General features: G+C 51.7%; 15 protein-coding genes, 1 long non-coding RNA gene and 1 other non-coding gene across 50 annotated transcripts; 7 read left to right on the top strand and 10 right to left on the bottom strand.

Annotated features, from left to right (window-relative positions):
• The first annotated feature begins 9,575 nt into the window (after positions 1 to 9,575).
• Dnph1 (2'-deoxynucleoside 5'-phosphate N-hydrolase 1) lies at positions 9,576 to 11,338 on the top strand. The gene is made up of 4 exons (XM_004846512.3): positions 9,576 to 9,800; positions 10,689 to 10,757; positions 10,903 to 11,013; positions 11,112 to 11,338. The coding sequence occupies exons 1-4, from the start codon at positions 9,614 to 9,616 to the stop codon at positions 11,261 to 11,263; spliced, it is 519 nt and encodes a 172-aa protein (XP_004846569.2). The 5' UTR covers positions 9,576 to 9,613; the 3' UTR covers positions 11,264 to 11,338.
• Positions 11,339 to 11,962: 624 nt separating this feature from the next.
• Cul9 (cullin 9) lies at positions 11,963 to 47,451 on the bottom strand. 7 transcript variants are annotated; one of them, XM_013072922.3, is made up of 41 exons: positions 47,313 to 47,450; positions 44,623 to 45,225; positions 43,927 to 44,081; positions 43,053 to 43,553; positions 42,493 to 42,628; positions 42,162 to 42,355; positions 41,487 to 41,892; positions 40,843 to 41,035; positions 36,799 to 37,006; positions 34,953 to 35,149; positions 34,421 to 34,638; positions 33,143 to 33,404; positions 32,958 to 33,063; positions 32,040 to 32,267; positions 31,711 to 31,801; positions 31,403 to 31,574; positions 30,487 to 30,592; positions 30,198 to 30,293; positions 29,771 to 29,946; positions 29,379 to 29,512; positions 28,840 to 29,019; positions 28,570 to 28,679; positions 28,318 to 28,500; positions 28,046 to 28,206; positions 27,580 to 27,808; positions 27,300 to 27,489; positions 21,107 to 21,252; positions 20,841 to 20,970; positions 20,503 to 20,702; positions 19,900 to 20,135; positions 18,715 to 19,060; positions 15,335 to 15,475; positions 15,076 to 15,240; positions 14,659 to 14,822; positions 14,057 to 14,150; positions 13,614 to 13,688; positions 13,420 to 13,530; positions 13,203 to 13,320; positions 12,866 to 12,999; positions 12,347 to 12,420; positions 11,963 to 12,268 (listed from the first exon to the last, which is right to left on the bottom strand). In XM_013072922.3, exons 2-41 carry the CDS (start codon positions 45,215 to 45,217, stop codon positions 12,082 to 12,084), a joined length of 7,548 nt encoding a protein of 2,515 aa, XP_012928376.1. In that variant the 5' UTR covers positions 45,218 to 45,225; positions 47,313 to 47,450; the 3' UTR covers positions 11,963 to 12,081. The 7 variants fall into 7 exon arrangements, 5 of the variants coding, with proteins under 5 accessions (XP_012928376.1, XP_021115437.1, XP_087040695.1 ...); XM_021259778.2 differs by having other exon boundaries at positions 27,300 to 27,808; XR_015440250.1 differs by lacking the exon at positions 11,963 to 12,268 and adding an exon at positions 12,615 to 12,737 and having other exon boundaries at positions 27,300 to 27,808.
• Positions 39,473 to 39,579, top strand: LOC147825535 (U6 spliceosomal RNA). Its single transcript, XR_015440635.1, has one exon. It is a non-coding gene; the product is annotated as a U6 spliceosomal RNA (small nuclear RNA).
• Positions 47,452 to 48,108: 657 nt separating the features above from the next.
• On the bottom strand, positions 48,109 to 57,526 carry Srf (serum response factor). Of its 2 annotated transcripts, none has more exons than XM_087184573.1 (7): positions 56,615 to 57,526; positions 54,882 to 55,148; positions 52,887 to 53,148; positions 52,261 to 52,380; positions 51,332 to 51,523; positions 50,578 to 50,654; positions 48,109 to 50,451 (listed from the first exon to the last, which is right to left on the bottom strand). In XM_087184573.1, the coding sequence occupies exons 1-7, from the start codon at positions 57,131 to 57,133 to the stop codon at positions 50,338 to 50,340; spliced, it is 1,551 nt and encodes a 516-aa protein (XP_087040699.1). In that variant the 5' UTR covers positions 57,134 to 57,526; the 3' UTR covers positions 48,109 to 50,337. The 2 variants fall into 2 exon arrangements, with proteins under 2 accessions (XP_087040699.1, XP_004846574.2); XM_004846517.4 differs by having other exon boundaries at positions 48,109 to 50,429; positions 56,615 to 57,523.
• A 5,025-nt stretch (positions 57,527 to 62,551) lies between these two features.
• On the bottom strand, positions 62,552 to 117,046 carry Ptk7 (protein tyrosine kinase 7 (inactive)). Of its 5 annotated transcripts, XM_013072834.3 has the most exons (21): positions 116,757 to 117,025; positions 85,759 to 86,046; positions 85,037 to 85,139; positions 84,562 to 84,752; positions 84,320 to 84,470; positions 83,349 to 83,497; positions 82,854 to 83,120; positions 80,756 to 80,889; positions 80,467 to 80,602; positions 80,225 to 80,344; positions 78,719 to 78,868; positions 78,457 to 78,607; positions 78,242 to 78,369; positions 77,199 to 77,402; positions 76,457 to 76,612; positions 74,943 to 75,175; positions 74,121 to 74,201; positions 65,051 to 65,202; positions 63,818 to 63,996; positions 63,308 to 63,476; positions 62,552 to 63,017 (listed from the first exon to the last, which is right to left on the bottom strand). In XM_013072834.3, the coding sequence occupies exons 1-20, from the start codon at positions 116,812 to 116,814 to the stop codon at positions 63,313 to 63,315; spliced, it is 3,195 nt and encodes a 1,064-aa protein (XP_012928288.1). In that variant the 5' UTR covers positions 116,815 to 117,025; the 3' UTR covers positions 62,552 to 63,017; positions 63,308 to 63,312. The 5 variants fall into 5 exon arrangements, with proteins under 5 accessions (XP_012928288.1, XP_021115441.1, XP_021115443.1 ...); XM_021259782.2 differs by having other exon boundaries at positions 62,552 to 63,476; positions 116,757 to 117,046; XM_021259784.1 differs by lacking the exon at positions 116,757 to 117,025 and adding an exon at positions 116,267 to 116,327 and having other exon boundaries at positions 62,552 to 63,476.
• A 1,267-nt stretch (positions 117,047 to 118,313) lies between these two features.
• Klc4 (kinesin light chain 4) lies at positions 118,314 to 130,350 on the bottom strand. 2 transcript variants are annotated; one of them, XM_004846524.4, is made up of 16 exons: positions 130,218 to 130,350; positions 128,478 to 128,760; positions 127,064 to 127,294; positions 125,883 to 125,964; positions 125,044 to 125,263; positions 124,497 to 124,584; positions 123,084 to 123,185; positions 122,728 to 122,901; positions 122,341 to 122,440; positions 122,192 to 122,244; positions 121,973 to 122,043; positions 121,550 to 121,658; positions 120,610 to 120,750; positions 119,836 to 119,951; positions 119,460 to 119,523; positions 118,314 to 118,720 (listed from the first exon to the last, which is right to left on the bottom strand). In XM_004846524.4, exons 2-16 carry the CDS (start codon positions 128,733 to 128,735, stop codon positions 118,670 to 118,672), a joined length of 1,860 nt encoding a protein of 619 aa, XP_004846581.1. In that variant the 5' UTR covers positions 128,736 to 128,760; positions 130,218 to 130,350; the 3' UTR covers positions 118,314 to 118,669. The 2 variants fall into 2 exon arrangements, with proteins under 2 accessions (XP_004846581.1, XP_004846580.1); XM_004846523.4 differs by having other exon boundaries at positions 129,379 to 130,226.
• Positions 130,351 to 130,433: 83 nt separating this feature from the next.
• Positions 130,434 to 134,056, top strand: Mrpl2 (mitochondrial ribosomal protein L2). Of its 2 annotated transcripts, XM_087184578.1 has the most exons (7): positions 130,434 to 130,639; positions 132,091 to 132,259; positions 132,575 to 132,716; positions 132,826 to 132,941; positions 133,015 to 133,125; positions 133,413 to 133,486; positions 133,803 to 134,056. In XM_087184578.1, exons 1-7 carry the CDS (start codon positions 130,544 to 130,546, stop codon positions 134,013 to 134,015), a joined length of 921 nt encoding a protein of 306 aa, XP_087040704.1. In that variant the 5' UTR covers positions 130,434 to 130,543; the 3' UTR covers positions 134,016 to 134,056. The 2 variants fall into 2 exon arrangements, with proteins under 2 accessions (XP_087040704.1, XP_087040706.1); XM_087184580.1 differs by lacking the exon at positions 133,413 to 133,486.
• Positions 134,057 to 134,319: 263 nt separating this feature from the next.
• Positions 134,320 to 148,841, top strand: Cul7 (cullin 7). 2 transcript variants are annotated; one of them, XM_013072951.3, is made up of 26 exons: positions 134,320 to 134,450; positions 135,257 to 135,844; positions 136,267 to 136,418; positions 136,553 to 137,041; positions 137,570 to 137,708; positions 137,807 to 138,003; positions 138,256 to 138,475; positions 140,292 to 140,541; positions 140,621 to 140,726; positions 141,822 to 142,049; positions 142,254 to 142,344; positions 142,430 to 142,601; positions 142,768 to 142,873; positions 143,139 to 143,234; positions 143,323 to 143,498; positions 143,758 to 143,891; positions 144,394 to 144,564; positions 144,689 to 144,795; positions 144,873 to 145,055; positions 146,055 to 146,215; positions 146,321 to 146,537; positions 146,631 to 146,895; positions 147,641 to 147,786; positions 147,888 to 148,014; positions 148,096 to 148,301; positions 148,472 to 148,841. In XM_013072951.3, exons 2-26 carry the CDS (start codon positions 135,265 to 135,267, stop codon positions 148,793 to 148,795), a joined length of 5,043 nt encoding a protein of 1,680 aa, XP_012928405.3. In that variant the 5' UTR covers positions 134,320 to 134,450; positions 135,257 to 135,264; the 3' UTR covers positions 148,796 to 148,841. The 2 variants fall into 2 exon arrangements, with proteins under 2 accessions (XP_012928405.3, XP_087040696.1); XM_087184570.1 differs by having other exon boundaries at positions 134,344 to 134,583.
• A 2,213-nt stretch (positions 148,842 to 151,054) lies between these two features.
• Positions 151,055 to 155,385, bottom strand: Rrp36 (ribosomal RNA processing 36). Its single transcript, XM_004846534.4, has 7 exons — positions 155,103 to 155,385; positions 153,505 to 153,652; positions 153,325 to 153,391; positions 153,146 to 153,250; positions 152,504 to 152,578; positions 152,298 to 152,415; positions 151,055 to 151,518 (listed from the first exon to the last, which is right to left on the bottom strand). The coding sequence occupies exons 1-7, from the start codon at positions 155,224 to 155,226 to the stop codon at positions 151,382 to 151,384; spliced, it is 774 nt and encodes a 257-aa protein (XP_004846591.1). The 5' UTR covers positions 155,227 to 155,385; the 3' UTR covers positions 151,055 to 151,381.
• Positions 155,386 to 155,510: 125 nt separating this feature from the next.
• Klhdc3 (kelch domain containing 3) lies at positions 155,511 to 161,669 on the bottom strand. Of its 11 annotated transcripts, none has more exons than XM_087184576.1 (12): positions 161,468 to 161,669; positions 159,174 to 159,386; positions 158,832 to 159,008; positions 158,562 to 158,677; positions 158,335 to 158,406; positions 158,156 to 158,211; positions 157,998 to 158,065; positions 157,716 to 157,802; positions 157,464 to 157,572; positions 157,259 to 157,332; positions 157,061 to 157,139; positions 155,511 to 156,121 (listed from the first exon to the last, which is right to left on the bottom strand). In XM_087184576.1, exons 2-12 carry the CDS (start codon positions 159,325 to 159,327, stop codon positions 156,097 to 156,099), a joined length of 1,017 nt encoding a protein of 338 aa, XP_087040702.1. In that variant the 5' UTR covers positions 159,328 to 159,386; positions 161,468 to 161,669; the 3' UTR covers positions 155,511 to 156,096. The 11 variants fall into 11 exon arrangements, with proteins under 11 accessions (XP_087040702.1, XP_021115448.1, XP_087040701.1 ...); XM_021259789.2 differs by having other exon boundaries at positions 155,511 to 156,107; positions 161,468 to 161,662; XM_087184575.1 differs by lacking the exon at positions 161,468 to 161,669 and adding an exon at positions 159,953 to 160,060 and having other exon boundaries at positions 155,511 to 156,107.
• Mea1 (male-enhanced antigen 1) lies at positions 159,953 to 163,508 on the top strand. Of its 3 annotated transcripts, none has more exons than XM_021259793.2 (4): positions 159,953 to 160,074; positions 162,359 to 162,636; positions 162,718 to 162,820; positions 163,111 to 163,508. In XM_021259793.2, the coding sequence occupies exons 1-4, from the start codon at positions 160,011 to 160,013 to the stop codon at positions 163,260 to 163,262; spliced, it is 597 nt and encodes a 198-aa protein (XP_021115452.1). In that variant the 5' UTR covers positions 159,953 to 160,010; the 3' UTR covers positions 163,263 to 163,508. The 3 variants fall into 3 exon arrangements, with proteins under 3 accessions (XP_021115452.1, XP_021115453.1, XP_012928279.1); XM_021259794.2 differs by lacking the exon at positions 159,953 to 160,074 and adding an exon at positions 161,743 to 161,908; XM_013072825.3 differs by lacking the exon at positions 159,953 to 160,074 and adding an exon at positions 161,773 to 161,937.
• On the bottom strand, positions 163,392 to 183,686 carry Ppp2r5d (protein phosphatase 2 regulatory subunit B'delta). Of its 2 annotated transcripts, none has more exons than XM_004846537.3 (16): positions 183,530 to 183,686; positions 178,496 to 178,573; positions 168,438 to 168,660; positions 168,081 to 168,280; positions 167,893 to 168,003; positions 167,708 to 167,800; positions 167,281 to 167,411; positions 167,101 to 167,160; positions 166,894 to 167,002; positions 166,666 to 166,719; positions 166,065 to 166,235; positions 165,833 to 165,960; positions 165,160 to 165,261; positions 164,992 to 165,064; positions 164,735 to 164,851; positions 163,392 to 164,577 (listed from the first exon to the last, which is right to left on the bottom strand). In XM_004846537.3, exons 1-16 carry the CDS (start codon positions 183,554 to 183,556, stop codon positions 164,440 to 164,442), a joined length of 1,815 nt encoding a protein of 604 aa, XP_004846594.1. In that variant the 5' UTR covers positions 183,557 to 183,686; the 3' UTR covers positions 163,392 to 164,439. The 2 variants fall into 2 exon arrangements, with proteins under 2 accessions (XP_004846594.1, XP_021115447.1); XM_021259788.2 differs by having other exon boundaries at positions 178,496 to 178,576; positions 183,530 to 183,670.
• Positions 183,687 to 187,111: 3,425 nt separating this feature from the next.
• Pex6 (peroxisomal biogenesis factor 6) lies at positions 187,112 to 200,250 on the top strand. 2 transcript variants are annotated; one of them, XM_021259795.2, is made up of 18 exons: positions 187,112 to 188,048; positions 191,016 to 191,179; positions 191,944 to 192,027; positions 194,654 to 194,756; positions 194,832 to 194,965; positions 195,469 to 195,580; positions 195,814 to 196,022; positions 196,274 to 196,469; positions 196,548 to 196,624; positions 196,743 to 196,875; positions 196,961 to 197,166; positions 197,250 to 197,311; positions 197,457 to 197,565; positions 197,799 to 197,915; positions 198,012 to 198,089; positions 198,207 to 198,346; positions 198,458 to 198,633; positions 199,626 to 200,250. In XM_021259795.2, exons 1-17 carry the CDS (start codon positions 187,167 to 187,169, stop codon positions 198,592 to 198,594), a joined length of 2,943 nt encoding a protein of 980 aa, XP_021115454.1. In that variant the 5' UTR covers positions 187,112 to 187,166; the 3' UTR covers positions 198,595 to 198,633; positions 199,626 to 200,250. The 2 variants fall into 2 exon arrangements, with proteins under 2 accessions (XP_021115454.1, XP_021115455.1); XM_021259796.2 differs by lacking the exon at positions 199,626 to 200,250 and having other exon boundaries at positions 198,458 to 198,826.
• Positions 198,912 to 201,218, bottom strand: Gnmt (glycine N-methyltransferase). The gene is made up of 6 exons (XM_004846549.4): positions 200,993 to 201,218; positions 200,364 to 200,491; positions 199,688 to 199,804; positions 199,426 to 199,568; positions 199,225 to 199,346; positions 198,912 to 199,151 (listed from the first exon to the last, which is right to left on the bottom strand). Exons 1-6 carry the CDS (start codon positions 201,196 to 201,198, stop codon positions 198,980 to 198,982), a joined length of 888 nt encoding a protein of 295 aa, XP_004846606.2. The 5' UTR covers positions 201,199 to 201,218; the 3' UTR covers positions 198,912 to 198,979.
• Positions 201,219 to 205,386: 4,168 nt separating this feature from the next.
• Positions 205,387 to 216,603, bottom strand: Cnpy3 (canopy FGF signaling regulator 3). Of its 4 annotated transcripts, none has more exons than XM_021259800.2 (6): positions 215,743 to 216,603; positions 209,582 to 209,705; positions 208,419 to 208,515; positions 206,323 to 206,445; positions 206,041 to 206,158; positions 205,387 to 205,938 (listed from the first exon to the last, which is right to left on the bottom strand). In XM_021259800.2, the coding sequence occupies exons 1-6, from the start codon at positions 215,885 to 215,887 to the stop codon at positions 205,709 to 205,711; spliced, it is 837 nt and encodes a 278-aa protein (XP_021115459.1). In that variant the 5' UTR covers positions 215,888 to 216,603; the 3' UTR covers positions 205,387 to 205,708. The 4 variants fall into 4 exon arrangements, with proteins under 4 accessions (XP_021115459.1, XP_004846605.1, XP_021115458.1 ...); XM_004846548.4 differs by having other exon boundaries at positions 205,387 to 205,919; XM_021259799.2 differs by lacking the exon at positions 215,743 to 216,603 and adding an exon at positions 208,609 to 208,666.
• LOC147825533 (uncharacterized) lies at positions 209,382 to 210,306 on the top strand. Its single transcript, XR_015440252.1, has 2 exons — positions 209,382 to 209,460; positions 209,620 to 210,306. It is a non-coding gene; the product is annotated as an uncharacterized LOC147825533 (long non-coding RNA).
• A 157-nt stretch (positions 216,604 to 216,760) lies between the features above and the next one.
• Positions 216,761 to 223,433, bottom strand: Ptcra (pre T cell antigen receptor alpha). 3 transcript variants are annotated; one of them, XR_015440251.1, is made up of 7 exons: positions 223,082 to 223,372; positions 220,940 to 220,999; positions 220,123 to 220,443; positions 219,883 to 219,927; positions 219,215 to 219,394; positions 218,864 to 218,972; positions 216,761 to 218,201 (listed from the first exon to the last, which is right to left on the bottom strand). XR_015440251.1 is itself a non-coding variant. In XM_013072778.2 (7 exons), the coding sequence occupies exons 1-6, from the start codon at positions 223,317 to 223,319 to the stop codon at positions 219,258 to 219,260; spliced, it is 858 nt and encodes a 285-aa protein (XP_012928232.2). In that variant the 5' UTR covers positions 223,320 to 223,433; the 3' UTR covers positions 218,679 to 218,972; positions 219,215 to 219,257. The 3 variants fall into 3 exon arrangements, 2 of the variants coding, with proteins under 2 accessions (XP_012928232.2, XP_004846603.4); XM_013072778.2 differs by lacking the exon at positions 216,761 to 218,201 and adding an exon at positions 222,915 to 222,971 and having other exon boundaries at positions 218,679 to 218,972; positions 223,082 to 223,433; XM_004846546.4 differs by lacking the exon at positions 216,761 to 218,201 and having other exon boundaries at positions 218,679 to 218,972; positions 223,082 to 223,371.
• Positions 223,434 to 238,655: the final 15,222 nt, after the last annotated feature.

Raw genomic sequence — 238,655 nt, 5'->3', positions numbered from 1 at the left:
ATTTAAATTTGCACATATTAACTCTTTTAATCCTATAACTACCATAGGGGGTAAGAGTACTAGTATTGCCCCCTATTTCATAGGTGAGGAAACTAAGACACAGGTCACACATAGAGAAGACACATAGATTTTGCTTTAAATTACACAGCCAGCAAGTGGTAGGTCTGAGATTCAAACCCAGGTTCCAGACTCCATGAGTCTAACACTATCACTGAGACAGCAAGAGGACTCCAGTGCCGAAGTGGTCCTGCCATGAGTGTGAAGGCCTGGCCTCCTCACCCCAACTAAGGACAGCCCCAAGGGGACACCCATTTCAAAGGTGTGTCAGTCAGCAGAGGCATCAACAGAGACTGCCACAGAGTTAGCCCCCCTGCCCAGTGTCACTCGCCTTACCCTTCCATAGATGGCGAGCACCAGATGCATCCTAGTAAAGCCACTGAGGTTCATCTCAGTCTCAGAGGCCAGGTCCTCTAGATGGAAAACAAAACAAAAGTCACTGAAGAATTTTAAGTGTTGACACACAGTTGGATCTGAATATAACAGAGCTAAAATTCTAGGCAGGCAATTTTTCGGGGGGGGGGGGGCGTTGTTTGGGGTTTTTGTTCGTGTGTGTGTGAGGCTTCTTGTAGTACTTTACAAATGCTGCTCACCAGGTGTGGTGGCTCATGCTTGTAATGGCAGTACTTGGGAGGCAAGGCAAGAGGATTGCTTCAAGACCAAGGCCAGCCTGGGCTACACAGTGAGACACTGTCTCAAAAAGAATAAATAAATAAAGTTAAAAGTTAAAAAACCAAAAATAACACTCTACTGTCTTTGGCTTGCATTGTGTTGGATGAGAAACCCGCCATTATCCGTACCTCTGTGCCTCTCTATGTAATATGTGTGTACTTTTCTACTTTTACAATTTTCTCTGTATCACTGGTTTTAAGCTCTTCAGTGAAAAGGTACCTTTTTTGTAGTTTTATTTGTGTTTCTTGTGTTTGGGGTCTGTTAAATTTCTGTTGTCTGTGGATTTATGGTTTTCAGCAAGTTTGCAAATTTGCAAGTCATTATTTTCTCAAATGCTTTTGCTGCCCTCCCTTTTCTCTGGGGCTCCAGCTATCCTGCTGATTAAAAGGTTTGAAGCTGTCCTACAAATCCATGATGTTTTGTTCATCTTTTCGCACTTTTTCTACTGTTCCCTTTTTTTTCAGTTATTTTTTCCCTGCCTCCAAGATAAAAAGTTTTCTACACAATTTGTCCAGAGCCCCATGAATTACAAAGTTTTCTGTGCAGGCTGGTGGAAACGGGCATGATTTTTACCCCACCTGAGCTCCAGAATTCTGTCTTCTCAAAGCAAGAACACAGCCAGGCTCTGCCTGGGTCCCTCAGCTCTAAACCAGCAGACCTGGCAGGTGGTGCTCTGGGGGCCCCAGAGAGTCCACCCACTTATTTTCAGTCTCTGGGGATGACGGTCCTAGCTGCCTGATGTCTAAAATTTACATATCACTGTCTCATGTGTCCAGCCCAGTTCTCCATTGTCAATTACTGGATGGTAAGTCTTGTGGTTGTGCCCCTTCTTGGCTGGGAGCAGACATTTGGCCTAGGCAATAAGTGGCAGGATTGTGAAGGTAAACTGGGTGGAGCCCTCCAGGGGCTTGGTTTCTGCTTGGTTTTGTACTTTGCTGGGTGGCATTAATCAGGCTCCTCCTACTCTTGCGACCCTTTCCACAGCCAAACAGAGTCTAAAGACTCAGATTCCTCTTTCTCCTTTTTATAGCTCCTTCGGTACCACTGAGTGTCTTATACAAAATAAATGCTTAAAAAAAAATGTGTCCCTAGCTGGACATGACAGTGCATGCCTGTGATCCCAGAATGGGCAGGCTGAGGATTGCAAGTTTCAGGCCAGCCTGGGCAATTTAGTGACTTACAAAATTAAAAATACAAAAAATGACTGGGGAGGTAGCTCAATGCCAAGGCTCTGAGTTCAATCTCCAGTACCAAAAAACAAAAAAACAGCGTTCCTAAAACCAACAGCCAACATCATACTAAATGGTCAAAAACTGAAAACTTTCACGCTAAAATCAGAAACAAGACAAGGATGCCCACTATTACCACTCCTGTTCAATATAGTTTTGGAAACATTAGCCACAGCAATTAGACAAGAGAAAGAAATAAAATGAATAAAGATAGGAAAGGAAGAAGTTAAACTGTCATTATTTGCTGATGATATGATACTTTACATAGAAGACCCAAAAAACTCAGCCAAAAGACTTCTAGGCCTAATGGACAGATTCAGTAGAGTAGCTGGATATAAGCTCAACACTCAAAACACAAAAGCCTTTTTATACACAAATAGCAGGCTCACTGAGAGAGAAATTAGGGAAACAATTCCTTTTACAATAGCATCCAAAAAACTGAAATATCTAGGAATCAACCTAACAAAGGAAGCAAAAGACCTCTACACTGAAAACTATAGCACTCTGAAAAAAGAGATCGAGGAGGATATAAGAAAATGGGAAGAAAAAAAAAAAGAAAATGGAAGACATCCCTTGTTCCTGGGTAGGAAGAACCAATATAGTGAAAATGGGCATATTTCCAAAACTACTATATAGACTTAAAGCAACGTCGATTGAAATTCCAACAACATACTTCACAGAACTAGAGAAAAATTCATTTGGAACCAGAAGAGACCTAGAATAGCAAAAGCAATTCTAGGCAACAGAGACATGGCTGGTGGTATCACAATCCCCAACTTGAAACTATACTACAAAGCTACTGTGATAAAAAACCAGCATGGTACTGGCAAAGAAACAGACCCGAGGATCAGTGGAATAGATTAGAAGATGCAGAAACAACTTCAGACATACTCAGCCACCTCATCTTTGACAAAGGAGCCAAACACCCTCATTGGAGGAAAGATAGCCTATTTAATAACTGGTGTTGGAAAAACTGGATTTCAACCTGACAAAGATTAAAACTAAACCCATACCTCTCACCATGCACTAAACTAAGATCAAAGTGGATTAAAGATCTAAATATTAAGACAGAAACACTGAACTTGCTGGAAGATAAGTTAGGTAGAATTCTTGAAGATACTGGCATAGGAAAAGACTTTATGAACAAAACCTCAGTAGCATGGGAACTAGCACAAAGAATCAAAAGCTGGGATCTCATCTCATTAAAAAGCTTCTGCACTGCAAGTGAAATCACCAACAGAGCTAAGAGACAACCTATAAGGTGGGAAAAAGCTTTTAGCAGCTGTACCTCAGACAAAGGACTATCTAGAATATATAAAGAACTGAAAAAAATCAGACCCCCCAAATTCAAAGACCCAATTCAAAAATGGGCATCTGAAATGAACAGACATTTCTCAGACAAAGAAGTAAAAGCAGCAAATAAATATATGAAAAAATGTTCAACATCACGGGTCATTTGAGAGATGCAGATGAAAACAGCACTGAGATTCCACCTCACCCCAGAAAGAATGGCTGCTATCAAGAAATCAACCAATAACAAATGCTGGCAGGGGTTTGGGGAGAAAGGAACCCTTCTCCATTGTTGGTGGGAGTGCAGACTGGTGCAACCACTGTGGAAATCAGTATGGAGATACCTCAAAGAACTAGGGCTAGAGGTCCCGTTTGACCCAGCTATTCCCCTGCTGGGTATCTTCCCCAAAGAATTAAAAGAATCATACCACAGCAATTTTTGTGCACCCATGTTTATAGCGGCACAGTTTGTAATAGCTAAAGCTTGGAAACAGCCCAAGTGCCCATCAACTGGAGACTGAATAAAGAAGATACGGGGTTTTTTTATAAAATGGAGTACTACTCAGCCATAAAGAACGAGAAACTAGAGTCATTTATAGCTAAACGGATGCATATTGAGGCCATATTCTTAAGTGAAATAAATAGGACACACGTGTAAATACCGAATAGTTTCTCTAGTGTGAGAAACTGAAAGTGTAAATAAGGATTAAAAGGATTAAAATGAATAATTCATAATTTGAAATAGGAAAAGGTCCAGAGGTGGAGGGGTGGTGGGAGGGGAAGGGGAAAGGAAAGGAGGGAAAGGAAAAATTATGAGAAAAGAAAAAAATGGAAATGAAATCTATGTAAATAGGGAAGGGTGGAGGGGGTGAAGGGCGCAAAGGTAATGGGGAAAATATAAGAACCAAGATACATCATGTACAGGTACAAGCACCCAATGATAAATGTAAATGTATTGTATACCTAAAATGTACCAATAAAAGAATTTTTAAAAACAAAACAAAAGGGCCGGGGATTTAACTCAGTGGTGCCGTCGCCTGCCTCGAAAGCACAAGGTCCCGAGTTGAATCCCCCATACCAAAAAAAAAAAAGTGTTCCTGACCTGTATATTAAAAGAGACTGAGGGGCTGGGGATTTGGCTCAGTGGTGCCACACCTGCCTGGCAAGAGCGAGGTCCTGAGTTCAATCAGCGGTAGCAGGAAAAAATAAGAGGAGAGGCTTAAAAGACATAAACAAAATGAAAGAGGTTGAAATGTAGTGTCTCTGGTGGACATTTGGTAAGAAAACCATAGAGAAATGTACAGAAGTTTAGTTATGCCCTTCTTTTTTGTCCTTACTGTAAAAGTAAGGGCATTGGTTTTGGAGAGGGTAAGGGAGTGTGGGGTGTGGTTAAGATGAGGACTATAGAGACTTCTGGATAATTGAAGATTTATTTCTACATGGATGATGGTTACAAGAGTATGCCCTAAAAATCCATTTGTTTCAGATGGTTTTTGTAGTTGCTTTTACTTTATAATAAAAATATTTTTCTTAAGGGATGCCCATACAGTGTAGTGGTAAAATATTTGCCTAGCATTTGTGAGGCCTTGGGTTCAATCTCCAGCAATGACCAAAAAAATTGGTATTTACCATGAGTTAATAAATAGATCTGTGCATTGAGCACCAAGGGTTGCTAACATCGAAAGCAAAGATGGGCCAGGGATTTAGCTCAGAGGTTTTGCCACCTGCCTTGCAAGTGCAAGGTTCAGAGTTCGATTCCTGGTACCTAAATAAACAAAACAAAACAAAAGCAAAGACATCCAGGGCCAGAGATTTAGCTCAGTGGCACCATGCCTGCCTGGCAAGCACAAGGTCCAGAGTTCAATCCCCAGTACAAAAAAAAAAGCAAAGACATCCAAACTCTGTGTGTCTTATGATAGAGTTCATACCCTACATGAAATTGATCTGAATCTGATCAAGTCACTAGACCCAATTCCAATTATAGGAAAAAGGACAGATAAATATTTTAAATGACATAACAGGGTGTTATGGGTTAGATCAAGAAAGTCCCCTGGAGGCCTGGTGAGCTCACAGGAAGAGCTGGTGGAAAAGGATTGGAATCACCACCACAGAGCTCAGCAGCTGAATATGCTGTGGGGGAGAGGGCCTGGCTGGAAGGGGTGGGTCCCTGGGGTTGGATCCATCTGCTCCCAGGCTCCTCCCTTCTCTCACTGCTTCCAGTTCACCATGACATGAGCAGCTTTTCTCTGCCCAGACCCTTCCACCATGTTCTTTCTGTGTTCAAGCCAGGACTAAATCTACTGAAACCATGAGCCAAAATAAACCTCTCCTCCTTAAAGTTTCAGTTGTCAGGTATTTTGTTCCAGGGACAAGGAAAGTGACTAAGACACAGCTATATAATCAGCAAACTCCAGTCTGGATAGAAAGAGATAATACACATGAGAATGTGGCCAGGGATTTAGCTCAGTGGTTCCGGTGGCCTGCCTCGCAAGTACAAGGTGCCAAGTTCGATCCCTAGTACAAAAAAAAAAAAAAATACAGAGAGAATGAGAACATTAAAACAGACTTAAAAAGACATGAAGCCATCCCAACCAATCATACTATATGAACTTTATGTGGATCCTGATTTTAAACACACCATAAACAAACGAACATTTGTAATATAAGATGATATCAAATTGGAACAACGATGCAATATTTGACAACATTAAGAAAATCTTGTTAAATTCTTTAAGATGTAAGCCAGGCATAGTGGCACAAGCCCGTAATCCCAGCACTCTGAAGCAGGAGGATCCAAAAGCTCAGTGCACCCTGGGCAACTTAGCAAGAACCTTTCTCAAAATTTAAAAGGATGGCCAGAGATGTAATTGAGTGTAAAGGCTGTAGATTCAACGCCCCAGTCGAAAAAACATGAACTGTAATAGTGATACTTTGGCTACTTTTTGGGGAGTGATACTGGAAATGGAACCCAGGCCCTTATGCATGCTAGGCAAGTGACCCATCATGGAAATCAATCACCTGCCCTGCTTAAGTTTTAGTTTGAGACAGGGTTTCATTAAGTTGCCTGGACTGGCCTTGAATTGCAATCCTCCTTCTTCAGTTGCCCAAGTAGCTGGGGTTACAAGGGTGCACCACCGTGCCCAGCTGGCTACATCACTTAAAAAGAGAATCCTTAGCTGGGCATGGTGGTGCACACCTGTACTCCTAGCACTGGGGAGACTGAGGCAGGAGGATTGCAGGTTTGAGGGCAGCCTGGGTTACACAGCAAGACTGGCTAAAAAAAAAGAAAGCAAGAAAGAAAGAGAGAGAGCTACGGAGCCTTTTTTTTTTTTTTTTTTTTTTGGTACCAGGGATCGAACTCGGGACCTTCCGCTTACGAGCCTAACCTTTTTGATATACATTTTAAAGTATTTACAAATGAAATAATACATGTGGAATTTAAAAAAATAATAGTGAGAATATTTAGTATAGTGAAAACAAGATTGGCTATAAGTTGATAATTGTTGAATCTCATTAACTAATTTCTCCATTTTTGGCTTTGTTAAAAATACCTTTACTGTTACAGATGGCAGGCTTCCCTTCTTTTTCAAGGCTCAACAATCTGCCACTGTATGTCCATACCACATTTCCTTCATCCATTCATCTCTCAGTGGTCACTGAGTTGTTCCTATATCTAGGCCAATGTGAATAATTCTGCAAAGTATATAAACAACACAGGGTTACACATACTGCTTCCAATACTGGTTTCTTTTGTTAGATATGACCAGGAGTAGATATGCTGGATCATTCATAAGTAGTTCTTTCCTTCCTTCTTTCTTTCTTTTTTGTGTGTGTGGGGGTGTTTTGAGATAGGGTCTCGCTATGTAGTTCAGGCTGGCCTGAAACTCACTATGTAGCATAAGCTGGTCTTGAACTCACACCAATCCTCCTGCTTCAGCCTCCCTAGTTCTGGGATTACAGGCATGTGCTACCATGCCTGGCTCTCCATCCTTTTTCATAGCTGCTACACCATTTTACATTCCCACCAATGGTTGCAGGGCTCCAGGATCTCCACAACCTCACCAATACTTATCTTCAATGAGATGCTACTTCATTGTAGCTTTTATTTTCATTTCCCTAATAGCTATGTTGAGGATCCTGGTCCCTCAAAAAAAAGTCAAAATCATAGAAGCAGAAACTATAGTAGTGGTTGCCAGAGCTTGGGGAAATGGGGGAAATGGAGAGTTGTTTAATGGACATAAAGTGTCACTTGTGCTAGAGATCTGCTGTATCACATAGTGCCTATAGTTCACAGGGTGGTATTGTGCACTGCAAAATTGTGAAGAAGACAGTTCCCAGGCTAAGTGTTCTTACCATGGCAACAAGAGTGAAAGAACACACAGGAAACTGGGAGCTGCCAGGGATGTTCACTACCTCAGTTGTGTGCCTGTGTGCACACTCATCAAACTATACATTTAAATGTGTGCAGAGCTTTGTACACTGATTGCACCTCAATGAAGTTGCTTTAGAAAGCTCATTGAGCTATAATTTTTGTAACAATAAAATCTACCAATTATAAACATGCAATTTAATAATTTTTGTGAATTATAGATTTGTGCAACCATCATTACCATCCTGATTAGAGTTTAGATATTCCCGTCACACTGGGGATTTAGCTCAGTGGTTCCGCCGCCTGCCTTGCAAGCTCCAGGACCCGAGTTCGATCCCCAGTATCAAAAAAAAAAAAAAAAAGGAGGCCGTGGATTTAGCTCAGTGGTTTCCCCGCCTGCTGCGCAAGCGCAAGGACCCGTGTTCAATCCCTGGTACAAAAAAAAAAAAAAGATATTCCCATCGCCCCCAGAGTTTCCTTTGGGTCCCTTTGATCAGTTCACACTCAGGCCTCCAGCCCCGGACAACACTGGGTCCCCTTTCTGTTTCTGCAGATGTCCCTTTCTGGACATTTCATTTAAATGGAATCAAATAGTAGGTAGTCTTTTGTGGTTCTCTACACTAGTATCTAAGTTTGGTATTTTCCATAATAAAAACAATTTTTGTTGAACAATGATTTGTATCTGTGTAGCACTTTATTTCTTGGAGCAGTCTTAGATTCCTGGCAATACGGAGCAGAAGGTTCAGAGTTCTCACGTCTTCCTGTCCCCCACACCTTCGGCCTCTTCCAGCCAACATCCCCTCCGGAGCACACACTTGTCCCGATGGATGGACCCACACCATTATCAGGCCGGGACAGAGCTTACATTAAGGATCAAGGTGAGCTTGTGCATTCCTCGGGCTTTGACAAATCCATAGTGACACCAATCTGCCATTCTGGTGTCACACAGAGGCGCTTTGCTGCTTGACAGGTCCTCTGCGCTCTCCTCACGACTCACCTGCAGGGTATTGTGGTCAAGCCAGGGGAGTAGGTCAGGTGACGTTTCTTGCAAATTCTACAGATGGTCCGTGTGTGCATGCGCGTGCGTGCTCACATGTGCATGTACAGATCTCCCCAGGCAGGCCTGGGGAAGGTGTGAACCGGGTGGGGTGAAGTCCTCTGAGCCTGAGCCTCCTCCTGAAAGTGTCCGTGTGGTGTGGGGACCCCTGCAGCGGGCACCAGCACACAGCTGTGTGTTTAAGTTTCCCCACAGGCCAAGGGAGCCATCAGCAATCTCATCTCCCCTTTGTATTTAGCACTTAAAAATACTATTGGGAAAAACAAAATACTATTGGAGCCGGTTGCGATGCTGCATGCCAGTAAAGCCAGCCCTAGGGAGCAAGTTCGAGCCCAGCCTGGGCAACTTAGCAAGATCTTGTCTAAAAAAAAAAAAAAAAAAAAAAAATTGGGGCTGGGGATCAAGCTCAGTGGTACAGTGCTTGCTTAGCATGTGTGAAGCCCACGGTTTCCTCCTCAGTAGAAAAAAAAAACAACCTGCCAGTCTTGTGTGTGACCCTACACTTGTGTCTGACCCGGAGGCTGAGTAGTGTGCCGATTGGGGGCTGCAGAGGGAAGGGTATGGGCTAGGCCTGGTCGGTGGCAGGGGAGGTGGACGGCGTCAGGATTTGGAAATATTCGGGAGAACTCACAGCAGTTTGGGGGCCAGGAGGACTCGCAGGTTTGGGCTCAGGTAGTTGGGAGGTGTCTCGTTTGTCTTGGTACAATGGAATGAGCCCAGGGCCTTCACAGTGAGTTACATCCCAGCCCTTTATTTTGCGATAGGGTCTCGCCAAGTCGCCAACTTGTCCAGGCTGAGCCAGAGCTTGCGTTCCTCCCGCCTCAGCCTCCTACAATGACAGGATCTAGGCGAGCCCGGCAGTGAGGGTGGCGTGGTCCTGCGGGGCCCCGCCCCTGTGTCACGTGGTGGGCGGGGCCCCAGCCAGCAGCGCGGGCCGCAATGGAAGCGGCTGGGACTCGCGGGGAACAGGGTCAGCGCAGTGCACAGGGCCGGGCGCTGTACTTCTGCGGCAGCATCCGCGGCGGCCGCGAGGACCAAGCGCTGTATGCGCGCATTGTGTCGCAGCTGCGGCGCTTCGGGGTGGTGCTCACAGAGCACGTGGCGGCGGCCGGGCTGAGCGCTCACGGTGATGGGCGATGGGGGCTGGGGGACGAGGGACGGGGGACGGGGGATGGGGGACGGGCGGGTCCCCGCCTCACTGCTTGCACCCCAGGCTGAGGAATCCGGTGCGGTCGGCAGGGGGTCCAGCTTTTTAATTTTACGGTACTGGGAATTGAACTCAGGGTCCTCTTACCGAGCCACTTCTCCAACCATTTTTATTTATTTAGTTCTTTATTTTGTAACAGGGTCTCGCTAAGTTGCTGAATGCCCAGGCTGGGCTCAAATTTGCGATCCTCCTGCAGAGTGCTGGGATTCCAGGCATGCGTCACTATACCCAGCTTGGGAACCTCTTTGAAAAGACAAAATTAGTAGGAGGTTGGAAAGGGCTTGTGCAGTGAGGACTCTGAAGCTTAGGGATCACTGGTTTCACCGTGTACCCTCCCCTGCCTGGTGGTCTAGGGAGCTCATTTAAGATTCAGTGAATAGCCAGGAATAGCCCTGGACTCTTAAGGCAGGAGGATCGTGGCAAGTTGGAAGCCAGCCTGAACTACATAGCAAGCACCACCACCCCCGCCCCCCCCGCCCCCGCCCCCGCCCCCGCCCCCGCCCAAAGCATTCTATTCATCCAGCACCAACAGCAAAGCCGCTGACTGAAGCTGGTTCCTAACCCTCCCCGTGCCTGGGCTGGGCACCCGTACTTCAAACTCACACAGGGCGAGTCTGTCCCTGCCTGCAGACTCCCTCCCCACTCTCGGTACTGGGGGCTGAGCCGCCCAGCTGCCCTAATCACACCCGCACTGCTGAGTGGGCTTTTTCTGTGGCTGCCCCTCACCCCTCATGGACTCCTGGGAACGGCAGGAGCACAGCACTGTCACAGCTCCCAGCTCCCTGACCAGCTGTCCCTCAACTGCAGGGGAGGGGCCGCCCAGGTCTGACAGATTCATCCATGATCGTGACATGGTCTGGCTGCAGCAGGCAGACGGTGAGTGGCCCTTACTTTTTCTGCAACACCGTGGGGACCATAGGTCCTAGGACAACCCTGGGTACCCGTGTCCTCAACAGGGCCACCCGTGGTCACCTTTCCCTGACTGCCCCAGGGCCCAGGTCTCAGCTTCCTTTCTCCCCAGTGGTGGTGGCTGAGGTGACACAACCTTCCCTGGGGGTCGGCTATGAGCTGGGCCGGGCTGTGGCCCTCAACAAGCCAGTGTTGTGCCTCTTCCGCCCACAGTCTGGCCGAGGTGAGCACTTGGCCTTCGGTGGCCCCCAGGGCTCAGGGCAGGAGCAAGGAGTGTGGGAGGGAGGCAGCCTCACGAACGTCACTGTCCACCCTCCCCAGTGCTTTCTGCCATGATCCGGGGAGCCGAGGATGGCTCACGGTTCCAGGTGTGGGACTACGACGAGGGACAGCTGGAGGCGCTGCTGAACCAATACTTTGAGGCTGGTGACTCTGAGCAGGGATCTGCAGCCAGGGACCAGGGGCCTGTCTAACCCACTGCCTCGGATCCTTCCCATCCCTGCCTCTTAGCCCTGAGAGCGAATTAAAAAATTCATTTAAAATTCTAACTGTATGTCTGTACCATGGTGGGGTGGGGCAGTCCTCAGTAATGTCCTTTTCCCACCCCACTTTACTTTCTTTTTTGAGACTGGGTCCTGCTAAATTGCCCAGGCCGGCCTCAAACTCCCAATCTTCCTGCCTCAGTCTCCCAAGTGGCTGGGATTACAGATGTGAGCCACCACATCCAGCTTTCTACTTCACTTGAAGGTGTAGGGAGCCTCCCCGAAAGTCTGTAGGACACCTCCTTGCGTCCTCAAGCCCCTCAGGACACTTCAGAGTTTGCAGGAAGGCTGGCTGTGGGGGCTGACGTCCTCTGAAGCTCAGCCAGGCCTGCACCTTCCCTGGCCATTCAGACCTTCACTTCCCTGTGTCAGCTGGGCCTTCCCTAGGGACAGAGGGGTGTTAGGGGTGGTGGTGCACATCTGTCATCCCAGCAGTGTGGGAGACTGAGGCAGGAGGATCACAAGCTTGCACCCAGCCTAGGCAACTTAGTGACTTAGCAAGATCCTGTCTCAAAAAAAGGGCTGGGGGTGCAGCTCAGTGTGAAGGCCCCAGGGAGGGGAACAGGACAGGAAAGCAGGAGGGGGTGACTCTGGGAGGGTCTGTGGAGCTGTCCAGCTGCTCCACAGAAGTACGTGAAGAAACCAGTTTATTCCATAAACAAAGGAGCTGTGGTGCTGGGGCACCAGCCCCCAGTGGGTAAGGCGCCCCCTCCTGGGCTCTAGGGGCTCCACGTTTCCCGTGTCTGCCCTCAGTCAGAGGCCTCATCCTCGTCCTCGTCACCAAAGAAGAAAGTCTCCCGGTCCAGGTTCTCAGACTCCTCGTCATAGGAGAAGCTGTCGTTGTCCAGCTCATCAAACTCGTCCTGGTGCCACTCGGGCACATAGTCCTCCTCGTCATCCTCATCCTCTGCCTCCTGCACTGAGGAGCCCTGGAGCCTAGGGACAGCCACCTGCATGAGCCCAGGGACACTGCATCCCCTGCTGCCCTGTCCCCTAGGGCTCGGCTGTACTCACTGATGGCTGGGCAAGTTGGATCCCTTCGCCTCCTCGGCCACTACCACAGGATTCTGGATACCAACCCGGAAGTCCTGGTGGGAGCAGGAGAGCAGAGGACAGCAGCTTGTGCCCCAAGTGCCAGGCTCCTACCAGGAGCCCCTCTTGTCACCATGGCCCTTCAAACCACTGCCTTTGTGCCTTTTGCTTGCTGAGGATGCCAGGGGTAGGGCACACATGGGCACCCACTTTGTGCACCAGGAGCTTGTGGTGCACCCATGTTACTTACCAGTCAGGAGCCAGCCTGATGGCAGGGGTCAGAGGGCAAGTGTAATGGCAGGTATGGAGCGGAAGGAACCTTGGCAGAGTGGAAGTGACCCTCACCCCTTGGCCTGGGATTTTACATCCAGAGCTGGGGAAGCATAGTCTGACCAGCACCCAGCGAGCGGCAGGACACAGGCCTCTGCTTCCTGACATCTGGACACCTGACGCCCCCTCCACCTTCCCTCCGGGCTCCCAGGGCAGGCAGGTGGCGGGTACCTGGGTGGAGTGCTGCAGGATGGCCAGCAGCCGCTCCTGGATGCGCCGAAGCAGCTCCAAGCCTGTGCTCAGGCAGTCAGCCCGCAGGAGGCGCAGGGCGCAGGCCAGGTCCCCGCAGTGCAGCAGAGTCTCCTCTACAGGGTGAGGCACAGGGCTCGCTCCCTTGTCCCCGCTCCCCATCCTTCCTTCCACAAACACCGATGGAGCAGCTACTGAGGGTCACCTTGGCTTTAGATGTCATTCACACGGGTGCATGCCAGTGACAGTGTGCAGGCCGGGACTTCCCACCCTGGTGGCCATGAACCCACTGCAAAACCTGGCTAGGTGGCCAGCTCACCGAGGAGGATCTGTAGGGCATTGGTGTGCAGCTCCAGACTCTCGGTCTGCTGCTCCACCACGTCCATGTACTCGGTGTTCTGGCTGTAGAAGCTGTACACACAGGCATAGGCCAGCACCTAGGGAGCCAGGCACTCTTGCCACACCTTCTTGGTCATTCCTCCACCCAGCCAGGTCCCCAGGGAGCAACTGAGCCCTCCAACCCCCACCACAACCACCTTCCGCGCCTGCTCCAGGCCCTGGCATGCATCACTGAGGAAGGTGAAGGACTTGGGTGGGGGCACCTCATGGATGGCTGAGACCCGGTTCCGCAAGTTCACAGCAAACTCCTGTGGGAGGAAAGTGATTGGCACCTGCTCGACTCCCACCTGCCCCTGGCCTGGACCCTTTGGCACCCCTCCTCCCTGCTCACCCGAGCCTGGTGGTGGAAGGTGCACCGTGCATTGTAGTCCTGAAAGCGCTTCTCCTGGCGAGCTGCCCTGCTCACCTGGTGAGACAGAGACAGGGCTGCTGCCCACTTGTTCATGTAGGACAGAGTTAATCATTGGAACCCCACTGGGCACAAGACCCCGCATCCTGTACCCAGGGTCTCACCCACTCTTCCCATTGTCCCTGGCGGGTGCTGGGCAGTGAATCCTCGCTCTGCCTTGCCCTGGTACCTGCTGGTGCCTCCCCTTCCTATGGCCCCAGGAGTGGAAGCCCTGCTCTGAGGATGGAGCCCCTGGGAAGGGCTCTCAATACCAAGTCCCAGCACCTGCAGGCCCTCCTGGCTTCGGTCCTCCCCAGGATGAGCCTCTCACCCAGCTGCTATCACCCGACTACTCTGACCCCAGCTCCCTGGCAGCAGGCCCTTACCATGGCAGAGCAGTTGTAGTAGTCTTTGTGATTGGGCTTCCAGGGCTTGAGGCAGCGCCAGCAGAAGCCATGGTTACACTTGGCGCAGGTCATGCTGTGGAGGAAACTAGCCGGTCCAAGGCTGCCTGCCTCAGGGCAGGGGTGGGGCAGGACGGGCCGAGGCACCTCTGACACTGCCCCAGGCCTCGGCCTCTCCCCAGCCCTATAGTCTCCATCTCCCCAGGTCCAGCTGAATGCACCTTCTTTTTAAATTTCCCCACACAGTGTAGACTTAAAAGTAGGGGAAGGAACATTAATTTCTAGCCAGGAGAGGTGAACACATTTATTATAATCCCAGCACTTTAGGGAGGCTAAAGCAGGAGGATCACAAGTTCAAGCCTAGCCAGGAAACTTAGTGACTTAGCAAGACCCTGTCTCAAAATTTTAAACATTTAAGGTAAAGGATGTAGCTCAGTACAAAGGCCTGGGTTCATTCCCCAGAAGTCCCTGGGGGGTGCCAGACGTGCTGGGCTTTATAATCAGCCCCACTGGCTCTCCTTATCGCTGGCCTCCCCCCGCTCCCCCTCACCCGAGTCACCCAGGACCCAGTGGCCCCTGCTTACTGCAGGCACCCCTCATTCTTCTCGATGGGAGCCTGGCAGCTGGGGCAGCGCTTGGAGATGAGCTTGGCCAGGTGCTTGCTCTGTGCCTCCACGCTCATGCCATCATAGTAGCCGCCATCATCTACCCACTGCGACATGTGGCCACAGCTAGCGGGGTAGTGTGCCTAGCGCAGAAAGGGGCAGTGAGGACATAGCTGAGCCCTGACAGGCAGCCCTGCAGGTGTGGGTGGGGAGAGGAGAAGATGGGTCCATCTGGAGGACAAAAGGGGGGAGGACGGAACCCAGCAGGGAGGCAGAGGCAGAGGAAGGACACAGGGCAGAGTGTGTGTGTGTGTGTGTGTGTGTGTGTGTGTGTGTGTGTGTGGCAGGGAGGGGCTGGGCAGGAAGGAGAAGCCTTGCCCAGGGTTGGGGCAGCACCTCAGGGAAGCTACAGTTGAAGCAAGAGGCCCAGCCGCACTTGGAGCAAGCAGTGCCACAGCTCAAGCCCTGGCGGCACAGGATGCGGTCACAGCCCTGGGGGTTGGTGCACCAGGTCAGGTTGGAGCAGCTCTCTACGTAGCCTCGCAGGAGAGCTTTCTTGTACTGCAGGGCCATGGGGGACACAAAGTGAGGGCGTGGCTCTCAGGACTGCCATACCTCCAGCTCCCTGGAGCCTCCCTCAGACATGAAGGGATACCTTGGAGATGACCTCTGGCGAGGAGACAACGGCACGGATGAAGGCTCCAGTGGGCTGAGCAGGGCAGTCAGTGATGGGGCAGGTGCAGTTAAGCACAAGGTTCTGCTCGATCCGCGTCGTCAGATACTCATTCCAGCAAGACTGGAAGGCACAGGAAGAGGGGCTGCTCAGACAGGCAGCCACTGCTCCCTGGCCACGTGGAAGGCCAGGGCCACCTGCTCCTGGGTGTACCTCATAACTGACCCCAATCCTTCCAGCTGCCATTTCTGGATTGGCCCAGATCACAGTTGTCTTAGAGGCTGTGGCTCAGGTATTAGCCTAATTATCACCACTACCAGGGGACACGTAGGGAACGGGTAGAGAACAGAAGAAAGGAGAAGGACATTCTAGAAAAGACATGGAAAAAGCAGGAAGGCCAGTGAGAAAGGAGCCCCAGGAAGAGGCAGTCGCCCCACTGGGTGCTGGCCTCCCACGCTGCAGTGCCACTCTTGTCTCTCCCAAGCTTGGCCACTCCCCTCCCCTGCCCTCTGTCCTCAGACTCCAAGAAACAACCTCCTCCCCACTCAGACTTTCCCACAGTGTCCTGAGCCCAGACCAATGGCACTACCATCCCCTGAGTCACCAGCACTGGTACCCTCACATCTCTCAAACTCTTCTCTAGCTCCCCCATCTCCACCTCACAGCAAATCCAGCTGTTATCCCCACCCCCAGCCTGTGGTAAGCATCCCTGATTAATGGTCACCCCAGCTCTGCTTGCTCAGCAGGCTGAGACCCCCAGAACACGCCATCAGCAGCCCTTGGCCCCCACATGCCTGTCTCCACCAGAAGGTCTCCAAAATGACAGGGGTGAGTCCCAGGAGGCCGTGTCTGTGGGTGGCATCAAGGATACAGGGTCAGTGTGAAGCCTCTGACTGGACCACTTTTACTCCAAGAAAAGGACCAGACCAAACCCTTTCTACACTGAAACACGCCCAGACAAACTGGGGCACTGAGTGCAAAATTCTTGCACTTTTTTGTTAAGGTTACTGTAAATATAGCTCAGTAGTAGAGAACTTGCCTAGCACATGTTAGGCCCTGTGTTCAAACACCAAACAACAAACTTAAAAACTCCACAGATTCTTTGAAAATTCTTGCATTTTTTGAGAAAAAACAAGGGGAAATCTCCAAGTTCAGACCCCACTCTTGCAGACATAGAGTCTCTGTGACTCATCTGGTGGCTCCACTCTTAGGGAGTCCCTCCTGGTCTGCCCCTGGGCTGCTGTCACACATCCAGCCCAAGCAGTGGGACACAGTGCTGTTGCTTGCCTCTGCCATCCTGCCTGCTAGCAAGACTCACATGGCTGCTCCTGACCCCACACTGCCCTCCTCTAACATCTCTGGAGCTGCCCTTTGGGCCATTCAACTGTGACCAGTTTGCAGGATCCCCCAGCTGAGACTTAGTCACATGTTTGGCTTCCTGTCCCTGAGTTGCTACAGGGTGGCTTAGCACCCGGCCTGCCCTTTCTCCCTGAGTGACATCAGCCGGGCCCCTGTACTTCAACCCACATTAAAACCCATCGGCCACCTGCCTGCCCCAGTGCCCAAACTTCCCATGACCACAATGAGTTGATTTTCTCAAGAACCTGCTTCCACCCTACCCTAGCCCCAATCCTCACCTTTGTAAGAATGACACATTCCGTCCACCCAGATGCTCTGGTCAGAGATGGAGAAGGCCTCATGCCTAATGCACTAGCCTCAGCAGCTCTACTCGGGCATCCAGCCTGATCTGTCCCTCTCTCGGCACCCCTGCTGCTGATCCAGACACCACCTCCTGCCTCTGTAAGACAATCCCTGACAGCCTCCCTGCTGCACCCCTCTTCCTCTAAGCTTTTTCCCCACATGATGGCCTCAGTAATCTTCCCCTGTTTCAGCCCACCATGGCTTCCTGTCTCTGACCCAGCACCCCCTGGCCCCATCACTTCCTGAGCCTCCTCTCCTGCCACATGCTGCACTTCAGCCACCAGGCTCAGCTGTTCCCTGTCCCTATCCCTCTCCAGGATCACCCCCTCAGGCCTCCCCTGACCACCCCTTGTCTGCACTTCTACACTGGTCCATCACCTCCCAAGAGGTCGCCTGCAAGTATCTCCTTCCCTCCCTTGTCACAGCTGTGTGGAGGGTGGGCCCTGGCTGTGACTGTCAAAACCCAAACACTGACTTTGGACAAATTACTTGACCTCTTAGAATCTCCACCTGTCCTTTGCAAAATGGGGAAAATAAACACCGATGCCGTGACACTGTTCCAAAGTAACACAGCTTGGCACATGAGCAGTGGTGCCTGACCCCAGGGAACCCCAGCCATGTCAGCAGCCGTTAGCAGCTTGCAGATCATTTCCTGTCTGATTCTTCCACTCCGTCACATAGCACCCAGCACTGGTCACAGAGCAGGTCCACAACAGGTATTAGTTTAGTGAGAAAATGCAAGTGTAAATGGAAACAATCAAGAGCCCAGGCAGAAGGCAGCCTAAGTAAGCCCTAGGTGAGGAGAGGAGTTAGAAGCAGAGCAAAAGGCAGGAGAAAGAGCAGGGACACTCGCATGCAAATGCCACAGGGTCACCCACCACGGGGAGGCACTGTTGGGACAGCAGCTAGAACTCCAGGACTGAAGAGGCTCCTGCTGTTACATACAGCTGTGATGAGTGTGTTTGTTCTGCAGGGCTGCAGGTGGATGGCAGGCTGAGCGCCCTGTGCCGAGAGTGCACCTTCTCCCTTCGCTCCCCGCCTGTCTCTCCGGAAGCAAGACCTTCCTGTTACCTCTCAGCTGACTGCTATTTCCTGGTCTACACCGTGTGCTTCTACCTGTGCATTATATGGGAGCACAGGATAAAGAGGAGATGGTGTTCTGAGGTGATAAGGAAATCACAGCTAGAGCAGTGACTCATCGGATGAAAGCCATCACCATCCACTCCTCATACCATTCTCAACCTTGGTTGACAACCAGAATCACTGAGGAGGCTTTAAAAGTACTAACACCTGGGTTTCACTGCCAGCAATGGTGATTTCATTGGTCTGGGGGACAGGCTGGGCATCAGAACTTTCAGAAGCTGCCATGATTATAAAATGCAGCGGAATGAGACCACTGCTACCACTAGGTCCTGTCACTAACCCTGCAGAGGTAAGGCAGGTGACACCACTTACAGATGACAAAACTAGTTCAAAGGGCCTTAGAAGCTGTGTAGATCATGTGCCTAATATTCATGAATTTTTGGTGGTCATTCCCCAGCACTGAAACAAAACAACCAATGCAACATTGCCCAGGTTAGGAAGTAGCAGTGCTGGGCTGGACCCAGAGTTTTCAGGAACTGACCAGGGAGGAAAGGCAGAGCAGGAGGGCTAGGGCTCACCTTGCAGCAGGAGTGCAGACAGCAGAGGGAGGGCAGGTCGTCACCAGGCCCCAAGGGACCGACACAGACGGGGCAGAAGTCTGGTGGTGCAGGGGCTGCCTGGGGCTGGGGCACACGCAGCCCAGCTGCCAGCAGCAGCAGCTCAGGGTCATCACTGTAGCTCTGAAGCAGCTGCTCTGCACCCCAGTGGCAATGAGCCAGAAGATGGTGAGCCACATCCGGCTCTAAGTTCAGTGTCTCCTGCACCTGCCGCACCGTCTGCTCCATCAGCCCTTCCACCTCCTGTGGACTCATGGTTCGGCCTGCAGGCAACTGGAGAGACGCCAGGGCAGCCACGGCTACTGGGCTTGGGGAGGGAGAACAGACCGCAGTCAGAACCATTGCCCTGCTCAGGAGACCTCCTAACCGAGCCTCATCTGGACATCCCCTCTCGTGCCTGCCCCAGCAGCCTTCGGACAACCACCCCAACCAATGCCAGGGCAGAGCCTGCCTCAGAGGTGCTGACCAGGGTGCTGAGGGGTCTAGCGGGCAGGAGGCAGGATGCTGGGCTACCTATAGTGGGTGGGCCAGTGCTAGCAGCCTCTCTCCACAGGGCAGCCTTCGGACCAGCAGGATAGCTATCAAAGAGTGGGCTGCTCGGTGCCTGCCCTTCTCGGCCCCAGTGATACATATGCACACTGGGGCTGCAGAAGGATGGGTCGTCCTAGAGAACTCAGTCATGCACCACGCCAACAGCAGGCCATAACCACTCTGATGAAGCGGATCTGCTGTTGGAAGCTCTTGGGCTGCTGACTAACTAGGGAAAGCCTATGGTGAATTCCTCTTAGAATAAACCTTCTGAAAGTTTCTGTTTTTCACCCAGTATAGTTCAAAGTTAACAGTCCATATCCATCACATATGGGTACTTCATATTTGCTTAGAATGAGAAATATCTGTAAAGGAATCTGAGTGTCTGGGTCCTTGCCTATGGGCTGGCTCTAGGAAGATGGGGACAGCAAGACTTCTGACTGGAAGGAAAGGGGCAGTGGGGATAGTGGAAGAAAGACTAGCAAAGTAAGAGAAATACAGGGACAGGGAAAATGGGACTAGACAAAGAAAGACAGCAAGAATTTTCCCACCAGGCAGCCTGGCTCTGGCCCTCCAAACCTGCCCACCTTGTAGCAAGGGGACAGGAGGGATGGCTACCTAGGTTTAGAGGCCTCAGTGCTCTGGCTGCCACAGAAGGGGATGTCCGCCTGACCCTGGCAGGGCACCATGGGCTCAGGGGTGGCATACACCAGGATCTGGGGCTGGTTATCCTGCCGCTTCACGTAACCCTGGCCCAGGAGGTGCAGGATGCAAGAGAGGACATCTGTACTCCCAGTGACAGCATGGCCCAGGCTTCCTGGTGGATGAGGACCCCTCTGCCAGGCCTCCAACACCTGGATGGGAAGAGAAAAAGAAGTCAGCCACTTGTTACCAAAGGAGCAGCCTGCCTGGGCCCCATGTCCAGCTCTGCCACATACTGGCTATGTGGTAAGTTATGAACTTTCTTGTGCCTCCCTTTTCTTATTGTCACATGGAATAAAAGAGTAATAATTATCTGACAGGATTATTGTGAGTACTAAAGGGCCAGATCATGTGCATGATAAGCATTCTTGTTTTATCTCTCTCTTCCAACTGCCCTGTCAGTAACAGCAAATGCAGATGGAGGTCTCTTGAGACCTGACCACCCCTCTCGCTGTATTCCACCCCATCCCAAGCAGGACTCCCTCTCTCCGCTGACAGCATGAGCCCCTCTCTGCCTACCAGACAAACCAGATGATCGATGTGCAGGCCCTTTGGCCCATGGGCTTTCAGAATACGGACAAGAAGACAGCTCAGGAGGTTCCGCTTCTGTTCCAGTGTGCGGCCCTCATCCTTCTCTACATTCAGGTATGTCTGGGGAGGTATCAACCACAGCTCCTTCCTGAAGGACCAGGGCCCAGGCTCACGAAGCCGCAGCACACCTGCAACCCAGCCCCAGAGGCACACACAAGTGAGGATGAAGAGGATCCTCTAGGCTCTCCTCTCCTGCACACTAAACCCACTCTGAGGACCCTGGCCTGCAGCAGAGGGCTGGGCAGCTCGTAATGGCAATGACCTACCCCCAGGTGGCAAGTCCTGACCCTCCTGCAGGGACAAAAGTCCACTCTCAGAGGTGAGAGGCCCAAGTGCCTGGTGCAGTAGCTCTGGGGAGAAGTCGGAACTCTTCAGCAAGGTCTCTACTGACACCTCCTGGTGGGGAAAAAGGGACCCGTGAGGACTCAAGGGAGAAGGAAGGCAACTAAGAACAGAAGAGGAGGGAAAAGGAACAGAGCTTAGGATACAGAAGGTGGGAGAGACAACCTAGCAAGGCAAAGGAGATGAGCACCTCTGTCTGATTGAAATTCAGCAGCAGCCACATCTGCACAGTGGACACATGCAGAGTATGGTCCCCAAACTGCAGCTCAGCACGGCCCAGCCATGTCCACTGCAGCCGCCGATGTGGGACCACATCCAGGACTGGGTTGTTCTGACCTAAAAAGGGTCAAGGAGAAGGGTGGAGTCAGTGAGTGGGGAAAATAGGGAGTTGGGAGTGATGGAAATACAAAATATTTTAAAATCCATGAGCTTTAAAAATCCATAATGATACATATTTTTAAAAGACCTTATTGGTCATCTTTGGAGGACCCAGGGAATCAACATTATTTCTGAAATGAGTTAAAAGACCAGGAATGTGGTAAGGCATTTTTATCTGACATATATAAGGCCCTGGGTTTGAGTCCCAGCACTGAAAATAAAACAAAACAATTAGGGCTGGGGATATAGCTCAGTGCAGAAGTCCTAGGTTCAATCCCCAATAACACACACACACACACACACACACACACACACACACACACTCCTAATTAAAAGAAGAAGAGGGAAGAATCAAGCCTCTCCAGTATAAACTGTATGCTTTGGTGGGGATTTAGCTCAGTGGTTTCACCGCCTGCTGTGCAAGGGCAAGGACTCGAGTTCGATCCCTAGTACCAAAAAAAACAACAACAAAAACCCTGTACGGTTTAGAGTCAGTGAACAGTTGAAAGGAAGCTTCTCTGAATAGAGAACACATTCTAGCTAGTACAGGAGAAGGAGCCACACAGCCAGGGCACCACTCTTTCGTACTCCTGATGAGATGAGAGACATGAAGAACCAATGGGAGAGTGGGTTTTATGTAAGGTACAGTTGAGACTGGCACCCCTGAAATCCTCTGACCTGGTCCCACCTCACAGAGACACAGGTGGCTGTAACATGCCTTTCAAGGGAGGACATGATGTCACCTATGAGACTTCCCTGCCCAAGAACTCCAACTTGAATTTGAAGATACCTCTGCATCTAAGTATCAATTTTCAGGAAACAAAGGAAACGGGAGAACATGCTAGAAGGCAGCACAGGGATGCAATCGGCAAAAGCAGCTGGGGTAGCCCCACCTGGCAAACAACTCAGGTTCCCCACAAATAGCCACAAAGGGTGCAAAGAAAGGGAGACACCTGTAGATTCAAGATGTTTAAGAGATAACCAGGTGCAGCGTGTGGGCCTTGTCCGGATCCTCAGTAAACAAAATAACCCACAACCTCATGACAGCCAGGGAAATGTGAACATGGACTGTATATCCAATGATATTAGGAGTTATCTTCAACTTTTAAAGGTTGATAATGGTGGCACCCTGGTTGTTAAAAAGGAAATCCTTATGGTTTAGGTTTAGGGGGGTAGGAGAAAGTAGGTTGAGGGTCTGAATGAAATAAGACTGGCTGAGAGTTGGATATGTTGGTACACTGGAGTTTATCTATTCTGTCTATGTTTATATATGTTTGATATTTACTATAATAAAGAGTTCTTAAATGAGAGTAAAAATAGTTCATTTTCATACAAATAGAAATTGGCAAGATTTTCTACCAATACTTCCTCAATGGAGAGACTTCCAGTGGAGGTACTTTAAAGAGAAGAAACTGGCAGGGTGCAGTGGCATATGCCCGCAATCTCAGCTACTAGGGAAGCTGAGACAGGAAGACTACAAGTTTGAGGCCAGCTTGGGCAACTTGGCAAGAGCCTGTCTATGAGTGAATGAATCAATGAATGAATGACAGAGGATGTAGCTCAGTGGCAGAGCACTAGCTTAGCTGGCACTAGCCCCTGGATTCAACCCCTGACTACTGCAAAAAAAAGGAGGAGGAGGAGGAGAATAGCAACAAGAACAACAAAGAAGAAGACCAAACTTAGAAGGATCAAGATACAGAAGGAGGGGCCAGGGATTTAGCTCAGTGGTTCCGGCACCTGCCTCGCAAGCACAAGGTCCCGAGTTCGATCCCCTGTACAAAAAAAAAAAGTTAATTTATAAGATACAGAAGGAATAGTGACTAAAGCAGGTGGCATCGTGGCAAATGTAAATATCCACTGAATATAGTAATAATAATGACTAAGTTGAGCGGTTAAAAATGAGATTTTTAGGGCTGGGACTGTAAACTCAGTGGTAAAGCACTTACCTAGTGTGAAACCCAGTATGTATGAGACCCTGGGTTAAATCCCTAGTGCTGCAGTAAATGGATACATTCTAAAGTATTTACAAGGCACATGCCTAAAACATAAGGATAAGCTAAGCTCCATAGTAAAATGATGCTAGGGGTCGGGGATTTAAATCAGTGGTTCCACCACCTGCCTCACAAGCGCAAGGTCCTGAATTCAATCCCTGGTACCAAAAACAAACAAACAAACAAAAAAACTGCCCGACAGTAAAATGATGATGGGATAAATTATGAGGAACAGAATACTAGCATGGTTTTAAAGTAGTCCCTGTCACATACTGCTTATTAGTAGTAACAAAGGAAAAATATTAACTTTACATAGAGAAATCAAGCAATCTCTTGACCAGGTATCACAATTAACATCACAGTAGCAGAGAAGATGTCTGGAGAGTAAAAGCTCTAGCTTCAAAGCCCAGTCCCCCCAAAAAAAGAATCAGAAATGGAGAGGCAGATGGAAACTGTGTGCCTGAGATGAAAGACCTTGAGAAGAACATAACATCACACACTTAGTATTCCACCTGGGGTTGCTAACCTGAGTCTAATGATGAGAAAATACCACACACTTAAAAAAGGACCTATTTTATATACAGTTATTTAAAATTAACCATAATCTGCAAAATGTCTATGTCCTAAACAACAAAGGGGTACTAATTCCAGATTAAAAGAGACAAAAGGGACACAATGACAAAATGTAAGAGGGGACCCCAGTTTGGATACTCTCCTGGATGAGAAAACAAAGTCACAGAAGGCTTGATGGGTCAGCGGATAAAACCACAATATTGTAGTAGATTAAGGTACTGTGCCAATGTTAAATTTAGTGATAGGTAAACAGCTGTTATGTAAAAGACAACCTTTATTCTTAGGAAATGCGTGCTAAGGTACTTAGGTGCAAAGGACCAGAAATTTACTCTCAAGGGTTCTGAAAAAAAGTACATATAAAAAAAATACATACACACACACACACACACACAGTGGACCCTTGACTTATGAACTCAATTTGTTCACAAGGGCTGACTGTAACTCAAGTTGGTCAATGAAGGCTTAGGCTCCTCTACACAGCCTTCAAAGTCTCTCTCCTGGGCTAGGGATTTAGCTCAGTGGTTCCGCTGCCTGCCTCGCAAGCACAAGGTCCCGAGTTCGATCTCCGGTACCAAAAACACAAAGCAAAGTCTCTGTCCTGTGTACAGGCAGATCAGATCTCAGTGTCCTTAGAGAGACACTGGCCCAGGATTTCTCAACCCCACACAGGAAAGGATGTTGTAATGTTCCTTCCAGAACTCTTTAAGGGTTAAATCTATATCTGAGACCATCTGGAAGCACAAGTAGCCAGCATTTGGGTTGTAACTCAAGACTTTGTTCATAAGTTAAAACTAAAATTCTGGTCATAACCCAAGTTGTTTATATGTCAGGCCAGTCACAACTTGAGGGTCCACTGTGCTTACCATTATCCACATATATATACACGTACATGTGCACATACACTGACAGCAAGTAAGAAGAAGAAACGTTAACAAAAGGTAAACTTGGATAAAGCTTATGTGGCCCTTCTTTGCACTGTTGTTACAATTTTTCTGTAAATATGAAATTAGCTCTAAATTTTTAAAAAAAATTTTTTGTACCAGGGATCAAACAGGACCTTGCACTTGTGAGGCAGGCATGGTGCCACTGAGCTAAATCCCTGGCTAAATTTAAAAAATTTTTAAGGATAACCAAATTATATATTTCAAGTTGTTATAATGGCAAATGTTATGCTAGATATAACATTTTTTCTATAAAAAAATCTAAAAGATTAAGAACTTTCAGTGCAAAAATAGATAGAAAAAGTATACCAGGAAAATATTAACTGAAAAACAATGATATTCTATTATTACCAGAGAAACTATAAGAGGAAAGACCTCATTAGGAAGAAAGTCACCTCCTAATAATAATAAAGTTCAATTTACAATAAAGATTCTAAACCTACATAGGGCATTACAATAGTCACTAGCCACATACTATTTACATTTAAACTGGTTAAAATTAAATAAAATTAAATACTGTATTCAGGTCCTCCATTACATTAACCGCCTTTCAAGTGTGGGACAACCATATCATATTAAAGAGGATGGAAAGTAATTTTTTTCCACCATTATAGAAAGCTCTAGCAGAAAGCACTGCTGAATGATTTTAAACTTGTATCTAGGGCCGGGGATTTAGCTCAGTGGTTCCAGCACCAGCCACACATACGCAAGGTCCCGAATTTGATATCTGGTACCAAAAAAAACAAAAACAAAACAACTTGTATCTAATAACATGGCCAAAAATACATATAAGAAGCAAACTGACATGATTAGAAGGTTGTTGTGGTTTTTTAAAAAATTACTATCATATGGAGCCAACTGTGCTGGCCCACACCTGGAATCCTGAAGCTGAGGAAGGAAGGTCACAAGTTTGAGTCCAGCCTGAGCAACTTACCAACTTAGCAAGACCCTGCCTCCAAGTGAAAAACCAAAAAATAAAAAAGGGGTGGGGATGTAGCTTAGTGCAAAGGTTCTAGGTTCAATCCCCAATATTGCAAAAAAAAAAAAAAAAAAATCACCATCATAAAGATAGATTTTAGGGGCCAGGGATTTAACTCAGTGGTTCTGGCGCCTGCCTTGCAAGCGCAAGGTCTGGAGTTCAATCCCCAGTACCAAAAAAAAAAAAAAAAGATAGATTTTAACACATCTCTTTCAGTAGATGAAGCAGACAAAAATTAGTAAGGTTACAGCTGGGAGTTGTGGTAATCCCACACCTGTAATCCCAGAACTCGGGATCACTGTGAGTTTGGGGCTAGCCTGAACTACAAAGCGAGGCCCTATCTCAAAAAAACAAAAAACAAAACCCAACTAAACCAAAACAAAAAATATTCATACGATGTAATATAACTCAGCATACAAAGAACAAACTAATGACTCAGCTGTCCACTTGATAATTCTAACTATATTGTATGCAATAAATCAGATGCAACAGAGTATACTCTCCGATTCCATTTATATGATGTACAAACAGGCAAAAATCAAAGGCAATGAAAGGAAGAATAACAGTGGGGAAAGATGGAGACCAGAAAAGGTTCAGAAAGGAGGAAGGCTTTGGGGTGATGGAAACACATCATGTCTTGATCTGGGGGTGGGTTGTGTATGGGTATAACCATTCTCTAAGCCTTACAACTGAGGCTGTACATTTCACTGAATACTCATTAGATCCCAGTAAATTTATGTGAGTGTGTGAGTGTGTGTGTGTGTGTGTGTGTGTGTGTGTGTGTGTGTGTGGTACTGGGAGTTGAACCCAGGGCCTCTCCACTGAGCTACATCTGGAGCCTGTTTTTAATTTTTTTAAATTTTGAAACAGGGTCTTACTAAGTCATTAAATTGCCCTGGCTGGGCCTCTACCTCCCTTCCTCCTTCTTCTTTTCCTTCTTTCCTTCCTTTGCCATACTGGGGAAAAATATTTTTAAAAAAACTATAGGTTGCAGCTAAAACAGTATTGAGAGAGAAAAGAATAGCCTTTAATACTTGTGTATGATCGGGTATGTGTGTGTGTGGTGGGGTATGAACTGGGGAATGAACCCAGGACTTTCACACTGAGCTGCATCGCCAGTTTTTTGTTGCTGTTCATTTTTTGGTTTTTGAGACAGGGTCTCACTAAGTTACAAACTTTTGCAGGCTGGGCTCGAAATTGTGATCCTCCTGCCCTAGCCTCCCAGAGTGCTGGGATTATAGGCATGTGTCCAGCTGCCTTAAATACTTTGAATTGGGAAGACATTGCAAAAGACTGAAATTAAGCTTACAACCTGTAGAAAAAAAAAAGAGCAAACTCATAGGAAGTTGTACGAACTCATGGGAGCAGAAATGAATGAACACAAGACCTACACTCTGGATCCTTCCCTAAGAGATTGTTGTACTATTACTCATCCACACACTCTTGTCTAATGGTCTGCTGCCCTTCCTCTCTTGCCACCCCAAGTCACCCAGTCTCCAGTTCCCTCTCTTAGAGCCTCACTCTGGCTGTAGAACCTGGAGAAGCAGTCTAGGGCATCACAGAGTTCCGGGGTAAGGCACTTTCTGGGCTGGTGCAGGTAGCAGAGCGGGGACACTGGCCAGCAGCGTGGGGACAGGACCAGGATGGAGACTGCTGGGCTTGGATCATCTATAAACAATGCTTTCCTGGCCTCTTCTTCCTGTTCTTTCTCCTGGGAAACAGAAGGATTTTGAGGGCCTGGGGGCTCCCCTCTAGAGTCAAGTTTTCTCTTCTCTTCTACCCTCTCTCCCCTTGCTACTACCTCCTCTTCCTCAAGGCCCTGCTCCTCCTCGTCCCCCTGCTCCAAGAGCAACCAGTCGAGCTGCTGGAGCTGGGACAGGTGGAACTGGCGCTGCAGCTCCTCTGAGGTGCGAAGGCTCTGCAACATCAACTGGGGGAGGCGGTTGGGGAAGCAGGGGCCAATCTGCTCCAGGATAGCCTCCTCCAGCCAGCTGGAGCCCAAGTTCAAGAGACGGTCAGCCATGTAGTGCCTGCAACACAGGCCTGGCCTCAGTGCAGGTGCCATGTTGGCCCAGTCCAACTGCCCTGCCAGAAGGCAGGTTCCTGAGTTTGTCACAGACCCACCTCACCCCTTCCCTCCTCCTTTTTCTAACAGTACATGGCACTCTGCATCCCGCCTCTCCTCCCCAGTGCCTCCTCCTGAATGTCCATTCTCAGCCTCCTGTACTCCAGCCTCCCCTCCCCTGCCTCCCCAGGCCTGCACTCACTGATAGAAGTGCTCAAAAGTCGTTGCCAGCTCCAGGCCCGAAAGGACCATGATGGGCTCTAGGTGCTGCTGAAGCCACCGCAGCATCTCCATGCCTCGGGCTCCTCCAAGCAGGCCACCCTGGATCTGCTGGTCAATGTGCCTGGCAAACTGCTCACTCACCTGGGAACAATAGGCAGGGCACTGGGCAAGCCATGAATGAGGGATGGAGTGGGAAGGTGGGGAGTGAGAGGAGGTTAGGGCAGAGGAGGAGACCCCTGGGCTCGGACTCACATGGGCGGCAGTGAGGAAGGACTGCTGCAGCAGGGCGCCAGAGACGCCACTGTGCAGAGCCAGTGTGAAGGCCGCCCGAGGCCCAAAGAGCTCTGTGCCTGCTCTCTGCAAGTGCTCATAGAGTTTGCAGTACCGAGGCACAAAGTCAGGGACTCTCCAGGCTGCAGCCAGGAACCTGCTGACCTGGAGAGGAAGAGCCAGGTGACATAAAAGGCAGACCCTACCCCCCAACCTCTGTCTGCTGCTGCCCACCTGCGCCTGCACCACGTTCAGCCAGCACTGGGTGATGTTCCTCAGGTTGCTGCTTGCAGAAACTGTTGGAGGCACAGGGCTTGGGTCACGCCCCTTACTATTCTTGCTGACTGTGGAGACAGGGCACAAAGCAAGGGGTTGCAACCAACCCTCAAGTGAGTCCAGGAGTCTCTGGTGCTCACTCACAGATAAGCCAATGGCCCCAGGGGTCTAGAAAGGCAGCAGAAGGAGCCCAGATTCTCATCTCTGTGGGTCATGGCTGGGACTCACAGGGCCGAGCGGGTGGCTCAGGAGAAGGTCCCAGAGGAGGCTCCACGTGCACCAGCAAGTGGCAAAGTCGCCGAACTTGAGAGGTGAAGGATGCTGCTTGACTCAGGGGGCCCCGAGGGCCCTCTCTGCACTCCAGGTACTGATCAAGCAGCCATCCCAGGGAGCTCACACCTTTGGCATCTGCAAGAAGACAGCCAGAAACAGGTGTCCATAGGCAATAAGGGAAGAAACAGCTAGGGAAGAGGGAGAAAGAGCAATTGTACAAAAAGGTTTCAGGGTGGCAGAGCCCTAGCTCCCCTCTCATCGATGTCTGCTTCAGCTGAAGACTGGGGACATGGTAACAGAGTGGGGTGGGGTAGAGAGGAAGATTCAAATACCAGAGTCTCAGGGAACAGTCCCTGGGGTGGTAAGCTGAGAGGAGCACTGAGGTGACAGACTTCGGGAAAGACACAGGAACCAAGAGAACCAAAAATGTTAACTCAAGGGACCCTGGTAACAATCTCAAGAAGTGGCCATCAGGGCCAGGGCCAGGATGTTACCAGGAGAGGTGATGTTCTGCACCAAGGGGCTGACCAAGGCCTCCCAGCAGGTCTTTCCCAGTGCCCGAGCAGCCTCCTCGTCAGGGAGGAAGCGATTGGCAAAATTCTGTTCATGGCGCAAAACCTTGTTCAATCTGGGAACAAAGAGTGGATGGTCAAGGAATCAAGCCACAGATTTCCCTAAGGCCCCCACCTAGGTGCCAGACATCCCCCACTTGCCCCGTGCCTGGTCCTCCCAGCTCTCCCTTGTCAGCACACACAGCCCACCTATGTTCACAGCCTGAGGCCTGGCTGAAAGCTGTGCCTGCCAGACGCCGTGGGACTACATCTCCTGGCACGGTGCCTCAGTGCCCTACTGGCCTAAGCATCTTCCTCCCTAGTGCCCCACCCACCTGGGACAGAGCTGGAGGAGGCGCCTGTGATCCTCTGCTATGTCCTGGCTCCAGGCTTGGGCCCGAATTGTGTAGAAGAGATAGGTACGGCGACACAGCTGCTCCCGGAACAGTGGCCAGAAAGTGGGCTTGGGGCCCAGGACCTCCACACCCCGAACCCGGGTGTCAATGCCACCCTGCAATACACATAGACTCATCTGCCACCTAAGCCACTGGAGCCACTGTGTACTACCAAGGCCAGGCCTCATGCCCTGATCCTTCAAGCTTCCCAGGACACCTCTGCATATCTGGTCTCAACAGGTTTCCAGAGCACCTCTCAAGCAGACTAAGGAGGGGTGGAGGACAGCCCATGCCAAAGAAGTCAGCCTAGCCACTCAGAGCCACAGTGCCACCTCTTGACCCTCAGCTCATCTCTCCCCAGCCCCACCTGCTGGCAGCGCTTTATTCGGATCTGGATGATGGGCCAAAAGCGGGTCAGGTTCTCTAGGAGAGTCACCCGGCTGGCAGAGGGCATCACGTTCACCTGGCAGGGCCAGAGAGAAGACACAGAGCCATCATCAACAGCAGCAGGGCCAGAAGGCCAAATGACAGCACCCCAATGTTTATGGTATGTGGCCTTCTCCTTGGCCCAAGGATCCACACTGCTCCTTATTCCCAGTCCCATTCTCAGTGTGCAAGGCTGGCCCCCTAGAAGGAAGGAGGGGAAGGCTACCCACCGTATTGAGCTCAGTACTGATGCTGCTGGGGCTGTCACCCCCAAACACCACCACTCTGGCTGGCATGTAACTAGAGTCCTCACTGGCCACCAGCAGAGTCAGCTGCCTGAGAGACGAGAAAGCTATCAGCCAAAGCCAGGACCTGGTCTGAGTTCAACCTCAAACCTCAGTTCAGTCAACCCCTCCTTCTGGAAGGAAGTCTCCAACCCTCCATCAGCCTCAGGATACCTATCAGCCTTTTGCTTTTTCTTCTCTTCTTTTTTAAAGATGTTTCCCAGGCTGGCCTTGAACTTCTAGGCTTGAGATCCTCCTGCCTTAGCCTCCCTACTTGGGAGAACATCAGGTGTGCGCCATGCCCAGCCCAAGTTTTTTTTTTTCTTTGAGACACGGTCTCACTATGTAGCCAGGCTGGCCTCAAACTCACAGCAATCCTCCTGCCTCAGCCTCCCGAGTGCTGGGATTACAGGCATGTGCCACCATGCCAGGGCTGTGAACTGATTTTCTAGCTTGGCTCCCTAACTAGACTGCAAGTTCCCTGAATTCAGGAACCATATTTTAGTGTCCTGGTATCTCCAGACCTGTGTACAGTGCCAGGCACAAATTCTTGGCATTTAAACAAATACCCACAGGAAGACTGGGTGAGTTACTGATCTCCCTTAACACTAGCACAGGTAGAGATTTCTGTACTTGCTGGGGTACAGCTCACTAGGCCCAGGGAGTGAGAGGTATCTACAGGCCACATAGCACACAGGACAATTGTCTAGCTGTCCATGGCCCAGATGGATTCAAACACAACCCTCAGAAACAGGGGTTACAGATGGAGCTGTATACATGTGGGTGCCTGAGGATGTGATGAGCACATCAGATTATTCCTGTGGGCATGTATGCGAGTGCATGCACATGGGTGTGTCCATACCTAACAAGAACACCTCGGTGCATGTACAAGGTGATGTGGTGGGACCCGGTGCTGCCATTGGACTCCCAGTAGGTCTTGGGGTTGCGGTCCATCAGCTTGCTGGCCCGGTGTGGGTTGGAGGACACCTCCACCTTCTCCCAGCACTTGTCCTCCTTCACATCCACGCTGGAGCCTGGGGCAGGCAGGAAGGGGTGCAGGCCACAGGCTGGTCAGTTGAGACAGAAATAAGGAAAAGGTCTAGGGGGCAGGAAGGGAAGGGAAGAGCAGATGCCGGTGGAAGCCAGGAGACAGCAGAGCAGGGCACTAACCCTGGCAGAGATGCCTGAGGAACACATCAAAGAAAGGGATGTTGATAGGCCTGTGGGTTCGCCTGTGGTCTTCGATCTGGCCCAGCACCATCTGCAGTCCAAACATCAGGGAGAAGGGGAGGAGCATGGAGGGAAGAACACAGAGAAACACACAGAACATACACAGAGAAAAGGTCAAGCAGCAATGGAACACTCAGCCTCTTTCTGCCCCAACTGCTGCAGATTTTCTGCCAGTTCTGCCAAATAGGGATCCCAAAAGAGACACGTGGGACACCCTTCCATTGTTCCCAGCCCACATCCTCAGCTCTGCATCAACATGCCCTCCTCACCTGGATGCAGCCAGCCAGGATGCTGGAGGTGAGGCTGCCATAGAGCTGGGCATACTTCTCACAGTCTGTCACCAGGTCTCCAAGCTCAGCAGCCAGTGGTAGCTGAGCTGAGTGCTTGTCCAGGACTTTGGAGAGGGCCTCCTTGGCACCCAGGCAGCAGAGCAGCACCGCATAATCCTTATGCATTGAAGCCAAGCGATGCAGGAAGCAGGTCAGCTCCTGAACAATCTGTGCCAGAGCCGCATAGATTATTTTATGGGGAAAAAGCAGAGGCAAGTAAGGGTTGAGGGCTATGTGGTGGCTGAGATTTTGAACAAATGTGAAAGCCCAAGGAAAGGAGAACACCAAGTCAGAGTACAGCAGAACACAGGGTACTGAGACACAAGAGACAGCTGGCAGCAGCAGAGCTTGGGCAGTTTTTCAGCCTCTTCCTGCCAGGGCCATGCCACACCAAGAGCCAGCCTTGGCGCCCAAGCCTCCTCCATGGTGCCCAAATCCTCACTGGTGGAAAGCAAAGGCTGTTGGGATTGGTAAGAGTGTGCTTAAGAGAAGCCCGGAGTCTAAAATCCAGGTGCAGACACTAGGTTAATGCTTCCAAGACCCCAGTTTCAGAGATTCTTTTTTTCTTGAGATAGGGTCTCACTATTTAGTTCAGCCAGGCCTTGAACTCACTATGTAGCCCAGGCTGTCCTCAAACTTCCCGTGATCCTCCTGCCTTAGCCTCCCAAGTGCTAGGCTTACAGGTGTGTGCCACCACGCCCGGCTTCAGAGGCTTTTAGATGACATCAGCCTTTCTCTCCCTACCCCCTATCCAGTGCCCTCATTTGTAAAGGCTGTGCTGTACCCTTGAGCCTCAAGAGGCAGGTAGGACCCCAGCTGCTGCTTCTTCCTCCTCCACCCCTACCAGGACACTGATACCTCCAAGTCACTGCCAGGGCCATTCAGACAGTTGAGGCAGGGCTCCAAGACTTCGTGCCAGGGGAGGATCATGGCCTCAGGGTAATCCAGCAGTTGGGTCAGGACTCTGGTGAGGGGATGTAAACAAGTGAAGTCCCCACGGTCCCCTCATTCCAAGTGCATGGGTGCCTGGGCAGGCCCCTCACCTCAGCACGGTCAGCAGCACAGTTTTGTTGGGCCCAGGGGCATCCAGAGTCCGAAGCAACAGCAGGAAGGGCTGGGTCTCCTGCTGGAGGCACTTGAGGAGGGACCTCACAGCACTCCCCGAGCCACCCTCATGGCACAGCACCCGCTCCAGGTCCAAGAGCAGTTCCGCAGATGGACCTCCCACCAGGGACTGAATCAGCAGCTCAGGGGTTCCATCCTGGCCCTGGCCACAGGGGATCTCCAGCGCTGAAGCTTGATGGGCTGGAGGAAGAAGTGTACATGAAGGGAAGTCTTACAAGGTGCTCAAACTGAGAAACAAGTCCAGAAAATCAGCCCCAAATTTTCTTCCCATATTGAGGATGTCTATGGTTTTTATCAAACTATGAGAGATTTTTGGTTTTTGGTTCCCAATATAGACCTGACTACATTTGAAAACAAATCTAGTAAACACTGTCAAGTTAAATACAACACATTTTTACTATCATAGACAATTACCTTTTATTATTAAATATTAGCTACAATAACTACTAGCTGGTATAATTATATTCTAAACAGCCTACTATAGATAGTGGCTATGCATGCTAAAAGATATATACCATATTGCTTATCTCAATATCCATCCATACTTCTGGGTTTTCACTTGTTCTTTTATTTTTTTTTTTTTTTCAATGCCAGGGATTGAACTCAGGACCTTGCACTTACAAGGCAGGCACAGAGCCACTGAGCTAAATCCCTGGCCCTTCACTTGTTTTTTAAAACACAAAAGATTTCTTTTCTTCAACACCAGTATTTCATGTTTCTAGTCACAAACTTTCCGTAGCATAAATTACAATTTATTGACAGAAATCCTCCCTACATGTTAACTCAACCAATTTTCTACTTTCCACTAAGATTAGACCAACCTAACCAACACTAATGGCCATCCACCTATGTTTAAGGCCATTCAGAGAAGGCAATTTCCTGGCACCTATGTAGAGTCTCCTCCTTTTTGTCAGGAAATTCTACAAAAGACCTAACTTGAATACCAAAACCCTCACTCATTACCTGAGGGCTCCTCATGTCTTTTTTTTTTTTTTTGGTACTGGGGATTGAACTCAGGTCCTTGTGCTTGCAAGGCAGGCAGCGGAACCACTGAGCTAAATCCCTGGCCCTCCTCATGTCTTTCTGTAAGGGGCTAGGACATAAGCCTTGCCCTCCTGGCCAGCAGCTGACTCTGCAGGACTCAGAAGAACTCCTGCCACACACACACACACACACACACACACACACAATGGTACCTGCATGCTCAGGACTGCCCGGTGGCTCTGAGTAGCGGCTGAGAAGCATCATGAGGATGGTGCGTGCGGTGGGCATGGGTTCTGTCCCTGGTGCTATTTCTGCGTGTCTAAACAAAGTGTCTCTTAGTTCACGGGTTATAAGCTGGTCTCCCAGAGTGTGATGGTTACACAAAAGCATGTTGAGCAGGAGCAGGCCATTTCTCACTGCTGAGGAGCACCTGGGAGGAGGGAGATGACCCAGGGAGAAATGACAGTGAATACAAGGAAGCAGGCAGGTGTGGAATGTGGATGGGGGGAGAGGGCTCCAGTGGTCCCTCTGAGGCAGGACCCCTTACCCCAGACACTCAGGAAGGAAGGGCAGAACTCACTCTGGCACTCTCCCTACCCCCAACCACTTGGCCTTGCTTTCAGTGACGTTCAGAGAAGTCCACCCATGTTTAATTCAGACATGACAATGTAAGGAAATTTCTGGGCCACGAAGTCGGGTGTGGGGCTTAGCTAGAGCCTGGAGTTTGAAAGGCAATGTCCTGACCCCTTGGTATTCAGCATTAGAACCACTGCTGCAGGGATAGTAAGAAGCAGGCTCTCGGAGCCCGGGCATGTGGCTGAGTCAATGCTGGCAAAGATCTCTCTGGTCATCTGGGCATCAAACAAAGGCTGGACAGAATCTTGGCCAGAACCAAAAGTAGGAATCTCCGAGGAGCTGGCAATGGCCAGCATCTTCAGTGCCTGTGGGGGGGATATGGAAGCTTAGTTAGGAGTAGACAGAGCTGCCATGAGGCAGGTGAGGGGCAGGGCCATTGTTCTACGCCACAAGCTTTGGGGCAGCTGAACTGTCTGCAAATAGGTAGCCAAGGAGATGGAAGTGGAGGAGGTAGTGAGCAAAGGCTATGGAGGAAGGGAGGGAAAGGGAGGAAAGAGGGAAAGGAAGGGGAGGAGAGAGGAGGGGAGGGAACAAACAGAACAACCTAAGCCTGGATGATAAATCAGCGCACTGGTTCTCTGTCCCCAGACTTCCAGCACTAAGGTTACTGAGCTGGCCTGGCCACCCCTTCCCAAATCCTCCCCTGGGGTGATACTGTCTCTCAGTCTCTCACTTGCTGTCTTTCCTTGAAGCCATCTCCCATCTCAGCTGACCACTCCTTCCCTGGCAAAACCTGTCCCCTGAGTTCCACAGCTTCATAGCCTCCTGGTTTTCCTTCTACCTCTTTCTCTTCTGCCTGGTCCTCACACTGCAGGTCCTGGTCCCCCTTCTCTTCTCACTCTGTGCTCCCTCCCACCTACATGCCAACACTCCCAAACTCTGCCCTGTGGCCTTAGTTTGTGCCCGGCCCTTCTTGACAAGGCTACTCTCAGGGAGAGTGGCAGGAATTATAGGAAAAGTACTTGTGATGTGAAAGCTTAGTAGTGATACTACAGAGAGAAGTTAAGTTAAAATGAACACTACACCAGTAGAGCAGAGGATGTTTCTGCTGGTGAAACCACTGGCTCTTTGGAAGAAACCCACTAAGGAGGGACTGGGCCAGCACTACTTCTCAGTACAATCCCCCTTCTGAGGCCACGGTCCTCCCAGTGAATGCCACCAGGTAATGAAGCTTTCTCCCTTTCTCCCACTCTGCCCAAATTAGGTGAATTCTGTAGACCTCAAATTATGAACAAGATGATGTAATATTATGGGCAAGAGTTTGAATTCAGGGGTAAGTGTTGTACAATTTGAGAGGATCAAGGAATATATCTGACTCCTCTTGTGGCCACTGTACTGTTGGCATCCAGTCTCAGAAGTGCTTTGGCTGAAGCCCATTTGTCCCCCTGAGGAGCCATCATGCTATACAGTCACACTGTCCTCGCCACCCTCAAGGGCTTCTATCCCAAGTAGTCAGAAAGCCAACTCTGTAAGCTCCCCTAGACAACTGCCTCCCTTCCCTTTGCTCCGAGCCCAGGCTGGCAGGGAATAGCAAAGCTGCCTTTGATTTACTCCAATCATTTACCCAAATTATTTGTTTAGAATACTAGTCTTTAACCAGACACCTAACTGCAACTATAAAAGGCACGGGACACTCAATATACCTAAAACCTCAGCTCCTGATCTTCCCTCCATACCACTGCTTCTTGAAAGTTCATCTCACTTAGCAGCAGCCTTATGATGTAACCTGCTGCTCCATTTTAAACCTGAGCACTGTTCTCAAAAACTCTCTTCTCCTTTTCTCCAATCACATACTCAATCCCCAAGACTGTCTGGACTGCACTTTTAAATCCTTCTGCATCTTTCCAGTCCAATGTCTACACCCTGGTCTAAGTCACCACTTTTCCTGAAGACCAGCACTCCCCCAACCTGCCTGTCTTGCCCCTCACTTTCCCACTGGGCCCAGTGCACTCACCGCCAGCCCTGCCTGCTGCACCAAGACGGAAGTCTTATATTCTTGCATGCAAACCAGCACAGCGTAGATGCCACCCTCCCTAGCAAAGAGTGGGCGCCACTCATGCTTGTTCATAAGCAGGTAAAGGAGGCGCAGGGCCAGTGCCACCACCATCTTCTTTCTCACATGGTTGGTCAGCAACTCTACCAGTGTCTTCACTAGCTTCTCCCTGAGAAGAGACGAGACCCTGGGATTCCTCATCCCAAATAACCTTGCCCAACTACTGGGCCATGACACCAGCTACCTCCTGCAGAGGCCCCTCACCCATCGAGATGCAGTCTGCACTCTCCAGCCTGTTCTCCTTGCCTCAGTCTCACTTTGGGTCCCCTCCCCTCTGTAGTCTAACTGGCCCCAACAGAGGCAGTGGGGAAAAGTGATTACAAACTCTGGCTTATCATTTCAAATGAATTCAGTGCAATTCTATGCAAAATGCCTTTAAAGTGTTTTAAAATGATAGACAGATTGAGAAAGAGAAAGAAAATATACAAGAATAGACAAGGAATGTTTGGGGGAAAAAAACAATAGTTTTGCCTATAGTCATCCAAGTGTAATTATAAACATAATAATTAAAACTCTAGCCAGGTGGGGTGGTACACGCCTGTAATCCCAGCCCTGGGGAGGCCAGGGCAAAAGAATTGTAGCAGCTTCAAAGCCAGCCTGGGCTACACAGCAAGACTCTCTCAATCAATCAATCAGTAAGTAAAACAAAATCTGGAACTGATACAGAATAAGCAAACAGAATAATAGATGACTAGAGAGAAAAGGTGGCATCTCTTGCCACCCTTGAAAGGATGGCACCTTTGAAAGGATGGACTGTTTCAAAACTGATGTTGGCCAGACACATAGCTCAGAGAAAGTGTTTAGCATGTGTAAGATCCTAGCTTCAATCCCCAGCAACAACCCCCTCTCCAAAAATGTGAAGCTGAGACACCTGGCTATCCACTTGAACAAACTGGAGTTGAAGCTCTACTTCAAACCACTGCAAATAGATTTTTAGATGAATATAAAAAACCAAAAAATCATACATCTTTTTAGAAAACTTAAGAAAATATTTTTGTTTTGTTTTGTTTTGTCTTTGGTACCGGGGATCAAACTCGGGTCTTTGAGCTTGCACAGCAGGTGGCGAAACCACTGAGCTAAATCCCCGGCCCGAGAAAATATTTTTATAATCCTGGTATAAAATAAACCTTAATAGGATACAAAATCTAGAAGCAAAAAAAATTTTGTTTTTGTGTTTTGGGGTTTTTTGAGACCAGATCTCAACATGTAACCCAGGCTGGCCTTGGACTTACTATGTAGCCCAGGCTGGCCTCAAACTCATTATAATCTTCCTGCCTCAGCCTCCCGAGTGCTGGGATTACAGGTGTGCACCACCATGTCTGGCTTCATAAAAATGTTTAAAATTATAGTAACATAAAAACTTTAAACTTTAGCACAATGAAAGACACTATAAACAAAACTTAGACATATAACATGAGCTAGAAAAAAAGGTTGACTAGAAATGCTGATATGAAGGAAAAGGAAGGACCCCAGAGCTCCAAGCTCACAGTGAGGGCCACAAGAGGCAAAAGAACCCCAAGTAGGGGGCCGGGGATGTAGCTCAGTGGTGCTGTGCCTGCCAGGCAAGTGCAAGGTCCTGAGTTTGAGTCCCAGTACAGAGAAAAAAAAAGAATAAAATATTTAAAGAAGAATTAAATACATCAAATATGCCCAACTTCATCAGAATGCAGAAAACGGAGACACCAATCATATAAAATTTTGTCAGTCTGACTAAAAAAATGATAATATCCAGTGTTGGCAGAGGTAGGGAAAACATCTATTAGAATAGTGTACTTGGTTGTAGCCAATTCACAGAGTTCCACACAGCAATGAAAATAATGAGCAGCTCCTTGTGGACTGACATGGAAATCCCTCTGAGATGCACTGAGTGGGGACACAAAAAAGTCACAAAAGCAAGTACAGGGCCGGGGATTTAGCTCAGTGGTTTCGCCACCTGCTGCGCAAGCGCAAAGACCTGAGTTCCATCCCCGGTACTAAAAAAAAAAGCAAGTACAGTGTGATTACATATATTAAAACACAAATTCAGCCAGGTATAGTGGCATGCACTGATAATCTCAGCACTCTGCGAGGCTAAGGCAGGAAGATTACAAGTTTGAGCCCAGCTTTTACAACTTACAGACTTAATGAGATCCTGTCTCAAAGTAATAAAATAAACAAAAAAGCTGAGGCTATAGCTCAGTGTGAAAGCCCTGGGTTTAATAGCTCTCGGTACCACAAAAACAAACGGGTCCAGGGATTTAGCTCAGTGGCACCACAGCTGCCTGGCAAGTGAAAGGTCCTGAGTTCGATCCCAGTACCAAATAAAACTCAGGAAATGCTCTATTTCCACTTGAATAATATGTATGATTTTTGTTTTTATATACCAGCTAAAGAAATTTAAAATTTAGAAATACTTTTAAAATGCTCTATTTCCAAAACTACAATTACAAATTAAATTTGGAGATGGTCTGAAAGATGCACCAGACTGATAACTGGTGAGAAGGTACCTGAGCTTTTTGTTCTATTTTGTTTTATATCTTTCAGATCTCTTTAAGAATGCATTTCTGTTGTAGTATTTGTATAATTAAGAAGTGCAGTGCTCGCTTCGGCAGCACATATACTAAAATTGGAACGATACAGAGAAGATTAGCATGGCCCCTGCGCAAGGATGACACGCAAATTCGTGAAGCGTTCCATATTTTTTGGTGAAAGCTGGCTGATGAAATTATTTTGTCTTACAATTCAGGGAATATATTTATATTTTTCTATGAAAAAAAAAAAAAGTACAGGCCGGGGATTTAGCTCAGTGGTTCCACTGCCTGCCCCACAAGCACAAGGACCCGAGTTTGATCCCCAGTAACAAAAAAAAAGAAGTACAGAGCAGGGGCCGAGGATTTAGCTCAGTGGTTCCGGCACCTGCCTTGTAAGCGCAAGGTCCCAAGTTCAATCCCCAGTACCAAAAAAAAAAAAAAAAAAAAGTACAGAGTAGGCATCCATGAAGGCATTTGCCTATAATCCTGGCATTCTGGGAGGCTGAGGCAAGATGATTTCAAGTTCCAACCCAGCCTGGGCAATTTAGTGACTTAGCAAGATCCTGTCCCCCAACCCCTCAAGAAAGAAAGTAAAAACAAAAAAGGGCTAGGGATATAGTTCAGTGTGAAGGCAGGCCTTGGTTTCAATCCCTAGTACTGCAAAAAAAGAAGAAAGAGAAAGGAGAGGTGGAGGAAGAGAAGGAAAAGGAGGAGGACAAGGAACAGAAAAAGAGAAGGGAGAAGAGGAAAAAGGGGAGTAGGTGGAAGATGAAGAAGACAAAAAGGAGGAGGGGAGGACGACGATGAAGAGAAGGAAAAGGAGAAGAAAGAGGAGAAACTTTACAAGTAAAAAGAAAGTGGGGATAGAAGAAAAAATTTTATGAGAAGAAACTTAAACTTCAGAGCTGAAAGGACCTAGGTTTGAATCCTGGCTCTGCTATATGCAGAATTCTGAGCAAGTGACTTAAATTCTTTAAGCCTCTGGCTGGTGTGATGGCACATGCCTGTAATCCCAGCACTCTGGAGGCAGAGGCAGGAGGATCATCACAAGTTTGAGACTAGTCTGGGCTATATAGTGAGTTCAGGGCCAGCCTAAACTACAAAGTGAGACCCTATCTCAAAAAACCAAAATAAAACAAAACAAAAAATCTCTAAGCCTCAGTTTTTCCACCCAAACAATACTACTACTACTACTAATTATAATGGAACAACAATCCTATCAATGCTTCCTTGGTGTTAGGAATGACAGGATGCACATAAAACCCCAGCGCAGAAGAGCTCCAGGAATATCTGAACACACACTGCTTGATTGCTCCTCACCTGACACCTCCTTCACCCTCAGCCTTTCTAATTTTGATCTCATTGCTCCCTCCCCCCATCACCATCTTCACTGTCCAGTGCCAACCTAAACCTCTTCCCTTGGTGCCATGCTAACCTCAGCAATCTGTTGGGATGGACCAGCGGGTGGTTTCGCTCAGTGACCTCTTCCACAGTCTGACAAAGGGCATAGAGCCCTGAAAGCTGTAGGTCTGCGTCCGAGCTGGATATCTGCATGGTGGCCGCGACTGCTACCACATCCTGATCCAAGGAGCTGAGTAGACCAGGGACCCGCAAGGTTCTAGCCATTTCTGAAATTGGTGAAGGAAAGGCAGTGGCTAGAGAACAGAGGCACCTCTAGGCTGGAAGTCTTTAAAGGATAAGCCCAGTCTTCCCACCAACACTTTTTTTTTTTTGGTACTGGGGATCAAACTCGGTTCCTTGTGCTTGTGCAGCAGGAGGTGAAACCACTGAGCTAAATCCCCGGCCCCCTACCGACATTTAAATACATTTGTCATTACTGTGTCTTGCACTGGGAACTTTCCCAATTATGGAGAATCTAATCAAACAGGGAAGATGAAGAAACCCTGGAAAATAGACCCTCTTTCTCCAGAGATAATCCAGATCAAAGCAAGGACAGAGGAAGATTTCAGGGGCCTTACTGCAAGGCTTTCCTTCCACCCTGACTGTCCACATCTTCTACTGGGCCCACCCAGGACTTGTGGCGATGTCTTTGCTCTCTGCTCCCAGAATGTGACTCACCACTGGCTGCCACCTTCATCTTCAGGGGTGGAGCCATCCCCTCAGCCACCAGGAGTTGGTTAAACAGTTGTGAGTCACTCTGTGCCATGGGGGACTCAGTCTTGGCCTTGGCAGGCTCTGGCTCTGCCTTAGAGGGCTTGGCCTTTGCTCTGGGGGAATTGGACTCTTCTTCCGAGAAGCTAGCCTCTGACTTGGACTCTTCTTGTGGATCTGAGGTACAGGAGTGACTTCGTGAAGACGATGAGGTGCTGGGTTCATCAGAGAGCAGCCCATACTTGCTGTAGATCTGCGAACTTAGCAGGTCACAGAGGGTGCTGCCCTCCAACCGACTACAGAGTACCTGCACCAGGCCCTCAGCCATCTCTACTGGTATGGAGAGCTCGCCCAGGGCCTCTTCACCCAGGTGCTGTAAACACAGACAGTGTGGACCTTAGGGACAAGCAGATACCAAGTTTCCAGGGACAGTAACCAAAAGGGTGGCCGCCCCTACTTGCCTCATTCATACCCTCTACATAGTAGCCCTCACAGCATGTCTCCTCCCCCAGAGACCTAGCCCTCTAACCTTCAACTCCAGCCTTCCTCTAAGTGGGACTCCATTGCTAGTTCTCTAGCATTCCCATTTCTAACTTCATGACTATCACCTTCCACCCATCCTGGATCTCAAGTCTGTAATACCTCATTCAGTTTCTCTCGAAGATTCTGGAAAATTGGCTGCTGCTCGCTTATGTCCAATTTCTTGATGAAGAAAAGCAGCTCCCACCATTCAGCCTGGGTCAGGTACCCCACTTCCTCATGCTTCTTTGGCTCAGGCCGGAGGTACGGCAAACAGTAGAGGCTGCCCATGGGTTTCCAGTCCCAGAAGGGAAGTGCTGAAGATGCAGGCACAGGGGTATTTGCACCCAGCAGGGAAAAGAGTCAAGATCTGAACCTCTTCCAGGGAGATGGCTTCTTGCTGAATGCCATTCCTCTGGTCAGAGATATGCCAACCACATTCTCTTAGGCTCACCTGTGCCTAGTACAGTAGCCCCTGCCCTCTTCTCTGCCGATGCTGAAACTGCATCCCCAGAAGCTTCCTCAGGACCCAGGATCTCCAGCATGTGCCAGTACACCCAGTAGGTTCGGCCAGTTGACTGCCAGAAGACCTGGCATAGAGGAAGAAGAGAGGGGTTGGCCCTTGGACCTCTGGGTTACAAGGGCTGCAGAGGAATGCCCAGGCCTAGCTGCAGATCACACCCTCAGATATACACCTCTCTGAGCTTAGGAAAAATATAGGCCTGACCAGAGGCTTCCATCCCTCTCAGGAGTGGGCCCTGCCTCTCTTCATACCTTGATGGTCTCCTCCCCTGGTGGGTATCTCAATGAGTCACTTCTGTTTCCTGGCAGGAATCTCTCCATGACCTCACAGCTGCCCCCTCACCTTCCTCCTGTTTGCTGACTGCCTTTTACCACTTCCATTCCCTGGGGGTTTTCTCCCTGGGTGGCATATCAGAGCTTTCTGCATAGAAGCCCAGCTGTGCCCTACCCACAACAGATCCCCAGTAGTGTTTGCCATTGTGTGTTCCTCACCTGCACAGGGGGGACGCCATTGTTGCTCTGGCAGAATTCGCCCTTGTCCCCAGCGATGATCTCCTCATAATCGTCCAGCATCTGCACTCGCATGCCTGGCTGCAGCACCTGCTGCACATACTCACCATACCCACTGCGGCTAGAGAATTCTGACCGCTGGCGGAAGGCTTGCCCTTGCCTTCTGGGGGTGGTGATGAAGGGAGGAAGTAAAGGGGGGGGGCCCGAAATGCAGGGCTGAAAGATGGACCTAGGTGGCTGGCGTGGTAACATGCTCTGTACGCTGAGCTTGTGGGCCCAGCCCATGCTCCGCAACAGTTCTGAGATGAGGTTGCCCACAGCCATACTGAACTCCAGCTCCCGTTGTCCCCGGTTTTTCTCCCTCGTGGGGCACGGAGAGCTTTGGTCTCCAGTGCCTGCTTCTGCACTGTTATTCAGTTGATCCAGCAGGGAAGTGACACAGAGGTAGCGCTTCACCAGGGAGAAGAGCAGTTTTCCTGGGATCTACAGGACACAATCTTTGGTGTAGGCTCATCTCCTTCTGGCTCTGGCCTCTCCCTTTCCCCTCTATGTCTTCCCTACAGAAAAATATAAAGCCTCATTCCTAGACTTTATTTTTTGAGACAGGGTCTTGCTAACTTACTAACTGTCCAGACTGGAATTAAGTTTGTGATCCTCCTGCTCTAGCTTCTCGAGTAGCTGGGATTACAGGCATGTGCCACCACACCCAGTTTAATCTTAGAAGTTCTGAATGGCCAGGGGGCATGGACCTTCACTTTATCTAGTTCTCCAGGGGCGCTGGTGTGACACACAGTCCCAAACTATAGTTTAAGAAATAATGCCTTGCACACAGCCTTCCCCACAGCCGGCAGAGTACCTGAGGCAGATGAATGCCTTCAAAGGCCACGCAGTGTTCTTCAGAGGATGTAGTTTCTGCAAACAGCTCCAGCAAAGTATAGCGGCTGTCAAAATCCATGTGCTCCTCGATGCCATCTTGCTGGCTCAGTGACAAAAGGACGTGAGCCCGACTCCCTGTAATCCACACCCAATTGGTATCTTCTCCATGCCTGCTACCTTTCTCCTGCATTTCCTAGGCTTTCTATCTCCTTTCCTAGAGGTTTTCAAGTTTCTTTGTGACTGAGAACCAAGCAAGATACACATTTTACCTGGTAACCTGGCACAAACATACACACAGAAAACAGGAACATGTCATGCTACAAAACTCACAAATTTAAGTGCTGCATACTGATGTTTTATTTTTTTTTTATTGGTTGTAACCCAACAAATTGATTTCACAATTAGTAAATCTCAACCCACAGTTTAAAAAAACACAAATCTACCCCATTCTCTTCTCTCTGCCACTGCACTGAGAATGGACAGATAAATCAGGTGCTACCATTTTATCTTATCCTGTTTATCTACCTGTAATAACCTATTAATCTGTTCCTTTGCACTGAACTCACAGTTATCAAGTTCTAGGTATTTTTAAGAGCTGAAAACTATCTATTCTTTCTTTCTTATTCCTTTGAGCCCCATTTACTCCAATGCCTTCCTTCTTCCCTAGCTGTCTTACCAGCATCGTGGGCCGCCAGAGCCTGTAGCATCTTGCCTGCACTCCGACGGATTTGAGGCTCAGGATTGCATAGCATGTCCATGAGCAGGTCCAGGGCTCCTGTCTCCCTGAAGACCCCAGTGAGAGGCCCAATGCTGGCATAGGCACTGAGCACATGGATGGTGTGGAGCACAGCAGTAGTGAGGCTTGAGGTCCCACCTTCTGCCAGCTGCCTGGCAGCCCTGCGTACCAGTGCCCGCACATCAGCCTCCATCTCTCTCATTGCTACTTCATCCAGGCCTCCAGGGTCACGAGGAAAGCTTTCTGAACACCCCGCTGGTTCGTGCTGAGGTCCCTTAGATAGTGCCCACTCGCCTAACAGCATGGGGCAGTTGGCATAGACCTCTGGGGCTGACAGCCACATCAGGATGTGTTCTGTTTTGTCTTCTTCCACACCCACTTTGTCCTCTTCCCCACACTTCAGGATACTCCATCGGATCAGGTATTCAGGATGCCTATCATGCCCAGGTCGCTGTCGAATGAGTTCCTTAGGATATGCCTGTAGCCGGGGTCCCAAGGGAACCATATGGTCCCCAGCACGTCGCTCCCCTACCATGCTGACCTCTTGGGATACACAAAGGGAAAGATAAGAAGGATGGGAAAATAAAAACTAAACAAAATAAAACATTAACAAAAAGACAATACTGGAAAAGAAAAAGACTACACAGGCAGTTTTGGAATCCAGATAGGATGGTGGTGATTTACCGGTAAGCTGCAGAATTTAGAGGCTAGAGAAGACAAAAAACAAGATGGGAGAAATAGCTAAACTTAGAGATTTTTTTTTTTTTTTTTTTTTTTGAAACAGGGTCTCGCCGTGTAGCTCAGGCTGGCCTTGAACTCATGGTGATCTTCCTGCCTCAGCCTCCCGAGCGCTGGGACCACAGCCATGTGCCATCATGCCCAGTGACTTTGAGATTTATAAGACACGAATGGAGTGAAAACAGTAAGAGGGTAAAATTAAGGGTTTAAGACATGGAAGAAATTAGAGAGAATGAGAAGAGTAATACCCAAAGTGACAGTTAAGCAGACCACTCTGGGCAGAAGAGCAGGGTGGCTGAGGGTTTTAGATCAGAACTTCAAAGGATGACATGGATGAAGGGCAGCAGCATGTGAGACAGTGGGGCCAGAATATGAGAAAAAGTAGGTTTAGAGGGGAGCAGGACAAGGAATATCAATGACAAGAGTAAAGCTGGAATGTGTATATAGACAGGTGAGCCATGGCAGATATAGAGAATGGAGAGGAAAGGAGGTGGTGATCCAGGGCAGATGACGGCATGAGAAAAATGAATGAAAGTCTTATGAAAGAAAAAGACCCAATCCCACCCTGTGGGAGCCAAGGAGAGTGTGGCAGGTGGTGTGCTGCAGGAGCCTGGGAATGCAGTAGGGTTACTTCACTCTGTGGTACGCTGCCCTTTAAATCCAGAATACTGTGAAGCACATCCTGCCCTGGGTCTGCATCAACAGATCGTGTGTCCATGAGATTCCCAGAGGTGTCCGCATTACTTTGGGTTAGTTGTGCCACACTGCCTATTAATTAAAATAGGTCAGAGGGCATGGTGTCACATGCCTGTAATGTCAGCACCCTGGGAGGCTGAGGCCAGCCTGAGGGGTTTAGCGAAATCCTGTCTCAAAATAAAAACTGTATCTGTGTTGTATGTATGGTAAGGGTCTAGGTCAGGTAGATACTGATGGGAGGCAGTACTCATGGGGCTATGGGTAGGGAATGAGGTTGAGAGAAGCAATGTAGTATAGACTTCAAGAGTCACATAAACATGGCTCGATTCTGGCTCTTTCACTACCCGCATAGGTTTGAACAAGTTGCTTAACCTCTGAGCCTGTTTCCTCTTCTGCAAATAGTAATAATATTTCTACTTGTAAAAACTTAATAAAATCATGTATGTAATGCACTTTCAACAGCATCTACCACATAAGTGCTTAGTAAATATAATCTAATATTCATCAAATATTCTTAGATGGTAGCAGCAGCCATCAGATAAATGGAAAGTTATAAACCAGATTATAATGGAAGTAGGATGATCAGGAAAAGATATGTGTAATATGAAGCAGTGCAGGAGTAATAATGCCTTGCACACAGCCTTATAATGCCTTGCACACAGCACACAGGAGTAATTATGCCTTGCACAGTGAGGATGGAAGGTAAACCCGGGTTAAGAAATGGGGATCGGGGAGGGAGTCATATTACAGGGGTACAGGGACAGAAGACAAGCAGCAGTGACTAGGAAAAGACAGGAAAGATGTAGACCTCGATGGAATAGGGGATCACCCAGCGTGAGGGACGGGCTGGGAGGTAACTAGTGACAGGGCAATGCACATCTCATCAGCTTAGGGCGAAATAAAACTGGGCAGGGGTGGGGGTGGGGGCCGGCCACCTAAACTTCGATGAGGTGAGTCGGGACGTGGGAACTGAGGCTAAACAACCAACAAGACCAAGTCAGGGCTCGCAGACCGGAGGGACCGTGGAGGAGGCCACTCCAGCCGTGGGGATGGGATTGGGGGTGGGGTAAGGCTGAGGGGCGGTGCCTGACAGGACCAAGAGAATCTCAGAGAGCAAGACCTGGTACCCTTCGGCAGCTACGGGACCGGGGAGAGGTCGGGGAACGGAGTGGGTTGACGCAGAACTCTACTCTCACCTCCCACTGCCCGTCTCGGCCCTCGCTGGGACCCAGCGGCTGGTCCCACTTTCCTGGTCCCGCCTCCTCAGCAGCTCCCTTCCGGGTCACACAGCGCGCGCACGCGGCCTCGAGTCTAAGGGTCCCAACGAGGACTACGCCGAGCGCGACCGAGAGGCGCGTATAGAGCATGCGCATTGGCGCGGGGGTGGGTCGGGGAGAATGTGGGGGGCGGTGCGCTGCAGGAACCCGGGAATGCGGTGGTGTTGCTCCACTCTGCGGTAGGCTGCCCTTTAAATCCAGGATACTGTGAAGCACCCCCTGCTGTGGGTCTGCCTTCCTTATGCTAGATCGTGTGTCCATGAGTTTCCCAGAGGCGTCCGCAATACTTTGGGTTAGTTGTGCCAGATTGCCTATTAATTAAAATCGCTCAGGGGACATGGTGGCACATGCCTGTAATGCCAGCTCCCTGGGAGGCTGAGGCCAGCCTGGGCGATTTAGCGAAACCCTGTCTCAAAAAATAGGTCTGGGAATACAGTTCATCGTGAAGGCGCTGGGTTCAATTCCCTGTAAAACACCCGCCCCCATATGGTTGCTCCACTGTTTGGCCCAAGCTCCTAGCACAACCATTCACAGGAAGAAATCCCCCACCCTACCCCTTGCCCCAACATTAAGACTTAAGAGAATTCAGCAGCCTAAAGTATCTTAACATTTCTGTTTTCATGAAACAGCCACACTTGCTTCTTGGAGCAGTGTTTTGGGGTTTAATGTTCATCTCGTCCTCCTTAGGTAGAAAAACAAAGCCAAAGACCCCCAGTCTGTGCACAAAAATGATACATTTATTGAAAGAGTATTTTTTTAATACAAAAGAAAGCTCTGTACATAGGACTGTGACCATGTCCACCATTCCTGGGTCAGCATCCCAGGGAAAGTAGAAACCACTGACACACACATTCACATTCACACATACACACCCACTCAGGCACACGCACACATATCCCAGAGCCATCGAGGAAGGGAAACACCACACCAAGGGTCGCCTGCACATGTAAATGCCACCTCATCCCTGACACGCATGCCCTCCCAAGGCCCCGTTCACACAACACACATTGTAAGCACTTTGCCTGATTCACTCACTGGGTCTGTCTGCTGCAGGAAGGAGGAGGAATTCATCAGCGTCTCCTCCCCTGGGTGGGGGAGCAGGGTGTGAGTGGTGGTGGAGTGAAACAAGAGCAGAGCGAAGGGGCTGGGGAGTTACAGACCTGAGTCCCGAGCTCCATCTCTGGCCCTGATTTGCCATGCCCCAGGTTTAAAAGCCACCCGGAAACCCCAGCCATCTCCAAGAGAAAGCCCAGAGAGGTGACTTCCATCTTGGCACCCTAAACTGGGGCAAGACAACCACTGGGTAGATGTTAGGGGGTTCGCAACGTGGGCAGATCATCCCCTTGATATCTAGGCTGTGCGTAGAGTCTCCCCCACCCTTCACCTGATCACAGAGGCAGGGTTGTTCTGACTGAAGGCAGTTGGGAGGGTTAAGAAAGGTCTGCTCCAGCTGCTGCCCCGGTTTTGAAAAAGCCCCTTTCTGGACACCGCTGGTGAAGGTGGGCTGTTACATAGGGTAAAAGACCCTCCCCCATGCCGGCCCACCCTCAAAATCTACCCCAGGGGGGCAGGGGTTTGGGGCATGGCCCCTGTACAAATTACATAAATACTGAGGTTACATTTAGAAAAATAAAGTCATTTTCTTCAAGGCTTTTTGTCTTAATTTAAAAAAGTTACAGTAGCTGCTCACTCCCTGGGAGAGCTGCCCATTTCTGGCTCCCTATTTTGCTGCACTCAGCCCAAGAGCGGCTCCCACTTGTGACCCCCACATCTGCCTCTGGCCCCCCTCCCAGACCCCATCCTGCTCACTGCAACTTGGGCCCCAGGCAGCTGTGGGCCTAGGGGAGGGAGCACAAGGTTGCAATGCCCATGCATGTGGCACAAATGAAGTCAGTTGCTTCTACCTGACACCCTCCCGTGCCCACCCCCATGTTTGGTCGCCCTCTTCCCTCTCTCTAGTAACAGCCCTAAAGGGCAAAAAGAGGCCCAGAGCTGCAGGTGGCCCTCCCCACCCCGTTGGGGCATGGCCTGAGGGCCCCTTTCCTCTCTCCTGGCAGCAATCCAGGATGGGGCCATCCCAGAATCTCCCCCCCACACTGGAGGACCCCAAGCTCATGGGGTGGCTCCATCCCCAGGGGCCCTGCCAGTTCTGGGGAGCCTAAGGGCTCCCCAGGGAGAGGGAGTATGGGCAGAGAAGGGGACGAGAAAAACGCCATAAAAAAAAGTTAAATATTTTAAAAATATATATTTATAGATTTGTTTTCACTTCGTCTCCTCAAATAAAAAGTTCAAAATCAACTTTAAAGCAGCTGGGAGGAGAGGGGGGAAGACAAGGGGAAGAAGGGAACATTGGTGGTTCCCTCCAACCCAAGTGCCCCTGGAGGTCCTTGGGGCACGGCAAGGCAGGGCAGCCCCAGGAATCGGCCCTGCACAGGCCCAGCTGCTTAGGAGCTGAAGGGGCAGAGGGCGGTGTGGGGGCGTGGGGGCACCCCAGCTCCCCAGCTGGCTCCCTGAGGAGCAGGGCAGGCCTCTTGCGAGCCAGCCTGTGGCAGACAGTGCTGACCTGGGGTCAGCAAGGAGGCTAGAGAGAGGGCCCCGACTGCTTCCTCGGGGGGAACATGGTGCCCAACCCCACAGAAGGCCCGTGAGTGGGAAGGGGCCACGGTCCCACTGGGTAAGCTAATACTCATGGCAGACATCGAGCCGAGCTGGGGAGGGCAGTCTGAGGGAGGAGGCAGGAGGGAGGGTGAGGGAGGACGGGTGGAGGGCAGGCAGGCCCATTTCTTTGGCTGGAGTGAGAGGGCATAGTCCTGTGGCTGCCCACTCCTCCACCCCGCCTCCCTCCTGCGCCCATCAATATATGTGTAAAGAAAACGTGAAAAGGCAACAATAAATAAGTGGTGCCGTCCCTTGGGCGGTCTGTCCAGGGCGGCGGGCGGATCATTCACTCTTGGTGCTGTGGGCGGCATCCAGGTTCACCACCTGCAGCTCGGTGAGGTTGCTGCTGCTCCCAGCCTGCTGCCCTATCACAGCCATCTGGGGGGGAGGAGACAGTGAGCTGGGGGCAGGTGCAGAAAAATGGGGGGGCGAGGGGCCAGGGATTCTGGGTTAGGTCAGATGGTAATGGGGCCCCCCAAGTCCAGATATGTGCCCATGGGATGGGGTGGGAAGGACCCCCACCTACCTGGTGAAGCTGAACTGCAGACACAGGAATCTGTACTGTCCCAGACGGCGCCGTCAGAAATACCTGTGGGACACCACCTGCATGGGGAACACAGGAGAGGCTCACTCAGGAGGAGCCCAAACACTGGAGCCCCCAAATGCTAGGGGGTGGTGATAAATGCACAAGTAACAGGGAATGCTCAGGTGAGTGTCCAAGTGGAGAAGCACTGGTGCCTGAGTGTGTGACAGCATCCGTGAGTGAGCGTGCATGTGCACGTGCAGGAATGCATGCAGCCGTATGGAAATCAGTATGAATACTCTTCAAAAAACTAAAAATAGAAATTCCATTCCACCCAGCCATTCCCCTTCCAGGTATCTAGAGTTAAAGTCATCATATTACAGTCACACATGCATACCCATGCTTATAGAAACACAACTCATAACAGTTAAACCTTGGAAATGATCTATATGTCCACCAACAGATGAACAGATAAAGAAAAGGTGGTGTTTACACATAATGAATACTACTCTGCCATAAAGAGGGATAAACTTGAGTCATTTGTAGGAAAATGGATGTACCTTGAGACCATAATGTTAAGTGAAATAAATAAGACACACAAGCTTAAATACTGCATGGTTTGTCTTATATGAGAAACCCAAAGTATAAATAAAAAGCAAAATAAAAGATAATAAGAAGCAGGGAGATAGAGCTTTTGCAAAAGACACGTGTACTGGAGGAAATGGTCCTCCCTTCTGCAGCCCTGCCCTCCCCTCACCTTGCTCCTGGACCTGGCTGTGGGACACCTGCATGGTAGATGGTGCCTGGGAGAAGGCATTGAGCACGGTGAGGCTGCCATCAGCCAGGCCCGAGGTGGGGGCATACATCACCGCATGGGGACTGGGGTACATCATGTGGCCACCCACAGTTGTGGGCACGGACGATGTCATGATGGTGGCAGGCAGTGTCACTGGAAAACAGACACATATCAGGGAGCGGGACACTGGTCCCTACCAATGCCCCCATCCCACCCGAGGACTCTGGCCATGTACCCAGTCAGAAACTTGACAAAACCATTTGTTCTATTTCCTCTTCCCTCTTCCTAAACTCACACCCAACAAATCCATCTTTTAAACCAGCACTGCTCAAAGTTAATGCGCATACAGTCACCTGAGAGTCTTGCTAAAATGCAGATTCTAATTTAATAGGTCTTGGGTGACCAGAGTCTGCATTACCACCAGCTCCTAGGAATGCTTGTGCTTCCAATCACTAGACCATACTTGGTATAGTAAGTTGAAATAACAACTTCAAAGTAATTCTGAGAGTGTCTCCTCACTTCTGAAATGGCCACCTGAGGAGAATTATAGCTACTCAAAACCCCCACTCCCGCCCACAGGGAGACAACTGCTATGGATAAGACCATCCAAGTAACTGACCTGATGTTGTGTCTCTGGGGAAATAAATTCTCAGGTAAGTGAAGGGAGATGGCTTCAGGGGTCCCTAATTTCCTCCTGGAATCCACAGCTCCACTGCAGAGCACCATTTAAAACCCATCCATCCCCATGTGACTTTCTCATAAGGTTTAGGTCAAAAGCCCAGACTCTAAGAAATTCTCTAACCTCAGGTAAAGAGGGATCTGCTGGGCACCTACTGCTAAGCCTCAGAGGTGGAGGGAAAGGCAGGGAAGATGACAGGGCTGAGTTTTACCTGTCCCACTGGAGGAGGTCTGCGTGAGGTCTGTGCTGCTGTCTCGAGAAGGAGACGCCTGCTGTGGGGCCTGGTGCACCTGAATGGCCTGCACTGGGACCTGCTGGGCTACTGCCCCACCTACGAGACACAGAGGCTTCCTTGAGCTCTGTCCTGCCCAGTGGTCACCCGCACACCAGACACACTTGAACACCCCAACCCCAAGGTCTAGCACATTGATCTCCAACTCCCATCACTATCTTTCTGGGAGCCAAATAGGTCCTTCAGGCCCCAAAGCTCTTCTCCAGGAGCTTCCCCCCTCCTCTTGCTCCAGGCTTTGCCTCTGTTTTCTTCAACCCAGACTCTGGCACTGACCCAGCAATGACATGACAGGCAAGCAGCAGAATGTCTACCATCCCATAGCAATGGTAGCTCAAGGCTAGGCTACCTAGACAAGGTCAGAACATACAGGTAAACTTACTGCCAAGGACTGCAGGGCTCTCATGGGCAGGGACACATCTGCCTATGGGATGTAAGAGGCTTCTTAGGCTTAAACCCATTCAACCTCCTCTGAGCAGGGAAAGTTCTCCTGGTGCTACCCATAGTAAGGGCCACTCAGCATGCCCAATATGCCCCCTGTGACTCACCAGGCATGAGGGTGAAGCTGGTAGGCAGCTGCATGAGGCCCCCAGAGGAGACAGGACCGCTGCCCGTACTCTTCAGCACAGTCCCATTGGCACTGCTGACCGCGCTGGGGCTGACACTAGCAGACACTGGTGCCAGGTAGTTGGTGATGGGGAAGGAGGGGCCGCTGCTGACTTGCATGGTGGTAGAGGTGCTGGGTGCTGTCTGGATGGTGGAGGTGGTACCCGGCAGGTTGGTGACTGTGAACGCTGGCTTCAGTGTGTCCTAGGCCCACAGTAAAGATGGAACAGTGAGGCTCTACCAGACCCTGCCCCTGCAGAAGCCTCATGTGGATTGAGAGCCCACAATGAAATCAGTGTGCTTGAATTCAAATCCCAGCTCCACCATTTATCTACTGCCTGGCCTCTGGGCAAGTTAAGGTGCTGCTAAGCTTCATTTCTTGCCTGTGGGTATAGTGGTGCTCAGTGGTAGAGCACGCATGAAGCCCTGGGTTTGATTCCTAGCACAACAAGATAAATACATAAAAGAAGGATAATACCTATTCCACAGGTTATTATGAAGACAAGACAGGTTAACATGCCTAAAAGCATTCAAGAATAGTACCTGGCATGTAACAGTCCAAAATAAATATCTGCTGCTCTTAAAATGATGATGATTATGATGGCCATGATAATCATGACTACCTACCATTGCCATAATAACTCAAGAGTTCTCTGCCCCCGTGAACTGTGGGATCACAGAGGGCCTGTTCCCAGCTCTGGCAATGACCATCTGTGTGACCCTGAGACAATTATTTCCTCTTCTTTAGCCTCAGGTTTCCCCTTCTTTAGACATAAGAGAGCTGGGCTACTATGTTCTCTTAAAGGGTTTTTCCAGCTTTGCTCTGTCAGACTGCTGGTAGACATTGAATTTCCCAGGGAACTTAGGGTTTGAGAGAGATCTTAGAGTTTTGGTAATGAAACTTTTTTTTTTTTGGTACTGGGGATCAAACTCGGGTCCTTGCACTTGCGAGGCAGGCAGTGGAACCACTGAGCTAAATCCCCGGCCCAATGAAACATTTTTTATCAAATGCTTAAGACAAAGTGCCAAGGAACTTACTCATTCACTAGAATTTCCTGCAAATAAATAAGCCTTACTGCTAACATGGTCTGAAAATAGTAGGTAACAAACAGAACGGGGTCATGGAGCATTGAGTCCTGAGGAATACTGTGTTCTCAGAGGGGAGAGGAAGAAATCTTGAGTTGAGAAACAAGTTTAGATCCGAACCGAGTAGACTAAGGGGGTCTCAACAGTTTGGGGTGGGTTAGCACGGAATATTTCCTAAGCAGCCAGGCTTAAGGTCCCTGATTGGCGGAGGCGTTGCTAAGGCAAACAGTGCTGCTTCCTCCCATTGGCCAGCCAGTTAAGAGTGGAAGGTGGAGCTTTTGCGACAACCAGGAGGAAGCCTCACCCTCTCTCCTTACCAGGAAAAGGAAGGGGGCGGCGTAACTAGGGCCGGCATCCCTAGCAGCAGGCAGGGGACAGTACTCCCTAACTGCACGCCCCACATCCTGAAGGGGCAGGCCTCTGGCTAGTAAGGTATTCCCCCCATCCAGGCAGCTAGCCCGCCGGCCAACATTGCCTTGTTCCCAGGACCCCAGCCTCCCCTCCGACTCCCTGGCGACCTAGCCCGCCCTGAGGGCAGGGCTAAACTACACCCCCGCCCCAGCGGGAAGACAGCTGGCGGGAGGAATGCGAAGGCCCTGCCAGGCCGGCCAGCGGGCGGGCAGGAGGCCGGCGTGGAGCCCGAGCCGGCCTTATATGGGCACGGAGGCCGCCCGCTTATCTAGAGGGCCGGCCTCTCATCCGGCATGAAGCTTGGACACCTGTCCCCTAGGATAAGGGGCACCAACCTGGCTCCACTCCACATTAGTGGGCACCTGTCTACCTGGGATGGGCCAGGGTGGGAAAAGGACCCCTTTTCCTCCCCTCCCCTCACCTAGGGGACACAAACACACCTTGGTCTCCCCACTGCTGTCAGATTCTGACACCTGATAGGTGAGATCGGTCTCTTCGAAGCCAGTGGCACTCATTCTCTGGTCTGTGGTGGGGTCAGAGCGGGGAGGAGAGTCTGGCGAGTTGAGGCAGGTCTGGATCAGTGCCTTGCCGGTGTCACTGGTGATCATGGGCTGCAGTTTGCGGGTGGCAAAGGTATACACATGGCCTGTCTCACTGGCCACCAGCAACAGCACCTGTGTCCCTGTCAGCGTGGACAGCTCATAGGCCTGGGGGTGGGGAGGGAGATGGGCAGGTCAGCACAACTTTCCACCTCCGCCTTCTTCCGCCTTCCTTGGGAAGTAGGAAGGAGGTGAATTACAAGGTGATCTCCAGCCCCACTCCCATAATGACCTTTGTCCCTAGTGACTCTAGGTGGGTGCCATCAAGATATCTGAAGGTAACTCGGAGCAGGAAAACTATCCATGCTTGTTCTTGGAGGTACAGCCCCACCGATTGCAGATAGCCCAAGCAAGCCATCACAGACCCCCAGGTCAAAGCATATAACATCAGGGTACATGAGCTGCTTCCTGGTACACAGCTTGGTACCTGGAGCCTCACAGAGGCCCGCTCACTTCTCACTGTTACAGGGACAAGGTGGGATCCCTGACACACCTGTGCTTCACACATCACATTACTGGTAAGGGACCATTTAAGCCCCAAACTATCCCTTACGACTTCCCAGAAAGTGCATAAGCCCTAACCTGTTGTCATTAACTTCTGATGCCCTATTACACTGTACTGCCCCTTTATTACTGCTTTGTCTTGGGAAAGATGGGGAGGAAAGAAAGAAAGGAGAGCTTTCCTTCATGAACCACCTTCCCCCACAACCTTCTGACTGATGATCAAGTGACAAGGGATACTGATACAAGTGTCTGGAGCTATGGCAGATGGGAGCTAGATTAGCACCAAATATCCCCCCATGAGCCCAGGAAGGGGACGCCAGAGACACCATCCTCCCTCTCAACAGTTTCATGGCTCACCTTGGGTTTCTCTATGGGACAAAAACATCCACCAGCGTTCCCAAGGTTGTTGCCTCTTGTTTCCCAATTACTCTGCTTCCATCTCTTTCCAAAGCTATGCCCAGCAACGACTTTCCTCACTTTCCCCCGGCCAACTGGCTGGCAAGGAGGAATTCCCAGGCATCTCTACAAACCTGTCCGACTCCCATCCCCAGCCAAACTCCCTGCAGAGATTTCCCCTCCAGTTGGAAACCCCACCCGGCCCCAAGATAGACAGTTCTGCAGCCGGTCCGTGAGTGTGAGGTTTCCAGTGAGAGCAACGGAAGACACATGGCCAGGACGGGACTTGGTCCCCGCTGGCTACCGAAACAGGACAGCTCTCCTACTCCCTCACTTGGTCCCTAACCTCCTGTCCTTCTTGCCGGTGCTACTCTCGCTAGCTGCCCACCTTCCTCCTACACGGACAGCTCCAGCCTCACCTCCACATCTCTCCTGTCCCGGCTCGCCCTTGCCCTTCTCCGGCGCTGGAACCGGGGCGCACTGACCGCGGACCCCATCTCGTGGCGCGCACTCCTCTGCACTCCGCAGGGGCCCCTTGTTCCAGGCGCGGTCACTCCCACCTCTCCCGGACGTCCGCGGCAACCCCCTCCCTGCTGGCCTCCAGGGCGGCCGCCGCCTCCTCCCACACCTCCACCGCGGCGCCCCCTGCAGCACCCGCCCCCGGCCGCGGGTACCTTCTTCATGATGCCCGTCTTCCTCTTGCTGAAGGTCGTGTAGCGCCGCAGCTTGTTGTCGATGAACTCCATCTTGATCTTCACGCGGCCCCGGGTCTTCTTGCCCGGCTTGGCCCCGCTCACCGCGCCGCTCACCGGTCCGTAGCCCCCCGCGGCCGCCGCCGCCGCCGCCTCGGGCCCGCCAACCACCACGCCGAGCTCCATCTCACTTAGGCTCCGCTTGAGGCCGCGCCGCTCGGCGCCCAGCTCCTCTTCCTCGCCTGACTCCGAGTCGCCCTCGCTGCCGCTGTACAGGGCGCCCGCGGCTGGCGCTGGGGTGCTCGCCGCCGCCGCCGCCGCCGCCGCCTCCCGCTCCAGGCGGCCCGCCCCGGGCCCCGCGCCGTTCCCGGGGACCCGGCCCCCGTTAGCCCCGCGGGCACCGCCGCTGCCCGGCCGCCCCGTCGGGGTCCGGCTCAGGCCGCCCCCCAGGGCCGAGCCCCGGCCCAGCGCCGCCGCGGCCCCGGTTTGGCTCGGTAACATGGCGCTCGAAGCAGGAGCACGGGCGGGCAGTCAGCGAGGAACCGGAGTCGCCTCCGCCGCCGCCGCCATGGGCTCCCGGCTCACACCGGCGCTCCTGCTGCTGTAAGCGCGGTTCTCGGCACCGCAGCCGCTGCTGAGAACCTGGGGCCCCTGCACGCCCCGGCCGATCTGGGCCCTTACTTTCCTGCCCCTGGGGCCCGTGTTGCCCCAGGCCGCGCGCAGCGCCCCCTGTCCGTCTGCTAGGGCGGCGCGCCCGGCGGCCGTCAGCGTCCCCCAGGGGGCAGGGGCTGCTGGCCGCGGCAGAGACGGCGGCTGGAGGGGGCCGGGACCACGCGCTGGCGGCGGAGGGATCCCCCGACCCTTCCCCCCATATAAAGAGATACAATGTTTCCTTTTATGGCTAGGCCGCTCCTTATATGGTGAGCCCCTGCGCCCCCACCCCATTGGTCCGCGGTTCCGGCACCTCCGCTTCCCATTGGTCCCTGAAGAGAGCTCATTTACATAGACATACCGAACTCGCTGCTGTCATCCCGCGTCAGACCGCGATTCCGAAAGGGGAGGAGCTGATGCCTCTTAAAGGAACAGGACAGGAGGTACAACTCCGCCCCTCTAAAGTAGAGAGTGGTAGAGAACTTGCGGGGACGTGCAGAGCGGAAGCCTAGGAAGGAGCGGCATATAGTCTTGTGGAGGAGGAGGGGCTGGAAGGAAGCCCTCGAGGAGTCCCGGAGCGCTTGAGGTGTTTGCAGTTATGAGAATATGCACCCCAGTTCCCGCGAAGGTGTGCAAGGGCTGATTGGAGCACTTCCCAAGCCTTCGGAGGGCGGCAGAGTTCCCGGGGAGCGGAGGGCTGGGGTGCTGAGACCCCGCGCCTGATGCCTGCACGCCTCCTCTTCCCTCCCCCGACTTCCCGTCCCTTCCTCTCTCTTTCCAAGGGATCAACACTTTCCCACCAGCCTGGCTCCCCGACCTCATTCATCATCCTCTGCACTGGGGGTCTTTGGCAGTCAAGCATGTGGAAAGGGCGGGGGGGGGGGGGGACCGTCATCTTCCCGTCCCTGATGGGGGCAGGGAGGACAGGGAGACCTGTGAAGACTTACAGCTGCACCCTGGGCTGGAAGAGGGGGTGGTCGGGAGGAGAAACTACACCCCGCAGCCAATGCGAAGAGTGTAGCGGGGACAGAAAGTTGAACCACGCGGGCAGGCAGCATGTGCACGCGCGCACGCGCCCTTCCCTAGGAATCCAAGGTGGTGGCGCACTCTTGTGATCCCAGCACTCTAGGAGGCTGAGGCAGGGAGATCCCAAGTTCGAGCCCAGGCTGGGCAATTGAGCAATTTAGTGCGATCTTGTCCCAAAATAAAAAGGATTGAGGATGGGCGAAGGCCCTGGGTTCAAGCCTCACTGCTGAAAAAAAAAAAAATGTTAAGGCTAGAACTGGGGTGTTGCAAAGTCTGGGTTGGGTCTACGTCTGGATCTCTGCTCCAAAGCAGTGAAAATAGCTTGGACTTGGCCGTTAGAAAATACTCAAATCTGGAGTCTGCCCCTTGCTAGTCTTGTGCCTGGAAACCAGTGATTTGATGTCAGGAACTTCACATTTCCCAGTTTGATACCCACATCACGAAGTCCTGAATGCACATTTAGTGAGATTAAGACTAAGCACACATCGGTCAGTGAATAGTTAATAGGAGCTATCTGAGGTCAGTCACCTAATCCAAGGGCTAAACATCTGGTGTGTGCGTGGGGATGAGCGTCATGAATCTGCCTCAAAAATTGTGAAGATTAAATAAAGTAGTTGGTTGTGACTTATTAGTGGTGCAGGTAGTGGTATCAATTTAGTATACTACAATCAGCAGTTAAAAGCATAAATGGATATCACAAAGAGCAAGGCTAAGTATTGTTGTTTGTTTGCACTATATATAGGTTTTACCATACGAAATTACCATTACATAAAGTTAAGAGAGTGGAATATTGTCAATTTCATAGGGTTCAATGATGTGTTTGTAATGGATGGCAAGGTCAGCTGCATCTCTTACTATCACAATCAAAACAACTTTGGAAAATATGGAAATAAAGAAGTACATTCAAGAGGTTTGTGAAATACATGAATTGTGTATCTATGCATACTTGCATCCATACACATACATATACACAGAGTTCATCAAACCCCTAATAAGAAATTAGAAATCCTCCTCGTCCCCATTTCCCAATAGTTTGTTTTTAAGTCCTAACTCACAAAACAGGTAAACATATGGAATGTGTTAGCTCAAGAGGAAGAACAAGTCAGATTAGGTTCCAGAAGGTTCTAAGGGGCACAAAAATGATGTTTGGGGGTGTGTTTGCTCTGAGCAGCATAGACTTACAACCACAGCCCCAGACTTCACACCCACCCCAGGCCTCTAAAGACATTTTCTTTTGAGACACTCCACTTCCCCCAAGCTCCTGGGCTGCTGCACAGCAGTTACTGCTGAGGGCTTTCCTTGTCAGAGGGAGGCAAAGGGAGACTTATGTCCACATCACATTGGATGACTGCAGACTTAGGGGCCAAAAAATCCAAGTCAAAACCAGACTCATAAATGTGTTTTATGTGGGCCTTGCAACATGTAACAATCAGGAAATTAAGCCGGTCATGCTAGTGCACGCCTGTAATCCCAGCAGTTGTAGGCTGAAGCAGGAGGATTGCTAGGAGTTGGAGGACAGCCTAGGATGCACAGTCAGTTCAAGGCCAGCCTGAACTATAAAGCAAGATACTGTCTCAAAAAATATAAAACAAAAAATCAGGAGATTATACATAAAAGTCTGACTAGCCACTGGGGATGTGGTCAAGCATTTGGCCAGCATTCTGGAGGCCCCAGGTTTGACCCTCCAGCACCACAAAAAAATAATCTGAGTATCTGACTTCTTTCAAAATAACTGGGATATTTTCCTCCCTTTGTTCCCTGGCCTGCAACACAAGCAGTTTTGCTCTAGCCATGGTCTGCTGCCTCACCACAGAACCAAAGCCACAGGGCTGATCACTCAGGGACTGGGCCTCCAGAATTCCTGAGAGTCTCACAGACAAAATGCAAGTTGTAATCATCTTTTACTTCTTCCCTACTAAGAGTGCCTTATTCCTACCAATCCTCAAGAAATGTTGAGTGAATGAAGAAACAAATGAACAAAAAGAAGAGACCTGGTGAGTTTAGACTGATGGATAACTTTAGGATAATGGCTGATGGCAGGACACACAGGAGATACCCAGTAGTCGGGGAGCCAAGTAAGGTTTATACACTTCTGACCAAAAAAAAAAAAATGGGCCAGACATGGTGGCACAAACCTGTAATCCCAGCACTTGGGAGGCTGAGGCAGGAAGATCATTATGAGTTTAAGGCCAGCCTGGGCTGCACAGTGAGTTCAAGCCCAGCCTGAACTGCACAGTGAGACCCTGTCTTTAAAAAAAAAAGGAAAGGGGATTGTTGGGAACACAAGGATGGGTACCAAAGGAGCTCTATAATCCAGGGCAGGGTGCTGGCTGTAGAAAAGGCCACACCATGCGTCCGGGGATTTAGCCCAGTGGTTCCACCGCCTGCCTCGCAAGCACAAGGTCCCAAGTTTGATCCCTGGTACAAAAAAAAAAAAAAAGGCCACACCATAGACCCTACCTGGACCACTAAGCTCTGGTGCCCAACCAGTATGCAAGGTGAAGGGTACAGTTTTCCAACAAGGTCTAAGTCACCCCTGGAAGAGATGTATGTTCTGGTCCATCTCAAACCTTGAAGGGACTCTGTAAATGCATGAGAATCCTAGCCACATCCCTCACTCCATACCAACCCCACCTGACCTTTCTTTCTCCTGATTGTGTGTGTGTGTGTTGAACCAAGGGCCTTTGCACTTGAGTTACACCCCCAGGTTTTTGGTTTTGTTTTTTGAGACAGAGTCTAAGTCACAAAGTTGCCCACCTTGAGCTCAAATTTATAATCCTCCTGCCTTAGCCTCTAAGAGTGCTAAAATTTTTACTGATTTTTATCATCCAAATAACATCAAAGCAAAAATTAAGCCTGCTTTAAAAAATCATCACACTCTAATACTGCTTCCCATGGAACTGGCCTTTCCCGGGGATTCTTCACAGCACCATTAAGGGTCTCAATGGTAATAACGGATTAGAGGGAATGGAAGGAAATCACAAGCCAGTGTGTGCAGGAAAAGCCTGGACAGCTGAGCTTCACCTTTGGAGAGTGGGTCTGGGACGGGAGGGCGTGCATTTTGCTTTTTGTAAGTCTGTACTGTTTGACATCTTGCACAATCAGAATTTTCATTTTTTTCTCTTAAAACTGAGGCAAAAATAGAAACAGTGCAGAGGAAGACTACATGGATTTTAGGGGTTGGCTACACAGGGAGAGGGAGGCACAGAGAAGGCTCATAATGACGATTTTGAATAAGGCTTAAGACTTTTCTGAACAGAGGCCCTTTATGGAAATAAGGAAGTTAGGTGGACAAAGAAGTTTGGGGGAGAGGTACAGGGTGTGATCAGAAAATACAGTGAATGTTTAAAAATTGAATTACAGGGCCAGGGATTTAGCTCAGTGGTGCTGCTGCCTGCCTCGCAAGTGCAAGGACCCGAGTTTGATCCCAGGTACCAAAAAAAAAAAAAATTGAATTACAGTGATAGACACATTGGCTTTAACTCCCCTCAAAATCCTCCCCCATGCTATGAACACACTTATCTCATCGTTCTTGCCACTTTCTGAAGCAGCTGTGGAAGTCCTCTTTGGTGTCTTTAGTTGTGCTATTGTGGGTGCTTCAATGTCCTGCAACCATTCAAAACATTTACCTTTTCGTGGTAATTTTGATTTTGGGCAAGAGCCAGTAGTCACACAGTGTCCGATTCAGTGAATAAAGTAGATGAGGACACACCATCTTCACAGAAATTGCTGTAAACTGCAAACTGGTATTGGACTATGTAGTCCAGCCTAGCCTTGAACTCACAGCGATCCTCCTGCCTCAGCCTCCTGAGTGCTGGATTACAGATGTGTGCCACCACTCCTGGCTCCTTCCTAGAGATTTTTTGGGGGTTTTTTTTGGTATAGGGGATCAAACTTGGACCTTGCACTTCCAAGGCAAGGATGGCACCACTGAGATAAATTCCCAGCCCCTTCCTCCCTAGAGTTTTAAAGGGACTCAGCGCCCATTCCTGTCATCAACTCCTCTAACTGCACTCTAACTTGTCTGGCCCCATACTCCTCCCTGCCCTGCCTGAACAGGAGGCCAAGGGCAGGAGAACCAGACCCACAGCTCCCCCAAAGCTGTGGGAGGAGATGGATCTCCCTCCTCCTTGTGTTCTCAGCAGGCTGGAGGCAAGGACCAGTGCCTGTCAGTTAGCTGGTGACAGCATGGGGAGGAAGAGGAAGAAGAGCATCAATTATGCACAAAAGCAGGGACAAGTCTCGGGTTGTAAAAAAGGCTTTTTTATTGAGAGCAGCAAGTGTAAAAAAAACCACAAAACAAACAAACAGAACAACAATGGTAAAGGTGTGAGGGGAGTGGCCCACCCTCCACAGCTCATCCAGAGCCCACCCAGCCTCCCATGCCCACCCACCCCATGCTGCAGTTACATACAAAAGCCGCCCGCGGTGCATACAAAAAGGGCGGGTTATATAGTGTCAAAAGCTCCTGAAAACTCCTTCATCTGCCAGGCACTTAGGATGAGGGGAGAGGAGGGCAGGGAGGCCGGGGTCTGGGTGATTGTGCCAAGCGACACTGGAGGACTCTTGCCGTGTTCTCCACAGTCCTGGTCCAGAGCCCAGGTGGGGCCCATGGGCGCTGCTGGGTACAGGAAGGAGCCCCCCGCCCCAGCCCTCCAGGCAGAGTTGGCAGAGGAGTGACAGAGCTGCACCTGGTCAGAGGAAGAAGCTGCAGGCCAGAAATCAGGGTTACCTGAGGTACCCACGCTGTCCCTGATGAGGGTGGGGGTGGCAGAGAAAGCTGCCTAAACCAAGGCCCTAGTCACCCGGCTTGGGTATGAATCAGCCTCCCCAAGGCCGAGAGGGAGGGAGAGGAGGGAGACCCAGGCACTGCCCAGACCTTGGCTGTGCCCAGACAGGGACCCCAGGGCCCAGGGGGACGGGGCTCTGCCCTTCACGCTGCAGGCTCCCCAGGGCATTCTCCCCTGCCCCTGCCATCCTCGGCACAGCCTGCCACACCTTGCTCACGGCTTGCCATCTGAGGAGGGGCTGTTCCCCAGGGTGCTGGCGATCTCGCTGAAGGAGGGCCGGTCCTTGGGGCTGGGTGCCCAGCAGCGCTGCATCAGCTGGTAGAGCTTGGAAGGGCAGCCCTCAGGCTGTGGGAGCCGGGCCTTCCCAACCTGTAGATCTGCAGAGGAGGTAGCAGAGGGTGAGGGAAGCACTTAGCAGTCTGTGCAGTGCTCCATAGGTCCCCAAGCAGCACATGACTGAGGGTAATGGGGGAGCGACGGCTGATGGCAGTGGACACTGACTTGGGATGCAACCTAGAGTGGTGAGTCTCCAGGCCCTGCCCACTGTGGCTGGCTGGGAAGGGTCTTCCACGATTTAAGAGTTGTTAGACAGTTGTCAGAGCAGCCAGGGCAGGCGCTGGGGGCAAGGGCTCTGTGTCAATCTGTGCAAAAGCTATGGGCTTGCTAAACACCAACCTCAAATCCAGAGTCACCCCGTGGAAGCACCGCAGCTGCCTACCTGCTAGCACCTCATCATCTGCCTGCCCACTGTGCGGCAGCTCCCCATGGGTGAACACTTCCCACATCAGCACCCCGAAAGCCCAGACATCGGACTTGGTGGAGAAGTCACCCTCCAGGACAGCCTCTGGGGACATCCAGCGCAGTGGCACCCAGGCCTGGCGAAAGTGGTAGTACTCGCTGCAGGACAGAGGCAGCACAGGCAAGGGGTGAGGAGCACAGAACTGGGGTCTTGGGCTTGTCCTACATCTGGGACCCCACCCCAGCTCCGCCCAGCCTTTCCCCATCAAGGCACTCAGGGAAAGCAGTGAAATGTCTGCAGCACACAGGGAATGCTGGGTCCACTCTGGAGGTACCCATGTGGGGTTTGATGGCTTAAAATTCTACTAAGAAGGCCCAGGGATTTAGCTCAGTGGTGCCGCACCTGCCTTGCAAGCACAAGGTCCTGAGTTCGATCACCAGTACTGGAAAAAAAAAATTCCACAAAGAGGGGCTGGGAATATAGCTCAGTGGTGCAGTACCTGCCTGGCAAGCACAAGGCTCTGAGTTCAATTTCCGGTACCAAGAAAAACAAACCAAGCCAAACACAAATTTTACTAAGAATCCTATTTGCCTAAATGTTAACAGAAAAGAAAGCTACTCATCATATATCCTTTCTAGATTAGTTCTAAAAATGTAGAAAACAAGAACTTGTCCAAAGAAAAGAGCTTATAATCAATCATGACCAAAGCAACAGTCAGAAAAACTGGAGTGACTGTAAAGCAGCGGTCTCCAGGGACTCGGGGTGTGCAACACCCGAGAGAAATGTGTGGCTATGACACTGAGCTCTAAATCTGAGGCCTCAAAGCAATAATTATTGAACTCAGGAAGTTGGAGAGGGAGCCAGTTATACTACACATGAACTGTTACAAAGTTTGCCTAGTAAAAAGAGGTTAACTTTTTTTTTTTTAACTTACAGTCTTCTTATGTAATTCAGACTGGCCTTGAACTCACAGCAATCCTGAATACTGTGATTAGAGGTATGAGCCACCCACGCCTAGCTTGAGGGTTATCATTTTTACCACTAGAAAAACATTTACAACTAGCAGGGACTCAGAGCCTGCTGCCCCTTTGGAAAGAGGAGAGGAAGGGTCTGTCCCTACCCTGGGCCTCCAGCTTCGGATAAAGCCCCTCCCCCACTGGATCTACCCACTGGGAAGGAGTGGGGATCCCCACCCCACCTGGACCCTCCTACCTGTTGTACACATCCTTGCTGAGGCCCAGGGCTGATACCTTCACCTGTCTCTGGGCACTGATCAGGCAGTTGCGGGCAGCCAAATCTTTGTGCACAAAGCGGTTGTTGGACAGGTGCTCCATGCCCAGGGCCACCTGGGTGCACAGGGCCACCTGGGGAGAGAAAGGGGCCCATCAGACAGCCCAGGGCAAGAGGTTGAGGTGACCACCAGCTCCTGGCAAGGTCTCCAGACCCAGCACCACAGCAGCCTGAGCCTCTTTGTAAATGGGGATCATGCTGTGCCTGCCTTACTGGGCTGGCGGGGGCTGGATTAGAGGGAATGGAGTGCATGGCACCATGCCTATGTGCAGCAAGTGTTAGATCAAGAGCGGCACACGGGGCCAGGGTCACAGAGTAACCATGTGAGTGGAAAAGAGCGGGGCCTAACACCAGCTTTGAGCTTTATGGTGGGGCTGTTGCTTTTTCTTTTTACTTCAAAAGTACGTATGTTCTGCTGGTTGTGTAAAAACTGTGTGTTTGTGTGAATGTACATGCAGGCACACACATGACTCAGTTTCTAAGGAAATAAATGAAAACCAACAATGCTAGCACCCCATACCCTCAAGGATTCCTTCTCAATGCTATGTTCTCCCTCAGTCAAGAGGTAATCCCCCCTTCCCCAGCCCCTGCCCCAGGGCTGGGGTCAGACCAGGGCCTCACTCATGCCAAGAGAGCACTGTTCCACTGATCTACGTGCCTAGCCATTTTATTTTGTTATTTTGAGACAGTCAAGCCGGGTTGTCCAAGCTAGACCTAACCTTGTGATCCTTCTGCCTCAGTCTCCTGAGTTGCTGGGATTATAGGCTGTGTGGCACTTCCTGGCTGAGATTAATCTTTTTCCTTTTTAAAAAAATCATTGTATTGGGCCTGGGATTTAGCTCAGTGGTGCCATGCCTGCCTCACAAGTGCAAGGTCCTGAGTTCGATCGCCAGTACCGCAAAAAATAAAATAAATAAATAAATAATCACTGTATTTGGTGTGTTTCATGAGTATATACCATGATTTAATCATTCTAATGCCAATGGAGAGATGGGTGGTTTCCAGTTTTGGGCTATTAAGCACAGAGCCGCTTCAAGCATCCTCACAGGTATGAATACACCTGAGTTTCTCTAAGTTGCCAGGGATAGGTGGTAGAATATGAGTAGCTCTAGCACTACAAAATACCATCACACTATTTTCCATAATGTATGAGAACTGGGGAGATTTTTCACTGATACCCTTTTGAGCCATAAGAATATATCATATTATACATTATATATTAAATGTATATAATGAAATATGAGGTCTGATTAAAAAATACAGTGTGTTTAAATAAAAGTCTATTATAGTAGCTGGGAGTGCTGGTGCATGCCTGTAATCCCAGCACTCGGGAGGCTGAAGCAGAAGGATCGCTGTGAGTTCGAGGCCAGCCTGGGGTACATAATGAATTCAAAGTCAGCCTGAACTACATAGCAAGACCCTGTCTCAAAAACAAACAAATAAAAAATCTATTAGGGGGCCGGGGATTTAGCTGAGTGGTTCTGCTGCCTGCCTCACAAGCGCAAGGACCTGAGTTTGATCCCCAGTACCAAAAAAAAAAAATCTATTAGGGCCGGGGATTTAGCTCAGTGGTTCCACTGCCTGCGTCAAAAGCGCAAGGTCCCAAGTTCAATCCCCGGTACCAAAAAAATTAAAAATCTATTATAGTAAAAGATACACTCTCTCCCTCACTTCAAACACACTTAATCCCACTGATCTTGCCACTTTTTGAAGCAGCTCTAGAAGTCTTTCATGAGCGTCCTGAATCCATTCAAAATATTTACCTTTCATGGTCATTTTGATTTTGGGGAAAAGCCAGAAGTCTCATGGTGCCAGATCTGGTGAATAAGGCAGATAAGGACACATCACCATGTTTTTATGAGCCTGCCTTTCCATTGGTGGCACTCGGCAGCGGCAGTCACTGTATTATTTTTTATTATATCTCATAAAGAAACTCACTAAACAGAACTACCAGAACTACTTCAGAAAGTGACAAGAATGATGGGATAAATGTGTTCAAAGTGAAGGAACATCTTGAAGGGGGTTCATGGCAATGTGTCCTTCACTGTAACCAATATATATATATATTTTTTGGTACTGGGGATCGAACTCGGGTCCTTGTGCTTGTGCAGCAGGTGGTGAAACCACTAAGCTAAATCCCCAGCCCTGTAACCAATATTTTTTAAAGTAAATATTCACTGTAGTCTTTGATCACTTCATACTACCACTTTCAAAGCCTATGTTAATGCACTGAACAAACATTAACTGAGCATCCTCTATAAACCACACACAGCAGATGACAGCAGGACATAACAGGTCTGTTCAAGACAGGGCTCCTGGGGAAAGGACAGATGCAAAGGGAGCCAAGGGCTGTGCCATTGTATCCACAGTATGGGGCCACTACCAGGGACAGGAGGTCATCGGTGAACAGAAAAACCAGCATCTCAGAGTCCTTATAAAGACTCATGGTCCTTTCACCTCTGTGGCCTTATCTAAGCCCTGGGGGCCAGCCTGGATGGACCCCTCATATATAAAATCAACCAAACAGAAGAGCAAAGAGGTCCCTGGGACCCACGGGGACCCATGCAAATTATGGACAAGTTCCTGGCCGGTTTTGTGTTTCTTCGGCATCCAGACTTGCTCTCAGAGTCCCTTAGGGAAAAGTTACCACCTCTCAACACAACAATGGAGGGATGAAGATATGAACATGGCCAGTGACCAGAATCACCGAGATCAAGGAAATACAAACTAAGACCCAGTGACATCACTGCACACACATCCAATGGCAAAAGATCAGAGGGCCATCTTCAGCTTATTCAAATGGTTTAGGAAAAAATGCATAAAAACCAATACTATGGCTACAAATGTAAAATAGGGACTAACAAAGCAAATGAGGCAAATATACATAATTGAATTTGGACAAAGGTTTGTAGGGGATTCTTGGACTATTTTTTTTTTTTTTTGTACCGGGGATTGAACTCAGGACCTTGCATTTTCGAGGCAGGTGGCAGAACAACTGAGCTAAATCCCTAGCCCACTTGGACTATTATACTCTTTACATGAAATACCAGCCAGGGATTTAGCTCAGTGGCATAGCGTCTGCCTCGTAAGCGCAAGATCCTGAGTTCCATACCTGACAACAACAACAAAAAGTTTTAAATACCAAAATTAAAATTCACCAGACACACACACACAAATGGCCAATAACCACATTAAAAAATAACAACAATAACTAACTATATAAAAGCAAGCTATATGTAGACTAATAATGGGAGTACATTATGGATTAACCAAGGATTATTTATGGTTTATCTGATTCTATGGTCCTAAGGTTCAAAAGGGAAAACCAGGGAATGGGAGCAGTCAGGAGCTGCTGCCAGGTTTCTCAGCACTGGTGAGGGAAGCCAGCGCAGGGTACAGCTCAGGAGCAGAGCTCATTCTAAGTGTGCTCAGGACCCTGGGTTCCAACCCCAGCACCACTAAATAATGAAAGGAGGGGAGGGGACAACTGCTAACCATCTACTGTGTGCCAGGCCTGGGTGGGGTGGCTGCCTCTCCTCACACCGGCCTATGAGGAAAAGCTCATTCTGAGCTTGGTACAAGGTCCACAGCCAGTGTATATTTCCAGCTCAGTGTCAAATTCTTGCTCTTGAGCTGGACATGGTGGCACATGCCTGTAATCTCAGCACTTGGGAGGGGGAGGCAGGAGGATCACTATGAATACAAAGCCATCCTGGGCTACACAATGAGTTCAAGGCCAGCTTGGACTACATAGTGAGACCCTGTCTTAAAAAAAACAAACCAAACAAACAAAAATCCTTGCTCTTTTTCTTGTTGTGGTAATGGAGATTGAACTCAGGGTTGATCTACCGCTGAGCAACACTCTCAACCTTTTCTTTTTTTTTTTTGGTACCGGGGATCGAACTCGGATCCTTGTGCTTGCGAGGCAGGCAGCAGAACCATTGAGCTAAATCCCCAGCCCTCTAATTTTTATTTTGAGACAAGGTCTCGCTAAGACTCCCAGGCTGGCCTTGAACTCACGATCTTCCTGCCTCCACCCCTGGAGTGGCCTCTCCTGGGTCACACTGCTGGCGATGGGCCCAGAGGGCAGCTGCTGGATGTGGAACTGGCCCTGTGGCATCCATGGCTGGCTCAGAGGAGCTTTTATCAGCTTGGCTCCCGGTCTCAGGCAGGGGAGCTGAACCCAAGTTCAGGGAGAGGGGTTCTCCCAAGACAGCCCTTCCCAGCATGTGTTCTGCCAGGGATGTCTCAGGACTCCACTGGTACCTGCCTACCACAGTCATTGTCTGTTAATGTATTCTGAAGCCAACTGACTGGCTCATAACCAGCATTAGAAAAAGAAATGGAAGAAGAAATATCAGCACAGCTGGGCACAATGGTGCACTCCTGTAACCCCAGCTACTCAGGAGGCTAAGGCAGGAGGATTCAAGTTGGAGGCCAGCACCAGCCTGGGCAACTAAGCAAGACTCTGTCTCAAAAATAAAATGCAAGGGGCCGGGGATTTAGCTCAGTGGTTCCGGTGCCTGCCTTGCAAGTGCAAAGTCCCGAGTTCAATCTCTGATACCAAAAAAATAAAAATTATAAATAAATAAATAAATAAATAAGAAAGATGAAAGAAGGGCTAAGGATGTAGCTCAGTAGTACCTGACTTGCCTAACATTCATGAGGCCGAGTCTGATCCCCAGCACTACAAAACCAAATTAATTAATTAATCCTAGCATTCAGAAGGCTGAGGCAGGAGAATTGCCATGAGTTCAAGTATAGCTTATGTATTTAGTTCAAGGCCAGCCTGAGCTTACAAAGCAAGACCCTATCTCATAAATAAATCAATAAATCAAGCATATACACATAAAGGTATGGTCAACAACTATGGTAAATGTTTAAATTTTATTTTTTGGTACCAGGTATCAAACTCGGGACCTTGCACTTAGCAAAGCAGGTGACAAAACCACTGAGCTAAATCCCTGGCCCTAATTTTTAAAAAAATTATAGTAAAAGATACACTGCCATTAATCCTCCTCAGGACACTCCCCCTTGCTTCGAGTGTACTTATTCCATTGTTCTTGGCACTTTCTAAACCAGGTCTGGAAATCCAATTTCGTGAGTATCTTTAGTTGTGCTGTCATGGCTGCCTCAATGTTCTGAATCCATTAGCATTTCTCTTTCATGATCATTTTGACTTTGGGGAAGAGCCAGAAGTCACACAGTGCCAGATCCGATGAATGAGGGGGATAAGAACATGCTGTGATGTTTTTATTTGACAGAAATTACCAAAAACATTTTCAATCAATTAAGGACATCACGGCAGCTACAAAAAGATACAAACAAAAGAAGACTTCCAAACTGCTTCAGAAAGTGGCAAGAAGGATGGGATAAATGAGTTCAAAGAGAGAGGGGTGAATGGCAATGTGTCTTTTACTATAATAAATTTTTAATTTAAATATTCACCATGTTTTATGTTTCTTTTGTAGTTGTTTTTTGGTACCAGGGATCGAACTTGGGTCCTTGCGCTTGTGCAGCAGGTGGCGAAACCACTGAGCTAAATCTCCGGCCTCTCACCATGTTTTTTGTTTTGATCATGCCTCATATGTGTGTGTTGGGACGAGGTACAAAAATCTACTTTTTGCTCTTGTAGCTCTCAGATCAAACAATGTTCAAAAGCAATGCGTTAAATCTGTGCTGTCTATAGACAGCAGCAGGCACCAGTCCCGTGTAGCTCTTTAAATCTAAGTTAATTGAAACATCATAAGATCTAAAATTCTGTTCTTCAGTGACTCCAAATTCTAAGCACTCAGCAGCCAAACAGAGCTGGTGATGACACGCGGACCAGCATAGGCAAAGGACATTCCATTGTTCAGGGGATTCTATGGGCCAGCACTGATTGAAACCACCAGCAGATGGGACCCGGCTACACAGCCACACATTGCTTGACAGAGGCACTGAATGATGAACGAGACCCTCACAGGTGGGAAAACGAGGAAAAACAATCTCACCTTGGTGCATTTCTTTATCAAAATGAAGACACACACATCTCTGCACAGCTTCTAAGCAGTGACTAATGAATGGGTCAGAAGAACGCATGGCTGCACTGTGTCTCCAGTAGAGTCCATGACCCCAAAAGAACCCCTAGAAAACCACCCCCAGGATGCCCCAAGTACCTCTGGTGGTAAAAAGGCCCAGAGAGCAGAGTCATCATAGGCAACTCTGGTTCAGGCTTCAATACCCCTGGGGACTGTCCTATCTGTAAGTGGCTTGGGTAACCAGAGTGGCCTCAGCCGTCTTGCAATTCCTCTCTGGTCTGGCTCCCAAGCTAAACAATCTGCTGCTAACAAGGCAAACAAGAGGGTGGACTAAGGTGCTATCTTTCCAGAGAGGTAGTGCTTCTGGAAATACTGGCTAAGTGAGGACAGTAAAAGGGAATTCTGTTTGACCTAAGCCAATTAAGCATTTCCTTGCTGCTGGGCAAGATGCCATCAGATGGCTGCTGGGTTAATTCAAATACTGTTATAAAGCCCTGTTCTTTGGTCAAGAGCAGACCCGCCCCTTCCTCCCCAACTTCAACACCCCCAGGCTCGCCCAAGCCCTGGCCAAGCCTCTGTGACAAACTGAGCTCTCCCCACAACAGTCTTTTGTTTCCACTATGACATGCCGCACATAAAGCATGGGCCCCAGGTGTGCCAGGCAGGTGACCCCTGGAGAAAGAATGGTTTGACACCCTCTTATCAGATACTCTAACTGGCCTTGCCTGCAATTAGGGAACCCCCAGGGATGCGCCTGTCATCTCTGTCACTCTCCACTGATATACTGAAGCACCATCTTTCCACCTCTAGCTGTCCAGGGAGCAGCCCATCTACTGCTCCATCATGCTCTGAGAACTTGGCTTTTCCTCCTTCTGCCCACTCCTGTAGGCCCTGGCAATAGAAAACTGATAGAGCTCCCACCAGATAATCAGCACAGGCAGTACTTTTCCCAAGGACTTTCACTTTCATGGAATTCCCAAAAGCAATGCTTTTTAAACTGCTCTGTAAGACCCATGTGGGTCTTGAGTCCACTTCAGTGAGTTTAAGAAAAAGCTGGCTGTGGTGGTACATGCCTGTAATCCCAGGACTCTAGTAGCCTGAGGCAGGAGGATCACAAGTTCACACCCAGTCTAGACAGACAATTTAGCAAGGCTCTAAAGAGCTGGGGATGTTGCTCAGTGTGAAGACCTTGGATTCAATCTACCCCAAAAAGAGAGAAAGAAAGACAGGGAAGGAGGAGGAAAAGGAGGAAGAAGAAGAGGAGGAGGAAGAGAAAGAAGAGGAGAAAGAAGAGGAATAGGAAGAAAAGGAGGGAAGGAAAGAAAGAAAGGTAGGAGAAGAGGAAGAGGAGAAGAGAAGGAGCCGGGAACAGAGGCACAAGCCTATAATTCCAGGTACTTGGAAGGCTGAGGAAGGATGATCAAAAGTTTGAAGACAACTCTCAATAAAACCTTATCTCAAAAAAAAAAAAAAAAAAAAGCCAGGGATTTAGCTCAGTGGTGCTGCCACCTGCACCGCAAGTGCAAGGTCCCAAATTTAATCCCCGGTACCAAAAATAAATAAATAAATAATGAAGAGAAAGACTGAAAGATTCAGGTCCTTAGCCCCCACTCCCAAGTACTCTGATTCCCTCATTCTGAGGCATGGTCTAGATACCTAGTGGTTTGGTTTTGTTTTTGAGACAAGGTCTGGCCATGTTTCTTAGGCTGGTTTTGTACTCTTGCGCTCAAACAATCCTTCTGCCTCAGCCTCCTGAGTAGCTGGCATGACAGGTAGGTGCCACTGTGTCCTGTGTAATCTTTATTTTTTCTGGGTCAGGAAGGTACCAGGGATTGGACCGAGAGCCTTTGCATTGAACTACAACTCCAGCTCTTTTTTTTTTTTTGGTACCGGGGATCAAACTCCGGTCCTTGCGCTTGTGCAGCAGGCAGCAAAACCACTGAGCTAAATCCCCGGCCCTCATCCAGCTCTTTTTATAAATTATTACTATTTTTTACTTTGAGACAGGCTAGTCCTCCTGCGTTAGCCTCCCAGAGTGTTGGGGTTACAGGTGGTGCCACCAAATCCAGCTGCACTGTTAAAAAGCAGTTCCCATATCGATGCAAGGTATCATCCTCACAGAGTGTGGCACCCAACTCCCTGAAGCTACCCCATCAAATTCAACATGTTATGCCAAAAAAAAAAAAAAAAAAAAAATCACAGGAGAGACTTAAAAACCAGGTGGTGACTTGCAATCAAACAGATTCCCTGGGTCCTGGGGCAGAGGTAACTGACTTCCTGTGGACCTATCTCTGTCCCTCTCCTGGCCTCGGAAATGTACCTTGCCTCTCTCCCGAAGTCACCTCTTTCCTGCCATTCAGCTATTTCCTGTCCTTTAAAACTGAGCTCTGATGGCTGTCTTTACTGGGAAGCCTCTTGCGTCAGCTGCAGCTGTCTGCCCACCTAAAGGACTCAGACATCTTTAGTCTCTGACTGACATATCCCACATGGCTTCCGGGCAGTCCTCAAGTCCCTAAGTGTGTGACACCGAACTTATTCACCTAACATCAGCCATTACATCCTAGGCACCTGACGGCAGGATGCCCATCACAGAGGGCCTTTCACAAGGGGAGCCTGGGGACATATGACCAGGGCTACACCGTGCTATTTCTGGCCCAGCACTCAATGTGGGCACCAGCAAAGGCCCTGTCCCAAGGGCAAGGCCCCAGCAGCCCTCTGTGTGAGTCAATATGGCCACACCCAGCCACGTTCAGGTGACATTACTAGGACAAGTTGTCGACCTCTTTAAACCTCAGTTTCTTCATCCCCAAAATGGGTTGGTAACACATAGCTCGGGGGACCACGGTGATGAGTAAGATAACATGTGGAAATTACAACAGGAAGTGCAGAATGCATGGCACCTTGGCTACCATCTGCACCCTTGCTCCTGGCCCACCCTTGAGGACCTTACTGTCCCCTGTCCTCATCCTTACCTTCTGCTTGGTGCTGAGGGGTTGTGACTTCAGTTTTTCATCCTTGCTCTTAGAAATCCTCAGGAACTGCTTGAGGTCTCCCTAAGGGAAGAGGCCAGCACCCCAGTGGGCTCCAAGCATCTAACCGAGCTGATGTCTGAGCCCAGGAGGAGGGCGGAGCCCAACTTTGCCCACAGCCCAAACCCCATGGACTTTATGGCCAGGGGAGAGCTCTGCTCTGAGTTCTCTCAGTCAGAACTGTCCCTCGATCCTGACAAAGCCTCTGCCCTCAGCCCGCCAAGAGGAAGACACAGCCCTTAACCCTGTCCTCATGGATCCCAGGGATGAAACTCTGTTTCCCAGGAGCTTAGAATCCCATAGAAAAGGAGGCAGGAGGCCCCAGCATTGAACAGACAGAATAGCTTCCTCCACTCAAGCTGGCAGATGTAGAAGCAGCGGTTTGGGGACCAAGAGCACAAGCACTCGGAGCAGCAGGGAATGAAGGAGGGGCAGCCCTGGGAGTGACAACCTGGCAAAAGGAGGAGGCTGAGGCAGGGTGAGCACTTCTACCATGAGAGGAACAGGGAAGGGAGGCAAGGTTCTGACAGGTTTATCCCAAAGTGGCACCAAGCTCACGAGAGAGAAAATAACCAGAGAGAGCAGCCAGAAAGAGGCCCCACACAGTGCAAAGCCCCAGAAGGACTTCGGACCAAGACTGGGCATGGATGGGAAGTATGGCCTACAGGAAGGACAGGCGGCTGGGCAGCTCTGAGGGTACCAGCAGAGGCAGAGGCCTCCTTGGTGTTCCCACCCGAGACCCTGGGTCCCTGTCCTTCTGCTTACCAGGTCCACATACTCTAGCACCATGTAGTGCGGCTCAGCCTCGCGGCACAGCCCCAGCAGCCGCACCACATTGGCATGATTCAACTTTCCAAACATCTCCAACTCCCTGCGGAAGTCCAGCTGCTGCTGCTCATCCTTGCTCTGCAGGCTCTTCACCAGCACCAGGGTCTCGGCTGTGCCCTCCTCCAAGCCCTGCGCCTTGGCCAGGAACACCTCTCCAAACTCGCTCTTCCCTGGGGGAAGGCCTGGCTATCAGCCAGCGGCCTGCACCCGAGCCGGAACCCACTGTCTAGGAGGGGCCTATGGTGGATCTTTGCTGTCCCCCCTGCCCCAGCCTGGGTGGGCACCAGCCCTGGTTCTACTATAGGAGCAACCCCCGACACCTCCCTGGGCTTCAGTGACTTCAAGACTAAAATGAACCGGGTGTGGCGGTGCATGCCTGTAATCCCAGCACTCAGGGGCTGAGGCAGAAAGTCTGAAAATTTGAGCCTAGTCTAGGCAACCTGACTTATCGAGACCTTATCTAAAAATTAAAAATTAAAAAAGGGCTGGGATGTAGCTCAGTGTAAAGGTACTAGGTTCAATCCCCAGTACCAGAAAAAAAAAAGTAAAATAAAGGGGTTGGATTCTACTAGCCATCATTTTCCGAGTGGTATGCATGAGAAGTTTTGGTAGCTAATGTCTTAATAGGTACACGTTTTTTCCGGTACTAGACACTGAACCCAGTTGTACTGAGCAATATCTCCAGCCCTTTCTATTTTTTTTATTCTGAAATAGCGTCTCACTAAGTTGTGCAGACTAGCCTTGAACTCATGATCCTCCTGCCTCAGCCTCCCAAGTAGTTGAAATTATAGGCATGTGCCACCATATCTAGCAATAAGTACATGTTTTAATGCATGTTAGGAAAAACTTTAGCTAGAATAAACTCATAATTTCTCATATATTTTTTCCTAGAACAAAGCTAACTTCAAGAAAAGAATTTCAAAAAAAGAAAGGGGGAAGGAAGGAGAGAAAGAAAGAAAGAAAGAAAGAAAGAGAGTGAAAGAAAGAGAAAAGAAAAGAAAAGAAAAGAAAGAATTTTGCTGGGGATGGTGGTACAAGCCTGTAATCCTAGCACGCTGGAAGATGAGGCAGGAGGATTGCAAATTCAAGCTCACTCTGGGCAATTTAGCCACTTAGCAAGACCTTATCTAAAACAAAAAAATAAAGAAAAAAGGCTGGGGATCTAGCTCAGTCTAAAGGCCCTAGGTTCAATTCTCTGTACTAGGAAAAGAAAGTCAACTTAATGAAAACATCAAGGAACTAATACTGTAGAGCTGATACAGGAATGACAGGATCTTGGAGGGTGGTGTCTAAGCACAGGGGACCATCCCAGATGAGGCCTCCACTTGTGCTCCTGCTGTCTCTGACTTCCAGGTTCCTGGGTTGTCAGGCCTACCCTCAGCCCATCGCCCAGCCTCAAGACAGGATGGGTGACACATGATGAGCCAGCAGCAGTAGCCAGGGCAACATACCCAGCGTGGTGATGGGCTGCAGGCTGGACCGTGGGAAGTGCATCTTGTCACTCGTGCTGTGCCGCTTGTTGGTGGCTGCAGGGCCAGCACCCAAGCTGGTTAAGGCCACTTCCTCTTGGATCTCTGCAGAGGGCTGACCATTCTGCAGAGGCCCACCTGAAACAAGGGACACAGTGGGTGTCCGATCCAGTGAATAAGGTGAATGAGGACACAACATCATGTTTTTATTTGACAGAAAGTGCCATAAACATTTTGAATCCATTTAGGACATGGAGGCCATGACAATCCAACTAAAGACCTGCAGGAAAGAGGACTTCTAGAACTGCTTCTGGAAGTGGTAAGGATGTATTCAAAGTGAGAGGGAAGATTGTGAAGGGGACTCATGGCAATATGTCTTTTACTGCAACATTTTTATTTAAACATTCACCATATATTTTGATCATACCTTATACTGATCATGTCTGTGATTTAGTGCTGGGAAGAGAAGGCAGAGAAGCAGGCCACTGGTCCAGAGCCTTCAGTAAGAAAAATCTTGGGCCAGGTTGCTCAGAAGCCAATGCACTAAGAATGGGCCAACTCTAAGCTCCCAGTGAGGGTTGGGGCAGCCCCAGTTCCCAGCCCAACTGCTCATTTCCTGCAGCACTGCACTCTCCTCCATGGCAGCAGAAGGGCACTGAGCACCTATCCTTCAGCCACCCATCACCCACCACCTCAACCCCACCTGAGGGATGCTCATGCTCACCGTTGAGGCACTCCATCTCTGGCTCCTCACCCTCAGGCTGCTTCTGCAGTCGCTTGGCTTTGCAGCGCTTCTTGCAGTAGAACATGAGACCCAGCACAGCGATGATGTAGGCCACAGCAGCACCCACAGAGAGTCCAATGGTCTGGATCATCTTGTACGGGGGTGGGCTGCCGGGGCCCTCTGAGTCTTCCAGCACTGGCTTGTCTAGGGGGCACAGAGAGATGTATCTAGGCAGGGGCTGCTGTGCAAACTAGGCCTGACTTCTCTCTTTTTTTTTTTTTCAATTTAACATCTTAGCCATTTTTGTTTGGTTGGTTGGTTTGTTTATTTGTTTTGAGAGGGTCTCACTGTAGTTCAGGTTGGTCTAGAACTCTATGTAGCCCAGGCTGGCCTTGGTGATCCTCCTGCATTAGCTTCCTGAGTTCTGGGATTACAGGCATATTCCACCATGCCACCGACTTCTCTTTCTCTTCCCCACCCTACAAACATGACAAACTCAGATACTGGCCCGACCAAGCCAAAGAGACCGGGAGGTTACCACCTTCACTGCCTTTAACCAGGGCCAGCAAATCCTAGTCCTCCACCAAGGTCATAGGAAGGCTCTGAAGATGAGCTGGTGACTCCCAAGCCAGCTGTATATCAGAACCCAAGAGAAGAGACATGTATAAAAAAAAACACCTGGCCAGGTGTGATGGTACACATCTTGTTATCAGACACATTCTCTGTGCACCCTGACCTGACCTCTACCATACCCTGACCTGACCCTTCCTACCCACCTAGGGGTCTGTGTAGTTGCCACAGGAGGGAGGAAGCAAACGCCCCCTCCCACTCAACACACCCCCGAAGCTGGGGAACATGAAGTAAATGAAAGCCCAGCTCTGAGCAAAGAACTGAAGGTTGTGTAATGGCACGGAAGAGGGAACACAGCTGAATTCTGTCCCTTTCAGGAAAGTGGTTTAATACCTCAGGGTACAGGGGGTTGATGAGTACAAGATGAGAAAAAAGCCTGGCCCCCCCATTTCCTGGGCAGTGCCCAGACATACCCACAACATAGAGTGGGGCCTCCGTGTGCTTGATGTTGCAGCTGTTGCCTGCAATGCAGGTATAGCGGCCCGAGTCTTCGGGGGCCACATCATGAATCACCAGGGAGCCGTTTTGGAAGATGTGCATCCTGCCGGAAGAGACACCACAGCACTGCCTCCCCACCAGCTCCCCAGGACTGTAGAGAGCCAAGCAAGGAGAAGGAAGGAGACCCTACCTGGGTCCCAGCTTAGTGGGGTCCAGGATGCGGTCTTTGCCTTTCCACTGGATGAGTGGCTTGGGGTCGCCCTGGGCCTCGCACCGTAGCAGGGCTGTGTGGCCCTGATACACAGTCGTGCGCTCTGGCTCTACTTTGAAGGTGATAAAAACTGGACAGGGAGAGACCAGCAAGGGGCAAGGAGAGTAAGCAAAGGGCGGCAGGGTGCAGGGTGCCACCCCGAGCCCACCAGCCCTGACCTCGGGGCCCTGTGGGCTCCCACCTGCCACAGTAAGCTGCACATGTGCTTGGATCTGGCCCTGCGGCCCATTGGAGGCAATGCAGGTGTAGTTGCCGGCGTCATCCCGGGTCACACGGGCAAAATGCAGGGTACCAGCATTGTCTGTCACCCACTCTGGAAGGCTGCTCCCATCTGCAGGGCAATAGAGGGAAATTATGAACCAAAACTGCACAGGAGACTGGTGATGCCCTCTGCTACTCACTCACCTCTACTTAGAAACAAGCCACCACTCCCGACTACCCACAGGCCAGGTTCTCACTCCTGAGCCGGCTGTTGAAAGTCCCCATTATGCTCTTCTCCAATCTTCCTCTCAGCTCCTTCCACTGCCCATGTGACATCCCACTTCTGCCAAATGGGACATCCACCCACCCTGGCCAAGGACTGGCTTTGTTCTTACCGTGCTGTCTGTCATCCCTCACTCTGAGAACTAGCCCATCCCCGCTCTCTGCCACCACCCCAGTCTTCGGCTCCATCTGGAGTTCCACCTCTCTCAGAACTCAGCAGAGGAGCCCAGAGCCTGCAACCGTATTCTCACTCCTGCTGTGGGGATGAATGTGAAAATTGATCCAACTCTTTAAATCACAATTTGGGGGCGGGGATTTAGCTCAGTGGTTCTGCCACCTGCCTGGCAAGCAAGCGCAGACCCGAGTTTCATCCCCGGTACCAAAAAAACCCTCAAAAAACCCCCCACAGTTTGGTGGCCCAGGGATTCAGCTCAGTGGTGCTGCACCTGCCTCACAAGCACAAGGTCTCGAGTTTGATCCCCGGTACCAAAACAAAACAAAACACAATTTGACAACTATCATCAAGGGTTATAAAAATGTTCATACCCATTTACACATAATTATTCCATTTCTGAGATTCTTTCCCATAGGAAATAAACTTAAATTCAGGAAAAAAAATACACTAAACTTTGGCTTAAAGATATTTATTGCAGCTGAGCATGGTGGTGTACATCTGTAATCCCAGCACTCAGGAGGCTGAGGCAGGAGGATGGGCAACTAAGTTACTTAATGAGACCCTGTCTCAAAATTAAAAATAAAGGTCTGGGGATGTAATTCAGTGTGAAAGCCCTCGGTTCAATCCCCAACACTGTCAAAGAAAAAGAAAAGAAGAATTTAATAAGTTAAACTATATGTACAATGAAATTGCTATGCAAAAGTGAAGACAGAAAAAGAGGACATATACTGCATGATGATGGATGGTGGGATTATGCATTTTCCTCTCCTCAAATTCTTCTGCAAGAGCCCATTACTCTGATGTTGGAGTGGAGGAGGAGGACCTACCACCTGCCTAGCGTCATCTTTGAAGTTGTCCTATGCTAGTATCTGCCACCAGGCACTGGCTCTTTCCTGCCTCCTAACTGGACTATATATCAACCCCACATTGTCTGTCTACCTCACAGTTCCTGAAGCAGCGCCGGGTGCTCAGCTGGCCCTCAGACATGCACACCTCTGATCAGTGCCACCCCATGCCCACAGTACCCACCTGCCCGCACCCACTTGATTGTGGGCTTCTCTCGGCCAGTGGCTGAGCAGGGCACCGTGGCCTCTTTATCAAACTCCATGCACTGCAGAGGCTGAGGTGGTGGCGTGAACTTGAGCTTTTCTGTTTCAGCAGAAAACAAGCAGGTGGAGGGAAAGGAGCAGCTGAGGCAGCTGGAGAGGCCAGAGACAGGCCTGCTGTGCCTTCTCTGTTACTCCCTCCCCATGTCCCACACGCCGGCTCACCCAGCACTTGGACGCGGGCCTGTGCCTCAATGCTGCCAGCAGGTGTACTGCTCACACAGCGGTACCATGTGCCATCATACACCTCCACATTGTTGATGCGCAAGGTCCCGTTCTTGGAGACCTCAAATCGTGAGTCCTACAGCACAGAAGTGGGAATAGGAGCTTGAGCACCTGAACCCAGCCTACCGTCTCCCTGGGGGCAGTCTCAGGGGAGAGAACATCAGGGATGAATGCAAAGGACAGTGGGGTGGGAGGAGACCCCCCATCCTCCAGCCAGCACCCCACTCACCTCTGAGATGAGCATCTGGTTCCTGTACCAGATGACCATTGGCTTGGGGGTGGCCTGGGTCAGGCAATGCAAATAGCCAGGCTTGCCCTCCTCCAGCTGGCTGTCCTGGGGCTTCTTGAGCCACGTGGGCACAGCTAGAGGGACAGGGATGAACAGTGATGCCTGATTAACAGGTCTCCAAAACCAAAGACCAAACCCTGTGAAGTGCTAACACTGGACCCAAGCTCAGAAATGCCAGGCTGCTCAGCTGATGCCTGCAGCCATTGGCCCTTATGCAAAGTCCTAGGTGCCCACACCTTTCCAACGTGACCTTAGTTGCATCACAGTAGGCCCCTGAAGTAAGTGTTCATCTACTCAATTTACAGCTAGGAAAACAGAGGTTCAAAAAATAACAGTGATTTGCTAATACATGATAGGATTTAAAATGCTGGTCTATATACGACTTCTGCATCTTATTACACCAAAACAGGCCAAGCCTCAGTCTTCACATTTCTGTTCTACTTTAGCCACACCAGCTCCCTAGTGATGTTCAATTCAATCGGAATGGATCATCCCCAAACCTGTATCTTGGCTCCTGATGTGCTCCCATGAGCTCCAGTCCTAGAATCCACTGCCTTCTGGCATTTGTAAGTGGATACCTAACAGGCATTCAACTTTTATGTGTGCAACGGAAAATACATAATTTACCCCAAAACCTGCTCGCCCCAGTTTTCTCTACCTGGATAAAAAATACCACTATCCAGCCAATGAGAGAAAGCTTGACTTCCTCTCTACAGTCCTCCCCACTCCAATGAATCACATCAACCCTACCTGCTCAGCTCCGAAATCTACCCTGAACCCGATCACCTCTCCCCACCATCACTACCTCCTCAGTGTGAGCTTTTTCCACAGCTCCCATGGACTGTTACAGGCATCTGCTAACTGACCTCACTTTTATACTCTTGGCCCTGAATCTTACTCTTCTCTGAACAGCCAGAAAGGTTTGTTTTCTACTCAAAACCTTGCAGGGGCTTCACATCCAACTGGGCGCGAAACAGTATCACAACTTCACATTTACAAAGCCCCTTACATATTCAGATCTTTGCAAATGTACCCACTTGGAAAGGTATCAGTAACGTAAAGCTAGCTAAGTGGGACAAAATCATTGTAAAATAGTGTGGATGCGTGTGTGCATTTTATGTTTTTATGGTTTTTTCTTTTTTGAGATAGGGCCTCACTATGTAGCCCAGGTTGGCCCTGAACTCATCCTGCCGCGGCCTCCCATGTGCTGAGGTTACAGGTGTGCACCACCACGCCTGGGTCTGTGTGCATGTTATAATCTGTATTGGGGATCCTTTTGAACTATCACAAAAGTTTGGAATAAGGGATAATATAAAGAAATAAGTAAATAAAAACAATAAATGCCAGGGCTGGGGGGGTGATAGCAGGGTGCTTGCTTAGCATGTATGAGGCCCCGTGTTTCATTCCTACTATCCCCTCAAAAATAAAAATAAAAATATCTATGTCAGTTGCAAGATATATAGGCTTAATCATATGGATTTTCAATCATATCTACTGCTTTTCTCCTCTTTTTTCATAAGGAATCTGTTTATTCAAGAAGCTTAGAAAGTATAACAAACTAAAACAAAACAAAAATCACTTATTATTTTGTTCACAGATAGCCCTTAGAAAAGAAAAAGAAAAATCTTTTTTATCTATTGTATGTCATCTTTCCAGTGACTCTACAGGGTATTGGACTAACAGCCCCATTTCACAGATGAAGAGGCGAGCCCTGGCAAGGCAGGTCACTTGCTACCTGTGGTCACTGCACACACAGAGGCCTCCAAACTTCCAGCCCAGTGCTCTGTCCTCTGTAGCCAGAGGACCAGTCTTCCACAGGGCTGCCACCCACCCCAACCTCTGCGCCTGGCTTCCCACCGTCCACCACAGCACCTCCCAGTGGGAACTGATTCCCAAGGCTGCAGGGCTCAGGCTAAGAGGGAATCAGGCCAAGAGCCAGGGTGGCCAGGACCATAGCGTCCAGAGTCCAAGGCCCGCCCCCCTGCCCCGGCCCAGCTCCCCTCATCCTCCCCTTGACCCTCAGGGAACAGGTGCTCACTGGCCACGGTGATGTTGATATCCTGTCGCCGCTGACCAGCCAGGTTGGCCGCATGGCAGGTGTAGACACCAGTGTCACTCTCAGCTATGACGGCAAACACCAGCTCCCGGCCCTTCTGGTAGACCCTGCCGTGGGCTGGCAGCCGGGCTCCTGCGTGTTCCCACCACATGCTGGGCTCGGGGAGACCCCGGGGGGACAGGCAGGCCACACGCTCCTCGCTGCCAGCCGTGAACACTTGCGGCTCCAGGGGTGGCATGTCTTCAATTTCTGCGGGGGCGTGAGTGGGAGGCAACTGGCCTGATGACTGAGGCTCTGGATGTGATGTCCTCCCACAGCAAGCCCAGCCCGCTGCAGCCCACAAACACTCTACTGTCACCTTTTGCATCATCTGTTCCTCGTCCCAGGGTCCTCTTTCTCCCCTCCCTCCATAGCTGAACACAGAGAGGAGCCTATTTAGGCTCACACCCTATGTGCTGACCTCAGTATGGGACCCACCTGCCAGATGAAGCGTGGCTGTCAGGATGACAGGAGGGCCCCTCTGCCCCTGGCCAATGCAGCGGTAGACACCTGCATTGCGTGGCCGGACCTGGGTTAGCAGCAGGGAGCCATTGGCAAACACGGTGGCTCTGCGGAGGTGCGTGGGACTGCGGAGGGGAGAGCGAGCTGTTTAGAAGTGACCTGTAGGCCTCCTTCAGGATGGGAATGCAAGGGAATCTCACCCACAAAGTCAGAAATGCAGGAAGCAACTGGGCAGGGATGGGTTGAGGGAAGGAAACAGAAGCTCCATGCTGTGTGCGAGTGTGTATGTGTGTGAGTGTGCGTGTGCATACACATATGTGTGAACTTGCTCATGTGTACGTGTGGGTGTTTTCCAGCTCTAAGAGGCTCAGTTTTGGGTGCAGTGAGGGCAACCACAGTACAAGTAAGCAACACGGTAATGACCAGTGCACAACTGCCAGGACCCAGGGGCCAGAGCTTCCTGGGCCAAACCAGGTAAAGAATTGAGGCTGTCCTCAGGGTTGAGGCCAGGCACATTCAAGCCTCACGCCTAGGTACCCACATCTCCCACACTGCAATCATCTGGCACCACTGACACTGCTCTGCCAGAGCTGGGGCAAGGCAGGAGGCCCCTCCCTACAGAGAACTGCCCTGGCCAATCTCTCTACCCAGTGTGTGACCACATAGGTCCCCTATGTCCTTCCCATCGCTGGAGACCCAAGTGGGCAAGAAGGAAGGAAAAGGAGAGCCACTGCCTTTGAGCTCCCTGGGCAAAGGGTCCTCTTCCCTTCGTTGGGGTCACTTGCTAACAGCCAAGCACCCCACTGCCATCTGCTGGAAATTTGTAGTAATACATGTAAAACCTAAGATACCTGATTTGGATCCAATCTCATCGCCACTGGAGAACACACATGTGCAGTACACAACCTGTACCACAGCGCGGGGCTGCTGCCAGCCAGATGTCTTACCGACTGCGGTTAGTGATGGGAGTCTCATCCTCAAAGACCCACTGCAGGCTCGGGGGTGGCTGGGCTGAGAATTGGCAATGGAACATGGCCTCCTCATTCCTGGCCACGACCACATCCTGGGGTGCCAGCACCACCCTGGCAAAACTTTCATCTGGGGCGAGAAAGCATCATGTGGTGAGCGGACAGGGTGGTGGGCCACTGCCCATCCCCTGTGGCCTTCTCTGTTCCCAGGCTGGGCTCACCAGCAATGTTCAAGGTGAAGTTCTGGCTGCTGCAGGCCTGGCCGAAGGCATTGTGGGCACAGCAGGAGTAGACACCATTATGCTCAGGAGCCGCTGGCCGCAGGCTCAGGTTCCGCTCCCTGCTGCTGACTGTGTGGTTGCCCTGGCCATCGGAGAGGGGTGTCCCGTCCCAGAACCACTGGTAGGTGGGGCTGCAGGGCAGACAGGTCAGCAGCAAGGAGCAGGGAAGAGAATACAAATGGAGAAACAGGCCCGATAGGGAAAGCGGCATGCTCAAGGAGATGGAATCAGATTGAGATCCCCAAGCTCTTGACTCCCAGGTCCAGGACCAGTCCCTGCCCTGTGAGGCTCCTCTGAAGCATTGTGTGAGGGGTGCAGAGCACTGTGAGGGCTACAGAAGGCAGCGTCTAGGATAGGGGAGATGTCCCTACCTGTCCAGCACAACCCTCGCCATTCGCTCTCCTTGGCTCCTTACCGGGGGTGCCCGTCAATGTGACATCGCAGCATGACCGGGGTCTGTGGCTGGATCTCGGCTTCAGAGGCCGGGTGCTTCAGGACTACAGGGCCAGCCTCAATCCCTGCAATGGACCAAGGATGCAGTGGGGATGGGAGAGGCACACCAAGGTGGGGTGCAGGAAGCCACACCCTGAGGCTTGGAGCCAATACACAGGACGGCCCTACAAAGTTGGGGAGGGGACTGCGGGTACCAGATACAGAGTTTCTGCACCCCCTACTCCCACTCCCACCCCTGGCAGCTTCAGCCTGACCTCCAAATGGCCTCATTGCCCTTCCCATCTGTGAAAGCCCCCAACAAATCAATGGGCCCAAGGCTTGAAGGAGGAAAAAAGACTTGGAAAAAAAGAGTTCTTGGTGGTAGAACATGTGCTTAGCATGTGTGAGACCCTGGGTTCAAGCCTCAGCATCAAAAAAAAAAAAGCAGCAGCAGCCAAGCATAGTGATGGATGCATATAATCCCAGTGCTCTGGGAGGCTGAAGCAGGAGAATCACTAGTTTAAGCACAGCCTGGGCAATTATTTAGCAGCTTAACAACATCCTGTCTCAAAAATTTTTTAAAGAGCTGGGGGTGTAGTTCAATGCAAAGGCTCATTTCAATTATCAGTACTGAAAGAGAGAAAGACAGTCAGTTAGACAGATAGCCAAGGTATGACAGAGGATCAGGCATAGTCCCACTCTCACATTTGATGTTGAAAGAGGCATTGGTACTTCGGACTTCCTCTCCGGTTACATTATCCCTGGCCACGCACTGGAAGGTGCCTGAGTCCTGCAGCCGGTCCACAGCGGCAAAGCTCAAGCTGCTGCCCTGGGTGAAGCGGCGCTCAGAGTCCTGGACTGGGGCCCCATTGAGCAGCCAGGACACATGCACAGGGCCTGGGGCCTCCACCTCACAGCGAAGCAGCGCCCGGCGCCCCTGCAGTGCATCCTGGGATGATGGCTCCTTGATGAAGACGATGGCTGCCTGGACACCTGCAAATGGAGACCAGGAGAGACAGGGTCAGGAGGAGCTGCAAGCTCTGTCCTCACATTGGCCACCTGTGCACCGGAGGAATAAAGGGCCTGTGTACACAGGAGGCATCCAATAAGTACAGGTGGGAACAATCAGGCAACCACAACTGCCAAGAATCCACTGGGGAATTTACAATTGTCTTTACCAGATGTGGTAAAAAAATACAGTGAATGACATTGCCAAGTGCCACCCAACAGAAAGGCAGGCTCATAAAAATGTGACAGTATGTCCTTCTCAATCTTAGTCACTGGATCTGGCACCTGGCTCTTCCCCAGTCAAAATGACCACAGAAGGAAACACTCTGAATCTATTTTAGACACTGAGGCAGCCAGGACAGTGCAACTAAAGACACTCAGGAAAGAGGACTTCCAGAACTGCTTCAGAAAGTAGCAAGAGAGATGGGATTAGTGTGTCCAAGGGGGGGGGGGTTGCGTTGAGAGGGATTCATAGCAATGTGTTTTTTAAAAAGTTTTAAGCATTCAACTGCATATTTTGGTCACATCTTGTAAACTGTGCTGGGTGCCCTGCAGAATACACAACACAGCACCTTTCCCTGTCCCTGAGTCAGGAGGACACAGAGGACAAATATATAGGTCCTGGCTATGGTCACATAAGTGCCTGGTAGTGGGGCTGGCACTCAGTTTTCTGCTGAGTACACAGAAAGATGGGAGCACCGAGGCTGGGGGTGGGGAGCTCCCCTTGGCTCCTCCTACGAACAGCACCTGGGACCTGTGGGCCAGATCCTGGGGAGTCTTGATGCCAGGCTGAGGGGCAGGGATGTTGGCGGCAACCCTCCCCACCATCCAGAACCAGGGCACTGAACAAAGTTAAACAAAATCCAAAGGGCAGACCAGAAAGGTCACTGTGCTCACACACCTTGGAGAGCACTGGGAGCAGAAGTGGCCACCATCGGAGATGCTTTAAAGCTCCCCCTCATTTGAAGCCGCCACAGAGGGTCTTTGGCCCAGGATCCCCAGGAGCTCCCCTAGGAGAACTGACCCCAACCCTGGAGAAGCTGCTATACTCTAGAAAGCTGAATTATCACCAAAGACGCTGTCCCTGAGAAATCCACTGTGGCCAAGGCCACCATTTAGCTCTGGCCAGAGCTAAGGGACAAACATGGACAGAGACCCTGTAACCAGTGGTGGACCCGGAGCAGTGGGGACAAAGGACACAAGAAATCAGCACTGAGCCACAGATGGCTGGGAGGCAGAGGGCAGGGCTGGGCAGGTGGGTGGCATGATTGCAGCAGTGGCAGGAGAAACACACTGGGCTTTGTTCTGGCCCACAAGGGCAACCTGAAGAGCCCTGGAGCCAGTGGACTTGAATATGGGAAAGGAGAGGACACCTCCAGCACCCAGGAGACGCAGCTGTGCCTTTGGGGACAGTGGACTGTGCCAGGGCAGGGAGACACTAACAGTGCCTCCCCATCACTGTCCAAACCCCAGAGATTCATCTTGGCCCAGAGGGCACCTTTCCAGCCTCTGGGGTGGGCTTTGCTTCCCAGGGACAAGAATCCATCATCCCTGGCCCTGGGATGTAGCCCAGCAGCACAGCGCCTGCCTGGCAAGAGTGAGGTCCTGAGTTCGATCCCCAGTACCAAAAAAAAAGAAAGAACCCATCATCTCATAAAGTTAGTGTCAAGACAAGTCCAGGATCCCCCAGGGTGTGTTCCAGACAAAGGGGCCCTGTGTTAACCCATCTCTCCACTTCTCTAAGTGCCAGCCCACTTCCAGTACAAACCACAGCCTTGGAGCCAGAAGGGGCCCCAAGCGCCCCTGCTACTTCTCAGGGGCCACTGGGGCTCTCCGGGTGGGACAATTCACCATGCTGGGTGATCCCACCCATTGTGCAAGTCAACAAACCTGCCCCCCAGGCACTGCTGAGCACCCCGGTCACAGTGCCAATGCAAACACACCCAGCATATTTCCAAACGCTCCACAGGGTGTGGCTCTGGCCCCACTGGGTGCTGCTGGGCACTCTGCATAAGTTCTTTGTGTACAGATGGTGGGTACACACAGGCCCCAGCCTTTTCCAGTGCCACCTGCAAGGGTCAGATCCAACCATGGGGAGTCACCTAACAACCACCATTGTCTCACACAAGTGCCAGACACATAAACTAAGTCACCGAGGCTGCCCGGGGCAAGAACTGGCATGGAGAATTCTTCCTGCCACCTCTCATCATGACAGACACACCTAGGGTCCCAGGAGGCCTCTGCAAATGTGACTCCCCAAAACCTTGGGACCCTCGATCTAGAACTCCAGGATGCTCAGCAAGACCACAGAGACAGGGGCCGGGGATTTAGCTCAGTGGTTCCGCCGCCTGCCCTGCAAGCACAAGGACTCGAGTTCGATCCCCGGTACGCGCCCCCCCCAAAAAGAGACCACAGAGATAACTGCCTGCAAGGTGTGGGCAAAACCTGCTTCCGGGGGCTGGGGATTTAGCTCAGTGGTTTCGTTGCCTGCTGCGCAAGCGCAAGGACCCGAGGTTGATCTCTGGTACCAAAAACAAAAAACCAAACAAACAACCTGCTTCTGGCTCGGTCTGTACACATAGAGGGCAGCTGGAGCCTTGCACACATACAAAGTGCGTAAGGGTTGGGGTACGGACAGCTTGGGCTCCAATCCTGTTGTGAGCAAGAGACACAGGCTCTCTGTGCCCCGGGCTCCTCTACCTCACTCATGCCAGTGTCATGAGACATAAACACACCAACATGTGTGAAGGGCCTTGGCCTGGGTCCACCTTCAGGAAACAGCAGCTACTGTTAATCAGCTCACGACTGCCTTCCCTGCTCAAGGACTCAGATTCTAAGAACATTAGGAAGCTCCCCATTGAGCCCACCCGATGGTACATGTCTGTATACCAGCACTCTGGGAGGCTGAGTCGGAAGGTCACAAGTCCAAGCCTAGCCTAGGGAACTTAGCAACACCTTATCTCAAAATAAAAAATAAAAAGCCCCAGGTTCAATCCCCGGAAGGAAGGAAGGAAGGAGGGAGGGAGGCAGGCAGGCAAAAAGAGAGACAGGCTCCCCTTGCTAAGGCCAGGACCACCTCCAGGCCTGGATTGGGAGTAGCAGCACAGAAGAGGAAGGGTGGAAGAGAAGCAGCAGGTGGTGGGTGTGGAGGGATCAACCCTGGAGGTACAGGGACCATAGACCACCTGCCACAGAAACCCGAGCTGGGAGAGAAGCAGCCTGACTCAGGGGCCTGGCCTGCTCAAGGCTGTGGTGAGATGCTGTTTCTAGACTGCCACTCACAGCCCACTGCGCCCCCACAAGGGGCTGGGAAACATCAAAGGCAGCCCTGAGGGGCCTCTGTCCTGACTTCGGAACAGCAGGTCCTGGTTAGGGCTTGGCTGGGGCTGCTTTAGATGTTTCAAAAGGCAGCGGGAACAGCCTCGGGCTCCTCCCAGCTCCAAGCTGGGGACCGTGTGTGCACAGAGGAGGTTGGAGAGTGGCCAAGGGTGCCCTGCCTGGCCATGGGCATGCCTGGCAGGGGAGGCAGGTCTGCTGCTCTGTTTGGGGATATAGAGACTTAGCGGCCTCCCAAGGTCTCTGGCAATATTAGACCCCATGAAGCAGACGACAGCAGTGACCCAGAAGAAGCAAGCTTTGAGACTGTGGTGCCACTGGGCGCAAGGTGGCACATTCCTGCCCCTGTTGGAGAAGCCTGTGGCCTAGGAAAAGCCTTCCTGGTGACATGAGTACAGCCCCCTCCCAAACTGTCCCCTCTCCCCATTGTACTCACCTCTGCTCAGTGCCATCCTGTTCCTGCTGCACCTTAGCGATGCCACCTTCATGTTGCCTCCCTGCAGCCCTCTCCCTGCTGTAACCTTGGGACACCAGGTTGTCCCCCAAGCTGTGCGAGCTAAGTGGATTCACGTCCCCCAAAACCAAACACAGCACAGAGCACACAGGGAGCCCAAGAAGCTCCTTGTGAATGATGAGCAGGCAGAGCCATCTGCCTGGTGCCAGCTGACCCTGACAGGCCTGGGAGGACACTTCCTAAGCCACACACCAGCTCCCAGCATCATCTACACACAGACTCTGCCACCTGCATCTCCAGCCCTGAGCCTGCTCCCTGCCCCAGCAAGCATCTACCCAGGTGTCCAGCCAACCCACGAGCATATGTGTGTGCACACACATGTGTAAACACAATTGCATGGGGAGTACAGAGCAGCAGCGGTTTTCCCTAAATATTCCGGCTCTAAATAACATCAGCTACTTGGGTCCAAGTACACACCTCAACTACCCCCCTCAGTCCTCTGGCCTGGGAAAGACAGCCCACAACAGGGTTTGGCAGGTTGTTATGGCCTTACAACCTGCCAAACAAGACTGGTTCATTCGAACTTACCACCCCTCCTTTTCCCAGTACTGGGTATTGAATCCAGGGCTTCTGCACTGAGTTACATCTCCAGCTCTTTTTTATTCTGAGACAGGTAATCGATAATCACTAAGGTGCCCAGGCTGAACTCAAACTTGTGACCCTCCTGCCTCAGCCTCTCATAGGGCTAGGATTACAGGACTAGGCCACCCTACCCAGCTATCTCCCTCTTTAAGGAAAATTCCATTCTTTGGACAGATGGCTCAGGATCAGGCTGAGACATCAGATCCTAGTTAGCGAGAGACTCTGCACTACCAGCCCAAAAGCCCCCCAGAAGCACACTCCAGAGAGCAGTGTTTTGCACGGTAGTGAGATCACTGAGGAACTGGCTGACCTTTTCGATGCCCAAGGTTAACTAACCACACATATATGGCTCACTCCTCCACACCAACGTATGCCAAAGACTCGCTGCTGCTCCTCTATGGGACATAAGGGACATCCTGGACTTCAGGCCAAAGGGACTCCCATTAATCCTCTGCCTGGAAACTTCCAGGTACCCCAGGGCCTCTCCAGAATCTTAGCACCTGCCCACTCCTCTGGACCCTGACCTTGAGGGCTGTGGCTGGCACACTTTGTGCTGCTCTTGGGCCCCAATGGAGGAGTGTGGCCAAAGGGCACAGGCAATTTTGGAGAAATCTGTCCATTTCAGTTGCACAGGAAGAACAGTGGGCACAGCGGGCTCCCAGTTTACCCAGTTTGGTGGAAACACAGCATCTCACAGAGGGACCTGCAACTCCGGGGGCTGGAATGTTCTTCTCACAACAGGCTCCATGTGTGGCTTTAGTGCCAGCCACCAGCAACCCAGCCGTGTGAGGACAGGCCCAGAAACAAGGCTGAAGACAGTCCAGGCAGACTCCAAGCACCATGAGAAGCAGGGCACAAAATCCCATCCCCTTCTGTCTAAGGAAGGTCCCAGGTTCACTGCTGTCCACCCCCAAGTCCAACCCCCCCGGGGGGTCAGCACCAGGGATTCTGCTGAGCTTTCCAGTCCTGGGATGGAACCTCATTATCTGAACAGTCCTGGGTCCAGGTTAGAGAACAGATCACGGCGGAGCAGAGCAGAGAAGAAGCCAGGGCATCACCAGGCCCTGGAATCCACCTGTCCCCTTCTGGGCTGGGAGGGTGGTGCTTGGTATGGGGCTCACCTTAGTGAACTCTGAGTAGCTGCGGTGAAGGAAGTAACAACGCACAAAAACCCAGCCAGAGAAGCGGAAGGAACTTCAGGAGGAAAGAACATAAAATGAGAGAAATCACAGCCCAGGCCTGAGCAGGTGCTGGAACCTGCCACAGCCACAGGCCTGCACCCAAGCTCCCTGCCTCTGACTTACATAGATGCTCTGCCTCTACGTGACTTTGGGCCTCACCCCCCAACCCAGCCCAGGGTCACTTCTGTGGCCCTCACAGTGCCTGGGCACTGGGTGAATACACTGAGCATGTGTGTGCAGGGAACAAAGTCATGGGTGTCCATCTGCTCTGAAGTCTGGTCCTGTGTCCATCTTTATCTGTCACAGCCAATTCAAGTCCCCCCTCTGGGCCTCAGTTTTTCATCTGGAAGACAATAGCCTTGAAATTGACTTTTTGTTTTGTTTTGTTGAGATAGGTCTCACTAGGTTGCCCAGGTAACCTAGGTTTGAGTTTGAGTTCAAACCCATTTGAACTCATAGGCTCAAGCGATCCTCCTGCCTCAGCCTCCCAAGTAGGGAGGCTAAGGGTATACACCAATAAGCCTGGCTTGAAACAGACTTTGGGGATTCTTTTCCAGCCTACAGGCCCCAGAAAAGTTAAAAAAAAATCCCAAAGTTCTAGGGAAATGTACATCCCAGATTAAAACATCCTTGGACCAAGGAGATTCCCTTCAAAGGTGAATGCGGGGAGACAGGGACCCTGGGCCAGAGCTATTCTTGGCCCCAAGAAGAGAGGGGACAGTAGCCAGCTATATCCTGAATGCACTGTGAGGGGCCTAGGGAAATGACACTCACAGCGAGGTGACAGTGCTGCTGGGTCCCAGGCTGAGAACGAGCCCTGAGCTCAATCCCAGAAGGACTTTTGGGGTGCTCAGCTACTGTGATGGGGACCCAGAGGGGACAGAGTCCTTCTCAAGTCTCTGAGAGATGGGAAGGTCCTTGCTGCAGGCTCCACAGCCGCTCCCTCAAGGGGCCACACCTGGCCAGCTGTGCTCTCCGACTCCCCGTGCAACAGAAAGGGGCCTGGGGTGAGCAGGGGCCTTGAGTCCTGGCAGGGGACACACGCCCCTTCCCAGGGAGGCCACGGACCACATCTTAGCCTAATGGCCATGTTCAACAAGCTCAGAAGACTGACTCTGCTCTCTGGGACTCTAACTTGCTGCTCACCCTGGAGGCCAAGCTAGGTAGATGCAGACCCCTAGAGTGGTCCCATTGCTTTACCTCAAACTCCCTAGGGCAGGAGGACCAGCTCCTTGCCCTTTACCCTGACTACACTGCTGACCCCTCGGGGTGGTGGCTGCAACTCCACTCAACCAGGAATGTCCTCTCCAGCTTCCAGAGAGGACAGAATGTCCCTCAGGCCAATGCTGTCCAATACAGTAGCCACCGGCCACATGGGCGTTTAAATTAAACTTAAAATGAAATAAAATTGAAAATGCATTTCCTCGACCTCAGTGGCACAAACCACATTTCCAGCCTCCAGAGCCAGATGTGACTGGTGGCCACCATACCCAACCGAGTGGAGGTCAGTGGCAGTCTCCAAAAGGGCTCTGTTGGGTGGCCCTTCCTGCATGGCCCCCACAACCATTCTGTCGTGTCTGCTGTTGATCCTTCTGTTCTGTGTGTTCTTCTTAGGTGTGATTGTTGTTCATATGCAGGTATTTTTAACTCGTGTCAATGGTCCTTTATATTTTTATTTTTTTATTTTTCTGAGGCAGTGTCTTGCTATGTAGCCCAGGCTGGCCTCAAACTAGAAGTGACCCTCCTGCCTCAGCCTCCCAAGTGCCAGGATTACACGCAGGCACCACCATGCCCAACTTTTGCATCAGTGGTCTCATGCTGTATCTTCCCTGTTTCCTCCTTTTTTCCACTTAGCACTGTCCTGAGGATCCTTCTCAGGAGATGAACGTACTGTCAAGTTTGAGGGGGAAGAGGTGAACAAATTATTTTTTAAACAAGTAAGTAACTGGCCAGAGCTGTGCAGAGTTTGGAAGCCAGCCTGTGTGCCTGTCCCTCCTCTCTCTCTGCCTATAGGGAGCAGCCTTCTCCCCCAACAGGATCGGGCACCCTCAGAGCCTAGACACACGCATGCATGAACACACACTCACACACAGAGCTTCTCCCGCTCCCCTCCTCCTTCCTCCAAACCCAAAGTCACTCGAGGCTGGACCTCAGCGGGCTTCAAAGGGACCGAGTCAGTCTCGGGTTTTCATATTTAGAAGAGCTCTGCAAACCACTTCCCGTGAGCCGCAAGCAGGGAATGTGAGGAAATCGCTCAACGATGTCGTGATGCAGGAAGCACAAGCCGCTCGGAGCCTGTGGCAGTGGCTGTATTGCCACATAGCCTGGGACACAGTGATGTCTAACACATGTGCAGCAGGCGGGCACCCCCCAGCAGAGCTCTACACCACCCCCAGAGGTACCTTCCCTGGCCTCCCATGCAGGGCAGAGGCTCCACCTGTCTGGGCAGCAGCTGTTCCTGGAAGTCGCCTTCTTCTTCAGGGAGGGGACTTTTTTTTTTTTTTTTTTTTTGGAAACAAGGTCCCGCTGTGCAGTTCAGGCTGGCCTCAATTCATGGTGATCCTCCTGCCTCAGCCTCTCAAGTGCTGGGATTACAGATGTGTGCCACCACACCTGGCTAAGAAGGGTCTCAGGGAGACAGAGCAAAGGCCACTGGCCTAGGTCAGGGGACAAAGGAGGACACAGAGAGCCAGCCAGTGCTCAATCAGCCAAACTATCTGATTTTCTTGGATACTTTCCAAATGCCTTATAAGTTCCACTTTACTGCTTACAATATAAACCTTCTAATAAGGTACAAACTAATTGTATTCTTTTAGCATATGTGACATTGAAGCGAGGACATAATTGTATTCTTTTAATCTTTTAACTGCATGACTAATAATTTATTTGTCCCTTTAAAAAAAATAACCAAAAAATGTCCTTGGGTTTGATACTCGGCACTGCAAGAAAAAGAAAAAAGGGCCGGGGATTTAGCTCAGTGGTTCTGGCGCCTGCCGCTCAAGCGCAAGGTCCCGAGTTCGATCCCCGGTACCAAAAAAAAAGAAAAAAGCCACATTTTCAACAACAAAAAACAGCTAGCTGCTTAGAAAATGTACTGTGGCTAAAGATAGCAAATGAGTGCTCTGACCTCCAAATCAATAACAACGGATGAAAAAAAAATAAAAGCAAACTGGTGAGCAGAGAACAGAAACAGCTCCTCACAAATTATTTTTAAAAGCACAAAAACTTGCACTCATCACCAGATGTCCCCAGCCGGGGTCCCACAGGCCCTGAGGGCAGACACTATAAGACATGGGACAGGCAGAGAGGAAAGCGCTCCCCTTCCCGGGTGGCTGATGCAATCTGGGGTCTCAACAACCAAAGACATGACAAAGACCCAGACTTTACTTCTTGCCTACTCAGCCCAGATTTAAGGCGAGCCTGGAAGGCACAAGATCTGGCTTCACGTAAGTCTGGAACTGACTGTCCCTCCCTCGGAGGAGATGCCACTTACAGATCCACGAAGTCACAATGGGCAGACAGAAACGGGGAGAGACAGGGAGAGAGGTAGGGGCTGGGACAGAGACAGATACTCAAAGAGACAGAGAGATGAAGAAGCCTGGCAGAAGGAGAAGATGAGACCAACGGTCACAAAGACATGAACAGGAGCTCAGCGTGGTGGTGCACACTTATAATCCCAAAATTCTGGAAGGCTGAGGCAGGAGGATCTCAAATTCAAGCCTGGGTGACTCAGTAAGACCCTGTCGCAAAATAAAGTAAAGGCTGGGATGTAGCTCAGTAAGTGTGAAGGTTTTGGGTTAGGTCCCCAGCACTGCAAAAAAAGAAGATACAGAGACAAACCAAGAGGAAGAGACCAGAGTCACAGAAAGAGGACAAGACAAGAGTACATGCACGCACGCACACACACACACACACACACACACACACACACGCACACAGACAAGAGCAGACATAGGGCTCCCTGGCTGCACACTGACCCCAGCTGCCCAGGGTGTCTGTCCTCGTTTTCCAGTAGGGGTTTCCCAGACCCTCTTCTCACCCCAAGAGGACTCTAGATTCAGGCAGGCCCTGGCCATGGGCAGGGGGTACAGGGGATCTGTAGAGGTGATAGTAGACATGGAAAGCTGCAGCTTATCCACAGGAGAGCAGAGGGGACAGGAAAGGGCTCTACAGAGCAGATCAGACCATTTGCATGTAGAGTCCTCAAATTGGAGGCTCCTGGTAAATAATTCACCAGGACGAGTACAGCACCTTCCCGGGCCTCATCCATTATTCACCGGGATAAATGCGCCACCCGGTTACACTTCCTGACATCTAAATCGGTGCAAGCCATTAGGCCAGGAGGGAAACGACAGCAGGCAATTTCCACCCAGCTTTCCCAGAACCCCTGACCCTGTGGCCCTGCTGCTTCTGGAACTCAGTGGCTGCACCTGGAGCCAGGCCGGGCCCCCTCACTTGGCACCAGGAGTGGAGCCAGAGTGGCACAGCTATGCCCAGGACATCTGGGTGAAGCCCCTATTCACGGCACTCTCATGGGGAAGAGGACATGGCCTTGTTTGAATCTAAAGGCAACACAGTCCCTAAAAGGTTCTGCTTTGTAATCCCAGCACTCAGATGGCTGAGACAGGAGGAACCAAGAGTTCAAGGCCAGCCTGGGCTACATGGTGAGTTCAAGGCAGCCTGAGATACACAGCAAGACTATCACAAAAGAAAAAAAAAGTGCTGAAATTCTACTAGAAACATGGTCAAAACAATATCATGAGTTCTCAAAACAAATATAAATGATTAATAAATATAAAAAAACATTCCAAGCAGTAGTAATCTAAAATTGTAAGTGAGTAGGTCGGGGATTTAGCTCAGTGTTACCGTGCGTGCCTCGTAAGAGCAAGGTCCTGAGTTCGATCCCCGCTACCAAAAAAAAAGCAAAGCAAAACACTGGTACAGGGTACAGAGAACACAGCCCTGACTATGCCAGATGGGGTGAATATTTTAATAATTTCCTTCCGGAAATGATTTGGTAATCTCGTGTCAATATCCTAAAAAATGTGCTCCTTGTCCTTGGGGAAATGGGATGACTCCAGGCTTGAGGTAGAAAATGAGACAGGGGTTTGAACAAAGACCAGCAGGGCCTCATCAAAAGGTTCAGGGCAGCCGGAAGAGGCTCCCAAGGCAGGATCATTTCAGCATCCACCACACTGAAAGCCTCCTGGACTTAAAATACTGTACATCAGCCTGCCTCACAAGCACAAGGTCCTGAGTTCAATCCCTGCCACCCCCAAAGTACTATATATCAAATATTTTAATATCCATGAGTTCACCAGGCCTGTGGTCCCAGAGGCTGAGGGGACTAAGGTCCCTGAGGTCCCAGAGGCTCCAGAGGCTGAGGCAGGATGATTTCTTGCACCCAGGAGTTCTAGACCGGCCTGGGCCACATAGCCAGATCACAAGTCTGGGAGTTCACGATGACACTTCAAAAATAACAAAAACACATACCAAAAATACACTCCAAAGTCTTTCACTGGTCCCCTTTGAATGCTAGAAAGCCTCCATATTATTTTGAAAACTGGCAAAGACTCAGCATTTATCTCCCCTTTCTTCAACACTGTACAAGGCTGATGCAACAGTTAACGAGGGCAGGTTTATCTTTGTAGAAATTTCCAGCTAATAAACAGAATATCACCACCTGCAATCCTCTGACAAAATGGTGGGCCTGGCACTGATTACTGATGGCTGCTAATTCCAGAGACAGCCAGATGTTGTGCGACCACAGAGGTAAGAGCACATGAAGGAAAAGTAATTGGATCTGAACCTGATTGAGCCCTGATCTCACTTTCATGATGAAAAAGTTTAAGTTTTCTAGAATGACTTGGAAAAAGACAAAGAAGTCAGAAAACAATGTGCCTCCAACTGAGACAAAATGTGAACACCCATTCTCTGTACCTCCTTTGGCTCCCATAGTGGTTATTAAAACCTGATATAAACTGGGTGTGGTGACACACATGTGTGATCCCAGCACTCCAGGAGGCTGAGGCAGGAGGATCTCAAGTTTGAGCCCAGCCTGAGAAACTTAAGAAACTTATTAGCAAGACCTTGTGTCAATTTTTTTTTTTTTGGTACCAGGGATCAAACTCAGGACCCTGGGCTTGTGAGGCAGGCGGCAGAACCAAATCCCCGGAGCTAAATCCCCGGCCCTGTCTCAAAATTTTTTAAAAATTTAAAGGGTTGGATAGCTCAGTATGAAGGTCTCTAGCATCAATCCACAGTAACACCAGAAGAAAACCTAGGATAGCTGCTTGATGTTTCCCTGGTCTTCCCCACCAGCTCCTGAGCTCCCCGAGAACACAGCTGATCTCTCATGATCTATCTCCTCCCCTTATAGGTGCTCAGACCGCGAGAGCAGCTCAGGAAACAGCAGCTGATGTTTGGCATTTACCCTAGCTAGATAATTTGGCCACATTATCCCTCTGTGAGGTGGAATCGGTGCAGGGTCAAAGCCCAAGACAGGTTCCTGGTTGGCAATTACATTAATTATCGTTATTAATTCAGCACACATTTATTTAGGGCCTGCCATGTGCCAAGTCCTCTCTAAAACACTGGGGATGGAAAGAGAAAAACACACAATTACTGCCTTTAAGTGTCTCAGTCTAGATGGGGAGGCAGACAAGTAAACACATAATTACAGTAATAGCTAACACTTACTGACCCTTACTGTGTGCCCGGCGCTGCTTCAAGCGCTTCAACCGTATTATCTTGTTAAAACTCACACCTACCCAGTGGACAGGGGCTGCAATCCCCACCTGCACAAAAAGGAGCTCAGAGAGGCAGCCTCTTGCTCAAAGTCACACAGCCAGCGAGTGGCAAACACAAGCATCAGGTCTCAGGTTGGTGTAGTAACCTGTGCTGCACCATCACGCCATGTGGGGTGTGAGAGGGGAACAGGGAAGCTTCTAAGTCACAGCAGAAGGACAAGGGTTACGGGAGAATCCTAAGAAAGACCTTTCAACACAAGGCATATGGAGGAAAAGAGACCAAACTGGAAGCCTGGGATGGGGCACAGTCAGGGAACACAAGGAGCTCAGAGGCCCAGGGTTTAAAGCACGATAAGAGTTAGGACAGCAAGATGCTACCAGGCACTGGTTTGGGGCAGGCAGGCAAAGGTGCTGAAATGCAAGTTCACCCTGCTTAAGTGGCCCCGACAAGTCCCCCGCAGCCTGAATCCTGGTTAGGGAGGTGGTTACAGAGGTAGGAAATGGACTGAAGAACATGACCCTGTATCAAAATTAAAAATAAAAAGGGTTAGGGATGGAGCTCAGTGTGAAGGCCCTGGATTCAATCCCTAGTGCCACAAAAGCTAAACAACAACAACAGCAACAAATAAGGTTGGAAACTGGTTGTCACGGAGGGCAGCAGGTGCAGTCTCGGAGGTAAGGACTATGGGACAAGGCCACTCCTGCTGCGTTTGTTCCTGTCTAGCACATCACCACAACCAGGGGTTAAAACAAGAAATGACTCCCTTGCTGTTTGGAGCAAAAGTGCATCATCACGGTGTCGCAAGGTGGGCTCCTTTTAGGCCTTCAAGGGGAGGGAGGTGGCTCCTCAGGGCTCCCGTGGCTGTTGAGGGAGCTCCCAGTCTTGCAGATGTGACTTTCAGCAATTTGTTGTCATTGTTTTGCTGTACAATAAACCACAGGTATCTTTCTATACTTATTCACATGGTTCTAGCTCACTCGGGCATGGTGGGGCACACCTGTGAGTGTGCATGGTGGGGCACTCAGAAGGCTGAGGCAGGAGGATTGCTGTGAGTTCAAGGCCAGCCTAAGCTACACAGTCAATTCAAATCCAGCCTGAACTATGTAGTGAGAACCTGTTTCCAAAAAAAAAAAAAAAAAAAAACCACGAAAGAGAAGAGACAGGGAGGGAGGGAGGAAGGAGGAAGTGCCTGCTATGACAGTGATGACACTGAGACTGGGCTCTCCATCTCCACTGGGCTGCCCAGTGCATTTTTTTTTTCCCTCTGCCCCTCTCAACTGGTTTCAGACTCACAAGCAAAGGGGTGATATTTACTGAACCCTTCAACACAGTTTCCATTATGGTGGTTTATGTCTATGTACAGGTTTTGGGGTTTTGATTTTTTTTTTGTCTTTGGAGAGAATAATGGATACATGTTCCCATTATATTTTCTTTCCTTATCTATGGTACAGCCTTTAATGCAGTAGTAGACTTAACTTGCCAGTATTTTATACCTTTTTTTCTTTGTGGTACTGGGGATGGACCCCAGGGCCTCACTCAAGCTAGGCAAGCACTCTACTGTTGAGCAGCACCCCAGCCCTGCAGAATTTTATATTAGACTTTTACATCAACATTTCTAAGTACGTGGTTTTCTTTCCTGCACCATCAGCCAGCATTTGGGAGCAAGGTTATATCAACTTTGGGATACACACAGGATGCCATCCATCTGTTCCTTGGCTCTGTGACAACTTATAAAGTATTACAGCCTCTATTTCCTCAACATAGTTCAAAATTTCCCCTTCTGGTAGCATTTAGGGATGTAATTTTTTAACCACCTTTCAATCTTTTTTATTATTTTCTTTTTTGTAGTACTGGGGCTTGAACCCTGGGGCTCTCTACCACCTGAGATACAACCCCAGCCCTTTTTATTTATTTTTATCTTGAAAGTCTGGCTAAGTTGCTCAGGTGGTACTCAAATTTGCAATCTTCCTGCCTCAGCCTCCCAAGTGCTAGGCTTACAGGAGTGCACCTTCAGGCCCAGCTCATATTTTTTTATCATTTTTACTGCCCTGTACCTTTTCTCTTAGAATGCTAGAAGCTCCTCAACAGCATGTCATGGAACAGACTAACAGCAGCGCAGATTCTCCTCTTTAAAAATGATCTTAGGAACTTAATTCTGCAATAAAGAATTTCTTTTCTGTATTTGCTTCATTCTTTATCTCCCCCGGTTCTTTTATATTTCTTCACCTTTCTTGATCACCTTTCTTTTCACCTGTTGACTTCCCATCTGATTTCTGGGAAGTGCACATCTTGAAAGTTCTTTTGGGGGACCCCAAAAAGTGGTACCTTGAAAAATCCACCTCCTTTTCCCAGCAGGTTCTAAGGGAGAAAGGATGGGACCTGGGCAAAGAAGGAAACAGATTATTTTTTCTTTTTTTTTCCGAGACAGGGTCTTGCTATGTAGTGCAGGCTGGTCTTGAACGCACTATGTAGCCCAGCCTGGCCTTGAACTCTCCTCAATCCTCTTGTCTCAGCTTCCCTTGAGTGTGGGATTTGACTGCTGTTAAGGAGACAGTAATCACCAGAGAAGTGGTGTAAATGCTGTGCCTTGACATCAATGACGAGTCTGGTGGCCCAACGGGACAACCTGAGACTCAACTGCCACGCGCCTGAAAGCCCAGCAACAGTGGAACAAAGTTAAACCCTTCCAGGTCTTGAACTATGGTCTACTGAATCTGAGAGTCTCTGGGCAGATCAGGCTTACCAGAGCGGATCATCAAGTCAGGCAACAAGAACACACAGGACAGGATGGCAGAATAAAAAGCAGTGGGCGATTTAGTGCTAACTGGTGTGGAGGCAAGAATAGATGGGAGACCGGGTCCTGAGCTCTTAGGTGGGCACTGGGCCACCACGTGCCAGTTACCTGGAACCACCCTGGCTTACACTGGGAGGTGGGGATATTTGGATGATAAATCTTCTGGTCACCCTAGCAACAGCCCACATTTGAGCCATACTTACCTGTTTTCACACTTTATCCCGTGTGATTTTTCCAGGCCAGCTGAACAGCAGTGATTCAGGAACTTTTAAAGCCTTAGCAAGAATCTGCTGAAAGCTATGAACTTCCTTCCCACAAAAATAACACACACGTGAAAACTTGTATACAGTTTTTTAAAGTCTGCATCTATTCACAGATCAATTCTATTTCCAGGAGTTCATGCTACACAGATACACTGGGCAAAGACAGGCACAAGGACGGCCCCCGTGCAGTGTTGTGTAGAATAGGAAATCCTTGGAAATGGGAATCAGCCTGAAGCCACCACCAGGGACAGGGTGAAATAAACTAGGGAAGGGGGGATTGTGGGGGGCACAGCACTTGCTCTCGGCCCGGCTTCCCCTTAAAAGGTGCAAGAGCCTTCCTGACTCCCATCTACTGCGCCCCAACTCAGCAAGGTCCCAGGAGAGGAAACAACACAGGCAGCCGCGCGGGAGGTGGCTAAATCATGAATTGTATGTGTGTGTTTTCTTTGGCCAGGGCAGTCTGGACAAGCTCTGGGGGCTGTTGGGCAAACATTTTTCATATTTTAGTAGCTGGCCTCTGCCCAAGGTAGTCAGAAGTTAAGTAAGCTTGAGTAAGTGGCGCCCATCCTCTCCCCAGCCCTAAGAATTCTTAATGAGGTTCTAAGGCAGAGGCCTCCTGCAAACCGGCCTTAAATATCACTCACCTTTCACTACCTTTAATGAATGCAAATGATTCAGCAACAAAACACTTAGCCTGGAGTGAAATCTGGCTCTGTGTGGCTGGTTTCACCAACTTACTGCCCAGCTCAGGAGGGCCCTTGGAGCCTCAGGTGCCCATGCTGGCCCAGGCAGCAGTCCCCAGCGTCCAGGGCAGGAAGTGCCCAGTGTGAGGGGAGACCCCCACCCACCCCGCCCCCACCCAGAGACCAGGTGTGACCCTCACGACTCAGCCTCTTTTATGACTCTGGCTCCAGGGCAGAAAAAAGTGTGAGCGGTAAAACAAAAGGTATTGCTTTGATCTAAGAAAGGGGCTGGTCCCAGGCACCTCAAAGGGCCCTGTCCTTCCCGTCACCACACACCCGGGGCCTCAAGGGCATCATGACATCCCTATCCCTAACTGCACCTGATGCCAGCACCCCCGAGGAGATCTCTGCAGCCCAGAGCCCAGTAACCCACACAAGCAAATTTCTCATTTCTCTTTTGGCAGCAAAAACAAAGCAATTTGTCAGGAGTCTAAGAGGAACTTTTAACTAATTTACTTCCAACCTGGGGCTCAGGGCGATGTGCTGCCTGGTCAGCCTGTTCAACACCTCTCCTGGGATGGACACAGCCTGGCCCAGAACAGGCCACTAGTAATTCAGCTGCCACCACTTTCATCCATGGGGACAGCCGCTGCTAGCAGGAGACCAAGAGTCCACACATGCCTTTCCTGCCCACTGATATAAAGGAGGAATCAAAGATGCCAGACCAAAACCAGGCAAAGGATTAAACTCAAGACCACAGAGGGCCCACAGCTATCTGCCTAGGGCCTTAGACATAAAAAGGGCTTCAGAGGGCCAGGGACTTGGCTCAGTGGTTCCAACGCCTGCCTTGAAAGTGCAAGGTCCCAAGTTTGATCCCCAGTACCCCCCCGCAAAAAAAAGGGCTTCAGAGTCCAATCAGCCCTCTCTCTGCAGGTTCTGCATCTATGGACTAAACCAATCTCTGATGAGGAAAAGCATTTTTTTAAATTGTATCTGGCCTGGCATGGTGGTGAATGCCTATCTCACTTCGCAGGAGGCTGAGGCAGGAGGATTGCCAAGTTCACGGCCAGCCTGGGTGACTTTGTGAGACCTTATCTCAGAATTTTTTTTTTTCTGGTACCAGGGATCAAACTCCAGACCTTTCACTTTCAAGGCAGGCGCCAGAACCACTGAGCTAAATCCCAGGCCCTTATCTCAGAATTTTTAGAAAGGGTTGGGGATACAGCTTAGCGATAGACCACCCCTGGCTCCAATCCCTAGTACAAGAAAACAAAACAAAGCAACCTGTTTTCAACATGAACAAACTCCTTTCTTTCCCTCTCTCACCCCTTTCTTTTTTGAGACAGAGTCTTATTATGTAGTCTAAGGCAGCTGAATTTACTATATAGCCCACCCTGATTTTGAACCTGTGATCTTCCTCAGTCTTCTGAGTACTGAGTTTACACACATGCGCCACCATGCCTGGAGAGAACAAATTTCTTTTCTGGTCATGATGCCCTAAACAATACAGTATAACAACTATTTACATAGCAATTGTGAATTGTATAAATAATCTGGAGATGGGACCGGGGATTTAGCTCAGTGGTTCCACTGCCTGCTTTGCAAGCACAAGGACCTGAGTTCGATCCCTGGTACCAAAAAAAAAAAAAAAAATCTGGAGATGATTTAAATTATATTGGAACCCAGACATGAAGCCATATACCTATAATCCCAGCATGCTGGGAGGCTGAGGCAGGAGGATCACAAATTTGCCCAGCTTGGGCAATTTAGCAACTTAGTGAGACCCTGTCTCAAAATTTAAAAATAAAAAATAAAGTGCATGGGAGGATGTGTGCAGGTTATATGCAAATACTATAGCATTTTACTTTTACTCAAACCCAGAATCTCATATATCCCAGCCAAGGGCTCTGCCACTGAGTTATGTCAAAGCACCTTGTATCATTTTATTTTTTAAATTTTATTTATTTATTTATTTATTTATTTATTTATTTATTTATTTATTTATTTTGAGACAGGGTCTTGCTATGCAGTTCAGGCTAGCACTGAATTCACTATATAGCACAGGCTGGCCTCAAAATCGCAGTGATTCTCCCACCAAGCTATATCCCAGTCCCTTGCATCATTTTATGTAAAGGACTTGAGCACCCACAGATTTTGGTACCCAAGAGGTGTCTGGGAAACCAATACCCCCCATATATTGAGACAACTGTATGTTGTTCACTTGATCTTAACGGAGCCATGGCCCTCTTGACCATCACAGGGCAGACAGGAAGATTCGCCTCCTTGGAAAGAGAAATTTCACATGGTGTGTTAGAGACCTCCAAAGATAAACTCTGTATCATCAAAAATACTCTGGCTCTCAGGAAAACAAGTGCTGAAATTCTCTACACTGTTTTTCCTGACTGTTCAAAACACATCATCTACAATACCTTTGCTTGTTTAAAACACTCCTAGCAGAGGCCAAAGGAACCAAGAAAGGCACCAGCTTCATAGAGGAGCTGGGTCTCCCAGGCCCTGGCCTCTAGAGTCCCTGCCTTCCAGGGAATCCTTTAATCAGCCTCTTTCCTACATCTTTCTCTTTTGTCTACCATCTAAACCCTAACTCACTGCCAATCCATCCCACCATCCAATAAACCAGAACTCAACCAGAGAATCCCCTGGCCTTTGGGCTCCTTGTGTGTCCAAAAGGGAGAAGGTACCATTCAGCAACCCTGGGCAGGCACACAACACAATGAATGGGCCCCACTGACTCCACAAAGTTAGAATCAACTCCACACAACCACGCTGCCCCTCTCCCGTCTGCTTCCTGCTCAGCCCTCTTGGATCTGCACCACTGGGGACTGTTACTCAATCTGCAATGGGACTGTTACCTCCCCGCCTCAATCTGGCCTTCTCCAAGCCCTGTCCTGTTAATTACTCTCTTCTTGTTGGGTCCTGATAAACCTACACACCACGCAATCCATTACCAGAGTGAATCTTCAGGCTCCTTTGAACAGGCATGCCTTTATAAGTTCAGACTCTGCCGTGGAGTGTTATTTTATTCTTTTCTAACAGAAGCTTTGCCCTCTAAGGGACAGCTGTCTCCTCTGCTGAGTACTTCTTGCTTCTGATGACTTGAAGTGTCCCCCTCCTCCTCCCAAACACTTCTTAGCATGATGCTTTATGCCTTCGGCATCATTTGTTATTTATGTGCCAGCCTAAAAGGAAAACAGCTTCTTTTGAAACTTATGGAGGATGGGAAGCCAACACAGGCTGTAGATGAATCACCTTCATCCCAGTTACAACTATTTTTTATTGAGGATTCTCTAGGTCACACACTAAGTCCTCCCTATATACACAGCTTTGAAGGTGCTGCTGATTTTAAGAAGCACCATTATTTATGTGCACTAAAAGCAAAAACAGCACCAGTTAAACAAAGACACAATGCTATATAATTCATTATAAGCTACATCCCAACTTCAAAGATGTGAAAATGAGAAAAGAAGGACTTAAACACAGTACCAACTCAATTCTTAAAAGAACTCTTAATGGGATTGTTACTATTTCCTACTTACAGAAGAAGACAATGGCAGATAGGCGTGGTGGTGCACACCTGTAATCCCAACACTGTGGGAGGCTGAGGTAGGGGGACTGCAAATTTGAGCACGGTTTGGGCAACTCAGTGAGATCCTTCTCATAATAAACAATTTTTAAAAGGGCCGGGGATGTAGCTCAGTACAAAGCCCTGGGTTCAATCCCCAATATAGTACTGCAAAATAGGAAGGGAGGAAGGGAGGGAGGGAGGGAGGGAGGGAGGGAAAGAAGGAAACGAAACAAAACAAAACAGGGGCAGGTCAGGAACTAAATAAACAGTCTAAGGTCTCTCAGTAAGGAAGCTGTGGGGCCAGAACTCAATTCCTGAAGATTTCAGAACTTCTCTGATAGCTGGGGACAATGAGGACGGGGACAGCCAGGCCTGAGATGGCTCCTCCTTGGTTAAACGGTCCCAGGTAACACTTGCTTGGCCATTCCTAAAACCAGGGTCTTTCTTCAATTGCATCTCCACAGATTCTACTTCCAGAAACAACAAAAGGAAAACAGGTTTCCCTAGCTCCTTCCCTGCAAAACTGGCTGGAAGTGAAGGCGACTCAGCCAACTTGTTATATATAAAGAGCATTTAACAAGCCTTTCAAGTCCAGAGAGTGGGAGAAGGAAGAGTTCATAGGAAACCTGATACTTTGGCAGCCAAGCCCAGAGAGCCTGGGCCCTAAGCTTCAGCCGTCCCCCCCACCCCGGGATAAACACCAACCCCCTGGCCCCTTTGTCTGCCAGGAGAGGTGCTTCCTGGGGGGCAGGAGGGCGGCAAAGCTTTTTATGACAAAGCCCACCTAACAACAACCCTCCACCGGAGACCTGGCCAGAGTCTCTGCACAACCCACTTACCCATAAACCTCCATCTCTCCCCCAACCTGCTGGGGTCCCTCTCCACAAATACCTGTGACCGCCATAAACGCCCTGAAACAGCCCCGTTTACTGCCCAGCTTGCCTGCTGCTAAATGAGGGCATTTGTTTCGAATTTGCAAATACCGAAAGCAGTGGAAACCCAAGTCCACCCCTAAAATGAAATGTTCTGCATTCCTCTGGACCTCAAGCACATCGCTTCAAAAGCTGCAAAGGGCCCCGGCTGTTTACTCACTGGTGGGGCTATTGCAAGAGGTATTTCCCTGCTCCCCAAGGAGGCTGCTTTGATCCCAGGTGGGGGAGGGGAGACTAGGGTGCCACCAACCCAGGGTGGGCCCACGAGCTCCAGCCCCCTTTCTAGGTCACCAGCAGCAGCCGTGGGGTACTGGGAGAGAGTCTTGTGGGAAGAAGGGCCAAGCAGAGAGACCCGCCTAAGACTGCAGCCTGGAGATAGAGCAGGACAGAGCAGGCCACCTCGGCTGGGCTGGCCACAGGACCATCTTCAAAAAGGCCCTGAGACAAAGGTAAAAAGGGGAAGAGGAAGCATGGAGACAGCACCTAGCCTCTTATGCAGAAATAATGGGGCACCTCCACGCACCGAAGCTCCAAGCAAATTGGGACACTGCACCAAAATGGGGTAGGGTGTAGCATTTATTAAATAAGAGCCTTTTGTTTTAAGAAGTTTCCAAAAAGGGGAGGAGGGATGAGACAGAGTGGGCCATCCTCTCCATCCTCCTCCAGCCCTCCCTGCTGTCCCAGCCACCCCCCCTGCCCCTGGGGTGGAGGAGGAGCCTAGATCACAGACCCAGAAAACTGCTGAGTTGGGCCTTTTTTTTTTTTTAATTGACCAGTTTAACAATCAGTTTAATGTCCTAAATTAACCCAACTGGTAGAATGATTTGCTCTTTGTAGCCACAGTTACAAGGCTGACAGCATTTCCTTGTTTTTCCCCTTAAGACCAAAGGACAAGGTTTTCTTTGTGATTTGTTTTGTTTTTCAGGTGGCTGGGAGTGAACTCTGGGTCTCTAATACCATCCTAGTTCATCACCTTGGAAGGACCTATGGGGTCGGAGGCACTTTCTCCCTTTTCTCCCCACTGGGAAACAGCTCCATTTTGTGTTTTTAGTAGACGAACTACAATGGAATCAGACCTCCAGAGTCTTCACTTTGCATCCTTCCAAGGCAGGACACGGGATATCAGGTTCACCTGGAACCTGAAAACTTCAGAAGCAGAAGAAAAAGTTGTGTGGAACCCCAGGGAGATCAATGGCTTAGCAAAGGGAGACGCCCCTGGCACCACACAACCTGCTGCTCCCAGATGTCAGAGGTGGAAGCCCAACTCTTCTGGAGTCTCTGAAGTTGTACAGGGCCAGGAGTGCCAGCCATAACCCTTGCAGCCTGAGTCTGTCACCACCTACATGGTCTCCAGGTCTCCAGCACAGCAAGGCCAGTGTACAACTCCCAGCAGGCGGCACTGGCCTGGAATGTGGCAGCACACAGCAAGCCGGGACCTGCAGCAGCCGTGACCTTCCAGGAGTCCCGGGTAGAGGTGGTGGGGCCCCACAGGCTGGTAAAGAAAGCTCAGGCTGTGAAGATCAGGCAGTGTCCTAGAGCTCCAGACTACATAGCATCCGGCTACAAATCTTTGGAGTCATGTACCAACCTCCAATGCACCCTGATCATCTTAACCCTGCTGTGTAACCAGAAAAAAAAAGAAAAAGAAAAAAAAGAAAAAGGAAAAGGAGGCATGATTGGCAATTTGATTTGGAATAGGGAGCCCAGATCTCTCCATGTATAAACACTGATACACTAGATGCCTGCAAAGAGCAAAGAGGGTTACCCTACCCTCACTCATGGGACCCCTCCTACTCCCACCAGGGGGAGAGGTAAGGTCTTGTCTGCAAAATCCATTCCCACTGTCTGAGTGCCTCTAAGGCACATGTGTGTGACACCCCATAGCTTCTCCTGGTGACTGTATGCAGGACAGCAGGTGGCGGGCCGGCAGAGACTGGCATGGCACCTTGGTCCCAGCTCTGTCACGAACCACCTCTGTAGTGTTGGGCAGACCGTACTTGGAGGCCCATCTTGCCACCTCCGAGCCTTCCTGAAGGTACTCAACGTGGGTGTGGATAGAAGCCCGCTGTAAATTACAAAGCAGGGCGCTGCTGTTGGTTATTACAGAGGAGGCTCAGCCAAATCATACCCAGCCCTAAGCCTCCCTTGGGGCGGTCTCCCATGTGTGCAAAAGAAAAAAGGCTGACCAGGTACGCTTGTGTGCCCTCTTATCAGAGAATCTCTCATTTGTTCCTCCCATAAGAACTGGCCGGCTTGTAAAGCACACATGAAATCTCAGCACTCAGGAGGCTGAGGCAGGAGAATTGAGTCTGAGGCCAGCCTGGGCTACACAGTGAGACTCTGTCTCAAAAAACAAAACACAAAACTTCCCAAACCGCTCCAAAATGTACTCAAACCTTTCTGCTCCCCTTTGCACTCAGGGAATTACACCCTCATTCACACCATTAAGTCTAAAGATACCTGTGCCCATGTCCTCGATCAGTGATAGTGAACCTTTTAGAACTTTCAATGCTACAAACAGCCTGCTGCGGCACATGTGCCATAGGTTTGCCACCACTGTCCTTGAGAATAAAATGCAGCCCCAGTTCAAAGTCCCCCCAAACCAAGGTTAAGGAGAGCCTATGGGGTGTGGCAGAGACCTGGCTGGAGGTGCTGCACCGGAGCAGCCTCAGAGGCCACTGTGGCAAAGGCCCTGCAGGTAGCAAAGTCCTCTGAGAGCCCAAGCCCTCAGTTGCCACAAAAAGATTGCATGGAGTAGGCACAGTCTTGGGCCCCACACAGGGTCCAAGGGGCAGAAAAGCAGGGAAGAGGGTTCATTTGGAATATGACATTAGAATGGAAGTCACCAAATCATCTTGGCCCATCAGCTGAAACACAAAAGGCCAGCAGTTGCAAGGCCCTTGTGCTAATGGGACAGCCATGAATAGCTGTATAGGTTGTAAGCTGCTCAAGATGCCTGGTCACCGCATGATACTGAAACATAGCCTGGGCTCCACTAGCCAAAACCCTGGACCGGAGCACAGTGTTCTATCCACTTAGAGGAAAGAGTACTAGTTCTTTGTTTTTGCACTGCTGGGGATGGAACCCAGTGCTTTCCACATACTAAGCCAGTGCTCTTATCACCAAGCTATACCCCAGCTGTGTAACTAGCTTCTGGGACCTCAGGAGTCCCAAAAGCAGACAGGCACCCCGCCCCCATCATCACCACCCCTGCTCCCGAGAAGGGGACAAAAAAGACCCAGTGTGTCTCCTGAAGGAGTGGCCACCCATGCTAGTCTCACTCCTAGAAAGACCCCCCATCCGTGACCACAAAGCCCTGGCTGAAAGAAGTTCTACAAGGGACACAGGAAAACCCTCACAGCCATGGGTGCTGAGAGCAGCCCTTCCCCTGGGCCCCATAGACCTCTGCTCTGAAAGACCTCAGCCAGGATAGTAGCTCTGAACCAGTACTGACCCCCTGGGGGAATGGGTTTCTGGGTAGAGGGCAGGGGAGCCCCACTAGGAAATGCAAAGTAGCTGTGCCTGTGTTTCTAAGCTGCAGTTGGACTGAGACCCACTTTAAAAATCTGTGCTTTTGGAGCTGGGGAACACGTAGCTCAGTGATAGAGCACTTGCCTAACATGTGCAAGGGCCTGGGTTCGATCGCCACCACCGCCAAAAAAAAAGAGGGCCAGGGATTTAGCTCCGTGGTTCCACCGCCTGCCTTGAAAGCACAAGGTCCTGAGTTTGATCCCCAGTACCAAAAAAAGAAAGAAAATCTGTTCTTTTGAATGAGGAAACAGGCTCTAAAGCCTGCAGTCAAGAGGGACTCTGCTGAGCGCTTGAAAACCACTCTGGAAATTGGGAGGCGAAGAGTCAGGATGGTCTCTGGGAATGGCCCCAGGATTTGCTGGGGGGGCTGCTCCTGGGGGTCAGAGTCCCCACAAATGAGACCCAGGGATCGGCATCACTTGGTGCTGCATGAAAGGCTAATTAATCGACTCAGGATGGTGAGGCTACACATCAATTGAATTGGGACCAGAATACGGAGAAACAGGCATCCCGGGACTACAGCTGTCTCTTATCTTTCTCTACTGAGTTTGGACATTATGTGACAGTTTTCAGACCCCTTCCAATGGCCACCTTTACGGCACTTGAAGGTGGTAGCCACTGCCTACGTCTACTTAGCAACGCTGGCTCCTTCCTCTCTAATCTGAAGCTCCCCCACTCTCCATGTGCTCCTACATCTCAGACTTACTGTCCCACACGTTCTGGAATATTCTGTGCTACTTAGCACTTTACCAAATGGTGTCTCTCCCTATGCTTCATGTAATTTACATCTCTCCACCTTGTCTCCCTGCTGGCTTGCCCCTCCCAAGACAGCTCCACCCACAGTGGATACCAGGTACTTAGTTGGCATGACCACCTCCAAGCCCTAGTACCCACGATGCCCTCTCCCCCTCCACATCACACAGACAAATCTTCCTTCCAGCTGCTTGTTTGTTCTCAAACTTGAGTGCAGAAGAATCTCCTAAGGTCTTTATAAATAGAATTTCCTTTTGAAATCTAAACTATGTGGCTAGATTGGCTAGTCAAAAAAAAAAAAACTAATCTAATAAAGAACAAGAACATAAAACTGGGTGTGGTACTGCATGCCTGTAAACCCAGCTACTTGGGAGGCTAAGACAGAAGATTCTAAATTCAAGGCAACTTATCGAGAGCCTTTCTCTAAATAAAATAGGGCTGTGGATGTAGCTTAGCAGTACAGATCTTGCCTAGCATGCACAGGGCCCTGGGTTCAATCCTAGTACAGGAGGAAGAAGAGGAAGAAGAAGAGGAGGAGGAAGAGGAGACATTTTCTGGCCCCTCCCCACAATGACTGGCCAGGCAGTCTGCAATAAGGCCCAAGAAACTAAAACTGGAACAGAACTTCTAGTTACCTGCCCTCCTGCTCTACTCTCCACCACACTTTTATTTTTTTTAAGTACTGGGTCCATTCAGGGCCTGGCCTATGCTAGACAAGGGCTCTGCTACTGACCTCCATCCCCAACCCCTTGCCACTCATTTCTGAGAAATACCTACCTATACCTTCCTAACACATGACTCACAATCCCTACCCCAAAACCCAGACGTTTCCAGAAGTTGCCTGCACATGTAAGCCAGACAGGGCTAATGAGGACCCAGCTTTCAACAGGAGCTTGGGCTCTGGGGACACCCAGTAGGTGATGGTCCATCCACCGTGCATCTATTCAAGGGACACCTCCTCATGTCTCCACACACAGGGACATGAGATAAAACCTGGGATCCAGAAGCTAGCACATAGGGGAAGGCTCCCTCCTTGCCTGACACCATCTGTGCAGCCTTACAGGGAGAAAAATGGCCTAAGTGCACAGGAGAAAAGGAAAAGAGGACGGAAAAAGTGACACACTACAGAGGGCTTCCTCAAACCACTGATTAGCCAGCCAGCTCCCTCGTCAGCTCCAGCAAAGGCGCCAGGGGGCTTGCAGGGCCATCACAGAGAACCTGAGACAGGGCTCTAACCCTGGCTTCCCCAACCTCAGAAAAATGACAGGTGGACAGTGGCCGGAGCAGGGACACAGCACAGGGCAGGTGCCAGTCCTGGACAAGCAAGGGCCTGCACCAGCCAGCTCGGCCCAGGCCCGTGACCCCACCTGGGTAAGGCAGAGCAGTGCACTACTGAGGCTAGTTGAGGCACGCAGGCCAAGAACACCTAACCCTGCTTACTGACCCTTTATCCCACCAGGAAAACACCAAAGACTGAGTCCCTGGCCCCCAACGGCTCTTGGCTCGAATATCAAAAGGCTGAACTGGCAAACCTCCATCCCAGATGGGTCTCACACAAGCTGCACTGGCTTCAGCACGAACCCCCTCATAACCAGCTTACACGGTGCTCCGAAGAACAACACAACTGTTGAAGCCCAAGGAAACATGCCTTTCTTTGTTTTGTTGGGTTGTTTTTTGTTTGTTTGTGTTTTTGTTTTGTTTGTTTTTGAGACAGGATCTCCCTACATAGTTTAGGCTGGCCTTTAACTCATTATGTAACCCAGGCTGGCCACAAACTTCCAGCAGTCCTCTTGCCTCCCTCCGCCTCTCAAATACTGGGATCACAGGTGTGCGCCACCGCGCCCAGCTCAACAGCCCTCCCTTTAAAAACCAGAGGATCCCTCCTGAAAAGTTACCCTCCGACCAAATACATGCATTTTCTCCATGGTTTTCCTTATAAAAAGGAGACATATGTTCATCTTGGAAAAGCTTGGGCTCCAAGAGGAACTAAACATCACATTGAATCTCACACATGAATCTCCTGGAGTTACACATTTAGTCCGCAAGTTTCTTAACAAAATCTAATTCAAATTAAACCCAAAGTGAGGTCATTTAAAAATATACATATCACATCAAAAAGTGTTCACATGCAGCACCTGCCTCGCAAGCGCAAGGTCCCAAGTTTGATCCCCAGTACCAAAAAAAAAAAGAAGTGTTCACATGAAATAAGTTATTTAAAGAAAATCTTAAACTGAGCATGCTGGTGCACTCCTATAATCCCACCACTCTGGAGGCTGAGGCAGGAGGATCGCTGTGAGTTCAAGGCCAGCCTGAACTATAAGTAAGACCCTGTCTCAAAAAATAAAATAAAACAAAATAAGTAAATAAAAAAAAAAATCTTCAAATACTGTGCAAGGTCCAGTCCCTGATTGACACTGCTGCCACAGGAAAGCCCTATGCCATGAGTTTCTGCGTAAGGAGAGATGCCCAGACCAGGACCTCCAAAGCTCCGGGTAGTGTGTCCTGGGGACCCTGTTATCAAGCAGGTCACTGTGATTCATGCTCTCAGACTTATTTTGAGTAACAAAATTAGAAAATCGCAGCCCCTAAACAGTTCACTGGAGAAGGAACCTCAACACTAGTTTTTTAGCTGCAACCTTTCAAGGCAAGTCAACTTCACACTCCCTGGTGGCTACCGGGAAGCTCTGCCATATCAAACTTGAGAAAATCCACCATCAAGAACCAACAGCCCAGAAACAGAAGAGGGTCTGAGCCTTGGATTTTGTCCTGATGGAGCAGCCACCAGAAGGCAAACCAGGAGGCCCCAACTCAGGGAATCTGGACAGGGCACATTCCATATGCAGGCAAGGTGTGGTGGCACACACGCCTGTAATCCCAGCATCTGGAAGCTAAGGCAGAAGGATCAAGAGTTCAAAGGCAGCCTGGGCAACTAGTGAGCTCAAGGCCAGAGTGGCTACAGAGCAAGACCCTGCCTCAAGAGACAAACAAACAAAAGACTCCATATACCTAAGACACAAAGGGGAGGTTTAACTTTCCCCAAAAGGTTCATGCCATTTTTGTTCTCAACCTAGACTATGACCCATCATATACAAGGTATTGTACTGATTTCTCTAGGGAAAAGCCTTCAGTAAGTCCAAGCCCATCTGCAGGAAAATATGGAAGATGTCCTAAGAATGACAGTCCAGAAGCCCTACAGGTGCCCACTTTGTGGCAGGAGAAAAGAGGACAGCTTCAGGGGTGGACAAAAGAGAGAGAGGGGAGGCTCAGAGCCTAGGGTATATCCCCAGGGACACCCAGCAGGGCACCAAGAAGTTAGCACCTTTCAGGGGAAACAAACCAGGAAGGTCAACATGTGCCCAGGCCACAGGGCCTGCCGATGAGTTCAGGATGCCTTTGCCAAGTATTTTATCTCCAAGCCTGAAGTCCACCACCCACTGCAGCGTGGAATAGCCAGGCTGCCTGTATGCTCCGGAAGTCATGTGGGTATCATCCCTGCCCACCACCAATAAAAGCAAGCCCCCTACCTGAATTACAGCCTGCTGAGCTTAGGAAAATCGGGACAGCACATCCCAGAATGTGACAACCTAACTTCCCCAAAGAAACAAAAGCCTGAAGGTCAGAACCCAGGGAGAGGGATGGGAACAGGGATGTGTAGCGACCACAGCTAACCATGCTGGGTTGGCATTGAGAATCCCAGGTTTCCGGGCCGGGGATTCAGCTCAGTGGTTCCACTGCCTGCCTCGCAAGTGCAAGGTCCTGAGTTCGATCCCCAGTACCAAAAAGAATCCCAGGTTTCAAACATCAAGCCTTTTCCTCCTCCACATGACCGTATTTATCACAGCAGGGATCTCAAAGTTTGGAAAGTAACTCAGCCATTTACAGTATAATTACCCAAACTTCAAAATGGTCCAATCCACAAACCTGGCCAGTCTAGGTCCCTAAGTCCCTAACTCCAGCCTTACTAACAGCGAGATTTAACTACAACTCCAGTTAGTCAGAGGTTAAACAATGAGATGGAAAAAATCTAGACTGATTCATTAAAAAATCGTAGCCCCCTAAAGTCATGCATGTGGGGTGGGCAGAGACCTGGGCTTTCACTGCAAGACAGCAGGCGCCTCAGCCTCGTCTGAAACTGTTTACAGCACACGGACACACCAAAGCACATTTGGTGGGACTGATTTAACGCTCTCATTAAAATGTTCCTTTGTTGAGCACAAGACAACCCCTGCCCCCAGAAGAGATTCCAAGCCCTCAGCCTGCCTGACTTTCCCCTCACAATCCACCAGCACCCATCCCCGGATTAACATCGATTAACCTCACAGGCATCTTCTCATGGAAGGAATTTGGCATCTGTTGAACAAGACTTCACCAGAATCTCCGCTAAATTGCAGAACTCCAAACAGCAGCAGCCAAGCAGCCCTATCTATAGGGCTGAGCAGAACCACACAGTAGAACCCACCCAGGCAACCCAGAAGGCCCATGTGCTCTGCTGCTCAACCATATGGCAGATCTGAGCCCCGATTCTGGCTGTGAAAAAAAAAACAAAAAAAAACTTCCATGCTTCCTCTGGGAGCAGATGTGGATTGTGCCATGAGCAATAAGCACCACACACATCTCAAGAAACACAGGGCCACTCCAGAAACACCTCCTGCAAATGCTGGAGTTTCTTTCCAAATTAACATTCGCTTCTCCTTTCTGACTAGGGGCTAGGAGACGTTCCACCAGCCCCATAGCCCCTCAACAGCTGGCAGGGCAGGAAGAAGTCAGCAAAACGGTTCCCTAGTCCTCCCCTCTTCAAAGGACACTGCCACTCTTTTGGGGGGGGGGGGGTACCAGGGATCGAACTTGGGACCTTGCGCTTTCGAGGTAGGCGCCGGAACCACTGAGCTAAATCCCCGGCCAACACTGCCACTCTTCAAAGGACAGGTCCCCGGGGTAGAGGTCCCCAAGACAGGGTTGCTTCAAGGACCCCCACTGAACACTTCTTCCTAACTTGAAAAGTGAGGGGCAGGACTTCCAGTCTAGGCTTTGGGGAGCTTGACGATTTCTTACAAACCACTTCACCCCTCCCTGGTGACTCTCAGGTGTGACTGAACCCGGATTAAAAAAAAAAAAGCTGGGGGACAAGGGTGGGTGAGGGTGTCCTGTCTGCCCCAGATGAGAACCACACCCTGGTCGAGACCCCGAAACCCCACAGAGCGCCTGGAAGAGCCCTTCTCCTCTTTCTGACCGAGGAAGGTAGGTTTCCTGTCCTCTCCGACACAGAGTGGAAATCCAGGAAGGCTCAGGAACCCCGTCCGCACCTTGGCAGGCCGGCCATGCCCGATTTTGGCAGCGGCCCTTCCACATTAGTCACCACGACAGCCTGGGACCTCCGCTCCCCAGATTCCACTCCTGGCATCGACAGGGCTCACGGCTCGAGCAGATTCTTATTCTTCCGTCCTCCGCCCTCACTGGCGGGGCCATCTGGGGTCTCAGCTTTGACCAGGACCCCGCGGGAGGGGACCCGGGCGCGGCCCCTCACCTGGATTGAGCCTGCGTGGCACCCCGTGCCCCCGCCGCGGCCACCCAACCGCACCCGGCAGAGGGGGTCCCTTCTCCCCTCAAAGAAACTCCCCAGCAGGGCCCGAAGCCCGCGACTCCAGTGGCTCCGAGCAAACTGCCGGGCCGGGCCAACTCTGGAGCTGGCGACGCGCGCCCCGGGGACCCTACCGAGTGCAGGCACCCTGCCGCCCCCACGCCCAGCGCCTTCTCTAGGACTCCGCGCGCCCCAGCTGGCTCCCCGAGACTCACCGCCCAGCACCAGGAGCAACAGGACACCGAGCAGGGGCAGCCCGGCCGCAGGTCCCATCGCGGCGGTTGGGCACGGCGGGGGCGCACGGCTGGCGCGCGCGCTGTGCGCTCCGTGGCGGCCCCGATGGCTGTGCACGGCCGTACGGAGCCAAAGCGTCCAGAGCTGGAGCCGGAGCGAGAGGCGAGCGGGAGCCGGAGCCGGAGCCGGAGCCGGAGCCGGAGCAGGAACCGCGCGCGCCCGGCACCTCAGAGCCCTCGCGCGCCGCCGCGGCCGCCAACGCCAGGCCCCGCCCCCGACGCCCCCTCCCCGCCGCTGCCGCACGGCGCCCCGCCTTCCGACGCCCCCTGCCCGGCGTGGCGGGGAGGAGCTCGCGGCCGAGGGAGGGGTCTGGAGCGGGACTGGGATCAAGGGAATCGGACCGGGAGCGGAGGGACCTGAACGAGGTGGGGGCGTGCGCCCTGTACACCCATCGCTTCGTCTGCAACCAGTAACTTTTGGGGTTCCAGGGCCCCTCGGGTACGTGGTCAGTTCTGGTCCTGTCTGGAGACTGTGACCCACGGCTTCACCAGAATTCTCCAAGTGGGGAGAAGGAACTCAAAATCCTGAGGGAGACCTAGCCCCAGGGTGTCTTTGGTATCCCCAAATAGAGTCACCTGGAGCTACTGTGGGGCCCCAGGACGGATGGAGCGATGAAGAGGAGGGCATGGCTGGAGTCTGGCTTGGTTCGGGACCAATCTGAAGCCAAAGGTAGAAACCTACAGGGCTCGGAACACCAAGCCAAAGGCTTCTTAACAGGCAAATTCAGCCCAAGTCCGTCTCCAGGCGTCTGGGGCATCGCAGGGCAAGGCCAAGTCTCCAGCTGCGGGAGGCCCAGCACAGCCCCGGTTCCAGGCACCCTCCACCCCCAGCGCCACCACCCCCACATTCTTTCTTTGTTGTGAAAGCAGCAAGGGGTGTAGGAGGCGGGTCAGGAGGAGTCAAGCCTTGAAGATGGGCCCCAGCTGCTGCTCAGGCCTCTGGGACACACGGAGGGGATGGATAGGGCCTTGTCCCCCCTCCAGCCCAGAAGGGCCCCCAGGCCTGGTAGACCTCCCTCCCCTAGCAGCTGGGGGAGGAGGGGCAGCCACAGAGGGCCTCACAGGCAGAAGTGGCGCCAGGACTCCAGGGTCCTGCCACATGGCCACCACATGTCCCTGACAACCCAGCCCACAGCACCTTCCCTCTGGGATGTGGGCCTCCTTCCCCATCCCCCAGAAGCCTCCTCCAGGCCCCACTGGGGAGGAAACGGAGTAATGGAGAGAGCCAGGAACTAGCACCCCGCCTATTACCCCATCATCACAGACGCTCACCCTTATTTTTTTTGTTATTTTTATTTTTATTTTTTTTTGAGACAGTGTCTCACCATGTAGTTCAGGCTCGTCTTGAACTCACAACAATCCTCCTGCCTCAAACCTCCAGAGTGCTGGGATTACAGGAGTGTGCCACCGAGCCCAGCACCCCTCACCATTTTGGGAAGGCTGTGGCACAACCCTCTCAAATCAGGACTCAGCAGCAGAAAGGTTACCTGATTCTTTTATTTAAGAAATGTGAAATACGTGACCTGAAGTGAGACAGCCCAGGGGAGGAGGAGGCCAGGGGCAGGGTATAAGGAGGCCAAAATGAGGTGGCATGGCTGGCCACAAACCCTCCTGCAGCAAGGCCAGTAGCAGCCTCTTCTTGTCTGAGCGAGCTACTATAGGACCCCAGAGTGGGGTGTCCTGAGGGTCCTTCCTAAGGGGGTTCCTGAGGAGGGGCCAAGACCCTGCAGGCAGCAGCAGGCTTTGAGTTACTGTCCCACCCTGGGGTGAGCAGTCCGAGCAGTGGGAATGCTGTGGGGCTGTGAGGGACTGGAAGCCCTGGACAGGGACGGACGTCAGCTACTTGAAGAGAGGTCCATGGTGCTGGCACTGAGGCCCCGGGACACCTGAAAGAGATGCCACCACCTTATCACACAAGGCCCTCAGCCTCCTGAAGTCCACCCACCCCAGACCCCACCTGTCTCCAGAGCCAGGATTGTTCCTACAGCCTTAACCCCAAACTTGGGCCCTGGTCAGCCCCTCCTAGGGTTTCCAGAAGGCCGCAACTTGGTGGAGGAGAAACTAGCAGAAGAGGCACACGGATACTGGCATATACTCTCAATGACAAGTGGTCATTTGCCACTAAAGTGCCATCACTGTTTTCTCCAGTGAGGATTATTTAATATTTTTTCTTTTTTTCCCTTTTCATTGACTACTAAGTTCCCAAGGGAAGAAGTATAGTGGCTGCAGGAGAAAGAACAATTAGTATCTCCAAATTGTTCTTGAATTCTATTTTTTTTGGGGGGGTGGGCGGTGTTTGAGACAGGGTCGCACTGTATCATCCAGGCTGGCCTCGACCTCATGGTGACCCTCCTGCCTCAGCCTCCCACATGCTGAGATTATGGGCATGTGCCACCACACCTGGCTATTCTTGAATTATTCATACTTCCAAAGTACCAGTTCAGGGAACATCAATTCCTGTTTTTCTCCTGATTCAACTTCCTTGCTATTACTGTGTCTCGCCTGAAGCTGTCCCTTGGTGGTCCCCCCCACCCACCCAGCAGTGGTCTGTCTGGTTCATCCTCACCGCTGCCACTAGGTCCCTCCCTCTTCCCTGACTCCCATGGGCTGGGCTCAGGCTCTCACCTGGAGGGGCGCAGTGCTGGGTTGGTTCAGGTAGTTCAAGGAGGCCGCCCGCTTCATGTTGCTGCTACAACAGAGAAGGGAGAACTGAGGACCCCTCTTTCTCCCAAGTGGTCCTTGCACTGTGGGCCCTTGGGTGCTGCTACACAGGGTCAGATCACTGCCTCCCCACTTCCCCTGGCACCCACACACTCTTATCTGGATCAGGGACCAGCATCTCCCAATGGGATGGGCCCTTTATCCCCACCCGGGCTGTTGTTCTGCCCAGGCTCTCTCCATAACCAGCCCACTGGCCTCTCCCATGCATCTCTCCCGAGTTTTGGGCCAGAGTCGGGTATCCTGAGGGTCCTTCCTAAGAGGGGTTCAACCCACTGTGTACCTGGAGGCCCGAGGTTCATTCCCCTGCAACTTCCGCACCAGGAGCTCGCTGCTTCTGCGGAGCACATCTCGGATCTTGCCCAGAGAGCCGCTCCTCTGCAGGGTCCCACTGCCATCCTGGCAGACAAGGATGGGGAACAGAAGCTAAACACATCATGCACAGACTGCTTCTGAACCTATTCCTGCCATTTATTCTGCACTTCCCCCACCACCAGTGATTGAAAATAAGAGCCCTTCAGTGGTGCATGCCTGCAATCCCAGCTACTCAGGTGGCTGAGGCAGGAGGATCAAGTTTGAGGCCCTCTCTCAAAATTAAAAAAAGGGGGCGGGAGCTTGGGATGTATAGAGGTCAGTATAAGGTCCTGGGTTCAATCCTTAGTACAGGAAAAACACACATATACACACACACAGATTCCCATGTGGGGGTGAACACCTGTAATCCCAGCACTCAGAAAGCTGAGGCAGAAGATCACCGTGAGATCAGCAGTGTGGGCTACATAGTGAGTTCAAAGCCAACCTGGACTATAATAGCGACACTCTATCTCTAAAAACAAACAACCCCCTCCCCCCCAAAAAAACAAGGAAGAAAGAAAAGATAAGGAAAAGAGAAGAATAGCCCTGGCAAAAGCTGGCTCCTAGAAACAGACCAGAAGGGACAAGCTGATTGGATGGGGACAAGGGCCCCCTGCGCCACATATGTCCTAAGGGGTGGGCTCCACACTATCCACCACCAGCAGAAACAGTAGGAGAGACCAGGACATGGGGCCACACTTACCCCTGACCACTCCACAGCCACAGAAGCCTCTTCACCTCCCTCAAATTTCACGCTGTCCCCAGCACCCTCCTGGGAAGTCCTCCTGCTGTCACCCTCCCCAAGCAACTCTGCCACCTTGGTCTGGCTGATAGGGTCAGTGCCCTGGAAGGAAAAGGAAGAAGCTGGGAATTCTCCCTAACTCCAAGGGATGGGGCTTCTTCCCCTTTTTCTCCTTTGGCCACTGCAAGGAAAACATCTTCCCTCTTGTGATATCCAACCCACAGGACGGGCGCTGTGCCTCTACCACCACCACCGGGGATTGAACTCAAGACCTTGTGCTTTCGAGACAGGCACCATGCCACTGAGCTAAATCCCAGCCCATCGCCTAGGGATGCATGCATATCTCTAACCACGGTCCACACAGAATTGACTTCATGACCTGATTCATGCAAGGGTCGAGACCCACCATTTGTGAACCTGGCTTAGGGCTCACCTCTACCTCAGCCCCTGCTCCCACACCACCCATGTCCCCATGTCCCTCCATGGAAAGTGAAGGTTTCCCTCCAGACTCCTGTTTACAGAGGGGATTTTTTTTTTTTTTGTACTGGGGATGGAACTCGGGTCCTTGCGCTTGCACAGCAGGCAGCAAAATCACTGAGCTAAATCCCCAGCCCACACCTTTTTTTTTTTTTTTTTTTTGGGTACCGGGGATCAAGCTCCGGACCTTGCGGTTGTGAGGCAGGCGTCGGAACCACTACAGAGGGGATCTTGAAGCTGGTGTCCTAACCCCAAAGGGTAAGTTGGAGGCAGGTGCACACTTACAGCAACCACAGCACCAGGCTGCCTCACCTTCCCCTCCTTCCTCATCAGCTTCTCCTCCAACCTTGGGAAACTCACAAGGATCCTCAGTAGTCCTGTCCCCAGGGTCCTTCCTGCACCTCCTTCCCCTAGGGCCTCTAACCTGCTTCCGGGAACGAAGGGCACACTCTTCCAGGGTCTCAGCTGCCTCCAGCTTTCCCTGGCGCCTGTACAAAGCTCCAAGGTTCCTCAGAGTGGTGTTCACTGTGGGGCTGCCACGATGAGATCAGGGAAGGGAGAATGGATTCAGAGAAGGAAACAGGAAAGAGAGGGAAGATGGGTGTGGTGGTGCACACCTATAATCCCAGCACTTGGGAGGCTGAGGTAGATTGATCCCAACAAATTGGAGATCAGCCTGGGGTAAATAGTGGGTTCAAGCCCAGCCTGAACTACACAGGGAGACCATGTCTCAAAAAACAAACAAAAAAAGGAAAGCAAACAGGAGAGGGAGCAGGGTGAGGCCCAGGTAGGTCAAGGGGAGTTTGGATCAAGGCCTGGATGAGGGCTTTCCAGGCAGGGAGCTCACCTGCTCACTTTGCAGGCCTTGTACCAGCCTCCATACTCGGCATAGGGTGTGCCGCCCTCTCGGTGCCGGCTCTGTATGGAGGGGGAGCCCAAGGTAAGTGGACAGAGGTGCTGGGGGTGGGCTGGGGGTCCCTTGCATCAGGACTGGGTGGGAAGGTGAGTGCTGGGCTACGGCAGGGAGCACAACAGAGGTTGTGCTTGCCTTGGGGCCCCCACTTACTCTGCTCATTTCCTCTCGCTCCTCCGCGTGCATCCAGATGGGCTTATGGTCATCTGGGGACAAGATGTAGGGTGGGAAGCTGCTTGGTATGGGGGATCCAGGACCCAGTCCCCCAGGGCCGGCTCCCTAGGAAGTCCTCCCACACTCACCATCCACAGACCCAAATTCCTGCACGTGGGCTCGGGTCAGGATGTCCTTGTACAGGGTCTCCGCCTCAGTGTACTTGCCCTGTTTCAGGTAACAGGAAGCCTACAGACACACCACGGGATGGAAGGGCCAAGTCTTAGCCAGACGCAGGGAGTTCCAATTGCCAGGACTCTGCTCACACATCTCTTTCCAGCTGCAAGGTCCTTCCCACCCAACTCCTAGGATTCTATGGAACTTCCCCTGCTAGACAGGGATACCTCATCCCAAAGCAACCCAGAGACAGGTGCCAAGATGATGAATGGAGTGGACCAAATCTGGTCCATCAGGTGGCCCACCCCAGGGCCCAGGTGGCCTTTCCCCTTTTCATCTCTTGCCCCTTCTTCCCTTACCAGGTTGTTCTTGGTCCGAGCTACATTCGGGTTGTCTGGCCCCAGCTGCCCCTCGTAGATGGCCAGTGCCCGCTGGTAATAGCGTTCTACCGCCTCATACTTGCCCTGGTTTTGGCACAATAGGGCCAAGTTGTTCAGCTGCTTTGCCACATCTGGATGGTCAGTGCCCAGGACCTGAGGAGCAAAAGGAACAGATAAGCAGGTGTGATTATGTGCATGCCATGTGAAGCATAAGTACTGGAACCAGGCAGGGATGAGGAGTCTGAGAGAACACATCCAGGGGCAAGTGCAAGCCAGGAATGAGGCGTGGTGGGGGAATCCCAGGAACTGGGAAGAGAGGGAGAGGGAACAGCTACCTTCTCTCGAATCTCCAGTGCTCGCTGGCACAGTGGCTCTGCCTCCTTGTATTTGCCCCTTTTGCCATACAGCACAGCCAGATTGTTGAGTGTGGCAGCCACCTACAGAGGGAGGGAGGCCTGTCCCCATCAGACACTGGTGCTTCAAGGGACAGTGGAGAATCCTAAGGTTTCCCACCCTGCACATCCTGAGGCTTGGACTCGGGTACCCTAACCAGAGGCTGGAGGTGGGGAAGCCTGTGAGGGTGGTGTTGTCCTCTGGGGGGTTTTTAGAAACTTCAAAAGGTTTGTTGTCATAAAGATCGAGGGTATAGTTGCTGCCAGGGAGGCAAACGCTACAGATGTGCTGGATGTATGGAATAGCTCACCCCTGCCAACTTCAGGATGTTCTGCTGACATTCAGATACCTAAGCTTTGCTGCTTGGTAGAGGATCGAGGTAGGTGCTACGTATCCTGGGATACAGTTTCGCTCCCTAGCACATGTCCTTTTCCAGGGAATGATGTTCATACAGGAAGCTCATTTTCAAAAGATCTTATTTATCTTGCCATACCATTCTTACTTAAGGTTCTCTTTTTGTCTTATATACAAATGAACCTGGTCTGTGACTACTTACTGGAGTTTAATGGGGTGTGTACCCAAATCGCTCCTTCATTGATCTAGACTATTTATGTAGGTGGCTTACTGGGCTTACTTCTTCTAAATCCAGAGTGACTTATTGTATATCAGACTACTTTGTTCTGTCTTCTAGGATTCAATATACTCAATATAGCTACTACTGTTATTTTTATATTATTATTTTTGATTGTATGTTATGAATGATTTTCATGTTTTTCCTTTATATTAATAAGAGCATAATATTAACATTTTTGGGCCAGGGATTTAGCTTAGTGGTTCTGACACCTGCCTCACTAGCGCAAAGTCCCAAGTTCAATCCCCGGTACCAAAAAAAAAAAAAAAAAGAATATTAACATTTTTTTGCAATCAGATATGTAGATAGAATATATTTCCTATGAGTTAAATTATAGTAAAATATTGATTTGAAAAAGTCATTAATGCACCGCTTGCCTCGCAAGCGCAAGGACCCGAGTTCAATCCCTGGTACAAAAAATAAAGTCATTAAGTCTCAGAGAATTGAGACCCATTGGGCTCACTGGACATCAGCCCTCAGTGAGTTCTAAGCTGGGCACAGTGATGCACACCTCTAATTCCAGCACTCAGGAGACTCAAGCAGGAAGATCACAAAGTCAAGGCCATTCTGGACTACACAGTAAGACCTTATCCCCCCAAAAAAGAAAGGTGTTCTCATCTCTCCTTCCTAAGTACCCCTAGTGAGGGGACTGAGGGTAGTAGATGGAATTGCTAAGAGGGGCCAAGAGAGCTATGTGGGCATGGGGAGAGCCAGGAATACTGACAGCAGGGTGGTCCCGGCCCAGCGTGCTCTCCCGGATGCTGAGGGCGTCATTCAGCAGGTGGGCAGCTTCCTTGTACTTATTTTGGTCCCTGGAAAAGAACAAAAGTGACAGAAGTTACCCTGAACTCTGTGCCCACCTTGTCTCCTTCTCTCTCTCCTGTTGGGAGGACTGAGGTTCATTTAGAGATTGGACTCCCGCTGGAGACCAGAAGCCTCTGTGGGCAGCTAGAGGGCGTTGTGGACACTTGGCCAGCAGGCTGTGGAGGGATGCACTCCCAAGAGGAAGCCGCGAGTGAGTGGAGGGAAACAGGAAACAGAAGCTGAAGGACAGAGACGCTCTCCAGAAGAGAGGAAAAGCAGAGAGCCTACAAGGTGGGCATACTCTGGGGCCAAGGCCTTGTGTATGGAAAAAAGGAGCATGTGGTACATGAGCAGGCACCCTAGTGGGGTGGATCTGGGGGCGAGAACCTAGTACAGAGGGGCACAGGAGCCAGAGGGATCCACAGTGGGAACAGAGGTCCTCTGCCAATGGAGAGTGCAGTGCTCACCGATACACCAAAGCCAAGATGTTGAGCATGGTGGCGACGTCAGGGTGGCCACGGCCAGATGTGCGCTCCAGGTCCTCAAGTGCCTGCTTGCAGAGCGGCACAGCCACCTCGTAGCGCCCCTGGGCTGCGTACTGGATCACAAGGTTGTGCAGGGTCCGAAGCCTTGCGGGGATCTCGTAGCCACCCTGCTGGGCTGCTGCAACACCCTGGCCCCTGGACACTAAGGCAGCCCGGAGAGGGGACAAGAAGCAGCCTTAGGGGACTCCTCCTCTCCCCATCGCCACCTGCCCTTCCCATAGCCTTCTCCAAATCTAGCTGACATCCCTACCAAGCTCTCGAAGCACCTCCTCCACTCCAATCCTTTTTTGTTGTTGCTGTTGTTGTGTGTTTTTGTGGGGTTTATTTTTTATTTTTCATTTTTTATTTATTTTTTAACAGGGGATCGAACTCAGGACCTTGCACTTGCAAGGCAGGCGCCGGAACCACTGAGCTAAATCCCCAGCCCTATGGGGTTTATTGAGACAGGATCTGGCTTTGTAGCTCAGGCTCATGTTGAACTCACTATGTAACCCAGGCTGGCCTCAAAACTCATGTCAAACCTTCTGCCTCAGCCTCCCAAGTGCTGGGATTACAGGCATGCACCACCACGTTCATCACGATCTGTATCATTTTCATCTGTTTTTCCAGGACCTGACACATATTAAGTGTTTAATAAATGTTGAGGAGGAAGGGGGAGGCAGAAGGAATCAAAGCAGGAGCCTGGCTCCTTCCCCATCTCCACAGGAAGTGGACAGTGAACTACATGATAAGACCTCCCTCCATCCCCAAGGCAGACTCACAGCCATTACTGGGGTCCTCCTCCTCCTCATTCGGGAAGAGGTCATCCAGGGAGTCCTTGGTGGCATCACCTTCCTTGTCCTCCTAGAAGGGAAGGACCAGGATGCCAGGCCCCACTGGGCTCTTCAGACAGATGGGAAATGACACTTTTCCTGCCTCTGCCCCTGGGAAAGGCCATATCTGGCTCAGCCAAGCTCAGGCCTCTCGTTTGTAAAAGCCAGAGAAACTGGGGCAGGATCTTAGGACTGTCCTTTCCTTCACTCCCAAAATGTTCCCTTTCTTACCACCCTTGCTGTCCAGCCTCTCCCTCCCTCTGGCTCAACTCCTGCAATTACAGCCCCGTGTTGATCCCTGTGTGTTTTCGCTGATTATATGTCTGACCTGTCTGTCCTGAGGGAGAGAGCGTGTCTGAACTTCCTGACACGTACCCAAAGTGTCCAACTCAGCCTAATGCCCATCATTGGCCCCTGCCTGCTCTGGACTCGGTATCCAGCCTTTTCTGTCTATCCCATTCCATGCTGGAAAAATGCGCTTTTCCCAGTAGGAATGTGGCCTCATATAAAGCTCTCCAACCTCCTACCAGCTTCACTGCCATGTGCCACGCAAATCACTTCCTCACTCTCCCTGGCCCGGACCTGCTGTGCAGCCTGGGAAACGCCTCTTTGCCCTCAAAATCCATCAACTCCGATTGCAGGGACTACAGGCATGCACCACGCCTGGCTACTCTCATGGTCCTTTACATCTCCTGTACACAGTTTCACTGCACAAGGCACACAGAGACATACATCATAAATGGCTGCTCAATGACCCCTGAACTTCACCTACTTTGAGAGCAAATGTCAAGAAGGTCTCATTCAACTTGGGCTATCCTTTATCTGACTGGAGGACTCAGGATTTGGGATTGGAGTGAACAGTGCTTGTCTCTTCCCACTCACAAACCTATGACCACTAGAAAAAGCACGGGTTTCCCATTCACCAGGGCAGTACACAGTGCCTGGCACACATTAAATGTTGGCTGAATGAGTGAAGACTGCTTCCTCCCTTCCTGTCACCTGGAGTTGGTGTCAGGACTGGGAAAGGAACTCTCCCAGGTGGGGTTGGCTGGGCACTGTTGCCAGCTCCTCAGGATGAGGGGCAAGTGCCCCCAATCATGGGCCCAGCTGTCAGGCCTGCGCCTGCTCACCGTGCCATGTCCATCCTCGTCGTACTGCCGCAGCTGTCCCAGGAACTCCAGGTGCTTCTTTTCCTCCTCCAGCTGGGCCACGGCCTGTTCGCTGCGCTGCAAACGCTGCTGCGTGCCCGCCAACTCATCCCGGAGCCACTGGTTCTCCTGGCACAGCCGCCGCACCTGAGCCCGCAGCTTCTGTTTCTCTGACTCCACTGTGCTCAGGTGGCTGGCAAGGGCCAGCATCACCTAGATAGGCACAGCCTGTGAGCTCAGAGCTCCGGATGGAGTGTTCAGGGACAAGCAGATGGGAAGCCTCCTAGGAGGGGGCCAGTCTGACAGAGCACAGAGGAGCCAGTGGGCAGGAGTGCAGAGCAGCTCTCCCCTCCAAATATACCCTGAATCCAATTTCTCTCCATCCTGTTGCCATTAGCCTAGGTTAGTCCACCAATTCCCACCTGAATAACCATAATAGCCTCCCAGATGGCCTCCCTGTTCTTCCCAAATTCCCCTAGAGTCTACTCTCAGCTTGGCAGCCAGATGACAGTAAGAGACCACATCGCTCATCAAAACATTCCAACTGGGGCCGGGGATTTAGCTCAGTGGTTTCGCTGCCTGCTGCGCAAGCGCAAGGACCTGAGTTCAATCCCGATACCAACAACAACAACAAAAAAAATTCCAACTGTTTCTATCTCTCTCAAAGAAAAGCGAAGTCCCTCTGATGGCCTACAAGTTCCATATCATCTGTCCCCTCTCCCAACTCCACTATTCCTCAGACTTGATTTTCTCCTGTGTTCTCCCTCATCCACTCTACTGCAGCTGCACCGGTCCCTTGCTGTCCAGGCTCCAAGTCAGGTCTTTGCACTTGCTGTTCTCCCTCTCTGCTCAGACACGGTTTCCCTACTTACTGCATGAATCATTCTCTCACCTTCAAACATTGCTCAAACATCACCTTTTCAGTGCTCTTCCCTGTTTTATTTATTTATTTTTGGTATTGGGGATGGAAGCATGGTCTCATGTTTACCACTAAGCTACAACCCCAGCCCTTTTTATTTTTTATCCTGAGACATTAGTCTTACTAAGTTGTGCAGGCAGGCCTCAAACTTATGATCTTCCTGCTTCACCTTCCCAGGTAGCTGGGATTATAGGTGTGCAGCTATCACTCTGGCATGCTGAGTCATTTACTTATTTGTGTACTGTGCGTCTCTCCCAGCTAGAATATCAGCCCTGGGGTGGCAAAGATTTTCATTACTGTATTTGCTGATGTTTTCCCAGTACCCAGGGGAGTTCCTGGCACATAATAGAGACTTAATAGGCATTTACTGAATGCAAGCATATAGGACAAGGTGATTCCCAACAACCTTGAACCTCCAATCAAGAAAGCTGCTCCTCCATGTACTCTGGACCATCTGGAACTGCCCTCCTCTCTCACCTGGGCCTCACTCAGCCCCAGCTCAATGTTTTCCATAGAACGGCGCAGCTGGCGGGCCTTCTCATGCACCAGCCCTTCCTCGTGGCCTCCCTGCTGCAGACACTCAATGGTGTGGGACAGGCTTTGCAGCACGGCCTGGTGCTCACTGTGTAGGGCCTCCAGCCCTTGGCTCACCAGCCGGGTGCTCCCCAAGATCTCCTCTTGGCTGAGCCGGTGACCTGCGGGCTCATCCCGTTGCCCCAGCACCAGGCCCGACATCTTGGATGGGGGAACCTCGCCAGGGCTGGGGAAAAACAACAAGAGTTCAACTTGAGTAAAGATGAGCCAGAGAGGCTGAGCATCTTGGTTTGAGGAGATCCAGGTGAAGGGACAAAATTATGGGTGACCCTGTGGCTCAGTGAGACAGAGAGACAGACAGACAGAGAAGTAGGGAGGGAGGCTATAAACCAAATGCAAAGCTAAGATGAAGGAGAGGAACTGACTTGAAGGAGGAAAGTCCATTGAAGGAGCAAAGGTGCTAGCAGAGGGATTGAGGACTTAGCAACAAAACAGACAGGAAGGGGAGAATTTGGGTGAGGGAAAGGAAGCAGGGGGTCAGAGCACTACAGAGCTTATACAGAAATTTTGGGAGAGCTGCAAAGGGAACAGGGTTAAAGTAGACAGGAGATATCCACAAAATAAAAGAATAGGTTTCAAAGTTAAATCAGGGAAGAGAGGGAAAAGAAGAAAACAGGAGCCTTCCTCACAGTACCCAGAGGAAGAGAGTTCCAGAAGGTTCAAGGTCTTCACCCTATGTCCTCTTCCCCATAACCTTCAGGACATACTTCCCAGCCCCTAGGACTCCAGCTGCCTTCCCACTTCCTCAAAAGGGCCTAGCTCCTCTCCTTTGGAGTCCTCTTACCTGTGTGCAGAGCAGAGCCCTTGGCTACAGCACTCAGGCCCAGCCGGGAGGAAACTCTACTCCGCAGCCAGCCAGGGATTCGGGAGGATCTGTTCTGCCCAAAGTCCAGAAGTCCGGCAGTCCCACCCCTTCTCTCGCCACTTCAGCCACCCAGAAGACCTGGCACAGAGCCCCACCCAGGACAAACACCCTCCTTCCTGCCTACAGGTCCTCAAAGACGACCAATGTCCCTCCTCCTTCCCCACCCAAGGCCTGGGGGATCTACTTTCTCCCAAGAAGAAAGACACAGATTTAATCAGAGACCTGCGGGCCAGGGGCGTGTCTGAGACAGGGTGAGGAGGAAGACCCCGTCACTCCTCGCCCAGTTACCTCCATGGCTTTGTCTGTCACTATCGCTTATAACATGCTCTGAAAGGAATCACCTCCCAGGGGTCTCTTGATCCCGGGAAGAATAGAACTGCTGAGCGCCTCGGTCCTAGGGACGCGGGCAGCAGGTCTCCTGCATTTGGGCTGCGGACCTGCCCTAGGGCCCAGGGTGGGGCCAGGGTGACACAAAAGGGGGCCTAAGGGACCGAGTGAGGGTGGAGGGCCGAGGTCTGTCTCGCTGGCCAGAACCAGACCCCCCGAGGTCAACACCACTCCGCGTGCAGGGGGCGGGGCGGGCCGTCTGTCTGTCCGTCTGGACGTCGGGGGGCGGGGAAGAATCGCGGGGGGTGGAGTTTTGAATCGGGGTTTCGTGAGGTTCGATGGAGACAGGGCTTGTTCATATATCTGGGAGTGCAGGAATAAGAGATTGCCAAGATTATTCCTCGGCCCCAGAGGTACCCTCAAAGACTCACCTGCAGTCTGTTGGTCTGGCTGCCGCCTTTGCCGGTACTGCCCCTTTAAATCCAACATGGCTGCCGCTGGAGGCAATTGTTTTGACGGCTCTCAGGGGCGGGACAGGTTCCTCTGTCACGAGACCTCAGAGTCGCGCGAGGATTGGTTCTGTACACGCTCTGGTAGGACGGGGGCGTTTCTCCGGCGCAGCCTCCAGTTCTCTGTCCGCCTCTTTTACGTCATTGGAAAGAGACGGTGCCAGGGCAGTGACGTTACATAGGAGCGCCGAGCAGCCTGGCTAGTGTTAGGAGTATTGCGCTGAGCTCTGAGGATTTTTTCCACGCCCATGTCCCTGTGGTCTCTGACCCGTGCTCTGGGCTCTCTGAGCCTGGCGCCCCCGGCCTTTACTGCACCCGTCCCTCGTCTGCTCCCTGCCGTCCAGGTAATCCGCATTACCCAACGAAGAGGCCGTCCCCGTTTGGGCTGCCGGAGAGAGGGCAGGAGGGGATGGGAAACGGGTTTCGAGCGAGTTTGGTCGGGGGTGGCCCGGGACCTCGGATAAATCACTCTCGGCCTCAGCTCTCACTTTTATAAGAAAGCTGCCTCATAGGGCGAGATTCTTTGAATGAGACACTGGAGTGCACATGCTTTTCAGATCACGGGTTGTACACGTTGTTGTGTGCTTATGCTTGAGAAGACTAGAGTAATAGACATTTCAGTTACGGCCCGGCGTGGTGGCGCCCTCCTGTGATTCCAGCACTTAGGATGGGGTAGGAGGATCGCCACAAGTTCAAGGCCAGCCTGAGCTACATAGCAAGACCCTGTCTCAAAAATCCAAAACCAGGGCCGGGAATTTAGCTTAATGGTTCCACCGCCTGCCTCACAAGTGCGAGGTCCCGAGTTCGATCTCCGGTACCAAAAACAAAACAAAACAAAACAAAAAAATCCCAACCAACCAAACAAAAACATTTCAAATACATGCATGAACTCTTTTCAACCACTCTATAAGATAGTTGTTAGCATTCCCATTTTACAGACGAGAAAACCAATGAGCAGTCCAAGATCATACACCAGCTATGGGGGCTTGGAGCTAGGCAGTCTGGCTTCAGAGGCTGCCCACCCCTCTTGTTGATGAGAGTTGAACCCAGGGCCTAAGCACTAGCAGAGCTAAGCACTGCTCTACTGCTGAGCTACTTAACTCGCTGCCAAGCCTGTGCTCTTAACCATTATGGTACCTACAAGGATGCCATTATGGCTGAGATTAGAGAATCTAGGACAAGATTCCAAGAATAGGGGTCTCAGGAGAAAGTTTCCCAGTTCTCTAGTGAGCAACTAGTGAATTACAGAAAGAGAAGTCTCGGTGCTCCTCTGGGGATCTGGAGCTGATTATGTTAGAGTTTGGCAGATGCATAAAGTTCAAAACCAAACTAACCTACTCTAAGAAACCAACCCACTCTCTACTGGGGATCCAGCAAGAAACAAGACAGAAATGGTCCTTCTCCATTCATATATGGAAAACTCCCAGAACATAGAGGGCAAAAGGCCTTGGTGTTGACAGTGGTACTTGGTTACTGGTTCTAGAGAAGCATTTAGGGAAGAAAAATCTTCCAGAGAAAGAGATTTTGAGCTACGTATGAAAGGAGATGACCAAGGGAAGAACATTCCATTGAAGAACTACTTGAGAGGTGAGACAATCAAACAAGGAGAGGTGATGAACTGTGGATAAACACTGCACTGATATTTGTGCAAGCTACATATCAGTGCAAGCTACTGGAGAGTGGAGGTTTCAGACAGCTGGTCTGGGACACTTCAGGGAAGGCTGTGACCTTTCCTTGATTCTCTGATGCTTCTTCAATTAGTTTTCAAGTGAATTCGATTTCTTTGTATTTCTAGGTGATGAGCAATGCTCTCCTCCAACTGCCCACTACGTTGATGTTGTTCCCTTGCCGCCCACTCCTTACTTCTGTGGCCCTTAATGCCAAGTCTGTGTCCTGGAAGAGTCGTACCAAGTACACCATTAGACCAGTGAAGATGAGAAAATCTGGGGGTCGAGACCACACAGGTGGGAGCAAGGACAAGGAGACATAAGGAGTAAAAGAAAAAACATGCTGGGACACTAGACCTGTAAAATAACACATTTATGCTTTGTAAGGTGACAGAGTAATGTAATTAAGCATTTACTAAGGGGTTTCTTCTGCATGCAGAACATCATTGGAGCCAGAGACAAAGCAACAGACAGACAACTGACCATACACAGGAAATGCCATGACAATTTCTTTCACACCTTTCCAAACTTTATCAGTTGAAAGTATTAAAGTTCCCACTGCTGGGAGGTGAACCAGTCTAAACTGGATCATGTCCTCTGTCTCTACCGCAGGACGCATCAGAGTCCATGGTATTGGTGGGGGCCATAAGCAGAGTTACCGCATGATTGACTTTCTGCGTTTCCGGCCAGAGGAGGAGGCCAAGGCAGGACCCTTTGAGGAGAAGGTTATCGAAGTCCGCTATGATCCCTGTAGGCAAGTTTGGGATGTGAGAAGATGATAGTGTGGTGTGAATGTCTGCTGTGTAGCATCTCAGAAGATGAGGGCTTTCTGGATGGTCCACTCACTTGTCTGTCCTGAACAGGTCTGCAGACATAGCTCTGGTTGCTGGTGGCAGCCGGAAACGCTGGATCATTGCCACAGAAAACATGAAGGCAGGAGATATTATCCTGAACTCTAACCATATAGGCCGAATGGCAGGTGAGAAGTGGCTGCTGGATGTGTGGACTGTAGGCTGCAAAGGTTCAAGAGCTGATGAAATCCTATCTTTCAGTTGCTGCTCGGGAAGGAGATGCACATCCTCTTGGGGCCCTGCCTGTGGGGACCCTCATCAACAATGTGGAAAGTGAACCTGGCCGAGGGGCCCAGTATATCCGAGCTGCAGGTATGGGGAACGTAGTACTCTGGGTTCCACAGTATGGAAGGCTAAGGGTACCTAACATCACCATTCTCAGAACCCATAGGCCCACATCCAGTCTGCTGGCAGAGAAAATGAAGGAACGAAAAACATGAGGATGAATGTGTGCTGTGTTTTGACCTAAAAAATGGCATACATGCTTCTTTGTTGTATATACCTCTAAAGGGCAAGGCAAGGACAGGATGTGGGATGTGGCCCCCATGGGAACCCTGCTTCTCTGTGGAGGGTGGCAAAGCTGCTCCTCCCTTCCCCAGGAACCTGTGGTGTGCTGCTGAGGAAGGTGAATGGGACAGCCATTATCCAGCTGCCCTCGAAGAGGCAGATGCAGGTGTGTAGTGTGCAGGTGGGATTCTGTGTCTGTAGTTCCAGGTGTGTTAGGATGCTGGGAACTGCCTCCAGACGGGTCTGTCCTTTGCCACATGCCTAAGCACGACTCATCACAGCTCCACCAAAATGGAATAAGGAACAGCGTCTTCCGTTTTCAACTACCCAGCTCCTACTTAGGCTCAGCTATATCGAGCTTTCCCTTCTATACCCCCTAGTATAACAACCTCCCAGAGTCATGCTGACACCACTGCCAGGGCCCCCACTTCCCCACCTGCCCTGTACCTTGCCTTCCCCCACCCCTCCGCTTTGTCTGGCAGGTGCTGGATACATGCGTGGCTACAGTGGGCCGAGTATCCAACGTTGATCATGACCAACGAGTCATTGGCAAAGCGGGTCGGAACCGCTGGCTGGGCAAGAGGCCTAACAGCGGGCTGTGGCACCGCAAGGGGGGCTGGGCTGGCCGCAAGATTCGGCCACTGCCCCCTATGAAGAGTTATGTGAAGTTGCCCTCTGCTGCTGCCCAAAGTTGATGACCCTGAACTGTAATAAAATGCCCCATTTTTATGTACTATTTTTTTTGTCTGTTTTTGGAAGGGGTGTAGACTGGTTGCGGGTAAAAGGAGCACACACACAAGTACGGCGGGAAGAGAGGAATGGGGCGCGGAGGCACAAACGACCTCCAAATTCCCAGCTCCGATTTAGGGAAGAGGGAAGGTACTTCCGGCGGCGGGAAGGAGGATGGAGAGGAAGAGGAAAGGGCGGTGCCAAGGAGGAGGAGCCCGCGTCGCTGAGGTGGCAGCCGGCTCCGCCCCGTGCTCCTGGCCCCCTGCTTTCCGCTGAGTACAGCGGAAATGAGCCGTGGGGCAGGGGGTGGAGCCCTCAAGCTGGGCCCAGTGCGGGCAAGGACCAGGGACCCCCCAGTCCCCAAGGCCGCCCGCCCGGCACAGTGACCCTGCCAGGGCCAGGTTCGTGCGCCACGCCCCCGTCCGCTCCGGGGACACGCCCCCTCGCATTTGGGCCCTCCCACCGCGACCCCTTTGGGGGCCTACCTTCGCCAGCTTCTCGGTCGGCTGCGTGCATCCCCAGCGTGGAAGACAGGTTCGCCTTAGAACCCATGCACTTCTGAGGTGGCCAGAGCCCCGACCCGGTCCCGGAACCCACTGTACCTCGCGTCCCCTTGCCCACCGGCCCAGGTTTCTGCATCAGCCCATCCCCCCCATCCTGTACCCCACCCCTGCCCCCTACCCCTGTTCCCCAGTGCATTCTTCTCGGGCTCGCAGCGTCCCCATCTGCCCCGGCGCCCACAGGCATCCCTGTCGCCAGCCACCCCCTCCTCCCTGGCCATCGCCCTTCTCCATCAGTTCTTAGCGTCTCTTACCTTGGCAACTCCAAATCCCACCCTTCAGATCTTACAGATAGCACCCCTTTTTGCATGCGCTGGTGCACCCTCTTTGAGCCCTCATCCCTCAGGCCTCACTGCTGTCCCTAGCTGGGCTGCCTACCCCAGGGCCTTTGGGCTCTGAGTCCAACGCTGGTCTCCCTCCTTCCCACTGCAGGCTGCAAGCCTTGGTGACAGCTATCTAGCTCCCAGGGTCCCCCTGCCTGGCCCTGGCCCCATCCCGACTGCCGCAGGCAATTCCTGGGCCCACTCTTACCCCTCTCAGACCTGCAGCTGTTGTGACCTTTGCTTCTAAGACTTCTGGATGGGCTTAATTTTCTGGCCTACCCCCTTACTCCAGCTTGTCTGTTCTCTTTCACTTGTGTGTCCCAGGTGCCAGGATGGTGGGGGAACTCCGATACAGAGAATTCAGGGTGCCCCTGGGGCCTGGTTTGCATGCCTATCCTGATGAGCTGATCCGGCAGCGGGTGGGCCACGACGGGCACCCTGAGTACCAGATCCGCTGGCTCATCCTCAGGCGAGGAGAGGATGGGGAAGGGGCCCCTGGCCAAGTGGACTGCAAGGCTGAGCACATCCTGCTCTGGATGTCTGATGATGAAATCTATGCCAACTGCCACAAGATGCTGGGCGAGGATGGCCAGGTCATAAGGCCCTCCCAGAAGTCTGCAGCAGAGGCCGGGACCCTGGACAAATCTGTGCTGGGGGAGATGGAAACCGATGTGAAGTCCCTGATTCAGAGGGCCCTTCGGCAGCTAAAGGAGTGTGTGGGCACAGTCCCTCCTGCCCCTCTGCTCCACACCGTCCACGTGCTCAGCGCCTATGCCAGCATCGAGCCCCTCACTGGGGTCTTCAAAGACCCAAGGGTCCTGGACTTGCTCATGCACATGTTGAGTAGCCCGGATTACCAGATTCGCTGGAGTGCGGGACGGATGATACAGGCTCTGTCCTCACACGATGCTGGTGAGGGGCAGCACCGGGAGGGAGGGAGAGCAGGAGAGGGGCTGGGGCAGCTCAGATTCACTGGACATTGGCAGGACCCTCCAACCTCATCAGTACAGAAATGATTCTGTTACTCCGCCTCAGAGAGATAGAAGAGAAGGAGGAAGGCAGGGTTGGGATTGGGGTGGGGACGTCTGCAGGAAGAGGAAAAACTGAATCTGCAAGAAGTTCATATTGGTTTTTTATGAAAGGAAGTGTTTAGACTACTGCAGATTGTGTGCATGAATAAGATAGTAAATTTTGGCTTTTGAAACAACAACAAATCATGTCATTCCCATTGAGTAGTAGCAAGATTATTTTTATTGAGTGAGTAGAAAGTCTGGGGTAGATACCTGGGAAGGGTGAGGTTAGAGAGCAGTTACTGATTGGGGTTTGCATTACAGGGACCAGGACCCACATCCTTCTGTCACTGAGCCAGCAAGAGGCCATCGAGAAGCACCTGGATTTTGACAGCCGCTGTGCCCTGCTGGCACTGTTTGCACAGGCCACGCTGGCTGAACACCCCATGTCTTTTGAGGGCATTCAGCTGCCACAGGTATCCTGAGGACAGGGTGGGAGAAGCTGTGAGTGAGATCTAAGGACCAGGCCTTTGCATCTGGCACTGGGGACAGTGGAAAGAGGGGCAGGAACGGAGACGAGGTAGGTGGAGACCAAAGTTGTATCCCCCAGGTCCCAGGAAGGCTGCTTTTCTCCCTGGTAAAGCGGTATTTGCATGCCACCTTCCTCCTGGATCAGCTGAACAGCAGTGCCCAGGAATCAGGAGCCCCAGCGGAACTGACCGAGGAGAAAGGCCGACTGGATCTGGAATTCAGTATGGCCATGGGCACCCTGATCTCAGAGCTGGTGCAGGCCATGCATTGGGACTGGGCCTCAAGCAGACCAGGGAGCTCGGCAAGGTCCCCCTGTTCCATCTTCCAGCCTCAGCCAGCAGATGCTAGCCGGAGGCTCCCACCCAGCCAGGCCCGGCACTCCTTCAGGAGAAGGTCAAGGCAGTTCCGAGCTCGAATGGAGTTCGCAAGTGGCAATACCTATGCCTTATACGTGCGGGACATGCTGCAGCCAGGCATGCGAGTGCGGATGCTGGATGATTATGAGGAGATCAGTGCTGGAGATGAGGGCGAGTTCCGGCAGAGCAATAGTGGTGTTCCCCCTGCGCAGGTGAGGGGCATGTGGTGGTGGGGTACTGTTGGGGACTACAGTGGTGGGGTTTAGGTGGGCTCTGGCCAGCCATGCAAAGAGAAAAGCCTAAGTAGGACCAAGGGGTCAGCAGTCAAAAGAGGGCCACTTGGAGGGCTGAGAAAATATGGGTGTAGGGCCGGGGATTTAGCTCAGTGGTTCTGGTGCATGCCACGCAAGCGCAAGTTCCCAAGTTCGATCCCCAGTACCAAAAAAAAAGAAAATATGGGTGTAGAAGGCTAACACCCAGGGACAAACAGCATTAGACTCTCCCAAAGGTCAGGATTGAGGAGCTGGGGTGCTAGAGGCCAGGTGGAAAGTAGAGGCTTGAGCCATCAAGGATAGGGAGAGGAGAGGCAGAGACATTCTGGAAGAGGAAAGTATCCTTTGGGTCTGTGCTGGTGTTTGAGTATTTTTGGAGCTATTTCCACACCTGCCCTTGTGGGTATGGGTCCACATCCTTGAGCCACAGCAAATCCTTAGCCCTTTTTCCCCCTAAATCTCCTCCAGGTGTGGTGGGAGTCTACAGGCCGCACCTACTGGGTACATTGGCACATGCTGGAGATCCTGGGCTTTGAGGAAGACGTTGAGGATGTGGTGGAGGCTGCTAACCACCAGGGGGCAGTGGTCAGTGGAGCCCTGGGTGGAGGTGAGCTGGGCGAGAAAGCAGCTCTGCCTGCACTGGGGAGCTGTGGGCCTGGCTGGGTGGGCGATGCCATGGCTGCATCCTTTGGCCCATTTCCACAGTCCTGCCTTCCTGGCGCTGGAAGCCCATGACTGAGCTGTATGCTGTGCCTTATGTGCTGCCTGAGGACGAGGACACAGAGGAGAGCGAGCACCTGAGCCAGGCTGAGTGGTGGGAGCTGCTGTTCTTCATCAGGAAGCTGGATGGGCCTGACCATCAGGAGGTTCTCCAGATGGTGCAGGAGAATCTGGACAGGGAGGTAGAGACACCAGGGTGGAGGGACCACTGTGTGGGGCAAGACAGACATCTGAAAGGCCACAGATGGGAAGTGGGGGCCAGGCAGCATGAGGGCCGCAGGGAAGGGGTCTGCAGTGTTCTCCAGTGCAGTTGTGGTGGGCTCTCTGGGAGGAGCCAGGTGCCAACCAGGAGGGGCTCAGGGTGGAAGGCTGTGCAGGGAGACCCCCTCCCAGACACCCCTGGAGCTGCCTGCATTGAAAGTGTCTCCCTGTAGCATGTGCTGGATGATGAGATCCTGTCTGAACTGGCTGTGCCTGTGGAGTTAGCCTGCAATCTGCTGGAGTCTCTGCCACAGAGACTGAACGACAGTGCCCTCAGGGATCTGCTCAACTGCCGAGTCTACAGGAAGTACGGGCCCGAGGCCCCAGCCGGGCAGCCAGCCTGCCCACCCCTTCTCCAAGCCCAAGGCCAGGAAGATGCAACCAGAGCAGAAGGTGGGTACCAGACAGGCACAGCAGGGGGGCATGCTTGTCTTTGGGAGCTGGAGAAGGTCTGTGTGATTGTTGGGTGGCCCTTTGTAGGAGAGAAACAACAAGAAGAGAAGTAGATGTTGTATTCTCCTTAAAGGATAAAGGAGGGGAGCCAGGCCTGGTGGCACACATCTGTGTTCCTAGCTACTTGGGATGCTGAGGTGGGAGGATCCCTTTAAACCAGAAGTTCCAGACCAGCCTGGGCAACAAAGTGTGAGACCCTGTCTCAAAAGCAAAACAAAAGGCCAGATAAGGTGACTCATACTTCTAATCCTAACACTCTGGAAGGCTGAGGCAGGAGGTTTGCAAGTTCGGAGCCAGCCTGAGCAATTTAACAGTTTAGCAAGACCTTATCTTAATTTTTAAAAATAAATAAATAAATAAATAAATAAAAAGGGCTGAGGATATAGATCAATGGTAGAGAGCTTGTCTAGCATATAGAAGCCCTAGGTCCAACCCTTAGTACCAAGAGAAAAATGAAAAACAGAAAGAGGCCAAGCTAGGTGGTGCACACCTGTAATCTCAGCATTTGGGAGGCTGAGGCAGAAGGATTGCTTCAAGTTCAAGGACAGCTTGGGCTACATAGCAAGATCCTGTCTAAATAAAAAAAAACAAGAATAATGGAAGATGTAAAGATTAAAAATTACGGAGTTTCGTTGTTATAACACTGGGGATTGAAGCACCAGGAGTGCTTTTCCACTGAGCTACACCCCTTACTTTTTTCTGTTTTGGTTTTACTAGGGATTGAACCTAGGGCCTTCACACTAAGCTACATTTCCAGCCCTTTTAAAAACTTTTTTATGTTGAGACAGGGTCTCATTAAGTCACTAAGTTGCCCAAGCTGACCTCATTTACCATTCTCCTGCCTCAGCCTTCCAGAGTGCTGGGATTGTAGGTATGCACCATGATGCCAGCTGCAACAGATGTTTAGAAGCCTATTATTTTGTTTCTATTGTAAACAAAAAAAAAATCATTTCTCACATTTCTCTGCGTGTGTGTGTGTGTGTGTGTGTGTGTGTGTTTGTGTGTGTGTCTGTGTGTGGTGGGTATTGAGAATTAAACCCCACACCCTGCACATGCTAGTCAAGTGCTCAATCACTGAGTCACACTGTAGCCTCCCCTGTTCTTTTTCCCAGTATGAGATAGGGTCTTATTAAGTTGCCCACACTGGCCCCAACTCATGATCCTTCTTCCCCAGCTTCCTGAGTCTTGAGGTTACAGGTGTATGTGCCACCATGCCTGACTGTGTGCTTTTTAAGTAGGGAAATGCTCTGCTACTTGCAGACAGAAAGCTACTTAGTTATTTTAAGAATGAAGTATAAGCCGGGGATTTAGCTCAGTGGTTCCACCACCTGCCTCGAAAGCAGAAGGACCTGAGTTCGATCCCCGGTACCCAAAAAAAAAAAAATGAAGTATAAATTCATGGGGAGGCTGAGGCAGGAGAATCACCACAAGTTGGGAAGCCAGCCTATACTGTATGGTAAGACCACACACACACACACACACAAACTGTAATGAAACTGTTTTCTAAATATATTAAGATGTTTTGAAATCTCCAAAACTAACTTTTAAAAGGACAAGAAAACAAAAACAAACTTGGGAGCCGAGGACGTAGTTCATTTGCTTTGCATGCACAAGGCCCTGGGTTTAACCCCCAGCACCAAAAGAAAAAAAAAAATCATTTTTTAAGGAGGAATTAGTAAAAAGCTGGAGAGCTAGGAATTAGCCTGTCATTTTCTGAGCCTCTGGATCACTAATCGAGTCCAGTTCTTGCGTCCAGTTCTTTCTACAGAGAAAAAGCCCCACTCTCAGAGCCCTGGTGCAGCCCTGCGGCACCTGGCAGAGGGTTTGGGGCCTGCTGGGCAACTACTTGTGGACCTTGAGCGAGCCCTGGGCTGTGCTGGGCCCCAGGATGGCGAGGTCAGGCCATGCCTGCTACAGCTCCAGAGGCAGCCCCAGCCCTTCCTCGCCCTCCTGCGAAGCCTGGACACCCCGGCCACCAACAAGGCCCTGCACCTGGCAGCACTGAGGTAAGGGCTGCTGAGGGGCGGGGTGAGGTGAGGGGCCTCGGCCAGCTGCACATCTCCCTCCCTCCTGCCTCTCCCACAGAATCCTGACGAAGCTGGTGGACTTCCCCGAGGCACTGCTGCTGCCCTGGCACGAGGCCATGGACGCCTGCGTGGCCTGCCTGAAGTCCCCCAACACTGACTGTGAGGTACCCTGGCCTGCTCTGGGGCTGAGTGGGGCTGGGGAGAGGACAGTAGGCCACTGCTGGTGAGGTGACCCTGGGCGACCTGGCCTATGTAGAGGGTGCCACATAGCCTTTGTGCTCTTGGCTTAAATTTTGCTTTTAAAGTCAAATTTCATTTTTTTTAAATCACATTCACATGGTTCACAAATCAAAACAGCACAAGGTACATGCTGAGAATTGTTACTCCCACCTGCATTTGTGTTCTCGGGGTGCCCTGGCTCTGGTGCCCCTCATGGCTGACCCCTGTATTCATGGATGAATCCTCCTTGATTTTTTTTTTTTAATAAGCATTTATTAGTTGACTACTTTTGATTTTTTTTTGTTTTTTGTGGTGTCAGGGATTGAACTCAGGACCTTGCGTTTGCAAGGCAGGCACAGTGCCACTGAGCTACATCCCCAGCCCCTCCTTGATTTTCTTATGCAAAGATACTTCTCCCCCACCCCGGTACCAGGAATCCGAACTCAGGACCATGTGCTTGCTAGGCAGGCAAGCCACTGAGCTAAATCCCCAGCCCTTCTTATGCAAAGATAAACACTTCGGTGGCTCCTTTTTCACATGGGCTGGTGCTGGAAAAGGGGAGGAAGAGGCTAAGGGTACACCAAATGCCAGCTCCCTGCAGGAGCTACAGAGAAGTTCTGGGCACAGAGGGCTGCAGAAAGGGCCTGAGAAGGGTCATGGTGGCTGGTCGCCTGCAGTGCTCGCCTTTGGTTGTTACCCAGATCTTAGGTTCTGAGGTCCACACATAAATCCAGTCCTTTTGGTCCCCTTCTCTAGGTGTCTGCCTCTGGGTTCTGGGATAGCAGGACCGAAGTGAGAACTCCAGGCTCTCACTGCCCCTGCTCAGCAGCCTACAATGCCAGGGTCACAGGGTGCCTTGGGCCCTTCCCTCTGGCTTGATCTTGCTTCTCTGAAGTTGCCCCCTCTCTGTCCTTTCACATCCCCATTCAGTCTTGCTCACCATGGCATTCCCAATGCACTGTGGTCATGTACCATTGCAGGTCCTTCACAGCCTGCGTCCTGTCCCCCACATTCACTGGCCCTGTGATGTCCCTGTGTAGGTGCTCCAGAAACTCATCGTCTTTCTACACCGCCTGACCTCAGGGAGCAGAGACAATGCCGTGGTGCTGAACCAGCTAGGAGCGCAGGATGCCATCTCCAAGGCCCTGGAGAAGCACCCAGGAAAGCTGGAGTCAGCTCCAGAGCTGCGGGATGCCGTGTCCAAGTGCAAGAAGCACACGCATCTCTACCAGAACCTCACCACCAACATCCTGGGCGGCTGCATCCAGGTTGGGAGGAATGGTGGGGTCAAGCTTAGGGTTCAGAGCTGCAGAAGAACATGACACCAGGCAGTGTGGGGGAGGGATGTGTTCCATCATCTCAACAGCAGATGACTCTTCCTCCTGTGGTGTGGCCTGTCCCCTGCCCATGTTTCTTTGTCTCTTTGTCCCTCCCCCTGCTCCTACCCCTTCTCTCCTGTGTTCCCGCTGCAGATGGTGCTGGGCCAGATCGAAGACCACAGACGAACCCACCGGCCCATCAACATCCCATTCTTTGATGCGTTTCTCAGATATCTGTGCCAGGGTTTGTGCCTGTTCCCAGTTGCTCAGCATCCCCATGCCCATACTGTTTCCCCTCTGTACTGACCACCCCTTCCTGCCTGCCCCAGGCTCCAGTGTGGATGTGAAGGAGGGCAAGTGCTGGGAGAAGGTGGAGGTGTCCTCCAACCCACACCGGGCCAGCAAGCTGACGGACCGCAACCCCAAGACCTACTGGGAGTCCAGTGGCAGCACCGGCTCCCACCACATCACCTTGCACATGCACCAGGGTGTCCTCATCAGGTCTGTGTGCATATGCTTGTACGAGCCACATGCCCGGGCTTTCTCTCTTCTCCCTGTTTCTGGCTGGAGGGAGCACCACCCCTCTAGATTTGGCCAGAGTCCTTGCGGTGTGTCTTCATGGATGTGACTGGTTCCCATTCTCACCAGCTCCTCTCCCAATCCCTAGGCAGCTGACTCTGCTGGTGGCCAGAGAAGATGCAAGCTACATGCCAGCACTGGTGGCAGTGTATGGGGGCAACACCACCAGCTCTCTTAACACGGAACTCAACTCAGTAGGTGCTCCTGTGCCATTAACCCACCCTTGTAGGGTTAGCCGTCCTGCCTGACCTTGAACTCCCTGAGCCCCACAGAGGATGGAGTCCTTTGTCCCTTTGTCTGTGTGATGGCCTCAGTCCTGGAGTAGTGGGGCTGGCAGCAGAGCCCCATGTCCCAGGGCTGGAGAGGGGAGGGACAGCAAGGGAACTGCTGCTGATACGGGTGCTCACTGCACACCCATCCACACATGTGGAGGTGACAGTCCTCTCTGTCCCTTGTCAGGTGAATGTGATGCCCTGTGCCAGCCGGGTGACCCTGTTGGAGAACCTGACCCACTTCTGGCCCATCCTCCAAATCCGCATAAAGCGCTGTCAACAGGTGGGGCTGGGGCAGGGGAGGGTGCAGTGCTGAGTGGATCCAGAGCCTGGGTTAGGGGTCAGCATCGACAGGGCTGTGTGCATTCCAGGGTGGCATTGACACACGCATTCGGGGTGTGGAGGTCCTGGGCCCCAAGCCCACTTTCTGGCCAGCATTCCGGGAGCAGCTGTGTCGCCACACACGTCTCTTCTACGTGGTTCGGGCACAGGCCTGGAGCCAGGACATAGCTGAGGACCGCAGGAGCCTCCTGCACCTGAGTTCCAGGTGTGCAAGGGGTGTACATGCCTGGCTGTGCATGGCTGGTGGGATGGGCTGGAGGGAGGCCAGGAGATGGAGCCCTAATGTACTTGGGAAGGAGAGGAGAAGATAGAAATCCTCACATGCTGTGAATGGGGTTACTGGTTAGCCCAGGCAAGTTCTGAGTAACGAGTGGGCTGGGGCTGGGGGCTGAGCTGGCGGAGTACACACCAGGGAGCTTAATCTGCGAGCCCCTGACACCCTGCTCCTCCATCCTCCTCCTCAGACTCAATGGGGCTCTACGCCATGAGCAGAATTTTGCTGATCGCTTCCTCCCTGATGAGGAGGCTTCCCGGGCACTGGGCAAGACCTGCTGGGAGGCCCTGGTCAGCCCCCTGGTGCAGAACATCACCTCGCCTGGTAACATCCTGGCTCCTTGCTCTCCCCTAGAAACCCTGGGGTTATGCTCTTGACCATTTTGGGTTGTTTGTTTTGGTTTTTTTTGGTACCGGGGATCGAACTTGGGACCTTGCGCTTTCGAGGTAGGCGCTGGAACCACTGAGCTAAATCCCCGACCCTGGGTTGTTTTTCTGAGACAGGGTCTTCCTATACAATTCAGGTTGGCCTTGAAGTTCCAGCAATCCTCCTGCCTCAGCTTCCTGAGTGTGGGAATTATAGGCCTGCACCACAATGCCTGGCATCTTGGCCATTTGGACACCTAGGTCCATCACCCCTTCTCCCAGCCCAAACAGTAGGGGCTGGAGGTTTCCCGTCTTCCAAGGGCCAACTGACACCACAGGCCAAGCCTGCCACTTTCTCCCCTGTGCCTGTCCAGTGGTTCTTTCTCTGCACCCCATCCAGCCTGGCCTCGCCCTTTACCTGGGAGACACGCCATATATGGCTTGCTTTTCTGGACCTCCAGATGAGGATGGCGTGAGTGCCCTGGGCTGGCTGTTGAACCAGTACCTGGAGTGTCGCGAGGCTGCCCACAACCCTCAGAGCCGCGCAGCTGCCTTCTCATCACGTGTGCGTCGCCTTACCCACCTACTGGTGCACGTGGAGCCCTGCGAGCCGGCAGCCGCCCCTCGGCCCAGTGAGTCCTGGGTCCCTTGCTCCATCCCTCTTCTGGTGGGTGGCAGCATGTCAGGAAAGCCCGGGCACCCTTGGGGAGCTGGGGGCCCCTCCCTGCCTCCTCACCTCACCTTCTGTCTCCACAGAGGGTGGAAGCGGAAGCCATGACTGGGGCTCCCCAACCACTTGGGGGCTCCCGGGCAGCATCCTGAGGAACCTGACATGCTGCTGGCGTGCTGTGGTGGAGGAGCAGGTGGGCAGGAGCAGGGCCAGGGGTGGGCAGGGGTGCTGGGGCCGCTGGATACCACTTCATGCCGGCCCTACCTGCAGGTGAATGCCTTCCTGACCTCACACTGGCGAGATGATGACTTTGTCCAGCGCTATTGTGAACGCTTCTACAACCTGCAGAAGTCTAGCTCGGAGCTGTTCGGGCCTCGGGCCGCCTTCCTGCTGGCACTGCAGAGCGGCTGTGCTGGGGCCCTGCTGCAGCTGCCTTTCCTCAGAGCTGCACATGTAAGCCTCCAGCTCTGGGCCTCCTTGAAGACTCCATCCCACTGCCCCCAGTAACCCGCTCCCATTCCCATTCTCTGACGAGGGCTGTGTTGCTGAAAATTTGAAAAAATAGGGCTGGGGATTTAGCTCAGTGGTTTCGCCACCTGCTGAGCAAGCACAAGGATCGGAGTTTGATCCCCGGTACCAAAAAAAAAAAAAGAGTAGGTAGGACTGCTATGCCCTTGTCTCAGCCTCCCAGGTGCTGGGGTTACAGGTGTGTGCCACCATCTCCAGCTATCTTAGTTCTTTTATTTACTTATTTTTTCCCCTGGGTGCAGCGCTACTGAGATACACACCCCCCTGCCCCGTTTTTTTTGGAGACAGGGCCTTGCTATGTATTTCAGGCTGACCTTGAACTCCCAGGATTCTCCTGCCTTAGCCTTCTGAGTGCTGAGATTATAGACATCTGCCACTATGCCCAGCTATCTTATTTTTTTTTAATTTTTATACCTTGTTTTTTTTAAAGCTATATTTTAGCTGGTTGTTACAATGTTAGCAAAATGATATTAATTTTGTAGCCTGATCTCTGGGTTTTCTTTTTTTTTTCCCCTGTGATAGAACCCAGGGCCTTTAGTTTTTTGAGACAGGGTCTCACTAAATCACTGAATTGCCCAGGCTGAGCTCCAGCTTCTGATCTTCCTGCCTTAGCCTCCCAGAATGCTAGGACCACAGGCATGCAGCACCACGGCTGCTGTTATCTGATTTTGAGACACAGTACATGTGAAGAACACATCTCAGAGTTATTCACATTGCTAATTTGCAGGACCGTTAATGATTTTATAAAGCAGTTTTCTGCCCATGTTGACTAAGCTGCACTTGTAGCTCTGTGGTGGAGCGTGTGCTTAGCATACATGAAGCTTTGGCTTGACCAGCTGATGGGCTGCTAAGCACCCTGCCCACAGCTCCAGGCTCTGCCTCTGTTCTTGCCCATGGGGTTTTCTGTGCATGCCCATCACCCAGGTGAGCGAGCAATTTGCGCGGCACATCGACCAGCGGATCCAGGGCAGCCGGGTTGGGGGTGCCCAGGGCATGGAGACGCTGGTGCAGCTGCAGAGGTCCCTGGAAGCGGCTCTTGTTTTCTCTGGCCTGGAAGTGGCCACCACTTTCGAGCATTACTACCAGTGAGTACAGGCCTGGGGACCCTGAGCTGGTGGGCCAGGGTGGGCATGGACTCTGGGAGGCTAGGCTGCCCTGGCATCTGCACTGAAGTCAGGCCTGTGTTGCAGGCACTACATGGCTGACCGTCTCCTGAACTTGGGCTCCAGCTGGCTGGAGGGGGCCGTGCTGGAGCAGATTGGCCTCTGCTTCCCCAACCGCCTCCCCCAGCTGATGTTGCGGAGCCTTCGCACCTCAGAGGAGCTGCAGCGCCAGTTCCATGTCTATCAGCTGCAGCGTCTTGATGAGGAACTGCTGAAGCTGGAAGACACAGAGAGGAAACTGCAGGTGGGGTCAGGGAGGGACTCAACAAAAGGGAAGGAAGGAAGGAAGAAGCCCAGGGCCAGGCCCTCGGCATAGGTGAACACTGTGCCTGTTCAGGTGGGCCGAGAGACCAGTGGCCAGGAGCCTGAGCACGAGCAGGAGGAGGACACAAGGGCAGCTGCAACTGCAGCCATAGCAGAGGACGAGGAGGAAGAAAATGAGGATCTCTACTATGAAGGGATGATGCCAAAAGTGTCTGTGCTCGTTCTGTCCCCACGCTGCTGGCCTGTTACCTCCATATGCCACACGTTGAACCCCAAAACCTGGCTGCCCTCCTACCTGAGGGGAACCTTGAACCGATACTCCAACTTCTACCACAAGAGTGAGTGGCCAAGCAGGGGGCCTAGGGCTGGGGAAAGGACAGGGTTGGAGTGGACCCTGGCCAGTCAGAGCTTGGATGGTGACAACATGGTCTTCAGGGCCACGATGGAAAATGGGCAGATTTGGGAAAAGGAGCAGGAGCTTAGGTTTGGGCTGGCTGCTGTCCAATTCTGGGTCCCAGGAGTCTCTGTGGATAGGGGAGGATGAGGCAGGAAGCACCTGAGTGAGGCCACAGAGAAGTGTTCCCTTGGAGGTGGTGGTGGTGGGGCTCCTGCCCCACCAGACTCGTCAGGGCTGGGCAGACTAACAGGAGAGACTAGACCCGGCACTCAGCGCCATATTCTAATGAGGGAGACAGGTTTCCTCTCCCAGTAGTCCAGTTTGTTGACAGCCTTAGTCCTTCCTCACTCCATAATTCCCAACCCCCACAAAAGGAAGCTGCGCACAGTGGTGCACGCCTGTAGTTGCAGCACATGGGAGGCTGAGGCAGGAGGATCCTCCAGTTCTAGGCCAGCCTGAACTACATAGGGACACCCTGTCACAAAAAGCAAAAAAGGGCAGTGCTTGGCACCTGCCTGGCATGAGACTGGGCATGGGTGGCTCCCAGGTACCGAGGCTGCCAGGGCATAGGCCCAGAGACATGAGATCTGGAATGAGGAGCCACTGGGTGATCTGCAGAGACGAGCAGGACAAAGCTTGGCCTGCACCCACTCTCTCCATCCTGTCTCTTCCCTTCCCTTCTCCAGGTCAGACCCAGCCTGCCCCAGAGGGAGGCCCACATCGGCGGCTGCAGTGGACATGGCTGGGCCGCGCCGAGGTGCAGTTTGGGGACCAGACCCTGCATGTGTCCACTGTGCAGATGTGGCTGCTGCTGAATTTCAACAGTCTGAAGGTGGCCAGCCCCTCTGTGGCCTCTGCTTGTCCTCTATTTTTTGTTCTCTTCTCTCCCTCCATGCCTGGGGCACCTTGAATGCTCTGTGCCTCTTCCCCAAGGTGGTGTCCGTGGAGAGCCTGCTGGTACACTCGGGGCTCCCCCCACACCTGCTACATCGAGCGATTGGGCCTCTCACATCCACTCGAGGCCCCTTGGACCTGCGAGAGCAGGACAACATCCCGGGAGGTGTGTGCCTAGGGCTGGAGGGGTCTCCGCTCCGGGTCAGGGCAGGCTCCCAGGGCCCCCCGTGACCAGTACTTATTTCAGGGGTGCTCAAGATTCGAGATGATGATGAGGAACCCAGACCGAGGTGGGGTAGCGTGTGGCTCATCCCACCGCAGACATACCTGGAGGCGGAGGATGAAGAGGGCCACAGCCTGGAGAAGAGGCGGAACCTGCTGAATTGCTTGGTTGTTCGGATGCTCAAGCCCCATGGCGATGAGGGGCTGCACATCGACCGGCTTGTCTGCCTGGTGCGGTGGGCTCGGGGTGGGGAACAGCCGTAGGGGTCACCTGCAGCCTGGGGTGTGTGTTGTGAGGTCGGGTGCACCTGTGTCCTGGGGCTCCATGGCACAGGATTGTGAGATTGCGGCGGAGGCTGAGGTGATCGTGGCTCTGAACCGCCTCTGATCTCCTGTACCAGGTGCTGGAGGCTTGGCAAAAGGGCCCATGCCCGCCCCAGGGTTTGATCAGCAGCCTTGGCAGGGGTGCCACATGCAGCAGCACTGATGTCCTTTCCTCTATCCTGCACTTGCTGAGCAAGGGCACGCTGAGACGCCACGACACCCGGCTGCAGGTGCTGTGCTACGCCGTCCCTGTGACCGTGGTGGAGCCCCACACCGAGTCCCTAAGTCCAGGCTCCTCAGGCCCCAACCCGCCCCTCACCTTCCACACTCTGCAGATTCGCTCCAGGGGTGTCCCCTATGCTTCCTGCACTGACACCCACAGCTTCTCCACCTTCCGGTAACCCTGGGCTGGGTTTTTTTGTGGAAATAAATCAAGGAGGAGTTTGATTGTGGAGTTTGTTTGGTGACCACAGGGAGACTGCCTTGCTAAAATAACTGGCAATGTCCCAAATGTATCTTCCATGCGATGGATGCAGATTGGGAGGCAGAACTGGAAGCACTGTAGCTTCAGCTCAGGTGTTCCTGATTTTGTTTTAACAGCACTGAGCATACTGAGGGTTGAAGCCAGGGCCTTCCCATTGAGCTATATCCCCAGCCCTATTTTTATTTTTTAAAATTTTGAGACAGGGGGCCGGGAATCTAGCTGAGTGGTGCCGCTGCCTGCCTTGTAAGCACAAGGTCCTGAGTTCGATCCCCGGTACCAAAAAAAGAAAAATTTTGAGACAGGGTCTCAGTTGTCCAGGCTGGGCTTGAACTTACCTGCCTCAGCCCCCCAAGTCCTGGGACTGCATGTGTACCATCATGACTACTGCAGCTTGGTTATCTCCTAACAATTCCTCCAGATTGCTCCTCTGCCTGTCCTATGTTCCTGCCCCTTCCGGGTGAGCAGACTACATATGCTGTCCTGGAATTGCTACCTCAGCAGGTCCTCGGCAAGCCCTGCCACCACCTGCACTGAGGCAGGCCAGACCAGACAAAGCCAGGGCACCCAGTGCCAGGTTGGAGCTCTGCATATGGCAGGGCCATTTGGCAGGGAGGAGGGGAGTCCTCAGTTCCCATGGCCCAGTAGGACAGGAGCTGGGAGGAGGGAGAGTCAGGTGGTAAGAGGGCATAGGCCAGATGGAAGGGACTGGCATCACCCAGGGCTGGACTTGGAATACGGCCCAAAAGAGAAAGAGGCCAGGGCTGGGGAGTTGCAGGGTGGGGTTGATGGCCACATGGCAGGTGCCAATCTGTTGGCCCATGGATGCCCTCAGGCAGAGGCAGCCAGACAGCAGCATGCTGGGGCTGTAGAGGGCTTGGGGCACCATAGTCACTGCAAGTTTGTCACCTGGGCACCTCTGTACCAGAAGTCACGGACTTGCCTGGGCTGGGCCGTGCTTTTGTCCTTTAGCATGTGCTCGAGTGTCAGCTTGCTGCTCTTCTGTGCTGTCCCCTGCTATGCATTGCAGTGGCCAGGCTAGCAAACACAGGAGAGACACTGGGACTTTCTTGAATTTCCACCCCTCCCATTGCTCCCCCTGCTGTATTCTCACCTTGACCTCCCCTGAAGCACTCCCAGGTCACCTGCCCTCATCTCTCAGAGGCACCTCCTGCTCCTCTGCAGTGAGTGAAGTCCCCAAATCTGAGTGTCCCGGACTTTGCCTCCTGTGCTGCCTGCCCTCAGCACACAACTCACCCAGCCAACTCTGCTCTGGCTGATCTGCTGGAACCCAGGAGTGGCTGAATTCAGGCACAGCCACCACCTGTCATCACCAACACCAGAGAACCGAGCCACCTCTGCCTTCAGAACCACCCAACAGGGCAGCTGGCTTCCTTTTTTAAATTTTTCAATACTAAGGATCAAGCTGGGCGTGGTGATATAGCTATAATCCCAGCACTTGGGAGGTTGAGACACAAAGATCACTGAGTTGAGGACAGCCTGCACCACATAGCGAGTTCAAGGCCAGCCTGAACTACACATGACACTGTCAAACAAAAACCTAAGGATCGGGCTGGGGATTTAGCTCAGTAGTTTTGCCGCCTGCAAGGACCTGAGTTTGATTCCCCATAATAAAAACAAAAAACAAAAAAAACCCCCTAAGGATCAAACTCAAGGGCAGTTTATCACTGAGCTACCTCCCTGGCCCACCTACCATCTACCCATTTATCCTTCTTATTTCTTACCTTCCCTATCACCTATCTAATCTATAGTATTGGGGGCTGAACCCAGGGCCTTCACACTGAGCTATATCCCCAGGCTTCTATTTTCTGAGAAAGCCTCCCTAAAGTTGTTCAGGCTGGGCTCAACTGTGTTATCCTCCCACCTCAGCCTCCCAGAGAGCTGGAATTCCAGGTATACACCACCACACCTGGCTCCTTTTTGAGACAGGGTCTTGCTAAGTTGCCCAGGCTGGCCTTGAACTTGCAATCTTCCTGCCTCAGCCTCTTGAGTGCTGGGATTACAAGCAAGCACCACCATGCCCAGAACAGGGCCCAGATTTAAATCGTGGGAATGGCCTCTCATTTGATTTCACAAGGCTTGGGCTTGGTTGCCTACCCCATACATAGCCCAATACAACAGTTCTAAGTCGCCCACAAAAACAACAAAGATACAAAGGTGCTAACGAGAATGTTTATGACGCGGCTCATATGTGAACAGATCCCATGGGCCCTCTGCTTCTCTACCAGAACTACTGGGTTAAGGCAAGGATGAAGGAGAACATGACTGCCTCCACTCAGAGGCAGTGTGGCACGGCAGTGGCCAAGCGACATTTCCTCTCCACTCAGAGGGCCGCCCAAGACCCCTCCTGTCTTTGAGCCAACTTGGTTCTGAGGCAACTGGGATCCTTGCCCTTGAACAGGAAAGAACCAGCAGAATGAGCCAGCCCCACATCAGCCCCACAGATCTGCATTTCCCTGGGAGCGGCAGACAGGACCACTCCTTGTTACTCTTTGCTCGAAGGCAGCTGTCTCCTGTCCTTGCCTGCGTTGCGACGCCTTTTTCGACTCAGGAAACTGTCTAGCTTCTTGCTGCGTTTCAGCTCCTTGAACTTCTCCGCTAGGGCCAACTGGCGCTGCTCAGCTGGACAGCAGGGAGAAAGCAAGCTGATGAGAAAAGAGGAAGCCGCCCTCTCAAGTTCCCCAGGCTGGGGTAGGAATCTCTGTGTGGGGACCAATTGGTTTTACGTGAACCCAGAGCCTTGCACTTGCTAGGCAAGCACTCTACCACTGAGCTGCACCCCAGCTTTAGCCATCTTCTCGAGTGATCCCAGTCTCACTCAACTGAGCCAATGCTGAATTCCTACTACTACTGAACTCCTACTACTACGTGCCCAGCCCAGCACACACATGTGGTGGGGGGCTGGGAGTGGAAGAGAGAAAAGACAATTTCTGCCATAACTGAATTAGGGATACAAGACTAGTTGCAAATAGTTCATCTCTACTATTCCCACAAGTCACCATGGGATCCAATATTCATTCCTTTCATTTTCATTTTCTTTTTACTTTTTTTTTTCTTTTCTTGAGACAGGGTCTTGTTATAGTGTAGGCTTGCCTTGAATTCACTATATAGTCCAGGCTGGCCTTGGACTCAGCAATCCTCCTGCCTCAGCCTCCCTAGTTCTGAGATTACAGATAAGCACTGCCAGATGTGGCTCTCCACGCCACCTGTCTTAAAAGAGCTCACCGAGGGCAGGGGATTTAGCTCAGTGGTTCTGGTGCCTGCTTTGCAAGTGCAAGGTCCCAAGTTCGATCCCCGGTTACCCGCCCCCCCAAAAAAACCTCACTGACCCTGCATGGTTCCCTGTCCCTGGGCTCAGCACTGTCCCTGTTACCACCCCACCAGAGCTGCACCCCACTCACATTTCTTGAGGAAGTATGGCCGATGGCCCTGCTGGGCCTGAGCCCGCTGCTCCTGCTTCAGGGCCAGGCGAAGCTCCTGCTGCCTCTTCCTCTCCTGCTGGGCCGCTTCCTGCTGCTCCTGGGGAGGGCAGATGGGACATGGGATGAGCAGGCGAAGGGGCTTTGATCACCCTGCCTCCCACTGTTCCCCATGGCCACCCACTCACCAGCCGCTGAAGCAGCTGCTGCAGTTTCTCATGCTCCTCCCCTGAGCGGTACTTCTTCAGCCGCTTCTTCACCAGCTGTACAGTGTAGAAGGAGCAGGACAGTTAATGCTCTGTTTGTCAGCTGAGACTCTGCCAAGTGCTATTCAAGAGTTCACAAACGCTAACATGATGAGGCTGTGAGGTAGGAATTTCATGATCCCTGTGTGCGTGTGTGTGTGTGTGTGTGTGTGTGTGTGCACGCGCACGCGTGTGTGGTGCTGGGGACAGAACCACACTACTGCTGAGCTACACCCCCAGCTCTTATCATCCTTCTTATGATTAGAAAGCCAGACAGACACAGTGGTACATGGCTATAGTCCCAGAAATCAAGAGGCTGAGGCAGGAGAATCACAAGCTCAAGACCAACCTGGACTACATAGCAAGACTGTCCAAAAAAAAAAAATGTAGAGAAGAAAACTTGCCCACTATACCAAAAGAAAACAGACAGAGACTAAGTAACTTGTGATGGTCACACAGCTAGAAAACTAATGAAATAGAATTTTAAGAGAAACAAATTACAGAAAATAATGCTTCCCACTCCCACCTGTCCATCTCTAACCCCTGTCCCCAAAGACCCCCACCAACCAGCCTCAGGCTGCCCACCTCTTTCTCTCTGGCTCGGATGTCATTCAGGAACTGATAAGTTTTGTCGAATACCTCAGGATTATACTCCCCTGACAGATCGTCGAAGCGGGGATCCCGCGCCACCTTCAGAGAGTTGGGAGAGTATCAGATGGACCGCTCAGTCTCCTTTCACTAAGTGCTCCCTGCCTCTTCCTTACCTTTTTACTGATGGGGACGACCTGCCGTAAAAATGGCACTCGGACCTTGGCTGACATTTCCAGAGGCCTACAGAGATATGAAAGGGTGGGTCAAGGGGATTCCAGTGTGGTCAAAGGCTTCCCGCCTGCTACCAAGCAACCCCAGGTACTGCCACCTCCTGGGCCAGGCCCGACTCTCACCTGTGCTTATCTGCAACACGGGCATTTTGGGCAGACGCTCTAGAACCTGGCTTCTTAGCGCTGTTTCCAGCTACCAACTCTTTGTGTGTCTTGGTCCCCACTTGGCTCTGCAGTTCCAACAGCTCCTCGAATGACATGTCAGCCATGCCTGCAACAGTGTGGGTAGGGGGAGGCCACACAACTAAGCTTCCAATCTCCCACACAAGAAAGACAACAGCCCATCCCCAACCCTTAGACAGCTGGTGTTTCCAGTGCCCCCACATGGACCAATCATTACTGTAAGTCCTAGGCAGCACAGGCTGCACTGCTTCTACACTCAAACCTCACTCGAGCTGTTTCAGCAAGCTGCAGCCTCTGCTTGTGGAGGTGGAAGAGTCAGATTTTGCACCCTCTCTTCTGAATTCACAGGTCCCCCCTACAGGGCCTTGGTGGCCCTGACTCAAGCTCTCAGCACCTCTTCTCCGTCCACACCCCAGCTTCCACACAGGTTTCCCAATCTCAGCCTCACTCTTCTGCCCACGAGACATTAAATCTGTTCTCTCTGCACACACAAACTTTACATCACAGCACCCCTGAATTCAAAGCTCCCCATGGCTTCCATCTTGCTCCGAGTAAAAGCCATGTCTTACAATGGCCTCAAAGTTCCCTTGTGACCGGCCACTGTATTACTTCTAATTCCAATTCCCAGGAATCGTCCTCTCACTCCCCGCCAGTCCACTCTCCTGCAAGCAGTTCCAGAGTAGGAAGGTGTGTTCCCACCTCTCATCCTATGCACGAGATCTTCAAGCTTTTGCTGAAATGTCACTGTCCCAGTAAGGCCCTCTCTGTTGTATTTAAAACTACAATCCCTTCCCCACTTTCTCTACATAGCCTTTATCTTCTTTTTTGAAAAAACTTAAGATACAATCCACATACCATAAAATTCATTCTTTTTTTTGGTACTGGGGATTGAACTCAGGTCCTTGCGCTTGCGCAGCAGGCGGCGAAACCACTGAGCTAAATCCCCCGCCCAAAATTCATTCTTTTGAAGTGTACAGTTCGGGGTTTTATTTCCTTTTTATGTACTAATTTACTTGTATGCCTTTTTAAACTACCCCCCCACACACACACACACTTTGAGACAAGGTCTCCCTACGTAACCCAGGCTGGCCTAGAAGTCGTGGCAATCCTGCCTCTGCCTCTCAGGTGCTGAGATGACCAGGCCCGGCTTTAATTGACCTTTCTGAAAGGTGAGCCGCCCAAGGGCTTTATTCACTTGGGTCCCTCCAACAGCTAAACTGTACCTACACAGAAGATGCTCAATAAACACCTGGGCAACTTGTTGCATCCCGACCTACTGAGCGTTCCCCCGGCGACCCAAAGCCTTCCCTGCCTCCGCGCTATTACTCCTCTCATATTTACCTTTAATAGGCACCTCTTTTGGGGGGGCACCGGGGATCGAACTCAGGACCTTGCGCTTGCGAGGCAGGCGGCGGAACCAGTGAACCCCCGGCCCTAGTAGGCGCCTCTCAACCCCCATTTCCCTGCGCTGCACGCGCCCCCTTCACAGTTCTCCAGAACTGCAGAGCACTCCCCCAACCCGGATCCCAGGCCCTTACCCTTTGGCAGGTAGCAGGCTGCGGCCCCCAGCTCCAGGTCCCCGCCGTCGCCCTCATTCCCGCTCTCCTGGGTCCCACAGGGACGACGGACCGAAGGCCCCGCGCAGGGACCAACTCTGGGCATGGGTGGCTTCCGCGGTGCATTGGAATGACGTCACTTCCTCCCGCTGCCACTCCCCTCCCCCTTTTCCGGGCGTCCCAAGGGCGGGGCTGAAGCTAGGAGACCGTCGATCCTCCCCAGCCCCACCCAAAGACAAAACGGCGCCCAGCAACCTGTTACCCTGCCAGGCCTCGGGCTAACACTTCTGCTGGGAACCTGGAACCTCGGGGCGCCCGCCCTCAGTCCCCCGAGCCACTGCAAACTCCTCCCTCCCTCCACGCTATTCCACAAGAACACGCCACGCGGGGCACGTTTTACTTCATTTTTATAAAACAAGAGCTGGCTGAGCTTCGGGGTGCACCAGCAGCTCGGGGAGGGGAAGGGTGATCGGTTGGGCCCCGCCTCCTCGGGTCCGGGAGAGGAGGTCGCGCGCCAGCAGCTGCAGCTTCTCGCTAGCAATGCTCAAGGAGGGAGGTTGGCACGAGGAGAGGGAAGCTCCTGAGGCTCGGACACTGCACGTTTCCCCCTTCTCCCCACTCGCCTCCCTTCCCAGCAGAGCCTGGTTACTGGATGGCCTGGGGCAGAGCAGAGGCCCAGGAGCAGCTGGAGGGAGGTGGATGGGTACAGAGCACCAAGGGGAAGGGGCCCTCGGCCCGACAGAAGAGGGACCTGGCCCTCGCTCCCGCCAGCTCCCCACTTAATTCACAGCACAGAAACACCTCTAGTCCAGCAACTCCACGTGGAGGTAACTGAGTCCGGGTCCAAGGCGGGCAGGCAGGTGAGAGGTGGCAGGGGCACTGAAGACTACAGCAGGCGCAGGAGGGTGGCGGCAGTCCTCCTACCCGTGGGAGGAGATGATCGGGCGACTGATATTGCTGTTGGTGGTCATGGCATTCAGCTCCCACCTAGAGGAGGGAGTCTTTAGAAAGGACAGAGGGGAAGCCCCTCACCTGAAGCCCAGAATTCCTTGAACAAAGCTATGTGCACAGCAATGCCTTTCTAAAGCTCAAGCACCCACAACCACCCACCTCTTCTTGTCAGCACTATTAGGTCTAAGGATTAGTCCCCACCCACCACAGATCCTGCCACTCACCCTTCCACCTCCTAGCTCAAGTGCATTTCTTGTTGATGTTTTTAAACCTGGCCTGACTCAGATCTCCTGCCCTCCCTGAGGCTTCCCTCACCTATCCTATCATATTAAAATTAAATTTCTCTCTTTTCCACAATCCTTTCATTCTACTGACCAAGTACCTCCTTATGCCAAGACCTAACCAGTCTACTTGGTGTCAGGCACTTGCACATGTGTCAATCCTGGGCCAGTCTGGGACCCAACCTGTATGCTCCATCATCAAATATGGAACACATAGACTCTCAGCAAGTAAGAGTTAAAGCGCAGTGACACTAGCAGAGGGAAGTGTCTCAGAATGACCCAGTGTAATAACCCTTGGTGCTTGATCTGAACCTAAGAAGGGAATTCAGGGGTGAGGAGTCAGGTCCTCCCTTAATTCTAGAACTAAGGTGATCCAGAGGCTCCTGAACTGTACTTTGCAATTAGGATAAAAGACTTAATCAGCCATTCTCAAATATTAACAAAAACAACTGTCTAATCTCAGGTCTCAGGAAGTGATGCCTCTGAGGTTCATTCAAAAAACTGGTTTCTTTTCAATATTATTTACCCAGCTGACAGTTTGATTACATGGTAGGCGTAGCTCCTTCCATCTCATTACTCACAAGAACATTACATCTCCAGGAGGACAAAAATGCCCGTGTTCTCCACACCGAGAGTGAGCTAATTGGGTCACACCTGTGCTGCTCACTCACCCCCAGCCAGTTCCTCCTTTGCAAACACTCACTGTACCTGATGTCATGGGGCAAACAGGACTGGTCCAGGTTATACTGAATCACTGCCAGTTTGCACAGAGTCTTCAGACTAGGGCCTTAAAGGGAGGAGTTGGGGGAGGAAGCTGGTCAAAGCCAAGGAAAGGTCCAGTCCTGGAGATCACCACCCAAGGACAGGTGCCCTGCCAGTGGATGCACTTCAGAAGTAACTACTTACTAAAATCCAAAATGTGTAAATCAGAATGATCTATGAGGTCAAATTCATCTCCCAGGCCTTCCTCAGGAGACGGGCTGTAGGGATCAAAAGAGCTGAAGATAAGAAGGAAAACTCCCCGCAAGACCCTCTTGCTGAGATACTTCCCACTCCCCTATTAGTCACAGACCTCTGCCTTTCCCTGAGCCCTCCCTTTTCTCCTCCTAACCTTGTACCCCCAAAGAGGACAATCTTGTCACCAACAATACAGCAGCACTGGCGCCGGCGGGGACACGGCCCCTTCCCCTTCGGTTCAATCTTTTTCCAGGTAAAAGACACTAAAGAGAGGTTTACACAGAAGTTCAACACCTGCCCGGTCCGGGTACCTCCACTACCCAGCCCCTCATCTGCTCAGGATGGTTATTCTTTTCCTCCCACCTCAGTTGCTCCTTGTTTCTCCCCTAAAGGTAGTGCTCTTTACCAGGGTTAAACTTCCAGAGGTCATGGAAGTGCCGGTTCAGCCTTGCATTATAGCCACCAAAGATGTACAGCTCCCCGTTGTAGCCAACTGGAAGGACAGAGGAGTGTCAAGAGTCTGGAGAGCAGAGGGCTGCACAGCACACGCCTGTAATCCCAGGACTATGGGAGGCTAAGCGAGGACTTTTAAATTCCAGCCCAGCCTGGCAATTTAGCAAAACTCTGTCTCAACAAAGAGTGAGGAAGATAGGACAGGGGACTCCACCCAGAAATAACAGATACTCACAGGCTGAGTGGCTCCGGCGCCCCTCAGGCAGCACTGGCGTTGGGGGACAGTCCAGCCAGGCTTCAGTTCTGGTGTCAAAGACGCGAATACGATTGCAATAAATCTCGTTGTTAGAGTGGAATGGCCCAAAGCGGTCGGCACGGCCCCCAAAGACATACATGTGACTGCCCAGCATTGTGGCGGAATGGAAGTCCCTCCAGCGTGCAGGGTTGCCCTGGGCAGAAGCAGAGAGGCAGGGTGGGTCAGCATGGATGTTGGGAGGGAAGCAGCTCAGTTTGAACTCCCATGATTTCTTCTATGAAGTGCAGGGCTTTTAGAAGAGGAAGAAAAGACAGACCTTCGTACAAATAAGAGTCCAAGTCATGGTGCTCGTATCCAGCTTGTGAATGTCATTGGAAAAGCAATCCGCCTGAAAAGAGAAAGTTAGAAAAGAGGGACCAAGGTCACACTGACTCTCCAGCCTTCCCCTTAAACCTGCAAACAGCCAAAGCCTCCCATTCCACTGTCTTATTCCCCCTTCTCTTTATCATTCCCATACTAAACCTCTGCTTTCCCCAGGCTTACCAGCTGCTCATAGCCCCCAAAAATGTACATAATCTTGCCGAAGACACAAGCAGAATGTCCATCCCGGGCTCCAGGAATTGCTCCCAACACACGGGGTGTGGACCATTTGTAAGTATCTGAAGAAAGTGAGAGAAGGAGCCAGGTCAGCACCCTCGGATGTTCCCTCCTAAACTCTGGGTACCCTGTTCCCCCTGGCTCAACCAAACCTTTCCCAGGCCCCTAGGCACCATCTGGCAGAACACAGCTTCTCTTTTGAGACCCCCTACTCACTGATATCAAATGCGTAGAGCACATTGCAGGCTCCTTCAGTGTCATTCCGCCCGCCCCAAAGGAAGACCGTGTCATCGATGAGGACGGTTGAGTGTCCATATCGCATGTAGGGAACCACAGGAGCCTGCCCTCGGATGGCCGGCCTCACCGGGGGCAGCTTTGTCCAACGCAAGGATACTGTGGGCACAGCTCTGCTCAGCCCTGGGAACCTCCCTTCAGCTGTCCACCTTTTCCCAACCATCTCCACTGCCCTTGGGCGCAGGGACTACCACCAAAATTCAACCAGCCGCCCATTCCCCTCCCTGCCGTGGACACCCAGGGACAGTGACAGCATTTGTTTACCTGCATTGAAAATGTGAACATCTATCTGTCGCAGCGTCTCATAGTCTTCACCAGAGCAGTAACCCCCAAAGGAGTATACTCGGTGCCCAACAGCCACTGCAGCATGGTTCACCCTGCGTGGCCCTCCCTCCAGATGTACCGTCCACCGTAACATCCCCTGGGCCACTGGTCACAGCAACATGCCCCCCCGGCACGGCCTGCTGCCTCTGGTACCTGCTTACAATCAGGGCCACGGGCTCCTCAGGCAAGGCCTCTGGCCAGCTCACCAAGACTGCCCAGGACCAGCCTTCACCTCTAAGTGTCACCCTAGTGTGCCTCCCACACCACCCCTCCACAGGGACACTAGTTAGCTCAGATGGCTGGCCCTGATCCCAGGGAGCTAGTAAGGTCAAGGAGCAATCCTGGGCCCTATGCTCTCCCACAACAAAAGATGGGGCTGCCTCAACCTGATTGCCAGCTCAGACACTGGTGATCATGGTTGGCCCCCACCCCACTCATGCAGCTCCACCCTCTCCTTGGTTTGGAACAAGCTCTAAGCCCCCTTCCTAGGCGGGTGTGCTCCCTTGTCTCTGGCTCTGCTGTCTGCCACCTCTCTAAGAATCTCTGTGCTCTTAAAGGTGGGGATATCAAAATACACATAGCTATTAATAGCCCGGCCAGGCCTGGCCAGCCCATTGAAAGCTGGCATGGGTGCTTTAAAGTAAAAAAAGCTTTTAGAGTAGAGCAGTGCCCCTACCCAGGTCAGGGAACCCCATTACCACAGTTGATTATGCCCTCACAGGGAGTTCTTGTCAAGCTGAGCCGCTGTCCCTCGGGTCACCCAGGGCCCCCACAGGCATGAAGAGTTCCTTTGACAGCTGTGCCTGGTATGCTGCCAGAACTGGAAACTTAAGCCAGGAAGGTATGTGTATGCTAGGTCTGGGGGTAGGGAAAGAGGTTTCCTCCTCCTGCCACTTCCCCAACACTGTGTGGTAGAGAATAAGCCATTTCCAGCAGTTCTTCCCCTACTTGGGCCCCTGAAAGGGAGTCAGGGGTAGGGTGTGTGCTGGAAGGAGAAGGGAAGCAAAAATGCCCTAGGGCAGGACAAAAAGAAAGAGCCAGGCAAGAGAGCTCACGGTCTCTTAAGAGACAACCTACCAACTTGGTGATAATTTGAAGGCTCTTTCAGGCAAACCCTTTTGCAACTGGCAGTGCCTCTGCTGGCAGGCACCTGCTGGGTTTGGGCAGATCATCTGCTCCCTGTTCAAAAAGCTTGGCAAACAGAAGAACTAGGCAGAAGCCCAGGCACAGAAGAAAAAAAAAAAAAAAGCTCAAATAAGGGAGGCCCCTTGTAGGAAGGAGACATGGCTTTCAGCCGGTTTGCCAGTCCCACCCATCCAACATCCCCCAACCCCGCACCCCAGCTTTAAATAGCCATCCTGCCCAACCTGAAATAGCCCCAGCCAGAAGCTACTCTCGATTCCTTACTCCAGTTCTCAATCCAAAGTATGCTGGACCTGGGCTTGTGGGGGCACTTAAGACAGGTGAAAGGCTTAAAAAGCGAAGTCCTTCATCTTCCCCACAGCCTCTACCTGCCCTTCAGATACGGCCAGGTAAAGCAAGAAGTTCACACAGTAGACACAAGCAATGCCACCAAAGGTGGACAAAGCATCTTAGCTTCTCCTCCATAAGGACAACTCAGACTCCAGAAGAGCAAGCCCCTGGGTCTCAGGGGCTCCTCTAATCTGGGTCTACCCAATCCTCTATCCTTATGGCACTTTCAAGCTGCTTCTATTCCCTTAAAGTATTGATCCCCCTCTGTGGCTCTTCTTAATCTGGAAGCTTTCCAGTATTCTCATTTCTCCTTCTCCTACAACTCCCAGATCCACCCAAGAAACATCCATTTTTCTACCTCCACGAAAGGAAGAAAAACTAATAATTCACTGTCCTCTTTCAGCCACGGATATTCTTCCCTGAATATGATCCCATCGCTCTCTTCTCTCTGCTGAGCCTCCCCCATCACCACACACACTTCACTCTTCCATTATGCTCAGCTTCCTCGTCCCCCTCACAACCCAGCCTTCCCTCAATTTCCTTCATTGCCTGCTCCAGGCACCAGGTCTCACCCAAGTGTCTCCCCACCATCCTCCCAAACCCTTCGCTTCCCCATTAGCACTCTCCTTTCCCGTCATCCCCCGGTCCCTTCCCACCCCCACAGCATCACTCTCGGGCCCCTCCCCCACGACTACAGCGTTAGGCAAGAGGGTCACCAGCCCCCCTAATTCTTTCTTGCCCCTCAATCCCTCCTAGGCTACCTTGCCAGGCCGGGCCGGGGTGGGGTCGCGGGTCCTCGCACTGCCTGCAGCCTAGAACCCGTGGCGTGCCAACCGACGCCTAGGTCTCCAACGAGATAAACACAGCCAGTCTCAGTCTTCCGGCGGGCAGCTAGGAGTGCACGCGCGCGGTCCGACCTCCTGGAGCCTGGCTCCTCCTGGGACTTGTAGTCCACAGGTTTCCGGAGGCGGGTCGAAAGGGCTGAGGAGTGCGCCGGACCCTATGTAGAGATTCTGCGCATGTGCAGAGCTATGTCAGGAGCGCGGGGATCACTGAGTAATGTAGTCTTTTGTTATCTGAGCCGGGGATGGCAGAGGCGGGGCAAGGGGTGGACTTCTTGTCCTGACTTGCGTCAGTGAGGGACACGGGGCGGGGCTGGAGGACCCGGAGTCCCTGCGCGTCTCGGCGGGCCGGAAGTGAAGGTGCGGGTCGGGCCTCGGGCTGCGAAAGGGTGAGGCCCTCGGGGACCCTGCTGCCGAGAGTCGGTGGGGGCAGACGGGGACGTCGCTACCGGGCCTGAGGCGCTTTCGCCGGCCTGTACCGAGGGGAGCCGGGAGGAGCGGCGATGCCTTGGCAGGGGGAGTCGGCGACCCCGCATTCTCGAGATCGGAGGGGCGTGGCGGGGCTCTGGGTTTCTGGAATGGGGGGCGTCGCAGAGTGGGTGCTGGAGTTTTGGGTTGGGCTGTGGATTTAGGACTTGGGGGAACGAGGCGGCTAGGGCTAAGGTCTGTGTAGGAGCCCCCGACTTGAGCGGGGAAGAGAGACTGAGGGAAAGGCGTAAAGATGATGCGTGGACCGTGAGTGGTGCTGGTCTCGTGGACGAAAGGATGAAGGTGGGCTGGTTTCATCCGGTCCCTACCCCGTTCTTACAGCCCCAGCCCGCATGGCAGCAGCAGTTCTAAAGGGAGACACCATGGGCCCCGAGCGTATCTTCCCCAACCAAAGCGAGGACCTGGGGCCACACCAAGGCCCTGCAGAAGGCACCGGGGATTGGAGCAGTGAGGACCCCGAGGAGGAGCAGGAGGACACAGGGGCAGGCCCGGCTGGCTACTCCTACCAGCCGCTGAACCAAGATCCTGAACCTGAGGAGGTGGAGCTGGCACCCGTAGGGGACGGAGATGTGGTTGCTGACATCCAGGATCGGATCCAGGTATGCTGGAGGGGGAATTACTCCTGAGCAGGTGACTCCCCAAAAGGCTGGACCCAAGCTGCCTTCTCTCTGGCTCTGCAGGCCCTGGGGCTTCATTTGCCAGAGCCACCATTAGAGAGTGAGGACGAAGATGAGGAGGGAGCCGCAGCACTGAGCAGCCATAGTTCCATCCCCATGGACCCAGGTAAAAAACATCTGCTTTTATTCAGGAATCATGATAAAGTGCACTGGCCTGAGCCAGGAGCGGGAAGTTTCAGAGAAACACCTTATTCCTAGAAAGGTACTTTGTAAACTAAGGTTTTACAGACCTCAGAATCCAGAATTGCTATTCTGTGACTTGAGGGTGGACCAGACATGCCTACGGATTATCAAAATGGACTTGGTGACCACCAGTCCAGGACTTTGTGTTCAAGGAATGACAAGGTCTGGTCCCATTGTTGCCACTGCCTAATCAGCCTGTGGCTATGATTTCAGAACACGTGGAGCTGGTGAAAAGGACAATGGCTGGAGTAAGCCTACCTGCACCAGGGGTTCCTGCCTGGGCTCAGGAGATATCGGATGCCCAGTGGGAAGATGTGGTACAGAAAACCCTCCAAGCCCGGCAGGCACCTCCAGCCTGGAAGTGACCACACTGAGAGCTGCCTTATCTCCCTACATTCCAGACCAGAACCAGCACAGGACTGAACACCTCTCTGGTTGTAATGTCCATCTTCCTCCTTCCCACTCTCTTCCCTTCACATCAAGGCAAATCAGACTTCTGCTCAGAGACCCACTTTATTCAATTCTATACATATGGGGACATCGGCCCAAGCCCAACGCACCTTAGCATGTATCACTCTGGAGAATAAAGCACCCTATGTACAGAGCCAAAAGCCGCACTGCCTGTACCCTTGGGACCTGGGTCCAGCCCTCCCCAGCCCCTTACCCCTTTTAAAGTGTCTAAAGGGGACACATGAGGGGCTGCCTAGCATCCTCATAAACAAGGAAATAAATAGGTATCAGGGGAGCAATGCTTGGGGCACTGCTCCCTGCTTCCTTCTTTCTAGCTTTGGGAACTAACAGCACAGGAAAGCAGTCAGCCGCAGGGTGGTCCCTTCCATGTTTGTGATCCCCAGGGCTGCTGCTTGCCTTAGAAGGGCAGCGCGGAGGGAGTCTGCTCATCCCCTGCCCCCTACCCCAGCCATGGTCCAGCTGGCCCTGTATTCATCTCTTGTCCATGGCCTATATACTTTTATCCTTTTGACCCCTGCTGTCTGTCAGGCAGGGGTGGGGTGGGGGAGATAATTCAGCCCCATTAGCCTGCACGCTGTGGGGGCTGGGAGCCTATTTGTGCTGCTGGGGGTCAGTACCCTCCAGCTTCTCACTCCAGGGGCCAATGGAGCTTGCCTAACTTTGGTGAGAATAATGTCCTGCTGCTCCCTGCACGCCTCTGCAGGGGACAGAGAGGCGGAGAGCTACGCAGAGAGTTCAGAGGAGGATGGGGGAAGAGGAGGGTATGTATTCCTGTTTCTCAGAGCAGCCTCAGGGGAGCTGTGGGGTCAGGAGCAGGAGGGGCACAGGCATCCCCACGTTGTCCAAGCACTGAGACTGGTGCTCACCCTGTCTGTAGTAGCCACATGGAGGCATGAACACGTTTTGGGAAGCGGGCCCACTCTGGGTATCCCTGCTTCAAGTGCCGGCATCCCCCAGGGTAACTAGAGGTGCTGCCTTGCCCCGAGTCAGCTGGAGGGAGCACAGGGTGGAGGGCCGGGCCGGCGTCCAGGGTTGTTGAGTGGGCTGTGGCCCTGTGGGAGGTAAAGGGGGTCAGAGAGCCTCCTGGCTGGCAGTCAGGAACTCTTCTGCCCGCTTGTGCGCCTCCAGTGCCTTTATGGTGTACACATCCTGGGGCAGCTCTGACTTCCTCCGGAGCAGCACTTTCTCCTTCTTGATGTCCTTTAGCATCTGTGTGTGGAGAACGGGAAGATAAAGATTAGTAGCTAATTTCCAAGGAGATCCCTGTTTTCTTCTGTGTGTTGGTTCTGCTGCTCTTAATCTCCTTTTCCTTCCAGATCTACTATTTCTGCTCCTCCCTCCAACCCTCACCCCAGGGCCCTCCCACCTGCACAGCCTCTGTCTCCACTGTCCTCTTCAGAAGCTGGATGTCTTCTGCCGTGGGGGTCTCTGTCTCCATGGAGTACACAGGAGGCAGTGGTGGAGGCGCTCGGAACATGGGATACTGAGGGACAGAAGGTGTGAGCAGGCAGTGAGACCCACTTCCAAGGGGTGTGGCCTGGCTGCCTCAAACCCTTCCTCTAAAAAGTCCTCCCCCAGCTCTAGATGCACTCAGAGTTCAGGGCAGTGGCAGAAAAATCTTACCTGGGGATTAAGCCGAGCCAGCTCCTCGATCTTTTGCCACATCTCTTCTCTTTCCTTCATTCGGAACCGGCCCCTGTGGAAGCACAAGTAGGATTGGGGCCAGGCTTGGGAGAAGGAAAAGGAACCAGAGGTAGAAGGTGAAAGCCTCCCAGGGAGAAAGATACTCACTTCTGTTTCTCTGCCTTGTACTGCTGTGTGCAATCATCGAACAGCTTCTGATTCATTTCCATGAACAGCTTCAGAGCATTGTAGATGAGTCCGTGGATTGTCCTACCACCCAGAAGAAAGGTGATGTACAGGTTGGAGCTTCCCCTTAGCACCAGGACCCTAGTCTATTTGTTTCTCAGAGGTGTTTCTGCTAAGAGCTTTCTCGTTTACTGCTCCCGCTTCACAGAGCTTCATACAGTGTGCCTTGCAACTGGCATTTCATGGTCTCTGCTAACACTGGTCTTTCTTTGCACACCCCATACTCCAAAGCCTACATTCTTCCCACTGCTCCCCGCCTCTAACCAATACTGACAACCTCCTGTCAGTAGACTACATCTACACCACAGTGTGCTTGCTCTCAGCAGGAAAGCCTTACTACAGCATTGGGATTCTTCACCCATGCTCTCTAAGCAGAGCACATCAGCTTCCCCTGGCATAGAATTGTCACCAGAGCTGTGAGATGACCAAGCAGCAATGGGATACAGCCACCGTTCTGCAGTTTGATGTCACAGGCCCCTCACGTGTCCCTCTCCACACTCAGTCCCTCCGGTGAGGTCCCTGGTCTTCAGTTCTTCCCACATCCTCAAAGCTCCCAAAACCAGACCCCAGTGCCCAGCCCCATCCAGGGCCATACTTGTTCCAGTGGCTCTTGGAGTTCCTGTAGAGTGCAGGGAACATGATGGGGAGGACGCGGGCAGCATTGTCACTTATCAGGCTCATGATGTACTCGTTGTTCCAGTAATAGAGAGCACGCTCTGCCACCTGGTGGGGAGAGGTGGGACTCTGGGGCTCTGTGTGCTTCGTTCAGGACCTGCTGCTGAGTTTCTGGGAGATAGGAGCGTGGCTCGGCTGGGTCTGTGTCTCACCTGGAAATGTGGGCTGGAGACACACTTGGCAAGCTGGCGGAAGAGCGGCTCCATCACCTTGCTGAACTCTGAGGGCTCAATGACGTCCAGGATCTCCTCCAGCTCATTCAGAAACATCACCTCCTTGGGACTATGGGTCTTAGGCCAAAACTTGAGAAGTCCTACAATCACCTGTGAAAAGGGAATGTAAGGAAAAGCTCTGATCACTTCCTGGTTCTTTGGGAGCCTTCCTGCCACCCTGCCCCACCCCACTTTGCTGGGCAGTTTGGGTGTCCTCTGCTAAGCTCCTGTGCTCTGGCATGGATGTGCTTCCTGGGTATATATAGGGTTTACTTCTCCATGAGAGAGGAAACCATGTCACCTATATCATGCTATCCCCCCAACATCCCTTTGTAGTGCTGCTCAAAAGGGTATATATACCACACGGCTGTAAACCAGCACTCAGGAGGCTGAGGGAGGAGGATCATCTCTTGTAACCTGGGCTACACAGGGGAGTTCAAAGCCAGCCTGGACTACACAGCGAGACTCTGGCTTGAACAAAAAAAGGTACAGACTGACAAGAGCTATGGAGATGGCTCCTCGGGCCCCACAGGGGAATTACCGGCTCAGTCAGACTGCTCTCCTTCTCCAAGAATTGGACCACACAGTATGCCAACTGCAGAAGGTGGAGACAGGAAGGGGGTGGGGATCTCAGATCAGTGGCAGAGACAGGAGCCCGGAATGGATGGCGGGGGGTATGGAGAGATTTCTCCACTCGTTCACTGTCAGCCCTGTCTGCCCCCCGCCCCCAGTCTGCCAGTTGGGAGTGCTCAGGAGGAAGGCAGCTCACCTGAGGGTGGTACACACTCAGTGACTTGACCTTGTGAAGGGGAAGCAGGACACGGATGAGGAACATCTTGTGCTCCTCCTTGAGGGGCAGCGCAAAGCCATTGATGATACTAGGAATTAAGGGAGGGTTTTAGGACCAGAAGGTCAGGCCCAGGCTCAATACAGTCTCCTGATCCTTCTCAGGCATCTTGGCCCCACCCCACCTCACCTGCCCAGGATCTCCAGGAGCTCAGCGATCCCGTTGTGGTGCTCCGTCTCATAGATGAACCTGTACAGAAGAGGGTTCCTCTGACACCTTGCTGATGTGCCTCTCACCTTCTAAGTCGCCCTATCTCACCCACCCCAGCAAGGGCTGGGTCTGCTCCTTGGCCTGGGCTGCTGGCCTCACCTGTAGAAGATGTGATTGATCTGCCTGCGGATGTAAGCCCGGAGCCCCAAGAATTTGCCATAGATGCGGTGCAGAATCGTTTTGAGAAAGTCCCGCTCTCGAGGGTCTTCACTGTCAAACAGGTCCAGGAGCTGGGACAGGAAAAGGAAGGGCTGAGTGAGGCAGCAGCCCACGGAGGCTGGGCTGGGGTGACACCACATCCAGGGGGGCGGGCAGAGGATTCTATTCTGCTGCACTCCCCCAAAGTGGTGTCTGGGCAGGCGTGTTTGTGTTTACCTCCGATTATGCTGGAAGCTTCTTGAGGGCCCAGGGCTTTACTGCCCACCTATGGTGCCCTCGTACCAGATGTGGTGTATTAAGCAGAAGGGAAAGAGCAGCCTGGACACAGGTGAGGGGGTCATGGAAAAGGGGGACCTCAGGGACTCACAGCAAGGACGAACTTCTGGTCGATGTACTTCTTGGCGACATTTGGCTGGAAATCAGGAGACTCGAGGAAACGTAAGAAAAACTCGTACACGAGCTGTGGAGGAAAGGGAGCATGCACTGAGGTGTTCTGCAAGGACCCCAGGGTCCCCTTGTGGTGGCCTGAGTGCCCGGTCCCTGCCCTCACACCTGGAGGTGCGGCCAGGCGGCTTCTAGTGTGGGCTCGTCCTCCTCTGGGTCGAACTCAGCCCCCGTGGGATTCGACGAAGGTGGCAGCGTTCGGAAGAGGTTCACTGAAAACTGAGGTGTGGCCGGGTCACACCACAGCCAGGGCTCCTCCAGGGCCCTACCCTGCCCTGTCCCCTCCCAGTGCCCACCATAGTGACGGCCTCCGGGTAGATGGCCTCCGTGACGACATCACGACTGTGGGTGATATACTCCACCATCTCGTTCAGTCCCGCCCGCTTCACCTCCTTGAATTTGAGGTCACTGAGTGGGTCCGACACAAAGTCGAAGAGAACGCAGCACTGGCGCAGCTTCTGGATAAACAGCTCCTCCCGCTCCTGGGTGGGTGAATCTGTGGGGCCCCCACCATCAGCACCTCCTCCTCCACCCTTTATGCCATAGGCCCTTCACTCTCCCACCCTGCTGCCACCCTGCTCCCGGCACCCCTGCTCTGACACCGCCTCACACCCCACACCTGGTCCAGCAGCCACTGGGCTGACTTCAAGTACCTTTCAGGGCAGGGAGTTTCTGTAGCTCCCTATTCTTGCTGAGGTTGAAGCGGGAGGAGCTCTGCCGTCGCTCCTTCTTGACGATCTGGGGTCCCCCTGAGTACTTGATTTTGCTGAGCTGTGTGGGGGGTGGTGTGCTGTTGCTGGGACGCTTGTTGGATGGCGGTGGCTGAGACTGAGGCTGAGGCTGGGGCTGGGGCTGGGGCGGTGGCTGCACCTGGGCCTGGTCAAACAAGTAATCTGTTGGGGTCTGCACCCCAGAAGAGGCCTGGGCTACTCCACCCCCAGTGTATGCCTGTACAGTCCTAGGCAGCCCGTGGCTGTCCCCTGCTCTAGAAGAGGTAGGCCAGGGACACAGACAGTGGTGGCTTGAGGCCCTGGAAAGGAGAAGACAAGAAATCCTGTCTCTTGAAGGGACACCCACTGGCTGTGCATCAAGGCCCTTCAAAGTGTTCATTCCTGCTGGGTACAGTGCACATGCCTGGGGTCCCAACTACCCGGAAGGCTGAGGCAGGAGGATGACTTGAGCGCAGGAGTTTGAGCCAGGCTGGGCAACATATGAGACCCTGTCTTAAAAAAAGAAAAAGTTCATTCCAATTTGTGAACAGGCAAAATAACTGATGGATCGATAGTGACGGACTCAGAAGAGTGGTTATCTTCCCAGAGTGGGAGCGGTGGCTGAGCAGAGAGCTGAGGAATGATCTGGGTAATGGAACCACAAGACCTCCTGACTGGAGCTAGGAGGTGTCCACAGTGTGCACAGTGGTACACACACCTTGAGCAGCGTATCTAAAATCACTGGATGTGATGTCCTTCAATTCAAAGATAAAAGGAGGGCTGGGGATTTAGCTCAGTGGTTCCACCGCCTGCCTCCCAAGTGCAAGGACCGAGTTCGATCCCCAGTACCAAAAAAAAAAAAAAAAAAGTAATAATAAAAGATAAAAGAAAAAAAAAGTAACAATAAAAGATAAAAGAAAAAAAATAATAAAAGATAAAAAGAGGGCCGGGAATTTAGCTCAGTGGTTCCACGTCTTGCTTCGCAAGCATAAGGACCCGAGTTCGATCCCCGGTACCAAAAAAAAAAAAAAAAGTAGAATCTAGAAATAGATTCTGTTTCTTTAAAGATAAAAGAAGCCAGGGATGGTGGTGCACACTTGTAATCCTAGCAGTCATCTCAACACTCGGGAAGCTGAGGCAGGAGGATCCACAGGAGTTTAAGGCCAGCCTGAGCTGTATAAAGAGTTCAAGGTCAGACTGAGACCTTGTCTCAAAAAAACAAAAAATAAATAAAGGTAAAAGGAACAAGGGCATTCCTATGCCTTAGACATTTAGCTTAATAAAAATCCTGTATTTAATAAAAAAAAGCTCAGGCTGGGCGTGTAGCTCAGTGATAGAGCACTTCTCTAGCATGTGAAAGGCCCCGGATTAGATCCCCGTATTCAAAAAAATGAAATAACAATAAATGTTTGTTGTTGTTGTTGTTTTGGTACCGGGGATCAAACTTGGGACCTTGCACTTGTGAGGCAGGCCGCAGAACCACTGAGCTAAATCCCCGGGCCAATAATAAATTTTTTTTTTTTTTTTTGGTACCAGGGATTGAACTCAGGACCTTGCGCTTGCAAGGCAGGCGCCAGAACCACTGAGCTAAATCCCCAGCCCACAATAATAAATGTTTTATCTGCATCCAGTGGGACACACTTGTAATCTCAGACTTGGGAGGCTGAGGCAAGAGGATAGCAAGTTCAAGAGCAGCCTGGGGAACTCAGCCTGACCTTGTCTCAAAATAAAAAACAAAACAGGGCTACGGATGTAGCTCCAGTTGGGCCCCCAGTATCACAAAAACAAAACAAAGAGGGGCCGGGGATTTAGCTCAGTGGTTTCACCGCCTGCTGCGCAAGCACAAGAACCTGAGTTCGATCCCTGGTACCAAAAATTAAAAAAAAAAAAAAAAAAAAAAAACCCCAGAAAAAACAAAGAAGTGCTCTGTCTATACATAGTCTTAATAGCCTCGTTTATAATGAAAAACAAATAATTGGAATTTCATGGAATTATGATTACATTTATGAAAACTATGTAGTAAATGTAATCGCACATGCTTCAGGTGCAAAAATATATTTATTTTATCATAGTAATTCCTCCAAATTGGTGGTATTTTGGGAGGAGGGAAAATGTCTGCACAGAGCTGTAAGAATGCTGAGGCCTTCATTTTCCACAGTAGAAAGTCAGTAGATGATCTTAATTTTCTTAAAAATCAGTAAAGGAATCTTAATTTGGAAAGATAAAAGTTGGTCTGTGAGGAAAGAGCACAGAACTGGAAGTGGCAGCACAAAAGCTATGCAGAAGGCGGCTAGGGATTTAGCTCATGGGCCAGGGATTTAACTCAGTGGCACTGTTCCTGCCTGAGTTCAATTCCTGGTACTGGAAAAAGAAAAAAAGCTATGCAGAAGAGCTCACCCACATTCAAACACCACAGGACAGGGTTCAGCACAGGAAAGGGCAAGACCAAGTCCACTGTGTCAGTAACTGTTTCCTGGAGTAGTAAAATTATAGGGGCCTTTTTCTACATTCCAAGATTTTCTATAAACTGATACTGCTTTTATGGTTTTTAAATTTTATTTAGTTTTTGAGATAGGGTCCTATTATGTTCCTCAAACTGGCCTCAAACTTGGGATCCTCCTATCTCAGTCTCCCCAAGTAGCTGGAATAACAGGTGTGCTGATACTACTTCTATAATGGGAGAGAGACCACTTTTTTTTTCTTTTTTTGAGACAGGCTCTCACTATGTAGTTCAGGCTGGCCTCGAACTCAAAGTAATCCTCCTGCCTCTGCCTCCCAAGTGATGAGATTACAGGTGTGTGCCACCATGCCTGGCAAAATACCACTTTTGTTCTTTTTTCTTTTCTTTTTTTGCTTGTTCTGACACAGGGTCTCACTTATGTAGTTCAGCCTGGCCCTGAATTCATTGTGTAGCCCACTGTGTACTGCCTCGAACTCACAGCAATCCCTCTGCCTCAGCCTCCTGAGTACTGCAATTATAGGTGTCTTCCACTACTCCTGGCTTTTTTTTTCTGGTACCAAGAGATGGAACTCAGGACCTTTCACTTGCAAGGCAGGTGGTGGCACCACTGAGCTACATCCCTGGCCCATGGCTTTTTTTTTTTTTTTTAAAAAGGCCTTAAGGCTGCTGCACAAGCCCAAGGACCTGAGTTTGATCCCCGGTACCAAAAAAAAAGGCCTTAAGGATTGAACCTAGGGCCTTCACACTGAGCTACATTCCCCAGCCCTTTTTTAATTTATTTGGTACCAGGGATCGAACTCGGGTCCTTGCGCTTGTGAGGCAGGTGGCAGAACCACTGAGCTAAATCCCCGGGCCCCTTTTTTTATTTTTTATTTTGAGACAGTATATTGCTAAGCCATAAAGTTACCCAGGCTGGGCTTAAACTTGTGATCCTCCTGTCTCAGTCTACCAAAGTGTGTGCCACTACACCAGCTATTACAGCACAACTCCCAGACACTGTGTCCGCCCCATGAAGCCCATTCTTGGAAGCCTCAACACAGGTTCTGCAGGGATGTCGCCTACAGGTGACTGCCCCACTAATACCTGTTGGGAAGGAGACAGACTGAGCCACAGCACAGGCCTAGCCAAAACCAGGGGCTGCAGAAGCAGGTAGTGAGGTCAGGCATAGCTGGGCACCTACACTACAGGAAGGAAAATCTGACTTCCTGTCTCCACACCCGCCATTACCCTCCTCCCCAGCCCCCTACCAAGTGCTTAGTCTCTACCATGAGAATGAAGGAATCTAAAATCCTCTGGGCTGGGGGAGGAAAGACAAATGGTATCCATCTGCATGGTTGTTTGTTTTGTTTTGTTTGGAGACAGGGTCTCACTGTGTAGCCCAGGCTGGCCTGGAACTCTCAGTGATCCTCCTGCCTTAGCCTCCCAAGTGCTAGGATGACAGGCATGCAGCACCACACCCAGTGTCTGAATATAACACACTGATTTTTTTCTTTTCTGGTACCGGAGCTCGAACTCAGGACCTTGCGCTTTCGAGGCAGGCGGTAGAACCACTGAGCTAAATCCCCGGCCCTACACTCTGAATTTTTTATAAAGACAATTCTGTGAAGTTTGTGACCTATCTCAGGATGAAAGAAAGAGAGGAGCACTGGGTCTGGGCCAGGCAGGCCTGTGGGTCCAGCATGGCTCGTGACCAACTCAGCCACCTCTCTTGGCCTTAAAGGCTGCCCCCAGACATCAGTGTCATTAGGGGAACAGGGGTAAGGGGCAGGGGCAGCCCTCACACCTCTCCTTTTGGGAGCAGCACCCAGCAGTGTGGTTTCAGCTGAATCCTGGGGTCTCCCTTGGGAGACGGGGCGGGGGGAGATGGAAGGTGGGGGCCTTTGCTTGGCCTGCTTTTGGACACCCCCACATCTCAGACTCTATTTCCCAGCCTTAGGGACAACCAGCCCCTTAGTCAAGGAGTTTAGGGCTCAAGAACACACTCAAGCCAGATGGCCTAGGTTTGAGCCCTAACTGTGCAACCTTTAGGAAGTCCTATAGCCTCTCTGTGTCTGTTTCCTCATCTGACACTAAGATGAGAGGCTGTGCCAGCTGAGGACCAAGACTCAGGCAGATGAGATCCCCACACCTCCACACACCTCATGGTGAGGGGCACCTGAGGAAGGACATGTTCTTTCCAGAAGGGGAAACATGCTCTTAATTCTGTCTGCTAACAGGGAGGGTTAAACTAGGTCAGTGGTTTCCCAGCCACTTTTCAAGTAAGGTTCATGGGGACAGAGGGTTGCATGGCTTAAAAATAATGTTGAAAGGCCACCTGCATGTTGCCTGAGGTCCCTTCCACAGTATAACTTACAGATGGCTGGTGTGGCCAGGGCTGTGGAGAGGGCGTGGCCTGCTCCACCCCCATCCACTGGGTCAGCCCAATTGTTCTTTATTGTTGTTTTGGCCATGGGGACTGAACCCAGAGTTTTCAGGCTAAGCTATATCCTCACCCTTTTTTTCAGGGTCTTGCTAATATGCCCAGGCTGGGATCAACTTGTGATCCTCCTGTCTCAGCCTCCCAAAGTGCTGGGAGAACAGGCATGAAACACCACACCCAGCTTCATCCTAGTTTTACAAGGCCCACTAGCTCCCAGGCTGCAGGCACCAAAGAAAGCCCCTGGTTGCCAAGGCCTGGTGCGGCACCGCCTGCACACCCTTCCCTAGTAAGCAGATGTGGGGCCATGTCACCCAGCCATGTGCAACCATTTCTCCTGAAGTTAGCCCAGGCTCTGACTGTGACACGACCTGGGTTGGGGGTGGGAAGCAAGCTGAGTCCCCCAGAACCTTCTGCACCCACCACAGCAGGAGAGAAAGGGAATCAGTCAATCTGCCCTCTACTCCCTTCTCAGTCCAGCCCAGTCTCCCTGAGACTCTCCAGATGCCTGAAGTACCCTCTCCTTCTACTTCAAAATTCTCAACAGAACCCATGCTCTGAGAAGCCTTCAGGATGTCACTGAGTCTCGCCCTGATTCCCTGCACCAGGCTCCTACCAGCTCTATTCCCACTGAACTTGTCCACTCTGAACCCATCCTGTCCAACCTCAGCCTAACATGAGTGCCACTAATAATAAAGCCAGATATTGTAATAGAAATTAAAAATAGAAATACAACTTAAGCATGATAGGAAGTATTATATGAAAAAGATGAAATATAAAATTAACAGAAAAATGCAAAGATTCAATGTTGTATCTTTCACATAATGAATTAACTGGCCTAAGAAAGGAAGACCATTATAGTTAAGACCCCATGGTGACAGCTGGAGCTCTGTGCTCAATTCCTCTCTTCCAGAATTTGTTCACTGAGAATCATGTGAAGCATAAAGACTAGAAGGTGACTAGGACATGGCCTTTGCCTTCAAACCGCTCACAGCTCAGAGCGGGGGAGGACACCAAACAGCTAATGATACAAGGGAACACAAGAACAGAGCCACAAAGCCTATAGGAACACAGGGCTGGGATACCAGCGCTGCCTGGAAGGATTGGAAAAGATGTCCCTAAAGAGGTGACTTTTGATTTCACTTTTAAAGGCTACATCTGAGTTTAACAGACCCAAAAAACAAGGGAAATAAAGCAGTCCAGGTAATACACCAGCACATATGAGGACCGGAGTCATAGGGGGTTTGTCCTATCAGAAGATGGGACATTCAGTGGGAAGGGAAGCTAGAAGGGTAGGTGCTAGAAGAATAACTTCCCAGCTGAGAAAGGCAATGTGTTTTTTTGTTGTCTTTTTGTTTTTGAGATAGGATCTTGTGTCAAATTCTCGAGCCTCCTGCCTTAGTGCTGGGAATACAGGCATGATTACCATGCCTGGCTGGAGTTTGGCTTTGAACTTGTTTGCTTTTTGCTTTTTTTTTTTGAGACAGGATCTTGCTATGTATTTCAGGCTGGGCTTGAATTTGTGATGCTCTTCCTGCCTCAGCCTCAAAAGTGCTGGAATTATAGGTATGTGCCACTAGGCCCAGCTGGATTGTAACTTGTAAGGAATGACATGCTAAGACTCTTTGTTATTTGGGGGTTTTTGTTTTGTTTTGTTTCTGAGACAGAGTCTCACTATGTAGTTCAGGCTGGCCTTGAACTCACTATGTACCCCAGGCTGGCCTCCAACTCCTGTGATCCTCCTGCCTCAGCCTCCCAAGTGCTGGGATCACTGGTGTGGATCACCACGCCTGGCCCTAAGATTGGTTTTTATGTGAACAACAACAACAACAACAGACCTAAAAGAAAAGAGGACTGAAAAGACCTAAGTGGTTTTTAGGGTAGCAACGGTACCCTCAGGGGGGACAGGCTCAAATACTAGGACTGAGATCATTCCTTCCTCCCTTTGTCTCTATTCTCAGAACTCTGGACAGCACAATCCACAAGATCTCATAGTACTGACTTTTTTCTCCAAAGACAGACTAGGAAGACAGGTGTGGTGGCACAAGCCTATAATCCCAGCACTCAGGAGGCTGGGGTAGGAGGAGTGCTGCGAGATCGAGGCCAGCCAGGGCTACACAGTGAATTTAAGTCCAGCCTGAACTGCATAGAGACCCTGTCTCACCACCATCCCAAATAGTTAGACCAGGAAGAGGCAGGTCACAGTCTTACCTGCTCTCCCAAGTCCCCTTTCCTTTCTAGATTCTCTTCTGGAATCTTAGAGCCAGTCTATCACTCATCCCAGCCACAGGCCTAGGTTGAACTCCAGCCCTGCCATTTACTGTCAAGCAACAGCTATTTAACATCTCTAAGCTTCGATTCATCTGTGAAGTGGGGACGGACAGCAGCCCCTGGGGAGTGCGTGACATTCAATGAGACACCGCACACACACTACTTAGTACCATGCCTAGTTCTGGGGTGCACAGTGTCCCCCAGTGCCTCTCCACCCAAAATCATGACTGTGACCTTATTTGGAAACAGGGTCTTTGTAAATGTAATCAAGTGAAAATGAGGTCACACTGGATTAGTGTCCTTAATGACTAGTGTCCTTTTAAGAGGGAAATTTGGACAGAGACACAGGAGAGAATGCCACAGGGATGCAGCAGAGCAAAGCCTGAAATGAGGCGGCAATGAGCCAAGGACAAAGGACAGAAACACGAAAAAAATTCTTCCCAAGAGCTGCAGAAGGACAGGACCCCACTGCCACTTGACTTCAGAATTCTGGCCTCCAGATCTGTTTTCCCTCCCTCCCTTTTCTCCCTTCCCTCCCTCCTTTCTTTTTTGCAGTAATGAGGATTGAACCAATGCTATATCCCCAGCCCATTTTTTATCATTTATTTTGAGACAAGGGTCCCCCTAAGTAAGTCACAGACTTGGCTGGAACGTGTGATCCTCCTGCCTCAGCCTCCCAGAATGCTGGTATTACAGAACGTGCACCACTAACCTTGACAGTTTTTGTTGTTTTAAGCCATCCAGTTTGTGTTAATTTGTTATGGCAGCCCTAGGAAACTAATATAAAATAACTGCTTAATAAAATAAACATTAGGGTCGGGGATTTAGCTCAGTGGTTTCACTGCCTGCTACATAAGCATAAGGACCCGAGTTCGATCCCTGGTACCAAAAAAATAAAATAAAATAAAATAAACATTAGCTGCTATAATTATTAGAATCAGTTAGAAAGCCTCTGGCAAATGCTTGACACATAGTGAATTTGGCCAGAAGAGCTCAAAATTGTGGACTAGAAAGTGGGCAAGTGCTGGGCATGGTGGTGCATGCCTGTAATCCCAGCATTCAGGAGGCAGAGACAAGAGGATCGCCACAGGTTTGAGGACAGCCTAGGCTACACAGTTCAAGGCTAGTCTGAACTACATGGTGAGACCCTGTTTCAAAAAGACAAAAACAAAAACAAAGAAAACAAAAGAGAAAAAGGAAGTGGGGAAGGGAAGGACTCCACTGATAGCATTGGAGACCACGGGCCTCTCATGCCTGGTGCCGTTCTAGAAAGAACACAGAGCAGAATCCCTGCAGGTGCCTCCTGTGGATGAGCCCTGAGCAGTTTTTCAGAGAGCCTAAGGGAGCTTGAAACATGATCCCTCCCTGGGCAGATGTGTCCAAAAGGCAGAGGAGAAATGACACCACAAGTCTTGGGACACAGACAGACTACTGTGTAAGTAATGAGCAAGGAGAAATTTCTCCTCTGTGCTCAACTTCCATGATTGTAAAACAGGCAGAACTTATCCTGCTTCCTCTGTTGAGCTAAGTGAGGCCTCAAACAATGGTCCCAGGTGTGAAAGGGGCTTGGATCTCTTTCAAGGTGACAGGGACCAGAAGTGGAAAGGAAAACCTCATTCCACAGTCAACCTCAAACACTGTTTATCAGCCTCTCCTCTGAAAGCCCGGGCTCTGCTGTCCCCACCCCTCCAAGCAGTACAGAACAGGGGCAGGAAGCAGAAGGCACTGACCAGCAGCTTCGCACAACAGGGCTGCCACTCACACATCCTGAAGCATCTGCACCAAGCACACCCCACGTTCAGACACTTTCGCAAGTCCCTGCGCACTCTCCCGCTCTCTGGCCTACAGTTTATTGCTTTACAGACCCAGACTGCTGAGCTGCACTGACCTCTGCTCCTGACTGTCCTTCAGTCATTTGGCCTTGCACGTAAGACCAAGGGCGTGGGCCCAGCTCTGGCCAACTCAGGGACAACTCAGGGACACCAGCCTGTCCTGGGCCCCCGCCCGACCCAGAGCTGAGCCAGAGTCACTCATCGCCCCATGGAGATCTTGTAGACTTTTCCCCTTCTCCCCAGGACCCCACACCTCCCAGCTTCTTGCCCTAAAAAAAAGGAATTCTCAGCCAGGCATGGTGGTGCGCACCGGTGATCCCAGCACTTGGGAAGCAGAGCCAGGAGGATCACTGTGAGTTTGAGGCAAGCCTGGGTTATATGGTAACTTCAAGGCCAGCTTAGACACCCTGTCTCAACAAAAATAAATACATAAATAAGAAAGAGAAAGGAATTCTTGCCCTAAGAAAAAGTGTTGTTTTGTTTTGTGGTGCTAGGGACCAACCCAGGACTTGCACATGGGAGCACATGGTCTACCACTGAGTTACTCCCACCAGCCTCTGAAAAGAATTCTCAACATCCAAAAGCTGGCAGAATCCAGATATGGTGAAACACCCCTATAATCCTATCACTCTGGGTGGCTGGGGCGGGAGTTGTGAGGCATGTGTTGGAGCCCAGCCCAGGGAATTTAGTGATTTAGAGACAACCTGTCTCAATAAAAGGGGGGAGTACCATAGGATGTAGCTCAGTGCAAAGGCCTTGGGTTCAATCCCCAGTACTGAAAAAGAAAAGTCGGTGGGTAGAAGAATGAATTTCCCAGGAACTGGAGCCTGTTTGGTTTACACCAACCAAAAGGACAACCTGCCTCAGGGGAGTGTGGACAGGCTGTCCAGCCCCTTTCAGGTGGTGGCGGCCTCCTTCTCTGCTGCCCAGGTGACTCTGCCCCTGAGGCTCCTTGCTCCACCAGCCATCAAGGAGCTGGGGCTGGCATATGCACCCCCTAGGGCTGCGCCCCAATAGTTACCTCCTCGGCGTTCTCCCCTCCACCATCCTTGCCCGAGCTGCTGGGCTTGGCTGCGCCTTTGGCAAGCTTGGGGGGCTCCTGCTGGGAGAGAATGGAGTTAGGGTTAGTGGACCTAGGGTTGGCTGGACCTCTTTGGTCTTGGCTGCAACAATGCTCTGTCCCACCTCAGTTCATCAGGTAGAACCCACTTTGTGCCCAGCCCTGAGGGAGATTTAGTGCCTCCAGTTTAGAGTCTGCTTAGGAAGTCACTCCTAGCACACAGTAATTAAGCACAATGCTCTTCCCTCTGTCATTTCCCCAGGCTGTGGCTGGGCCTGGCCTGGCCTGAAAGTACCCTCTGGCAGGTGGAACCAGGGTGCCCAAGGCTTCAGGGAAAAGCACCCGGCACAAGCTGGTCAGACTGGCTTCCGCAAACGGTCACAGGGGGCCAGAGGCTTCCATGCTAGAGGGGTGGGAGTTACCACTCCCCTTAGGGCCATCCACAAAGACCAAGAGACCCGGCCTTTTTTGGATGTCACAACACCCAAACAAGGGCTGGGAATTTAGCTCAGTGGCACAGCGGCTGCGCAAGGTCCTGAGTTGATCCCCAGTACCAGAAAAAACAAAACAAAACAAAACAAATACAAATAACACCCAAATAGGAGGGTGCTGTTGGCCAAGTCAGGCAGGATTGCACACTCCTATAATCCCAGCACTCTAGGAGGCTGAGGTAGGAGGACTGCAAGCTCAAATCCAGCAACTTAGTGACTTAGCAAAACCATGTCTCAAGATTTTTTTTTTTAAGGGCTGGGGATGTAGCACAGTGCTAAGGCCCCGGGTTTAATCCCCAGTACTTCATTTTTAAAAAGGGCCTAGAGATGCCAAAAGTACAGGAAGTGTAACATCCAAAATGCCATGAGCACCTATGTTGACAAGCACTGCACAGGGATGGGGTAAAGCCCTGAATCGCTACAAAGAATGAGCAATAGTCTAAAGTTTCCCCTGGGAACCTGGTAGCTGGCTCAGAGCCCTGGCCTGGTAGCATCTCTTGCTATGGTTCAAGCCAAAAAAAAAAAGCAACTGCACAGGGAAAAGTGAAAAAGACTTGGAGTTTTAAGTCTGACTCAACACCAATCACCCATGTTCCATGGGCCACCACAGCCCAAGTGACCTTTCACCCGGTAACAGACCTGTGTAGAATAAGGCCGGCTTGGAGGATCCACATCAGTCATGGGCCTCAAACTTGGGAGGGGCAATAAGAAATCCTAGTTTTTCTTAGGGGGAAATGCAAGGCACTGGGAGTTCATTCAAAAGCAGGGCCTGGCGCAACAGCTGCAGGAACTGGAAGAGTTTACAATAGAAGGGAGGAGTCCTGGCAGGTGAAGAGCAAGATGGAGCTCAACCAGCCAACGCAGGGCTGCCATGTGGATTAAAGATGCAGCTTGTCCTCTTGGACCCAAAGGCACAGTGCCATGTGATGAAGGTGGAGGAGGACAGGCCGGGACCCCAACCCAGGCTGAATTTTCTCCCAGTGCAGTTGCATGGAAACTCCCCAGTCCTGAGAGCATTCAAGCAGAGGTTGGGTGACCTCCTCTAAGGCCTGCTGCAAAAGGGATTCAAGCCTCAAATGAAAACTGGATTGGAGGAGCTTGGAAATCACTCCCAGCTCTGAGAGTCTGCAATTCATCGGCAGCCAAGCCCCTTCAGCAAGAAGTGTTAAATCAAGTGATTGTGACTATGGGGGTAAAAGGATTTCAGGGAGAAGAGAGCTCTGTGTGGGCTGGAGCAGGGGAGCCTTCTGGGGGTGGGGAGGAAAAGCCACTGCTGGGTGTGGAGCAGCCTAATCCATTCATTGGCACAAGGGGAAGGAGCTCCTTCTTCGTGCAGAGCCCTCCTGTCCCCTCTGCCCAGGCTGGCCACACTGACCCTGTTGTCACTCTCAGTATGGGATTGGCAGAGAAAGGATGGGGTGTGTGTGGAGAGGTCAAAACTCCGAGGTGACCATGTGCCACACCCCAGACACAGAACCTGGGACAAAGCTGACCCTTCGTCTGAAAGTCTGATTACAATTTTTGATGCTAAGCTGCTTATTCTTTCTTGTACCCCTCTGCCCACCCTGTGGCACTCAGCACAATGCCGAGACCTCTCTCAGAGGATGGGCCTCAGAGAGACCCAGCTGCCACGGGGTGTGGGTGTGCATGGAGAGCAGGGCCCCAGCCTTGCTCCTGGCTCCTGCAGAACAGGTGATGTGCATACACTGTGCCCAGCCCAGCTGTCAAGTGCTGAGTGACACTGAGGGTGAAGAGCAATTTGGAGCCAGCCTGTGTTTGGGCTCAACTCTGACTAGCAATGCTCATGTTGTGGGCAGCTGACATCTCTGAGACTCAGTTTCCTCATCTATTCAACCACGGCAGTCATAGCACCCATTTCCTCGGCACAGCAACTGCCCTACTGAAAACCCTACTGTTGGTCAATGTTGTTACTATTATTTTGAACAAGAAAGTGGAAGGGAGCAGGGGTGCTTCATTCAGAAACAAAAGACAAGTTTCGGATCAGAACAGGATGCAAATGCCACCCCCCAAAACGTTGACTCAGCACCTACTGTGTGCAAGGGAGATCCAAACCAACATGGAACTTAGTGATGATCTCCGGGAGCAAAGACGAGACCTGTCTACAGTTTATTCCAAGCCAGGCTGAACAAAAAGGGCCATGAGTGGCCTACCAAGGGTTCTGTACATCTAGGGGAAGGAGAGCTCAGAAAGGCTTCAGAGAGGAGGCAATGAAGGACAGCAAGGATTGGGATTAGCAGAGATGAAAGAGAAAGGAGACAGGTGATGGATGAGTGGTACAGAGCCTCTTCTCAGGCATCATGCTCTGGTCCCCACCCCATCTAGTCACCCGGCCACCTTGCTCCCCCACAGAACCTCCCAACCATCGAGGAAGGACAAATGCAGGCAAAAATCAAATGCATGCAGTTAAATCTCATAGAGGGTGAGAGTTATACCTGGCTCCACACAGCCCTATCCTCCCAATACCATTTCTCAGCCAAATACACTCATGGTTCCGGCAAGTTTAAGAATTTCCCTTCTTCTCAAGCAACTAGTAGGCAAAGGCTTTCTGCAGATAGGGCAGTATCTGGTCCATCAGACTAAAAACTACACAGGGGTGGGGAACCTCACCACTTCCCCTGAATTCCATGCCCCTTAATTCCTGGTACAGCTGACTTGTGTGACACTTTCTACAGCTAAATTGCCCAAACCACCTGGGCATGCCCAATTGCCAAGGACAAGGCCTGGGTGGCACACACAACCCTGTCCAGCTCACCACCTCTGGGGCATCAGTGTCTACCATACCATCACCAACCCTGTGCTCAGAATCTCAGGTCCTGCCAGGTGTGGTGGTGCACACCTGTAATCCCAGCACTCAGGAGGCTGAGGCAGGAGGATCACCTAGAGTTTGGGGTCAGCCTGGGCTACATAATGAGTTCAAGGCCAACCTGAACTAAATTGCAAAACCCTGCCCCCCCCCCCCCCGCCAAAAAGAACCCAACGAACCCAGGAGAAATAATTTAATTAATAATGTCAGAAACAGCAGCCCAGTAGCTCAGCCAATCAGAGGACAAATGAAAGCCATACACCTTTGGGATCATCGAGAGTGCAACTACACCCCAGGCCACAGCCAGCCCCACCAGGACAGACCAGCCCTGCGAGAGAAGCTGGGGGTGGCGGCAACTGGTATCCTAGCATCCTCTGTGAGTCTGTACATCAAAGAAACCACACCTCGGAGTCAGACCTCAGCAACAGCAGGAAACACAGGGTAGAAAAAGGCAGGGATGAGGAACGAAGGAAGGCAGCCTGAAGGGAGAAGAGGAAGGTGGAAGAAGACAACATCAAGAAATGGCCTGGGGGTGTGCCCGGAGGAGGGCGAGGGGAAAAAAAAAGAAATGGCCTGTGGAACTGCAAGGATGGCTCTGGGGTACAGCGCATGCTTAGCTGCACAAGGCCCTGAGTTCCATCCGTAGCACTGCAAATCTTAATAACAATAGTAATAGCACAGATGTCCAGGAATGTCTGGCCTTCAGGGTCAGAAGGAAAACTAACATGACAGAGAGTGCAAATTTCTGATTCGAAGATAGTGTGGCCTGAGAAAACAGAAATCCTGCCCGCGGTGCAAAAAAGGAAAAATGCAGAGTATCCGGGATTAGGAGTAAGGGGAGGAGCCTACTCAGAGTAGGAAAGGTGTGCGGGCTAGGAAGAGCTTGGGTACTCAGTGCCAGTTAGGAGGGCTTTGGTACAGAAGAGACCTTCAAGTCAGGACACCTGATAATGCAGCTGGGCCTCCAACAGGCTGAGTGACCTTGGACAAGTCCCTGCCCCGGTTGGGGCCTCAGTCTCCTCATCTGTACCGCCAGGGGCTGCCCAGAATGTGCTCAGAGCTACCTTCTAGCCCTGACGTTCCGAGGTTCCATCGACAGAAGCAAGGGCGCAGTCCTGGCTTACAAGTTTGTGTGTGAAGGAAGAACTAGAGGGAGGGGCCTAGGCCAGATCTGGGTGGAGGGGGAAGAAAGCGGCGCAGTTCCAGGTCTGGGGGCTTGGCGTGGATGGAGGGGGCGCCAGGGAAAGTGCGGCGACGCCGTCCTAGGCCGGAGGGGAAGGGGCGGGCAGGGGCTGCACTGGGCGGGCCAGGGGGCAGTGCTGGAGGGAGAGGCAGTCTCTGGAGGACTGTCCTAAACCGGCGGGGGATCGGGGCCGGGGGAGGTGGGGAGAAACGCAGGGGAGGGATCGAGAGTGGGGCAGATGTGGAGGGAGGCGGCCGGGGCAGGAGGAGAGAACGAGGAGGGAGGTGAAGGTGGGAGACCCGTCGGGGCAGGGCGGGGGCTGTCCCGGTTGCGGCACAGGCCGGGTGCTGCCAGCCGCGGGGCGCAGGGCCGCCCTCGGAGTCCCGCGGGGCCGGACCGGAGGGTCAGCCCCGGGCTGTCCCAGGCCTGGCTCGGGCCCCTCCCAGGGCTCCGCACAGGCCCCTAAGCGGGGATGCGGGGGAAAGGACCACGCTCACCTTTTCCTTCTTCAGTTTATAGGGCATCTCGGCCAGTCCAGACCCGGCCCGGCTCCCGCGGCCCCGCTCCGGCTCCGGCTTTGCTCGGCCGCCCTCGGCCCGCTCGGCGTCCCTCCGCCGCCGCCTGCGCGCTGCGCCCCGGGTCGAGCAGCGCCGGCGCCGCCCATTGGCCCGAACTCTTGCAAACCTGCCTGACAACCGGGTGCCGCCTCCTCGGATTGGTCATCGGGGCCAAGCTGCTTCCTTTTTTTCTCATTGGAAAGAAAGAGTACAAACCGCCAGGGTTCGGGTTCCAGAATTGGCCGAGGAGGGAGGGCCCGCCCTAAAGTGGGTCGGGCTTAGGTTAGGAGGCGGGGCCAAGGGGTAACCCTAGTTAGGCTGTGAGCCCTGCGCTCCAGTGTCGGATTGGGGTGCCCTCGCCATTCTTCGCGGCTCTTGGAGCACTGTTGTTTTCCTCCCGAAGTGACCCGCACTCTTCCCCGCTCTCCCACCCCCACCTACTTTCGAACTGGAGGAAAGACGCCCTACCGCGAAGGGTACCTTCCTTCATTGGGGTAAAGTAGCACTCATTGCAGGCACACAGTTGGTGGAGAAAGCTCCCAACGGGCCTCCAGGGCATTTGCCTGCCCAGACTGGAGTACCTGGAAAGAGGAGATGAGGATCCTGGTTTGTTGCAACTTTAGGAAGTGAGTCCCATATTTACTGCAGGTGTCCTTCGATTGGGGAACTAGCTGAGAATGAGGTGAAAAGCAGCCCTGCCCAAGCAGGTGTTGTAATGAATAAGATTCAGTTCCTGCCCTCAAGGAATTCGAAGTCTGGTGAAGTCTACAAACTTAGATTAGCAGATAATTAAATACAATGCAATAAATTATACAAACCTGTGGAATAGGTTTCAGAGAAATTACTCCAGTAGCCCATATGAAGAAAGAGGACAAGACCCATCAAGAATAAGCCTGGGGTTGGGCCAGGGATTTACCCTAGTGGCATAGCGCCTGCCTTGCAAGCGCAAGGTCCTGAGTTTGATCCCCGGTACCGCCAAACAAAAGAATAAGCCTGGGGCCAGGCATGGTGGCACACACTTGTAATCCCAGCACTTGGGAGACTGAGGCAGGAGGATCGACGTGAGTTTGATCCCAGCCTGGGCTATACAGTGAGTTGGAGGGCAGCCTGAACTACATAGCAAGACTCTGTCTCAAAAAAAAAAAAAAAAAAAATCTTGGAGGTGGGAGTGTAACTCAGTGGTAAGTGCTTGGCACTGCAAAATAAATCAATAAACCTTGGCTTTCCCCAAGGAGAGCAATCTTTAAAGACAGCAGCCATGGGGATAGAGAACAGGACAGGTTTGGGAAAGGTGTAAGAATCAAGAGGATTTGGTGATTCACTGGATGTGGGGAGATGGTAACAGGACAAATTCCAGAAGTGATCAAAGATGTAGGAGAGAAACAGGTATCATAATGCCAAAGGAAATGAAAGAGGTTGACCAGAGAAATATTAAGATGAAATTTAATTGGGGTGTGGTGGTGCACACCTGTAATCCCAGCACTTAGGAGACTGAGGCAGGAGGATCACCCAGAGTTTGAGGCCAGCCTGGTGTCACATAGTGAGTTTAAGGCCAACCTGGACTACTTAGTGAGATCCTGTCTCAAACAAACAAACATAATGATGAAATTGAACAGCAAAACCTCCATTCTGCAATGAGGATGTTACTAATGATCTTTGCCAAGGACGTTTCAGAGGAGTAGAAAGCAGTTTATAGAAGGTTGGAGAGTGAACAAGTGGTTAGGAAGAGAAGAGAGCAAATGTAGGATTCTGGCCATCTCATAGGAATTGTCTTTGGCTTTTCCAACTAATGATAGCTGCAAGGTAACAGAATGAACTGGGTGCCAACCATTCTTCACTGAAAGAAATCCTGGGAAGAAACGATGTTTATTTGTGGATGGCATCTGCGTCTGAGTGTCACCCAGGCAGGACAGCAGATGTATTTACCCATCTTCAGGGCTATATGGAGCACCACAGGCCTGAGGCCTGAGCTTGGCTGCTTCTGGGTAAAGCAGGCATGTTCTCTAGGCCCACCCTATCTGCCTAGTTTCTGGTCACTCAGGGATGCAGAGAACAGAGCCACATACAGTAGGATGACCAAATGAGAATTGTCATCAATGTGAACCCAGGTCCCTAGTACCTCGCATGCTGTTTTGTTTTTTGTTGTTGTTTGTTTTATTTTTGGTACTTGAGATTGAACTCAGGACCTTGTGCTTGCAAGGTAGGCGGTGACAGCACTGTGAATCCCTGGCCCCCTTTCGTGCTATTTCTAAAAGACAGGAGCCAGGGTTGGGGATTTAGCTCAGTGGTTCTGCCACCTGCCTTGCAAGCACAAGGTCCCGAGTTAGATCCTGGTACCAAAATAAATAAATAAAAGATAGGAGCCAGATGTGGGGGTGCATCCCTGCAGTTCTAGCACTTGGGAGGCTGAGACAGGACTGTTATGAGTTGGCAGCCAGTCTAGACTACATAGCAAGACCTTGTCTCAAAAAAAAAAAAGCAAGAATTGAAAATTTTCAGGTTTATGACCTGAGCCACCTCCAAAAACTATACTTAGACATTGAAATAGTTTCTGGTCTCTCTGGGGCTAAGGGGTAGAAATACCTTTTAACGTGTAAATCTAATATTCAATTTTCAGGGATTTGACTTTCAGATATTTCAAAATGCATTCTATACAAAATAGAATATTAACACAAGGTGCTCAGCTGTGGACAGGATAAAGCAAGGCCCAGAAAGAGAAGATTGTCACCACCCAGTCCGTTGATTATAAATGAACTACAGTTGGAGATGTGGCCTGCCACCCTCTAAGTGGAGTTAGAAGTGGAGTGAGGACAAGGATGGATCTAACAGCACTGGTTGGAGGCTGGCTGTTGGCTTAGCATTCAGGACGGAAGCGTCTAATCTGTCTGCCTGCCCCGCAGCCTGTCTTCCTCCAAGATTGAGGATTGATGGGGGAGAGCAACCAGGCTGAAGGGAAGAGAAAAGCGGTTTTATGGGACTAGGACAGGACAAGAAGCGCTGGGACACGGGTTTTGTATTGGATGTGTCGGGACGGGTGTGGCACCAAAGCACTCCAGGGCTAGTGAATCATATTGTGGTAATGTAATTCAGCCAGCAGTCTCTATATATTCATAAGCATGTCTGAGACAGTTTTGTAATCTTACTCCTCCCTGTACAACGTTCCCGGCAACCCTGAAACCTGAGTGCCTACAGCTGCGTGGGGCAAACTGTATGAGTTCCACGGAGGAGTGGACCCCTTCCTAAATATTTCACCGACAGCTCCAGGCCTGGGCCGGGCCAGTCGGGGGCACTCGGGCTTAGCGACAATAAACTGTTGATACGTGTGTGGGGCATGATGATCGAGAGACCGCTACTCGGCTGCAGTGCAAACTCTTCCAAGGGCGCATGCGTACAGGCCGTGCAACCGCAGTGCTTACGAACCCCGCCGTCGAGGCACGGTCCTGATTACTCCGGGAGCAGCGCACCCAACGCCCCTCCCACTTTCCCAAGCGCCACCGCCGGAAGCGGAAACGGCCCGCCCGGGCTTCCGGTTCGGTGGCTCCGGAAGCTGCGGTCGGCTGGTTGGACTCCAGTCACCATGGCGCTGGCAGTCCTGAGAGTCCTGGAGCCCTTCCCGACCGAGACACCCCCGCTGGCTGTGCTGCTGCCGCCGGGGGGCCCATGGCCTGCGGTGGGTCTGGGCCTAGTGCTGGCGCTGCGGCCTGCGAGCGAGGGCCCGGCGGGGCTGGCCCTGCTCGTGGCGGCCCTAGAGGGGACGGGTGTGGAGTCCGAAGCGCGCGGCCTGGGGCTGCCGCAGCTTCTGGTCAGCCGCGCGCTACTGCAGCTCCTGGCCCTGGGCTCTGGGGCGCAAGTGCGGGCGCGGCCCGTGCGGCGGCCTCCAGCGCTCGGCTGGGCTTTGCTGGGCGCCTCGCCCGGGCCGGGGCTGGGACCTCGGGCCGGGCCGTTGCTGGTGAGGCGTGGGGAGATCCTGCCGGTGCCCGGGCCGCGCGTCCTGGAGACTCGCCCAGCGCTACAGGGGCTGCTGGGCCCGGGGACGCGGCTGACCGTGACTGAGCTCCGCCGACGGACTAGACTGGCCCCGGAGCCGGGAGACAGCAGCTGCCCGCCACCCGCGCCTGTGGTGTCGTCCTTCGCGGTGTCCAGCACGGCGCGGCAGCTCCAGGGAGTACTGGGAGGGACCGGCGATGCACTGGGCGTGAGCCGGAGCTGCCTCCGCGGCCTCGGCCTTTTCCAGGGTGAGTGGGTGTGGGTGGCCCGGGCGGGAGAGTCGTCGGACACTGCCCAACCCCACCTGGCCAAAGTGCAGGTCCTGGAGCCTCACTGGAACCTAGCTGAGAGGCTGGGACCCGGCTCCGGGCAGCCGCGAGAGCAGCTTTCCGACCACCTGGCGCTCGTGTCCGCCACGCTGGCGTTTAATCTCGGCTGTGACCCCCTGGAAGTGGGAGAGCTCAAAATTCAGGTAGGAATGCTAACTCTTCTAACGCTATCATTTCTGCCTTAACTGAATTGGAAGGGTAGAACTGTCGAAATTAGGACCTCTATTCCTTACTATTTTATATTTTAGACTTTTCACTTTCCCTTAGCCTTACCTAATTCGCTGTAATCAGACGTATCAATAAGACTGCGTAGTGCAGTCGCTCTTGGGAAGGGCTTTCAGCTGTTCTCGTGTCAGGTCAGGGCGGGTATAGTTAAGTTACCAGGTGTTTGTAGTAAATACTCCGTCTAAGCAGGTGCTTATCGGATTGCTGAAGTGTATATAGGCATTCCTTGTTTAACGACCTACCCACTTAACTGTTCGGACTTACCACCCGCTGCTCGGATTTAGGATCCCGTTTTTTTTGTACAATTCTGTACAACTTGTTAGAGCCTCAGTGCCTTTTGTAGTACAGTATACCTTGTTTGTACAAGATTAATTTTTTTCTGATTGTACCGTAGAATACGGTAGTTTTATGGTATACATTACAGTAGTACATGTAAGAGTCTTGCACATAAAAACAAAGTCACCAGGTTGGAGTTTCCTTTGACCTTTTTTTCTGAATATTATAATGTACATACTACATACAATTCCTTATTTAGCAACCAATTCATTTAACGACCTGGGTCACCTGAACGGAACTCATTGATTAAATGAGTGTTTTATTGAGCTTTAGCTTTTGCTCTTCCTTGACTTCAAATTCGTATTCTCTCAAAAAAAAATCGTTTTCTCTCTTCCTCTGTTAAAAATTCTACCATTCTTAGGAAGGGACGAGAAAAAAAGTGAAAATAGGAGGAAAAAACGGAAACAAAACTTGTACATGGGGAAGGGAGGGGGCTTGAGAGGGGTATGGGATAAAATAAAATAAAATTTATTTTTAAAAATCCTGCCATCCTTTACTATAAGGCCTACATAAAAACACCACCTTCATAAAGCCTTTCATAATCTGACTGCCAGAAATTTAACATTATTTTTTGCTCCCTAGCATTTTGTTCCTTACGGTGTTTATTCTGCCTTGTTATGATTACATAATCTGTGTAATCTTCGAGTATATATTGTAAATTTTTGAAGGATAGGGCTTTTATTGTCTTTGGTGTCTGGTGTTTTAATTTTAATATTTTATTAAATACATCCAAGAGATTTTTGAAGTTTTGACTTATACCTCTACTTCAAGAAGATATTTGTGCCGGGGATTTATTTAGCTGGGGGGAGGGGGCACAGCGCCTGCTTGGCAAGAGTGAGGTCCTAAATTCCATCCCTGGTACCAAAAAATATTTGCAATGTTTAATCTTTGGTTTTGTTTTTTTGAGACAAACTCACCTTGAGCTTAACTGTGTGGCTTAGACTCGCCTTGAATTTGTGGATCCCCCTACCTCAGTCTCCTGAATGCTGGGATTATAGCCATGTGCCACCACGCCCAGCCTTATTTGTCCTGTTTAAGCATCTAGACATATGATTTAGGCTGTTGCTATCCACCACCCATTTCACTATCCACCCCCCCTTGGGAGGAATTGAACACAGGACCTTGGGCTTTCAAGGCAGGTGCAGCACCACTGAACTACATCCCCAGCATGGCTTTTAAAATTTTTTTTTTTTTTTTTTTTTTTAAACTGGGGATCAAACTTGGGTCCTTTCGCCCTTGTGCGGCGAAACCACTGAGCTATATCCTGGGCCCCAGCTTTTTAAATTTAAATTGAAGAGCTGGGTGTGGTGACACACACCTGTAATCCTAGCACTTGGAGGGCTGAGGCAGGAGGATCACAAGTGTTTAAGGCCAGCCTGAATTATATAGCGAGACCCTGTCTCAAAAAAAAAAGACATTGAGGCTGTATAAACAAGATGTACAGAACTGTACAAAAAAAGATGAATATTTTGATCCTTGATACCAAAAAAAAATAAAATAAAAGTACTAAGTCCGAATAGTCCTTAAAGGAGGAATATCTATACATATGAATGGAAGTGGCTGTGCTTTCCTTCTGGATGGAGGAATATCTACCCTAGTAGTCAGAATGGAGTTCATTTATCTGAATCAACCATTTCAGCTTCATTAAGATCATGTCCTTTTCCCATAGCCTGAGTTCAGAGTGTCACTAGTGTTCACTTAATAGCCCATTGGTTGCTAAGTTACACTCAAAGGCCTTGTGGAGATGTCTTTGCCCTCTCACTGGCTGTAAGCCAAGTTAAAGGTATCCTAGAAAGGTTCTCATTTCTGGGGAGATTTTTGGAGGTAGAGTCAAGAAAAGAGGTCACATTGCTTCCTGGTGCCCATTAAAACAGGCATATCCAGGGCACATACGGCCATGGAGAGCCAGTAATACTGCCCCAAAAGACTATAAACTTTGAACGCTATTATGTACTTCTTAGTGATATTTTCATGCCTTGACTGCACAGTGTGGCTGTGTAGGTGACCGTGGAACCTTCTGTAGAGGAGGGCACAGTGCAGGGCAAACTCCCTGGCAAGTATTGGATGCTGTTTGCGCTTGTGGGAGTTGGTGAGTAAAACACAGTGACTACCAATAATACTATTCCAGCTTCCTGCACATGTGTGCACCTGTGAAGACAGGCATTGATGTTTATTAAGCAGACACAAACATTCTCATTTAATTATTAAACAGGCTTGTTAGGTTATTCAGCAAAAACATTTAATAAGTTAAAATATTAAAGAATTGGTGTTACTTATACACTTTAACTATATTACATACTTTATGAGTGGCCCAAGACAACTCCTCTTCACCCAGTGCAGCCCACATAAGCCAGAAGGTTGACCACCCCTGTGTTAGAGGGAGAGGCTCAGCCTTTCTGGGAAGATAGAGGAATTTGGCTCTGTTACCTCCAGCCCTACTTCATGGTTATGGGAAGGGTAGAGGCTGGAAGAGATATTTGCTACCAAGAGACAGAGTCAGCCTGACTCCTCAGGAGAAGGTTCTAAGGTGGTGATTATTTCTCTGATAGAGGTACACGGAAGGCTCCATCAGCCCTGAAGACAAAGGAAGCTGCTCATTGCTGCCTGAGCCTCCATTTGCCAGAGAGTTACACATCAACATTGTGTCCTCTCCCCACTACAGCACTGGTGGAAATTATGACCAGGTTCTTTATCGGCACTTTCAGACACCCAGGTTCGCTGCCCACCCCTTTAGGGAAGATGACATCTCATCCTTGCTCTGCTATCTTATGCCTTAGATCCAGGAACCCCAGGGCCTCTGGTTAAAAGAAGCTACATAGGCAATATTTCACCCAGGATCCTCTTGGTGTGTCAGGCAGACAACAGAGATATCTGAACCATTGAGGTGAATTTGGACCTTCCAACCAGAAATGTGTTTAATCAAGGAGGACTCCAGCTGGGTACAGTGGCACACACCTGTAATCCCAGTGTTTGGGAGGCTGAGTCGGGAGGATTTCAAATTCAAGGCTAGCCTGAACAGGTTAGTGAGACCTTGTCTCAAAATTAAAAAATAAAAAGTGCTAGGCCAGGGATTTAGCTCAGTGGTTCTGGCGCCTGCCTCACAAGTACAAGGTCCTGAGTTCGATCCCCAGTACCAAAAATAAAAAGTGCTGAGGATATAGGTTAGAGTACCCTTAGGTTTGATCTCCAGTACCACAAAGGGGTAGGGGGCAAAAAAATAAAACAAGAAAATTAGAGCATCTCCATGGGGGGAGAGAGAGGACTCCAGAAGACCTAGGAGTTTTCTATGTTTCCTTGGTCTCTGGCTTGTCTAGTTCCCCTTTCCCCAGCTCAGTCTGGGTCTCCTTGGTTCCTGGACCATTGCTGGGGATTCTGGGTTCCAAGTGGACAGACCCCTAAGGAGGGAGTAGGGCGGGCGTAGGGGATGTGTCAGGCACAGCTCCTTGGGAGCTGACCCAAGTCACTGCTGTGTTGCAGGGTGGTCCAGGAAGGCGATGTTCTGTGTGTGCCGACGGCTGGGCAAGTAGAGACCCTGGAAGGAAGTCTGGAGAGACTGCCGAGGTATGCAGCATGGCATAATTTTATACCTAAGAATATTTTGCTGTTGCTGTGTACATTTTTATGGGGAGAAAATTAAATTCTTCAGGTTCCCAAACAAATACATGAATGAAGAAAGGTTAAGAACCACTGCCTGAGCCAGGTGTGGTGGCGCACACCTGTGATCCCAGCACTTGGGAGGCTGAGGCAGGAGGATCGCCAAGCATTCAAGGCCAGCGTGGGCTATATAACAAGACCCTGTCTCAACCAATCACTGAAAAATAAAATAAAATAAAAAATAAAATTAAATTAAAAAAAAAAAAACAATCACTGGGCCAGGGATTTAGCTCAGTGGTTCCATTGCCTCCGGAGTTCTCTCCTCAGTACCCAAAACCAAAAAACAAAAAAACAACCACTGCCTAGGACTGTAGCTTAGTGGGCAAGACTTTTTGGGTTCCATCACCATCACTGCCAAAATAAAACACCACCATTGCCTGCTGGTTCTAGGAAGTGCTTATCCCCAGACTCTCTGGTGGTTCTAGGTAAAGTGAAACAGAGTAATTTAAAGGGGCCAAGGATGCAGCTCGGCAGCAGAGCACTTGACTAGCATGTACGAGGCCCTAGGTTCCATTCCCAGCACCACCAATGAGAAAAAGACTAGTTTCATGTTCCAAACCAAGATGAGATTGTGCTTTTCATTCTCAGCCATAGTATTGTTTGGGCAGGATATGCTGCAAGGCTGGGGCGAAGGATAGCAAGTTCAAGGTGAGCCTGGGGAATTAGTAAGGCCATATCTCAAACTGGGCCTGTCAGGCCCGGTTCACACCTGTAATCCCCATACTTGAGAGGCTGAGACAGGATTTGCTGCAAGTTCAAGACCACCCTGGAATACATAGCTCAAGGCCACCTTGAACTACATAACAAGAGCCTGTTTTAAACAACAAAAAAACTATCCCTGGTGGCACACCAGTGCATTGTAATCCCAGCACTCTGGGAGGTAGAGACAGGAGGGTTGAAAGTTCAAGCATTTGGGCATTTAGCGACTTAGTGAAATCATGTCTCAAAAAATAAACTGAAGGGCCCGGGATTTAGCTAGGTGGCACCGAGCCTGCCTAACAAGTGAAAGGTCCTGAGTGCAATCCCCAGTAGCAAAAAAATAAACTGAAAAGTAGCTCATTATGAAGGCCCAGGATTTAATCCCCAGCACCTAGCATCTGCTTGTGTCTGAGCGCCTGCCTGGTTCATCCTCCATCTATACCCAGAGCAGGTTCCAGCCAGTGCTCAGTGCTCCCACTTTAGTTTTTTTGTTTTGTTTTGGGGTTTTTTTGGTACCGGGAATCGAACTCAGGACCTTGCTCTTGCAAGGCAGGTGGTGGCACCACTGAGCTAAATCCCCAGCCCTAGGTGCTCCCACTTGAGGACAGTGGTACCAGTGAGCTGAGCTGTATCCCCAGTCTCTCGAGCTTTTTTGTTATTTTTGAGATAGGTCTTTTTTTTTTTTTTTTTTTTTGGTACCGGGGATCAAACTCAGGCCCTTGCACTTTTGAAGCAGGCAACAGAACCACTGAGCTAAATCCCTGGCCCCTTTGAGATGGGTCTTGCTGGCCTCAACTTCATGATTCTCCTGCCTTAGCCTCCCAAGTAGCTGAGATTACAGGTGTGTGCTTCGAGGTCCTTTAGAGTCCACAGTTCAGCTAGGCGTGGTGGTGGAAGCCTGTAGTTCCAGCTACTCTGAAGACTGAAGCAGGAGGATCGCCTTGAGCTTACAGGTTTGAGACCAATTTGGGCAACAGAGCCAAGTGTATGATTCAGTGTTTTTTATTATATTCACAAGGCAGTCGGCATTTCTAACTCCAGAGCTGTTATCACCCCAAAAAGAAACTTTATACCCATTAGTAGTCACTGCCCTCCTCCTCCCATCACCCCGGCTGACCTTGGCAGTCACTAGTCTGTGGAATGGGATTGTGTAATTTATGATCAATGTTTGTTTTTTTAAAGCTTCCCAGGTAATTTAAGAATAATCAGATTAGTCATTAGATGGCACTATTAAGGAGGCTGTCTGCAGTTAGACTCTGTGAGTTACGGAATAATAGTCAAGGGACCGTCCTTCAGGTGCTGGCCTGGAGAGAACGCCTAGGAGGAAGGGGCTGTTTTGAAGCCATGGTGATGACTCGGGATCCACTCATGCTGTGTGGCAGCGCCTTCTCCCACTGGAGTGGATGACGAGCCCTTGTGCCTGGGCAGGCGCACTCCCAGGCTTTCTGACATTGGCTTGGGGAGACACCGAGGGACAGACCTAGCTCCTGCCCTGAAAATCTGTATGCTACAAGCCAGGCATGATGGCGCACACCTGTAACCCCATGCTTCTGGGAGGCAGAGGCAGGAGGATTGTCAATTTAAGTCCAGCCTGGGGAACTTAGTGAGACCCTGTCTCAAAAAAAAGCTGGGGATATAGCTCAGTATGAGGGCCCTGGGCATGGTACAGTCGGGGAGATAAGAAAGATCATCTGCTCTCCTTCCCCTGCCCCATCTTGGGGCACTTATTTGTGCTACTCTTGACTTTGTCCTCTAGGATGGGAGAGCCACCTGTCCTTGGGAAAGGGGGTGTGTGGGCTTGGGATCCGGGCTTCATTGGCCCTCTTTCTTGCAGGTGGCATGAGGTATTTTTTAAAGTGAAGAAAATCGTCGGGGATGCTCTGGGTAGACTGCCTGCTGCCTACTTGGCCGACACCACACACACCTCCTTGTACATGGTGAGGCCCAGTGGGAGACGATCAGGTGACAGGGTGCAGGTGGGGTTCAGATCCAACACCGCCTCACTCTCACAGGTGGGCTGCACTCTGAGCCGTGTGCCCGCACGCCCTTCGGGAGGGCCCATTCTCTGGGGTGGCTTATCCCTTCCTGGCCTGGAGGCCTTGGTGACTGCACTCTGCACCGCCCTGAAGCCTCGTCTTCAGCCAGGGTGAGTGAGGCCATGGCACGGGTCTGTCCTGCTCAGGACATGGGGCAGAGGGCAGCCAGAGGAGGGCTTTAGTGTTCTGCCCAGATCTGGGTCCCCCAGCTGCTGTGCCCAGCCCAGGCCCCTAGCCTGCTCTGTTCTCTAGTAGATATCCAGGTCCTTCCTGGACAATTTTTCCACCCCAAGGTCAGTGTGAGGGAAGATCCCCCACCCAGCCAGCTGTCTCTGGGGTGGGCCCTGCTCTTCGGCACCTACTGGCCAGCCTGGCCTTGAGGTCACAGCATCCGGCACCAGAGGCCCAGGTGTAGACCCAGACCCCTGCCCAGTGGCACACAGCACCGTTGGGACCAGCCCTCCAGAAGGCACAGTTGACTGCAGCGTGGTGGCCTGGCTGAGGGATCTGCCCCGTACCCTTCCCAGAGCTCCAGAGGCCTCAGCATGTAGAGAAGGACAGGACCAAGGGTCCCTGTGTAATAGGGCTTCCAGTAGGAATGTGTTATTTGCAGGGGTGCCCTGCTGACAGGCACGAGTTGTGTCCTCCTGCGGGGACCCCCAGGGAGTGGGAAGACCACTGCAGTGGCTGCTGCCTGCAGTCGCCTCGGGCTGCACTTGTTGAAGGTGAGGGTCCCTGGCCAGGCCCAGGTTCAGCCTCCTCCTCTCCTAGGTGTGTTCCCACGGGGCAAGGCCACAGGCTCCTTTGGGGGTGGGGGTGGGGATGGTGACCCAGGTGGGTCCTGGTTGCTGTCCCTGTTTTGCCCAGCCCTGCCCTTGAAGATGGCCTGTGTGTCCCGACTCCTCTGCCCCTGACCCCATCACACCTGCCCCTTGCTCACAGACCGACCCTCCCTCAGGTGCCCTGCTCCAGTCTCTGTGCAGACAGCAGTGCGGCCTCAGAGGCAAAGCTGCAGGCCACCTTCTCCCGAGCCCGCCGCTGCCGGCCTGCGGTCCTGCTGCTCACAGATGTGGACCTGCTGGGCCGAGACCGTGATGGGCTGGGCGAGGACCCCCGGGTGGTAGCTGCGCTGTGTCACCACCTCCTCGATGAGGATCCCCCCAGCAGGTGCTCACACAGCGTGGGGCCCAGCTTTCCTCATTCTTGCCACACCCCGATGGCTTCTCGGAAACCCCGTGAGGGTGTTCAGAGGGAGGATATGGCTGGGCATTTCTTGGGGTTGCTAGGTTGAAGTAAATGCCCAGCATCTGCCCTCTGTGTGCGCCCATGGGAGGGGGAAGCGCAAGCCCCTCGGGCATCCCTGGGGCCCATCCTTGCCACCCCACTGCCCTCACCCTCAGTTCCATGCCTGCCTGCAGCTGCCCTCCGCTGATGGTGGTGGCCACCACAAGCCAGGCCCAGGACCTGTCCACTGACGTGCAGACAGCATTTCCCCACGAGCTACAGGTGCCTGTGCTGGCCGAGGGCCAGCGGCTCAGCATCCTGCAGGCCCTCACTGCCCACCTGCCCCTGGGCCAGGAGGTGAACCTAGCACAGTTGTCCCGGCAGTGTGTGGTGAGTCCCCCATGGGGCCAGGCTAGATGCTGTGGGGTCGCTCACATACCTGCTCAGCCTCCTTCTGTGGCTCCCTAGGGATTTGTGGCAGGGGACCTGTGCGCCCTTCTGGCCCACAGCAGCCGGGCAGCCTGCGCCAGAATCGAGAGCTCAGAGTAAGAGGGTGAGGGTCAGGCAGTGGTGGGGGAAGGCACTGGGGAGGAGGGGAGGAACCAGGACACATGGAGGGAGGTGGCCTTTCAGGAGACCCTCAGCCAGCCTGTTTCTCTCCAGTTCAGGGGGCAGCCTGAGCGAGGAGGACGAGGCGGAGCTGTGTGCCGCTGGCTTCCCCCTCCTGGCCGAGGACTTCGGGCAGGCTCTGGAGCAGCTTCGGACAGCTCACTCCCAGGCTGTGGGGGCACCCAGGGTGGGCCCCCTCACCATGCTGGAGCCTTGGAGGAGGGGCACAGCTCCCCCACATGCATGCCCCAACCTCACAGTCCTGTCCCCAGATCCCCTCGGTGTCCTGGCATGACGTGGGCGGGCTGCAGGAGGTGAAGAGGGAGATCCTGGAGACCATCCAGCTTCCCCTGGAGCACCCGGAGCTGCTGGGCCTGGGCCTGAGACGCTCAGGCCTCCTGCTGCATGGGCCCCCAGGCACCGGAAAGACCCTGTTGGCTAAAGCGGTGGCCACGGAATGCAGCCTGACCTTCCTCAGGTGTGCAGGTTGGCAGCGGAGGTGGGAGACAAGGGCTGCCCACAAGGCAGGTGTGCCCAGCTCACCACCTTGCCCTCATGTAGTGTGAAGGGGCCGGAGCTCATCAACATGTATGTGGGCCAGAGCGAGGAGAACGTGCGGGAAGGTGAGCAGCCGAGAAGGCCTCTGGCCCTCCCCAGACCTGACCCTCGGGCACCAGGTCCTCGCTGCAGTCAGGCCTCTGGCAGCCCTGTCTGGGCCCTGGGGTGCTACACCCTGGCTTCCCACCCTCCCTTGAGCCCCTTGCTCAGTGTTTTCCAGGGCCAGGGCTGCTGCCCCGTGCATCATCTTCTTTGATGAGCTGGACTCCTTGGCTCCAAGCCGGGGACGAAGTGGAGACTCTGGGGGCGTGATGGACAGGTGGGCCCAGCCGCAAGGAGGGGAGACAGCAATAGCAGTCTGCGGACAAGACCCCAGGATTGAATCCCTGGCCTTTCGCTTCTAGATAAAATGGAGCTGACAGGAGCCATGGAGGAGTTGGGTCTGGGATAGCAGGAGAGTGGGTTGAGTGTGCAGTGGGGCCCAGTGCTAAACGGGCAGGGGCAGAGCTGGAAGGCGGACCAGAGACTCTGGCCTTGCTTCCTCCCCTGCAGGGTGGTGTCTCAGCTCCTGGCCGAGCTAGATGGGCTTCACAGCACCCAGGATGTGTTCGTGATCGGAGCCACCAACAGACCAGACCTCCTGGACCCTGCCCTCCTGCGGCCTGGGAGGTGGGCATGCAGAACTGCTCACCTCCACTAGCCCCACTGGGGCTCTGTCAGCTGTTGCGGCTGAGCCCTGAGGCTTTCACTGCCTGTCTTCCTAAGATTTGACAAGCTGGTGTTTGTTGGGGCAAGCGAGGACCGGGCCTCCCAGCTGCATGTACTGAGCGCCATCACCCACAAGTATGCCCTGGGATTGGGGTGGCTAGGGGACGTGTCCCGCATGCAGAACAGCTTCTCAGCATGGGCCAGGGAGGGAGATGACGCCAGCGGGAACGAGTCTCCTCTGCCCACAAACAGGTTCAAGCTTGAGCCCTCGGTGAGCCTGGTGAATGTGCTGGACCGTTGCCCTCCCCAGCTGACGGGAGCAGACCTCTACTCTCTCTGCTCTGATGCCATGACTTCCGCCCTCAAACGCAGGGTTCGTGACCTGGAGGAAGGTGAGCTACTCAGCCAGCCCCAGAGCTCAGCCAGGAAGCCAGTGGGAGATGCCTAGGAGATCTGAGCAGGAAGGTTCCTTTCCCAGCCTCATTCCTCCTTGTTGCCCCTAGGGCTGGAGCCTGGGAGCTCAGCCCTGTTGCTCACCATGGAGGACCTGCTACAGGCCGCTGCCCAGCTGCAGCCTTCAGTCAGCGACCAGGAGCTGCTTCGGTACAAGCACATCCAGCACAAGTTTGCTGCCTGCTAGGAGCCACCTGCCAGTGGGACCTGCCTGCTATGGCCAAAGGTACCTATGGGGCTCTGAAGAGGCTCTGCCCACCTGAAGGTTGCCTCCCCCAGGAGATGCCCTGGGTGCAGAGAGGTGTCAAAGCCCAAGTGCATGTTCAGGGGCATTTTCTACCTCAGTCCACAACAGCTCCAGACCCGGGACAGCTGGGAGACTTGTTTTGGAGCAGAAAATAAAGGGTGTGCTGCCCCTTGCTGGTGGTATGTGGGATTGCATGGGAAGAGTGCAGCCATGGTGGGAAGGTGGGCAGTGGTCCCGACAGAAACACAGGTAGGGCATTGACAGGCACAGGCTGTATTGTTTCTGCCCGTTTGCTTGAGCCACATCACTGCTTCAGGGGTCATGTTCATTCTGTCCTCTTGAGCACGTGGATGAAATAGCAGGGAACGTAGGCCTGGCCTGGCCTGTACGGCTTGAAGTCACCCAGGATGCTGTGCTGGCACTTGCCCCTGAAGGCTGCTTGCAACAACTCTGTGAAGGATGCCAGGCAGTGCGGGAAGTAGGAGAGCCGGAACTTGCTGCATGGGTGGCAGAGTGTGAGTCTGTGGCCTCAGCACCCTCCTCCACTGCCCCTACCCAGCCAGGTGCTACCTGAAGCGTGGGGCACCAGCCTGGCCGGCATCTGGCAGTTGCACCGTGTAGTCCAGCGTCACCATGTGGGCTTTGTTGTTCACCATCAGCACCGACGTCTTGATGTCCTTGGTCAGGTCACTCTAGAGGCGGTGTTAGGGCTGTGTTAGCCTCTGCAACCCCCAGGGCTGTGGACCCACATGCACCTGTCCCAGGGCTCACCTTGTAGTAGATGTTCTTCCCTGGAGGGGCACAGCCTGTGCTGAGGATGTGGTCATAGTTACGATGGTCGATGACTAGCAGGCCGCCTGGCCGCACCATGCTCGCGATGTTCCTCAGTGCCAGCTGGTGCTCACTCTGGTCACCTGGGCTCCGGGAAGGGCAGAGGCTGTCACCAACTTCCCTCTCACATCTCCCTTCAGGGGCAGGCAGAAAGCAGAGTCTGCTCTGTCCAGAGAGCAGACACCAGGGCCACACCACCTACCTCTGCAGTCTGGCAAGTGGGCAAAACTGTTCCCGAGGCAGATGACAGCATCAAAGCCGCCTCCTTCCGGCTGGGGCACATCTTTGTCTAGAGTCATCCAGTTGGCTTCTTCGATGACTAGGGAGGCCAGGCATGGGAAGACAAAAGGGAATAGCATCACAAGGCCAATTCCTCCAAGAGCATTTCTTCAGACACCGTCGAGGATGGGGAGTCTGGGCAGGAAGGAGGGCTCTGTGCTTGGGGATCGTTACCGGGAAGAGAGACTATAATAAACACGTTTATGTGAGCCCTCCAAGCTGGGTGTGGCAATGGACACCATCTGAATGTAGCCAGCAGGAAGGCCCTAGGTTCAGGGTACCAAAAGACAAACCCAAAACACCACCACCTAGCTCTTCAGATCCACTAGTCTCCAACAGTCGGAGGCTGAGGATTGCAGGTTCAAACCCATCCTGGGCCACTTAGTGAGACCCTGTCTTGAGAAAGGCTGGGGAAGTAGTTCAGTGTGAAAGCCCTGGGTTCAGTCCCCAGAACAGAAAATAAAGTCTAGCTCTTGATCTCTGGTACCTTTTGTGAGATCCAAGTTTCCTCCTTCAGGGAAATGACAGTAATGTTGCAGCTCTCACCCTATGTAAAGGAGCCCTGGGTGGTGGGCCTTGCCCAGGAGGGACAGACATACCCCAGTTGTCGAAGGCTGGCTCCCGTCTCCGGTTCCAGCGCTCTTTGAGTGCGTACTTGAGCATCTTGTCGCTGGCATCCACACTTGTCACGCTGAAGCCCTCTTCTACCAGCATGATGGAGTCCACCCTGGGGAAAGGTAGGGTGGTCAGGGAGTGGGGAGGGCCAGGGCAAACAGCATTGCATCTCAGACTCCTATCCCTGACCTCACACATCCATTCCTGGCCCCTAGGTTTTTCAATTTAACAATACACCTTTTCAGAACTGGACATTAATGTTGAAGGCATCTCCATCTCCTCGGGGAGGGGGGGTTGACAGACCCATTGCGAGAGGGGCAGGGGGCGCTGTGGGAAGTACTGCAGGGTGTTCAGTATCTCCAGAGGACGTTCTACCACCTGCGTCTCCACCACCTCCAGGAGACGCGGGTCTGAAGCCCGTGTGTGAAAGCTCCCGGCATGGCGCGCTCTGCACATGCAAATGTTGACAGTTGGCGCTGCCCAAGGCCATTGCAGAGGGACAAGGTAGAGCCAAGGATCTGCTGGCCTGGAACCCCGGGAGCCCGAGCTCCAACCGCGGCACCTGTCCCAGGTCACCTCCCGCGGTTCTTCCCGGGTTCTTTCCGTTCCTCACCCCGTGCCGCAAGCCACGTCCAGCACCCGCTGGCATCCATGCTGGCGCAGCAGCCCTAGTAGCCACGCTTTGTACTCGGCCGTGCGGCTGCGGGTGTCCCCGATGTACAGCTGCCACACACGTGCCGCCTCCCCGTCCGCATACTGGTCTGGGAGCCCCTCGGCCGCCACTCCCAGGGAGCGGATGCGGTACACGCTGTCTACCATCTCGCTCTCTGCTAGAGCTGAGGCGCCCGTATTTATCTGAGGTCCGCGCCACACTTGGCCAATGGCAGAGGAGCGCGAGGACACGCCCCCACCTGGCTCTGCCCGGCCACACCTCCGTTGTCCAGGACGGACTCTGGCTCCCTTCCCACTTGACACGCGGCGCTGCAGCCTTGTCAATTGCCCACTCCACCCCACCTGAGTTGAGAAAGGAACCAAACTTCAAAATCCATGCAGACCTGAGCCCCTGGGCGGGTGGGGCTGGACTGTGCCCAGCAGGGAAGCGGGGGTTGTGGTGCCAGCAGAGCCCTGACCCTAGGGGCCACTGCCCACGTGGAGGCAGGAGTGCCGTTCACGCAGGCCCCAGCATCAGGCTTCTTGCCTTGAGTGGAATCTGGGCGGCGCCACATGCCAGGAATCCCAGCCTCGGGAGGAGAGGGGGGCAGGGGCTGGCAAACTCTCTGGCAATGTAAGGACTCTGCTTCAAAATAAAGAATAAAAGGCTAACGTGCAGCTCTGTGGTGGGACTAGGTTTGATTCCTAATACTCTAGCACCGAAAGGAAGAAAACAAACTGCTAACAGCTGAGTGCAGTGGCAGTACTTCCAGCCCCAGAGAGACGGGAGGGCCCTGGAGCCCAGGAGTTGGAGGCCCCATCTCCAAAAAGCAAATGAAAACCCCACTGCACACTAAAGACCATCTGCTGCTGGCCCTGGGACAGAAGGATGGCAAGTTCGAGCCCAGCTTGGGCAACTTAGCAGGACCATGTCTCAAAAACAGGACTAGGGGGGCTGGGGACTTAGCTCAGTGGTTCTGGCACCTGTCCCACAAGTGCAAGGTCCTGAGTTTGAGCCCCAGTACCGCCCCCCCAAAAAAATAAAAAACAGGACTAGGGCTGAAGCTCAGTGCAGAGACCCCAGGTTCCACCCCTAAAACTACCTAAATAAACCATCTGCTTTCCACAGGGAGAAGTTTGGGGGAAGCACTTAGTCCCCTTGCTGTTACATTGCTCTTGGTCGCATCACACACAGGCTCTTGGGTGTGATTGCCCCACACCCCCTTCTTCCCCAGTGCAGTTTCCTCAGATTTCCCTCCTGAGACAAGAGCCTGGAAGATGTCACCAAATAAGTCCAAGATGTGCAGAAAAGCTTTTCCCACCCGCCTCTGCTTCCAGCTTCAGAATGAGAACAAAGACACCTCTCCTGCCCTAACCCTTCTACCTCAGCAGCAGCCTGGAACTGGAGGGCACCCAGGGATGGTGTAATTGTCTTCACTTTGTTTTAGCACACAGGTGGTCTCAGATGGGCCTGGACAAGTGATGGCACCTTTGGCTCACACTTGCCCTACCAACAGGGCCTTGGCAACAGGCTTAGAAAGGTGCACTAGCTGTGTGGTGGTGGTGTACACCCACTATCCCAGCTACCCTGGAGTCCGAGGCAGGACAATTGAAAAGTTGATGGCCAGCCTAAGCAACTTAGTGAAATTCTGTCTCAAAATAAAAAGGGCTGGGGCCATTTACCTCAGCGACACTGCAGGAGCAAGGTCCTGAGTTTGATCCCTGGTACCAAAAAAAAAAAAAAGGGCTAGAGTGTAGCTCAATGATAGAGCTTTGCTAGTATGTAAGAGGCCCTGGGTTCCATCCCCAGCTCTGCAAGTGTATGTGTGAGAGAGAAACTGTTCATGCTTGAGAACTGCATTGCTGCAGGGCTTCTGTGAGCGTTTAGGCGACACAGGGCTCCACATGTAAGGGGCCACCGTTCACACTACAGATCTCATGAGTCTGGGTATTTTTTTTGGTACAGGGGATCAAACTCGGGACCTTGCGCCTTTGAGGCAGGTGGCGGCACCACTGAGCTACATCCCAGTCCTGAGTCTGGGTATTTATAATGGTAGTTTTCTGGCCAGTATTCAAATGCCTCATTCTAACAAAAATTACATTAAAATGGTTAAATTGGGCAGCTGAGACAGGATTGTGAGTTTGAACCCAGCTGGGAAAATAGGGACTTAAACTTTTTTTCTTTTTTTTTCAAAGGCTGGGTATGTAGTTCAGTACAAAGCCCCTGGGTTCAGTCCCAGTATGGAGCACTGGTGCTGTATGAAAAATCCACACAGCTAACTGGAGACAGAAACCGGCCTGTAGGAGGTGCCTTGAGTGAACCATGAGAGGACACCGAGACTTCACTGTCTGGACCTGTGGTACTTCACCTGTTTTGCAAAGCTGAGGTCTAACCCACCTGAGGCAGGCCATGACCACTGAACTCCACCCCCAGCGCCACCTGTGGCTCTCAACCCCTGAACTGGAAGAAACTGGCTTGTGGTTCGTCCCTCTGCATCTGCGTCAGCCCTGGTGGTGTGGTTGATGGGAGCACTGAGAGATGGATCCATTCTGGGGCCTGAGAAGCTACTTTTGAGGACAAGACCCTGATCCAGTAGGACTCCCTCTTAGGACAGCAAGGTTCTCTTGGAGGGCTGGGGTACAGCTCAGCAGTGAGCACCCCAGAAACAAATACCAGAGAAGGCAGAGATGTTTGCTCAGCACGCAGGCTGATGTGAGGCCCAGACCAACCAGGCCTGCAATGCACCAGTCACCCAAACAAACTTCCCAGGTAGGTGTGGCAAGGAAATCTTGTTCTAACAGGGTTTCTGATGAACTGAAACTTGGTTAATTTGTTAGATCTGCCTGAGCGCATAGTGGGTGCAAAAGTGGGGCACATTGGGCTGGGGATTTAGCTCAGTGGTTTCACTGCCTGCTGCGCAAGCGCAAGGACTGAGTTTGATCCCCGGTAACAAAAAAAGAACAGAAAAGTGGGGCACATTGCCCAGATTCAGAAAAAAATGTCTACTCCAGGAAACAGGACCTGCTCCCACCTTTCCAGAGCGGGCTTGGTGGGGGCTGGGGAGTGCCACTAGCTGGCCCTCGGGACACAGTGGGATCCCTACAGCAGCCACAGGTCAAAGAGCAAGTCTTCCCAGCGCTGCCGCCCTCAAGTTGTGGAGCTGCAATTGGGTCCCTGGTCTGACACCCTGGTACCCAACAGGGCTTTGGGAATCAATGACGCTCTGGGGACGGACGTGGGTTAGTGACAGAACAGGGAACTCAGACTGGCCCAAGAGCCACAAACTGACTCCTGGCCCTGGATCCCAACTCCTCCCATGCACAGCTCACTGCGGCGGGGCACTCAGAGCTAGAGGCAGAGGCTGGGGGTGGACTAAGGCTCAGCCCTGAGCAGAGGTAAGGCTACCACAGCTCTGTTCCCCACAGCCCCGTCTGGGGGCCACTCCTGGGGGTGGGGGGCTGGGGCTCAGACTCCGCAGCACCACAACCCTGGCCTAAGGCAGGAGAGAAGGTACCATGGGGCACTCACCTGGTGCAGCGTGACTTCCCTGCTCTTCCCTTCCACCCTCCTCACCGACCACACAAAGCCACTTCCGGTCTGCCTTTCTGATGGGGTGGGGCCAGGCCTGGTGCACGCTCTGCTCGCCCTGGCCCAGCTGTCCCTGTTTGCCTTTGAGGGCTTGCTGGTGGTGGGCCAAGGGCGAGGAACTGAACTAGGTGTGAGTGCTGCTGTCAGGGCCAGGTGCGGAGGGGAGGGCCCTGGGGGCTGGGGAAGTGGAAAGACTTGGAATCCAAGTCCCAGCTATGCCATGTATGAACAGGACCTGTCACAGACCCCACCTCCCACCTGTGTAGTCAGGATTCAAGTTAACACCACCAACAAGGCCCTGCCCCTGCCCAGGACAGCCTGGGAGCACCGGTGCACCGCCCTGCCGCCTGCAGAACATGGGGTAACCAGGGGTTGGTGAGGGACAGGGTGTCCTCCCCTTGAGACTTGGGCAGAGTGACCAAGTGTGGTCGTCAGGGAACAAGGTCCAAGAGCAGGCAGGGCAGACAGAGGTGAGGAGGACAGAAAACAATGACCTAAAGGAGGTGTGGGGACAGGAGGGGTTGATAAAGGGCAGTGGTGACTGGGACAGTGCTCAGGACAAAATGCCTAGGACACAGTGTGAGGAGCAAGCAGGGGCAGGGGGTGAGGGCAGCTGCCACCCTGCCCAGGGTCACTGCACCTGTCTGGGCCTTGCCGCAAGCAGCCCCGGGCATTCCCCACACTGCCACTCAAGAGGGGACCGTGAGGTGCAGGAGAGAGCCATGGGTACTGCAGGACCCCTGGGGCAAGGACGCAGGAGTCACAACCAAAAGCCCAATGGGTCTTTACTCCGGGAGCCCGAAGGAGGGGTGGGCACAGGGCTGGGGGTGCAGTCTCACTTCTCGGGGTGGGGTGGGGGTAGAAGCTAGGTGCTCTCCTCAGGCTCTGCAGGGCTTGCACCTGGTGCCAGCACCTGCCCCTGTCCCTCCTGAGTCACACTGGGTCTACAAGTCCCGACCCCGTGGCCACCCAAACTCTGGGCCAGGAGAGGAACCATGGCTGCTGGGTGCCCGTCCTGGTCCTGAGCTGCACCATCCCGGGTTGGAGCATCATGGCAGACTCTTCAGCCTCTAAGCCGCTCAGAGCTCGTCAGGAGGGCTGTGCGGGAGCGGTGAGGCCTTCTGGATGTCCCCGTCCTCCTCGTCCTCGGCACTGTGGCCCCCCTGGAGCCCCCCAAGCTTCTTCCTCTGCCTGTTGCTGCCGCTGGTTGCCTTGGCCCGGCTGCCCTTCTTCTTGGCCTTCTTCCCTCCCAGTGCGGCTGTGTCGCCCTTCTTGCCAGACCACCGCTCTGCCAGGCAGCCTGCGGGGGGCGGGAGAGGCTGGGAGTGCAGGGAGGTGGCTGTGGCCCTGGCACCGAGTCGGGCCCTCTTGTGTCCCTGGGGCACCCTCTGTCCCTGCCCATGGCCCCCTTGAGGACTCACTGGTGTCCTTGCCCTTCAGCACATGGTTGGTGCACAGGAACTCGGTGAGGTCCTCCTCCTGGTGGTTCCGGTACCAGTCCTCGATCACCTCCTCGAACTCCTCCACCAGCACGTCACACTGTGGGCCACGACACACTGGGTCCGCACAGCCCCAGCACCTGGCTCACTCCCCAGGGCTCCCCAAGCCTTGTGACCCCATGACAGGCAGGCAGCTGGGATTCATCTGGTGCCACCAAGGTGAGGCGCCTGGCCAGGGTCACCAGCTCCTGCCCCCTCCCATACCTGCTTCTTGAGGTCGGCCACCTCGGCAGAGGTCTCGTTCCACAGCTCATAGGGGATGTCCATCACTACCTTGACGCCCTTGTGCACCAGGCCGTGCAGCGTCTCGAAGGTCTCCGACATACCCTGGGGGCATGGAGCTGTGTTACCTGCCTTGCCCTGGGGTCAGAGGAACTGGCTTCTGGTCCTTGCACAGGCCTTCCTGCCCCTTTCAAGCAGCTGTCCACCAGCCCTGAACCTCCGTCCCCCAGCCTTTCAAAAGATCAGCTGTTGCCCTCAGGCTCTGAACGGAACTGCATCACCAGACCTTTTCATCTTTTTCGGTTGCCCAGTCTCAAATTTGTAATCCTCCTGCCTCAGCCTCCCAGAATGCAGGGATTACAGGATATACCACCACACCATCTGCCCTCAGGCCTTTTAACTCAGATTCCTTTTCCAGGAAAGAAGTTTATCTCAGCTATTCCTTCACCTTGCTGGGAACACCCTGCTCTGGGTCCTTCCTGGCAGGAAGAGGGCACAGCCAAGCGGACGAAGGACCCTTTATTCAGTAAAAGTCATCTCTGCTGCTGGGCAGAGCCAACACACTACCCGTCCCCTCCCTTTTCGCAAAGACACACACACATGCACACACACGCGCGCGCTTGGGCCGGGCCACAGCTCAGGAGCCCAGCACCTGCCTAACACGAGTGAGGCCCTGGGTTCCATCCTCAGCACTGCAAACAGCAAAATACACAAACATAAAAGTTATCTTCCCTCCCCACCCCTGCTCTGTACGCAGCAGTGGCGCACACACACGGCTTGGCACTTTGCCTGTTAGCTCAGGAGCACACACAGGAGAGGGGCTGAGCTCACAGGCAGCTCCAGCTCTGAACGCTCAGGGTACCAACCTTGCCCCTACTGGTGGGAAGTTTGCTTCTGTTTGCTACAGAACATAACTTTATCTTTTATTGATTTTTTTTTCAAGACTGCCTCGCTATGGGAACATGAGTAGATGCAGGGGCTGTCTTGCCTGATTTGTGCTGAACCTCAGGCAGGCTGTTGTGAAGGACTGTCACCAACACCTGCCAACTGTCCTCACACTTATTTTTAAAACCTTCACCAACATAAGCAAGGTAAAATGTCTGTCATACCCATTCTCATTTTATTTATTTATTTATTTGGTACTGGGGATCAAACTTGGGACCTTGCGCCTGCAAGGCAGGCGGCAGAACCACTGAGCTAAATCCCTGGCCCCCCATTCTCATTTTATAAAGGAAAAAAAAGACAGGGTCTCGCTATGCAGTTCAGCCTGGCCTCAAATTAATGGCAATTCTCCTGCCTCACCCTCCCAAGTGCTGGGATTACAGGTGTGGGCCACCACACCCAGCAGAACATAATTTTAAACACTTTTTATTAAAGCAAACATGGATTCATGAGCTAAAGTCATGTAACTTTTTGGTTTTCAGTACTAGGGATTGAACCCAGGGCCTTCACACTGAGCTACATCTACAGGCCCTTTCCTTTGTATTTTTAAAATTTTGATAGGGTCTCACTAAATCGCTAAGTTGCCCATTCGGGGCTTGAACTTGAGATCCTCCTGCTTCAGCCTCCCAGAGTGCTGGAATTACAGGTGTGAGTATCACACCGGCTGCTAAGAGGAGACTTTAGGGGGAAAATTTTAGGGCAGCAGAAAGGCCTGTTAGAAGCAGCTCCTTCTATTCTGTGCACACAGAATGTATTCACTGTGGCCTGGATGTCAGGGTGGGTGGGCCTGGGGGTGTAAACATCGCTGCCCTCAAGTCACTTCCGAATTTCCCCGACTTCTGCACATCAGCATTGTGCTGGTTCCTCTTTGTGCAAGGGCTTTAGGCCCCCGTGAGCGCTGCCACCTGGGCACTTCTGTGTCTGTCTCTAGGAGGGACCCTGACAGGAGGCCCAGGGGGCCATGAATGTGCTTGATGCCACTGAGCATGAGATCACTCAGGAGGGAAGGCCAGTGACAAGCAATCCAAGAGTGGGCTGAGGCAGGAGGACTCCTGGGATGCCCAGAACACACACGCGCACGCACGCACGCACGCACGCACACACACACGCCTGGGTGAGAGTGCAGCAGAGCCCACCTTGGCAAAGCGGTTGCTGCCGGCCCGCTCCTTGTGCAGGCTGTAGTCCAGGAGCCGCTTGCAGATGGTCTCGGTGACCTCGATCAACCGCAAGTCCCTGCCGAGACAGCAGCAGAGAGGCGCTGAGTTCCCTCCCCAGCCCGGCGCATCCCTCCAGCCCTGCTGCCCGGCACCCGCGCGGCTGGCTCACCGACAACGGGAAGGCAGAGCTGGAAGGGAGAGCTCATCGGGCCTGGGGGCTCGGGAGGCTGGAACACAGACCAGAGAGATAGTGGGGTCACAGCTCTGCAACCCTGGCTGCTCATGCCCAGCGCCTGCTCTGGCACCGAGCTACATCCTGAGTTTTTATTCATTTAATTTTTTATTTTAAAGAGACATGAGAAGGTTTACTAGAGGCAGAGAGACAGGACAAACTCAAGAGCAGTGTATGTGTGCTCAGAGAATGAAGCACCTTTATTCAAGCATTTTTTTTTTATTAAGTTCTTTTTACGGTTTTTTTTTTGGTACCAGGGATCGAACTCGGGTCCTTGAGCCTGCACAGCAGGCGACGAAACCACTGAGCTAAATCCCCGGCCCTTATTTATGCTTCTGAGACAGGGTCTCGGTATGTAGTCCAGGCTGGCCTTGAACTCATTATGTAGCTCAAATTGGCCTCCAACGAGCAGCAATTCTCCTGCCTCAGCCTCCTAAGTGCTGGGATTACAGGGGTGCACCACCATATTCAGCTTTTGATTTTAATAAAGCAAAACATCAAATTTTGGAGGGAAAACATCAGTACATTTTGAAAGCGTGGTTGTGGCTGGCAGACATTCCTTTCAGGTTTTTTTTTTTTTTGGTACTGGGGATCAAACTCGGGACCTTGCGCTTGTGAGGCAGGCAACAGAACCACTGAGCTAAATCCCCGGCTCCTTTCAGGTTTTGATTTTAATATCTTTTGCTGGCAAGAAGCATCAACAGTTCCATGCATCTTTCGCTTACAGGTGAGGATTCTGTGGCAGACAAGGACTAGAGAAGCCAAAGCCAGGGCAGACCTGGTCCCAGTGTGAGCGCTGCCTCTCCCTCGCTGCCTCTCCCTCGGCATGGGTCCGGAAGGGCGATCACCAAGCCCCGACCGAGGAGGGGGAGGGGGAGGGGAGGGGGGGGACCCTGAGCTCCGCACTTACGACTTGGTGTATCTGACGCCCTCTGCCTTGCGGTCCAGGATGCCATAGCCCGTCCCAATCATCTCCTTCGTCTTGCCCGTTTCATCAAAGGCGGACTTCAGCTCCACAGCGACGTATTTGCACACTGCAGTGGGGGACACACGACACCGCCCAGCCCTGAGAGCGTGCGCAGGAGCCTGAGGAGAGGCCAGCGCCCAAGCAAGACGACCCAGGCGGAAACACTCCTGGCCTGGACAAGGCACTGCTGGAGGCAGGCAGGAGTCAGCGCCACCCAAGCCTTCATGCCCCTCATTACTTCTAAAAGCTTCACGTGTGGTGAAGGGTGGTGGCGCTGGCCTGTAATCCTGGCACTCAGGAGGCTGAGGCAGGAGGACTGGGAGTTTGAGCTCAGGCTGGGCCACCTAGAGAGTTCAAACCCAGTCTGAACTACATAGTGAGACCCTGTGTCAGAGAATAAATGAATCAGACATAGCATCCCTGAGGCCCTGGATCTGATCCCCAGAACCACAAGGAAAAAAAGAGGTCTAAGGGCCGGGGATTTAGCTCAGTGGTTTCGCCACCTGCTGTGCAGGCTCAAGGACCCGAGTTCGATCCCCGGTACCAAAAAAAAAAGAAAACGAAAAAAAGAGGTCTGGGTTGTAGCTCCGTAGTAGCATCCTTGCCTAGTATTCACCAGGCCCTGGGTTCAAATTCCCCATACCAAAAATAAAATGAAACAAAATAAACGATTATTTTTTTAATCCTAACCAAAAGGAAAGTACTGTAATTAGTAGACTGACCTCAGAGTTAACATCTGTTACCCAACAATTTGGTCACATTATAAGGGATGGGGTTTTAAGGAGAAACAGACCTGTGACTACGATTTAATTCTGACGCACCAGAGGCTTTCTCACCACAATGCAAGGCCAGGCCGGACAACTCAGGGAGACCCTGTCTCAAAATAAAAACAGCTGGGAAATAAGCATATGAAAAATGTTCAACACCACTGGTCATTCAAGAGAAATGCTGAAGTTCCACCTCACTTCAGAAAGAATGGCTGCTATCAAGAAATCAACCAATCGGCCCGGGGATTTAGCTCAGTGGTTCTGCCACCTGCCCTGCAAGCACAAGGTCCCGAGTTCAATCCCGGTACCAAAAAAAAAAAAAATCAACCAATAACAAATGTTGGCGGGGCTAAGGGGAAAAAGGAACCCTTCTCCACTGTTGGTGGGAGTGCAGACTGGTGCAACCACTGTGGAAATCAGTGTGGAGATTCCTCAAAAAAACTAAAACTTTTCAGCTAGCTATTCTTCTTGGTAACTTCCCAAAAGAATTAAAAGCATCAAGCCACAGCAATATATGCACAGCCATGTTACAGCGGCACAGTTTGTAACAGCTAAATCTTGGAAACAGCCCAAATGCCCATCAACCAACAGATGGATAAAGATGTAGTTTTTTTGTTTTTGTTTTTGGTACCGGAGATCGAACTCGGGACCTTGCGCTTTCGAGGCAGGCACTGGAAACACTGATCTAAATCCCTGGCCCAAGATGTAGTTTTTTATACAATGGAGCACTACTCTGCCATAAAGGATGAGCTTGAGACATTTCTAGCTAAACGGATAGACCTTGAGACCATACTCTTAAGTGAAATAAATCAGATACACATGTTTAAACACAACATTGTTTCTCTGGAGTGAGAAACTGAAAGTGGAAATAATTAAAATATATAACAGATAATGGGAAATGGGAAGAAAATGTTCAAATGGGAAGGGGAACAAGGGAGGAGGCAGGGAGAAGGAAGGAAAAAGAAAAAAAGTGAAAATAGAGGGAAAAAATGGAAACAAAGGTTTTCTACATAGGGAGAGGAGGGGGCTTGAAGGGAGGAGAGAATGGGGAAAAAAGAGGCAGGATGTATCATGTACAGGTGCAAATTCCCTATGATGAGTGTTATCATTATGTATGCCTAAAATGTACCAATAAATGTTCTGCTATTAAAAAAAAAAAAAAAGGAGAGGGGATGTGAGTCAGTGCCAAGTTCAACCCCCAATAACACACTAAAAAAGCTGCAAATATAACCTTTCCCCCACCTACATCAGCATGTGCCTTTCACATACCTCCCAAGAAGCACCTTCCCCATAACAAAATCATTACGAAACCTGGAAAATCAACACTGCATCACCCAGTAGTCCCTGTTAAAACTGTCCTAACCGGGGCCAGGGGTTTAGCTCAGTGGTGCTGCCACCTGCCTCACAAGTGCAAGGTCCTGAGTTCGATCCCTGGTACCGCCCCCCCCCCCCAATTTGTCCTAACTGTCCCCTAAATATCTTTTATGACTGTTTTTTGGTTTGGTTGGTTTTTGTTTTTCTTTTTTTTGGTACCAGGGATTGAATTCAGGACCTTGTGCTTGCAAGGCAGGCGCCAGAACCACTGAGCTAAATCCCTGGCCCCCGGTTTTGGTTTTTTGAGACAGAGTCTTGCTATGCAGTTCAGGCTGGCCTTGAACTCACTATGTAGCCCAGGCTGACCTCAAACTTGCGGCGATCCTTCTGCCTCAGCCTCCCAAGTGCTGAGATCAGAGGCCTGCACCATCCCCCTCAGCTCTTTTATGGCTGTTTACCCCCTGATTACATGTATTCCAGAGCCCCTCTCTATTCCTGCCACATCAGTGAGCATCGTCCCCCCAGAGGCCTTGCCTGACATGTGCTTTCTCATCTCCTTCCCTTCCTGTGTCAGTAAGGAACTCCTGTTCACCAGGCCCTGCCTGGTTCAGACAGAAACAAGGGCCCCCTTCCCAGGCACTGAGCCTCAAGGGGCAGGCAGCAGTGTAGACCATCACTGCAGGAAAGGAGCCAAAACACACTAGGCTTCCTGCCCATTCTTCTAACAGACAGTGCATTAAACCTCCACCCCCAGGCAGCCCTCCGGGACTAATCCCACCCACTCTGGATTTCACACTGGGCTCTGCAGGCTCCTTGCTCTCTCTAAGGGACTCAGTCATTTCCCAAGTCTCTCCCCAGAATACAAGGGTCGCCAGCATCCCTGAGCACTGGGTTGCTCCTGGGTCTCTGGCCTCAGACTCTGCACGGCGAAGGCTTGGGTGTTCTCGCTGACACAGCCACACTTGTGGCTGAGGCCTCAGAAAGGAATTCTGCACTGTGACAACACTGACAACAGAGTGTGGCTGAAAACCAGTTACCACAAAAATACAGAAAAGTCAAAATACATGGTGAGTGTTTAAATTTTAAGAATTTCAGTTTCTAGGCATGGTGATGCAGGCCTGTAATCCTAGCATTTGGGAGGCTGCAACAGGAGGCTCGAGGCCAGCCTGGGCTACATAGTGAGTTCAAGACCAGCCTGACCTACATGGTGAGACCCTGCCTCAAAAAAAAAAAAAAAAGAAAGAAAGAAATATTCCCTCAAAACCCTCCCCCTCTCTGGAACACATTCATCTCGGTGTCCTTGCCATTTTCTGCAGCATCTCTATAGTTCTCTTTCCTGAGTGTCTTCATAAAGTGTGATCAAAAATATGGTGACTGGGCCAGGGATTTAGCTTGGTGGTGCTGCACCTGCCTCACAAATGCAAGGTCCTGAGTTCGATCCCTGGAATCGAAAAAAAAAAAAAAAAAAAGGTGACTGCTGCTGCCCAGTGCCATCCAGCAGAAAGGCCAGGCTGGTAAAAACATGTCGCTGTGTCCTCACCTACCTCAGTCACCAGATCTGGCACCATGTGACTTTTGGTCTTCCCCAAAGTAAAAATGACCATAAAAGGGAAACACTTTGAATCAATTCAGGACATCAAGGCAGCTAAGACAGCAGCGCAACTACAGACACTCACAAAAGAGGACTCGAGAGCCGCTGCAGAGAGTGGCAAGAACCATGGGATCAGGGTGAAGCAAGGAGTCTGAGGGGGATTCATGGCAATGTCATTTACTGTAATAATTTTTTTTTGTACTGAGGATTGAACTCAGGACCTCGAGCTTACCAGGTAGGTGCTGTGCTGCTGAGCTAAATCTCCAGCCCTTTGTAATAAAATTTTATCCTTTTTTTTTTTTTTCGGTACCGGGGATCGAACTCAGGACCTTGCACTTTCGAGGCAGGCGGCAGAACCACTGAGCTAAATCCCCAGCCCCATCCTTGTAATAAAATTTGAAATGCAAACACTCACCATACATTTCAATTGTAGCACCCAAACCCTGAAGGTTTGATGAAATCCTGTACCAAGCACACTGATCAATGGCTTGCAGGACTCAGGACACACAAACACTCCAAGTTCTAATCTGTGATCTCAGGGTCTGGAGTACACTAAGGTCACCCCCTTCCCTGGCTCTCCCTCAGTGACCCTCAGGGTTCCCGCCTGCACTCCAGAATGCTCAGCATTTCTCTGGCACCTCTGCCACAGTCTCCACAGCCTCCAAGTGCAGTATTTCAAGGGGGGAGAAGCTGAGGCCTGAAATATTTACTCTCTTCTATTTTCTGGTACCAGGGATCGAACTCAGGACCTTGCGCTTTTGAGGCAGACGTGGCAACACTGAGCTAAATCCCCGGCCCAGCCATCTACTCTCTTCTACCCAAGAGCCACAACTTTGCTTCCAACTCTTGCAGGTATTGCCTCTGGAGAGCCCTCCCAGAACTGGACTTGGAGAAGCTCACGGCACAGACCCCAGAACCCCATGGGCATCCGTCCGCTCCTTTCTGAGCAGCTTCTCCTTGCTCCAGCCAGAGCTTGTTCCCACCCGGCTGGGGAGCCTGAAGGCAGGGTTTTCGGGCCAGACCTCATCAGCACTTAATAACAAAGGTGCAGTAATGATAATAAATGCCACATTAAGAGCAGCCTACAGGCTGGAGTTTGCCAAGCCAGTCTGTAACTGAAAATCCCTTGTAAATTAATCTTCACCAATTACAAAATGAGGTTAGGGTAGAATGATCTCTAAGATCTTTGCCAGCTCTGGGCTTCTGGGTCTGTGGATGCCTCTGAAGCCAAAGAAATGTGAGCTGGTCAGGCCATGAGAATCAGAAGAGGAACAGTGGGGACTCTTTGGTATCAGAATAAATCAGAAAGTGAAGGGAAGAGGAAATGAAATACCCAAAAGGAGGTCAGTCAGGACTAGAGGAAGCAGGCAGAGTGCACCCCGACAGAGGAAACCCACACTGGGTACGGCTGAGTTCTGGGACAGCAGGATCGGCTCACTTTTCATCTTGGAAATCGGAGGATTATGTGCTCCAAACCACTCAACCCACAGGCAGAGCTTAGGGACATCTGGCCCAATGCAGTCTTTGAATTCAGATGAACCAGATCCAGAGCCAACTTTTGCGGGGCTTAGGGCTAGAGGGTGGGATGGAAGGGGTGACTGAAAGGTCAGAGGAAACTGAGAAATGGAGGGAGGCCCTTCATAGTCCTAGATCCCTGGCCAGCTCTCTGAAAAACCTGCTTCCGCTTCTTTTTGTTTGTTTTTGTTTTTTGAGACAGGGTCATGCTATGTAGTTCAGCCTGTATGCAAACTCGCCGAAATTCTCCTGCCTCAGCCTCCCGACTGCTGGGATTACAGGTGCCCGCTCCTGCTTCTGCTTCTGCTTCTGCGATTTGGGAACTTACCTTTTCTCAGTATTTCTAAAATCTTCCTCCTTCACCCACTTTCCCCGGGTTGCGTGCCTCCTGCAGAGTGCCCCCTCTTAAGGCCTAGGACCCTCCTCCTTCCTCCATACCCCTGGGCCCACCATTTCGTTCTTCGTGTTATAAACACTTCTCCTGGGTGCCTACCAGAAACTGAGTGAGTATCAGACCGAGTCCCTGTGCTCAGTGCTGTCGGAGGGGGCAACACAGCACTGCACAGTGGAGAGGGAAGCGAGGGGTGCTGCAGCTGCTGCTTCCCGTTTCAGTTCCTCAAACTCAAACTCCTCGGAGCTGCCAGGCCAGGCCTGCTCTCCTCTGGGCGCCCCTCTCCCCACTTCTCTTCACCTGCCTACTCTCACTACCCTGCAGGCTCCTGCATGATGTCTCCCCGACGCCTCCTCCACCCCACCAACAGGAGAGATCTGCTGCTCCCCTCAGCCCCGAGCCCTGCGCTCCTCTTGTCATTGGATCCCCCGCACCCCGGTGCCCAGGGCCCACCCCAGCACCCAGTGGATCCCTGCAAGCAGCCCAGAGCCTAGACCTTAGCCCCGCCCCAGCCCCGCCCCCTCACCTTCGCATTTGCTGGGGAGCCGGACCCAGTCGGTCTCCTCTGCCCGGGCCTGGCTCGGGCCCAGCTCCGGGCCCGGCGGCAGCAGCAGCAGCAGCAAGGGGAGAAGCGGAAGACAGCGGGGTGCAAGCTCGATCAGCGACTCCATGGCCCAGGCGGGCCCGATCCGCAAGGACCGGGGGCGCTTCTTCCAGCGGCGCGCGCCCAGCAGCTTCCCCGAGCCGCTTCCGGGACTGTGCACGTGCCTGGCGTAACCACGGCAACCGCGAGCCCCCTCCCCCGCGCCCCCTCCCCTCCCGGCCTCAGCCCGCCTTCCTAACGGACGGACGACGCAGCCAATGGACTTCCTCCGGGTTTACCTTCTAGCCAATAAGAAGACGACTCTTTTTCGGGCTCGGCCAATAAGAGAGCATATGGTGGCTTCAGGGACCAATGTCTACTTTTCTCCCACCCCCTAACGGAGACTCGGGTGAGGTTAGAGGACGAGGACCAAGGGACTAGAGCATCGGGTCTGATCCTGGCTGGCCCTGCGTGGGCCGGTTCGGGCGCACTGATCCTGGAAGATGTGGGGAAGACTTTTTCCCACGGTTTTCTCCTCCTGTTTAAGCATCATTTCCTTCCTGGGGTCCTAAAGGCCTCACTGAGCACCTGCTTTTAAACTGTTATCCTTGGAGTCACTCTAGCCGTTGCCTTGTTGGGTGACATCAAGACGACTCGGTCCCCATGGCATTTGTCCTCGTGGGAATTGGAATCGGTAACTTCCTCCCCAGCCCCAGTTCCTGATGACCCAGGGTCCACCCGACTGCTATGCTACCTAGGCTGCCTGTGGTTGGAGCTTTTGTGCAATTAAAGCTTATCGAGCAGATGGGAAAAACTCTCAGGCATTTTCTTTGGCGAATGTAAGCCCAACACCTTCACTGTCCTGTTATTTATTTCTTTGGATTCTTAGCTCCCAGAAGGCAGGAGCTCGGCTGATGTGCGGTTGTATTTCCTTTCCTTCTGCCTCCTCAGCAGCAGCGGATAATGAGTTGGCACCAGGAGATACCAAGCAGGTCCCCTCTCTATGCCATCCGAGTACGCTCTGGGTCCTCGGTGCTGCTTCAGGATGTCCCCGAGCTCAGTTCTGTGGATGCACACAGACTGGGCCTGCTGCCCTAGGAAGTCTGCAAACTGCACTTTTACCCATAAAGCAATAATCTTCCCCAGTTCCTTGTTTCTTTCCTAGAGGTTGGATACTCTGCTGCATTAGGAAGATGGGTGGACTGAGGCCCAGGCCTTTGTCATTTTCTGGCTGCGGTGTTGGTCCCAGGCACTCCGGGGAGGCAGGGCTGTGGCACGTGGAGTCCACTGAGTGGCTCCACTTCCTCTCCCAAGGCCAAGCAAGACCCGGGGAGGCTGAAGCCAGCCGGCCGTGCTCAGGGAGATGACATGCAGCCTGCTGCAGTGGGGGTGGAGAGGTGACAGGGAGAGATGCTGAAGCTGAGGGAAGCCCACTTCCAGGATGGACAGAAGGCCTCAGAGAGGACATTCACAGAGGCAGAATTAGTTTGGGGGAAGCCAAGAACTCAGGCCTGAGTGCCTGAAGGGACCACGGCTCAGGAAGTGTGGGCACAGCTGGCCCTGTTCCCCCAGCCTGTGCCATGGGGGGGAGGCCCAGGCCCATGGGATGGTGGAGGCTCCAGCTCAGAAGCTGTAGGGCCCCCTTGTAGCTGAATACTGAAGACTGCAGAAAGGTGGGGCTCAGCTGCAGGAGGAGGGGCCTGTGAGAGTCTCCTCCATGGGGAGCAGCTGGCATGCAGGCTCAGGGAGGCCAGTGCCACCTCCACCAAGTAGGGACAGTGCAGCATAGTTCCCACTGCCCCCTGATCATCAGACTTTCCCATGGCCCAGAGGACACTGTGAGACTCTCTGAAGAAAGGCTGCGTTTCCTGGCCATGCTGGGGACATGGGACACATGGGACACATGGATCAGATGCCACTGTGGGAACTTCTTAGCCTGTCAGTGCAAGAATCCCATTTAGAGCAGTGGCACACACCTATCATCCCAGCACCTAGGAGGCTGAGGCAGGAGGACTGCCTTGAGTTCAAGGCCAGCCTGGGCTACATAGTGAGTTCAAGGCCAGCTTTAACTACCTTGTCTTCAAAATAAATAAACAACAGCTGGGAGTGGTGGTACACGTCTGTAATTCTAGCACTCTGGGCAGCTGAGGCAAAAGAGTTGCAAATTCAAGCCCAGCCTGGGCAGATCAGTGACTTAGCAAGACCCTGTCTCAAATTTAAAAATTAGAAAAAGGGGCTGAGGATGCAGCTCAGTGCAAAGGCCCTAGGTTCCATCCTCAGCAACAAACAAAACAAGGCGACACAACTCCCAAAACCAAAAACCTCTTTAGGAAACAAGGCAGAAACAAAACAGGCAGCCTCTTTGGTGCCTGGCTCTTTGCTGGTACTTGGTGAGTATCTATCTGTCAAGAGAATAAGGGTCCTGAGTTGATTAACAGTGCATAGCATTACCCAAGTTCGATCCCCAGTACCAAAAACAAAAAAAAGAAAAAAGGAAAAAAACAGTCCATAGCACTGGAATCATCTCCTCGGGCTCTGAGCACTGGGCTGAACCTGTTTCCCAGCTCTGGGCTCCGCTCCTTCCGTCGAGTCCAGACAGGTCTCAAGCCTAGCACCCTCACCAGGCTCCTGGCTCCCCACCTGTCCCTCACAGCTTGGGTCAGACCATGGTGGCCTTGCCCAGCACCTGACTATAGGGAGTCAGAGGTGGGCAGCTTCCTTGGCCCCACCCCTGCGCTGGAACTGCAGCCTCCTGCACTTAGGAAGCCTCCTCCTCTGGGGAGCCCCCCAGAGTCCTGCATCTCTAACTGCCCAATTCCCAACCCACCCCACACAATTAAATATTAACCATTTAAAATTATGATATTTAAACATGTTCATTTTCTTGTGTCATTTAAGTTCTTTAATTGTGCTCAGTTCTCTGCCCCTGCAATGTCCAGGGTCTGGGCAGATCCATGCTGACCAGGGCTCTTAATGTGAAGAGGAGACACAGCCTTCATTTGCCCAAAGCCCTCTGTCTGAGGGTGGAGGCAGAGCCCTGCCCCAGGAAACCTAGTCAACCTACCTGATTGGAGGAGGCAGGTCACACATAAAAAAATGCTCAGAGGTGCCGGGGATTTAGCTCAGTGGTTCTGCCACCTGCCTCGAAAGCACAAGGTCCTGAGTTTGATCCCCTGTACCAAAAAAAAAAAACAACAATGCTCAGAGCCAGGTGATGTGGTGGTGCACATCTGTGATCCCAGCATTGGAGGCTGAGGCAGGAAAATTGCAAGTTCAAGGCCAGTCTAGGGTACTTAGCAAGAATCTGAATCAAAATTTTAAACAAAGATCTGAGTCTTGGGAAAGGAATCTTGAGGGTGTCCTGAGCAGCAGGCCAGGCCGGGCCCCACGGGTAGAGTGTGTCCCCTCCTCTGACCTGAATGGCAGGTGCTCTTTTAGCTGTCCCTCAGGCACTGCGGCTAGGCACTGGGGTGGTAGCTGGCGGTGGGTGCGGGAGGCCGAGGCAGGCAGGTACAGGTCAGGAACACATCAAGAAGCAGCAGCTTGAACAGCAGCAGTCTCAGGGCCCCCAGCCACAGGCCCTGGGCCTGGGAGCCTGGGAGGGGAGGAGCAGGGTGAAGTGGAAGAGCCACAGGGGCCTCTCCTCTGCCCTGATCTTGTACCTCTTCTCTGTTCCCTCCTCCAAGGACTCCTTGCTGGTGTCAAACCTCAGAGGACCTTCCCAGCCCTCAATGGCCAGTGGGCCGGCAGGATTAGCATCTGATGCTGGCAGTAACCAGCCCAGACTTCTTTATTTGCTCAAGAAACAGACATCACAGCACTCTGGGAGGCTGAGGCAGGAGGATCTCAAATCCCAGTCCAGCCTGGGAAACCTAGTGACTTAGACCCTGGCTCAAAATAAAATATAAAAATATTTTAAAAGTCTGGGGATGTAGCTCAGTGCTACCTGGCCTTCTGTCGCCTGTGCTCATTCTGACGTCCAGGAGTTAGGCTGGGGACAGAGGACTCACCCCATCTGACCGTAGGGAGCAAAGGCTGACGGCCCTGGCTGCCTCTGGCTTCTAGCTTAGTGCTGGTACTCACCTCCGAGAGGCTCCCCATAGCAGGTCCTGGCGGCAGAGGCTGCTCCTGCCAGCCAAGGAGAAGGCAGTGGGTCAGCAACCAGGAACCAGGGCCAGGCGCCCTGCCCCGTGTGCCCGCCCAGGGTGTGCAGCTTTCAGGGCATGGGATGCCAGCACCAGCGTGGGAGCCCACAGCTGAGAGGCGGAGGCCCGTCGGCCCTGAGCCAGGCACCACCCCGCCTCCCTGCCACACCGCCCCCACCTGACAGCTGCAGGGGCTGCGTGCTCCGGCGAGGGCCCCCGGGCCCCGGCTCCGTGTGGCAGACCAGGGGCTCCCAGGCGGCCCAGTCCTCGGCGGGCAGGGACAGCTGGGCCAGGCTGCTCCAGGTGCCATCGGTGGCAGGGGCTGGGCCATAGGTAAAGGCGTCCAGGGCGCTGCCGTTGCCAGCGGAGAACCAGACGGGGCTGTCCAGACCAGGGGGTGCGACGTCGAGGACCAGGCAGACCACCATGGTGCGCCACTTCCCGTCCACCAGCAGCGTCACCGGCGGGGCCAGAGAGGGGAAGGGCGCGGCACCCGCACCTGCAGGAGCGCACAGGCCGGCTCGGATCAGCCCGGTCCCGCGCCGCGTCTCACTGTGGGCAAGGGCTCCAGGCTGTCCCGTCGATCCTTCCTCCATCACCATTCGTCCACCCATCCCTCCCTCCTTCCACCCTCCACCCTCCATCTGTTCTTCCTATCTTCCATCTAAATATGTATATGTCTGCCATCCTATCTATATGTCTGTCCATCCATCCGCCCCCTTTTTTTCTTGGTTTTTGAGACACAGTCTTGCTATGTAGCCCAGGCTGGCCTGGAACTTGTGGCAACCCATCTGCCTCAGCCTCCAGAGTGCCACCATGCCCACCACACCCAGTTCCATCTGTCCGTCCATCCTTCTGTCCACCTGTCTACTCTCTCCAAGCTCCTCTCTATGCTACGTACTGGGGACATAATGTGGAACAAGACATTGTCCCTGTCCTTGAGGAGCCCAGTCACATGGGAAAGACAGCAGGTGTGGGAGCAAAGCTCATAATACCTTGTGCTGGTGGCCTTGGGACAGTGGTCACCTCTGGAGAAGGAGGGAAGTAGACAGGGCCTGGAATCAGAGGAAAAATATCAAATATTTCTGTGACTTCCTTCTTTGAAAAAAGATGTGATTCAAATACGGCAAAATTCTGACCATTTGTTGCTCTGAGTGGAGCGCGCACGGCTGTGTGGTGTTAGCCCCAGTTCTTCCCCCCATGCCTGTGGCTTTGGTGGGGGCTGATTCTGCCTGGGATGTGAGTGTCAGTGTGCAAGTGTGTGCATGTGTTTGTGTGGTGCCGAGATGGGACTCAGGGCCTCACGCATGCTACACAGTGCTCAGACGCTGAGCTGCAACCGCCCTTTTAAAAGGCAATTTTCTTTATACACAAGCCACAAGACACACAATTCACCCACTTACCATCTAGGTCTAATATCTCATGATTTAAAAATACGAGTCACACGGTGCTGCCAGTGTTTGTCCTGAGTTCCCAGTCTTACTCTTTTCAGGGAAGATGACTCAGGTAACGCATAACAAGATGCTGTATGTGGAATATCTGGATTTTTGAAACTTATACAAATTCACACTGTGAGTTCTGTGTAGCCAGGCTGCAGACCGGCTCGGAGCATGGGGAACCCAGAACCGAGGGGAGGTGGTGACGAGAACCCTGAGGGTTTGGGGCCACACAGCTGGGGGGAGTCTCTGGTCAGGGTTTGGACTCTGACTCCAGAGCCCATGGACCTCCCCACGCAGCCTGACCTCGACTGTCATGTGTCCCTCAGCTTCAGGAAGAGTTGGGACCCGGTCACCCACTCAGCTCTCCAGGGCAGACTGTCCCATGAGATAATGGGGTCAGCCCCAGAAAACTGCTCTGAAAAGACCATAAATGTCAAATCCCTTGGCAGATAAGTTTGGGTATTATTTATTTTTCCTTCTTTTTTTTTTTTTTTTTTTTTTGTAGTGTTAGGGATTGAATGCAAGACAAGTGCTTTCCTGCTGAGCTACATCACTAGCCCTACCCCGGCCTTTTTTGTGATGGGGTCTCACTGTGTTGCCCAGGTTGGACCCAGACTTGTGACCCTCTTGCCTCAGCCTCCCTGGTACCTTGGATTATGGGCCCACACCACTGCCTCCAACTGCATTATTCTTGGTATTACTATCACTAAGCCAAAGAAAGGTAACGGGAAAGCTGGGAGTGAGCCCTGGATCTCCAACTTCCTGAGCCTCTTTGGCTGCACACATAAGACAGTCTCTGCCAGAGCTGAGTTTTGCTCCTCCTCCTTTGTGAAGCCTGCCAGGATTGCTTTTCCTCACCCCAGCTGCTTCCTTCCCACAGCTCAGGCCTCTTGTCACGGGCTCACCCTGGTCTACCTGTGCCACTAAGGGGGCACCTGGGACACACCTCAGGCCAGCTGGGATCAAGGAGACCCCTGAAGCTAAGGGTAGTGGCACATGCCTCTCATCCCAGCACTCAGGAGGCTGAGGCAGGAGGATCACCGGGAGTTTAAGGCCAGCCTGGGCTACATAATGAGTTCAAGGTTGGCCTGAACTACACAGCAAGACCCTGTCTCAAAAAAAAAAAAAAAAAAAGGAAAAGGGGCTGGGGATGTAGCTCAGTGTGAAGGCTCTGGGTTCAATCCTTAGTACTAAATAAATAAATATACAGATAGATAAATAAGACCCCTGACTCAGGGCCAGCACGTCCCTCACAACACACACACAAACGCTCACGCCCCGCAGTGACCCAGAATTCTCCCTGGGATGCAGGAATCCTGCAGACCGGCCTTGACCGGGGAGGGGCTAGTAAACACCCTGGCAAGGCCAAGGCCAAGGCGCTGAGGCCTGCGGATCCCTCCTGAGCCACTGGGCAGAGGAAGCAGGAAGTGAACTTGAGACCCCAGCTCTGTGGGCACCGGGCTCTCCAGGGTAGCGCTGACGGCCAGGACCCGCTGTGTCCGGGGTCACTGCCGGCTCTGCTCCGCCCCACCTCTGTGGCTGTCCTCCTGGGCGGCTCCCTCTCCCCACAGCTTGGTCGGGCAGGCGGCTGGAGGTGGAGGAGGGTGGACATCGGGTGAGTCCGTCCCGAGGGCCCTGTTCTGTCCCCCACCCAGGGAGGCCCACAGAAGGGTCCCGAGAGGATGCAAAGGGGCTCACCTGTGGGCAGAGCTGCACACCCGAGGGCCAGGAGAAGCAGCGGGCACATCCCTGCCATGGCCCACAGGGAGGGAGGCGCCCACTGCCAGCTGCACCCCAGCTGCTTGCCACCAGCCGTGTCCCCTCCCAGGGTCCTCCCACGCCGGCAGGAGGGTTCCTCCCTTCTGAAGAGCACCGCAGGGGGAGGCCTCCGGGGCACCTGCCAGCTCTGCGTCCCGCCCCCCAACGCGGGGCGCATTTCACACGGGGCAGCCAAGCCAAGGCTCCGGAAGGTGTGGCGGGCGGGGATAGCGCCAGGGCTCCGGCTCCTCCCAGACGGCGCCTTGCAGGCAGAGAGGCCCAGGAAACTTTTTTCTGCAGGGTTCTAAGCCCCCTTTAACCATTTTTTTTTGTTGTTGTACTGGGATTGAACCCAAGGCCTTTGCACTGAGCTATATCCTAGGCCCCCTTGCCCTCCATCCCTTTTTTTTTTCTTCATTAGGTTACTAAATTGCCCAGCCTGAGCTAGAACTGGTGATCCTCCTGCCTCAACCTTTTGAGTGCTGGGATTATGGGAGTGACCACCACACCCACCTTCAAATCCCCTTTTAAAAATAGAGTTTTTGGGCTGGGGATTTAGCTCAGTGGTTTCACCACCTGCTGCACAAGCGCAAGGACCTGAGTTTGATCCCTGGTACCAAAATAAATAAATAAATAAAATAAAATAAAATAGAGTTTTTGCCAGGCATGGTGGTGCCTGCCTGTACTTCAAGTACTTAGGAGGTTGAGGCAGGAGGATCATGATTTCAAAGCCAACCTGGGCTACAATAATGAGTTCAAGGCCACCCTGGACTACATAGTGAGACAGACATTTTTCCCAAAAGCTCATCAACTGTTTATTGAATAATCTTTTCTGACCCATTATCTTTGAACCCTTCCTTAGTGCATGGCCGTGTCTTTTATACAGACAGATTTGTTTCTCCCGGGTTCCTGGACCTGCTTACTCCAGTGCCAGCCTTGTCCCTGGCCACTTTGATCACCCCACTGCCCCCCTTCATGGCACCTGGAGACTGTAGGCTCCTTGAGTTCCCAGGCCACCAAGCCAGGTGTGCAGCCATGGGGACCCGCAGGGAGGGGAAGCAGGTGTCCTAACGACTCTTGTGTGACCACATCACAGACGGGAAAGGCCCTCTGGCTGCTGCCTCGGGGTCTCAGGACTTCTTGGGGACAGCAAGCCAGGGGTCCCTGCCTGGCTGCCCAGCCACTAGTTCCCAGCTGCACCTGGCTCAGCCTGGGTGCTCCCAGCTTACTTTCTTTTGTCCTTAGGGATTTTTTTTTTTAAATGGTATTGGGGATTGAACCCAGAGCCTCTGCACTGAATTACATCCCAGTCCCTTATTCTTCGTTATTATTTTGAGACAGGGTCTTACACCATTTCTGTTTTTTGGTTTTTGGGTTTTTTTGGTACCGGGAATCGAACTGGGGACCTTGTGCTTTCGAGGCAGGCGCTAGAACCACTGAGCTAAAACCCCAGAGACAGGGTCTTGATAAGTCCAGGCTGGGCTGGAACTTGCCATCCTCCTGCCTCAGCCTCCTGGAATGCTAGGATTACAGGGCTTGGATGTGCTCTAGGCCTTCCCCTGCACTCTCCCTCTGCCCCATGCCCAGTGGTTCCTGGAGAACCCTGCCCTGAGTTCTGGGGGGTTTGCCTATCTCCCCAAAGCTCTGAACTGAAGGACACACCAAGGGTCTGGGTGCTGTGCCTTCACTCCCTGAAACCCAGGGCCTTGTTCAACTGAGATGAGCCTGGCAGGATAGGAGCAAGGAAACAATGGAAATGCAACTGTGTGCACTAGAGAAGATTGCTGCTGTCACCAGGTAATCATCAGTGACACATCCAACACTTGCAGTTAGGGGACAGTGCTCAGTGTAGGATGGGGTCCGCATTCGCATGCGCACTGAGACATCAGAAGTAGGCGCCCATGGTTTATCAAATGGAAATCCCAGTGCTGGCCCTGGGGGTGGGGAATAGGGGAGGACACTCACCCAGGACGTCCGCAGCCCTAGGCTCCATCTCCTCACTGAAAAAGGAAAACTATAGCACTATTTACAGTAACTATGAATACAAAATCATCTAAATGTTCAAGGGTAGGGAAATGGCTAAAATGGTGTTATCTATGCGATGAAGTACTATGCAAGCCCTAAAATGTCTATTCTTTTTTTCTTTTCTTGAGACAAAGTTTCACTAAGTGGCCCCGGCTGGCCTCAAACTTGAGATCCTCCTGCCTCAGCTTCCCGAGTGCTGAGATTACAGGCATACACCACCATGCCTGGCTTCCAATCATTTTTTTTTTCCATTCTAAACTATTTATTGGTTTCTGTTTTATGGTAGGAATTGGGGCTGAGAATAATAAGGGTGCTCTCAGCAGGAAGATGGGGAGATGGACAGGAGGGGACTTGGAGGAACTAAGCACATGTGAGTGCACTGGAGTGTGTGTGTGTACTTGTGTGTATGTGTGTGTGTGTGTGTTAGAAGGAGGGCAGGGTCCTGGGGATCCTTCTTCCAGAGGAGTGAGAGGTCACGAAGAGTGCTTTGAAACTGACCTGTAAGTTCTTTCTGAGTTTATCATGGCCTGGAAACATGTTTGGGTTCTGATGTCAATTTAAGAAGGATAAAAAATAAGGTTTGTGTGCCACATAATAACATTTCAGTCTATGACTGGCTGTGTATACAACAGTGGCTCCATGAGATTACAATGAACCAAGCCAAGTGTGGTGGCGCATGCCTGTAATCCCAGTGCATGGGAGGCTGAGGCAGGAGGATCACATGTTCAAACCCAGCCTGGGCAATTTAGCAACTTAGTGAGACCTTGTCTCAAAATGAAAAAAAACTTTTAAAAAGGGCTGAGGGGAAAAAAGGGAGGGGGGCTGAGGATGCACCTTAGTGTGAAGGCCCTGGGTTCAATCCCAAGTATGCAAATAAATAAGTAAATAAGAGTGAAGTCAGCTGTAGCTCCACACACCTGTAATTCCAGCACTTGGGAGGCTGAGGCAGGAGGACTGCTGCAAGTTCAAGACCAACCTTGGCTACACAGTGAGTTCAAGGCCAGCCTGAACTACATGGTGACACCTTGTCTCAAAAAGCCACACACACACACACAAACCTACCCAAAAAAACCCCACAAACAAAAAAAACCAGAGTGAGTTGCATCCAGCTACAGTAGTACACATCTATAATCCCAGGTACTGGGGAGGCTGAGGCAGGAGGATCACTTGAGCTCACAAGTTTTCTTGGTTTTTTGCGGTACCGCGGATTGAACTCAGGACCTTGCGCTTCCAAGGGAAGCGTGGCATCACTGAACTAAATCCCTGGCCCTAGCCCACAAGTTTAAGATAGCCTAGGCAACACAGTGAGATCCCCCCAATTTCTTAACCGAAAACAAAAATAAACCCTATAGTCAAATTCCACTGCTAGTATTGCCAGGGAGAGGTCTTGTTGAGTCCTCGACCTAGAGGTAGAGTGATTAAGGACGAGCTGGTTGAAAATCAGTGGATACTGGTGCCAAGTCAGGTATACCATGTTTCACCACAGCCATTCTCTTGAGAACAAGAACAAAGTGACAGAGCTGTTAAAGGATCTGCTTTGCAGGGTGCAGTGGCACACACTTGCAACTGTAGCACTCGGGAGGCTGAGGCAGGAGGATTGTGAGTTCAAGGCCAGCCTAGGCTACATAGGGAGACCCTGTCTCAAAACAAAAGGATCATCTCTATTGAAGGTAAGGACTCATAAAAATTGGAGAAGGGCTTATGTCAGATATGGGGAACCTTCTAACGACCTGTGCCAAAGACAGAGGACAGAAGCACATCCCTGTATCAGCACCATGACCGTAGCCCAAGCAGAAAGCCTCTTGCCACATGAGAAGGAAACCCTGGACAGAGCAAGGGGTGCAGTTTCCTGCCAGCTCTGGGGGTTAAAGGTTCAGGAGCTGCTGTTTATGACCTCATGAGAGAGGAGTGAGTTGGCAAGGCTCATGTGGGGCAGCTGAGGAATTTCTGGAAACTGCCCGTGCTGACTGCAAGGAATATCGCTTGCCAGGGCAAATCCCACAGGGGCAGCCTGGAAGCCACAGCCGGACACAGTGGCCAGACCAGCTGTGCTGCTAGGTGAGCCGCAGGGCAGGGTGGAGGGCTCTGCAGATGTGGCTCATGGATGTCACTGACCCCACGTTTTTCAAGATGGGTTCTCAGGGTCCACCGGATCTGCAGTCAGATCTGATGTTCCTGCAGCTGCCGCGCCGGCCTGGGTCACTGCATACTCGATTTCATGGGTGTGCGCAACACAGACATCAACTTGCTCTTATGCAAGCTGCTGTTATTCTAGGTTTTCTGTTGCTTGCTGCTAAAACTGATCCTAACTAAAGAGTACTGCATGTTCCAGGTCCTAGCAGGGAAACAGATGGGCAATTTGAAGGGAGTTGGAGAAGGAGCTGTTTATAACGCTGTGGGCCGGGTATAGAGAAAGAGGAAGCTACTACAGGGCCCAGAGCCATGCGGAACTGTGACCTTCAGGTGACAGGTGTGGTGGTGGCCCATGCATGAAGGGGAGCAGGAGGACAGACTCCCTGGTCTAACTGTCCTCCCATCTGACCCTGGTGGGTGGGCCCTGGCTGTGGAAGACCAGGAGCACAGCTCAGCTGCCCAGGACACAGTGGGGGTGAGAGGTTGGATTTGGAGGGATTTTGGTTATGCTTTTTAAAATATTATGTGTTGGGCAGGGATGTAGCTCAGTGGCGCCACACCTGCCTCACAAGCACAAGGTCCTGAGTTCGATCCCAGGTATTGCAAAAAAAAAAAACCCCAAACAAACAAACAAACAAATATTGTGTTGCTGGGCGTGGTGGTGCAGTCCTGTGATCCTAGCACTTGGGAAGCTGAAGCAGGAGGATCACTGCAAGTTCAAGGCCAGCCTGGGCTACATAGTGTATTCAAGGTCAGCCTGAACTGCATAGTGAAAACCTTGTTTCAAAAAAACAAAAATATAAAATAAAATAAAAAACATTTTGCATCCCGTAGGGTAGTACACGATCTTTCTGGTACTGGGGATCAAACTCAGGTCCTTGAGCTTGTGCAGCAGGTGGCGAAACCACTGAGCTAAATCCCCGGCAGTACACGATCTTTCAGGGTATAGTTTTCCAGCTGTACCCTAATGAGGCCAGGGCACAGCCAGCTGGCTGCTTCCGCGACATGGGGCAGGGGATTATTATCTGTACAAGTTCTTGGCTGGAGCGTGTGTGTTGCAGGTGGAGGTCACTGATGTCCAATTCACAGCGAAAGGGTCAGCATTTTGTGAGCCCATGGATGGTGGTGCATGGGGAGGGGATGGCAGAGTCATTCTGACCTGCATGGCGAAGCCGTGCACCTCCAGATAGAAGTCACCATGGGAATGGTGACCAGGACACCAGATCCACCTGAGAGCAGGCAACTTCGATAGAGCCTGAGCAGAGCTTCCATGCTCACCACCAGGGCCACTGACACACACATGTCCCCTTAGCACTCCTGGCAGGAGAGGGCTGCATCTCGGCCCGGATGATCACTTTGTCCTTCCGCCTTACTGAGGACCACTGTGTCCTTGTGGCCTTTTGTTTTTTTCTGGTGCTGGGGACAGAATGCAAGGCCTATCGTGCCAGGTGTGTGTTGTACATTGAGCTGCACCCCAGCTCGCTCTGTCCTTGATGCTGGGCACCACAGTCGGGAACCCCCGATGCTAAAGTTCTCACTGAGGTCAGGGAACCCAGTCCCATCCCTTCACCCAGTGATCACAGTCACCAGAGCAAGGCAACCATGGTGGTGGCCGTCACCAAGGATTTAACAGCTTAGCAGAGTGAGGCCCTGAAGATGTGCAGCTGGGGGCTGAGGAGGCTGTACATGACAAAGCCAGCCCAGTGCTGTCAGCTCCAGACTTCTGATTCCCTCAGACACCAGGGGGGTCTGGTGCCTCAGGCTTATTACTTGTGGGGTACCATCAAGCCCAGCCTGAATTAATTAACCAGCTCACATAAATCCCAGGGCTTGGAGGAGCACTGTGGCATTGGTTTGGCCCAAGCGAGCCTCACATTCTACCCTCCCAGCCTCGCTCCCCACAGCTCCATGGTGCTGCCAGGGAGGTCTGGCAAGGCCTACTTCTTCGTGGGTAGTCTCGGCAAGGGCTCGCATTGCCTCTCCAGGAGCTCCTCCGGGATCTAACTCACCATGGCCCAGGGAGGAGGGCTGGGCAGGGCGGGCTCTGAGCTGGTGTCCCATGTCCTGGAAGGGGGACACAAGACAGGGTTATCTCCTCAGATGAGGGCTGAGAATTCAGCATGCTCAGCCTCAGTATTTTCTAAATGTCTCTGTCCCTGCCCAGGGTCCCCACTTGCACCAGGCCTGACCTTAGCATGAGAGACCAGGAAGGCTGAGCATCTAATCAGCACTGAAACTTGGCAACCCTTCCAAAGACATCTGGGCCAGTCCTCAGTCATGTGTGCCCTGCATGTGTGGGAGGTGAGGGACATCCCCATGTTGCCACCAAGGGCTCTGACTTCTCTCGCCCTCTGTGAGCCTCATTCCTTTTCCAGGGAACCAAGGATTGGCCCTGGGGACAGGTGCCTTGCTCCACAGACAGGAAATCACAAATCAAACAAATTGACCCCAAAATGTCAGTGTGTGCACCAGAGGTGGGGACAGGACCTGGGGCTGCTGTGGCTCCAGAGTCAGGGTTGGGCAGCCCTAACAGCTCAACAGGTGACTGCAAGAGATCTATCCATGAAAATCAAATACACTGAAAAACCAGGATAAACCAGCTATGGTGGCCCATGCCTGTAATCCCAGCTACCCAGGAGGCTGAAGCAGGAGGATGGCAAGTTCAAGTCCAGCCTGGGCAACTTAGTGATTTAGCAAGACCCAGTCTCAAAATAGAAAAATAAAAAGTAGTGGGGATATAGTTGAGTGTGAAGGCTTTGGATTCAACTTCTAGCACCAGAAAAACAAAAGAAAAGAAAAAGAAAAATTAGTTAATATGTGGACTCCTGATTTTATGTGCACCCAAAATTTAACACACCAAGTTCCACACTATATTATTTCTGTAATAAATCAAATGACAGAGCCGGGGATTTAGCTCAGTGGTGCTGTACCTGCCTTGCAAACATAAGGTCCTGAGTTGAATCCTGGGTACCAGAAAAAGAAAATCATATGACAAACATAAATCACAGTGATCATGTAACTTCCTTCTGTGACTTCCCCAGGAGGCCAGAGCCCTGGAGGCCGGGGACCTGGGTCCGTGTGCCAGCCCTTGGCCCTGGGCACAGCCGGGTGTGCTCCACCAAGGCCTGTATGGAGCTGCGGTCAGCCTGGACCCCTCGAGTCTACGAAGAATCAGTCCGTCAATGGTTTGTGCTGTAAGACCGAGGGCCTTACCAAACACTCCGAGGAGCTGAAGTGGAGCACACCCGGGGATCCCAGCGGTGCCTCCAGAATGTAAGACCAAAGGCCTTACCAAATGCTCCAAGGAGCTGGAGTGGAGCACACCCGGGAAGGAACACACCGGCCATGTTGGGAAACAGACCTTTATTAGTCTGGCCAGACGGCACTCCCGAAGCAAAATAGCTCAGAGAGGCACCTGGCTCAGAGTCCGAGGTTGTTTTATAGGGGGTTAAGCGGGGGTGGGGGGGGTGGTTTAACATGTGGATTCACAGAAAAAAAAAAAAGAACAAAGGTTAGTGGCTCATTGTCACATACTGATGTTCAGCAGACATCCCGACTGACAGTTGCGACCACCCTGTTTACAGATTGTCCTATAGATACTGGGCCCCCGGACATTTGGATTTAGGGCAAACAGATGGCTGAGTAACCTCGCCCTATTACTGATTGTCCATTGTCCCGAGGCAAACACACTCCAACCATCAAATTTACAACAGAATCTAGGGGAGTAATTAACTTTTGAATCACACAGTCCCACAGTGCTATTACAGAATACCAGGAACTGGGTGATTCAGAAACAAACGAGGCTTCTAGGAAGATGGAGTGGTGAAGAGCAGGGAAACAGCCTCTCTGAGATTTGGTGTCCAGATGCTGGAATATAGCAATGTGAGGGAGAGACAAAGGAGGGAAGTGGGTCCCCGAGACCCAACAAGAATATGAGGTGAGAATTGAAGCCCACAGGGAGAGTGGGGAGAGAGACTTCAATGCAGAAGGAAGTGGCAAGTGGCGCTTTCTCCCTGAGCCCTGACTCACTGTGTGGAAAGGGAAGGTTGAACCTGCAGAAGCTCAGTGACTACTGGCAACCCCAGAGGCCTCCACAGGGAGACGCACCAGTGGAACAGAGCAGTGGACACAGTGGACTGCAGTGGCTGGTGAGTTATTTGGGTTCAGATGTCCCCACAAGAAGACTGGTAGCTCTCCTGGCTGGTAGCCATCTTGGAGGAAGGCTGACTGACCTCAGAACTCAAAGCAGCTGTGGGCTGGCTCTATTAGGGTGAGGCACAACCAAGTTCAAGTCAGCAGGAGGTCAAGGAGCCAAGCTCAAGCTAGCTGGGGGCACAGGAGGTGTTGCAGGCTGAACAAAATGGGTTCCGTCCTCATAGCCAGAAACCAGCCTCAGCTTCAGAACTAAAGGTGCAAGCTTGCTGGGATTATCCATTACCCCAGCATAAATCTACAGCTGGCTTGCTGGGATTAATCAACATGGATCTGGACTCTGTTTGCCCACTCTGTTTACCAATGACAGCAGAGACCTGCCTTGAAGTGGACTTTTTTTTTCTTGTATTTTTTCTCTTTTCTTGTTTTGTTTTCTTTTTTGCTTGATTGTTCTTCCTCTTTGGTTTTTTTGGTACTGGGGATCGAACTCAGGACCTTGCACTTTCGAGGCAGGCACCGGACCCACTGAGCTAAATCCCCAGCCCATTGATTGTTTTTTTTAATGTAAGTGTGAACATTGTTTCTAGTTTTGTTGTTGTTATCCTATTCTTGTTTTCTTTTCTTCCTTCTCTTTCCCTCCTGTCTTCTCCACCAGTTTCCCAAAGTTTGTGTAATCTTCCTTTTTTTCTTCAGCCTTTCATCTAATCTCTTCCTCTTCTCCTGTTTCTCTATTTTAACCCCTTAACACCTTTTACATTTTTCTCCTGAGGCTAAAATCGCCATACTGAGGGCATATTTTCTGTATACAATTTTCTGGTTGGTTTTATTTTTTTATTTTTTTAGTACTGTGGATCGAACTCGGGACCTTGCACTTGCAGGGCAGGCGGCGAACCACTGAGGTAAATCCCCGGCCCTGGTTTTAGATTTTGTTATATAACTGCAAATCTATTTCATATGGTTAAAGGTGGCAAATTAATAGTTACCACAGTCATCTTCTAGGCTGTGTTTGATGCTACTGTTATTGCTGATTGTACTATTTTAGCCAAGGTGATATAATGGTTCTAATCTGTTGTTCTTCCTGGTATGCCAAGACTGACATTGGCTAAGGGTCATAAACAATACTAGGGCGGGGGATTTAGCTCAGTGGTTCCAGTGACTGCCTTGCAAGCGCAAGGTCCCAAGTTCGATCTCCTGTACCAAAAAATAAAAAAAATAAACAATACTATAGGCCAGTGCCAAAGAACAAGGGGCTAGGCCAAATAGGCAGCAACTTCTCATCTCTAATAAATTGAAGAGGTAGGATTTTGCAACAGACTCAAAACCTAAAAGCCAGCTAGACCTGGAAGACATCTCTGAGAAGTAGTCATTTCCTAAGCATCCTAATTTACAAGCATCAACCCAGGAACTAAACTAAAAAAGAAAAAAGTGGACTGGGGATTTAGCTCAGTGGTTCTGCCGCCTGTCTTGCAGTGCAAGGTCCTGAGTTCGATCCCCATTACCAAAAAGAAAAAGAAAAAAAAAAAAAAGGGATCTCCCAGAGGGCTCTTGAAAAAAAAGAAGAAAATGAGAAGACACTTAAGCAAGATGCAACACCAGAAACAAAAAAGTTTCTTTCTCACAGTTGAGACTGGGAGTCCAAGGTCAAGGGGCTGCACCCATGAAGGGGCTTTCTGTGCATCCTAACCTGGCAGGAGAGCAGGGTGTGGTGGTCCACACCTGAAATCCCAGCGCTGGGGAGGCTGAGGCAGGGTCTTGCTCACTAAATTGCCAAAATTCCTAGCTTTGGTGTTAGGTCAGGCGGTGTGCCCCTGAGAGGGCAGTGTGTGAAGCAAAGGTGCAGTGCACACCCTAGAAGGCTGGAGAGCCCAGGAATGTGGATCATCTGAGGAAAGCTCAAGGGGTGAGCAAGACCTACCTGAGAGAAGCCATGAGCTACAACCACTAGAAGTGTTGCAAGGGTGGAGGCACCCAGGCCCTTTGTTTCTTTTCTTTTTTTGGGGGGTACCGGGGATTGAACTCAGGTCCTTGCACTTGCGCAGCAGGCGGCAGAACCACTGAGCTAAATCCCCGGCCCGCACCCAGGCCCTCTGGAGCTTACATCTTGCCAGATTGCCTCAGATGCTGGACATGGAGCTACAGGACTTAATGTTTGCCCTGCTGGATTTTGGGACTTGCTTTGATTTCATTCCTTTACATCTCCCTGTTTGGACCTTTTGGAATGGGGATGTTTATCTTGTGCCCTTGTATGTTGAAAGCGTTTAACTTTTCATTTGTACAGGGGCGGGCAGCTGAGTTTGCCTGAAATCTCAGAGCAGACTTTGGACTTGGGCTTTTCAGCAGTGATAAAACTGATAGAGAACTTAGACGGACTAAATGCCTTTTGCATAAAGAGATGTACAAGTATTTTTTTGGGGGGGTCAGGTGAAATGTTATGGCTTGTCTAAATGTTCCCCCAAAGCCTATGCAGTCACAGGTGGGGGTTTTCAGAGGTGGCTGGATCTAGTGTGTGATGCTTCGATCAAGGGTTTGATTACTAAATTAGTCCACTGATCGTTTTGGCATAGTTCTGGGTAGGATTAAGGATGCCCCGCCTGGGTGTGTGTGCTACCTGGCCTAAGGGTGGGTAGTCTGGATGGAATATAAGGGACAGAAAGAGGGCTGCTACGCTCACTGCTTTTCACGTGCTGCTTGATACCTTGCTGCTTTCCTGCCTTCTGCCTGCCATGGACTGCTTCTTCTCTCCAATGCTGCTCTGTCATGCCACCGTGCCGTGGTGCCAGCCAACTATGAACTGAAACCTCTACAAACTGAGTCAAAATGTCAAGCTAGTCTATATATATATATGGTATGCAGAAACATAAAATTGAGGCCTCAATGGTCCCATGCAACTGTGATGGGCAAGGGCAAGATTACATCAGCGGAAGACATCCTGGTTCTTTGAGAACCCAGTAGTGAGAGAGAGAGAGAGAGAGAGAGAGAGAGAGAGAGAGAGAGAGAGAGAGAGAGAGAGAGAGCGAGAGAGAGAGCGAGAGAGAGAGCGAGAGAGAGAGAGAGAGAGAGAGAGAGAGAGAGAGAGAGAGAGAGAGAGAGACTGAGAAAGAAGGAGAGGTTTCACCTGGGGGAAGGCACACCTACTATTATACGAATGCTTTGCCCATCTTACTGTCCTCATCAACATAAGACCCTCATCAACCTAGGATCCTCAACATAGGATTACTGCCGCCCTCTAAGTCACCTGATACTCCCTCCGATTACTGTGTGCATCCAATAAATAGTGGCTAGCTCGGAGTGTCTTTGTTCTTGCCCACTGTGAGGCACTGACCTCCTAGCCCATGTATTACAAAATTATGTCTTTCTTCTTTAGCCCTCACTGACCCCCTTTCTAGGCAGATCAAAGGACTGATCGGCCTCTGATAAAAATAAACCTTTTCTTCTTTAACTTTGGGTGTTGGGCATTTTGTCTCAGCAACAAGAAAAATTAACTAAGACACTTGGTTTGAACCTTCAATCCTCCTGCCTCAGCCTCCCAGAGTTCTGGGATTACAACCATGTGCCACCATGGTTGGTGTGTAGTTTTATTGTAGAGGACACAAACCAGGACTTTCAAGCAAAAAAAGAGACACAGAGGGTGAGTTCTGGGAGAGCTCTGACTGCAGAACTGCTGTCCTCTCCTCACAAAATCAGGCTGTCTCTTGGTATGTTCACCAGCTAGGAAGCTGCACTGAGCTATGTCCGGAGTTGTGGTCAGGTTTTATAACCTGTGCACAACTGTTTAACTCACTGGCTAGAGAGCAGTTCCACCTTCCCTCCCGGCCTCAAAGCTCTCGTCACATGGCTGTGTGTGCAGTATGACTGCTCCCTATCCTGCAACTAGTGCGGATCCACCCTGAGTCACCTTGTTCCTAGCAGACTAGGAATTCTAAGGATTTAGCCTCCCTCTCAGACCAATTCCTGGCTCTACAACATGTACTGTAGTGAGTTTCACCCCACGTGGGCGATATAGCTCTCACTGAGCTCAAGACCAACCTTTTATCCTGAAATCGAAAACTTCCATCCACAGCCCCTGGTCCTTAGCAATTCTGCCCCTCTGCTTTCTCTCCTCACAACTTCACCACGGTCACTTTCCAGTCTCCTATGAAAAGGAGCATTCTCCAGAGAACCACAGCGCTGTGAGAAACTGACATCGCTATCACGATGTCATCTGATACGTGGGTCATATTTAAAGTTCTCCAAGAGTGAAATGTGCTTTACAGATTATTTTCACCCCCACGTTGGCTCCAATCTAGGATCACTCATTACACATTGCTTTTTGTTTGTTTTGCTTTTTCCAGTACTGAGGATTGAACCCAGGACTTTTGGACTGAGCTACATTTCCCAGGCCTTTTTATTTTGAGACATGGTTCTGCTAAGTCACTAAATTGCCCAGGCCGGGCTCGAATTTGCGATCATCCTGCCTAAGCCTCCCAAAGCGCTGAGCCTACAGATGAGTGTGGCCACCCCCGGCTTCAGCCTTTTCTAAAGAGGCATTCCATGTAGGGTTGCCTGGGTGCGCTAAATCCTCCAGTCCGGAGCGTTTCTGTGCCGAGCTGAGCTACCTCGCGTGCTCCAGTGAGGGTAGTTCTGAATGGCCCAATCTCCCAGCGTCCCACAACGATAGTGTCACTTGCATCCTCGCAAAGTGTTGGCTCCCAGCGATCCCGACAGGGTTCCACGTCCCCGGAAGTGGTTGCTCCTCGCGGTCCCGACAGGCTCCGCGTCCCGGAAGTACAGGCTCCACCCTTCCGGGCAGGTCCCACGCAGATGGATCGGCCCCGCAGCCCCGGCCCGCCCTCCGACCCCTCACCCCCGCCGGGTCTCCCTCGACCTCAGGGACTCTGGCCCAGCTTCTCCAGCTGATGCAGCGAGGCCAGGAGCTCCCGGGGCTGGAGAAGCGCCACATCACGGCCACCCACGGCGACCCCACGGCGTCCCGGCTCCCGCGGAGGCCCAAGCCCTGGGAGGGCGCTGCCTTGCCTCACTCGGGCTCCTGAGATAGGAGGGACATTGCCCCGCACTGACTTGTGACCCTGGAAGCCGGCCACTACATCTTTTATGCGTTTGTCTTGCCCAGACGCCACCGGACCTAGCCTTCTGGAGTCTCCTTGGGGCTGCCCACTAACTCGGAACTCTGGACCAGATTCTCAGTTAAAAATAAAACCCTGCTCCATCGGTGTCAAGTATTTGCCTTTGCGTCTGTTTTCAAAATTGTCAAAATACAAAGGGGGGGGGGTTGCTGGGGTGCAGCCAGGCACGTGGGAGACCCTGGGTTCTTCCCTGGCAGCAAAGAAAACAAGCGGACACAGGCCACACTGTCGCCCCGACCCACCCGGGTTAGTAACATGGGACCGTCAGCTTACACCTAGGCCAGCCTGTTCTGGTGCTGGCGCCAAAGGGAACCTGGGATCCAGGTGGCGCTTCCCTGACGGGGTGAAGGGAAAGTTTGGTATTAAAATTTGGCCCCAGGATGACTCGAGACCTATGAAGTACCTGGCAGTAACCAATCACAAAAGCCTTTAGGAAACGGGCAAAGGGCCGGCCTCACAGAAGAAAAGCTCTCCCTACCACCTTCTGAAGGCAGTGCCTGTAAACGGGCCACCAACGCTGCCTTCGTGAGGAAACGAACACAGCTGGTGTGAGTGCCTCGAAAAACCCGTTAGCATGGCCTAGTCTGATCACCGGGCACTTTCAATGATTTTTTGATATTTACACAGAATTTTAAGTTAAAAATGATTAATCCCCCCCCTTTGAGACAGGGTCTATGTAGATCATGCTGGCCTCCAACTCACAGCAATCTTCCCACCTCAGCTTCAGCTGGGATTACAGGCCTGGGCCATGTCTGGCTTTAAATGGGTTTTTTTTTGGTACTGGGGATCAAACTCAGGACACCTTGCGCTTTCAAGGCAGGTACAGTGCCACTGAGCTAAATTGCTTTTTAAACCACTTTTTTTGGCGGCGGGGGTGTGTGGTGTGTGTGTACCGGGGATCGAACTTGGGTCCTTGTGCTTGCGCAGCAGGTGACGAAACCACTGAGCTAAATCCCCAGCCCCCTTAAACCACTATTAAAGGGCCAGGGATTTAGGTCGGTGGTAATACCACCTGCCTCTCAAGCGTAAGGTCCTGAGTTTGATCCCCAGGTCCAAAAAATAAACCACCATTAGAGGCAGACAAGCTTGCTCTTTACAAGAGTGGAAACAGTTCTTATTTTGTGGTGCTGGGGATGAAAACCAGGGCCTTACATGCTAGGCAAGTATTCTATACTGAGCTACAGCCCTAGTCCTTGGTCCCTTATTTAGTAAGACAGATCTGGGATAGAAACCCGACTTCCATACCTACACTGTTATCCAATGACTTATTGGCACATCACTTTAAAGTTATATGATTTCATAACGGTAAAATAATCGAACACCTATCCCTGGAAGGTTAACTATGGAACCAACCCACTTAATGACCTCATAACCTGGGAGGCTGCAATGCACTGCTAACCCTCTAACTCAGTTTCACAGCTATGGCTGAGGGCCGAGAGCCAACCCTGCAGCGAGACTGATCTGAAAGGATCAGGGAGCACAATGGTTGAACACATTTTCGATATAGCCCGGGCCTCTCTGGCATCTCCTGACCAACTGCTCAGATTGGTGAGCTGTGGCCAGTGAGGGAGCAGCAGAAGACACGGGTGAAAACCACTCAGCATCACACCTTGGGATCCAGGTGACACTTTCACTTTGGGCAGCCATTTTCCAGATAGGCAGTGAAAGGAAGGTCTGATCATAAAATTTGGCCCCACAATGACTTCAGAGATCTATGAAATGAAATACCCTACAGCAACTATGTGGCAGCAAGGACTTTTCAGATTCATATCCCTGGAACCCTTGTCCCTAGTCTACTCCATCATTACCAGGCAAAGCGCAATTCTTTGAGTCCAGAATATTCAAGTAAAAGATCCAACTAAGCTGCCTACCCACAGCCTAAAAAGCTAATTCCATCGATGCCAAACCAAGAAAATAGCTTTTTCCTGACCTGGAGACAGTTAATCGTCAGGAAAACTGGAAATTACAGCCTGAAGCCCAAGAAAAATATGGTGGGCATTTCTCAGTCACAGATGGTGCGGAAGGCAACACATCGAAACTATGCTAACAGGAAGCAACCAACTGGCTTGGTAAGCTTCGTC

This window comes from Heterocephalus glaber, unplaced genomic scaffold (genome assembly GCF_053883595.1).
Source record: "Heterocephalus glaber isolate CG9 unplaced genomic scaffold, H.glaber_assembly_v1.0 deba00001497, whole genome shotgun sequence".
NCBI lineage: Eukaryota > Metazoa > Chordata > Mammalia > Rodentia > Bathyergidae > Heterocephalus > Heterocephalus glaber.
The sequence above is the reverse complement of the archived record's forward strand: the minus strand, read 5'-3'. Positions and strand labels throughout refer to the sequence as shown.

Coding starts and splice junctions, on each gene's coding strand:
- Dnph1 (XM_004846512.3), top strand. CDS start 9,614: ATGGAAGCGGCTGGGACTCGCGGGGAACAGGGTCAGCGCAGTGCACAG. Junction 9,801..10,688: donor GGCCGGGCTGAGCGCTCACG/GTGATGGGCGAT, acceptor CCTCAACTGCAG/GGGAGGGGCCGCCCAGGTCT. Junction 11,014..11,111: donor CCGCCCACAGTCTGGCCGAG/GTGAGCACTTGG, acceptor CACCCTCCCCAG/TGCTTTCTGCCATGATCCGG.
- Cul9 (XM_021259778.2), bottom strand. CDS start 45,217: ATGGTAGGGGAGCGACGTGCTGGGGACCATATGGTTCCCTTGGGACCC. Junction 33,064..33,142: donor GTGCTGCTGACCGTGCTGAG/GTGAGGGGCCTG, acceptor TCCCCTCACCAG/AGTCCTGACCCAACTGCTGG. Junction 30,294..30,486: donor TCAGTACTGAGCTCAATACG/GTGGGTAGCCTT, acceptor TGGCCCTGCCAG/GTGAACGTGATGCCCTCTGC.
- Srf (XM_087184573.1), bottom strand. CDS start 57,133: ATGTTACCGAGCCAAACCGGGGCCGCGGCGGCGCTGGGCCGGGGCTCG. Junction 53,149..54,881: donor ACAGCAGTGGGGAGACCAAG/GTGTGTTTGTGT, acceptor CTGTGGGCCTAG/GACACACTGAAGCCAGCGTT. Junction 50,452..50,577: donor CTGCAGTTCAGCTTCACCAG/GTAGGTGGGGGT, acceptor ACCTGCCCCCAG/CTCACTGTCTCCTCCCCCCC.
- Ptk7 (XM_021259782.2), bottom strand. CDS start 116,814: ATGGGACCTGCGGCCGGGCTGCCCCTGCTCGGTGTCCTGTTGCTCCTG. Junction 84,471..84,561: donor CTTCACCTTGAACATTGCTG/GTGAGCCCAGCC, acceptor TTCTCGCCCCAG/ATGAAAGTTTTGCCAGGGTG. Junction 78,370..78,456: donor CCCACTAAGCTGGGACCCAG/GTAGGGTCTCCT, acceptor CTCTTCCGGCAG/GATGCACATCTTCCAAAACG.
- Klc4 (XM_004846524.4), bottom strand. CDS start 128,735: ATGTCGGGCCTGGTGCTGGGGCAACGGGATGAGCCCGCAGGTCACCGG. Junction 122,245..122,340: donor GGAATTTGGGTCTGTGGATG/GTGAGTGTGGGA, acceptor TCTTGTCCCCAG/ATGACCATAAGCCCATCTGG. Junction 118,721..119,459: donor CCAGCACTGCGCCCCTCCAG/GTGAGAGCCTGA, acceptor CATCTCTTTCAG/GTGTCCCGGGGCCTCAGTGC.
- Mrpl2 (XM_087184578.1), top strand. CDS start 130,544: ATGTCCCTGTGGTCTCTGACCCGTGCTCTGGGCTCTCTGAGCCTGGCG. Junction 130,640..132,090: donor GTCTGCTCCCTGCCGTCCAG/GTAATCCGCATT, acceptor TTGTATTTCTAG/GTGATGAGCAATGCTCTCCT. Junction 132,717..132,825: donor GTCCGCTATGATCCCTGTAG/GCAAGTTTGGGA, acceptor TGTCCTGAACAG/GTCTGCAGACATAGCTCTGG.
- Cul7 (XM_013072951.3), top strand. CDS start 135,265: ATGGTGGGGGAACTCCGATACAGAGAATTCAGGGTGCCCCTGGGGCCT. Junction 142,050..142,253: donor TCCTGGGCGGCTGCATCCAG/GTTGGGAGGAAT, acceptor TTCCCGCTGCAG/ATGGTGCTGGGCCAGATCGA. Junction 143,892..144,393: donor GCAGAACATCACCTCGCCTG/GTAACATCCTGG, acceptor CTGGACCTCCAG/ATGAGGATGGCGTGAGTGCC.
- Rrp36 (XM_004846534.4), bottom strand. CDS start 155,226: ATGCCCAGAGTTGGTCCCTGCGCGGGGCCTTCGGTCCGTCGTCCCTGT. Junction 152,416..152,503: donor AGCAGCTGCTTCAGCGGCTG/GTGAGTGGGTGG, acceptor TGCCCTCCCCAG/GAGCAGCAGGAAGCGGCCCA. Junction 151,519..152,297: donor GCCATACTTCCTCAAGAAAT/GTGAGTGGGGTG, acceptor CCTGCTGTCCAG/CTGAGCAGCGCCAGTTGGCC.
- Klhdc3 (XM_004846533.4), bottom strand. CDS start 159,327: ATGTTACGGTGGACGGTACATCTGGAGGGAGGGCCACGCAGGGTGAAC. Junction 158,407..158,561: donor TTGGGGGCTATGAGCAGCTG/GTAAGCCTGGGG, acceptor TTCTCTTTTCAG/GCGGATTGCTTTTCCAATGA. Junction 157,333..157,463: donor GTCCTCTTTGGGGGTACAAG/GTTAGGAGGAGA, acceptor TGATCCCTACAG/CCCGTCTCCTGAGGAAGGCC.
- Mea1 (XM_021259793.2), top strand. CDS start 160,011: ATGAAGAGTTCCTTTGACAGCTGTGCCTGGTATGCTGCCAGAACTGGA. Junction 160,075..162,358: donor TGGAAACTTAAGCCAGGAAG/GTATGTGTATGC, acceptor CCGTTCTTACAG/CCCCAGCCCGCATGGCAGCA. Junction 162,637..162,717: donor ACATCCAGGATCGGATCCAG/GTATGCTGGAGG, acceptor CTGGCTCTGCAG/GCCCTGGGGCTTCATTTGCC.
- Ppp2r5d (XM_021259788.2), bottom strand. CDS start 183,556: ATGCCCTATAAACTGAAGAAGGAAAAG. Junction 168,661..178,495: donor GAGGGGAGAACGCCGAGGAG/GTAACTATTGGG, acceptor TTGTTTGACCAG/GCCCAGGTGCAGCCACCGCC. Junction 168,281..168,437: donor GAAACTCCCTGCCCTGAAAG/GTACTTGAAGTC, acceptor GGGGCCCCACAG/ATTCACCCACCCAGGAGCGG.
- Pex6 (XM_021259795.2), top strand. CDS start 187,167: ATGGCGCTGGCAGTCCTGAGAGTCCTGGAGCCCTTCCCGACCGAGACA. Junction 197,566..197,798: donor TCTGGGGGCGTGATGGACAG/GTGGGCCCAGCC, acceptor CCTCCCCTGCAG/GGTGGTGTCTCAGCTCCTGG. Junction 198,347..198,457: donor GGTTCGTGACCTGGAGGAAG/GTGAGCTACTCA, acceptor TGTTGCCCCTAG/GGCTGGAGCCTGGGAGCTCA.
- Gnmt (XM_004846549.4), bottom strand. CDS start 201,198: ATGGTAGACAGCGTGTACCGCATCCGCTCCCTGGGAGTGGCGGCCGAG. Junction 199,805..200,363: donor GCCAGCCTTCGACAACTGGG/GTATGTCTGTCC, acceptor TGGCCTCCCTAG/TCATCGAAGAAGCCAACTGG. Junction 199,569..199,687: donor CCACTTGCCAGACTGCAGAG/GTAGGTGGTGTG, acceptor CCCGGAGCCCAG/GTGACCAGAGTGAGCACCAG.
- Cnpy3 (XM_021259800.2), bottom strand. CDS start 215,887: ATGGAGTCGCTGATCGAGCTTGCACCCCGCTGTCTTCCGCTTCTCCCC. Junction 206,446..208,418: donor GCAGCAACCGCTTTGCCAAG/GTGGGCTCTGCT, acceptor CCATGCCCCCAG/GGTATGTCGGAGACCTTCGA. Junction 206,159..206,322: donor TGGCCGACCTCAAGAAGCAG/GTATGGGAGGGG, acceptor CGTGGCCCACAG/TGTGACGTGCTGGTGGAGGA.
- Ptcra (XM_013072778.2), bottom strand. CDS start 223,319: ATGCGCCCCGCGTTGGGGGGCGGGACGCAGAGCTGGCAGGTGCCCCGG. Junction 222,972..223,081: donor GTGTGCAGCTCTGCCCACAG/GTGAGCCCCTTT, acceptor CTCCACCTCCAG/CCGCCTGCCCGACCAAGCTG. Junction 219,395..219,882: donor CTATGGGGAGCCTCTCGGAG/GTGAGTACCAGC, acceptor CTCCCCTCCCAG/GCTCCCAGGCCCAGGGCCTG.